Source organism: Schistocerca americana, chromosome 9, assembly GCF_021461395.2.
Source record: "Schistocerca americana isolate TAMUIC-IGC-003095 chromosome 9, iqSchAmer2.1, whole genome shotgun sequence".
Classification (NCBI taxonomy): domain Eukaryota; kingdom Metazoa; phylum Arthropoda; class Insecta; order Orthoptera; family Acrididae; genus Schistocerca; species Schistocerca americana.
Window position 1 is genome coordinate 726,229 of NC_060127.1, and position 288,358 is coordinate 1,014,586.

Below are 288,358 nucleotides of genomic sequence, written 5' to 3' on the forward strand. Positions count from 1 at the left end.
TCGACAGCTGATGACAGCACGTATTCAGGGCTTAGGACACATGATGTAGTCAGCCAATAGCAACATAACTGTTAAGTAGCGCAAACACACAAACAGAAAACGTTAATAGTTTAAATTAATACACATAGTGTCGCTACACGAAAAAAAAAAAAAAAAAGAAAAAGAAAAAAAAAATGGCTCTGAGCACTATCGGACTTTACTGCTGAGGTCATCAGTTCCCTAGAACTTAGAACTACTTAAACCTAACTAACCTAAGGACATCACATTCACCCATGCCCGAGACAGGATTCAAACCTGCGCCGTAGCGGCAGTGTGGTTCCTGACTGTAGCGCCTAGAACAGCTCGGCCACTCCGGCCGGCTACGAAAAGTAAAGTTTTCACATATAATATTGGTCTATAAGAGTAATACGCTGCAAGAGAGGTTAAGCTTTCAAATATAATGTTGGTCTTTTATGCACGTACTACAATTTAAGATATATCACAGTAATGTGCAGGTAAAATTTTTAATAACGACATAAATGTCTGAACTTCTGGGCTTGAAATTCATCTAAATGGCTCATCATCAAAAAGTTTATTTTTAAATGAGAATCAAACGTTCTGCGAATTAAGAAATTCATTGTACATTCTCGCACATAGTTCAACTTGCGTAAAAGGAAATTTACTTTGATAGTAACACTTTTTGAACGACCATTCGGAATATTTTCCCACGACCTGTTAGAAAAAGGCTAATTTCTGCAGTTGCCAGAGTGTGCCAGATGGCAGGCGTCACTGCGCTTGCGCAGCTACGATGTCGTAGGGAGCCCGTAAGTTTGTATGTGTAAAACATCAGAGGATACTCCAGGAGCATCGGAATTTCTTGACCCAAAATGTGCACATTCGTACGTCCAGATTCCCAGTGAAGTAGGCCACGACCTGATATTAAGCTTATTTTAAAAATGAAGAAATTCCTCCAGCTGTATTTTGGTGTCGATTTTATTTTGGCGACTAGTTTCGACGTTGTAACATCATCACCTTCAGGGCCATACACTTGTTGACGTCAACTGCGTGCGGCTGATACTAGAAGTCAGTGGTGAGATACGGACATGCTCCGTACGGAAGGTGATTAGTAACTCACATTAAGCTTTTCAATGTGGTTTTCGGAATGTAAATTTTCTTTGAGTACCAGTACTGTGTTATCTCATTGTCGGTTGTTTATTATGGCGTAATGCCATATGTGCTAGAAATTGAAAATGTGCACTTGAAATGCAGCGAACAGTGTGTGGAATTAAACACTTCATGTAAAATTTATTGTCTGCCTCAGCAGAAAAGATTAATAAAAGAAAATTTCTTTAGCAAACCGACAAAAATAACTTCATAGTTCTGCAAGGCAGTTAAAGCTTGTAAATGAAGATGAAACGGCAAAATCACTAAATGTAAACGCGGGTCACGTGCAGACTGACCACTTCCCCACTATAACTCAGACTGGTCCGTGCATCAGACCCGGATCTACGATTTTCCCAACCAGGGCAATACTAGATAGTATCCCACTTCCCCCTCCTCCTAGATCTGGGCCAGCTGCGCATGCACGAATCTGGCAGCTTGGGCGCTCCAGTAAAATTTTTCCCGGTAGCTCCTATCTGCTCGTTGCGACTGCTTACACAGCCGACAGCCACTATCCTGTAGCCAGAAGTGGGAGAAGGTACTACCCAACTGTGTATGCGTACGATCCTGCTCGTAACAGCTAAAACAAATCTAATGTAAACAGTTGTGACGTCACGTTCGTCAGAGGCAATTTGTTGTTACGAAGCATTGCATATTCTTCCTAAAACCTTTGACACATTTTGCTGTTGGCAGACGCTTGTATGATCACTGCATTTTGTTGCTGTATATGGCACATTTCTTTTGCAGCTTAAGTTTTATTTTCATTTTTTCTCTCGTTCATGTTTTATTGCTGCAGGTTTATTCTGCAGTAGCGGGATACAGTAATATCCTTTGTTAGAGTATTGGTTCTTACAAGTCAAAATTACAAAAATTTAACTGAAAACAAAAACAATGAAAAATTCCCGGAATTCTAAATAATTCCTGGGTTTTTCCCCGTTTTCTCCTGGATGAAAAAATTCCGGGTTTTTCCTGGATCTCCTGGTTGTCCCAGGTCATATACACCCTGTTTCACGTGTTTGGTCCTCTAGAACAAGCTATTTGCAGACATCGATCGGCACAAATGACGAACTGTGTGACTGGGAGCAGTCCTGGATCCGACAGCAGCCTACTAGCTTCTTCAAGGATGGAATCAACTCGCTAGTGTCGCAATCGGACAAATGTGTCAACAGATTTAGCAACTATTTTTGAGTATGTGTACTGTGTATAACTACATTTTTGATTAATAAAATTGTTACCATTACTTTACAATAGTGACCAGGTTTCATTTGAATGCCCCTTATGCTATGCTGCAGATTTTAAAACCTGCAGCTGTATATGACATTGTAATTAAAAAAAAAAAAAAAAACTGGAATTTCTGTAGAGTGTAGAAATAATTTAAAATATCTACAATGAATACGTACTTGGACATCTTGAGCTGATAAGTGTCTCATGGAGTCGCAGCAGCACACTGATTGCTGTAAGCTGCTGACACGTACCTCCTCAGCTAAGCACTCCAGCGGTAAAGAAACTAGTCAGATGCCCATTTTGCTAAATTCCACTTGCTGTCTGAGTCAGGAATGTTTTGAGCATAAAAATTTAAATAAATTATGTTTATTTCTTACGTATTATTTAAGATTATACTCAGTAAGTAATAAAAATAATTCTTTGTTTCCGGAAAGTATTTTATTGTGGTCATTTCTATTGTGGTTTATTCTTGTTCGGTGGAAGAAATCAAATTGTTCATACTCTAATAATAAATTATACATTATCAACAATAACAATAATAATAATAAAGAAGTGTACATGGAATACATTTCTGCTCACTTACTGAGGAGCAATTCTACAGCTGTAACCACGTTACAGTATTTTACTCTATTAAAACAAATTCATACAGTGATTACGAATTATTTCTTTTTACTTGACATAGTGTAAACCATATAACATACGTCTATCTATCTGTTTATTACATAAGAAAAACACTTGCGTGCCCACACACACACACACACACACACACACACACACACACACGACATGAGCAACTATCATTAAATAAATAAATTAATTAATTAATAACAGAGGATGAGATTATTTCATAGAATTGAATTTACAGTTCAACGGGTATTTATAAATGAACATGAGCTGAAAGCACTCACAGTCCTAAGCAGTGACAAGTGGCTAGAGCTGAAGGAAGCAAATCTGAAAATATATGGTAGGGTTGTATTTATGCCCGGAAAGGGCACACCCACTTCAGTTTGTCTGTTGTAGGGACTCCGTCGTGCTGGAAAGTGCATCCCGGTTTGACACAATACCGTCCGTACTTGCAAGCCTGCAAACACAACAAGCACAAAATAAAAGAAATGCCCAAAGAAAATGCCCGTTCACATAAATAGGGTGGTCACCGTTTTGTGAGAAGCCCACATAATACAACAACTGGCTTATGTTTTGTTCATTTCAACAGCATTCATTCATGTACTGAAGATACTGTCAAAAAGGATAAATGAGCTGTATGTGTTGGCTTAGGTAATTTTAAATACAAACATAGTACAGATCTAAACGAGTCAAGAAAAGGAAATTTAACGTGGGAATATAGTCACCCAAAGTTATACACTAACGCAAACGTTTTTTCGTACAGCTAAAAATGTAGGTAAAAGCAGTTTTGTATAGGGAGTATGGTGCAGTATGTTTTAAACCAGGGGTAAAGATATGCCAGAATTCAAGGAACCCCATCCCTTCAGAGTGTGAGGAATGAAACTGAGGAACTGTGCAGACAGATTTTACATAGTGAAGTGTACCCCGCTTTAGGTTAGTTGAGGGAGTTAAAATGGGTAGTCAGGCCTACAGAGAGGCTGTCCTGCACCTGAGGTCGGTGCATTCGAGAAAGAAATGCCTGTACCGCATTTAGTGGAGAGGAGTCTGGGGATAGGGATACCAAACAGAGGGACATAGTCATTTGGTCAGGTGAATCCACAAAGGGATAATCTAACCATTTTTGGTACAGAATGAATAGGGGACACTTTCCTCTGAAAGGTAGAATGGTTTTATAGTATCTGCCCATAGAAAGGGTCGAACTCAGTATTAAGCTTTGACAAGATACGTCCAGTGACAACTGGTCACTTTGTCGAACGAGGTATCTAAAGTAATTAGGAGCAAATAAATTTACTCTAGTACTGATGGGTGGTAATCTGCGATCTACATATGTTGATATTTTCAAATCTGAGATTTGGACGGTTAAGGATGAAATCAAGTATATTGCTAATGTTCAACCATTGCTGTTACCTAACAATACATTTCACTTTCAATGAAGAAAAAACATCCCACGCTCTTATTAGTTAAAAGCGCAGTTAATGTCAAGGAGCGTGTGATGACTGAGCACTAGCACCACAGAATGGTCAATTATTTGAGACATCTTCCATGTTAACTATCCTAGACCGTATAAATGACCGTGCACAAAAATCTAAAGAAAAGATTTCATTTATTTACTAAAGGTAAATGAAATGAATAATAAATTGTAATACAATGCCAGATACGTTACATTTAATTGTAAAGAGTGCATTAAAGGAGTTTTGCGTGCCATCTTTCATCTCTGTAGTGTAATGTGGGTTACTTGGGAGAATGACCTACATTCCACAGATGACACTCGAGCTGCTTGTAAACACTTTATGTAGGGGGAACGATCCATCACGTGCTCCCCAATCTGATCAGTGCAGTGACGTAACACGGCAGGGGCAAGGTGCAATAATACTCACTACACGTAGGCGTTTAAACCTTGGTGGTGCCCTTCGAAGGTGTCACGAACACGTCAGAGAAAACCCACATACCAAAAACGTGTAAATGCTGAAGACAAATGAAGATTGAAAACCTCAGATTTCGAATCGACTACAGTGCTGTCGCACACATCGATCAACATATTCAAGTTACTGATATTTGGATCTTTCTTCGTAACAGAAGTAAATAGTTGGAACAGTACAAAAGTTCATCACTGAAGATGTGTTCATCATTCACTAGTCGGACAGAGTGAGACACTTTTTTTAAAGTATTGTCCCACCCAGATACGAAGTCGAGGGAGATAAGTTCGTACACGACCACAGTACGGAGTAGGCAGACCATGAGAATGAAAGTAAAAGGAGACAGTATTGGAAGAAAAACAGTCAAAAGTAAAGTAGACCGTATCACACTGGCAGATCCACCAGTGTTCCCTACTCGTGGTGTTACAGCCGAGTAGCTGCACACGTACGGGAGGAATGTAGCATTTTCTCCGAGACCTTTAATCCCTTTCCAAATTTCACCTCAGTTTCCTTTTCTACTTACTGTATGGGGTGAGTAACATCAGAGATAGGCTACAACCCTGTCTCCACGTATTCCCTTTTGTGTATTTCGCTTCTCGTAACTGCAGTCTGGTTTCTGTACAAGTCAAAAATAACCTTTTGCTTTCTGTATTTTATCTGTTCTACCTTCAAAATTTTGGAGTGCAGTGCAGTCAGCATCATCAGCTTTCTCTAAATATAGAAATGCTACAAATATGGGTTTCCCTTTTTACAACCTATCTCGCACGAGAAATTGTAGACTAGGCATACTCTCACGTGTTCCTACATTTGTCTGGAACCGAAAACGCCCCCAATGTGGGCTTTCACCAACTTTCCATTTTTCTGTAAACAATTCATCTCGATACAATTTTCACACCTGTCAACACTTGCCTTCTTTGGACCTGAAATTATTAAATTCTTCCTGAAGTGTTAGCTTCCACTTAGATCTTCCAGTGCTCTGCCAACTACTCCTTGCAGAGTCATATCTCACATTTCATCTTCACCTACTTCCTCTTCTATGTCTATAATATTGTATACCTTAGGTACAACCTTTCTTACAGGCAGTGTCTATCTTTCCTCCTAGTTATGCACGCTTTTACAACCTTGCATTTGTCCTCAAAACCATTCCCTATTATGATTATGCACTTTCTGTGAGTATCATTATTTATATGTCTGCATACCTTTTCGCCTGCTTCATCTGCTGCAGTTGTTTATTTTTTTCTCTCATCAATTAAATTCAGTACCTCCTGTATTAGCCAGGGGTTTCTACTAAGCTGAGCCCTTTTATGTACATGATCCTCTGCTGTCTTCACTAATTCAGCCATTAAAGATAACCATTTGCCTTATGTTGTGTTCCTTTCCTCTGTTTCAGTCAAACTTTGCCTAATGGTCCCTTTGAAATTCTCAGTAACCACTCGCTCCCTATCTTTTTGCAATTTCCCTTCCAGTGTTTCCAGCTCTTTTCCACATACAGAGCCATCTTTCACGATTCTCAAACTGAGTGCTAGTGATGATTAAACTATGATCAGTGCAAAATTCTACCAGGTAGCTTCCTTCAAGTCCCTTTTTCCCAGTCCATGTTCTCCTACTGCTTTTGCTTGTCTTTTTTTCCTATCACCAAAATCTAGTCAACCATCACAAATTTTTCACCTGCCTGAACTATATGAATATTCTACACTACCTCATCGTACACTCTTTCAGTTCATCATCACCTGTGATGCTAGTTGCATATCAACATCTACTACTGTGTGGGTGTCGCTTTCGGGGACAACCTAATAGAAAATTGACTTAAATCACTCATTAATGGAAAGACACCTAGACCTGATGATGTATCTGTGTTCTTCAGGCATTATCCAAAAGAACTTGCTACATTTCTATGAATAGTTTACCGTAGGTTCCCACAGCTAGCGATCAGGAAAAAGTGCTAATTCTTACCATTTTTGAGAAATGGACATATACCATCACTCTGTTGTAGAATTACAGGACACATTTTATGCTCATATATTATGGCATTCCTGTAGAACAGAAATATCCCGTACAATAATCAACACAGCTTTCACAAAAACTGACTTCAAAAAACTTGGTTCTCACTGTTCGTCCTCGTATACAGAGCGTCACACACGGAGGTGCTCACATCGGTGCCCCATTCCTCGACTATTGAAAGGCATTCGATACAGTTCCACAGTCACCCAGAGAACAAAATTCAGGATTATCTAGTATCTGACCAGGCTTGTGACTGGATTCAGTACTCCCTCGTATACAAAAACCAACACATTGCTCTCAGTGTAACGAAAGCAACAGGTGTAATGGTGATTTTGGGAGTACACTAAAGGTGTGTTATAGTATTGTACTGCTTACAATTTATACAAACTATCCACCAGATACTGTCAGAAGCTCAACGGGGTAGTTCACAGGCGCTACGATTGTCTATACGAATGTACCATTGCCAGCAAACTGCAGGAAGACATGTGCAGTACGGATGGCTGGTGCAGGGACTGCCAGTTGACACCGAACATACATGTAAATAAATGTAACGTACTGTGCATAAACAGGCGAAGAGATCTTCTTCTGTTCTATTACACTATTGGTGACATACCAAGTAAAATTACTAGAAAGGTAGAGAATCTGCACTTACCCCAAGCAGATGTGCTTTGTTACCAATCTGTGACTTCCTCTAGTTCGTGTGTCATAAATGACACTACAGTTTTCATCATTGATACAGTAGCACAGAATGTACCACAAACTCGGTTGTGTAAAAATCAACGCATTTCACATGTTTACATATGTACAAACCGACTTCTGGATTCACCAGGGAGTAGGAATGCATGTGCCAGAGAGGTCCAATTATATTACTTCAATTTTCGCGTCATTTTCCCACAATTTTCCGTCGACTGTGTCGAGGCTCAGTGTATCGTGATGTACTGTGTACTTTTCAACATTTGTAAGTGCTGTGCAAAATGTGTATCGTCAATTATAACCTGAATCTGCACTTAACAAATTTTGGCAACAGTATCCTTGTTCCAAAACAAATGTTCCCTAATTTCCTTGTACTTACACCATGAAAGGTATATTTTTGAGAATTTTGGGACACTTACTAATGTTTTACATAACTCGGTTCATAGTTAATTGTGAATTAAGGTTGTATACCTCACAAACATTTGGTTTTCCAGAAAATCATTTCTCCCTCACTCCGGTGTATGAACTTATGAGATTAGTGCTATTTCTCATTTGCTGTTCTGTTTCTTCTAATTCAATATTTGAAATTTAATAATCACAGTATGCACTTGATCCTTACAAATTTAAATGCTGAATTGTAGTATTGTGTTCTGTGCATATTATAACTGTCATATTGTGTTTTGTTTAGCGGAACTGTATATTGTCAAACATTTCTCATACACTGGTATTGTTTTTTGCCACTGTTATAATTAGTCAGTCAGTGAGCATAACCATTACAAAACTTCAGGACACAAGATTATCAAGGAACCTAAGAGGGCTATTCACAAAGTATATCGTGTTCTTGTATAAAAAAAAAAGTATAGAAAAAAAATGATATTTTATTAATTTGGAAGTGACACTGTCATACCAGTTTTCAACACAGTATCCACTCACTCAAGTTTAGGCACTTACTGTAGCAACGAACATGCCTCGAAACTCCATTGTTATAAGTTTCTGCCACCTGAGATGTCAACCAATTAGTTACATCTTCCCGCAGTTCTGCGTCTTCGTCACAGCACTGTGTTTAAACGACAGCTCAGTCATTGTAAATCAGCAGTTATCTTGAATTTTCCCATCAACTTTTACAACCAGTTCATCAGTCACACAATGCTTGGTAATCCACTTCACTCTTCATCGTGGATGATAGTTCCACCAGTTTTAAACCTATTGCACCACTGGTACTGTCCACTTTCAGTGATTATGTTTTTCTATTTCCACATACATACTCTGCAAGCCACTGTACGATATGTGGCGGAGGGCACCTTGTACCACTACTAGTCATTTCGTTTCCTGTTCCACTCACAAACAGAGCAAGGGAAAAATGGCTGCATTCTAAAACCGTGCTGATTTATGGACATTAAGCTTTTCAGTCTCAAGAAAATTTAATATATTCCAACTGAGAATATGATCAAAGTTTCTGCAGCAAACCGATGTTAGGAATATTGGTCCGTAATTTTACGGGTCCATTCTTTTATCCTTCTTATATATTGAAGTTAGCTGCGCTTTTTTCCAGTCGCTTGGAACTTTGCACTCTGTGAGAGGTTCATGATAAATGCAAACTAAGTAAGGGGCGAATACTGTGGTGTAATCTTTGTAAAACCAAACTGTAGCTCCACCCAGACCTGATAAGATATTTGTTTTCAAGTCTTCCAGTTGTCTCTCTATGCCAGGGACATTTATTACTATGTTGGCAATACGGGAGTTTGTTCGATGGACAAACAATGGTACGTTTGTAAGATTCTCCTGTGTGAATGATTTCTCAAATACAAAATTTAAAACTTTGGCTTTTGTTTTGCTATCTTCAACTATCACACCAGACTGGTCTATGAGTGAGTGGATGCAAGTCTTAAGACATGCTTAGCAGCTGTACATAGGAGCAGAATTTTCTGGCATTCCAGCCAGATCTTAGGCTAAGATACGACAGTGGTAGGTGTATGCTTTGCGCACAGATCTTTTTACAGATGCTCGTTTCTCTACTAATCTTTGCCTTCTGTCAAAGCATGTTCTCTTTTGAACAGGGAGTGCAACAGCTTTTGCTTCCTCAGCATTTTCCGAATTTTGTAGTTAAACCACAATGGGTTTTTTCCATCCTTAATCCACTTACCAAGGCACCTGTTGAGAGCACGATTTGCAATCTGTTTAAACTTTGCCGATAATTCCTCTACGTCCATCGTACTGGAAATAAATGACTGCAATTCCTTGTCTAAGTAAGATGCTGACAGCCGTTTGTATGTTCTTTCTAGCAGAAACCGTCTCCTAGACTTCTTGACTGATTTATTAACTTTGAAGGACACAGTTGCTATGAAGGCATCACAATCACTGATCCCCATCTCTATACCGATGCTGTCAATAAGGTATAGCCTGTTTGTGGCTACAAGGTCTAAGATATTTCCACTGCGTGTGGGCTGCCAAACTAGCTGCTCGAGACAGTTTACAATGTGTTCTATTTTAGAGCTTTCTATGTTGTGTTTCAGCCAGCTCTTGGTTCCACGAATAATTTGAGCACGATAACTTTCCCGGAGGATGATAAATTCAGGAAGTTTGTCACAAATACGTCTGATAGTTTACCGATAAAATTTTGACAGTCAAAGTGTCTTTACTCTGAACCCAGTCTGACTTCCCTTTCCGTGTATCGACCGGCGAGTGTTCGTTAGAGTATCTAAAACTACTGCCTAGCCTTAAAAAAAAAAAAAAAAAAACACCGTGTGCTCTCCACAAGTACTCTGCTACCCTAGTAGCTGCTTTCTACTGAGGAGAGTCCTACAAATCTCCACCCAAGAACACCAGTCTGGAAAACTGCAGCTGAGACCCACACACTTCACACCATTCCTGATAAATTTCAGATGTTTTACAATTTTTTGGCAACAGAAAACCTTATTACTGACTGCATTTCACAACTCATAGGATTGTCAATTGTGGGACACCTGAGAAACAACACAAAGCTCACCCCCACACGAATGCCAACTGAATGGACAAACGTCCAGATAAAAATACGGCTAGCCCTGCCCCATCACTGCTGCAAGTCGAAACATAACCTACTTTCTGGATAGCTCTCATATAAATGTTTCCCCCATTCTTCTCTTGTTATATCCCTGAATAACTTTCTTGGGTGCTGCAACTTCAGATCTTAAAAATGAACTTGCCATCTTTGTACTGTGACGTATCCTGAAATTATAACGCTAATAGGGAGACTACTTTGGAGTTAGCTGTTTTTTGTTCAGATAAATATTGAAAAAGTAAGAATGCAACACACTGCGCATGCTGTTCTCAGGTACAGAATGAATGAGTCGAAGCTGAAAATTATTCTTATCTGTGTCACAGAACTGGAAGCTGCTTTGAGTGGGTAAGTCGGGCAAAATGATGAGAGTCACATACTGGAGATACTGAAAGGAGCTTCGAGTACTATCCTGTCCGACAGAAATACGGGACCTATCACTACTTGTCCACTTGACAGGGTGGGGCACGTCAATGGTAGGCGAAGGTGTCCCGGTGACATGGGAGAACTCGGTACGTTACACTTGTTGCCGTAATGGGTACATTACGTAACACTGAGCCAATGGGACTTGCTTCACCTTTTGGAAAACTGCAATGACCTGTGTCACGAGGAGGAAAATTTAACAGTGTGCAGGTATTGTTAACAGTCAACAATTTGAACAAAGAGTGAATAATGGCATAATGAGATAACTGAATGCACTCTGTGTGTATGACAGGAGGCCTCATTCGGCATGTCAAAGAGACCACTCCGGTAGCCAGTGAAGGAACAAGGAGCAGTCAACTACAGGTTGCGACCCATGTTGGGAAGCACAATGCTGTCACTTGGACTCCGAGGCCACACTATCCTCATGTAAGTGACTGACAGGGAAAGATGAGATGACCACCGCTGCTTGTAGAGTTCAACAGAGCACTCTATCTGCAGCACTGCCCACAGAAATTATTTCGTGTGTGTGTGTGTGTGTGTGTGTGTGTGTGTGTGTGTGTGTGTCACAGTAGAGTTCTTTTTTTAACTTTGACAACTCTCTGTCCATTCCAGATAACAAAAGCTGTAGGAGAACTTGAAGTAGGATTAAAATACTACTGATTAACTGCTGAAGCACTGGAACAAAGTCACAAAATTTGACGCCAAACCTAAAACACAGTGGATGTTACATAACACTGGGTACATGAGGGAGGCTAAAAACAAACTCACGGCAGTGACATTTTTGGAATTAATCTAGGCGCATATTAAAAGGTAGACTAAAAGAAAATAGAGATGATATATTTGTCACAGTGAACAAGAAACTTCAGTTCACTGAGATGCCAACTGAAACTCCTTGCAGGGTTATTTGAGCAAGACTCAATATCGAGGATGGACATAAATTTGCAACTGGTTGTTTTTGTCCAGTATCTGTTTCCCTCTCAGATACAACTGAAAATTTTAGAGAAAACTACAGTTCGCTATGCCTATGTTTTGCAATCATTCTGTCATCACTAGAGGAGACTTTATTCATTCAAAAATTGATCAGGATAATTACAATTTTGTAAGTAGCAGCCGCAACAACCTACTTCACATTAGATTTTCTAAATGATTCTGTCAGGAAAAATTATCTGGAAATCTTATTTGGATCCTACAATTCGATCTCAGTAATTAACTTTCCAATGAGGGTGGAAAAAGACAGTGGGACCGTAATTGATAATGTTTTCTTTGGTGAAGCTCAATGCAAGAACTGTTTACCCAGTAACAAATGCCCTCTCTGATCAGGATGCACAGTTAGAACAAATAACATACTGCCTTACAGTATGAATACTCCCCTCCCTGCAAATCAGTTAAAATAATTAATGACTCCAAGTTCAATGTTTTTAAGAACAGTTTACACAAGATCAGCTGAGAAGAAATTTATAATGAACCAAATGCTAACATAAAATTTAATCTATTCCATGATAAATTCATGTCATTATTTGAAAACAACTTTCCACAAAAGCTAACCATAAAGGACATGAAACAGCCATGTGTCAATAGAGGGATTAAAGTTTTTTGTGAAAGGAAAAGGAAAATGCATCTTTTAGCAAGAACAAGTGCAGATCCTGCAGTAGTAGCATACTACAAAAACTACTACAAATTACTCAGGGAAGTTACTAAAAAAAAAAAAAAAACACACAGAACAGGTAACATGCATTTAATGTCAGAAATCAGTTATTGGATGTAATGAAATGAGTGACAGGACAACCAGCCACAGAACAGGATAACATCAGTATTGAGGGGGGGGGGGGGGGCTATAAACAATGAATCACAGGTAGGAAATGTATTTGGTAATAATTTTTTAAATATAGTAGACAATATAGGGACAAAGAGTGGAAGAAAAAAAATATTACAGCAGTGTGCTGAAAACATAACTCTTAAAAATTCTATCATAAAAAACGTCATAGCTTCCAAGTCTGAAATTAAGAAAATTATTCCCCATCTGAAATTAAGAAAATTAGACATTCTCTTAAAAATAAAAGCTCATTTGGGTTTTATGGTGTTTCCAATACAGTACTGAAGATTTGTTCCCATATAATAAGCTATGCCTTACTTATAAATGTGTAAATCGTCACTAATTCATGGCATTTTTCCAGAGAGACTGAAAGATGACGTTACACCCCTCTTTAAGAAAGGCGATAAGAGAGATGTCAATAACTACTGAAATGTTTCACTGCCGACATCAATTACCAACATTTTTGAGAAGTTAATGTATTCTAAAATAGCATCTCACCTCAGCAACAAAAATATCCTCCGTTTCGGAAAGGTTGCTATACTGTTGTTGTTGTGGTCTTCAGTCCTGAGACTGGTTTGATGCAGCTCTCCATGCTACTCTATCCTGTGCAAGCTGCTTCATCTCCCAGTACCTACTGCAACCTACATCCTTCTGAATCTGCTTAGTGTATTCATCTCTTGGTCTCCCTCTCCGATTTTTACCCTCCACGCTGCCCTCCAATACTAAATTGGTGATCCCTTGATGCCTCAGAACATGTCCTACCAACCGATCCCTTCTTCTGGTCAAGTTGTGCCACAAACTTCTCTTCTCCCCAATTCTATTCAATACCTCATTAGTTATGTGATCTACCCATCTAATCTTCAGCATTCTTCTGTAGCACCACATTTCGAAAGCTTCTATTCTCTTCTTGTCCAAACTATTTATCGTCCACGTTTCACTTCCATACATGGCTACATTCCATACAAATACTTTCAGAAACGACTTCATGACAAATCTATATTCTATGTCAACAAATTTATATTCTTCAGAAACGCTTTCCTTGCCATTGCCAGTCTACATTTTATATCCTCTCTACTTCGACCATCATCAGTTATTTTGCTCCCCAAATAGCAAAACTCCTTTACTACTTTAAGTGTCTCATTTACTAATCTAATTCCCTCAGCATCACCCGACTTAATTCGACTACATTCCATTATCCTCGTTTTGCTTTTGTTGATGTTCATGTTATATCCTCCTTTCAAGACACTATCCATTCCATTCAACTGCTCTTCCAAGTCCTTTGCTGTGTCTGACAGAATTACAATGTCATCGGCAAACCTCAAAGTTTTTAGTTCTTCTCCATGGATTTTAATACCTACTCCGAATTTTTCTTTTGTTTCCTTTACTGCTTGCTCAATATACAGATTGAATAACATCGGGGAGAGGCTACAACCCTGTCTTACTCCCTTCCCAACCACTGCTTCCCTTTCATGTCCCTCGACTCTTATAACTGCCACCTGGTTTCTGTACTTATTGTAAATAGCCTTTCGCTCCCTGTATTTTACCCCTGCCACCTTTAGAATCTGAAAGAGGGTATTCCAGTCAACATTGTCAAAAGCTTTCTCTAAGTCTACAAATGCTAGAAATGTACGTTTGCCTTTCCTTAATCTTTCTTCTAAGGTAAGTTGTAAGGTCAGTATTGCCTCACGTGTTCCAGTATTTCTACGGAATCCAAACTGATCTTCCCCGAGGTCGGCTTCTACTAGTTTTTCCATTCGTCTGTAAAGAATTCGTGTTAGTATTTTGCAGCTGTGGCTTATTAAACTGACTGTTCGGTAATTTTCACATCTGTCAACACCTACTTTCTTTGGGATTGGAATTATTATATTCTTCTTGAAGTCTGAGGGTATTTCGCCTGTTTCATACATCTTGCTCACCAGATGGTAGAGTTTAGTCAGGACTGGCTTTCCCAAGGCCGTCAGTAGTTCCAATGGAATGTTGTCTACTCCTGGGGCCTTGTTTCGACTCAGGTCTTTCAGTACTCTGTCAAACTCTTCACGCAGTATCATTTCTCCCATTACATCTTCATCTACATCCTCTTCCATTTCCATAATATTGTCCTCAAGTACATCGCCCTTGTATAAACCCTCTATATACTCCTTCCACCTTTCTGCTTTCCCTTCTTTGCTTAGAACTGGGTTTCCATCTGAGCTCTTGATGTTCATACAAGTGGTTCTCTTGTCTCCAAAGGTCTCTCTAGTTTTCCTGTAGGCAGTATCTATCTTACCCCTAGTGAGATAAGCCTCTACATCCTTACATTTGTGCTCTAGCCATCCCTGCTTAGCCATTGTGCAATTCCAGTCGATCTCATTTTTGAGACGTTTGTATTCCTTTTTGCCTGCTTCATTTACTGAATTTTTATATTTTCTCCTTTCATCAATTAAATTCAATATTTCTTCTGTTACCCAAGGATTTCTACTAGCCCTCGTCTTTTTACCTACTTGATCCTCTGCTGCCTTCACTACTTCATCCCTCAAAGCTACCGATTCTTCTTCTACTGAATTTCTTTCCCCCATTCCTGTCAATTGTTCCCTTATGCTCTCCCTGAAACTCTGTACAACCTCTGGTTCTTTCAGTTTATCCAGGTCCCACCTCCTTAAATTCCTACCTTTTTGCAGTTTCTTCAGTTTTAATCTACAGTTCATAACCAATAGATTGTGGTCAGAGTCCACATCTGGCCCTGGAAATGTCTTACAATTTAAAACCTGGTTCCTAAATCTCTGTCTTACCATTATATAATCTATCTGATACCTTTTAGTATCTCCAGGGTTCTTCCATGTATACAACCTTCTTTCATGATTCTTAAACCAAGTGTTAGCTATGATTAAGTTGTGCTCTGTGCAAAATTCTACGAGGCGGCTTCCTCTTTCATTTCTTAGCCCCAATCCATATTCACCTACTATGTTTCCTTCTCTCCCTTTTCCTACACTTGAATTCCAGCCACCCATGACTATTAAATTTTCGTCTCCCTTCACTATCTGAATAATTTCTTTTATTTCATCATACATTTCATCAATTTCTTCGTCATCTGCAGTTGCTATACTGAGAACACCATTTACATGTTGATTTTATAAGCATTAAATAATAAAATTTCACTGGTTGCTATTTTCTGCAACATATCTAAAGCACTTGATTGTGTGAATTACAGTATTCTTCGAGATAAAATGAGATTCTAAGGGATTGATGGTATAGCCAACCAATAGATAATGTCATATTTAACTAAAACAATGCAGAAAGTTGTACTTAGTAATTCAACCAATATAGTCCAGGAACATAATTCTGACTGGGGATAAATGACGTTTCGGGCTCTACTCTTGTTCCTTATATATGTAAATAATCTTCCATTTACTAGACAACCAGCAGAATATGTTCTTTTTGCAGATGACACTATTATTGTAATCAGTCCAAGCATATATACAGAAAAAAGGTAAAGTTCTTAAAAGTATCTTTCACTCGTTTTCTGTGAATGCAATTTTAAAAAAGACACAACACATTAAGCTCTACACATGTAGTAGTACTACAATCATAAGTATAATGCATGTTGAGGAAATAATAAATATGGTGGAAACTTCAAAATTCTTAAGTGTCCATATTGATGAGAATTTAAACTGGACAAAGCACATGTTGGAACTCCTAAAACAACTTATTTCAGCCACATTTTCACTTAGAATCATTTCAAATCTTGAGGAGAGAGAGAGATCAGTAAGTTGACATATTTTACATATTTTCATTCAATAAAGTTATACGGAATAATGTTCTGGGTTAACTTGTATGACTTCAATTCCTGTCAAGATTTCCTTGTTTTATCTTTTGGGGGCAAAGAAGACTGTACTTTCCTTCGGCCCACAGCACTGAGGCTGCCAGTTATCATCTCGAGAATGGGGCACCTCGACAGAGAGCCTCATCCCTGATGACTCCAGAGGACAGCTAGGCATCTCGGGCCACATCGATAGTGTGGGAACCACGGTACCATAGGGGTAGGGGGCGAGGGAGTTGATATTCCCTCCCCTCAACTGTGGGACAGGCCCCGGACTACGATGAGGGCCAGGAAGTGTCATGAGAGACCTCATCATCGTGTGAGATGGTGGTGGTTCAAAATAAGCTAATTCGTATACACATATATTTACAGACTTCTAGAAAAGGAAAGTTGCTACTCACGATATAGCAGAGATGCCGAGTTGCGATAGGCAAAACAAAACTATCCCTGCCCCTCCCCGCCCCAGCCTCCTCCTTACCCCCACCCAGTCGCCACTCCCATCACGCACTGGTGCTGCTGCTCGCAGTGTGGTTTCAGCTCTCTGAGATTGCAGACGTGTGTGCAAGTAGCGTTTGCGTGAGTGTGTGCGCGTGTGTATGAGACAACAATTAGATTTACTCCTGGTATACAGCACTTTTTTTTTAGAAATAACTTATTAAACAATGTAATACAACATTGTTTAATCATATCTCACTATCAGTCACTGCACACACCATACACACATTGTTTTGTAACACTTCACTTCACTCACTACACACACACACACACACACACACACACACACACACAAAACACACAAAACACTGGTGAACTCTAGGTCATTTTCTGTACCGCATCTTCCCATTTGCTATCCTGAAAAACTGAGTCAGCATCCCGCCATAATGAGTGAGATGTTGAGCTCAGAAAGAGGAAGAGGTGTTAGTACTGTCCCACGCACAGCTTGTGGGTAAACATTTCTAGAAAGGAAAAAAGAAGGAAAAAACAAAGTGAAGGATAATAATAATAATAATAATAATAATAATTATTATTATTATTATTATTATTATTTATTTGTATAACATTTTTTATCAAACCCCTACTCTGTTTTAGCTAAGTAATCCCACAAGGTATAAAATATATTGTGTAACAGGTACCTTTTAGCTGCTTTTTTAAATAAGTGTATTTTTGCAATTTCTTTAATCTCTTTTGGTAATTTATTGTACAGTTTTATTCCTTGGTAGAAAATGCCGTTTTGAGTTTTATGTTTATTTTTTCTTGGTAAATGTAAGTTGAGTCTATCTATAGTTGCATGGTCATGGACAGAGCTGTTTGTGCAGTAATTACCAATGTTATTTTTGATGTGTACAACTGACTGGTAAATGTATTTGCATGACGCAGTTAAAATCCCCAGTATTCTGAACAGATCTTTACGATGAGCTCGACTAGTATTTTTGGTTATTATTCTTATGGCTCTTTTCTGGGGTTTGAAAATTGTGTTCATATTTTGTCCATTTGTTACTCCAAAAAAGAATGCCATAGCTAAGAATTGAGTGTAAATATGAATAATATGTAACTAAAAGACACTCCACATTACACGCTGATGATAGGATTCTAAGGGCATAACATGCTGATGACATTCTGTTTGCAAGTACCTTTGTGTGTTCACACCATTTCAACTGAGAATCAACATTCATTCCTAGAAATTTTGCATTTGTTGCACAGTCTATAGTGGTACCATCAACATTTAATTTAACATTGTCATTTTTCCTCTTCAAACTGAAATTCATGGCATAGTTTTCTTTATGTTCAATCTCACTTTATTACTTATCAACCAATCATAAACTTCATTGAGAGTTTCATCTGCTTTCTCAGCAAGCAGCTCTCCCATTTTCTCAGTGACTATAATATTGCTGTCATCAGCGAAGAGGATTTTTTCACCAGCAAAGAGGATTTTTTCACCATAAGCAACACTACTGGGAAAGTCATTGATGTATATCAGCAACAGTATTGGTCCTAATATGCTACCTTGTGGAACCCCTATAAAAATGCATTTTGGTTCTGATAAGTGTTTTACTAAATGTTTAGATCGACTTGAAGTGTGTGTTATCTCTTAAATAAGGTCTTTGGGAAATATGGTCTTTGGAAAAGTCATTAATTGGTTTTCTGCAAATGGGCTTGCTCTGAACTTTGAAAAAACACAGTACATCCAATTTTCTGCAGCAAAAAGTACAGTTCCTTCAATAAATATAACACATCAACAGAAGTCAATAGAGAGGGTAGAGTATATTAAGTTTTTGGGTATACATATAGATGAGAATCTTAATTGGAAAATTCATATTTTGGATCTCCTAAAGCGACTAGGTTCATCAACTTTTGTGATCTGAATAATTGCCAATTTTTAGGATATAGAAATTAGTAAGCTAACATACTTTGCACACTTTCACTCTCTGATGTCATACGGAATAATATTCTGGGGTAACTCAACATTTAGACAAAAAGTATTCACTGCTCAAAAGAAAGTGGTTAGAATAATGTGTGGAGTTCACAGTCTCACATCTTGTAGGTCTATAAATTTTGTTTCGTATGTACATTTCTTGTGCACTTGACACATTCCATATCCTAACGGCTACTGTACCGTGCATGGAACACGCAACCAATTAACTTATTAACCTACTCTTTGTACCCTACCTGTTAGGTATGATCAAAACCAATCATTAACTACCCCTCTTATCCCTAATGCTTCAAATTTATTTAATAGAATCTTGTGGTTGACTGTATCAAACGCCTTAGGAAGATCCAAAAACATGCCTGTGACATACTCATCTTTATCAAGAGCATCAAGTACGACTTTTGTGAATTCTACTATGGCTGACTCCGTATGTTTGCCACTTTGGAAACCAAACTGTGATTTGGTTAAAAGGTTGTATTTATTCAGGTAATTCATTAATCTGTCTTTCATAATTGTTTCTATTATTTCTGAGAATGCTGACAGCAGGGAAATGGGCTGGTAATTTTCTCTGTCTTCTGCATTACCTTTCTTAAGCAAAGGTACAACTCTTGCCTGTTTTAACTGCTCTGGAAATGCCCCGATATGAAGGATTCATTTATTATATTTGTTAAGGGGCCTCGTATAATCCCTATGCATTGTTTCAGCACACACATTGGTACTTCATCTAAGCCTACTGACTTTTTATTTTTAGTTTTTGAATTGTTTTATTTATTTCATAATCTGTGGTTGAAAGTAACATCATTGTATTTAGTGCAACATTATCTACAGGTGTTATATTTGTTTGGGGGAATTTTTGCTGTAACTTCCCTGCAATATTGAAAAATGCTCATTTACAAAGTTTGCTAAGTGCTGTGGATCATTTATTATTTCATCCCCCTCCCTTAGCGGTACGTTATTCTGCGTTTGTTTGCCTCTCCCCATTTCCTTTTTTATAACATCCCAGACTGCTTTGCTTTTATTCTCTGCATTATATATTATTGTGTCATTAAACGAATTTTTAACAGCAATCAGCACCTTCCTATAGATCTTTTTGTATCTATGATAGAAATTTAAGAATGCTGGATCATTGTGAATCTTCTTCATGGAACTGAGGTGTTTAAATGTTTGGGAGGACTTCTTAATACCTGCTGTTATCTATCTGTTTTTATGGGATGTTGATACAGACATGCATACTTTTGGAAATGCCTTTTCAAAGTTCAATTTAAACAATGTGGAGAATTTAGAGACTTTCATATTCACATTGGTTTCCTTATACACTTAATCCCAGCTTTGTTTTTCTAGTTCCTTTGAAAAATCTTTTATTTTGATTTCTTATGGATCTCGTTTGTAGGCTTGTAGTTAAGGGAATGATTCAATGCCTGACTTTACTGTTGTTATTTGACAGAGATGGTCTGATAGTCTGAGATCTTCTATAGCTACATCACATTTAACCCTGTCCATATTTGTGGCCACATGGTCAATTACTCATGAAGTCGTTGTGGTAACCCTTGTTGCACTATTGCCCAATAGGGACATGCCAAAACTTTGAAGGATGTTTATTAAGGTGCTGCTGGATTCATTTATGATGTTAGTGTTGAAGTTAATGTCCCCACACATAATTATGTTGACCTTTGCACTTGAGACTTTATCTAGAACTTCCGTTAACTTATTGAAAAGTGTCCTCACTACCACTGGGAGATCTATACACACACACAAAATGATTAATTTCATGGTGCTATCAAGCCCTGTTAATTCAACAGCTGATATTTCGAAGTGTACGGACTTTGACACGACAGTCGTAAAATTTGAGACCATATCAGTCCGATGCAGTCTTTCAAACTTTTTCTTTGCATCCTGATAAGACAGGCAATCAAGTGTTTTACATTTTCTTCTCATTCTTAAACGCTTAGAATTGCAGTGAATGAAGAGGGTGTGGTTCCAGACAGCTGACACACTGAGATGGCTGGTCACAGGGGCTGCCCTCACAGGATGCTTGTCCACATGTCCGACAGATAGCCTCATGAAAACAATGGTAAGACATGTGGCACTTAAAGGGAGGAAAGTGTTTCAGATATGTTTGGGAATATTCTCCAGCATATGAAAGAAATGGGATCAGATTTTAATAGTAAAACGAATGGTTTGGGTTCCGAAATTAAAATGTCATTGAGTTCTGATATTGATAAAAAATAAATAAAATGGGATTAAATATTAGTACTAAAATGAATAAAGTAGGTTTGGATATAAATGAGTTACACAGTGAGGTTGTAGAAAAGGAATCCAAAATGGAAAATAAAATTTCGAATTTGACGGAATAGTGGAAAAATTACCTGACTCTGTGTTTATTAATCAGGTCAGGTAAGAATGTAATGCTGCAATTGTAACAGTGGAAAGTGAACTAACTACCCAGATTAAGCAGGTTGCTGAGAATAGCGAACAGTTCAAAGAATATGTAAATTCAGAAGTGGGTAAAATTCATGAACATGTACAAAGTGTAGAAAATTATTGTGAGGTTAACCATGTTGTTTTAGAAAGTAAAATTAAAGAAGTGAAAGACATGTGTACAAAGTTTGGAGCACAAGTGGCTAGTAAACTCACTACTTTAGAAGCTAATATTAGTCAGTTCAGTACTAGTGTGAATGAACAATTAAGTAACTACGAGAGTAGACTAACAAAAGTTGAACAGAATGGTAACAGCCATAATGTTTGTATTATTGCCTAATAGTGTTGTGGAATCTACGGAAATTGCCTATGTAACACATCGCCAATTTCAGAAATTTGAACCAAATAAGAATGTTCGTCCGAAAGAATTCTGGAGTGACTTTGAAGATGTGTTACCTAAAGTGTGGAACAATAAATAAACAAATCGGTTTCATTACTTCTAATCTAGTACGGGAAGCTAGACTTAGCTCCAGATAAATACGACAGTCTTGTGGAATTTAAGCAGGCATCTTTGAAGAATATTGGGGTAAGAGAAAGCAAATAGAAGTTTTTAATAAGTTATGGTTGGGAGAAATATGTGATCCTAAGAAAGATAGAATTAAAAGATTTGTGCAAAAGTGGGTGACTACACTGTCTTATTTAAATTCAAAAGTTGAGATAGAACAGATAATCACAGGCATTGAAAATAAGTTGCCACTGTACTGGCAGAATAAAATTGTTTCTGCACCCAGGGATGACATTGACAGTTTTGTTCACTACCTTGAGAGGGTCAAAAACATTTTGAAAGAGGAAGAAAATAACAGAAAAGAATATAGACCTCCCGTAAGACATAATGGCAGTAGCACGGAAGTCAATGTAAACAGAGTAAGTGTACAAAGAGGTAATAATTACCGGGGTAGGGACAGAAGAAGAGGAGGTAATGCTAGAGGCAGGTACAGTGACAGTACAGTATTTTGATTGCAATCAGCTGTGAGCCAATGATGTAATGGATGAGCGTCACCTGTCAGATGGAAGGAACATCAGAGGCAACAACAACACATGACAGGAAAACTGTTAAGAGTCTGTGAGGGCGCTGGCGTTCCCAGACACAAGCATTACCAATTAAACTCGGTGGTGAAACCATTTGTAAAGAAAGCTCTTGTTAAACAGTGTTTAGAAAGTAATGGTGATGTATTCAGGAGGGCAGAGGAGAGTAATAGTAAGGAAAACCAGAACCATCTTAAAGGGGAACTAAGTACTGTGAGTGAAGACTCAGCTCAGGAGGTGGGGTGGGGTGAATCAGTGCTACAAAACAAACGAGAAGCTACCTATAAATGGTGAAGTAATGCTAAGAAAATACATGAGGAGGTAGTGAATAGGCTGAATCAAATAATTACAGAAAGTGAGGAAGAAGAATCAGAAGGAGAAGAAGAAGAAGAAGAAGGGGGTAATTTAAGTAATTCTGACAATACCTTGAACAGGGTTGCAGAAACAGAAATGGTGATTGAAATGTTAGAGAAGTGTTTTGATTTGTCTACAATGGATCAAATAGTAAATGCCAGCACATTAAATGAATTACACAGTGATTCAGTTAAGGTGAAATGTTAGAGAAGTGTTCTGATTTGTCTGCAGTGGATCAGATAGTAAATGCCAGCACATTAAATGAAGTACACGGTGATTCAGTTAAGCTAAGTGTAGTTTCCACTGAATGGGTAAGTTTTGACAGACGAGAAGTAGTGCATGAATTGCTAGAAGAGCCTGAATCTGTAGTTAGAAGAGAGTATGTGGGCCAACCAATTATTGAAGTAATTGTGTTTAGAGAAAAGGTTCCTGGTCTAATTGATACTGGTTCAGAAGTGTGTGCTGTATCACAGAATTTTGTAAATGCTCTCCCAAAGAGTAAACAAATAGTTATAATGCCCATTGGTGGAGTAAAAATTGTAGTGGCCACAGGTAAAAGTAAAAAGGTGGTTAATCAGGATATACTGTTACCAGTTACTATAAGTGGTGTACAAACTGTAGTGACTTTTTTAATTATTAATGGGCTTAGTGTGGAAACGTTGGTACGTGCTGATTTCCTGCATAAGTATGAAGGATGGGTTAATTTTAGTACTAATGATATAATTATATGAATAAAAGGAAAACCTGTAATTATTCCATTTATCGGAAAAAGACCAGATATAAACAATGAACAGAGTGACATTCCAATTCGTCTCTGTAGGACTGCTAATTTAATTGATGGCTGTACTGAATATGGTGAAAGGGAAGAAGTGGATCCTTCCAAACTAGAAAATGTCAGAATCAGGATAGATGAAAAACTAGAGGAACTTACTTAATTAAGTGATATACAAAAGGACGATTTAAGACAAATTTTGAATAAACATTGTGAGGTATTTTCAGATCAGCCTGGATTAGTTCGAAATTACGAATGCTATTTAACCGTGGAAGAAGATGCACATTTTTTCTAAAAACTATTTGCCATTCTAGAAGTTCATAGGGAAGCCATTCGAGACTTAATACAGAAAATGCTCGATTGGGGGATAATTGAAAAGGCTAATTACTGTTTACATGGATGATGTACTGATTTTGACTCCCACTTGGGAAGAGCACTGTTTGCTATTAAAATGGGGAGGGGGGATGAAATTGAAGTTAGATAAGACAGAATTTGTCAAAAAAGAGATTAAATTCCTGGGAAGGAATTGTGCCCGATACAAGTAAAATAAATGCTATTAGGGAATATGTAGCACCGACCACATGAAGGAACTAAATGGAATGTTCGGTTTGTTTGGATTTTATAGAAAATTTGTGGCAGGGCAACGATTTAAAGATTCTTGTTTAAGGGAACTGTTGAAGAAAAATATTCCCTGTAAGTGGACCCTGGAATGTCAAACCACTTTTGAAAAACTTAAGGAAGCACTACTGGACAGTCAGATTTTGAATCATCCTGACTTTTCCAAACCTTTTTGTTTAGGATCAGATGCCTGTGGTTACAGTCAGGGGGTAGAATTGTTCCAGACAGAGATGGTTGGAGAAGAACATATCCACAAAATTATCGCATTTGCAAGTCGACTGTTACAACAAGTGGAGAAAAATTACAGCATCTCTAAACTGGAAGCTTTAGTGGTTATTTTTGGTTTGCAAAAGTTTGAGCAATACCTGTTAGGACATAAAGTGTTGATTTTTACGGACAATGGTGCTCTAACTTATTTAAATACTTGTCAGCTCAAACATGATAGACTCAGGAGGTGGTCTATGTATTTGAAACACAGTATGTAAAGGGTGCTGAAAACATAGTGGCAGGTGTGCTATCCAGAAGTGTAAAGAATAAAGAGCAGGAGGTGGATCCTGTGACAAACATGAATTGTGATGAGATATTGATTGCAATCTTTCAGCTACAGGAAGAGGGACCGATTAAACGCATCTGTAAGAACCTTAGATGAGAACAAAATCAGGATGATAATCTTAAATTGGTGAAAAGTAGCAATAGATCTTTTCAGCCCACTACGTGTTTCAAGAGGAGGTTATGAGTATGTGTTCATACTGGTAGATGGATTTACTAAACATGTGAAATTTTATCTGCTTAAGAAGTTTAACTCTAAGGTAACTTTAAGTAAACTAGAGAAAGACTATTTTGTCGAAATTGGTGTGCCAAAAGTGATTTTGTCAGATAATGGCCCACGGTTTATATCGAAGCATTTTGAAGAATGTTTAAGTAAGGAAAACATAGAGTACATCACAATCTGGGCTTATTTTCCACAGGGAAATATGTGTGAAAGAATCACGAAAGAACTTAACCATCTCTGTAGGACATACTGTCATAAGAAGCACACAGCATGGGCTAATTACTTGATGTCACGGAACTAATTAGACCTAACAACATCCTATTTGATTTAGTAGAATTCCCTAAAATTACAGATTTGGCTATGGAAGAAAAGAAGAAGGTAGCTCATGCCAATATTAGAAAAAAGGTGTCGGAAAGAAAAAGGAGACATGATACAAGAGCTAGTCCGATGGGCTTTCAGATTGGTGACCTGGGGCTAGTAAAGTCTAAGGAAAAATCTAAGAAACTTACAGCTGAAACTAAGAAATTTACAGATGAGTTATAGGACCCTTCAGAGTAATAGAGGAACCGTATTCTAATGCCTATAGGCTACAGTATGTGAAGTCACATAAACTATTTGGATTAAGAAACATTATTGATTTAAAGAGATACATTCAGAAAGCAGTCTAAAACCATAGTAACTTCACTGGATTACTACCTTACTCTCCGTCCTGTCAAATTTCTCCAGGGCTGTGTGTCTTGCATGTTGTGGTTAGCGCCCGCAGAGTGCCCAGCTAATAAGTTTATTCCTTCAATTTTCATTTTCGTAAACCTGTCACCTAACAGTCTCTTTAATCTACGCACCCTCGCTCCCCCCACAACTTTGGGGGAAGAAAAGGAACACTTTTCTATCAACCCATTGCAATTCCTTGTATTGCCACTTAACATTACCAACGGACCTGTTGAGTGGTGTGAAACGTTGCGGCAACAATGCTTCCCTCTTTTTTCCCTGGCATGAGGAAGAAGCACAACCGATTTCCAGCACTGTTTCTTGGTTAAACCATTGACAGCATCCTTAGACAGTCTTCCCATTCTTGCCCAGGCCCTTGTATGGACTCATAATGATACCGTCTAGTTACGGACTTGTTGAGTGATTAGATGACTGAGGCAACAATGATCCTCCCTCCTATCCCCGGCGTAGGTGATCAGCAGAGCAGTTTTTCAACCAAACACAAACTTACATTGACACATTTGTTCTAATAGTGAACTAAGATACTGACCAAAACTAACATAAATGTAAATGAGATGACTTGAAAGCCAAAGAGAGGTGGACTTAAGTGTATTTAATATTGTCAGTAATTTATGTTTTCTCCAATGAAGTTGTCTATAATGAATTTGAGAGCTATGGAAGTTGGCCTGAATTATGCTCAGTAGTTTCTGTAAGGGCCTGTTGTATATAATGTCTGTTTAATAAGTATTTTAGTATAGGTAATAATGAAGAACCACGGAAGTGGTCATAAAAATAAATATATATATTAATGTAATGAAGAGCCACAAATGTTGGCCTGAGTTAGGATTGTGTGTGTGTGTGTGTGTGTGTGTGTGTGTGTGTGTTCGCCAGATTCATCCTGACTCACAACTTCTTCACTTTCGAAGGCCAGACATACCAACAATTAAAGGGAACAGCCATGGGTACCAGGATGGGCCCCCTCGTACGCCAACCCACTTATGGGTTGCTTACAGGAAGCCTTCTTGGTTACCCAGGCCTGCCAACCCAAAGTTTGGTACAGATTTATTGATGACATCTTCATGATCCGGACTCACACTGAAGAAGAACTCCAGAATTCCCTCTCCAAACTCCTTTGGTTCCATCAGATTCACCTGGTCCTACTCCAAATCCCATGTCACTTTCCTTGACGTTGACCTCCATCTGTCCAATGGCCAGATTCACACATCCGTCCACATCAAACCCATCAACAAGAAACAGTATCTCCATTATGACAGCTGCCACCCATTCCATATCAAACGATCCCTTCCCTACAGCCTAGGTCTTCATGGCAAATGAATCTGCTCCAATCCTGAATCCCTGAACCATTGCACGAACAACCTGTAAACAGCTCTTGCATCCTGCAACTACCCTCCCGACCTGGTACAGAAGCAAATAACCAGAGCCACTTCCTCATCCCCTCACACCCAGAACCTCCCAGAAGAACCCCAAAAGAGCCCCACTTGTAACACGATACTTTCCGGGACTGGATCAGACTCTGAATGTGGCTCTCCAGCAGGGATACGACTTCCTCAAATCCTGCCCCGAAATGAGATCCATCCTTCATTAAATCCTCCCCACTCCACCAAGAGTGTCTTCCCGCCATCCACCTAACCTTCGTAACCTCTTGGTTCGTCCCTATGAAATCCCCAAACCACCTTCCCTACCCTCTGGCTCCTACCCTTGTAACCGCCCCCGGTGTAAAACCTGTCCCTTGCACCCTCCCACCACCACCTACTCCAGTCCTGTAACCTGGAAGGTGTACACGATCAAAGGCAGAGCCACATGTGAAAGCACCCACGTGATTTACCAACTGACCTGCCTATACCGTTCAGCTTTCTATGTGGGAATGACCAGCAACAAACTGTCCATTCGCATGAACGGACACAGGCAGACAGTGTTTGTTGGTAATGAGGATAACCCTGTGGCTAAACCTGCCTTGGTGCACGGCCAGCACATCTTGGCACAGTGTTACACCATCCGGGTTACCTGGATACGTCCCACTGACACCAACCTATCAGAACTTCGGAGATGGGAACTTGCCCTTCAATATATCCTCTCTTCCCATTACCCACCAGGCCTCAACCTCCGCTAATTTCAAGTTGCTGCCGCTCATACCTCACCTGTCATTCAACATGTTTGCCTCTGTACTTCCGCCTCGACTGACATCTCTGCCCAAACTCTTTGCCTTTACGTATGTCTGCTTGTGTCTGTATATGTGCAGATGGATGTGTGTGTGTGTGTGTGTGTGTGTGTGTGTGTGTGTGTGTGTGTGTGTGTGAGGGTGGGTGGGCGCGTGCGCATACCTGTCCCTTTTTCCCGATAAGGTAAGTCTTTCCGCTCCCGGGATTGGAATGACTCCTGACCCTCTCCCTTGAAACCAACATCCTTTCGTCTTTCCCTCTCCTTCCCTCTTTCCTGATGAAGCAACCGTCGGTTGCTAAAGCTTGAATTTTGTGTGTATGTTTGTGTGTCTATCGACCTGCCAGCACTTGTGTTTAGTAAGTCACATCATCTTTGTTTTTAGATATATTTTCCCACGTGGAATGTTTCCCTCTATTATATCCATATCCAACCGCACATACACAAGCAGACATTTTGTCTGCCTGTGTCTGTGTATGACACAGACACAGACACAGGCAGACAAAATGTCTTCTTGTGTATGTGCGTTTGGATATGGGTGTGTGTGTGAATGTATACCTGCCCTTTTTTCCCCCTAAGGTAAGTCTTTTCACTCCCGGGATTGGAATGACTCCTTACCCTCTCCCTTAAAACCCACATCCTTTCGTCTTTCCCTCTCCTTCCCTCTTTCCTGATGAAGCAACCGTTGGTTTTTATGATCCCAGAGGGGGGAGGGGAGGATCCGGAAGGCACATTGGCAGATCCTCCCACTATGCAGTAGGACAATCGCAGGAGGTAGAGGGGTGCTGCAAAGCCCCCGATAGCTTCCCCACAGCAAATGCGACAGACTGGTGCACGTACTGTGTCCCACCAAGATTAAAAACTACCCTCTCCCCACTTCTTCTCCCATGGCCTATTAAGCAATTAGAATGTATATGGTCCTCAACTTCCGTCATGTAAGAACAGAGATCCACCCTTGTGCCACTGTCGGTTAATATTCTCTACTTTCTACTGTTGTTGTTGTGGTCTTCAGTCTCGAGACTGGTTTGATACAGCTCTCCATGGTACTCTATCCTGTGCAAGCTTCTTCATCTCCCAGTACTTACTGCAACCTACATCCTCCTGAATCTGCTTAGTGTATTCATCTCTTGGTCTCCCTCTATGATTTTTACCCTCCACGCTGCCCTCCAATGCTACATTTGTGATCCCTTGATGCCTCAGAACATGTCCTACTAACCGGTCCCTTCTTTTTGTCAAGTTGTGCCACAGACTCCTCTTCTCCCCTATTCTATTCAATACTTCATCATTAGTTATGTGATCTACCCATCTAATCTTCAACATTTTTCTGTAGCACCACATTTCGAAAGATTCTATTCTCTTCTTGTCCAAATTATTTATCGTCCACGTTTCACTTCCATACATGGCTACACTCCATACAAATACTTTCAGAAACGACTTCCTGACACTTTAATCTATACTCAATGTTAACAAATTTCTCTTCTTCAGAAACGATTTCCTTGCCATTGCCAGTCTACATTTTATATCCTCTCTACTTCGATCATCATCAGTTATTTTACTCCCTAAATAGCAAAACTCCTTTACTACTTTAAGTGTCTGATTTCCTAATCTAATTCTCTCAGCATCACCCGGCTTAATTTGACTACATTCCATTATCCTCGTTTTGCATTTGTTGATGTTCATCTTATATCCTCCTTTCAAGACACTGTCCATTCCGTTCAACTGCTCTTCCAAGTCCTTTGCTGTCTCTGATAGAATTATAATGTCATCTATTCCATTTTTTATGTGTATGCTAGTAGAAAGTTCGCCGATTGCAATGTCATCGGCGAACTTTCTACTAGCATATACATAAAAAATAGAATAGAAGAATCACAAAATGTAGGTGAAGAATGAATAGTAAGAGATGCAGACTGCAAGATGCAGTAGTGTGGGCTCACCTACCTTGGGATGCAGAAAGCGGCAGGCCGGGTTGGTGCAACCGGGGAAGAAGCGGCAGACCGCCGTGCCGCTGCTGGACTGCGCAGAACCTGTGGACGTGACAGAGGTCGGTAAACACTACCAGAGCACGACACCAGTGAAGGGAAAGGAAGGAGGTGCCAAAGGGTCCATTCACAGGCCGAGTGTATGAGGGATTCGAATAACATGAGGAGTAGAGGATAGCTGCGGCTCAAATGCCGACGTGATAATGAATTGTTTAAACTCAGCTGGGAGGTATCACTGTAGAAACCGGACAGCAATTGTGAAGTCTGTGCGGGCAGTGCAGTGCCGAGGATCCGGAATGTTTACAGTTGACACATTGAGGGGAGAACGACTGCACAAGAGAGTTTTTAACTCCCATATTCAGAAGACATGAATTTCATTTAATCACTGATGTGAATTTCCTTTATTTGAAAAAGTCTCTTATTAGAAATGTGCAAAATACAAAACACTTAACTCCTGACCTCCAGTTTGTTCAAATTCACATATGGCGGTTCGAGTATGCCTCCAGCTGTCATAAGAAAAATCTTCGTCGAAGTAATAAACGAAGATTCTCAGTCGCCGCCATCTACACTTTTCTATGGGTTACAGTCTTTGACGATATCCATCCATATTCCTACCGAATGTTTTCTAATGTCTTTTCACACGTTCCAAAATATCATCGTCTCAGTATTTTGTTACCAGAGCCTATCCGTATTCCTACTGAATGTTTTCCAATGTCTTTTCACATGTTCCAAAATGTCTTTGTCTCAGTATTTTGTTACCAGAACCCCGCGGAGAGCCCCCTCGGTCATCCTTCAGTACGTTCCCCTCACTACACGTTTCACACACTTCTATTCCATTTCCATACGTCACAAGCATGCTTTCCCCTTCTGTCTGCCTTGTGATCGTTTTGTTAACTTTCCTTTGGTAACATGCACTTTATGTAAACATTCCTTTCCAAGCATGCGAGAAACTTAAATTTAGAAACCTTACCTACTTCGGCAGCAGCACTGTGGGCCACTTCTACTCTCCACTTCTACATTTATTCATTTGCTGCCTATCGAGTTATTGTTTCAAACTGCCCTAAATGGGAGAACTACAACTGGTCCCGAAACTTTGTTCTTCAATTTTAGTACTGTCTTATCAATACGTCGTTTATACATTATTCTATTATTATTATTATCCTCAGCATTCAGATCTGTTTTCAAAATTGCTGTATTGAGTTGTTTTATTTCTTGCTGAAGTTTGTCTGCTCTACACACAAACAGTAAAAAATAAGGTTGTTCAGATGTGCCCCATTAACATCCATCCATTCTATGTTTTCACAGTTTGAGGATCTAACAACTTTGCAAATACGCTTCTCGGGTTTGCCACTGAATCGTATTGTGCAACTCGCACAATATTTCCTCGATGCAACTGCTCGACATCATCAGGTGGTGGCAGCTGCTGCTGTCACTGCTGCAAGGCGCTACTGATGATAATTGTACGGCGGCGGCAAAATTTATCACGACGGGTGTAGGCAATACACGTGAGCAGGAAGACGCCCGTAGTTGGAGGAAAGCGGCACACCTGGTACCCCCTGCTGGGAGCCGCAGAAAGGCCATCCGTGCGTGCGCTATGGGCAATGACTGTGCTGCCGGACGCTCCTGCGGTTAAACTCTGAACCAAATCTCAGTTACGCGTTGCGTCACTTGATGAATTGGAAGTTCTTGTTTTCCCTGTTTTTGATTTAATGGCTGCCAGTGCTGGATTCCAGGTGGCGCTTAGTTGAAAACCTGCATCCCTGTCGATAAGATTGTCCGCCGTGCAGATACATATGACCTCCACAATGACACAGTTGCAGAAAGATGACGCTGGGGATAAAATTTCTGTCTGTTCGTAAAGCATACAATGCCCTGTGTCCACGAAACGCTCCACTACCATTGATTTATCAGGTTGCCCCAGGAGTGTATCACGATGGTGTTCGATGCAATGTTCTTGCACGGCTCGGCATGTCTGTTTAATGTAAGATTTTCCACACTGGCATGGGATTTTATACACGCCACATTTCCTAAGGCCAAGGTTGTTTGACTGAGTACAATAAATTCCTCAATTTTTCCGGTGGCCGAAAAACACACTTGACGTCGTGCTTTTTGAGGATTCTTTCTATTCTCGAAGACATGCCACCAAAACTGGGCAAGAGCGCTGTTGCAGTGGGTGCTTCTGTATCTTCATGTACATCCCTGCTTCGAGTTTGCTCGGAATCGAATGCGTGGTGCATCTGCCTATCGGAATAGCCATTCTGTTGGAATACCGTTCTCAGGTGTTGTAGCTTACCAGGTAGACTGTGGCTTCCGAGACTACGTGTGCTCTGTGCACCAAAGACCATAGGACACTACCTTGCTGCGCAGGATTATGGCAAAATGTGGCCTGCAAATATAGCTCTGTATGAGTCGATTTGTGATAGATGCTGTGTCCCACTGTACCATCAGCTCTTCTTCTGATTAAGACGTCCAGGACCGTGCAAGAACATTGCGTCGAACACCATCGTCATACACGCCTGGGGAAACCTGATAAATCAGCGGTAGCGGAGCATTGCCTGGACACAGGACATCGTATGCTTTACGAACAGACAGAAATTTTATCCCCAGTGTCATCTTTCTGGGACTGTGTCATTAAGGAGGCCATACATATCCACACGGTGGACAATCTTATCGACAGGGATGCAGGTTTTCAAGTAAGCGCCACCTGGAATCCAGCACTGGCTGCCATTAAATCAAAAACAGGGGAAACAAGAAATTCCAATTCATTAAGTGACGCAACACGTAACTGAGATTTAGTTCAGACTTTAACCGCAGGAGCGTCCGGCAGCACAGTCATTGCCCATAGCGCACCCACGGATGGCCTTTCTGTGGCTCCAGGTGCGCCGCTTTCCTCCAACTACGGGCGTCTTCCTGCTCACGTGTATTGCCTGCAACCGTCGTGATAAATTCCGACGCCGCCGTACAATTATCATCAGTAGCGCCTTGCAGCAGTGACAGCAGCAGCTGCCACCACCTGATGATGTCGAGCAGTTGCATCGAGGAAATACTGTACGAGTTACACAATACTATCCAGCGGCAAAACAGAGAAGTGTATTTGCAACAGATCTGTTGGGAAAGCACGAAAAGTCACTGTGAACAGTTCTTGTTTTTTGGAATTCCCTCACCCACATAGTCTTTTATTTCAGAACTCCCACTACCCGGCTGAAGTCCAGTAGAAACTACAGTGTACACTCGTGTTCTTCACTACACTGAGCTGTCAAAGTGGCACTTCATTTATCGGGGGTAATCGGTACTGATTTTCATGAAGCTAATTGAAAAGCTGTCTAAAAATTTATGAGGCATATTTCACAGCTCAGAACAGATGTAGTGGCATATATCTACTGTTTACACATTCACAGAAGTCACTGTTTTGATTAAACAGTGATTTGAATGCAGACAAAAACAAATTAAAAAGGTTCCAAACATCTTCATTGTGGCTTGCTGCAAATTGTGTGCTGTAATGTTGTGTGTAAAACATTCGCAGCTGCTCAAATTTATAAAGTGTGTCACACACAAGTGTGTGAGACAAAATAAGGGATGGAAATCACACAGTCCATACTGACGGAATCGTGCAACGAGTGAACCGAGGTCTACCGAACGATTGACATTTCGTAATTTGTTCTCCAGCTGGCAAATCTCCTAGCGACGGATGCACAGCTGTTTACAGTTTGTTTGTCTGATATCACAACAATGTTTCTTATACACTGCATGTGACAATTTTAATGTATATTTCTCAAGGTATGGAGAGAGAGCTAGTGTCTTGCCTGACTTCTGAAGTTCTAGTCCATTTATGGGGAACTGTCTCCCTACACTTACACTACATAATGAATTCTGCACATTTCTTTTGTATTATTTTTTGTGGCATATCAGAACACCACTATCCCTGGCAGATCACCTTTCGGTCTACTTCATACACCTGGTTGTGAGTTACTTTTCAAATGTCATTATTTTCACTCGATGCAACACACTCCTTATTGAAAGCAGTATTTTCTTTTGACAGATAATTAAAACCAAAAAATACCTGTACTTGTGATCAGCTCTCACCTCTGGTAGCAGCAGCCGCACTCAGCCGCGGGCTCGAGTGAGTGTAGGGGCAGTCCCTCCGTGTGCACGCCGCGTCGAACTTGCAGTTGGGGTGGATGTAGAGGCACTTCTCACCAAACTTGCATGCTGGAAATACCCTGGAAAACAAAGGTGACTCAGTAGATGAGCAGAGGTACATATTCTGCCAGTGTCTTATATCCAGATATTGCTACTCCAACATTTTGGAAAATTTGAGGATCCTAGATAAGAGAGGAGGTAGAAAAAGAGAAAAGGAGGAGTGGGAGACACCGGACAGATTCCAAACTTCGAGAACGTGTAGTAAACGGTACCGAGTACTTTTCTAACATCAGTCTTACATCTCCGCAGGAAATATTTATTTGTACTTCAATTTATAGCACATATTTCAGATCCTGTGCCTATTTTCAACTCCCCAGACTGCACAGAACTGTGAACTGTACTACTAGAATTCTGTCATCCTGCTAATACAAGAGGCTAGAATTGCAGTCAACTCTGGAACTGGACATCCTCTGTTCTTTCACTGTCGTCTGAGCTAATTTTTCTCACATTAACTGTACATCCGCATTACTCACTTCTTCAATTGTCTACTTAGATTAGATTAGATTAGATTAGATTAATACTAGTTCCATGGATCATGAATACGATATTTCGTAATGATGTGGAACGAGTCGAATTTTCCAATACATGACATAATTAGGTTAATTTAACAACATACTTAAGTTAATATAACAACTTTATTTTTTTGTGTTTTTTTGTTTTTCTTTATTTTTTTTTTATTTTTTTTTTTTTTATTTTTTTTTTTCTTAATTTATATCTAAAAATTCCTCTATGGAGTAGAAGGAGTTGTCATTCAGAAATTCTTTTAATTTCTTCTTAAATACTTGTTGGTTATCTGTCAGACTTTTGATACTATTTGGCAAGTGACCAAAGACTTTAGTGCCAGTATAATTCACCCCTTTCTGTGCCAAAGTTAGATTTAATCTTGAATAGTGAAGATCGTCCTTTCTCCTAGTATTGTAGTTATGCACACTGCTATTACTTTTGAATTGGGTTTGGTTGTTAATAACAAATTTCATAAGAGAGTATATATACTGAGAAGCTACTGTGAATATCCCTAGATCCTTAAATAAATGTCTGCAGGATGATCTTGGGTGGACTCCAGCTATTATTCTGATTACACGCTTTTGTGCAATAAATACTTTATTCCTCAGTGATGAATTACCCCAAAATATGATGCCATATGAAAGCAATGAGTGAAAATAGGCGTAGTAAGCTAATTTACTAAGATGTTTATCACCAAAATTTGCAATGACCCTTATTGCATAAGTTGCTGAACTCAAACGTTTCAGCAGATCATCAATGTGTTTCTTCCAATTTAATCTCTCATCAATGGACATACCTAAAAATTTGGAATATTCTACCTTAGCTATATGCTTCTGATTAAGGTCTATATTTATTAATGGCATCATACCATTCACTGTACGGAACTGTATGTACTGTGTTTTATCAAAATTCAGTGAGAGTCCGTTTACAAGGAACCACTTAGTAATTTTCTGAAAGACAGTATTGACAATTTCATCAGTTAATTCTTGTTTCTCAGGTGTGATTACTATACTTGTATCATCAGCGAAGAGAACTAACTTTGCCTCTTCATGAATATAGAATGGCAAGTCATTAATATATAATAAGAACAACAAAGGACCCAAGACTGACCCTTGTGGAACCCCATTCTTGATAGTTCCCCAGTTTGAGGAATGTGCTGATCTTTGCATGTTACAAGAACTACTGATTTCAACTTTCTGCACTTAAGAATTGGCTGAGCAAACTTCGGAAGTATATTCATTAGAGAATGTCTCACTGCCAGGGAGATCTAAAACGATGCCCTGGAAAATACAGAGACGTCAGATGAAGTGGCGAGTACAATTCCACATTTTGCTTGTTCTGTAGAGACATTGCAAAATTGATACAGAGTCTGATAAGTATTGTGCACTTTGGAGCATAAATAAATAGTCACAGGAATGGCGAAAGGATGGTGTCGACAGGTAACTCCTCGGTCACAGGAAGGTGCGAACGTACGAGAAGTGGATGACAGTATGTGCGTGAGTCCGGATCAGAAGCAGGCCGTGTGGATCGGCTCTGTCATACGCCTCATCTTGTAGGACACGCGTTTTGACAGTGGCGGCCGTGCAGACCTGGCGAACAGGAGTGGCGAAGGGCAGAGTCCCACACCACAAGATTTGCACACGAACTCGACAGACAGGTGCGAGACGGTTCGAATCGGCGGTCCGACACCGTCTGTCAGTCCGCGCCGGTGGCATGCCCGTCACTGTGCCATTTCTACTGTCTGGAAACTACACTAGCACCTGTTTGCACCAAAAGCACAAATTTTGTCGCCAACTTACCAAACGGAAAAGGTGTACTATTTTGGACAGATACCATTCGACTTGCAGCACAGTGAAAACCCCACAGGTATGAGAGAGATGCACCAACAGCACGACCGGTGGCCCACTTAATTGGGTACTTTTTGAATGCTCGTCAGATGTAACCACTCTGTGGAATACTGCGTCTGGCAAGAAGTACCGACTCTAATTACTAATTCTACACAGAGGAGGTTACAGAGTTCAAAACAAAAACCTCTTTCACAAAATTCGACACAGTATATTTTCTTCGAAACAGTCAACTGGTCAGTTTCATTGGAGGGGGTGGAGGGAAGCGGGGAAAGGAACCAAATGAGAACGTCATCAGTCCCTCGATCCAAGAGTGATGCTTCCGTAAGTAGAGAAACCGACGGAAAATGGTTTCTGATCTAATTGGGGGATTTGTAACAGTAAAAGCAAGGCGGCTTCTGTAACGGACACTTTTTGTTCCGTCGATAATAAAAACGTGACCATGGAGCACATAAGTCAGCAGGTAGGTGTGGCCGAGGCTCTGCGTGCGACGGGAAACGTCCCAGCCACAGCTGTCCCTCCCCTCCACCATTACAACTGAGAGTGCCCAGTATTCGACAAAGTGCGACACCCAAAATAGAAAATTGTACGTGGCAGAAAGGAGGCAAACTGAATCTAAAATTGATTAAAACAGAGTAAAAGAGTGATGTAAGAACAGTCCAGTCGAGGCGGCAGCATCGAGGATCCCCTATACTCGGCATAAGGCAGGAAACACTCCGTCCCTCATCACCCTGCCCCTGCTCCAGAAACAGATAAAAACCTCTTAATTGATAGTAAAACCCACTTTCACAGCCGTACTTAGTGCCGAGGCCCGAAAGGAGGGAGCATTCCACCAATATATAAGCTACTGTCTGTAAGACTCCACAACCAAATGTGGGCTCAGCTTGTTACACAAAAGGAAACTACAGGTTAACCTGGTACGATTGACACAGAGATGACATAGGACTGTGGGTTCCTTCTGAGAGAAGAGGAAGGGCAGCACCTCATTGCAGTAGTCTCCTCAATTGTGCGGAATTTATTAGACGGGGCAGTAGCCCACCAGATGTCGTTCCGTTTCCTAACGAGTGGAGATCTCGTGTGCACCCACAAAGTAGTGCCCGTGGTCGGCAAACTGAACGGTGAGCGAGTAACTGCTCCTCGGCAAAACGGCAGGCCAGTTCATTCCCCCCCGGTACTCATGCGGCTCGGGACAGAGAGAAAGACAACTGAGCAGGTAGCACGACAAAGGTCAGTACGGAGGTCACAAACGGTGGAGACCGACGGGTGGCAAGAATAGCTTTGGTCAATTTCCTGGAGATTGCTCATCAAATCAGTACATATAAAAAAACATTCGAGAGAGGCATGTTTAATAAAATGGAGGGCTGTCAGCTGTGGCCACAAAGACAATACACATTCCTGCAAGCGAATAGCATTCTGTACTGACAGAAGATGTGACATACAGTTTTAGAGCTGTCAGTGTAAAAGACAATAGCATCCCGGAACTCTCGAGCAACTGAACGTAACAGACGGTGAAAGATCACGGCAGTGGTGGAGACTCGGGATCTCGAAAGAGAGAGATCGTAATCCATGGCTCGGGCACCATCCGGGGAGGGGGGGGGACGTGCAAGAAAACACACGACGCACAATCCTGGGAGGGGAGACGGAGACCTCGGCAGAGGGAAGGGAGACGCACTCCGACCAGTAGTCCTACACGACAGCACCTATCGGGATGACGACAGCCTCAGTACATAAAGACAGTGGAATATGTGGGACAACCGGGGACTGTCGAACGGTGATCGCATAGGAGGCTGAAAGTTGGCACCTTCTAAACTGAAGTCCAACAGTTTTAAAGCTGAAGGAGCTGCCAATACATAAACCTGGCACCCACAGCGCAGTTGGGATGAAACCAGGCCGGGTAAACGAGAAGAAGATCAGCACGGTCTGCACCCCAAGATGTGTGGGCAAGGAAGCAGAGTGTGTTAAGCTGCTGAATGCAGCTAGTCTTCAGGTGACGTATATGGGGGTAGCCAGGTCAGCTTTTTACCAAAAAGGAGGCCGAAGAACAGGACTGTGCTACAGCGTCCAGATGCCGGGTACGTAAGTAGAATTCGAGGTCGGGACGGATTGTGGCAAGTCGACAGAAATGCACGACTCGTGTTTTTGTAGGAGAGAACTGGAAACCGAGGAAAAGAGCCCTCGCAGGTGCCCTCCGGACGGCACTGCGGAGCCGGCATTCGGCAGAGGCTGCCGAGAGGGAGCTGTACCGAATGGAAAAATCTCCGACGTACAGTCCGGAAGTGACTGGGGTCCCGACAGGGTCACCGACACATTAACAGTAATGAGGAAGAGTGTGACACCACTCGACACGGAGCCTCGCGCGACACTGTTCTCTCGAACCCGTGTAGAGCAGAGTTTAGTGCTGACTCTGGGCCAGAACAGTCTGTGGGATAAAAACTGACAAATAAAAATAGGTGGAGGCCCTCAAAACCCCCGTCATGCGGAGTGAGTAAAGTGTGATGACACCGAGTAGTGTCATACGCCTTATGCAAATCAAAAAAGACAGCGACGAGGTGTTCGCATTTAGAAAAAGTTTTCATAAGGAGACAGCCAGTCGTCCCTCCTGGAAGTCACACTGAGAAGGCGACAAAAAGCCCAAAGATCTGAGAATCCGGTATAATCTGCTAGCAAGCAAATTACGGAGCAGGTCGGTCGGGCTAATCGGCCGGCAACTTTCTCCCCGATTGGAGGATCGAGAAAACTACGTTATCTCGCCTTCACGAGGGGAAGGAACCTCAGAGGTAATAGGGTTCGAGACCCTGAGGAGATGTCGCTTTTGGGGAACATTAAGATGTCGGATCCTACGATTGGGAACTGAATAAGGGCCTGGGCCCGTGTCGTGGATAGAGACGGGAACCCGAAGTAGTTTCCAGTCAGTGAAGGGTTCATTATAGGAGTCAGGAGTGAAATGTAACTGATTGTCTTCAACTCGTCACTCTGCAGTAAAAAGGTAGCCGGACATGAAGAGGATGGCAACACCGTCGTGAAGTGGGTTACAAAGTGTTATGCGAGAACTGACGAATTGGTACACAGACCACCCCGTAGGACGAGACCTGGAACAGCTGCCGAAAGTCGGTAGCCTGTAAGTCCACAGAGATGAAAGTGCCCGTGAAAGCAAAGGTTCCAATTTTGAGTCCCGGTCTGGCACACCGTTTCAATCTGCCAGGAAGTTTCATATCTGTGCACACTCTGTGGCAGAGTGAAAATTTCAATTCATTCACTGACATCTGTACGAACCGAAGCACAGATCTCTCCAGGTCCCCTTTTGGGACCAATGTGATTTTGACAGAATGCAAGATAGCCACAGCATGTTGGAGAATGGTCACCAGTGAACTGCATTTCTCACAGAGCTATGCCAATGACAGAAGAATAGGAAATAAGGTGCTGTAGTTCTGGTAGGAAACAGTACTACCCATTACAATCACACCGAACGATCGATCGACTGGTGATCAGTTCGAGTACGAAGGGGCTAGGAGGGCCACTAGTGCTGCAGGATCAATGCCTGTCACAAGAGGGGACGGAATCTCATCAACAAACATCAGTTCGGAATCTAACTGTCTGTGGGGATCTGGCACCTCTAGGGGCATTGGAGGAACCTCACCCAGTTCTTCTTGTTCTTTTCCTTCATAACCTTTGATGGCAAAGTTCAGCTGAGGGGCTATGCGAAATTTAAATGCGGGGACAGATGAAGAGCGGACAGCCTCGAGAGCCGCGTGGTTTCTTCAGCTACTGTTTGGCATGAGGCCTCCAGTCTGGGGTTGCCACAGAGAGGGAGTCCCACTGTCAGTAGATGTTGAAGGAGAATGCTTTCCAGTCAGATGTGGGAAGTGGTTCCCAAAGCAGGTACTGTGCGAACTGTGGAAGAGAAGGATGGTGGAAGATCTAGTTTGGGAAGGTTAAAATAGGGGTGGGGTCGGGGGTGGAGGTGGGGAAGGGGGGGGTGCCATGGCCGTGTTAGCGTAACTGATTTTCAGATTGTCATATCCAGATGTTGTAGGCATTCTCACTTCTTGTGTGTGCCTTAGTATAAAACAGATGGTTAATAGGCTTATATTCCTGGATCTCTTGCATTTGTTGAAAACTGGGCAAACTGATAACATGTACGGAGTGACTGTCCACCGTGCAGTGGGAAGATATATGCCCAAAGCGCAAACATCTGAACAACCTCATACATTGTGGGACAAAGTTTCACATTACACCTGTACACTTTGACCTTAACCTTCTCCAGGAAGAAACACCCTTCAAAGGCTCAGATGAAGGTACCTGTATCCGCACAATTATCCTTTGGACCTTTTTGTACACGTCTAATAAAAGGTACACCTTGCTGCTGGGGATCAAGAGTTCCTCATCTGTTTGAAGTGCAAGATCTCTGTGAAAGATTATTCCTTGGACCACGTTCAAAGTTGTGTGTGGAGCAATGGTCACAGGTATGACATTTCAACGATCAGACACCCAAAGAGACGTAGACTGTGCAGCTTTGTCTTCAATATTCTAAAAAAAAAAAAAAAAAAAAATGTACATCAGTCTGAGTACAGATCAAGTACCATGGGAATTATTTCACTTCCAGACGTCTGGGTTGTCCCTATTCCCACGGCGTAGCTCTGCATTATAATATTTTTTCCCACCTCAAGAGACTGCTCGGGCCTTGTGGCCGCCAGCAGAAGAAAGTCTAATCTTCACACACGAATCTTCCACCACATTACCACCCACTCCAAACACCACCACCCACTGTGAATGGGAGCTCTCCCCACCCAGCCACAGTAACAGTTCCCTGGCCAGTAAACCACTGCCCACGATGTGCACACACTACTTGGCTTGCAGGGCGAGTTTCCAGCACAGGCACCTACAGTGCGACACCTGTACGGTCATTGGGCAATCATTGTGCAGTTACCACACACACACACACACACACACACACACACACACAAACAGAATGGTTACTGTACTGGTTTTTGGGCATAGGACTTCTGCAAGAAAACAAAAGATGCACAGAAAGAAGGCACAAACTACCTTTCATTTATTTGCAAGGGGAGAATGTAGAAATAACTAAGGAACAATGGAAAACACACAAAATTATGAGGGATTATTGTATTTTTTATGTGACAAGGTTATCAAAGATTTTTTATCTGGAAAATGTACTATAGGCTAAGACAGTAACATATTTGGGGGAAAAAAGTTACACTAGTTATAAACATTAAGGAGTAACTATCTAACTCACTAGCAATTTTGAGAACTTGACAAAATATGACAGGAGCCAGTCTGGGCCGCACCTACCTGCATGTCTGAGTCGGGTGATGGAAGGCACACTTTCCGCCCATCCGACACGCGGGCCAGTACTTACATCGCTCCGCAGTTTTAGCAGGAGCGATACCGGAGCCAGAACTCGAACCTGTAAAATAAAATTTTGTATTTTTGTACTGTGCTTTGGTCTAGCAAATGCTATGTTTGTTTAAATGTATACTTCTGAAACACAATACACATAATTTCATACTGCAAATTTATTTAAAATTCGTCTCGAATGCTAATTACGTGAAATATTTGAGCAGTGGCAGGGAAACAACACACCACAGACAGTGTAATTTTTATTTTCCGGTAAACGGGAAGTTGTGACAGAAAAAGGGTTCCTACAAAAGCTCATCAGCTGTCCAACTGTGTCAAATTCTGGGGTATTTCTGATGCTTTGGTAAGGCCATTTCTTTCCATTTCCTGGGCGAGAAGAGCGGACCAAAGTATAATTCTCCAAATACCGTGGGCATCCTGAAAATTTGTGTAGTCAGAGACCTGAAAACCATTTTATAGCAGCTGAGAGCCTTGAAAACTGTTTACCTGAATACAAAATGTGGATCTGTAGACAAGGATATGCTATCACTGAAGAAACCTACAGCTCGTGTTTTAAGTTCTCTACTTTTCTTTCTGTGATAACTTTGTGGTTGTATTTACAGTCAGACAAAATCAATACCCATGAATTATTTCTGTTACAGCTACATGGTGATACACATCACTCCACAGGAACGGTGCATATACCGTACCCACAGGCGATACTCGCAACTGTGAATTATAAAATAAGATGTCATAGGTAACAGTGCAGATGTTGTGTGGCTTATTAATTTAATTTGAAAAAGGTGAGCTTTACTGGAGGAAGGCTCGCATCTCTGACACGAGATGGTGATCGCAGCAACTTGGCGAGAAGAAGTACCTGTTCGGATGCAGAAACAATTACGTCGAGGATCAACAGCCCGTGTCGGAGATGCACTGCATTCCAAAGTATAGAGAGAAACAGTTGAAACTCTTTCAGAAAATATTAAAACTTCTGAAAGCCCCCATGTTATTTGGTAGAAATTAGAAAGATGGTGTAACAATTATTAACAGCAATCCAAGAACAGAGGGTTCTGAAGTCCAAAACAACAAAAATGTAACACAGAAAATAATGAAAGGTTAACAAGAGCTCAATTATTTTAAACATCTCATTTGTGGCAAACTTAGTGGAGAAGACAGCATCTCAAAAAAACTACGGTACAGTGTATAAGGCTCCGCTATTGTACTAAAATTCTTATTCCATGCTGACATACGTCATTTGTGGCCCCTGAGTGCAGGACGCAGGTCAAGTGTATTACTGGAAGTGAAGAAAACACTTAAACTTCACAAGAGATTAAAATAATGACACCATAAAGGGTAATGAAAGCAAGACATATCAAACAAAAATCAATTATGAATATTACTGGAACAAACTACTTAGGGCGAAAAATCCATTTTACATTAAGAATTATTGAGAAATTGTAATGCTGCTCCTGGCAACCCAATAAATAACAAAATGCAGAAAGGAAGTGTGCACTTCACTCCATGCACTACCACAGATACTATGAAGAAATTTGTTGCTGCTAACATGCAATTAAAAGTCACAGTGAGCAACGCAGCGAGATATGGTGTGACAGGCAGCTAAATGACTACAATTTCATTTTAAAGTGTGGATTACTAAATAAGTTTTGGTAACTGTCATGAATTAGGGATGTGTCTTCGAGCATTGCTTTCTAAAATGTAAGTCAAGATTAATAATAAACATGGACGAAATTTGAAAAGCTATTTCTGAGTTACATACTGATCTGAAAGCAGAGAGAGGGCAAACCAATGCTGATTTGACAGATACAACAAAGAAGTGTTAGGTATGAAAAAGTTCCCTGCAGAGGATAGTTAACTACTGAAATAAATGTCTAATTAGATACTACTAAGGAGGAAACAGACAAACAGGGCAGCAAGTTACAAGAAAGTAATACCGAGTCATGTCAAGAAAAATTGGAAAATACTAGAAGAGAAATCCATTACACTAGATTTTAAAAACGTATTACATTCTGAGATAATGAAACAGTGTGACCTAGTGAAGACTGAGGTAAATGAACAATGAGAATTTGCGGAAGTACAAAAAGAAATTTAAGATACTAGTGTAAGGCTAAACATTTTAGAACAATGTAAGTATTCAGATGAAGTAGTTATCTCAGATTAAACTTTCACAACATTGAAGGAACACGTGAATGATCTTACTGAACAAAAAGTCACCTGTTAGTACATTGTTAGTTGATCTTGGGAAGAGACAATAACGATTTCCAGCATTAAGAGCAGCAATTATTTACAATCCACTGTAAGGAATCTGTCTGGGAGTGACTATTTAAATTTAGTACACTACAGCTTGGTTGGCAGGAGAAATATATAAATGACTTGTGGATAGTTTAAGAGTACTTGGAGTGATTTTTATTGTCATTTTTCAACTGATGTGGATTTGGTCGAATTGTTTGAGTCTTACAGAAAAACACATAATCATGATTCGTAGTAACATTAAGTGGAAGTGTTACTACTGAATGGAGAGTTAGGTTTATTCCTCATAAAAAGCTATATGGTTTTCATTTAAATGTGCAAGTGAGGGAATGTGTTTATAAAATTTAAAAGTACAGCCATTTTTGGAATTGGAATCTACACTGAAAAAGTGTCACAGGATACGTATGTACAGAGAATCATAAAACCACCAGCTACACTAAATTGTTCAATCAGAAACGACACCTATAAGGGCCCTGAAACAGCCATCAAATTTTTTCGCATTTTGAAGTACAATGATCCTAGCTTCTTACTATTAGTTATGTTACGTTTCATTGCAACGGTTACAGTAACACTCTCAGTTCCCGGACTATTATATATACTTGTCCACAGAAACCAGGAAATTTCTCTAATATTTGAAAATCATCCGACTACATGCACAGGTGCACAACTACATCCAACCTCCTGCAGGAATCTCAGGATAGTGAGCACGGAGGACACGACAGAGACTGCAGATAGGTGGCATTGTGTGGGAGAGTTGGTCGGCTGAGACCACCTGCGCAGTTGCGATAAACACCATTTTCCAGGTGGCGCAATGGTTAGTGCAACTATGTAGTAAGTAGTAGACCCCAGGTTCGAATCCCGGTCTAGCACACATTTTAACTCGCCACCGCCAATTCCGCGACGAGTCTCGATGCAGCTGATGTCACTAGTCCCTTCGCTTTCTCCTCCACTCCACCTTCAATTTACACTTATTTAAAAAAATCACTGCATCTAATCTCCTGTCTGGATTGTGGCAAACTCTGCACCATTTTAAAAAGCTTACAGAACAAACAAATTCAGTGCAAATGTGTGTACATCTGTAGTAAGCTACGGGACAGGTTGCAGAATATGGTGTATAGGGACACATGTAGCATCAACACTAACATTGATGAAATTTTTTATCTATATCCAGAGACACATTTTTAGAGGCAGAGGACAGGTACACAGTTTTTATACATCACTGCCGGGAATTAGTTTGGTGCCTGTTTTACTATCTGATGTTCGCCTTGCTCTGTTTTCTCTTCCTCTTCTTCTTCTTCTTCTTCTTCTTCTTCTTCTTCAATATCTTTGTTGGACACAATTTTTGAAGATACAGAGGAGTGGACCACGGAAGTGTTATAGGGCCACTGTTATTTTCTGTGTACATAAATAATTTGGCAGACAGGGTAGGCAGCAATCTGCAGCTGTTCGCTTATGGTGCCATGGGGTACGGGAAGGTGTCCAAGATAAATAACTGTAGGAGAATACAAGACTACTTAGACAAAATTTATAGTTGTTGTGATGAACAGTAGCTGGTTCTAAATGTAAATTAATGAGGATGAGTAGGAAAAACAAATCCGTAATGTTCAGATATAGCTTTCGTAGTGTGCTGCTTGACACAGTCACGTCGTTTAAACATCTGGGTCTAATTTGAAATTGAGTGAGCATGTGAGGGTTGTGGCAGGGAAGATTATCGTCAACTTTGGTTTATTGGGATAATTTTAGGAAAGTGTGGTTCCCCTGGAAAGAATACTCTGCATAGGATACTAATGCAGCCTATCCTTGAGTACAGCTCAAGTGTTTGGGATCTGCAGCAGGTCGGATTAAAGGAAGAGATTTAAGTAATTCAGAGGTGGGCTGCTAGATTTGTTACAGGTAGGTCTGAACAACATGCAAGTGTTACGGAGATACTTTGGGAACCCAAATGGGGGAAAGGCAACGTCCTTTTCAAGGAAGACTACTGAGAAAATTCTGTGAACTGACATTTTAAGTGGACTGCAGAATGAGCCTACTGCTGCCAACATGCATTTTATGTAAGAACCATGAAGATAAGAAACTAGAAATTTGGGGCTCATATGGGGGCACACAGACAGTAGTTTTTTTACTCGCTCTATCTGTGAGTGGAACAGGAAGGGTAATGACTAACAGTGGTACAGGGTACCCTCCATCATGCACCATATGGCGCTTTCCTGCAGTACGTATATAGATGGTGATGTAGATGTATATATGGTAAAATAATATTTTCTCGTGTTATTCATTTGTAGATAGCTAATATCTGAATTCACTCATCACTCCTATCTTCTTAAATGTTAAAGACTGAAATCCCACGTAATTCTAATTATGTGGCAGCCTAAATATAATACTGCTTTGAGAAAGACACCTAAATAGGTAACATAAAATATTTGTCTCCATGCAGTCACATGTATTGCCAAAAGAGCAATTTTAGCAATCTTCAATGAGACTAATAATTGTTATTCCCATGTAATATGAAAAACATTTACAGAGTTCAAGGACTATCTGTTGTAATATTTTTCCAATCAAATTTTTAACTATTATTTGAAATTAATCTAACACAACAAAGTGTACATTACTTGTAACTTTTTAATGCCGTAATCTTTATGTAGATGCAACAACCATCAATGATGAAAAAAGGAAAAAAGTTGATTTGTAATAAGATGTGTCTGAAGAATAGGAGAAAATAGTATAATGTAATTTAAATATAAACAAAATATTAAATTTTTGAGACTTGCTCCAACATTATTCAAATTAAAACTAACCTGCTTATGAAAGTTGATTAAACAGAAAAAATTAAAGATAAGAAGAGAGCCTTAAACTGTGTTGTATGAGTAACAAAGATCACAGAGACGAAGGAATCGTGGAACAGAAGATGTATGAAAGTTTAAGGTTTCTAAGTCCTCAGAATGTAACTTTATTGGAATTAATTTTAAGGCAAAAATAAAGCCTATATTGAAATTAAAGGCTAGCCACAGCCTGTTACTTAAGAGAGCTCCATATTTTGAAAAATCTTTCTTGCAACTATAGCATGAAACATACTTCTCTCAGTACTGTATTATTTGCATATTTTTTTATGTTTGTCATGAGAAAACAACCAATTTACAATGATACAGACACATTACTTCATTAATAATTAATAATATAGCTGCAATAATTTCCTAATAGTTTTTATCATCAAGCAAGGAAGTGTGGAAGTGGTAAACATATTACTCTACTCATAACGTAGAGGTGTAAGCAGATTATTACCAAAAGAATATATAACAGATTAGGTATGTTACCGGTACGTATAGGTAGGGAAAACCCTGTTAGAGACCGAACATTGAACTATCGATAATTCTGTTAACATTCAACACACCTGTCAAAGCTAAATTGCAGACAACTGTACATGGGAGTTTCCAGAGTTGTACAAGTTGGAAGAATAGACGCAAGTCCTCAAAAAGAGACTTCAGTTATTTGGTGGCTTGTCAGATCTAGATAGGTTAAAGTTTTTATTTATAGCATAGACCAGACGGCACAGGAGCGTCCAAGGGAAGAAGAAGACAGAGTGTGGAATTGTACTTTAAATAAACATGTCTGTAACTGCAAATTTGTACACTACAGCACCGTAATTATTATATGACGTTCCTACCCCTCTGAACATTCGTCAAATACAACAGGGAACATTCCATCAGGCGACCTATGGAAAGGACACGAGACATTTCTATGTCAGAGTGAAAACTGATGACAAAATACTAAAAATAAATTGAAGTTTTTGTCAAAAACCTTTGAAAGATTGATCACGGCTGTCCTAGACAATGAGATCAGCAGACAGCTTTATGGCAGTGCATAAGCTAATTTTATGCACCGAAATTGTGGAAAATAATACGTAATTGTTTGGGAAACCAAATGCTAATTTAATAACCTGATTCAAGAAGAAGAATTCTAAATAAAAAGACCACGAGTTGCATGATAGTTGTCTGCGTCCACAGAGTATTGTAGTTGTAGCAACAAAGGCCATATTTCCGACATCATGCGTTGCTGACTACTATTCTGTTGACTGCTCATCTCGTCCAGCATTGGGCACCATATCTATCCATTCACCCATCTGCCTTAAGTGATGCAACGCATCAACATCATAATGAGAGCTATGCAAGGAGTTTGGTGAACAGGGACTATTTTGATTTCATCTCCCCCCCCCCCCCCCCCCCCCTTCTTTTTACATAAAAGTAATACAGTTGCTGTATCTGGTGTGGTCATTACAAGCTATTTGACAATTCATTTATTGATATTGTTGTAGGGCATTTAACACTGTAATAGTGAATAAGTAATTTAGACTGGTTATAAGCTATTGTCCGTATCACTGAATGCCTATTATGCCTAGGAATATGGATGCCAACATCGCAGAATGGGTTAAGAATTTCACTAAAAAGTTGAATATTAAATTAGATGCTGTGAAGATGGAATTAGGAAATGGTTTAAGTAATAAAATAGATGGTAGTATACAGGAATTGTTGTTCAAGGAGTCTATACAGAAAAAAGAAAAACAAAAGATTAATGCTAAAGTTTCAAATTGCTTTAAAAGGGGAGTTATGTATGGAGGTGAACAATCAATGTCATCTAGTAGGAAATGAGTTTAATGAGCAATTTCATAAATTAACTAAAGACTTGAATGAAATGAAAAAACTTGTGTAGTAAGCATTTAACAACATCAATGAGTAAATCTCAGACACCCATGTACAGTTGGAAGTAATACAGCAGACAAGGAATTCAGAGTTACCAATTACCCTGAACATACTTTCACTGGTTTGAAGGAATTAATAAACGAACTTGGTGAGCAGAAGGTACAAGAGAGAAATGACTTAAATGTAAATACATCTAATTCTGCAGCAGATTTAGTTAGAAATTAAGAGGGCTTTTTATACTTTAAACCAAATTGTTATCTAGACCCATCTGCAGAATCAATTTAAGGAAGTATTTCCCAATGATTGGCCAGAAACCCCTAAAATTAACTTTATTGCTAAACATTTACAACGGGAATCGGTAGACAGGAGTTCCAAATATAGTATAAGTTATGACAGTGTGTTAGTTTGATCTGGCATATATAATAGAGAATTTGTGTGCCCTTGTCAATACACTAAAAAGTATGACGACTACTTTAAGATAAAGTATGAAAAGAATTTATTCTATAGGGGAATATGCTCACAAAGACTTAAGCACTGAACACTGGGAATGTCAAAGAAGAGTGATTATGAATGAAGGTATTAACATATGTAGCAGTTTTCAGTTTTATAGTAATGGGAATATCAACATTAATGCATGTATGAGTGTAGATTTCAACCAGAGATATGTATTTCATGCATTGTTATGTGAACCATTGTCTACAAAAGGAAGGTCTTTGATTAGTGGATTCTGCGTTATCTCAGACATTCTATGTTATGTAAAGGAAATACATTGGCTAATAAGAAGTGATTTGTTTAATGCATCAATTGGAGGTACAGATTTAAGACATGTGGTGAAAAGATTTAAACCTTCAGGAAAATCTGTTGTCTCTGCAGATTTGTCAGACTGCTAACCACCAGTTTCAGAGTTTTTCATCTTTTTTTTGTCTGTAGCAGTTTCTAGCATCTGTCAATGAATGTTTCTTCTACTATCCTATCCTAATAAGACTGACATGAACTATCACAGAAATAAGATTACAATCAAACAATGGAAACTCCTGGTAAGAACATCAACAATGTGGAAAGTACAGATTGCTCCTTATCGTAAAGAAGACATCATGTTGCACACAGGGACAATTAAAAGACACGTAAAGCTTTTGGCCACAGCCTTCATCAGTTTCAGGGAGTTGGGATACACATACTGATTTTTTATTCTTTGTGCACGTTAGCGAGCATGATGAGAGCAGTGTTACTGCAAGGAGGGGGAAGCTCTGCAGTTTGGTTAAGCTTTCTGGCACCTGCTGATTTGGAAGCTATTCCGTGCAGCTGCACCCCCGCCTCTGGAACACGCTGGGCTCCACAGAGTAGCACACGCCTCGACAACGGCCTACGTCACGAGAGGCAGGGGAAGAGTGAGTGGCACCGGAATGTCACTGCTACGGCCTGTTAGAGAGCAGATGTCGAGCTAACAATAATTTAGTTAGCACTTGATGTAACTGTCGAGCTAAATTGCACATAACTCCGTACGGGAGTTACGAAGCTGTTTAAGTTAGAAGAATAGATGCACACCTTCAAAAAGTTATTTGGTAGATCGTCGAAACTAGATAAGCACGAATTTTTATCTCCAGCCCCAGCCAGACTACACAGGAGATGAAGTCTGAGGAAAGGAGAAAGAAGACCCAGAGTGTGGAACTGTACTCCAAATAAACAAGTTAGTATTGCAAACTTCTACACCACAGCACTGCAGTTATTACACAAAGTTCCTCCCTCTCTAAATATTCATCAAATACAACAGGAAACATCCCACACTCCAGAGGAGCGATGTATATCTCTACATCTTGTTACCAACGAACGATACTCACAACTGAAAATTACAAAATAAGATGTTGAAAGTAAGAGTGCAGACGTTGTGCGAGGTTATTATTTTCACTTGCACTCCAACTCTACAAGAGGACGACACGCGTCTTTGACACAGGATGGTGATCGCAGTATGGACGCGGAAGTGATTATGTCACGGATTGCCGGCCTACCTCGGAGGTCCACTGACTGCCAAAGCACAGAGACGAAGACCTACAGCTCCTATAGAAGCTGGCTACAAATTAACCTCTGGCACTGTTGCCGATTACGAATCTGAATACGGATACGATATATCGAATAGAGAAAGTGTTTGTGTTAACGAGTTAATGTATTTTTTGTGAAGACCACACACAATATTAATACTATTGAAATCTTCCAAGTTATTTGGTACGGATTCAAATGCAGTGCAAGAGTTACTAACAGCAACACAAGAATAGACAAATCTCAAGTCCGAGAAGAACCAAAATGTACGATGGTCGAGAATAAAAGGTAATGAAGGGCTGAACTGTGTTAAAAATCATACCTCAGCTACCATCGTAAATCTTCACTCACTCATTCCCCTTAGAAATCGTGAAGTACTTAGAACAATTGAAAGTAAACATTAACAGGATGTCTACGTGCACAAGGAAAAAATATTCCCGGATTTCCCGGTTAAAAATACACTTTCTCCCAGGCGAAAATACACTTTTTCTGTGTTAAGTGACCATATACTATTCCTTGGCACTGTAATACTCATCAATCCCTTGAACGTTTATGGTTTTATATACTGACGTAGAATTTCCCGCCACTTTAGAAGACGAAACTCGGGTGTAGGGGGGGGGGGGGGGGGGGGGGGGGGGGGGGAACACCTTTGATGTGCAGCAATATATACGCTGCATATTTTCGTATTATGAAGGTATAAATTCGAATTCCACCAAATACCGCATGTTACTTTCCTAAGCATTGAAATCGAGATTGCGATGCGCTTTTGTACGCCACTCATCATTCATGTCACGTGATCTCGCCAGCTGATGACAGCATAGGACACGTGATGTAGTCAGCCAATAGCCAGATCACTCTTAAGAAGCGCGAAAAAACAGATAAGAAAAGTTAATGGTTTAAATTAATATACATAGCATTCACATATAATATTGTGTCTCCAAGATTAATAAGCTGGAAGAGAAACTAAGCTTCCACATATAATGTTGATCTTTTCTGCGCGTGATACACTAAGATACATCATACAAATGTGCCACTAAAATTTTTCATAACGACGTAAATGTGTGATCTTCTGAGCTCGAAATTCTTTCTAAATGGCCGTCCTCAAAGAGTTGATTTTTATATGAGAGTCAAACGCTTTGTTATTTACGAAATTCATCGTACATTCTCGCACATAGTTCATCTTGTGTAAAAGGAAATTTGCTTTTAATGTATGTAACGCTTTTCAAACCACTGCTCGCAATATTTTCCCGCTACCTGTTAGAAATAGGTTCGTTTCAGCAGTTGAAAGAGAGAGCCAGATAACAGTCGTCACCGCGCGATGACGCAGGAAGGCCGTATGTTCGTACGTGTAAAACATTAAAAGATCATACATTAGGTCATAAAAGAAACAAGACATCAAAGGATACTTCAAGAGCATCGGAATTTCGTGAACCATACTAAAATGCATAATTCGGCTTAAAATGCACATTCGCATGTCCAGATTCGGATGCAAATTTTCTTGGAGTACCAGTATTGTATTATCTCGTGTTTGTTTCTTTATTATGGCATAATGTCATACGTGCACTTGAAATCAGCCAACCGTGTGAAATTAAACAGTTCGTTTCAAACAAACTGACTGCCTCAGCAGAAAAGATTAATAAAAGCCAAATCTCTTTAGCAAACTGACAAAGATAACTTCATTGTTCTGCAAGGCGATTAATGCTTGACTGTCAGAAAGGTGGAAATAAAATCTGAAACTAATGACCTATTTTAGCCATCCGTAATCATGCGAACGTATTTTAATTCATTTGATATCTCCCGGTCACAAAAATCCGTTTTATCATTTAATGCGAGAGCAATAAACAAAGAGAAAACAACAAAATCACTGAACGTAAACACAGGTCACGTGAAGACGACCCACCTCCCCACCACAACTCAGGCTGCTCTGTGCATCAGGCCCGGATTTACTACATTTACAAATTAGGCGTCAAGCCACACTTCTGTAACAAGAAGCGGGAGAAGGTACTACTCATAGGTGACTCTACGCATGCCCGCCCGCAACTGCTCAAACGAATCTAATTTAAATAGTTGCCACGTAACGCTCATCGGAGGCAATTTGTTGTTATGAAGCATTGCATAGTCTTCCAAAAGTTTTTGACACATTTTGCTGTTGGCAGACGCTTGTATGAACCCTGTGTTTTTTTGTTGTATACGGCGCATTTCCTTTGCAACGTAAGTTTATTTTACTTTTTTTTTCCTCCGTTCATGTTTCGTTGCTGCACTGTTATTCTGCAATAGCGGGGTACAATGATATCCTTTGTTAAAGTATTGGTTCTTACCACTCAAAATCACAAAAATTTAACTGAAAACTAAAACAATGAGAAATTCCCGGAATTATAAACAATTCCCGGGTTTTTCCCGGTTTTCTCCCGGATGAAAAAATTCCCGGGTTTTTCCCGAATCTCCCGGTTCGTATACACCCTGATTAAACAATGGCTCGTGAAATTGTATAAACTTAATCAGTACACAGCATTAACAATAAAGTACAGCAAGGGAGAGAGCTAAGGATAGCTGTGTATAGTGAAATGCCAAGTACACGGAACTGTTTCTCACACTGCAAGATTAATTCATAGAGTCTCACAAAGTTTCTTTTTAGGTGCACAACGTAAACCCCGAATTCATTAGATACTCAAACTCCCACGTATAAAACACTCGAAATGCCCGATTACAAATTAGTTATTATGTTAAAATATTTGTCTTTAAGCACGTAAGGGAGAAAAAGCTTACAGAAGGTTTGAAATTGTGCTTAGAGTTTTCCTGAAGTTACTAAGTGCTGTCATTACGAAACACCAGACGAATGCCGTCTGCGTAATTTGCACTCCATTTGAAGAAGCAGCTAGATTTTCACACGTCTCAATGTTTATGTTGTCACATTGTATCTCCAGAACTGTATGTCATACAATGACATAATTTTGCAGGTACACTCAGTGACGTATGTAGATACTATCTGCAAAGTGTTTTTGTGAATATACTTAGTAGTAAAAAAGTAATAGATTAAAATGTTATGCCCGATGCCGAAATTTTACTGCACTAACGACGAAAATGTAGTAAGCAATAAACTTTTTTCCTTTCATCATTTTGTGGGAAGGTGCCCATGAAAAAAAGTTTTTTACAGGTTTGAAATTACACGTGAAGCTTGTCGGAAGTTACAAAGTACTCCGATTCTCAAATAGCAGGTGATTAAAGTACGAGTACCTGTGCACCGTCAGTTACACACTACCACGAGACAGACACAGTTTTTTTTTTTTTTTTTTTTCTGTAATACTTGTCTAATTGTGTTAAACTTTTAGTGTAAGACTATACCTCTTAATGAGTAGATTACAACATTAAACATTTTTAAATTCGGTCAATAACTATGCAAAAAATTGAAAATCAAATTTTTGTCATCCCTGGGCACCATTAGATAGGCAATCTGCAACTGAAACCGGTTACGAAATAGTTGCTTAGCAATTCAGATCCCATTTTTATTATATACAAATGATTTACCTCTAAGTACAACATGCCCTTCAGACCGCAGAACAAGTTGTCCAAAGGGTTATACACACCCCAAACAGTTTACATATTTGTCTGATCTAAATGTATTAAAATTAAACATAACAGAGACCTAACTACCGTTGTTTCAAATTAGACAGTCAAAATCAAACAGCTTCCAAATTACCCACAAAAAATCAGGAACTCAGGAAAGTAGATTCTGTCAAATTACTTGGAATATTTCTATAAATCTTCATCGTGATCTTCTTACGTCAGCTACTTGGCAAACAAGTTAAACAGTCTTGCAGTTGCAACTGACATGGACCCAAGAAAAATTTGGTTAGTACAATTACTTTGCATCTACAGTAAGATACAGAATAATCTTTTGGGGAATGCAAGTAGCACGAATAGGATATTATTACTACAAAAAACTTTTAATAGAACTGTATGTGGTAGTGAGCCCAGGAATTAGTGTCAACCATAATTTAGAGGTGTACATATTTTACCTGTTGTGTGTATTTGTAATTGCAAACTGTAATGGGTGGCTAAAATAAAACTGGCCTAGAAAATATTTATGATAAGACTGATGTGGGACAGACCCTCATTAACGTACCTCACAGAAGGTGTCGGAAATGGTCACTGTCGATGTCGGTGCAGTGCTGTGGTCAATTTATCAAATCGTGAGATACGTGTAGGAGGTCGGCCTTAGGGATATTGGCAATAGCATTTTCAGTGCTCTGTTGCAGCTCTTCCAGTACGTGGAGGACTAGATGAGTACATCTGACCCCCTGAGTTGCCCCAGAGTTAAAAATCACTGGGGGAGAGACGACGTGACCTAGGTGGCCGTGACGTCACACTGTCCCTGCCCACTGTCCTCTCCTCACGTGACACCCCGTGCACTTGTGACTATGTCATCAGGGTGGTGCATGCCGTCACTGAATCTTGAAGAAGGCGGATTAAACAGTTTTCAGACGTACTGGTCAGCATCGAGAGTTCGGCAAAACGGGCGAGTTACGAGACAGACGCCGGACAGTGCGCACTGAACACCGGTCTGGAAAGTACATGACGGCTCTCCGAATTACTGACAAGGACTTTCACACACATTAACAGTGCACGTTCCGCAAAAATGTTCCAAATTCACTCCATTTGGAAACCACCTGCAGAGTGAGACACATGAAAGTATGTCCAGACACACTAACTCATGCATGACAGTATATCTGTAAGGATACAGAAGAAAGCACTTCTTCACAGTTTCAACATGACGACGTCTCAACTCCCACCCTCCACACGTATGCGGCATGGCCATTTTGTCAGACTCCGTTGCCAGGTTCCCTTCTTTCGAGCGGCATTTCCCCACGTTAGTAATCTTTCCGCACAGTTACAGTTTTTATTAACTAAGAGAGTCCTTCTCCAGTCTCAAACTCTCAGCCAAACAGTTCCGCACAAATTTTACACACGTCACTATTCATGTAAAACTCTATGACGGCCGAGCGCCATTTTGTCGCGTGCACCACTTCGTGTAGTGTTCAACTGGTCACCAAATGTGTCCGCTCCTCTCACACACTCGGACATAACAACATGGCAAATTACTTCAGAGAGAGATTACAGAGAGAGATTACGCGCGAGCACAAAAGCACGACAGCAACCAACCGGTGCCTCGCAATCACATTTTGCGACATTTACTGTGATGGGCAGTTCTCTTCAGCTCAGTGTCAGTCTTGTAAATTTATTTACGGCTCAGTTTTATTTTGCCCATCTAGCATGCAACAGTCCAGAATTATTCTGAAGAATCCAGTTTCAACACATGTATAATATTAGAATCAAAGATAATTACATAGATTAAAATTATACTTGTCTAGTCCTCAGTACATGACTATGAAATTTTGTTACAATTACTTGCCTGATATTCAGTCACAGACATTTTAAATGACAGTAAAGCTTTCTTTGCAGAGTAATGCAATAAACTTGTAATGCTTGATGTAAATTATGACTAACTTTAGTTTTCCTTGACACACTACTTATCTCTCAACTACATTAGTTCTATTGATAAATAATCTACAACACTAAACCAAAGCTTTATATATGTATATAATGTGGTAAAATTCTAATTCTGTTTATACTTGGGCTACTACAATAAAGCTGACTAACTAAAATTTTTTGCCCATTATGTTTATTGGTGAACTTGGTTATTCTATAAACCTTTAGATGCTATGTGTTGGTTAGAAATGTGATAAGTGCTGTAAGCTGCATAAATTATCTCGTATTACGATGCGTCTATTCTGGGCTATTGCCATTACGAAGAGTAATATCGTTTGTAGAGGGTAAAGGCTCATGTAGGGGTGCTGTCTCCGGACATGAATGTGACGTCAGAGTGGAGTGTACAGGAGACTTACTCGGTCATGAGATGTAAAAGTGGCGTGTACTGTCAGGCCTATGTGAAGCGCCATCTTTATTAGCGAGGTACCAAAAGCATGACAGGTGCAATTCAGATATGAGAGGCTCCGATAATGTCGAGATCCTGCCCTGTAATCAGTCACCAAGAATCGAGGTGTGCCCGCAATATTACACGAAGCAATGGAAGCACTGGGGACGACAATGGAGATGACGGCTTAACATCTGCTACGAACTGTAAGGTCGATAATCAAATTCATTAGCATATGTAATCATGGTCATATTACCGCATGAACCAAATAGGACAAGGGGGGGTGGGGTGGGGGGGGGGGAGGGAGGGAGGGAGGTTACGTACTGCTTAATACCATTTGTGAAATAGCAAATTACAAGGAAAGCCACTATCTAAAAAATGGGAAGCTGCTGTTTTCTCAGTCACTATTTTTTGTTGTAACGGGTGGTAGTTCCAATATTTACTCTGTTACAGTAGTATTTTTCAGAGAGAATAGTATACTTAAATCTGAAAAGGATGCCTGTTGACACAATTCATGCGGATTTACAATGAGCACTGCTACCTGCCACGTGACAAACATGCGTGTTTCAATCCTCGAATCTACATAATTAGATAATTTGAAAGCACAGCTTAAGAGAAACATTTGTAATTTTCTTTTGAAGAGTTGAAGATTCTAGTTTCTTGTTTTATTTTTGATGGATGACTGCTGAATATGTTCACACTGGAGTTCACCCACTCTGAAACCTATACAAGGAGGCAAAGTCTAAATGGATAAATAAATAAATTGCACCTCTTTTGGTAAGACAAATCTAAGCTGAAACTGATTTTTTTATTAGCATCAAAGACCATTATGAAGCAAATGCATTGGGATCTTAGAGTGAGAATTCCAGTATCTTTAAAAATGCTTCTCCAAGATGTGTAGCATCATTGACAGGACCGACTGCAGACCTTCGGTACAGAGCCCAGTGGAGAACTCTAATCAGAGATTCAGACAGTTCTGTGACTGTGTAGGCTGAAGATTCTTCAACTTCCACTGCAGGGTGGTCGGATTCAGATTCTGCTCAACAGGTCAAGTGTCCATTACACACAGGAGGTAGATACGTGGGTAGTGGGGGCTGGGTGGAATGAACTGGGCACTTTTTTAGGTTAGTGGATCTCAGGAAAATATAGAAAAGGCTACAGTCCCAAAGAGTGCAGAATAAACAAAGGGTGAGTGTCCATATGAATACTAAAAGGAATACATTAAATTTTGGTAACACAATAAATCATACAAATTTAAAGGCTGTCATACAATTCAACTAAATACCTAGGAATTACACTTATGAACAACTTAAATTGGAATAATCACACAGATAATGTTGTGGGGAAGGCAAACCACAGACTGTGTTTTATCAGCAGAATACCGAGGTGTAACACACCACTTCAGCAAAGCAACGTGTCGCACAAGATTTATGGTACCAATGATGATCGCAAAACACACAATGTTTATTAGTAGATTATATAGCTTGGAAATGCATATTGTAAGGATAATTTTGTACTGATAGTGCACGTTAAGGACCACGATAGACACAGCATTCCTGCAAGAAGGGACAACAGTAGCAGTTTGATGAAGCTTTGCGGCACCTGCTGGGTTGGTAGTTACTCCGTGGAGCTGCGCCCCTGCCGCAGGAGACACACTGCCCTCCACGGAACAGTGCACACCTCGACAATGCTCTACGTCATGAAAGAGAAAGAATAGAGTCAAGTTCAGATCTAGAGTCTGGTCTGAAGTCCAATGGAGAATTTATACTGAACTGTCTATAAATTTGTAATACTCAAATGAAAAATCAAATTGAAAAAAGTTGTATACGGGATGTTCTAATGTTGTAGGAGTTGGAAGAATATACGAGGGTCAGATCTTAAACAGTGGCAACTATTTATTCACAACCAATACAAAAGAGCTACATGTTTGCATCAGCTCCTGTCCTTCAAAGTAGTCACCAGCACTCTGTAGAACCCGTTGCCAGTGATGTGAAAGGCATAGTATGCTGTTAGCAGAGCCTGTTCTGTTGATGGTGCAAATGGAGCGGTCTAAAGTTACGGCGATTTTCTCCACGGCAGACCGTCAATGCACAGTATTACTGTTTGTTTTTGGAGCATCACCTGCAACCAGCTTTGTGAAAGAAGCGGCGACACTTTCTGCACAACCCAGCAATCATTTTGCACAACAATGCGCGGGCGCATACAGCACAAGCTGTGCCTGCTCTGTTCAGTCGACGGGACTGGGAAGTACTGTACTATCCCACCATACTCACCGGAATTAAGTCCTCGTGATTGATTTGATTCCAAAGATGAACGAGCCACTTCACGGAATTTGCTTCAGCACTGTTCCAAAGATTCGACAGGCAGTAGACCGCTCCATTGCACCATCAACAGAACAGGCTCTGCTAATGGTATACTACGCCTTCCACATTACTGGCAACGTGTTCTACACGACGCCGGTGACTACTTTGACGTACAGTGACAGTGACTCTTTTGTGTCGGTTGTGAATAAATAGTTGCCACTATTTAAGTTCCAACCCTTGTATGTATATCTTCAAAGAATGACTTCTGTTATTTGGCAGTTGCTTGGAAATATACAGGCAAGATTTCCAACTCAAGCACAGGTCAGACTGCACAGGGAACAAAGTCCACGGAAGGAAGAAAGAAAAAAAAAAAAAATACTGAAAGGGAGATATACGCCAGGTACACGAGACAGCAATTTCAGGTCTGTACACTACAGCATTAGATTTATTACACAAATTTCCTGTCCGAAAGTTTATCACACATAGCACGGGACAGCCCCACTTATAATATGCAACAGGTCCACTATAGCGACTGCCTGCACTATCACTTATCTATCATCTGCTACAGTAATGCTGCGCAGTTTAAGATCCTTACCAGGAAGGATCAATGGAGGACATCCAAAAAGTCCAAAGAAAGGCAACTTGTTTTGTATTATCACATAATAGGGGAGAGACTGTCACGAGTACAATACGCAAGTTGGGGGCGATGGCTGCCATAAATACAAAGGTGTTTTTCATTGCAGCAAGATCTTTTCATGAAATTTAGATCACCAGCTTTCTCCTATGAATGTAAAAATAATTTATTGATGCCAGCCTACATAGGAAGAAATGATCATCACAGTAAAATAAGAGAAATCAGAGCTCTTACAGAAAGATTAAAATGTTCATTTTCTTTTCCACGCACTGTTTTGAGAGTGGGACAGTAGATAAATAGTCTGAAGGTGGGTTGATAAACCCTCTGGCAGCCACTTAAGTGTGAATTGCAGAGTAAGCTTGTGGATTATATATACAGTTATCTACTTTAGGAAATACAAGGTACGTCAAAATGAATGGGACAAAAAGAAAGTATTCCTGGCTACAGTAATGATTTTACTTCCGAAATGTACATATACACCGGAAGATAATCTCTCATACTTCCTACGGACATTCACAGATTTTTGACATGGGCTCTATTTCTGACAAGACAGATGTCTATCAGGTATTGCATTTCCTACCAGACCCATTCTAACATAGCCCAATCAATGCAATTAACCACTCCATTTCCTGTGGAAAAGGGAACTTGTAAACTGAGTCCTTCACACACCCCAAAAAGAAAAATAATTAATGGTGTCCAGCCCAGTCCTGTGGAAGATGTTTGTTGAGGTGACTACATATCACGTTATGCCAATGTGATGCGATTCCGGCCTGCTGCAAAATTAAGTCAAGTACCTCTTCTGTCAACTGAGGCAACAACCAGAGATACAGAGTATTGAGATAGTTTATGCATTAGATTCCACAAAGGAAGGAAGGACCAAAGACTCTGCAGTATGTTGTGGCACAGATAACATTAAGTCTCGGAAAAATACACTCCTGGCTCAGAGAGGTGTGCAGGTCTTGTGTACCCCATATTCTCAAATTAAGCTCAGTTCACTTTGTCACTTAAGTGGAAGGTGGATTTGTCAGAGAACGCATGTCTACGAAACTGTCCACCTCCAACTGTGCTCAAAAATCAATGCAATATTGTCTCAGTTTTGGTTTACCAGCTGGTTTTAATACCTGCAACATTTGAATTCTTTAGGCCTCGAACTTCAGACATTTGTGCAACACATACCACACTGTCGACTGCAAGACATTCACTTCTCTGCTGGCACAATGGACAGATTTTTTTGGGGCTACTTCTGTAGATTGTAGAAATGTCTTCCACCACTTTACCCTCAGCTGATAGCCCTCTATGATTTTCTTCCTGCACATGCATTCTCCTGGAATTGCTTTGCCCATGTAGCAATGTTGTGACTGTACAGTGCAACTTTACCAAACTCAGTGCCAAAACTCTTCAAACAACTATTACTACTGATGTTTTGCATATTGTATGACCAATATACCTTTTCTAACACGGATGCTACAATTTTGAATACTAATGTCAGCGACAAAGAGCAGTGGTGACTTTTCATTGTTTCACTGTTGCCAACCTAAACTGTGAGCATTAACCTTTCAGTGTATATGTGTACTTGTAAAACAGAATCATTACTGTAGTCACTTTAATATCACCTTTTTGAGACACTCATTTTGAATATTCCTGTATTCTTATTGCTCACTTCTGCTGACCAACAGCACCAACCCATATTGTGCCCCATGTTAAGATCCCCCTTCTGAAGTCATTTCCACACCTGTGACACAACCTGTCAAAGTGATCCTCTACTTCCTGTTAAGACAGTAAAACTCTGTCCACACTAGAATGGTGTCACCGATGCCACAACATTTTAGTCTACCCAGCAGAATTTTGTGGTTCACACAATCAAAGGCTTTAATGAGCTCATAGAATATACTGCCAGTGTGTGTGGTTCACACAATCAAAGGCTTTAATGAGCTCACAGAATATATTGCCAGTGTAATTTTTCTTGTTTAAATCCGCCACGATTTAATTTGCAAAGTCTCATACGGCTTCCTCTGTGCAGCATCCTCCAGACAAGCCAAAATAACGAGCAGTTAACAAATTATACTTGGAAAGAGTCTGTACTCTACCACATCAAAAGACTGGAACTGGTGGAATAAGTCTGCTATTGGGAGTGGTTTGTTTATCTCCAGTTTTAAAGACCAGTGCTATTACAGAATATAAAAATCTCTCTCTGAATCACTGACAGATTACAAAGATAACTTAAAGATGATCCTATCAAATCAGAATTAGGTTTTTAATATTCTGCTGGAAACGTAATAGCCCACAGCATTGCCATTTAAGAGTTTGTGATGAAGCAAGATGGGATATTTTTTCTTTCCCCCTCGTTTTGCCATCTGCCTCCTTAACCCTCGAGCAGGTACGCTGATTTTCGTAACACGAGCTGGCACGTGGCACACTTCATACATCTGTAATCAAACGCTGTCACTATGCTACCGAGAAAAACATGTATGAGCTAAATCACAGTTTAATTTTAGTTTATTTAAACAACAATACAAGAAACTTGTATTACATCGCTACTTGACTATTTGATTAAGCAAGTAAGAAACTTTCGTATCATTCTATTGCCGCAGCTGACATATCAATCTATTCCAACACTTTTTTAAGCACATACAGAACAAAAACACTCTTTCATTGTAACATAAAAGGACAAAGGCTTTATATATTGAAGAAGTATCAGTTATCACAAAGTTTCTTCCATCTACACAGTTAATTGTCTTGTGCATTTTCAGAAAATACTTTACACTTCTCACATGTATGCACTGTTTTTAGATGTCCCCTGCAAAAGTAGATGTGTTTCTTGCTCGTCTACATGTCACACAACAACTTTTTTTTTGGTAGTAGGCTCCTCAGTTCTTTCAACACATTGATCTTTGTATTTCATGGGGAATGTTGCAATGTCGGCATGAAGAGGAGGAATATTAGCTCTTTCCAATAGTTGAGGCTTCATAAGAGAAAGTGCTAAATGTTTCAAGAAAATTCTTCTCTTCTTTTTTGGATTTGCCTCACTTGTATGAAAAATTATTTGAGCATTGATTCCTGCTATATCCATTAGAGCATAGAATACAACAAATGGCCATCTACTTGTCACTCGTGCGACGGAATACGCACTTTCCAGTTGATTGATTGTGTCGACTCCTCCCTTTGTTATATTGTAATCCCAAACTATCTCTGGTTTACCTGTAACTTCGTCAATGGTTCCAAACTCCTACATAGTTGAAAGTAATATAACTGCCTCGTTTTGTTTCGGCACATATGAAACTAGCATCATATCATTCTGAAAACCAAATAAAGAGGCCCTACATTTCCCAAGTAAAAATTCTTGTGGGATCTTGCGTTTGTTTTTTCCCAAAGTGCCGATGCATGTTAGACACTTTTTCATAAGGGAGTTGGGTAAAGAATAGCTGGTGTACCAATTATCCATTGTAACGTTTCTTCCTGAGCCTTCAGTGTGTGTAACCAGCCTTCCTACAATATCACACGGAGAATTAGAAACATCGTATGGTCCTTTAGGTTGTTTTCCACAATATACTTCAATATTACAAGTGAAGAATGTTTCACAATCTGCTAAAACAAAAATTGAATGTGTATGACCGTGTATTTTACAATTTCATCAATCTTTTCCAGGCTAAGTATTGTCCATAAAGCCTCTGTTTCACTTACAACCCCTCTGGCAACACGTGTACGACCAAAGAATATTTTCACAGTATTCTTTCTTTTTGTTTTCAAAGTCACATTAGGACATATTTTATTCCATTTATACGTTTTCTCTCTCCCAATAAAAAGACCATCAGTGGAGAGTGACTCTTCACAGTCATCATCTGAATCGTGGACCTGATCAGAATATCAACCGTTGTCACTTCATGTCACTCCTCCTCCTCCTTCTTCTTCTTCTTCTTCTTCATCGTTTTCGTTATCCGGTACAGAGTTGAACTCTGGATCCTCGCTGAGCAACCAATCAAGCTCATTGTCTGCAGCTTTGATCTCGCCCTGCACAGTGATATACTCGCTTGTTACGTGTTATCTTTTGATTCAATTAAAAAGGAATGAAATAAAAATGGAGGAAAAATTACTTACATGACCAGGCGCCTGGCGCACTTTGTCCACTAAGGTGACACACTCGCAGTTTATTTTAAATTACTGTAGGTCAAATGAACCTATGACAACACAACTTCTCACTGTGCTAGCTGAAACAATAATGCAGGAGTAGGTAGGGGCTTGCTATTGTAAAACAAAAATGGAACAGTGCACGACAATGCTATTTGCGGTTGGCACACTTTATACATAGGCACCCCTGCTCGAGGGTTAAATTCGTTTTGTTACTTTCAACTATTTACCACTAACATACGTCAGTATTATCTGCATGACCATAAAAGAGAAAGGTTGGCATTCAGTTTTAAAGAATATAACACCAGATTTAATTTTGTGCTTAGTTTTATGTATGTAATTGATTTTCTAATTTATTTTCACTATTTCTAGTTAGTATCTTTCATCATAGAGCAAAATCAATAACTATTTCATAACTTATATTCCATTGTAGACATATAAACAAATATAAATTCTGCACTAATTACAAACATTTGGAAGACGAAATGTCGTAATCTTAAAGTATCTATTTGGCTCTATTCAAAAATATATTAGCAAAAGCAGCCCCTCATTAATTCCAAAGTAATTAAGTTTTGCCAAATATATATATGTTAATTTCATGATTTAAACAAATAATTCGGATTAACCCTTGCAGTAGAAGAAACTGTTAAAAAGAACCAATTTTTGGATGTATTCAGTTAATTTAATGAGTTGAGTTTTAATTGTAATTTCTGTAAATTTAACTTTAAACAATGTGCAGTTTAAGTACCTATTATTGTCATGATATATAAGGGCCCGATTTTTAGTCACGACACAGTCAGTCCTCGGCCAAGTTTCAGACGAGAAACCAGTGTTGGTTAGATCAACAACAATGCTTCAACTTAACTGTGGAGTAAGTATTAAGCAATTAGGCCATGTGTAAACACAATGACAGTGTCTACTCCATACGTAACTTTCTATTCTTCAAGAACTGTGAACTTTGTGGTTATGTTTTTACTGCTCATTGATGTTCAACAGGAAACTATTTTAGAAGTATGTGGATGTTCGGCTGCTAACTATTAATGAGGCTTATTGGTAGTTAGAACAACAGTGCACTGACCAAATGAATGTGTATTATTGGGGGGCTGTGAAAAGCGAAAGTTAAAGTACTGTGAAACGCAATTGTGCATCTGTCCACTCCATTATTTACAGTAGACAGTGGTTGCACACCCAACCCCTATTTTTTCAGCCAGTACGTAGACACTGAGGACAACAAATGAAATAAATGAAGCAGGCGAACCGCTACGTATGGTGCCCTGTCATGTGAGGATTATTGTATGTGGGCACTATAAACTAGAACTCATGAAAGTTGACAGTGAAGTGTGAACTCAAGCGGTACAGTAAATTTTCAAATGGAAGAGGTGACACAGTCAATCAGTGCTGGGGTATCATAATGAAGAATATGCAGCAGCCAATCAGCGAGCGGGTTATACGGAAGCAGCCATCGAGTACAGGAGCAGCGAATCAGCACGCAAGTGGACACACCTGATCAGAGGTAAACAAGACACCTTGCCAAGAGAATTACAACTTGCTGCAGACAATGGAACAAGATGATGATGACAGCAGCAGCAGCAGCAGCAGCAGCAGCAGCAGCAGCAGCCGCAGCAGCCGACAAGTGATTAAAAACAAGGTAATTAATTGATAAGCTGTTTTGTATTAAGTGATACATAATGAGTGACCTTAACGAACAAGGCAGTATGATGGGAGGTATGATGGGAGACAAGGGACAACAGGAGACTGGTTCTGTAGATGCAAGTAGTTATAAATCAAACATGAATGTAACTTTGAATGATGGGGACGAAAGTCCTGTTGTAGATGAAATGATAAAAGCATCATCTACAGTGTGTGATGAGGTGAGTGGAATGGATGAAAACAGTACTGAAGTAGGTGAGATTGTTAAGGTTAAGGAGGAGGAACCAAGTAGAGAAAGCCAGCATGAGCAAACGTTTATGGCAGACGGAAATTTGGGAGTAGTTTGAGCTGTTCGAGTAGTATGTGTATGGAAGAAGACATGAATAGGATAGAAAGCAGTATGAAAAGTAGTATGAAAGAAGACATTAGTAGGGTGGAAAAGAAAACTGATAGGATTAGAATGACATTGTTAACTTAAAGGATGAACTGAAAAAAGAAATTAAAAAGGAGATTTAGGTAGTCAGCTCTAATCTTTCAGAATTAAAGAAGAAGTTTGATGCAGTTGGTTGGTTGGTTTGTGGGATTGAAGGGACCAGACTACTAGGGCCATCAGTCGCCTTTTTCCATGAACTTGAAACACCCACAAGGACTAAAAACAAACAATCGAGATGACAAGGAACGACACAGGACAAGAAAGAGACAGACAGAGACAAGACAAAAGGAATTAAAATCACACCGAGTGTGACAGTTTTGATGCAGTAGTTAAAGATTGTCATAATACTAAGGAGAAATTAACATTGAGTCGTAAATGTGTGGAAGATAGAGAGAAACTTCGTGATGACAATAGCAGGAAGGTGGAGGTTTTCGAGAAACAATGTGCTGAAAACAGTGTTAAACTTGAGATCCACATCGATCAGATTAAAAATGATTTAGAAACAGAGGTAGAAACCAAGTGTGCAGTAATGGTAGAGGAGAAACTGGAAAAAGTAAATGAAAAAGTAGATTCAAAATCGGCTAAAATAGAGAAATAGATAGAAGAAGGTACAAAATCTAACATTTTGGTAAATAGGATGATAGTTTTTCCAGGGAAAAGATTAATGAGGATTTGTTGTATGAACAAGGTCACATGGTAGACAAAAAGGAAGTGTGTCACCCTGTAATAACAGCAAGTGTACAAGGTATACATGGTAAGTGTTTACTGGACAGTGGCAGTGATATGAATGGTATTTCACAGGCATTTTTTGAATCTATTAAGACCACAGAGGGTATAGTGGTGATGCATGTGGCTGGAACAAACATTAAGCTATTAAAGAGTGTGAAACAAGAGATACTATTAACTGTGGAATTCGCAGGACAGCTGTTGGAGTGCAATTTGTTGGCGATTCAAAATCTCAGCAATGATGTAATGTTTGGGACCGATTTCTTGTGCAATTAGCAAGTACGGGGTTCAATGTTCTGTGTCAGATTCATTATGTGGTGATAATGCTTACCCCAGGCGTCTGTCTCAATTTTCATGTTTCCTGAGGCCGTCACAACTCTTCTCCTATCCTATCTGCAGTTTATAAGTAAATCAGAAACACTCTCTTTGACTTTCATGTAATTTTGACAAGTAGGATACTTTACTATAGGAATATTTTAGAAAAGGTTTATCCAGTGTTTCTATCTTTGTGTATATGTATATTGTGTTGTGTTAGTTACAAGTAAGGGAATCATAAGAGGATGGAAGAAAATAAAGTGGTACCATGGCGAAAGAATTTCTGTCAAACAAGGAGGTAAGGTAAACAGAAAATGAACGGTGTCAGTATATGTGGAGGATAAGTAACAGCTGAAGTAATCAGCTCATGTGTGAAGTTAATATAAATTATTGCAGCAGCAGAGGCAATAGGCAGTAAAAACCATCTTGAATACTAGATCTTAATATTAATTGTGGTATAATACAAGTGTTTGTATTTTGTGCAATCAGTATATGAAGATAACTATCTACCCATAGAAGTGTCACGGTACAGCCTTGTTTAACATTAAGAACTTACAACTTTAAACATAGTTGTCTGGAGTAATGTGTGTGGGGAAAGAGAGAGCAAGATTTGTATGTACATCACCCTTCAGGCTAGAATAGCAAGCAATTTGACGGAATACAGTGAAATAATAGTTTTTCGAAATGACACTTTCGTCTGATCGTTAATGAGAGTTAAGTTAGCCTTAGCATAAGAATCTGTTACTGTGGAATATTTTTCAGTAGAGTCAATTTTGCATTAGATAAGCAGAGCAAGTGCTTATTTTTTACATAATGCAATAAGAAAATAATGAATAATTTTAGGGTCTTAATGGTTAGGGAGCCAGTCTCTGCTGTAGAGATATTTTTTGAGAATGCACTCCACTAGTTAAGAAGATAGGAAATGTAAGTAAAATAATGGAGCTGACAGATATGATTAATGGAAAAGATAACTGTATACAAACAAATGTGGTATAACTGTATTGAGGATCTAAAATCATGAACTAGGCAACACTGGGTAGTGTGTATATTGTGCAACTCACGACACTGCAGTTGGGAGTGAGAGCTCAACAGAAAGAGCAATTAATTAGTGGGTAAAAGTAATATAATGCTGTGGCATTGGATTTACAGGTTATCTGAAAAGCTTCTATTTTTTTTCTGAGGAATTGTGAGTGTGAGATGGTAATACTGGAACGAAAAATAATAATTCTGCTGATTAACTGATAACTGTGGTGATAGACTGATGTGAATATTCTGACAGGACAACTATTTGGTACCATTTAGTGATTTCGCGAGGATTTAAATTTCTGGTTGAATGAGAGTGGTGCTCAGAGTTGAGTAGAGAAGTAGGGCAATGATTTAGTATAACTTCCATCCCTGTAATTTTGATTTAAGGAGTAATTAAGTTATGTAATGGTGATTCTATTCTTTTTCATAAAGTAATGATTAGTAAATCTATACTACTGCTCATCTTGAGTTTTTGCTACTTTGCAAATGGAAAAGAAACACAAATCTTTCAAGTTTAACCAGTTCCAGCAGTGGTTCCCAACAGGTGGTCCGCAGACCCCCAGGGGTCTGCAAGATGCTATTAGAATAAAAAATATATTAAACATATTTGGTACGATAACAGATTTTTTGTTTTGTTTTGGCCGCTTCCTGTACGAGCAGAGCTTTAGCGAACGCTAACTTCTGCTTCTAGCAGATTTTGAGCAATAATCAAAAATTTAACAATAACAATGATGACTAAATTGAAAAAATTTTAAGCTCAATAGTTTTTCAGTAAAGAAAATGATAATGTTTTTTCTAAGTACCAAAAATAGAAAACATATAAAAAGACTCTTAATTTCTTTTTTAGGTACTCGATACTGTGATATGACAAGGTACCAATCATGCTCGATGAGGGGGTCCTCTAGGAAATTTTGTTGGGAAACCCCTGACTTGGAGTAATGTTTTGTAGTGTAACGTGCACTTGATTTTAAATTTTTATTAGTACACACCTTCCTTACCATAGTCAGTTTTAGTGCTAATTATTGTAATGTTATGAGAGCTGTGTAATGTATCTGTTTCTGATATAATGACTATCATTTTTAGTGCTACACAATTTTTCTTAGACTTAAGTTAGAAGTAAAAGTAAGTGGACTAATGTAGGGCATTTTGTCTCATTTTTTCATGTACTGTTGCGGAGAATAACCACCTTCAAGGGAACAAATGGTGGTGCATTTCTTAACTAACTGCCACTTGGACCCATTGAAGGCATGCACAGCTTGGTGAGAAAGTGTGTTAAAGCTCATTGAAAAAGTGAGAGTGCTTGTGAAAGATACCAAACATTGAGCAAGTGAAATTTTTTGTCTAAACATGAACTGCAATGTCTAGTGTAATTTAAATTCTTTGCTACCCATGAGGATTTATTATTTGAAGCAAGACAGGACTTTTATCAAATGATATGTATCTTTAAATGTAATCTTCGTTTAACAATAAAGGACATCACTTATCATGAAGATGCCTAATTTTTATTAAACATATAACTTGTGTATATTTTGTGTGTGTACAATACAGTGTATTTAAATATTTTGTATAGGGATTTTCATATGGCCAGTTAGTATAGGTAGGAATCTGAAAAATATACATACTGTAGTTTTTGATAGGATTTCTTATGTAACATTTGTTTGCGAGTAGATTTTAAACCCAATTTCTGGGGTCACTTGCGGTCACTGAATCGCCCAGTTAGCTATTTGCAATACCTATCTGGTCAATCTAATGAGGGGGTGATGTGACGAAGCATGCTGGGATATTTTTTCTTCCCTTCTTGTTTTGCCACCTGCCTCCATAAATTCCTTTGTTACTTTTAACTTTTTTCCATTAACATACATGATTATTATTAGCATGTCCATAAAAGAGAAAGGTTGGCCTTCAGTTTTAAAGAATATAACACCAGATCTAATTTTGTGCTTCGTTTTATGTATGTAATTGATTTTCTAATTTATTTTCACTATTCCTGGTTAGTATCTTTCATTACAGGGGAAAATCAGCAACTGTTTCATAACTTATATTCTATTGTAGACATATAAACAAATATAAATTCTGCACTAATTACAAACATTTGGAAGACGAAATGCTAGTAATCTTGAAGTATCTATTTGGCTCTATTGGAAAACATGTTAGCAAAACCAGCCCTCCATTAATTCCAAAGTAATTAGGTTTTGTCAAAAGTATTGTTTGTATAAATATATATGTTGATTTCATGATTTAAACAAATAATTTAGCTTAACCCTTGTAGTAGAAGAAACTGTAAAAAGTACCAATTTTTTTTGTGTATTCAGTTAAATTAATGAGTTAAATTTTCATTGTAATTTATTAAATTTAACTTTAAACAATATGTAGTTTCAGTACCTATTATTGTGATGATATATAAGGTCCCGATTTTTGGTCACGACACAGTCAGCCCTCGGCCAAGTTTCAGACGAGAAACCAGTGTTGGTTAGATCAACAACAATGCTTCAACTTAACTGTGGTATAAGTATTAAGCAATTAGGGCACGTGTAAACACAATGACAGTGTCTACTCCATACGTAACTTTCTATTCTTCAAGAACTGTGAACTTTGTGGTTATGTTTTTACTGCTCATCGATGTTCAACAGGAAACTATTTTAGAAGTAAGTGGATGTTCGGCTGCTAACTATTAATGAGGCTTATCGGTAGTTAGAACAATAGTGCACTGGCCAAATAAATGTGTATTATTGGGGGGTTGTGAAAAGTGAAAGTTAATGTACTGTGAAACGCAATTGTGCATCTGTCCACTCCATTATTTACAGTAGACAGTGGTCGCACATCCAACCCCTATTTTTTCAGCCAGTACGTCGACACCGAGGACAACAAATTAAATAAATAAAGCAGGCAAACTGCTACAAGTTGTGACAAATTTTTTCATCTCCTTACGGGTACCTTGTCGGTGTACGCAGTGTCCGCACGAGGAAAACTAATGCATCTTCGGTCGGTGCTCATAATGCGTTATTCTTTCTGCCAGAGCTGTTTTCTGGAGACTCAGTTTAATATGCACTACTATTATTGGCCCAGAAAACACACTGTACAGATATACACAATATATTCTATTACAGTAAAATGCTCACAAATTCATTAGGTGTATTCACTTATTTAGCCCTACAAAGATACAAAACTTTACTCAAGAAAGCAATAACAATACGAATGGCAAAATTTTAGGTTTATAAAAAGAGTTTAGAATGATTAAATCAGATAATAAATTCGTTTTAAACAATGGGAAATCACAATTCGTGTGGCAGTGTAAGATTTAATGTAAACAAATCAAAGAACATGAAACAGTACGCTAATCCTTTGCTGCCGGCAATGTCTCGTACGTAGTGTGTCAGAGAGCGGCAGGTAGGCTGGAGCGAGCAGTCGGCTCAGGATGGTCGTGCTGACGGCTAGGCTTTTTTCTGCTGTGCGCACTGAGAGGTATCCTACCATTACAATCGGCCACATCTCACCCTCGTAAGTGGTGACGGAATGCATTAATACGTCCCTAACAATTGAACACACCAGTTGTACTCAGAACTGTAAGGACAGACTTGACTGTGACTGCAGTGGCAGTATTAAGTGTATGCCATTTTATACTACGACAGGATTTCACGTGTGCCTTTTAACGACGTTAAAGGTGGACGAGGTGGCATCGAGAGACAGCGAGCACTAGTAAAGGTGGGAGCTGTGAGGGGGTTTGCCTCCTCGGAACGTAGGAGGCCGTGTGCTCACGAGCCAGACGACGAACCCACAGTCGAGGGAAGGCAGAATAACGGTGCTCCGTGTGAACGTCCGAGCAGTCGCCGAGCTGCTGCCCGGGCAGACTGCCACAACAGAGGGCCACACGTGGGGACACAGTCTCGCTGCCGAAAGTGCGGCTCCCCGGACTGACCTGCAGGCCGTACGACGCTCTCTCGGGGTAACGAGAAAGACGTGGCCGGTCGTACGAGGGATTTCGCAGAAACGCTACTCCGGGTATACGAAAGCATGGGCTCCACCCGCAGATAACATATTTAGAAAGTGTAACGAAAATACTAACGTCCACGGCTCCACCCTGCAGCTGACAACCCGCCGAGTCGACTCGGAGAGTAGGACTCGGTTTCCCGTTTTGTTTTTCCACGGAGGCAAAAACTAGCCGACTGGAAAAAGCAAGGTTCAGCACCGGTAGACGGTCTGTGAGGTAGGCCCAGAGTTCCACTTTTCAGACAGAGAGAGGTCGTAAAAAAGCCGATCGGAAAAACAGGTTTATGCAGTTGCTGGAGGGAGGATAAAAAACATTGTAAAATTATACCATTGGCCAGTGCTGGCAATAAATCTGACAACTGGCTGGAAATTTCAGTTGTGCGAAAGACTGTTGACGGACCGAGGGAGTGCATTTTTAGGATTATTCAGACACGGAGAAATTCTGAGACAGATAGTCACAATAGTCACTGTGAGACGAGGATTCGAAGGCTGACGTTTGGAGACTGATGACTAAAGGGAGACAGGAAGATTCGGACGTGCACTCATTTGATTGACGGAGACGTAAGGACTCCTCGCATTACACTACTACGATTCGACACAGACTGCCACTGCGTATAGCAGGAACACACTGCACGCAGCAGTACGAAGGGGACAGATAGGCACGATAACTTGTTAATTTTAATGGAAGTGGCAAAACCTCTATTCGTCGCTCTGTACCAATAACGCTTGTCTTCGCTTGCTGTAGCTGCGTAATATAGTAAGAATGATAGTGAACTGGCATAACCAAATTGCTACTCTCATCTGTCTCAAAACTTTTGCAACCATTAGTTACAGATTCGAAACTGTTTGTAATGAAGTAGCTTAGCACCTGCTGCTTCACTTGCGTACACTTTAGGTCTTCACAGTTTTTTTTAATCTTTTTTCTTTAATCAAATTTTTATGACATTCACAAATTCCAACATCATATGAACTTTTCATACTAATGAACACTACAAAAGCATAATCTTTTCTGAATTTACTTCTGACCAAATAAGGTTCTGCAAGCTGGAGTTGGAGGTTTTTAATAACCCTGCCTTTTGAAATCTTGTGGTGTTTTCTGAAATAACTTCCATTATCTAACACATATTCTATTAGAAGTCAAAATATTTTTATAAAAATTTTCATCCTCTGGTTCGCCGTCTTATGGGTTGAATTTTCAAAAACAATATATATGTACCAACGCTTTCGTTTGGTAAGTTACAGCATCTTTGTTTTTTGATATATTTTTCCCGCATGGAATGTTTCCCTCTATTATATTCATATCATTAATTTGAACCCAACAATTACGTTTGTTATTGTCACTGTTGCATTTCGAAATCTTTTCTGTCATCTTACTTTCTCTTTTTGTCTGTGCAAGTAGTTTCACTTTGTATTCACCTTCTCCTTTTTACCGTAATCTACCATACAATTTTATGCTGCATATATATACTCAATAATACGTAACTTACTTCCAAACCATAACTAAAAAAAAAAAAAAAAAAAAAAAAAAAAAAAAAAAAAAAAAAAAAAAAAATTTCCGCTTTCAACACTACTGCTGCTATAAAATCCACCATTCCCAGTTCACAAACAGTTCCTTTCACCTATTAAACAACCATTGGCTAGTTCTAACAACTTTCGCTACATTTCCATTTCCGTTTTTCCCACAACACCGATCATTTTTCAGCCGCTTCCCATGGGTTTTAAATTATTATTTCTTTGTCAGACAATTGTTAGCCTCATTTTCATAATCTGCCACCACAAAACCACTCCTTTTAATACATTTACACGCAGTTTTTTTCGAAATTATCCCGAATTTCTCCATCCTTTAACGTGTTTTGGAGGCAACACAACCACCTAACCTTTGTGCACATCGTTGTTTACCAACCTAAGTTCACCACAGGATCAACATAGCTCAGTTTTAACCAACACTTTTTCGACTTTTTCACACCAGATCTCCAGTTGCTTTCTAGTTCGCCTTTATCTCTAGCCATATATTTTTATTTTTATTTCCTTTGAGCCTCATGTTACACTTTCCACATTCCAATACCATGTCACCCTCACAACATCCTCACAACGACCCCATTAAGATTTATTTACATTCCCTCCGCAAACATGCCTTCGCCCTAGCCAGATTACGCTCCCATATTTTATTTACTCATTCCTGTCTACCATTTGGCATTACCCCCAAACGCCTCACACTTAAAGTTCCCATCTCTGGCTGTAACCATTCTTTCCATCAGTCCCTATATCAGTTCCAAACTGAACAATCCATAGCCCTCACCCGCCTAATTCTTCACCTACACATCAACTCAGCCAATGAACACACCTGTCAACTCCTACCCCAAATCAAAGTCCTCAATCTTTCCTCTCCCACATCCACACCGGCTGTTCAGAGCATTCTCCTACAAACCAACTGCAAATTAGAACAGCATCCCACCCTCCACCTCAAAAAACTATCCCATCTCCTGGTTTCCCACCTCCAGAAAGGCAACTCACTCACCCTCCATGACCTTTCCAACAAACCTCAACCTCCTCTCGTTGCACACAGACAGTCTCTCCCGTCTACTCAATCTCCCACTTCCAGCTGCACTCCCCCCAAAACCTCAAAATTCTAGTCAACACAATCTGGAACCACAACACCCCAATTCAGCAGTTAACCTTTCCTCCAAACCTCTCTCCCAACCCGAAACCTCTGTCCTATTCAGAGGTCTCACCTTCAGCCCCACTCCCAGATTCAACCTAACAGCCCTTGTCAAAGATTGACTGTCCTACACTCGTAGTCTCTGCTGGAGATATCACTTTGCCATGAAGAAAAATAATCCTAATCCTATTCCTAATGATCCAACTCCCCAAGACACTATCCAAATTGAACCCTGCCTGGAACAGTTCCGTTCTCCATCACAGCTGGACCCACCTCCTCTTTCTCAAAATCACCCTCTCCAAACCTTCCAGGAATTTCTCACTTCCAGCCTTGCCTCTCAATCTTTCTTGAAAAACCTTAATCCTACTCCCAACATCACCACAGCTGAAGCCCAGGCTATCCGTGATCTGAAAGCTGACTGATCCATCGTCATTCTTCCGGCTGACAAGGATTTCACGACCGTGGTACTTGATCGTCGGGAGTATGTGGCTGAGGGACTGCGTCAGCTTTCAGACAACAGTACATACAAAGTTTGCCTAGGTAATCCTATTCCTGATGTCCAGGCAGAGCTTCAAGGAATAGTCAGAACCTTAGGCCCTCTACAAAACCTTTCACCTGACTCCAGACCCCACCGACACCCCGCACCCCTACCCTCTACCTTCTTCCTAAAATTCACAAACCCAAACATCCCGGCCGCCCCATTGTAGCTGGTTACCAAGCCCCCACAGAATGTATCTCTGCCTACGTAGATCAACACCTTCAGCCCATTACATGCAGTCTCCCATCCTTCATCAAAGACACCAACCACTTTCTTGAACGCCTGGAATCCTTACCCAATGTTACCCCCGGAAACCATCCTTGTAACCATTGATGCCACTTCCCTATACACAAATATCCCACATGTCCAGGGCCTCGCTGCGATGGAGCACTTCCTTTCATGCTGATCACCTGCCACCCTACCTAAAACCCCTTTCCTCATTACCTTAGCCAGCTTCATCCTGACTCACAACTTCTTCACTTTCGAAGGCCACACATACCAACAATTAAAGGGAACAGCCATGGGTACCAGGATGGCCCCCTTGTATGCCAACCTATTTATGGGTCGCTTAGAGGAAGCCTTCTTGGTTACCCAGGCCTGCCAACCCAAAGTTTGGTACAGATTTATTGATGACATCTTCATGATCTGGACTCACAGTGAAGAACAAATCCAGAATTTCCTCTCCAACCTTAACTCCTTTGGTTCCACCAGATTCAACGGGTCCTACTCCAGATCCCATGCCACTTTTCTTGACGCTGACCTCCATTTGTCCAGATTTGGCCAGATTCACACATCCGTCCACATCAAACCCACCAACAAGCAACAGTACCTCCATTATGACAGCTGCCACCCATTCCATATCAAACGGTCCCTTGCCTACAGCTTAGGTCTTCGTGGCAAACGAACCTGCTCCAGTCCTGAATCTCTGAACAATTACACCAACAACCTGAAAACAGCTTTCCCATCCCACAACTACCCTCCCAACCTGGTACAGAAGCAAATAATCAGAGCCACTTCCGCATCCCCTCAAACCCAGAACTTCCCACAGAAGAACCCCAAAAGTGCCCCACTTGTGACAGGATACTCACCGGGACTGGATCAGACTCTGAATGTGGCTCTCCAGCAGGGATATGACTTCCTCAAATCCTGCCCTGAAATGAGATCCACCCTTCATGAAATCCTCCCCACTCCACCAAGAGAGTTTTTCTGCCGTCCACCTAACCTTTGTAACCTCTTGGTTCATCCCTATGAAATCCCCAAACCACCTTCCCTAACCTCTGGCTCCTACCCTTGTAACCGCCCCCGGTGTGAAACCTGTCCCATGCACCCTCCCACCACCACCTACTCCAGTCCTGTAACCCGGAAGGTGTACACAATCAAAGGCTGAGCCACGTGTGAAAGCACCCACGTGATTTACCAACTGACCTGCCTACACTGTGAAGCCTTCTATGTGGAAATGACCAGCAACAAACTGTCCATTCGCATGAACGGACACAGGCAGGCAGTGTTTGTTGGTAATGAGGATCTCTTCCAGTTACCCACCAGGCCTCAACCTCCACTAATTTCGAATTGCCGCCCCTCGGCAATCACTTGTCTCTGAACAACATCTTTGCTTCTGTACTTCCGCCTCGACTGACATCTGTGCACCAACTCTTTGCCTTTACATATGTCTGCCTGTGTCTGTATATGTGCGGATGGATGTGTGTGTGTGTGTGTGTGTGTGTGTGTGTGTGTGTGTGTGTGTGTGTGTGTGTTTGTGTTTGTGTGTGTGTGTGGGCGCGCGCATGCGCGCACGAGTGTATACCTGTCCCTTTTTCCCCCTAAGATAAGTCTTTCCACTCCCGGGGTTGGAATGACTCCTTATCCTCTCCCTTAAAACCTACATCCTTTCGTCTTTCCCTCTCCTTCCCTCTTTCCTGATGAAGCAACCGTGGGTTGCAAAAGCTTGAAATTTGTGATTGTGTGTTTTTTATCGTGTATCTATCAGCGCTTTCTCGTTTGGTAAGTCACAGCATCTTTGTTTTTTTAATATATTTTTCCCATGTGGAATGTTTCTTTCAATTTTATTTATAAAACTGGGAAGTCAAATATCAGTCTTCATAGATCTAGCTTTATAAATGCTCTAGTCGAACTTTAATAATGATTTATTTTCAAAATAAACTAAACTTATACCCACTCTTTTACCCCCCTTAGTGGTCGTATTTCCAAAAATGATGGAGCATATATTTTTTTTATTTCTGACCGAGAAACCAAACACCAATTTTCGTAGTCTTAATAGTGACATATTTTCAAAAAATATTTCCCTACTTCGACTCTTTAGGGATGAAATTTTGAAAAATCACTTACTGAAAGATGCCTACAGTATACCTGGAAGATCAATATCATCTCCAAATATCAAGTTTCTATCCTGTTTGGTCTGTGTGATGGTGAGACAGTGGATCATCCAGGCCTTATCCCCCCCTTTAGAGGTCAAATTCCCAAAAACACCGAAACCTGTAATTTTTTATCTCTCACTGAAAAGCCAAACTCAAATTTTCATTAAACATTTCATCCTCTATTTAACCCCTTAGGGTTTGAATTTCCAAAAACACTAAAACAAATATTTTTTTATTTGTAACTGTCAAATACTAGTTTCGTAGATGTAATTTAAAAATGCTTTGGCAATTCCTTTTTCAAAAAATCTGCCATGAACTCGTTCATCCCCACAGGGAGGAAATTTCCAAAAATTCTGAAATGAGAAGCCAAATATCAATTTTTGTAGTTATAGCTTCATAATTGTTTTAACAGGTAAACATTTTCAAAAAATCTTTCATCCCCTAATTAACACACTTATGGATGGAACTTTGAAAAATCCCTTCTTAAACAATGCCTACAGTATAAGAGCAACATCCCCAAATTTTAAATTTCTAAGCTCCATGCGCAATTTAATTGATCGACACTGGCTCCTGAGGAGAGACCTGTATCGGTCAGATCAGTCAGGTGGGAAACTGGGCGACATCTTGAACCATTCGGACACATCAAAGGTGGCCACATGGTTGCAATGTCTTTTAAACTGTGTCCCAAATAATTAATCTGTAGGTAGTGAACTGTGGTTTATTTGTCTCATAACGTCCACAATCTAAATCAGGAGACATGTTAAATCATGGTAAAATTTCATCATCTAACACTTAATTACCCCTTGCTCAAATGATCATTTTGTATGGTTAAAATGATTCTCCTCTGAAGAATATAATTTCATAAATGTATACGGAGCAAACAGAATTAGCAGTTTCCAAAATAATGGGTAACAGGACTCTGTTCGCTGTGCAGTACACGTGTATTGCAAAAGAAAATTTTGCAGTTTCAGTATTTGAGATTCACTACTTTAACTTCCTCAGAAAATGATCTCTTATGTCATGACAGATTCAAAGCAACTGTGATAAGCAATTTTTTGTGTTCTCAAGTCAGTGGAATTTGCTAGTATTTGCATTGCAAATGCAAAACTGCTTAGTTTATTTGACAGGAAGTCAATATGTGTATTCCACCTTAAGTTCTTGTCCACATTTAGTCCCAGGAATTTGCCAGTGTCAACTTCTTTGATAACTTGATCGTTATGTTGTATTTTAAATTCCACACATTTTGAAATGTACTGTATGGGATTTTGCAACACACTAAACTGGAACCAGTTTTCTAAGGTATTCAGTGTGCTTATGATGGAGCTCTTTAATTTTTTCTGCATCTTCAATAAAACAAAAGTATCATCTGCAAACAGAACTGATGCTGAATTTATATTTATGGGTAACTCATTTTCACAGAACAGGAAGAGGACTGGCCTCAAAATGGAGCCTTGAGCCACACCTTATGATACTGTATTCCATTTGGAATAATCGTTCACTGCACCTGACGTGATAGTTATCCTCTGTTTTTTGTTGTGTAAGTATGATGTTAGCCAATTTAGAGCACTGTCCTTAATCCAGTATTTGTCTAATTTGTAGATAAGCAAGTCACATTTCATAGAGTCAAATGCTTTTGTGCGATCACAGAAGATACCTTGCAACTTTACTCCTTTGGTCCAATGTTTTACCTATCTTTTCAATAAAGTTATCAGTGCATCCAGAGTGTTTATTCCTGGTTGAAATACAAACCGGTTAATTATAATAATATAATTTTTTACAATAAATTTTTTATCTGGTTTGCAGTTAGTTTCTCTAACACTTTTGACAGGACTGGAAGAATAGAAATAGGCCAATAGTATCACATGTCTTCCCGCGACCCTTTCTCGAACAGAGGTCTGACTTTGATATACTTCAAAACATTGGGAAAGCATCCCTGTTCAAAAGGCTGGTTGAATATTTTAGTTAGGGGAGGTGCTATTATGCCACACACTCTTTTAATCACTTCAGTGGGTATCCCATCCCACCCAGCAAATTTTTTAAATTTTTTAATGATAATATAACATTTTCCACATTCTTTATTGTGACTTTTTTAAAATCTGTATGATATTCAGCTTCTTGATGGATTCCAAAGGGATTTACTTTACTCTGGTACTCTGCTACATCAATATCTGACTTTGGCACATTTATGAAGAATTCATCTCTGATTTGACAACAGACCATATTGCTTTTGTTTTACTTTTATGTTGTACGATGAACTTCCTGTCTGCAAATTGTTTGGCTGCCTTCACAACTTTTATAAATATAGCTTTATAATGACGGACATACTCGGTAAGACGTCTGTTTTTATTATATTTCAGTTCACTGTGGAATTTCCTCTTCCTGGCACTAGAAATTTTTATACCCTGGGTTATAAATTTAAAGTTTATTGGTTGTTTTGTTGCATGTAGTGCTAAGTGGAAAAGTTTAAATAAATATTTCAAGAAACTACTTATAAATTATTTAAGTTACTGTTACTTGAAATACAGCTGTAGTAATGGCATTCAATCTCTCTTAACTTATTTCTAAATGTAAATGATTTTTTTTTCCAGTGAAGTTCCTTTTCATATGGCTTTTGTTACAGGAAATTTCTTTCTTGGTAGTTAAATGAAAATTCAGAGTGGTCAGAGATTCCTAAATCCAAGCAAAATTCATAAACATCTCCAAGTACATAATTTGTTAGAATATTATGAATACAGGTATCTGACTGTGCATTTACTCTTGTAGGTTGCATGAGGTTTATTTTGAAGCCAAAGTTTTTTTTATCAAGTCAGTGAATCAGGACGTCATTGCTTTCAGTTATGACATTAATATCAAAGTCAGCAGCTATTACTATCATTTTCCTTTTTCTTTACTGAGTTTTTCAAGCAGACAATGAAATTTCACCAGAAAAGCTTCAACTGTAGCTTTCTCTGGTACTCTATAAATAGAAACCACTACGACATTTAGGTCCCTCAACTCGATACAGCAGCTTTCAAATACGCACTCTTCATTCAGATGGTTAAAATCATTTCTTATTTCATATTTTATATCAGAATGAGTAAGTATGAAAGAGCATCCATGTGATTTCTCTCATCTACAATAGCTGTTGGCTAGTTTGAAATTTTCAATTTTATTAAGAATTTTAATGTTATCAGATGTAAGCCGATGTTCACTGAGGAAAATAACTGATATGTCTACATTCAGAATAATAATTTGTAATTCACCCATTCGTTTCAAAAGTCAGCACTTTAGACCATTTATGTTCAAGTGCATTATATAGGGGCATTCTTTTATATTTATGGACTCAAGCATACTCATTCTTTCATACCATTTCAGTCTCACTGCTTTTGTTACCAAACACTGTTTCTCATCCCCCATCACTTCTTATAAGTTCCCCTATTTTGCAGAATTTTACACACATCAGTGAACATTTTGCTAAAAATATTTGAACCTAACCTATTTAAATGCAGACTGTCTTTACCTACACATTCATTACTTAAGAATTTATTCAGATTTTCCCCCATGAGCGAACATGTTACACTATTTTTCCAGCAGGTCATTTTCAGTGATGCACTTGGGTGTAGGGTGTAGTTCCAGGATGCACCATTGACTTGTCACTACAATCCAGACTACAATTTTTGTACAATGCCTAAGGTGTGACAATAACAAACGTTTAATGTGACATATTTCCAAAATGAAACCATTGTATCGATCTGCAAGATGTGAAACAGTAAATGGCAATATCCCAGTTCTGCATATAAATTTGAGATTTTATGCAGTAAATGTTCACTATGCAAAAGTTTATTTTGAATCAAACAAACTAACTAACAAATATTATTGGCTTTCATGCCAGAAATCTACGCACTGACATCTCATACAGTAAACACTGGAATATCCACAAAATGTGCATTAATAAGGCAATCTGCTGCTTTTAGAACTTCTGTACGCACCTTTGTTAGGTGAAAGGAAAAATAATGAAACTGGCATAAAGGCACACAAGTTGCTTTTGACTGGGAAACAGATTTTTTTGCTTCAGTGTTTTCAGGGTGTGGGTGACCAACAGTTAGCAGCCCAAAGCTAGAAAGATACAAATTACCAACAAGACTCTAAAATGGTAACACACTGCCCCAACTCGCATCTGACCACTTCTCTTCAACCACTCAACCCCTCTAAGTATAGCTGCACTGCAGCAGTAGGCTGCTACAATGTGTGCGTGTGTGTGTGTGTGTGTGTGTGGGGGGGGGGGGGGGGGTCGAGGCGGGCAAGCGCGCGCGCTCATGCACTTGTCCAAGACACGGTCCAAAGTTTTTCTAGTAGTGCCTGTTTATCAAACACATTCACAATTTGACAGTAATACAGAACAGAAAGGAGACCTCCGTACCTATTGACGACACCTCCCCACCCCCGCGCTGCAGTTGCTGCTGCTGAGGGTGGTGGTTTGACGGCATCGGTCCTAGCCGGAGGCGCGGCTCCACCCTCTGTACAATGGTCGCCCTGCCAGTGGATGGTGTGCCCGCAGAACGTCCCACACCACTGCTGCCAGAGTCCACTTTCGAGACGTCTCGGTCGACAGGACACCCTGGATCTGCCGGCCCCTCGTCATCGTCTGTACCGGCATTCGGAAACATGGAGACGTCCAATCCATCCAATGTAACAACAAACTGTGGATTTGGACGTGCAACAGGCTCCCTGTATGAAAGACAAACGTAATGTTTCACTTATTTTAGGAACAAGAACTCTAAAGGAGCAATGTATTCAACAGGTCCTGTAAGTTGAGTATTACAAAGAAACCGGAGTGTATTCCTGTGACAGGATGTCAGAAAGGACATAAAAATTATAATATCTAAATAATGTCATTACAGTACAGTCCCAATATAATTACCCTCCCACACAGATGACTGAAAGAAACATTGGCCTCCCATCCGAAATGTCACCTAGTGTAACAATTCAACTCTGGTTGGACCAAACTCTTTCTGCAAAGGTAATGTAACTCTAGCACATATCTTTTTCTTAAAGCCTCAGTTACACTGAAGAGAATGAAAGTAAGTACAAGAGAATGAGCACTCTGAGAACTAATTGCCCAAGAACGAGTACTTAAGTGCGCACTCCCTGGATATGAAGGCCCTTCTCGGCCTTGACCTTGGCATGATTACACACTAATTTACAGACTTTATGTCTTCAACTGATAAATATGAAGTTAACTTTAATTCTTCTCGAGAAAGAAAAATAATGAAAAACTACAAGTATGGAATTCAGGGAATTTAATTGTAAATGAATGGTGGTCTCTTACTAAATAACTATGAACTTTTTGTTCTACTGTGGAATGATTAACCTGGGAATAGTCTCCTATTTTCTTCATTGAATTGTCTTAAGAATCAGCTATCAACTACAGAAATTATTTAAAATGAAATGAAAGCTAATATTACTTCTGTTTATTTTACATATGAAGGGATCTGGAAAGGAATGAATGAGCTGAACACAGTTTTGAAATTTAACAGAACATAAACATTTGTATTTAAATCTTTTCCCAGTCTTACAGTTCTGTAACATTTACACTTATTTTGGAAATTGCAAATCTTAAATAATATTACTGCATATTTTTTCAAACTTTTGATGCTACATATTAAGACACTAAGTAAAACTTATTCAATGAAAGCAGTGGCCAAGTCCATGAGAAGTAGCGTAAACATTGCTTTTTCCATCATTATCCGAAATAAGAATCGAACCATATTTAAAAAGCATTACAAGATTGTCTATTCTGGGAACTTCACGCATTAGTAAGACAATCTAATTTTCTTGTGCTTCTAATCCACAAAATTTTTTCAAAACCTAGAGATCCTGGTATTTCTTATGAGAGATGGGTAGTATGTCTGAAAATATAAAGTAGATCCCGTCTGAATTTGGAACTATATCAAAGTAACAAATTGATCAAGTTTCGAGATTGTTGTACAGTCTTATTGGTATAAGAAAACTCAGGAAATTCAAACCCTAGTCCACGGGATTTGCACCTGGATGAGCTGATTTCAAAGCAGCTGTCTCCAATGCCCCATCGTAAGTTAGTTTGAATTTCACCAGTCTCTAGGGAGTCATGTCTAAGTTGATTTCTCTAACAGGACATATAGGACAAGGACACTTCTGCTTGTAGAAGGCCATCAGGAGTGCTATCCATTGGTAGAAAGTTTCAGGTGTAGCTTCAACAAAATTAAATGGTGAAGGCTTTGGTCGAGCTGATATGAACACCTCCAGCCAATCATAATCAGTGATTTCTGTGTGAACTGTCTGGTTCATAAGCCCATGTTTTTATCACATTCCAAATAAGATTGCCCTCATTTTGAAAATTTTACCTTCACAGAGTCAAACCTTCTCTCTACCATAACCGAACTCAGCAAAAATTGAATAAATCTTATTTTAACCAGAAAATGAATCACACAATACATCAACATTTTTAACAACCTTGGAGTCATAACAAAATGTAAAAACAGACATCAAGTCATCACAGCTACTTTATTTGGTAGAACACTCACGATAAAGGAAAACTGAAACTTCTGCATTGGACAAACAGTGGATGTTGAAAGTGTATATATGTAACTGCATTTATATTGTACAGCTTTGTAATGTCAGGCAGAGGCAGTTCTTTGTGCATTCTTTCTTAGCTTTGTTCTTCCTCTCATAAAATGTGTTGACTTGCAATTTGTGAAAATCTTTTAATTTTTTTATATATTTCAAATGGGATGTAATATCTCTCATTTGTGCTAGTTCAGTGAACTTTTCTCTTTTCCATTTCTGTTATTTCACTTTGGCTGCATATCCTCGACAGGTACTACATCAATCTGTGCAGGGATACCTAAAGGAAATACTGAAGTAAACGTTAAATATGTCTCCATATGTCCTACTATTATGAAAATGAAAGTTGCTACTCACCAGATGCTGTGGAGATGCTGAGTCGCAGGTAGGCACAACAAAAGACTGTCACAAATAAAGCTTTCAGCCAGTAAAGCCTTCGTCAAAAATAGACGACACACACACTCACACACACACACACACACACACACACACACACACACACACACACTATTTTTGGCAAAGGCCTTACTGCCCAAAAACTTTATTTGTGACAGTCTTTTTGTTATGCCTATCTGCAACTCAGCATCTTCACTATATGGTGAGTCACAACTTCTCATTCGCAATCACTCGGTAAATTGTTACAGTCTCTTGTACCCAAATAAAATGTTTGTCAGGGTTCTGAATCAAGTGTTTTCTGAAGGAAAACATTTTGGTTTTTGAATATTAGCTTTAATTGAAAAGAGGCATTAATTTTTGTATGCAATATCCTACATGTATGGGAATGTTGCAAAGCTGTTCAAATACAACAAAAGTTTGTAAGATGCAGTGGCTAGTTCACAGTTTCTCGTGTATCCCTCTCACTAGCAAGTCACTGTCGCACGACTGTTTGAGCGACGTCAATGTATCGCATGCTTCGGCATATTGGGAAATCTCGGGCCTGGTGGAAAGCGAGTATTGTTTGGGGAGCCCTGGCCTTTTGAATTCTTCAAAATAAATGTGACCTTGACTTTCAAAGCTTCATCTCTAAATGTAGGATGACCTGTATAAATGTAAGACTACCCCCAAATACTCTACCAATACTGTACTAAACAATGTAAAAATGTAGACCTCAAAAGTTATATTATAAATTGTGAATATAAGATGAAGCCGAATTTTTTAAATGACGAATTTGGGAAAACACTTCATCTTACAATTAGGTAAATACATTACTAAACCTGTTTTCATTGTTTATATCAGTGTATAGACTATTACAACTTTGATTCATTGTTTAGGGTGTTGTTCTTCCTATCCGTTTCTCAGTCATACAAATGACCTGTACCTTTCTGAGAACAGTAGTGAGGTCCATTCTAGTCAAGTGATTTATCCATTTTTTTCCAGTCCTTTAAGTCAGCTTTTAGGTTTTGTAACTATATATTTCTTTTCCTGTTTTCTAGTGTATCTGACTCCTGTTCTCAAAAACATTTCTGCTACCTGTAAGCTCTGTTCTCCTTTTTCCGTCTTTTTACTTACAAATATGAACTGTTTTTATGATTTACCTGTAGTTTTCACACCTTATAGTAGGACTACCGATTTTGTTAAGAAAGATCTTCTGTTGTAGCACAGTGCACTGAATACCGTGCATTCTGGCTGTTATATGCACTACATTAACAAAGTCGGAAGTTTCATTATCAAACCAGACATTTGATACAATGCAACAAATAATTTGGCATTTCAATCGTCAGTGAGTTTCTTGTTCGAATGAACAGAACTAAAACCTCGAGTACAGAGTAAATTTCCATTCCACCAGTGCCAAACAAATGCTATACCTAACACACTGGAGACCAAATACGCTCCTTCCCACACGGTGCTGGGGCATCGCGTATTTTATTGAGAATAAGAAAATATGGGAAGCCGGCAGTCGTAAAGCTGGTGACCAGCCGGCACGGCAGACCTAGCCTCACTGCACTGAAACCGAGAGGCTGCCACCTCAAAATTCTCCGAAGCTGGCTACCTCGAAGTGATGTCCCCCTTTATTCTGTGGGTTTCTGGTCTCTCTATTTTGTTAAGAAAAGGACAGGAAAAGCAACTTATTATAGTCCATGCAAAACAAATTTTATTACTCCAATTTGAAGCAGCCATCTGTTATAAATATTAGCCATGTTCATGTTTAATTCAAACCCTGCAGTTGTCATAACATGGAGTTCGTATTTTGATAATCTGTTTCCAAAATTAATAACACTAGTAGAAAGAAAAAAAAACTCATTTATATTTGTCGTGTCCCAAGTAACATTAATTGGTCAAAGAAGTGGCAAAATACAGAATTTCTGACCACTATATTGGTATATTTCAATTTCTCTGTTTCTCTGGAATCTGAAATTCATTCTTTCAATAAAACATAGTTGACACAGAGAATTATCTTATCAATAAAACTGAAGAATTACAATCAGGAGACCATTTACAATAGGAACTGCCGACATTTCTGAGAATTTTTCATTTTTCCATTACGTCTGCACGGGGAAGAATAAATAGTCGCAATGTGATTCGGAAGCACTCTACCCGGAGAAGGAGAGGAGAAGAGGGGAACACATTTGCCAAGAACAACTCGAATTCTCTGACCTCACGTCTTTCGCTCCCCCACTCAATGGCAACTTTTGACAGCTTCCCTCACTTCACTTCAGCACAGGAACCGGTGCTCCGATACGGACAGATCGAGGGCCGGCACGTCTCGCTTCGAGACGACACACGACAACTCTGAGCTCTGCCGTAAGTACTGGCGCCGCTCGCGTGCCTCAGGTCCGCACGTGTGTGGGACGGGGTCGGACACAGTGCGATCAGTAGATGGCAGGAACGTACTGTGTGGTGTCTCTCACTCTTTCCTCAAATTGCAAACATTTCCTTAGTGATGGAAGGCGAGTGGTAGACAGCTCAAACATTGGGTGCATTACAGAGCCCCTTCCCAATATAGCATTCGGAGCAGGACAGAAAACCAATACAAACCAGTGTGTCTGACAGGGGGCCTCATTCCAGATGTGGAGGCGGCCTCGCTTGCAGGGTGCAATCGGCTGCAAGTTGCTTTCACATCAGCAATGACGATGCTTGCAGCACGAGTTCGGAGACTGTTCTCAATTCGTATAGGCAGGTGGCAGAAGTGTTAAAGGCTGCTGGCCGCACGCATGGGGTGTGAGCAGAGCTCTTAATTTACAGCATTATTCCCAGAGTCGATCGGGGTCCTTCGATTTTGGAGCCAACTGGTCGGTCTCGACCAAAGGATTTGTCAACTCTGTTACAGTCTCGGCTGCAGATTACTTACATTATTGGTTGGGGATTTGTAGGACTCCCCTTGATTGGTCAGGTGTGCACTAGAAGCAGCTGTTCGGATAGCAGAGTACTTATGTTGTGCACGTGAGAGGTTTTTTTTTTTTTAGGCTAGGCGTTAGCTAGAGGTACTCGGAGGAGCATTCGCCAGTCAAAACACAGCAAGGTAAGTCGGACTGTGTTCAGAGTAAAGACACTGACTGTCATAATTTTATCAGTAAATTGTCTCCATATTCATAACAGAGTTCACAAATTTACTGCCCCGGGGAAAGTTCTCATGCTCAAATCGATCCCGGGACCGAGAGCTGGGTGAAACCCAAAGTGGAAAGCTGTGAGATATTGAGCGAGTCACAGAACGTAAATCGGAAAGATGGATTAGAAGCCATTGGATGGGGTGTTCAGTGCGGTTGAAAAAAAAAAAAAAAATTTTTTTTTTTTCCTACTGAGGTTGAAGTTGAGTCTGACAGTGAAGTTATATGGTCATGCATAACAGGTGTAGATGGAAACAAGTTAATAGTTTGATGTTTTTGCTGGCCATCTGATTCTACTTTGACAGTTCTAGAATACCTATTTCATGGATTATTAGTTGGAGGCAACTGTAAGCTAATGATTGTAGACTGACGTGTCTATGGATACATTTCAAGGCATACAGACAGTCATGTGAAGTAGTTTTAAATACATTTTCTGAAATCTGTCTCAAGCAGCTAGTTCGACAGCCCATGTACACTGGAAATATTGTCACGTAGAGGAAGGTGTAAGTAGATGAATGACAAATACTTAACGAAGGTTTACTCAGCACTCGCGCATACAAGAGCACAGAGTAACCTGCCTCCGGCCAGAACACACATGGTATATATATACAGCTACAGAATATTCCAGTACAATGAGTCCTGCCGTTTGTGGATTCTTTTAGAATGTACTCGAACTGAATATAGAAATTAAAATGTTTTAGTTCAGGTGAGTTTTGAATTCACGACCCTCCATGCAAAAATCTAGTATCATAACCACTACACTACGGTGACTGCGCTACTCGGCTTCTTCTGCAACATTGTTCACTCCTTAAGACAGGCTCGTCCAAACTGCGCCCGCGGCCAGCGCCCCGGGCGAATTCGTACGTTGTCGCACTGGCCGAGCCGTGTCGCTCAGCTGGCCGCGCAGACCGCCCGACGAGCCTCGCCATGCCACTGTACGCAAATATTGCAATAGAAAAAAATTTATTTTGCGACCACACATCGCTGTCCTTCTCAGCGGAACTGGGGGAAAACGCATCTAAAACCAATATTTTTTGTTAGTTTTTTTATTTGAGTTTCAATGAATGAAACAATTAATTGTTAAAGTGATAAAAGTGTTTTAAAAACAGGATTGTGTATGTTCATTTTTGGCGTGCTACGAGCAGGAAACAGGTGGGCAAAGTTTGTGCGCAAGCTACAAATGATCGCTGAGAACTGGGAAAGCAGGGAAACCCTTTGCTGCTGGGAATCTCATCAAGGATTGCCTGGTCGACTCGGCGGCTTTTATTTGTCCACCAGACCTCACGGGAAAATTTGAAAAAATAGCTCTTTTGCCTCAATCTGTCGCTCACAGAGTCAAAGATATGGTTTCAGATATGGAGCAGCAATTAATGGAGAGTGCGGCAAACTTAATTTCACTTTCTATCGCTCTTGACGAGTCCGCGGACGTTGCGGACAGATCTCATCTCGTCATATTCATTCGAGGTGTCGACGAAAATCTGCGTGTCACCTAAGAATTTCTCGATCTTATACCATTAAAAGACACAACCACGGGTTTGGATATTTTTCTAGCCGTGGAAAATGTGTTAGAGTCAATAGGTTTAAAATGGGAACGCCTGACCAGTGTAACAAGGGATGGAGCCCCTGCGCTACGAGGGATACGCACTGGATTTCTGAGTTACGTGAGGTCAAAAATGGCTGAAGTTGGCTGTTCCTTATTCGCAACAGTCCATTATCTGATACACCAGGAGGCACTTTGTCCGAAGATTGTCAACATAAAAAAATGTTATGGACAAAGTTCTGTGAACGGTTAATTATCTTCGCTCAAATGGACTCACACATCGCCAATTTAAAGAATTTCTGGCTGAGATGGAAGCGGAATACACAGATATCCCCTACCACACCGAAGTAAGATGTCTGAGCAGAGGAAAGGTGCTTCATTGGTTTTTCTCATTGAGGGGCGAAATAAATACCTTTTTGGAAATGAAAGGACGTCCAGAAGAATTACTTTGTGATCCTAAGTGGGTGGCGAATTTGGTTTTTTGAGTGACCTTACTGGTCATTTAAATACTTTGAACATTTCACTCCAACGTGAAAATCACTATACTAGACAGCGTTAAAGAAGATGTGGATTTTTCAGATTATGTTGCAATCATTTGCGAATTACAAGAACGGTTTGAAAAAAGATTTTTGGAAATAAGTGAGCTTCAATCGGCCTTAGATATACTTTTTCACCCGTTTTCCCTTCGGCATAGGACATCTCACGAGTGCTTCAACTAGAGCTGATTGACCCGCAGTGCGATATCCGTCTGAAGGACTGCTTTCTCATGTGTAAAACTTTGGATGACTTTTACAGCTGTCTTCCACGAGAGAAATATCCTCTTTTGCACAAGCACGCGACCTAAGTTCTCTCAATGTTTGGTTCCACGTATGTCTGTGAGTGCTTTTTCTCTCTTTTAAGGCTTGCCGAAACTAACAACCGTTCATTACTCGGCGATAAAAATTTGACTAATTCTTTGAGGTTATCAGTCTCAGGGAATATTGTACCAAACATTGACAAAACTGTTTCCTCGAAAAAGAAGAAAGTGTAAAATGTTAATTGTCTTCTTTAACAATGTTGACTGTAAGAATTAAAGAACTTTATAACCTTAATTCTATTTTAATAAGTTTTCAAACTTGGTCGGTTAAAATTATTACGTACAAAACAGCAAACTAAGGATCTGATTTCTAAACTCTGAAAAGGGATACAAAGAGATGTAGCCCGAAGTACAACAAAAAATATTTATGACTAGTTCATTAAAGAAACTGATATAATTTTCAGAAGACGCCTATTGTACATATGACGAGTGTGCACGTGCAGTGCTAATAGAATGAACCTGTGGGTCAGAAAACAACTAAGATGTTTTTTGATTCTTGTTTTGGATATTGTTGTCTAAAGCTTTGCGTAGTAATTCTGCCACACGAACACTAGTTGTTACCTAAACGGTAAACGGTTTGCTTGTTTTACCGCTCATCAGCGTCTTTTATGGAGGTGCGCTTCCTCTGTTATTTTGTTTGTGTTGGATCTGACTGCAGGACAGTCCACCGCAGAGCAGTGGTGCACGGTCTCACTCGCTTCGCAGCTAGCTAGCGCTCTCTCTCTCTCTCTCTCTCTCTCTCTCTCTCTCTCTCGCTCCTATGTCGACACTAGCGACACACGGTCGTGGACGGGTCGCTGAACTACACTGCTGGGCACGGGCGCAATTCTTGGATGAGCCTGCCTTAAGAGAACAGCGTCTCGGTGTTATGTCCTCCTAGTATGGGAATGAGTCGTCGGTCCTGCATTCTCCGACTCCCTATGACTAATGTTCGCCCTGGCGTTCTTCGTTACCTTTCTGCTTGTTGCCTGTCACTGGAGCTTCGAATTTACCCTGGGTTGCAGGATCCTTACACGGCTTCATACGAAGGACGTGGACCATATCTTTGCTCTTTCGTCGTCTTGTGTCGGGGTCGAAATCTTCAACTTCATAAGTAACATCAGACAACTGTCTTACAACCTTATAAGGTCCAAAGTAGTGCCCGAGGAGCTTCTCTCAGAGAGACCAACCTTCCAAACGAGAGTGAAGATCCAGACGAGGTCACCAGGCTGGTAGACAACAGGGCAGTGGCTCACATCATACGTACGGTGATCGTTTTCTTGAGCCTGCAGGGTGCAGAGTCAAACTAACTACCAAGCTTCCTCCGCTCTGGTTAAAACCTGGCCGATGTGGCCGTCATCCGTGTCATTGTCGCCTCACGCCCATCCACCAGGAAAAATGGCATTTATCCTGTGGTGTCTTGTTTGGCGGTGTTGTAGGCAAACGTCACGAAAGGTAGCACCTCATCCCAGTTGCTCTTCTCAACATTGACAAACATTGATAGCATGTCAGCCAAGGTCTTATTAAGGCATTCAGTAAGCCCATTAGTTTGCGGGTGGTAGGCAGTCATTATGTGATGAGTAATGTTGCACCGACGGTTTATCTCTGTCACAAGATTCAATTGAAAAACTTTCCCTCAACCCTTAATTAATGACCTTGGGGCACTGTGTTTTCATACAATGTCTTCTACGATGAATTTGGCTATCTCGAATGTTTCGGCTCTTTTCACGGCTTTTGTAATGGCATAGCGTGTCAGATAATCAGTGCAAACAATAATCCATCTATTGCCACTAGCAGACATCGGAAATCATCCGAGGAGGTCAATCCCAACATGCTGGAAAGGCGTTTCGACTGGTGGAATTGGTGCGAGTCAGCCAGGTGGTTTCTGAGGAACTGCCTTCCTCCTCTGGCACTCCTGACAGAGTGACACAGTGACGGACTCTCCTAAATAAATCTGGCCAGAAAAATCTCTTGCAGATCCTATCGTATGTCTCAATAAATCCTAAATGTCTGGCCTGAGGTGTGTTATGGAATTTCTGTAGAACATTGAAGCACATGTTTTTAGGAATCACTGGTAGCCACCTCTTTCCAAACGGATCAAAGTTTTTCTTGCATTGTAATCCATTAACTACCTTAAATTGTCCTTTCACATCCTCTGACCGATTTAAGGCAAGCATAATTTTAGAAATCTTGGCGTCCTTCTTCTGCTCAGCAGAGAGTTCCTGGAGTGCAGCGAGACAGTCACTATCTTCATCAAAGTGTTGATGGTCTTGCACAGGGTCTTTTGGGAGACAGTCGGCATCTTGGTGTTTTCTTCCACTTTTGTGCACTATGGTAATGTCATATTCTTGAAGACATAGTGTTCATCCAGCGAGTTGTCCCCTTGGATCCTTAAGACCTGTCAACCAACAAAGTGAATGATGGTCGGTAACAACTGTGAATGGCCATCCATAGAGATACTGCCTAAATTTGCACATGGCCCAGTTCACAACAAGACATTCTCTTTCTGTAGTTGAGTAGTTTCTCTCGGCTGCACCTGAACAGCACTGATCCCATATCCACTGGCATCCGTGTGTAGTTCTGTAGGTGCTCTCTCATCATACAGACCAAGTACAGGGTCAGTCGTCAGAGCTTTTCGCAGCACATCGAAAGAATCTTGTTGAGTAACACCCCAGATAAATTTAGCATAGGCTTAAACAACTCTTGGAGTGGCCTGGCTTTGGTACAAAAGTATTTGATAAAACGACGGTATTAAGAACACAATCCGAGGAAGCTTCTCACATCTCTAATACTTTCAGGAATAGGAAGTTCTGTTATACCTCTCACCTTTTCTGGGTCTGGACGCACACCTTTGTTTGACACAAGGTGGCCAAGTATTTTGATTTCTTTTGCTCCAAAGAGACACTTTCTTGGATTAAGTTTCAGTCCAGCTTGTTCGAGACACTTAAGAATGGCCCTCAGTCTTTTTATATATTCATCAAATGTCTCTGAGAACACTACAATGTCATCTAAATAACAAAGAAAATCGTCCACTTCAAGTGTCTTAGAAGATTATCCATCACTCTTTCAAATGTTATTGGTGCATTACACAAACAAAACAACATTACCTTAAACTCATACAGGCCCTCGGGTGTGATGAATGTAGTTTTCTCACAATCAGCCTCATCTACTTCGATTTGCCACTTTCCCGAGTACAAGTCCGTGGTTGAGAAAAACTTAGCCTCCTTTAGACAATCTAGTGTATAATCAATTCGTGGAAGAGGGGAAATGTCCTTTTTAGTTATCTTATTAAGCTTCCTGTAATCAACACAAAAGCACCAACTGCCATCCTTCTTCCTGATGAGAACCACTGGTGATGACCATGGGCTCTGAGAAGGCTGAATGATGTCATTCTTCATCATTTTCTCTACCTCGTCGTGAATTATTTGATGTTCCTTTGTTGACACACAGTATGCTCTCTGGCTTATTGGTAGATGGCTTCCAGTGCTAATTCAGTGCTTCACCGTCTATTTGTCTAATTTGCTCTTCACCTGTGGATTAAAGCATTCAGAGAAGTCTCGAAGAATGGCAAGTAGCTTCTTCTGTTGTTCCTTAGTGAGATCTGGCGATAGTCAAGCTAGAAGATCTTGTCTCGTAGTGGGAGCGCTCATTTCGCTCACACACTCTGCATGGGAGGTTTCTATGATGCTCAGCTGTTCTGCAATTAACAGCTCAGTGTTTGCTACACACATGCTTCTTGGAAGGATCTGCGGTTTCTGGCAACAGATCCATTCTTAAATGAGATGACAGAGGCTGGGAAGACCAAGTTATTCTTCTGTGGTATGCTTCTTTTACATTCCACTACAAGATCCATGGGTTGATGCATGGAACAACACGACAGTTACCTTCTAGCACTGACCGCAGGAATGATCACTTCATCCAGCACACATAGTTCCCACACACTCTGATGTGCGTCTTCCTGTCCACAGTATCTCATCTCGTATAGCATAATCTTCGAGCGACCACAGTCTATAATTGCTTGAGAAGCTTTCAAAAAGTCCCATCCGAGAATGGCGTCATGACTACACTTTTGTAAGACGATGAATTCTAAGGGCTGTGTATGGCCACTTATACCCATATGAATCTTCCTGTGGGTTTTACATATTTCCCAATAGCCACCTTAAGCAGAGATGTTTTGTTGTCGACGAATACAGTTTTCTGCAACTGGCAACAATACTTCTTCGAAATGACTGAATATGATGCTCCAGAGTCCACAAGAGCTTGGGTTGGTCAGCCATCCAGGAGGATATCGATGTAGCTTCCTATCATTTTTGTAGTGATCGATGATGGAGGATTTTTCTCTTCGGCAGCTTCACCTCCAAGGAAGGTCGCACCCTTTAGTTTTCCAGGTTGCGGTGGCTAGGTGACCGGATGGAGCTCCTAAACAGTGATGGAGACCTTGATCGACATGTTAGGGAGCGCCCTCTCCAGTGGCTGGCTTGCGGCAATGGTGACCTACGTCATCTTGCACCCACATCTTCTCGTCCATCTTCATCGTCCCAGATTTGGCGTCGGCTAAGATCGGTCTGCTGTCTTCTAGTGCGGGCGTCATCATCAAATATCCGCCGCCTTTCTCGACAATAGTGCACCACATGTCCTGGTCATCCACAGTGGAAACATACTGGTTGGTTATCCTGGGTCCTCCAGACATCAGTCTTCTTTTGTGCCCAAACAGGTTCCTAATGCAGCATTGTAGGAACGTAATGTCGCCTGGGACTCGACTTTTTTACCGTTTTAAAGAGAAATGTAGGACGAGAGATTGGGTTCAATGTCTGTTCCACTTCCTCCCTTATGACCTCTTGAAGTGTCTTGGGTTTTTGCTTGCCGTGCAATCCGAGTGCCTTCTGAACTTCCTCTCTCACTATCTGATGAAGAACACCTGTGAAATCAGTTTCTTCCTCCATCACAGACATCGATACAATGTTTGGAAGCTGTTCAATCTTCTTGCGTGTAATTCTTTTTTGATGCATCGTCTCGATATACTGGCCCATTTTATGAAGTCGTCTGCTGTCGAAACCTCCTTCAGGAGTAGGGCTTGATACATGTCCTCTGCAACACCCTTCATGAGATGTGCAACCTTATCTTCCTCCTCCTTTCGAGGATCCACTGTTTTACGCAGCTCCAAGACGTCTCGAATGTAGAATGCTGTCGTTTCTCCTAGAGGCTGTGTCCTGCACTTTAATTTTTATCTTCAGCCTTGCACTTCTGTCCTCATGTGTCGCCGAAATACTTGCACAGTTCTGCCTGGAATACTTCCCAGCTTGTGAATTTCTCCTCGTTGTTCTCAAACCATTGCTTGGCAAGTGCCCTCCAAGTAAAAAAATATGTTAGCCAAACACACAGTATCATCTCATTTGTTAAATTTGGCTATGAGCTCACATACCTTCAGCCACTTGTTTGGATCTTAGCTATCGTCACCAGAGAACACGGAAGGATGTCTCATGTGGTGGCACACAGTTGCGGTCATCGTGACGTCTTCTCCTGTCTTGGATAGATTGCGATCTGTTGAATATGGTCCGAACTCGGGTTTCTCGCAATGTAAACGGCGGCTCTGTCATGGCCTGATGGGAAGCCACTGGGTCATCGATAATGTGCGGTATCACAAGTTCCAAAACCCAGCGCCTCCACCAGCAGAATGTCACGTAGAGGAAGGTGTAAGTAGATGAATGACAAACACTAACTTCACTTAACTAAGGTTTATTCAGCACTTGCACATCCAAGAGCGTGGAGCGAGCTACCTCTGGCCAGAACACATACGGTATATATACATCTACAGAACATTCCAGTACAGTGATTCTTGCTATTTGTGTATACTTCTAGAATGTACTTGAACCAAATGTTGTTGTTGTGGTCTTCAGTCCTGAGACTGGTTTGATGCAGCTCTCCATGCTACTCTATCCTGTGCAAAGCCTCTTAATCCCCCAGTACCCACTGCAGATTACATCCTTCTGAATCTGCTTAGTGTATTCATCTCTTGGTCTCCTCCTACAATTTTTACCCTCCACGCTGCCCTCCAATACTAAATTGGTGATCCCTCAATGTCTCAGAACATGTCCTACCAACCGATCCCTTCTTCTAGTCAAATTGAGCCACAAGCCCCTCTTCTCCCCAATTCTACTCTAATAACTCCTCATTAGTTATGTGATCCACCCATCTAATCTTCAGCATTCTTCTGTAGCACCACACTTCTCTTCCTGTCTAAACTATTTATCGTCCACGTTTCACTTCCATATATGGCTACACTCCATACAAATACTTTCAGAAACGACTTCCTGACACTTAAATCTATACTCAATGTTAACAAATTTTTCTTCTTCAGAAACGCTTTCCTTGCCATTGCCAGTCTACATTTTATATCCTCTCTACTTCGACCATCATCAGTTATTTTGCTCCCCAAATAGTAAAACTCCTTTACTACTTTAAGTGTCTCATTTACTAATCTAATTTCCTCAGCATCACCCAATTTAATTCGACTACATTCCATTATCCTCGTTTTGCTTTTGTTGATGTTCATCTTATACCCTCCTTTCAGGACACTGTCCATTCCGTTCAACTGCTCTTCCAAGTCCTTTGCTGTCTCTGACAGAATTACAATGTCATCGGCGAGCCTCAAAGTTTTTATTTCTTCTCCATGGATTTTAATACCTACTCCGAACTTTTCTTTTGTTTCCTTTATTGCTTGCTCAATATAAAGATTGAATAACATCAGGAATAGGCTACAACCTTGTATCACTCCCTTCCCAACCACTGCTTCCCTTTCATACCCCTCGACTCATATGACTGCCATCTGGTTTCTGTACAAATTGTAAATAGCCTTTTGCTCCCTGTATTTTACCCCTGCCACCTTCAGAATTTGAAAGAGAATATTCCAGTTAACATTGTCAAAAGCTTTCTCTAAGTATACAAATGCTAGAAACGTAGGTTTGCCTTTTCTTAACGTATTTCCTAAGATAAGTCGTAGGGTCAGTATTGCCTCACGTGTTCCAACACTTCTACGGAATCCAAACTGATCTTCCCCAAGGTCGGCTTCTATCACTTTTCCCATTCGTCTGTAAAGAATTCACGTTAGAATTTTGCAGCTGTGACTTATTAAACTGATAGTTCGGTAATTTTCACATCTGTCAACATCTCCTTTCTTTGGGATTGGAATAATTATATTCTTCCTGAAGTCTGAGGGTATTTCGCCTGTCTCATACATCTTGCTTACCAGATGGTACAGTTTCGTCCGGACTGGCTCTCCAAAGGCTGTCAGTAGCTCTAATGGAATGTTGTCTACTCCGGGGGCCTTGTTTCGACTCAGGTCTTTCAGTGCTCTGTCAAACTCTTCACGCAGTATCATTTCTCCCATTTCATCTTCATCTACATCCTCTTCCATTTCCATAAATTGTCCTTAAGTACAGCGCCCTTGTATAGACCCTCTATATACTCCTTCCACCTTTCTGCTTTCCCTGCTTTGCTTAGAACTGGGTTTCCATCAAAGCTCTTGATATTCATGCAAGTGGTTCTCCTTTCTCCAAAGGACTCTTTAATTTTCCTGTAGGCAGTATCTATCTTACCCCTAGTGAGATAAGCCTCTACATCCTTACATTTGTCCTCTAGCCACCCCTCCTAAGCCATTTTCCACTTCCTGCCGATATCATTTTTGAGATGTTTGTATTCTTTTTTGCCTGCTTCATTTACTGCATTTTTATATTTTCTCCTTTCATTAATTAAATTCAATCTTTCTTCTGTTACCCAAGGGTTTCCACTAGCCCTCGTCTTTTTGCCTATTTGATCCTCTGCTGCCTTCACTATTTGATCCTCTGCTGCCTTCACTATTTGATCCTCTGCTGCCTTCACTATTTGATCCCTCAAAGCTACCCATTCTTCTTCTACTGTATTTCTTTCCCCCATTCCTGTCAATTGTTCCCTTATGGTCTCCCTGAAACTCTCTACAGCCTCTGGTTCTTTAAGTTTATCCAGGTCCCATCTACTTAAATTCCCACCTTTTTGCAGTTTCTTCGAACCAAATATAGAAATTAAAGTGTTATAGTTCAGGTGAGTTTTGAACTTACAACCCTCCATGCAACAATCTTGTATCATAACCACTACACTACGGAGACTGCGCTGCTCGGCTTCTTCTGCGACAATATCTTAGACCTCATAGCTACAAATAGGCCAGACTCTATCGACAACGCCTGCACTGAAAAGGCGATTGGTGATCGTGATGTCATTATAGCAACTACGGCTACAAAAGTTAATACATCAGTTCAGAAGGTTAGGAGAGTAATTCTGCTAGAAACACCATATAAGCAGTTGTTAGCATCTTACTTACACAGTGAAGGGCCATCACTTAGTTGCAGTGAGGTGGATGTAGAGGAATTATGCGCAAAGTTTATGCAGATTGTAAATTGTGGTCTGGAGAATTATGTTCCGAGTAAGAGGATTAAGGGTGGGAAAGAGCCACCATGTTCCAATAACGAGATTCAGAAAATACTGAGAAAGCAGAGGGTGTCGCACACTCAACTTAAAAGAGAACCGGCAAACGGTGACAAGCAGAGGTTAGAAGATATTTGTTCGTCTGTCAAAAGACCTATGAGCAAAGCATACAACTATCACCACCACCACACCTTAGCAAAAAATCTGGCAGAGAACCTGAGAAAATGCTGGTCCTACGTAAAATCAGTAAGTGGTTCTAAGGCTTCCATGACGTCACTTGTTGAGTAGTCTGGTGTGGCAGTTGAGGACGGCAAAACTAAAGCCAAAGTTTTTAATTTCACATTCAAGAAATTGTTTACACAGGAGAATTGTACAAACATACTACCATTTGATCATCAAACAGATGCCTGTATGGATGACATAGTAATAAGCATCCCTGGCAAGAGAAACAACTGAAGAAGTTGAAAACACATGTCACCAGGTCCAGATGAAATTCCAATTTGGTTTTCCAAAGAGTACTCTACAGCACTGTCACATACTTGGCTTGCATTTATCATCAATCTCTTACCCAGTGCAAAGTCACAGGTGACTGGAAAAAAGTGTAGAGGACTCCTGTGTTTATGAAGGGCAAAAGAACGAACCCACATTATTACAGACTAATATCTGTAACATCGGTTTGCATGGAATTCTTTAACACATTCTCAGTTTGAGTATAATAAATTTTCTTTGAGACCAAGAAGCTTACATCCATGATCAACATGGCTTTATAAAACATCACTCGTGCAGAACTCAACTTGCCCTTTCCTCACACAATTAGCTGTGATTTACGGATGAAAGGCAACAGGCAGGTATCATATTTCTAGATTTCCAGAAAGTGTGACACGGTGCCCCATTGAAGGCTTTTAAAGAAGGTAAGAACATATGGAATAGGTTCGAAGATATGTGAGTGGCTCAAAGACATCTAACGTTATAAAACCCAGCTTCTTTTCCTCAAAGGCGAGTGTTAATCAGAGACTTGGGTATCATCAAGAGTGCCCCAGAGAAGTGTGATGGGACTACTATTATTCTCTATATACACAAATGATTTGGCACAGTGTGAGCGGCAGTCTGTGGTTGTTTGCTGACGAGGTGTCAAAATTGAGTGACTGTAGGAGGATACAAGATGACTTTGACAAAATTTCTAGTTGGTGTGATGAATGGCAGCTAGCTCTAAATGTACAAAAATGTAACTTAATGTGGATGACTAGGAAAAAACAAACCCGTAATATTCAGATACAGCATTAGTAGTGTCCTGCTTGACACAGTCACATCATTTAAATACTTGGGCATAATGTTGCAAAGTGATATGATATGTAACAAGCATGTAAGATCTGTGGTAGGAAAAGTGAATTGTCAACTTCGGCTTATCGGGAGAATTCTGGGAAACTGTGGTTCCTCTGAAAAAAGGAGACTGTATATAGGATGCTAGTGTGACTTATTTTTGAGTACTGCCCCAGTCTTTGGGATCCGTAACAGGTCAGATTACAGGAAGACATTGAATCAATTCAAAGACGGACTGCTAGATTATTACTGGCAAGTTTGAAAAACACACAAGTGTTACGGAGGCGATTCAGGAACTCAAATGGGAATCCCCAGAGGGAAGGCGACATTCTTCTTGAGAAACTGAGAAAATTTAGAGAACCGGCATTTGAAGCTGACTGCAGAATGATCCTGTTGCTACCAACATACACTGTGCGTAAGTACCACAAAGATAAGAGTAGGGAGATTAGGGCTCATACTGAGGAATATACACAGTTGTTTTTCCCTCGTTCTATTTGCGAGTGGAACAGGAAAGGAAATGACTTAACAGTATGGGGTACCATCTGCCATGTGCCGTAAGGTGTATCATTGCGCAGTATCAATGTAGATATAGTTGGGGGGGGGGGGGGGGGGAGCATCTGGACTGCCACCCAGCTTCACACTCCGGGGAAAGAACTGCTCAGGCAAAACGTACGAAAGCAGCAGAGGCTCGGAACAATCCCCCCCCTGACAGCATGGGGTCCACAACTCGCAGATACCATGACCAAAATGGGGAAACTGATACGGAATACATCAGTCAGTATTTACTCTATGTTCATACCTGACTTATATTTTTCAAATTTTACCACCGTGCCCGGTCTACAACAGTTAATACTTACTGATTCCTTTTAAAACACAGGTGAGTACTGTGTTGTGCAGCGATTGCATTTTTTTTTTTTTTTGCGAATATATGATACCTGTTCTCAGTAGTCTGTCGTTTTCTTTATGGCCAAGATGGAAGTTAAAGAGAGATTAACTTGTTATCAACTGGGTGCACTGTGCAGTTTTTCAGTAACTGTTGCACGGAGCTGAAAACAGCATTTATACCTAGTCTGAAGAGGGAGTACTCTTCGGAACTGAGTCACACACTTTACTATTTGTTACACTGTACCATTCGTATTCTAGGTTCCCAGTCACGCATTTTAGGCTGGTAACTAACATTTACAAGGGGCTTTTACATAAAGCCCCTAGTAGTGACGGTTCATTCGAGAAACTCTAATCCTTATTATATGCTCAGGAACTGAAGGTCAAAGTAATTCCAAAATAAGTATTACTCCTCATAACAAATGATCCCCACACACTGCAGCAAACTTGGCAAAGGCCAAACTGCTCCACAATCCTGACAGCTAGCTGTTCTGTCAGAACTCAATAACGTATAAAAACAACAGGCCTGCCTCACTTGTGCTCATACTGAAGTTCTCTGGCAATTAAAGACTGTAATCCTGTGTCATCTGCAACCCCCCCCCCCCCCTTAATAACTGCAGCTGCTTACTGTAGTTTAGTCCCGGTTTTCCTATACCGTTACACTCTTATCTGTTAACAAATTAAGGATGCCTCAATGCCCGAGTAGATGTCCCACTGTAAGACACCTACTGTTAGTCACTTCCCAATTTGACTCAGAATATCTTCATTAGTTTCTTGATCTACCCATCTAAGCTTCAGCAGCAGCATCACATTTCAAAGATCTTCCGTTCTCTTCATGTCTATATGTCCATAATACTTAATTTTCACATAAGGCTACACTCCAGACAAATACATACAGAAAAGAATTCCCCACACTAAGCATCACCACAACAATTTGCCTAGTACTGATAGTTACCTCTACCTCTACCTCTACAAAATGTGAGAATAGAGAAGCACACATCTCAAGATTAATATGAAGCCACAGGCACAATGACAGGAACTCACATGTCCATGTGGGGCACTGTCGTGACGACTGTCGGTCTGACGGCAGCGACTGTCGCCACGGCCCCCCCCTCTTCCTCCTCGTCCTCATCCTCGAACACCGGCTGCCCGTCGTAGCTTCTCGTGTCCTCCTTCCCTGCTGCCGAGTGTGGCGGTATTTCGGCCACCTCTTCATCTTCGCGCTCCGAAGAGGAGTCACCTGTAGGAGTGGGAAACACTGAACCGCACGTAAATGAACGAGAGACGAGAGCTCTTACACGAAAGTGGCTCCAAACTAGAAACTGTAATTCCGCCACAGTACATCTTTTGAAAGTAAAGGTTGAAGACAGAAATGAGGAGTTGTGGCAGGCACCCCTCGATGCCTCGTAAATGCACACTTTACGTTCCATTTTTCTGTTTACACCCACAATTCTTGAAGTCTGTCAGTAATTCAAAGCACTCTTTATTAAGTCCCCTGCACACAATTTTACCACTCGGCAGTTTCAGTCGGTCTGGAATTCTCGTACTGAGAAGTGAGCCAGTTGTTTATGTACTGAAAGATGGGGTATCCATTGCAGCAGAATGAAGCTGTAAGCTCTTAGTGCAAGATTTCATGTACTACTAAATGTTATATTGACATTATTTTAACTTCCTGAATTACATTGTAGTCTAAAATCACAATTTTTCAGAACAGTCACCAGAAACCATTTCAGCATGCACCACACATAACCATACATAGCAAACTTTGCAAAAGTACTTAGTTTTGCTGTCCTTGCATTTGTAGCACCTTCCACTTTTCGCTGTTGGGGGATCTTCATCTATTCTTTGTTTTTTGGTGCTGGAGAGGTTAGTGGTAAGCCTGGGAATTTTGAGCGGGAGGTTTGGCTGCGTTGCACGCACTGTCAGATATGGTGTTGAGAGAGACTTTAATAGGGTTCTGAGGTATTCTCTTCTAACTGAAACGTTTCTGTTTGCTTTGAATGTAATGTAGCCATTGATAGCTGCAACATTCAACAACTGAAAAAAGAGAGAGAGGTCACTGTCTTGTCCCTCTAGCAACATGCATCATGACGCATTGACAAAACAAGCAGTATTGATTTGTTTTGTTTTGGTACATATGAGAGTAATGTGACATCTTCCTGAGATCGAAACACACTTGAGAACTCTTTTAGATTTTTTGGGTAAAAACTCAACTGGAATTTCAGGCTTATTTTTTTTTTAATGTACCAACAAAAGTAATAGTCTTTTCTTGTAGCACTTTTCTAATGATTGGGTAAGAAGTAAACCAATTATCTATTGTCAGATTTCTTCCAGACCAGTTTACTGAGTCTACGAGACACAAAAAACAGACTGCCTTATTACTGACTTTGAATGCTCCTTGTGGTTGTGCACCTGCATAGATTTCCAAATGTTTTACGTAGTATGTTTTGGAAAATGCCAGGATCAAAATCTTTATCCCATACTCAGTATGTTTATTTGGTATACACATTCTGAACCTGCTCCTGCCTCTGTACGGAATGAGCATTTTGTCCAAAGCAATGTTTTCTGATGGAGCAAAATATGCACTGCAGTTGGAGACAAACATATTGAGAATGGATCTTATGGCAGCAAGATTATCTTGTGCTTTTCTTTCTTGCATCATACTGATGTTGACAAACCTGATACAAAGAGTCAAAAATCTGAATCTTTTCAATAACACTTGCTCGAAAGATTTCTATTCCAGTCCCACCTGTATTCCAAAAATCCTCGATATTCATTTTACTGCCGTGCAATGTTCCACAGCTAAGTAAACTAGGCCAAAATATGCCTTCAGTTCATCAAAACTTACTTTTACGCCTAGCCATATTTGGGTCACTCGTACATTTGTTTCAAACTCAATCAATTCAGATACTGGTCAATTCAAAAACTAAATCAATCAATGCATTGCTAAAACAATAACTGCCACGATTCTAACGGTGAATGTACATCCATCGCAGCTTGAATGCTTTCGGACAAATGCACGGTAACTATGTTGTGACATGTTTTTCGAATGCTCTGTGGGAAACAAGTTTTTCTCCACTTAGTTGCTCCATTCCTTCCTTTATACAATCGCATAGGTGACATACATGAGTCAGTTATGGGAGATAAACTTGAATCGACAACAGTAGGTGCATCAGTGATGGCAGAAAGCTGAACATCTTCCTCTTCATCGCCACTTATTTCACTATTACTGTCACAATCATTGTTTATTTCGAAGTCACGATCACCGTTTATTTCGAAATCTGGGTCCACATCAGAATCATCTACTTCACTCTCTTTGTCATAAATTCTGTTAATTTCACTGTATGAAAGATTCTCTCTCACCATTTTAAATTTTAAACTACTGACAATCATAATTCAATTTTAGGACATCATAAATAGTTCGCAAAGTAACTCAATGACAGATCTACACCAAAATAAAAATGGGATCGCATTGGCAGAAATTAGTAACAGTCGTGCTGGGTCTAACAGACCCGCGCACTTTTTGGAAGACTGCCAAACAGTGACTAAACAAAGCAAAACCTCATTCACGATATGAACGCTTTCTCTCTGATGTTACAGGAAGCTAGCAGAGTGCTCGAGTCAAATCGGCAACTATAAGAATATAAATTCAGTGAAACAAAAACTAGTGGGTCTCGTACTCCCAGCCCGACCGTTCTAGGGTTTACGATCGTGGAACTTTACCAAAGTTCATTGGGAACATGTCGACTGTTCATACAAAATTCCATCAAAATCAATGACAGTTGTGCAGTAATCTCCAGATCACTTGGCATGGAATGACTCCACTACCAAAATTTGTGTTGAGACAAATGTAAAAAACCAGTACCTTCTTGCTTCTCATATTAAGATAAGTACAGAGCACATTAACTGAAATAAACCTAAGAAGTGTGGATAGGTAATGGTTGTATAGCTACGAAATCATGTGTTTGGCCAAAAGGGAGGATGAGGATGTGTGTATGTGTGTGTGTGGGGGGGGGGGGGGGGGGGGGAGGATGAGGTGGGGGGGGGGGGGGGGTTGACATGCCTGGAACAGACATTGGAGACTGGACAAGTGAGTGATGGTAGGGCTGACAGCTAAGGCTTAGCAAGTTGTACACAAAACGAGGAGGGAGGGAGGGAGGGAGGGAGTGAGTAAGGGGGAAGAGAGGGAGGGAGTGGGGAGTAAAGGAGGAAGAGAGGAAGGGGGGGGGGCAAGGGAGAGGGTCGAGTGAGGGAGATGGCCGGGGGTGGGATAGAGAGAGAGAGAGAGAGAGAGCACTGTGAGGCCAGAGTACTGAATGACAGTAGCCAGATTTGTTGTAATAATAGTGATGACGAAAGGGTAGATGAAAAGAATATATAAGAGAAATTAATGGATGGGCATTAGAGAACACTACAGAGAAATGCAGATTACAGTTTGACAGTGACACTGCAATCCCTTCAGAGATGTCAAAGGTCTCAGAAGATCAGCTGAACGAAAGGACAGTGTCTCAAAAAGGGGTTTTAAGACAAACATTGGCAAAAGTAAAACAATGGAATGCAGCTGAATGACATTAGATGATGTAAGAGAATTACATTAGGAAATGAGATACGGTCTGAGAGATTGCTATTTGGCAACGAAATAATTAATGATGACAGAAATAAAGAGCATGTAAAAGATGCTTTTCTGAAAAAGGGAAATATGTTAACATCTCCAGTACATTTAGGGGTTCGAAATTTTTTTCTGAAGGTATCTGTACAGAGGGTAGCCTCGTACAGAAGTGAAACGTAAAAGATACACAGTTTGCACGAGAAGACAACAGAATCTTTCAAAATGTGGTGTCACAGAAGGATATCGAAGATGAGATATGTAGACCGGACAGTTAATGATGAGATATAGACAAAAGAAGCGAATGGCAAGACTCCGTACTGCCTGAGGCATCAAAGAATAATGAGTGTGGTAGGGGGCAAGAGTGGAGGAGAGGGGCAGGGCATTAAAATTGTAGAGAGGGACAGATTTGACTACAGTAAGGAGGTTCAAATGGGTGTACAGTGGAGCAGTTACGTAGAGGTGAAGAGCCTTGCACATGATCGATCATTCTTGAGAGTTGCATTTAAACGGCCTTCAGACTGAAATCTGAAACCAAACAGATAAAAGCAATGCAAATTCAATAGGAAAAGGTGAGGAACACGATTCGTGTAGGTTCAGTAAATAGCCGGGAAATTTGAGCACAGTTGAGGAATGGAGACAGATACAAACTGAGAAAGGCAAAGGCAATAACAGATGGAACGTCGAGTTGCACAGATTCACAGAAGTGGTGACAGGGTGGGGAAACAGGGTCGGGGGTGGGACAGAAGGTTACAGAGTGTCGGCAAGTACGGGGTGACAAGGGGGAGGGGAGTGGGAGGTTGGAGGGGGGTGCCGAGGCATCACGCGGCGCAGCCGCCCTTCGACCCACTGACCGTCGCGACTGCCCTCGGGAGACAGCTGGATGGTTATTTGCTGTGGTGTGTCAGCGGGCATGAAGGCCTTCACGGATTTGCTGGCAGTGGTCACTACCGGCCTCTGCCTCGCGGCTCCGCGTAGCTCGCGCAGCGTGCAGTCGCGCCGTCGCCCGTCGTCGAACTGCTCGTCCTCCTCTGAGTCTCCCACGGCTCCTGGACAGTCACAGCAAATCTGTCATCACATGACGCAGTGTGGTGGCCCCCGATCTTAGGCTCCAGATTCCGTACTGCACCAACATGAAACCTCAAGCTAATATGATGCCAAAACTGGTAACTGGTGCAGTATAGGGAAGGGTGAACCCAACGTCCGTGAGCCGCAAGCACTTGCAGTTATATATGAACGATGTGAAATCGTCAGTACCTTCAATTTAGGAATGGAGAGGAAAAAGAAAGGTGTGAAATGTGGAATAACTGAAAAATGTGTTTTGTAAGATCAGAGGTAGCATAACTGCTCATCCTGCCTTCACTAGTAAGTGTTTATCACAAAATCCTTTCGAACTCAACTGTGAAGAACCTCCGACATTCTTTTCTTATCGGTCGACTTACTGCTTACTTTCTAGCGTCCTACTGTAACACCACTCTCACACACTTTGCTCCTCCTCTTTTCTGGCATTCCTACAGTCCACAATATTCACTTACGCAACATGCTACAGACGTTCGTTCTCAGAAATTTCTTTCTGAAATTAAGGCCCAGGCTTCATACCAGTACACCGATTTTGGTGAAGAATGCTCTTCCTCGTGACAGTTTTGCTTCACCTGTCAAGCACTGTTCTGCTTCCAAGGTAGAATAAATCCTGAACTTCATCTACTACGTACACCTTAATTTTGACATTTACTTTGATACCACTCTGATTTCTGCTGCTTCTCAGGATTTTCATCTTTCTTTAGCTTACTTTCATTCCATATTCTATGATCGGTAGGCTATTTATTCCATTTAACAGATTCTGTAGTTCTTACTCGCTTTCAGAGATAGTAGCAATATTATCAACAAATCTCATCATCGACATCTGACCGCCGCAAGTGTTATTCCGCTTGTCCACTTAAGGACTCAACTTCATTTTCTTCATTCCTTCTTCAATGCATGTGTAGAATGGTAGATGAAAAGGACTGCACATCCACAATGTTGTCAGCTTTTAATCCCAAAATATTTCTCTTAGTAACCCATTCTTATTGTTTCATCTTGGTGGTGGTTCTGTATGTACCCTGACTCCTCCCACAATTTGATTCAGTACCTCTTCAGCAGTTAATAACATATCTACCCATGCATCTTCAGTCCCTCCTCCAATACAACATTTAAACACTTCTATTCTCATTTTGGCTGTACTGCTTATTGTCCATGTCTCACTTCCACACAAGTGTTATAATGTATCACTGTGTTTGGACCGATACCAAATAATTTCGTTCTTCAAAATATGTTCACAATATAAAAGTCAAATTCAGATGCAATGAAATTCTCCTGTAGTCCAACGCAGAATATTTGAAAAGCAGGCACAGCCAAGACTGAGCACATTATTTTCACCTGGGTAGAATGCTCAAGGTTTCTGTATGGAAAGCAGTAAATATTTATTTGGACTAAAAAGAGGTCACACAACTTGCTCATTGGTTTGTGAACAAATTCTAAAAAGTAGTATTTTGATATCCAGAGAAAAGTAAGCTCAGTTTTGTTTTCTATGTAACGATGACTAGAACCACTAAATATTATGACTACAAAATACTCAAATTAGTTCAAATAATTGAAACTGGAAAAAAAAATAACTGCTAAAATTCTTGCTACCGACCTGATTCATTTGATACCGTTACAGCAAAGTTCTCCCTGTTTAGGAAGCATCGAGTGAATATGCCTTCTGGATTCTGTAACAAAAAAATTAAAAAGTAAATTCCGAGAACACTTTGTGCAAGTAACAACTTCAAATAATCTGTTATTCTGATAACAGTATCTGGAAATAAAATGTGAAACACACAACATACGAACAATTCCACAGAATGCTAAGTAACGAAAAAAAAATATCTGTTTAGACTGTAAAATGAAACAACACACACAGACTGTCTTTTTTACCATTCTATGTCCCAAGTGGAAAAGCAGTTCTTAGTTATGGATGAAATAGAGGCTGTGTATTGGATGGACAGATGGATGGAGACACACACACACACACACACACACACAATGTGAAAATAAAGGGTAGTTTTTTCTTGATTAGCATCAACAATATCACTCTTTAATATTACCATTAATACACAAAATTACAGAAATACTAAGGAGTGCTTTTCGTTAAACATTTACAGCCACAACAGAACATTTCACCAATTAAATTTTGTTTCATCATTTTATTTTGCATATTTCCTTCGCAAAAAATTACCAATTTTTTGTTGACAGCACACATAAAGGAAGAAATTAAAATTGTTAAGAACTGCTGGCATGTTACTGACTAAATAGAATGTTCATTATTTGTCTCAGAGCTTCAGCAAATATTTTCAAACTAACCAACAAATGTTCTCTAAGAGGTGGTTAATCCTACAAGGGGGCACACAATGAATGTGTGTCTCGTGCAGTAGCTTGCAATGCTTATCATTTATATCATACACAAAAATATTCAGTTTAAGTAACTGCTGAAGACCTTTACAAGCATACTACGCTAAAACATTGCTCACATGCTCATGAACATAAAATAGAAACCACAATACCATAATAAATGACTGGTTAACACATTTTATGATTTTGTTAATCACAGTGGGTGTGCTAGTACAGTGGTGTGTGTGTGTGTGTGTGTGTGTGTGTGTGTGTGTGTGTGTGTGTGTGTGGTCTTTTTTTTTTTTTTAAGAATTAGAAGATTTTCACATTTTTCACACATAATTAAGAAACAAACTTGTTTCCATATGACAATCCTAAGTTTCATGTACTGAACATTTCTTTGGAAATGACTCCACCTTGGACTGAATACTGAGAGGACAAATAAGTGTAAGATGACAGTCTTATCAGCTGCTACTGTTCTGTCAGTATGTAACTGTTGATCATACAGAGCAGTGTCAGGTGGAACTTCTGTGGCTGTACCACTTACTGGAGTGGTCCGGTACTCCTACAGCTCCACTTATTTGCAAGTGAAGGTACAAGCAAGACATTATCGTGCCTCCCGAGGTATTGGCCTTCACTGGGGCAGGACAGACAAATATTATGTGACCCGCACTCTCTACTGTTTGAGACACTTGCACACTCTACCGTTTGAGGCACTTTACCTGTCAGTTACTATCAGATCTTCGGACTATGTTTTCATTCTTCCTCTTTTAAGACAAAGATGCCCCCATACTCTGTCAATATTACAGTCTTCTAGGTGTTTTATGTATTATTATTATTATTATTATATTACATTTGTAATGGAGTGCTTACAAAGTTCACTGTCGATATACAGGGGAACGCCACTTCGGTCTGTCGGGACAGTGTAACTGTTTCCACTCGAGCACTTCGGATTCGATAGGCATATGAGGGAGACGGGAGTCTGCCAGAGCTGATGACAGGTGCTGAAAAATGGACGGGGTTTGAGAAGCTCTCTATTACCCATCAAACTACAGGAAATGCAAGTGTGCACCCTCATCTGGTAGGTGGAGACTGACACCGATCTGCAGCACCTCTGTACCAGCACAACGGCGGCGGCTACTTCCGAGGGCCACGCGCATCAGCGGGAGGTAGGTCCCCGACACGGTGCCCACCAGAGCTGCCGGTGCAGCCGGCCGTAGGTAGAGGGGCATTCTCACAGGTGATAGTGACTGCGGTTACTATCCCGGCCGTAGGCTTGTCGGATTCTGCAGGCAGCCCAGTGGCACGGAACCACAGACCACGAGGAGTGCAGCAGAGGCCGCACAGTGGAGGACGTCCGATCGGACACACGAGCCTTCGGCACTCTGTCGCAGAACTCTCCTCCGGCTCCTCTGCTGCTAAGCCGTAGGGCCTGCCTATTTTTAGGGTTCTTACATCGAATCATTTTGTCATCCGAAGACGGTGGCACGCACAGCCAAATGAAGGAGAGGTGCGTAGCCAGTTTGTTACAGCAGTGTTGTCACACATTGATGTAATGTGTGGGGCCGTATCCACAACAGCTACATCGTTAACTGTGTTATTCTGAGACAGTGTCCCGAAATTTCTCAGTCTCGCAGTACTCCGCACTCAGTATTCTGCGTGCACCGTGAGCACCGGTGTCGTCATCATCATCGTGACCATTATTATTACTATTGCTGTTATCTATGTGAATGCAGAAAAAGAAGTACTGTACAATCAAAACGCAACCAGAGGTGGTCAACAAGACACATAAGGACACAAAATAAACAATGCCCACCTGGAGTGCCTCGTCCCTGTAGTTATCCTCTGCCTCCTGTTCTCGCTCGTCTTCCTCCTCTTCCCGGTGAGATCCCACTCTGTGCCGGACTGCAACTCGCCGCCCCTCTACCCTGTGCCGTGCAGCCACTGTCGAGACGGCGGACGGGACGGTGCCGGAGGCAGACGCGACGACCGGAGCTGCTGCTGCCGCAGCGACACTGCGCTGGGCCTCTGCGACTGCCTTCAGCAGGAGGTTCTTGTTGGCCTGCATGGAGGCGGGCAGCCGCGGCCGCGGTGTGACGCGAACCACTGACGGCAGTGCTACCGCGGGCACCACCTCGCCCTCCACGTCGCGGTTCTCCGCCGCCGATTCGCGAGCTCCCGTCGGGACCACTTGCGAGTTTACTGACGGCCTGCAGTCCTGCGACAAAAACCGAGAATGTGGTACGACACTAATATTAAAGTTTCAAAATTAAAGTAAATGTAGGTGTCAGACAAACTGCGACGATTCTGGAGAGACCCTCAGTGTCCACACTCTGAGGTGAAACCGTGGCTCCTGCTTAGGTTTCAATATTAGTCAGTGTGAAGAAGAGTCACTCGTCAAACTTTCATCCGCACAGTCTCTCGAACGATCGGAGCAGTGCGGAGGCAGGTCGCACGCATTTGGGCGACGAGTGGTCTGGCTGCAACGGCCCTCTGCTGCCCACGACAGGGGGTCTACATTGGCAGATAACTGGAGGTCGTCGACGAGGGACACGGGTTCGGTGGATCGAGTCGAAGTTTTGCACTCGTCTGTGTAGTCTTAAGGATGGCACGTGCTTATGTCTCATTTTTAGTGGATAGATAGTGCTCCTCATTATTTTCTCTAGGTGAGAGTATTTATTCTGTCATATGAGAATGATTTCGTTATCTGATAATATCTTTATCGGATTTCATTCAATTTGATTTTGTGGAGGTACGGCAATGGCACTGGCCGAGACTTCCGTGCTGTCGAGAATGGTGTCAGGGGCTCTGTTAAACATAAAAGATATCTGTGCCACAGATTGCCTAATTTGTAAACATCTACATTTATGTGACTACTCTACAATTCAGACTCAAGTACTCTGCAAATGGTTCACAGAAGCACTTCCAAACTCTTCCGCAACTGTTTCCCTGTCAAATACCATGTGGAAAAAATAAACACCTAAATCTTTTCAGAAGGTTTCTCATTTCTCTTATTGTGCCACAACTGTCCTTCCTCCCTACAAAGGCAGGAACTGACACAATATTTTCGCATTCAAAGGACTTTATTCATTTACTGTCTAATTTTGCAAGTACACAAAAGTATCTGCGACAAATGGAATTATCAAAATATGACAACCAGTCCAGAGCACTCAGAGCTACTCGATGTAGAATCCTGTTACTTTAAAATAGTCGAAGCGGGTACTCCTTAACACTATATTCTATGTTTCGTTCCTACACTCGTAGTCAGCAGATGAACGGAGACCACAGTTCTTCGAGATGTAACCACACCTCCCTCGACCATTCTTAATGTGGTTCAGCCTCTACCAGATTTAGTGTCTCAATTGGCATCCCTGGACCACCTTTGTCGGATCTCAAACCGGGTGAGAGTTATCGAATTGACATTCGTTCTGGCGTTGTCACCAGCCGGAGGTCATTTCAAAAGAGCTGATAGTTTCTGAATTGACCCTGGGTGATTTTTGTGATTTCAGAGTTGTCGGTGGAACTCTTAGGTCATCAAACGAGGGAGATTTCTTACGAGAAGTGATCTTGTTGAGGGAGTTTAGCTTAGCTGCTTTCCTGTTAAGATCTTACGGAGCAGTATCAGTTAGGACAGATAACCACTGAAAAGGAGTAGACCTAACAGTACCAGCAATAATTCTCACAGCTTCATTAAATTGTACATCAATCACTGTTGTATGGACACTGTTACCACACACGAACACAATATCCACCAGCAGAACACACTAGATTGCAGAAGAGAAAAACGGCGATTGAAATTTTGAGAAAAGATCTTGCCACAACAAAAAAAGCCTATGTTACAATGATTAACCAGACATGACATAGAACAGTGACTGGTTTAATGTACATACTACGCGCTACAAAGGCAAGACAGTTTGACAACTGTGTTCAGTTTATCAGAAGTCTTTATTGCTGTCCCATATTACAACAGAACAATCTACAAATGACTCATCCCAGTTATTCTCAATAACAAGAGGAAAGTGTATGGAGGCCTCAGTATCCACACCACCAAAAACACCAGAGTCAGAAAGAAAAACAGCCGATGATGTACCACTGTCACATCTGCCCTGACAGATTCGTAGAAACAAATGGAGATCCCAGTCAACAGATGGACAGAGTTCTGTAGCCCCCTCCTGAAAAAATTGGGTCACGTACTTTAATCTGTTGCGGACAAAATTTATATCTTCAGAAATTACTAAGTGACATCTACATCCTTTGTAAACCACTGAAGTTCATAGCAGAGAGCCCTTAGCAGGGTTCCATACATTAGACTTTCTTCTCACTGTAATCACACAGGAGTGCAGAAATAACGACTGTCGAATGTCTCTTCAACTGCCATCTCGAAACTAATCTCGCCTCCACAGTCCCTACAGGAGCAACACGTGAGGGTGCCGTAGAATATCTCTACGTCTTTTACTTAATACCAATTCTCGAAATTTTTTAAGTAGGCTTTCCATACCCAAGGTAGCTGTGTATAGGCCGATATACTATAACTTATTTCAGTGGATTCTGGGCATCACATTTCTAATGAGATTGGAAGCTGTACAGTGCAACTCTGACAGATATACACAGAGGGTAGCACTGCTGTGTACATCTTACTGCCGGAGCCGACAGTTCGAGCTGCTGGTTTCCTAGAATGGCACCGAGTCTACCACGGAGCCTAACACTTGTGGCTGAAGTGCACTCTCCGCCTCTGCATGGCTAACGAGGGATATTTGTAATGTTTTTGTAATTATAGTACTTTAAGTTCAAAACTCAAAATCAGATGCAATGTACAAAAATCCTTGAGAAAATAGAGTTTTTAAATTTCCCGAGCAGATTTAATAACCTAACATAAGGTCAATTTTTAGACAGGCAGCATACATCTGTGGCACAGTGGTCACCTGATGAAGAGGGGTTAAAAAAAGGTAGCGTTCGAGAGTAGAAATTGCTGTTTTGTCTCAATACTGCACCATCACCATTTAAACACAAAATTTATGAGATCTATGCTAATTAACACATATCTCAATGTCTTTTTTATGAAAACTGCACATCTGCTTATTTCTAATTACATATCACTCAGAGATTGTTGACATTAAAAAATAATAATAATAATTTTTCTTCATCTTTATGTACTTTACTCTTCACAGAAATGCTTGCATAATTGATACCTCTGTTTAAATTTTTAAGGACAGGTAGGAATCCAATGTGAACCACCTACATATCAGGCAAGCGTTCTATCGTAGAGCCACACGGGCTGTCGAAAAAACAAACTCTTGTTATGGTATTAAAGATGGTCAAAATACATCGAAGCAGATTTTTTTGAGAATTTTTGAAAGTTGCATAAAATCTCTTTGGCCAATTGATATTCGAGTTCTGAACTTCACATTTCATAAATATACAAAATCTGTTTGCCATATGGTCTCTCTGTAAATGTCATAAATATCACATTTTAGACTTTGCATTTTTTTCTCCCTACATCTATATGTAAATTTTGCAGTTAATGCAAGGAATCATTAACACATTAGAAAATAATTTAAACAGCAGATTACGATGTTATATAATGTCCATTTCTAAAGTGTAAAAGTGGTTTCGGATTTAATCTACGGAACAGCACAGCTGCCTCACGAGGGTGTGGGAGCTATCTTGACTACAGGAGCAGACTCGCCTTGTATTTCTGCGAAAGAAATATTCAGAATGTCGGCACTCTGTGGAACCTTTTTGTTCCTTTTGAAGTTTTATTTTAAGATATTCTGTGAGTATACTGAAAACTCGAGGAGTTTAGGAATATCCTAAGATGACAGGGAAACAAGTTCCAGCTGGGTTGATTGGTTTTGGGGTTTGATGGGGGCTAAACATAGAGGTCATCAATCCCCAGTTAAAAACAGATATACTTGAAAAGGCCTATACAGTAAAAGCGTAACCTCTGCACCCAGAAGGAGGGAACACCAAGGGGTACAGAGCTAAAATGAACACAGCAGTAACACAAAACAGAGGACACTTAAAAGGAGCAGAGCAAATAGTTGCCTAGAGTAAAAGACTACAGTGGTTGATGGATCAGGTACAAGGTCAACCACTCAACTACAAACGAAGAACCTCCAGCTGGAAAGTGTTGATAGAGGTACCAACACAACTTGTATGTCTAATTCAGAACGGCAGGGAACAACTGAGTCCATACGCGTGCCCCTCAAGGACGAGTTCCATACGGCCGTAGACGACTTGACCATATGGAGCTTATTTGGCGTGTTCAAGATAGACCATTCAGAGCTCCAGACATCGCGGACTTGCGATGAAGGGCTGACCTGAGGTCTCTTTCCACGAGACCCAGCTCCAGGAGTGGCGAAGTGGTGGCCTGCTTGGCCAACCGATCGACACGTTTGTTTCCTGCCTGGAATGCCAATGTGGCCCGGGGACCGCACAAACGTCACTGAACAACCACAATCGATGTGCCTTACGGATAGCTCCCTGCAGCCATCGTTCAGCGACACTGATGCTTGGGGAACTGTAATAAAGACAAAAGTCATCGGTATGTAGAGAGGAACAGACTGATGAGCCCACCGCAGCCGCAAGATTATTAATCGCCACCAAAAAGAGGGGAAGACTGAGAACCGAGCCCTGCGGGACACTGTTCTCCTGAATATGAGCACAGCTAAAATAAGAGCCAACTCTAACCCGAAAGGAGCGATTGGAGAGAAAATTCCATAGAAAAATCAGAAGTGGACCCCGTAAGCCCCATTCGTGCAGCATAGCAAGGATATGATGGTGCCAGGTGGTATCGTACGCCTTCCGAAGATCAAAGAAAACAGCAACAAGATGTTCTCGCCCAGTAAAAGCTGTACGAATAGCCGACTCTAGTGAGACCAAATTGTCGATCGGTGAGCGGCCCTGACGGAAGCCCCCCCGTTGCTGGGCTAGGAGGCACCGAGCTTCGAGGATCTGCCGACTCACCATCCGTTCCAGGAGTTTGCACATAACGTTGGTAAGGCTGATAGGGCGATAGCTATCAACCACTGGCGGATCTGCACCAGGTTTCAGCACCGGGATGGAACGCTATTCTGCCAACGAGTTGGGAAAACGCCCTCCATCCAAATGAGGTTAAACGGGGCTAGTAATTCACCCTGACAGTGCACCAAGAGATGGCAAAGAAACTGGTTGTGAATTCGGTCTGGACCTGGAGAGGTATCGGGGCAAGCTTTAAGGGCACTTTGGAACTCCCATTCACTAAACGGGGCATTGTATCATTCCCAACAGTGCGTGCGAAATTGACAACTGTGTACGCTCTGCCTGCACTTTAATGGTGCGGAATTCTGCACTGTAGCCTGCTGTCGTGGAAATACGAGTGAAGTACTCTGCCAGATGTTCGGCGATGCCGATTGGGTCAGTACAAAGTGTACCCCGAAGAGAAAGGCATGAGGGCAAAAGGCAAAAATGCGCCAAACCCACAACCACACCTGAGATGAGGAGATGCGAGAACTTATGGTGGCAACATATCGTTCCCAGCAGTCCTGTTTACTCCGCCAGATGAACCGCCGAGCCTAGGCCCGCAGCCGTTTAAAGGCAACCAAATTCTCTAGGGAAGGACGATGCCGGTGTCATTGCAGGGCTCGCCGGCGGTCCCGGATAGCTTCTGCAATCTCTGGTGTCCACCGAGGGACTGACTTACGCCTTAGGGTACTTGAAGAGCAGGGGGCAGTTGCCTCGGCAGCAGATGGCCATAGTGACCTCGTCCACTGCCAAATCAATGTCACCAGGAAGCGGAGCAAAGGCCATAGTAGCTGAGGTGTAGGCTGCCCAATCAGCTCCATGAACAGACCATCATGGCAGCTGGTCTCGGCGTTGGGACTGAAGAAGAGAAACCAGGATAGGAAAGTGGTCGCTATCACAGAGGTCGTCGTGGACCCTCCAACTGAGGTATGGAAGAAGACCTGGGCTACTAAGAGAGAGGTCAATGGCCGAGTATGTGCCATGAGTCAAGCTAAAATATGTGGCAGCACCAGTGTTAAGGAGGCAAATGTCCTGCTGTGCCAAGAGAGCCTCAACGTTCCTACCCTGGCCCGAGATATGGGCCCCACCCCATAAAGGGTGGTGGGCATTATAGTCGCCCAAAAGGAGGAATGGTGGGGGGAATTGGGCGAACAAGGCAGCTAGGTCAGCAAGAGGGACAACCTCATCCGGAGAAAGGTAGAGGGAACAGATGGTAAGCTCCATTCCAGAGGTCACCCGCTAGTAACTGTTCTACCTCAACAGCCACAAGTCTCCTTGGCGCGCAGCACACCTTGAGATTGTTTTTTTTTTATTTTATTTTATAGAGGTTTATACCATCCTCGCAACCCAGGCAGTTAAGCCAAGATCCCCGGGCTCTGTACTGTACAATGTTCCACCATCACGCCTTACGGTGGTCGTTGAAGATGCTCAGAGCTTACGGTATTTAGGACTGGTGGCACTTCGCAGTCCCCAGCTCAGGGACCCCGGGGTCGCCGTACCCAGCAACTAAATGCTGAGCCCCCTGAGGGGGTTCCAGCTGGGATCAGTTGTAATACGAGAGATTAAAAAGATGGAGAAGGTCCTTCTGCTAGGAAACAGTCGAGAGAGGGGAATGTCTGAAAAGTGAAGGTTATTCCAAAAATTAAGTAAACACTGTAAAACTGTGGTTAAAAAAAAATTAACTACACAAAGCAGAGCAAGCCTTCAGGTAATCTCCATTCTTCTCAATAGTAGCAGGCAAGTGTTTTGTCAAGTGAAAAAAGTTTTCCTCATAGTGGTTTCTCAAGTTTTGGAAACAAACTGAATCTGGTGGGCTCACACCACTGCCATAAGGTTTATGAGAAAGATTTCCCGTCCTTTAATGGAGAGGCAAGTATTCTGCACGCAAGTTTTGAAGTGGCCTTGAGATTACAGAACTCCCTGGCTAGTGAATGCTGGGTGATTAAGCTCAATGATGCCACCTGCATCTGCACCTGCAATTCAGGCTCTCTGTGGAAAGATCCTGATTCACAGCTGAAAGCAATGGACACACTGGGTGAGGCTCTGTGTGCAAAGTACCTGGGAGTCCACTGAGATGGCACCTGCACATAGACAAGTTAACGGAAAATCCCAGTCCTACCCACTTTGCACTTGGGAAGCTCTCTCACAGTGTTGACCTGCAAGCAAGATTTCTAGCATACTTCCACTCAGTTCCAACCTACGGCACAGTTTTGTGGGTCGCTGCCCCTAAGGTGGAAAGAACATCAATGCTACAAAAGTGTACAGTAAGGATATTATCTAAATGGATAAGATAACATTTTGTGAAAGACTCTTCAGGCATCTTAAGATTAAACGGTAATACGAGGAGTGAGCCAGCAGCTACATAAAACATTAATCTGACAAGAAAAACACTTCACTACTCCATTCCGTAACACCATCAGAGCCCAAACTGACAGCCAGTACGTAGGTAAGTTATTCGGCGGCCTAAATTCATGAGGAGGTGATGTGAATTTATCGCACTGCCGAACAAAAGTGAGCAGCCTGAGGGCCCCGAGTGTGGTGTGACCGAGCCGACTGGAGCAAACACTGCCACTTGGTCAGAGTCTGGGAGTGTCTGGTAGGTAGCCAGAAATGCACAGGAAATGGCAGTGTGTGAAACAGTTTGGAATATGGCTTCTGATAGCCCTCAGAAAATCTATATTAAATCACTGCTATGCAATAAAGCAAATCTGAACGCATTAGCAATCTCAGAAAAAAATGAGGCATCCAATACAATCATAATATTTTCATCAATGTCTTAAAAACTATGGAAATCTATACTTTACACTGACTACACATTTTCACCACAAACCTCAGATTTAACCATTTTTAAACACTTCATGCGATTTCAACGAGCGAGATCTCAGACGGCAGCATCGCGCTACACCCCTATCCTCCCTGCAAGCTACTCATCTGTATCTAATTTATTAAGTATTGTATGTTTTTCATTATGTAAAAGTCTATCAGAAAACTGTATCCTTAACAACAAACAGCAACTGAATGCAGCATAATTACCTTGTCATACTTGGGTATTTATTTAAAGAATATGCTGCTATTTTGCCAATTATTTAAACATAATTGTAACTGATGATACAAAACTGTGCTAATTTAAAAGTGGTCTATCACACGTGTTAGCTGACACTACTATCAAAAAGAATATTTAACGACAATTAGTCGTCACTGAACACGAGCACACTGGCGCAACAATGCCGGCTTATTTATTTATGAACAAACCTTTACCTATGACAACATTATGAAAAGTAGTGAGTGCTACTCACCATATAGTGAAGAAGTTGAGTTGCAGCCAGGCACAACAAAGATACTGCTAAACAAGTAGGTTTTCGGCCAAAATGCTTAATTCTGAAGTAGACATCACACGCACGCAAGCAAGCACGCACGCACTCACTCACTACTCGTGCACACGACCACTGTCTCTGGTTGCCAAGGCCGGACTGCGAGCAACTGCACACGAGTTGTTGTCGGTAGAAAGGATCCAGGTGGTGCAGGCTGTGAAGCAGTGTATTCAGCAACTGGGTGATTCAGGTGTTTTTTGGTCACCGTCTGCCAACGGCCATTCGTACGGACAGACACCTTGTCGACTGTCACGCACGTGTACAGTGCGGCACAATGGTGGCAGCTCAGCTTGTAGATCACGTGACTGCTTTCACAGGTAGCCCTGCCTTTGACTGCTTGTGACTGGACTGAAGTAGGTGGTGGTGGTGGGAGGATGTATGGAAAAAGTCTTCATCTATGTCTATTGCAGGGATACGAGGCACGAAGCGAGGGGTCGGGAACAGGGGTGGAGTACAGATGAACGAGGATGTTGTGTAGGTTCAGTGGGTGATGGAATACCTCTGTGAGAGGGGTGTGAAGGACAGTGGGTAGGACATTCCTCGTTTCAGGGCATGACGAGAAAATGTGATTCAGTTGCTCCATTCTCGGGCAGTACTGTGTCACGAGGGGGATTGCTGCTCTGTTGCCGCACGGTGGGGCTTTAGGAGATGACGGGTGACTGGAAAGATAAGACACGGGAGGTCTATTTCTGTAGGAGGTTGGGGTAATTTCGATCTGCGATGCCCTCAGTGAGACCCTCGGTATATTTATGGAGGGTTGTTTGTCACGAGAGATGTGATGGGCACGGGTGGCTAGGTTGTCAGGAAAGAAAGTTAAAATCTTCTGGGTTGTTAGGCCACATCCTATTTCCTCTAAAATAATCAACACTTTGACTCCTCTGCTGGGATCTTCTACAGGATCTTCTGTTGTCCAGTATTGGACCTGGAAGATTCTAAAGAAGATCCCAGCAGGGAGGTCGAACGTTGATTATTTTAGAGGAAATATGAAACAGCCTAACAACTCAGAAGATTTTAGCTTTAGTGACAATGACCACGAAAGCCAGCAGACTTACATGTATGGAAAGGACTTCTTGGTCTGGGATAGGTACTATCTGTCAAAATGGAAGGATTCCTGGTGGTTGTTAAGTTTGATATGGGTGGAGTTACTGATGTAGCTATCTCCGAGGTGGAGATTAACGTCAAGGAACACAGCTTCTCGGCTTGAGGAGGATCAGATGAAACGAATGGGAGAGAATGTGTCGAGGTTCTGGAAGAATACGGATAGGATGTCCTCATCCTCGATCCAGATCACAGAGGTGTCATCAGTGAATCTGAACTAGGTGAGGGTTTTGGGATTGTAGGTGCTTAGCAAGGATTCCACTAGACAGACAATGAATAGCACAGTATGGTGGCCTGGGAAGTGAAGTAATTGTGGGTGAGGATACAATTGGTCATGGCGACCAGGCCCACAGAATCTCCCCAAATAGCCTTACCATCAAATTACCCTTACCTCGCTGCAACCCCTACTTCCACAATGACCTCCATCTGTTCAGATTCACCAGTCCTTAGCCTCGTCAACCTAGTCCTGCAAAACCAAGTAAATCGTGCCCAAGCCTCCTTGCTATACCTTCTCTCCATCCCTAAAATTCTCCTGCTCAGCAGTCCCAAATTCCTGTGTCCCTTCTATCACAATGAAACTCTTGCCTTCCAGGAACTATAGCTGGATGTGCAATGCCACCAGAAAAAACTCTACAACTTGTTCACCATCTACTCCTGACCTGGACTACTACCAGTATCCACCACCTCTGGAACAGCCTCTAAACCTCTCGCACATCCCCTCATAGCTTGCAAACCCTGCCTCACAGACCTATTACATTTACCTAAAACTAAACTAAACTCCACCAGAACAGGTCACGAAGGCCAACGGTACTGACTGGCCGACATGTCATCCTCAGCGCACAGGTGTCACTGGATGCACATATGGAGGGCCATGTGGTCAGCACACCGCTCTCCTGGCCATATGTCAGTTCACATCTACATGGATACTCTGCAAATCACATTTAAGTGCCTTCATTGAAACACCTTCACAATTCTCTATTGTTCCACTCTCGTATAGCGCGCAGGAAGAATGAACACCTATATCTTTCTGTACGAGCACTGATTTCCCTTATTTTATTGTGATAATTATTCCTCCCTATGTAAGTTGGTGTCAACAAAATATTTTCGCATTCGGAGGTGGAAGTTGGTGATTGGAATTTCGTGAGAAGATTCTGTCGCAATGAAAAACACCTTTCTTTTAATGATGTCCAGAGCAAATCCTGTATCATTTCTGTGGCACACTCTCCCGTATTTCGCGATAATACAAAACGTGCTGCCCTTCTTTGCACTTTTTTGATGTACTCCATCAGTCCTATCTGGTAAGGATCCCACACCGCACAGCAGTATTCTAAAAGAGGACGGACAAGCATAGTGTAGGCAGTCTCCTTAGCAGATCTGTTACATTTTCTAAGTATCCTGCCAATAAAACTTAGTCTTTGGCTAGCCTTCCGCTCAACATTTTCTGTGTGTTCCTTCCAATTTAAGTTGTTCACAATTGTAATACCTAGGTATTTGTTTGAATTTACGGCTTTTAGATTAGACTGATTTATCATGTAACGAATTCCTTTTAGCACTCATGTGGATGACCTCACACTTTTCGTTATTTAGGGTTAACTGCCACTTCTCGCGTTGATTAGTCGATAAATGACAGCATCATCTGCAAACAACCTAAGACGGCTGCTCAGATTGTCTCCCAAATCGTTTATATAGATGAGGAACAGCAAAGGGCCTATAACATTACCTTGGGGAATGCCAGAAATCACTTCTGTTTTACTCGATGACTTTCCGTCAATTATTACAAACTGTGAGCTCTGACAGGAAATCACAAATCCAGTCACATAACTGAGACGATATTCCATAAGCAGGCAATTTCACTATGAGCCGCTTGTGTCGTATAGTGTCAAAAACCTTTCGGAAATCCAGAAATATGGAATCAATCTGAAATCCCTTGTCAATAGCACTCAACACTTCATGCGAATAAAGAACTAGTTGTGTTTCACAGGAACAATGTTCATGTTGACTGTGTGAATAGACCATTTTCTTCGAGGTAATTCATAATGTTCGAACACGATATATGTTCTAAAATCCTGCTGCATATCAACGTTAATGATATGTGCCTGTAATTTAGTGGATTACTGCTACTACCTTTTCTTGACTATTGGTATGACCTGTGCAACTTTCCAATCTTTAGGTACGGATCTTTCATCGAGTGAACAGTTGTGCATGATTGTTAAGTATGGAGCTAATGCATCAGCATACTCCGAGAGGAACCTAATTGGTATACAAGTCTGGACCAGATGACTTGCTTTTATTAAGTGATTTAAGTTGCTTCACTACTCGGAGGATATTTACTTCTACGTTACTGATGTTGGCAGCATTTCTCGATTCGAATTCTGCAATATTTACTTCATCTTTTTCTGAGAAGGCATTTCAGGAGGCTGTGTTTAGGAACTCTGCTCTGGCAGCACTGTCTTCGATAGTACCTCCATTGCTGTCGCGCAAAGAAGGCACTGATTGTTTCTTGCCACTAACATACTTCACATACGACCAGGATCTCTCTGGATTTTCTGCCAGGTTTCGAGACAAAGTTTCGTTGTGGAAACTGTTATAAGCATCTCACATTGAAGTCCGTATTAAATTTCGAGCTTCTGTAAAAGATTGCCAATCTTGGGGATTTTGCGCCTCTTTAAATTTGGCATGTTTGTTTTGTTGTTTCTGCAACAGTGTTCTAACCCATTCTGTGTACCAAACAGAATCAGCTCCGTCATTTGTTAATTTATTTGGTAAAAAACTCTCAACTGCTGCCGATACTATTTCTCTGAATTTAAGCCACATCTGGTCTACACTTGTATTATTAATTTGGAATGAGTGGAGGTTGTCTCTCAGGAAGGTGTCAAGTGAATTTTTATCTGCTTTTTTGAATAGTACATTTTTTGCTTATTTTTTGAGGATTTGGGGATACAATATTTAATCTCTCTATGACAACACTGTGTTCACTAATCCCTGAATCGGTTTTGATGCTCGTTATTAACTCATGATTATCTGTTGCTAAGAGGCCAGAGCTGCTACTTCTCAACCAAGTAGCTCCTCAGTTTGCCTCACAAGGGCTGAGTGCACCCCACTTGCCAACAGCGCTAGGCAGACTGAATAATCACCCAACCAAGTGCTAGCCCAGCCCAAGAGTGCTTAACTTCGGTGATCCGACGCAAACAGGTGTTACCACTATGGCTACTACTTTTACCACACCCTCAAAAATGCCCTCGGACTCCCATACAGAATCCGGAACCTAGACAGGTCTGAAACACAGTCATTAACCTTTTCTCCAAAAGCCTTAGTCCCACAGAAGTATCAGTCCTTTTCAAAGGGCTTCTTTTTGCCCCAAACCCAAATTCAGTTATGTTGGACCCGTTAAAGACCTTCTCCCCATTTCCCGCTCCCTACAGTAGAAGCACTTTTTTGGCACCAACTACCAATCAGAACCAACCTACCTCTCTGGGGGACACCACCATCACAAAGCACGGCACATGGGTCTATCTAGATCGCAATGCCCTCATTTTTGTCTGTGAGGCGGTGCATACGGTAGAATAGCTCAAGGACATGGTGCCCATGATATCCCTGTGGGAGGATGCAAAGCTGCTGGTCAAGACAGCAGCTGAGCTTCTTAAGACCGCAAAGGTACCAATGTGGGTACCAAAGATCCTTAAGGATGTCTCTACAAAGACTGTTCGAGAAAATATGGTCTAGAACCCAAAAGTCTCAACAGAGGATTGGAGAGTAATCAACCAGAAGGCTGTAAGGGAAGGACGAAACCTGGTGGCGGAGGTCGGAGAGAAGTCCCTGCAGGCGAGGCGAGAGCAAGAACTGAAATTGTTTTCAGGGTTCTTGCAGGTCGCCGTCAGGGTAATCGAAGACCTCAAAAGCAATGATGGCAGCAAGATGGAGACTTGAGGTGCTGGAGATAAGCTGATTTATGCTAGAAATCTAAGAAACTCTAGAACATTCATTTATGTGAGAAATGGAATTTCTTTCATGCCAATGATGGATTTCTGTTCCACGATGCACCAACATGAGGAAGGTATGACGAGGGAAATTGTATTGGCCTCAACATACCTTCCTCACAAAGACAGTTCTCCTCCTCCTTTGGAGGTGAGGAGACTGACAGAAGCTTGCCATCGGCAAGGTGTTGTATGTGATGCCAACGCCCACAACCTAGTCTGGGGCTGCAAGGACAGCAACAGTAGAGGTCCCTTCTTGAATTTCTCTTGTCTAACAACTTGGAGGTCCTGAATAGGGGTGACGAACCTACATTCAGAAACAGCAGAAGAGAAGAAGTAATTGACATAATCTTCGGTTCCACGATGATGGCAGCTACGTCAAACAATGGCATGTGGTGTTAAAGCCATCCTTAACGGACCACATTTATATTAAATTAAAGGTTGAAATGGGAATCAGACAGACCACTGCCTATAGGAATCCCAGGAAAACAAACTGGGAGGTATATAGGAGGGCCCTTGACTTAAGCTTATCAGAAATTAAAACCTTGATAAGGAATCCAGTAGAGTTTGAGGAAGTAGCAGAGGCTGTAACCTCTGCCATAGTGACCTCATACCAGGACACTATCTCAAGCACCAGAAATGCACAAATAGGAGTTGCTTTTGTGGAACAACAACTTGGAAATGCAAAGACCACAAGTACGAAAACAGTTTAACCTTGCGAGCTGTAAAGAACAATGGGCAAAATATTGTGAGGCCCCTGGCAAATAAAACTTTGCAACTAGATAAGCAAAGGAGGCATCCTGGAATGCATTCTTTGAGGAACTGGATGGCACGGCTGCTCAAGACAGACTTCACAAAATCCTCACTAGATTACTAACTAATCCCGGAGTTACATTAAGGAAGGAGGATGGAGAATATACAAAGATGCTGGAATTGCTCCTCAAAATTCACTTCCCTCAATATGCTCTGACACATAACATAGATCAGAATGCAATCCCTGAGAGACAATGGTTCTCAGGCATTCAAAGAGAGGACTGGGAATTGGTCAAGGAGTGTTCTGACTTCAGTAAAATCAAATGGGCGGTGGGAACATACCAACCGTTCAAGTCACCTGGCCCAGATGGAATCTTTCCAGCTCTCCTGCAACAAGCAGGAGAGAATTTTGTACGAGCCCTATGCAGGTTACTCAGCGTTAACCTAGCATCATGAATCATTCCCAATTCCTGGAGGGCAGTGAATGTTGTCTTTATTCCAAAGCGAGGAAGAATTGATCATATCAAGGCCAAGGCTATGAGGCCAGTCAGTCTGGCCTCGTCCATTCTTGAAATATTGGAAAAACTGGTTATGTACATTTTGGGGAGAGGAGGATAACTAGGGCTTCTCTACATTCAAACCAATATGCATATCAACCAGGTAAATCATGTGAAACAGCTCTCCACCAACTTGTTGGGAAGGTAGAGAAAGCACTTCACTTCCAGGAAACAGCACTTTGCATCTTTCTGGACATTGAGGGGATTTTTAGTTACACAACCTTCAATTCCACGGTTAGGGTAGCAGAGGTGCATGGCCTACGGACCATTATACGTAGGGCCATGCTTAGTGGGAGGAAGGTAGAGGCCACCATGATGCACGAAAGGTGGTAATTAACATGACTAGAAGTTTCTCACAAGGAGGAGTTTTGTCCCCTTTATTGTGGAATCTAGTGGGGAACGAACTCATTGAGGAAATAAATTCCAGACAATGCTTTTGCTAAGGATACGCAGATGACATCATAGTAATACATGGCAAATTTACTGACACAGTCAGGAATATGCCACAAGGTGCACTGGACATTGTGCAAGATTGGTGCAGGATACAGGATCTAAGGATTAATCCTAAGAAGACGATTTGGGTACAATTCACGAAGAAGCATATCCAATCCAACACTCAAGTTGGAATCTAAAGCTCTTCAATGAAACTCTACCTGTAAAGGGGACAGTGAAATATCTCGGGGTAACATTAGGTGTGAAACTAACATGGACCCCTCGCATTAAGAGCATCTGCTCCAAGGTGAAAGGTACTCTAGTGGGTACCAGAAGAGCTTGTGGCAAAATCTGGGGCCTAAGCCCCAGAGGTATGCACTGGATGTACACCACAGTGGTTCAACCTAGGATCGCATATAGGGACATAGTGTAGTGGAAGAAGGTAGAAGAGCAGGTTGCAGCTAAGGGGCTTGTTAAGCTGCAGAGACTGGCCTGCTTTGCCGTAAAAGGCGGAATTAGCAACACACTGGGATGGAAACCATGCTGGACATGCCTCCACTACACCTTTGGGTAAGATGAAGGCAGCAGCTGGTACATACAGACTCAAAAGTGGTAAAAACTGTATCTCATTGGGATATCCAGAATCACACACTAAAATAGTGAGTGGGGTAGATATAGGAATGGTTGGGAAAATGCCGGACGACAATATAACAACTCCCAACTGCTTCAACAAGCCTTACAATATAATAACTGGAAGCAGGGAGCAGTGGGGAAAAAAACAGTTCGACATCATACAGGACACATTGTCTGGCTCACTGATGGGTCGAAATCAGACCATGGCACTGGGGCCAGGGCATACGGGGTCCAGCCAAGACGGTGGGTGGTTGGGTGGGTGGGTGGGGGGGGGGGGGGATCATCTCTCTAGGAAAACTGGCCTCAGTATTCCAAGCCAAAATCACTGCAATCAGGACATGTGGAGGAGAATATGCGTAGGTGCTACATGGACTGTAGCATCTATACCTATTCAGACAGTCCTGAAATCATTGGCAGCTCCTGCAAGAGGGATCTAAGATTGTTGCAGAATGTCACAGGGTTCTGGTGGAGCTAGGGGGAAGAAATAGGGTAAACCTAGTGTGGGTCCCTGGCCACTCAGGGATTGGTAGCAATTAACAAGCTTACAGATTGGCCAGGATGGGGGCAAAGACTCCATTCCCATTCACTGGACCGGACCCTGTCCTCACAATCACCACGGCTATGATCAAACTAGAACTATGGAACTGGCTCATAAGACAGCAAATAGAATACTGGACCAACGTCTATAAACAAAAACATGGTAAGGTAATGATGCCAAAGCCATGTTTTAAAAGAAGCTCTGCAATCCTGGGCTTGAACAGGAAAGAGATTAAATTCATGGTTGGACTGATGACTACCCATGGGAATTTCAAGAAAACACCTACATACAATGGGTATAACGGAAGAAGACCCTAAATGTAGGATCTGCGATGAGAGTGAAGAAACTGCATCACACCTAATCTTCGAATGCACGGCACTGGAGAGCAAGTGACACAGAATTTTCGGGACAACTAGACCTGAAGAAAGCATTTTTTAAGAAGAACTGGTAGAGAGACTCCTTGCACTATTTTAGAGCATTGGTTGGCTTTACTAGATATACAGGGAGCGATACCGCACAATAAACTCTGTTTCGGTGCGGGCAGTGGCGGGTTACACCAAAGCTGTTTTAGCTTCTCTGCTAAAATCAAATCAAATCAACCTAAAGCCACTGTTGAGCCCTGCCTGACCCAGTTCACTCCTCCATCCAACTGTGATCTACCACACTGCTCCCACATCACTCCCAGTTAACTATCCACCTACAAGCCCCGCCACAGTGACCCCATTCCAGAATCTCTCCACGGAGTCCCCCCCCCCCCCCTCTCTCTCTCTCTCTCTGCCCCCCCTCTCTCTCTGCCCCCCTCCCTCCCTCCCCACTACTATTCCCTGCACTCCTACCTTCTACATGATTCCTGAAGTCCATAAATCCAACCACCCAGGACACCCTATAGCAGACAGTTACTATGCCCCACCGAAAGAATCAATGCTCTAGTAGACCAACACCTTTAGTCTATTACCCACAACCTATGCACCTATATAAAAGACATCAATTGTTTCCTCCACTGACCCTCCACAGTTCATGTCGCTTTACTACACGATGCCCTGCTCGTCACTATTGATGTCACCACCCTATACAACAACACCCCCAAATGCCCGTGGTCTTGCTACTATCGAACACTACCTTCCGCAACACCCAATGGATTCCAAACCTACCACCTCCTTCCTGGTCACAGTCGCCAACTACATCCTCACCCACAATTACTTCACCTCTGAAGGCATCACCTATGAACAAATCCATGGTACAGCAGTGGGCACCCCCATGGTACCATCCAATGCCAACGTATTCATGGGTAATCTATAGGAATCCTGTCTAACCACCCTTAATCCCAAACTCTCAGTTCAGAGTCACTGATGACATCTTCGTGGTCTGGATAGAGGGTGAGGAAACCAGGACACCCTATCCACATTCCTCCTGAACCTCAACACCTTCTCCTTCATTCGCTTCATCTGGTTCTCCTCGATCCAAAAAGTCTTTCCCTCTATGTTGACCTCTATCTCAAAGATGCCTACATCAGTAACTCTGTCCATACCAAACTTACCAACCACCAGCAATACCTCCACTTCAACAGTACTACCCATTCCACACAAGAAGTATCTTCCACACAAGAAGTATCTTCCACACAAGAAGTATCTTCCACACAAGAAGTATCTTCCACACAGCCCAGCCATCTGTGGCTGTCACACCTATAGTGACAAACAGGGCCTCTCAAAATATGCTTAGAGTCATATTGAGATCCTCACTGACCAAAATTACCCTACCAATCTTGTACAGAAACAGATCTCCCTTGCCTTATCTTTCCAGTCACCTATGACATACTGAAGCTCCGCAATCTGGCCACAAAGACACATTCTCCTCATGACTCTGTATCACCCAATAATGGAACAACTGAATCACATTCTCCACCAGGGTTTGGACTACCTATTGTAGTTCCCTAAAATGAGGAATGTCCGACTCACCATCCTTCCGACCCCTCCCAAAGTGGAAATAATCATCTACTGAACCTACAAAAATCCTCATTCGTCTGTACTCTACCCCTACACCCAACCCCTGGATCCATGGCTCATATCCCTGTAATAAACCTAGATGCAAGACCTGTTCCACACACCCTCTATCACCACCTACTCCAGTTCAGTCACAAGCATCATCTATCCCATCAAAGGCAGGGCTACCTGTGAAAGCAGTCATGTGATGTGCAAGCTAATCTGCAACCACTGTGCTGCATTCTACATAGGCACGACAACTGTCAAGGTGTTTGTCCACACGAATGGCCACGGACAAGCTGTAGCCGAGAAACAGTTTGATCACCCAGTTACCGAGTATGCTGCCTAGCGCAATGCTCTTTACTTCAATGACCATTCACAGCCTGCACCATCTGAATCTTGCCACCAACATCAGTTTATCTGAATTGCTCTCCTTGCAATACACCCTACATTCCCCTAGAACCCCTGGCCTCAGCCTTCATTAGTCACTGTCTTTCACTAACCTACCCCATTTCCTTTTCCCAATCCAGCACTATACAGCCTTCTATTCCACCAATGCTCCCACAGTCTTCTTTACTTCTCCTCTTTCTCACTCCCTTCCCACCTCCCTCCATCCTCTGTCTAACCTCCTAACTGCTCATAGCTGCCTACCCTCTTCCTCACCTCGTCCCTGCATGCTCCCACAAGCACTTTACTGTCCCCCCCCCCCCCCCGGCAGTCTCCTCCTCAACCCCCCCCCCCCACTCAGATTGCTTCTCCCATGATGTACAGTTTCCCCATTTAGGATCAAAGAAACTTAACTCCAAAAAACAGTGTTTTGAGATAATTCAATTTAAAGGTTTCGTCCAAAAAACTGAGTACTTTCTAATAGTTTTTCAGAAACCTTTCTATTGTAAATAAAAAATATACTTCACTGACTGTTGTTTTCTTTCAGATGTTACATATTCTAGTCACTCAGTGGACACTACTGAAATATTTTATGAAATTATGCAAGTAGTTATGTTTGTCCGATTCTTAACTTAATGGCTGCTGCTGCATAACATATGAATGTCAAACAACTAATATGCAGCTTTAAGCAATGTTATCATATTAAAGGTTACTCCAGTTGTGTTAATAATGTCTTCATAAACACAGATTACACGGAACAAGCTATGGGAATGTGTGTCAGTGCTATTCAATGAGTACTATAAGCAAGATAACTGTTTCTCAGGAAGTTTATCATCAGCCTATGATGGAGAATACATAAAAGCCATTATTATTTTCACTTTGCATTATTTGTCTACAGTAGTATTGAACTTACAATAAATAATTTATAGTAACAGAAATAATATTCTTGTTTTTTAATCTTCATATAACAAACACAGGAAAAAATATTTTAATGAAACACAATGCTCCCTCACACCTGTTTTTCTATTTTTGGATTTCTGTTTCAAAAATAATACAACTCAGATATTTAAACAAGCCAAATTAGTGGTTTACAGGAAACAGCTAAGGTGATGAACTAGCAACAGCAATATGGGAGACAAAAAACAGAAAATAAATATGAAGACTATTCCAGTGACTCTCCCACGTTTTCCTCATTTTCTAAATCGTTAGCAGTATTGAGTCCTTGATATAATGCACTGAGTCTACTTCCGTTTGTGAATGTCCAGGCTCAAAAAAAGCATTGGTTGATAGTTAAAATGTCCAGTGTATTCAGTGCATGCAAACACTTAGTGCTCATGTTGGTATTCCTGTTCTGGCCCCAACATGTATCAGAAAACAAGATTATCGGTTTTCCTTGTGCATGATTTTTCAAAAATCCCACAGACAAGAAGCCACCTCTATGGACGGCCTTTTTGCTGTTATCTCATCCCACATGCAGCAATTGGTTTTGTTTTCTCCTATATTAAGAACTGAGAGATTGTATACAGAGAGCCTTCTTTTATAGAATACTGCCTTCGCATTCACTTTTGGGCAATAAAGCACAGCTTTTAAGTAAAATTCAGCTAGCAAAGAATCACCTTTTTTTGAACTTTCTTTCTTAATGTTCTTAAATTCCCTTGCCATTTCTTTCCTTTTCAAATTCTCTTCCTGTTCCCTTTTAAAATATTTGTCTTCCTTTCCCTCAGCAGAAAAGTGTGAAAAATTTAAACATTTGTCAAGCATATCTTTTTGTGGCCTGTGGAATTTGAGATTAAATTCCTTTGTGAATATCTCCCTATACAGCCACAATTTCTCGACTGTCTTTCCTTCCTCATAGCATTGTTCCCAGTACAATTCATACATTATCTTAATACTCATACCAGCAGGTGAATAATCTGCTGTACATTCTTCCCTCTTGTAATGAGAAGGAAGGCTAGGAAAACAATGTGTTTCCGCCATCTGTTTTTAATAGTATTTCTTACAAAGGTTTCAAAAATGTCAAATGTCTTGAGAAAAAAATGCACACACACTTTAATCTTATCAGATCGCTTTATTAGATAGAATTTCCGGTTCTCTTCCTTCGTGAGTTATCCAATTTTGTCCCCACACTTTGTTTCTCTTCTTCTTCCACTAACATATTTAGGTACTGTCCTTGTAGCTCAACTGACCCAAGATCCCAGTAGGCTCTATGGATATTTTGTCTGTCTTGCTCAGCAAACTTACTGCTGCACTGTCGTGGACGTTTAGAGCAATCTTTTGGCTTCACAATTCTTCGTAGAAATATATGCCCTACCTTGGTGACGATTGATTTTTCTTTGATTTCTTTTCCATTCCTTTTTAACTGCTAACCTTTTACGTTTTCTTGTTTTGTTACTATTCTCAATACCAGCATTGTCATCTGTAATTTCTCCATCCTGATTGTGATGATTTACTTGTGCACTAGTTGCATCCTCAGAAGTTTTTGTAACATTCTTTACAAGGGACGTTCCATGTTCAACACTGCTGCCTGTAACAATAACGTAGCAGGTATTTGGAGGAAGTGAAAAGAAAATCAACTGGAACAGCTGTAGTGTCAAGTAATTGTTTCGCTACTCTTCAGAATCTGTAGTGTTGTCCGGTTCATAGGAAGGATCATCTGTATCTGAACCAATGAATGTCCTGAGCATCTCCACATAACGTTCTTCATCAGCTATGAATATATACAATAATAATAATAATAATAATAATAATAATAATAATAATAATTATTATTATTATTATTATTATTATTATTACTACAACAGCAGTAATAGCAACAATAATAAAAACTTATTATTATTTCTCTTTCCTGTCTCAGACGTCATGTCTGGTTAAAAATGGAAAGTGACGCGGACCTTGATCAAGCGTGACTTCCTTTTAACTGCACGGTATATGTTACATTGCATTTAGGAACTTTCGGGTAACTGAACATGTATCAATAATTACGGATTTCTGTAGTTGTATATATAAGTTTGGATGTAGCTGTATTGCGTTGATGTACTGGTGGATATTGTGTGGTATGACTCCTGTAGTTGATAGTATAATTGGTATAATGTCAACTTTATCCTGATGCCACATGTCCTTGACTTCCTCAGCCAGTTGGATGTATTTTTCAATTTTTTCTCCCGTTCTCTTCTGTATATTTGTTGTATTGGGTATGGATATTTCGATTAGTTGTGTTAATTTCTTCTTTTTATTGGTGAGTATGATGTCAGGTTTGTTATGTGGTGGTGTTTTATCTGTTATAATGGTTCTGTTCCAGTATAATTTGTATTCATCAATCTCCAGTACATTTTGTGGTGCATATTTGTATGTGGGAACGTGTTGTTTTATTAGTTTATGTTGTATGGCAAGTTGTTGATGTATTATTTTTGCTACATTGTCATGTCTTCTGGGGTATTCCGTATTTGCTAGTACTGTACATCCGCTTGTGATGTGATCTGCTGTTTCTATTTGTTGTTTGCAAAGTCTGCATTTATCTGTTGTGGTATTGGGATCTTTAATAATATGCTAGCTGTAATATCTGGTGTTTATTGTTTGATCCTGTATTGCAATCATGAATCCTTCCGTCTCCCTGTACATATTGCCTTTTCTTAGCCACGTGTTGGATGCGTCTTGATCAATGTATGGCTGTGTTATATGATACGGGTACTTGCCATTTAGTGTTTTCTTTTTCCAATTTACTTTCTTCGTATCTGTTGATGTTATGTGATCTAAAGGGTTGTAGAAGTGGTTATGAAATTGCAATGGTGTAGCCGATGTATTTATATGAGTGATTGCTTTGTGTATTTTGCTAGTTTCTGCTCGTTCTAGAAAGAATTTTCTTAAATTGTCTACCTGTCCATAATGTAGGTTTTTTATGTCGATAAATCCCCTTCCTCCTTTCTTTCTGCTTAATGTGAATCTTTCTGTTGCTGAATGTATGTGATGTATTATATATTTGTGGCATTGTGATCATGTAAATGTATTGAGTGCTTCTAGGTCTGTGTTACTCCATTTCACTACTCCAAATGAGTAGGTCAATATTGGTATAGCATAGGTATTTATAGCTTTTGTATTATCTATACCTATTTTTTGTCTGTATCCTAGATATTTATAGGCATCTGTTTTTTCCATCGCTTCTATGCAGTCGCTGTGGTTATCCAATATGTAATCATCTTGTTTAGTGTGTTTTCCCTTGACTATGCTATTTTTCTTATATTTGTCTGTTCCAAAAGCCATATTTATATCATTGCTGAATACTTCTGTTATCTTTAGTAATTAGTTGAGTTGTTGATTTGTTGCTGCCAGTAGTTTTAGAACATCCATGTATAGCAAATGTGTGATTTTGTGATGGTACGTTCCAGTAATATTGTATCCATAATTTGTATTATTTAGCATGTTGGATAGTGGGTTCAGAGCAAGGCAGAACCAGAAAGGACTTAATGAGTCTCCTTGGTATATTCCACGCTTAATCTGTATTGGCTGTGATGTGATATTATTTGAATTTGTTTGGATATTAAGTGTGGTTTTCCAGTTTTTCATTACTATGTTTAGGAACTGTATGAATTTAGGATCTTCTTTGTATATTTCCAATATTTGTAGTAACCATGAGTGGGGTACACTATCAATACATTGATAATCAATGTATGCGTAGTGTAGTGACCTTTGTTTAGTTTTAGCTTGATAAGTCACCTCTGCATCATTTTCAGTTGCTCTTTACATCCTCGTGCTCCTTTGCAGCACCCTTTTTGTTCTTCATTTATAATTTTGTTCTGTGTTGTATGTGTCATTAATTTCTGTGTAATGACTGAAGTTAATATTTTGTATATTGTTGGTAGGCATGTTATGGGGCAATATTTTGCTGGGTTTGCTGTGTCTGCTTGATCTTTAGGTTTCAGATAAGTTATTCCATGTGTAATTGTATCAGGGAATGTGTATGGGTCTGCAAAGTAACTGTTAAATAATTTAGTTAGATGTGAATGTGTTGAGTTGAACTTCTTTAGCCAGAAATTTGCTATTTTATCTTTTCCAGGGGCTTTCCAATTGTGCTTAGAATTAATTGCTCGGGTGACGTCATGTTGCAAAATTATCACTTCGGGCATTTGTGGTATCATCTTGTATGTGTCTGTTTCTGCTTGTATCCATCGTGCATGCCTGTTATGTTGTACCGGGTTTGACCATATGTTGCTCCAGAAGTGTTCCATGTCTGTTATGTTTGGTGGGTTGTCTATTTTAATGTGTGTGTTTTATCTATTGTCTGATAAAATTTCTTTTGGTTTGTGTTGAATGTTTGGTTTTGTTTCCTTCTATTTTCACTTTTTTTGTATCTTCTAAGTCGTTTGGCCAATGCTTGTAATTTCTGCTTCTTTTCATCTAATTGCTTTATCGCTTCTTGTTGTGAGATTGTACCTAACCTTTTTCGTTTTTTGTCTGATATTTCATTTCTTATAAATTGTGTTACCTGTCTGATGTCTTTTCTCAGTTTTTCTATTCTGATCTGTAGCCTGTGTTGCCACGCTGGTTTTATGGGTTTCTTCTGTATGTTGGTTTGTTCTGATCTCTGCCTAGTGTGTATATTTAGTGTAGGGAGTGCTCCTATATAAACCAGTAGTTGTAACTCTTCCATAGTTGTATTTTCATTTATTTTGTTGTGTGTGATTGCGTTAATAGTTGTTATTGTTGGTTTGACTTGTGGGTTATTTGGTGGTCTACGCAAGAATGGTCTAATGTCTGTATTTGTGTCTTTGTATTCTATATATGTTAGCTGAAATTTTTCTTCTATATCTAACATGTGTGTCACTTCATGTTCTATTTGTGCTTGTTCTGGTGACCGTCTTAAGATTTCGTTTTCCTCCGATTGTTTAATTGTTCCATGGTGTTCTTTGTTTGCTCTGGGATGTTTGAGTCCATTACTGTATTTTCTTCTTCTTCTTCTTCTTCTTCTTCTTCTGATTGCACATTATTTTGTTCCAGTATTTGTTGTACTTGTTCTTTGATGTTTTCTAATTCTGACTGGGGTATCCTGTTATTTTTGATTATTACACGGATCTGATCAGCTAGTCATTGTTCTGTTAAAAATTTTAATTCTGGGTATCTGGTAATAAATTTTGTGTATACTTGTGATCTGTATCCAGTTGTGTTGGTTCCTAAGTTTGTTGCTTGGTAATAGCAGAACATGAGGTGTCGGTTAACTTCATCTGACCATCTCATCCTCTGTCTTTGTTTTCCTTCTAGGGTGGTTGCAGGAAGCATATCCTGCAAAACACCTCTATTTGGATTTAAATCATTTTCCAGTTGGCTAGCAGTGTCGTTACCATTGTGGGCGGGCATAGGGTTCAAGCGTCGTCCCCGACCATGACAGCGCTTGTTCGAGGCTTCATTAGTTCTGTCCTGAACCAACTAACCACACTAAAATGGGGCTTAGCCCTATTAGTGGTTTGTTCTTTTCGTCGCCTTTTACGACTGGCAGAACATACCGGAGGCCTATTCTTTTCCCGGGCCTCCACGGGGATTATTATTATTATTATCTTTCCTTTCTCAGACCTTAGGTCTGGTTCGGAATGAAAGTGACGCGGACCTTGATCAAGCGTCACTTCCTTTTAACTGTACGGTATATGTTACATTGCGTTTAAGAACTTTCGGGTAATTGAACATGTATCAATAATTACGGATTTCTGAAGTTGTATATATAAGTTTGGATGTAGCTGTATTGCATTGATGTACTGGTGGATATTGCGTGGTATGACTCCTGTAGTTGAAAGTATAATTGGTATAATGTCAACTTTATCCTGATGCCACATGTCCTTGACTTCCTCAGCCAGTTGGATGTATTTTTCAATTTTTTCTCCTGTTTTCTTCTGTATATTTGCTGTATTGGGTATGGATATTTCAATTAGTTGTGTTAATTTCTTCTTTTTATTGGTGAGTATGATGTCAGGTTTGTTATGTGGTGTTGTTTTATCTGTTATAATGGTTCTGTTCCAGTATAATTTGTATTCATCATTCTCCAGTACATTTTGTGGTGCATACTTGTATGTGGGAACGTGTTGTTTTATTAGTTTATGTTGTATGGCAAGTTGTTGATGTATTATTTTTGCTACATTGTCATGTCTTCTGGGGTATTCTGTATTTGCTAGTATTGTACATCCGCTTGTGATGTGATCTGCTGTTTCTATTTGTTGTTTGCAAAGTCTGCATTTATCTGTTGTGGTATTGGGATCTTTAATAATATGCTTGCTGTAATATCTGGTGTTTATTGTTTGATCCTGTATTGCAATCATGAATCCTTCCGTCTCACTGTATATATTGCCTCTTCTTAGCCATGTGTTGGATGCGTCTTGATCGATGTGTGGCTGTGTTAGATGATACGGGTGCTTGCCATGTAGTGTTTTCTTTTTCCAATTTACTTTCTTTGTATCTGTTGCTGTTATGTGATCTAAAGGGTTGTAGAGGTGGTTATGAAATTGTAGTGGTGTAGCCGATGTATTTATGTGGGTGATTGCTTTGTGTATTTTGCTAGTTTCTGCTCGTTCTAGAAAGAATTTTCTTAAATTGTCTATCTGTCCATAATGTAGGTTTTTTATGTCGATAAATCCCCTTCCTCCTTCCTTTCTGCTTAATGTGAATCTTTCTGTTGCTGAATGTATGTGATGTATTCTATATTTGTGGCATTGTGATCGTGTAAGTGTATTGAGTGCTTCTAGGTCTGTGTTACTCCATTTCACTACTCCAAATGAGTAGGTCAATATTGGTATGGCGTAAGTATTTACAGCTTTTGTCTTGTTTCTTGCTGTCAATTCTGTTTTCAGTATTTTTGTTAGTCTTTGTCTATATTGTTCTTTTAGTTCTTCTTTAATATTTGTATTACCTATTCCTATTTTTTGTCTGTATCCTAGATATTTATAGGCATCTGTTTTTTCCATCGCTTCTATGCAGTTGCTGTGGTTATCTAGTATGTAATCTTCTTGTTTAGTGTGTTTTCCCTTGACTATGCTATTTTTCTTACATTTGTCTGTTCCAAAAGCCATATTTATATCATTGCTGAATACTTCTGTTATCTTTAGTAATTGGTTGAGTTGTTGATTTGTTGCTGCCAGTAGTTTTAGATCATCCATGTATAGCAAATGTGTGATTTTGTGTGGGTATGTTCCAGTAATATTGTATCCATAATTTGTATTATTTAGCATGTTGGATAGTGGGTTCAGGGCAAGGCAGAACCACATAGGGCTTAATGAGTCTCCTTGGTATATTCCACGCTTAATCTGTATTGGCTGTGATGTGATATTATTTGAATTTGTTTGGATATTAAGTGTGGTTTTCCAATTTTTCATTACTATGTTTAGGAACTGTATCAATTTAGGATCTACTTTGTATATTTCCAATATTTGTAGTAACCATGAGTGGGGTACACTATCAAAAGCTTTTTGGTAATCAATGTATGCGTAGTGTAGTGACCTTTGTTTAGTTTTAGCTTGATATGTCACCTCTGTATCTATTATCAGTTGCTCTTTACATCCTCGTGCTCCTTTGCAACAGCCTTTTTGTTCTTCATTGATAATTTTGTTCTGTGTTGTATGTGTCATTAATTTCTGTGTAATGACTGAAGTTAATATTCTGTATATTGTTGGTAGGCATGTTATGGGGCGATATTTTGCTGGGTTTGCTGTGTCTGCTTGATCTTTAGGTTTCAGATAGTTTATTCCATGTGCAAGTGTATCAGGGAATGTGTATGGGTCTGCAATGTAACTGTTATTATTATTATTATTATTATTATTATTATTATTATTATTCTTTCTTTTCTCAGACGTTATGTCTGGTCAAAAATGGAAAGTGACGCAGACCTTGATCAAGCGTGACTTCCTTTTAATTGTACAGTATATGTTATATTGCATTTAGGAACTTTCGGGTGATTGAACATGTATCAATAACTACGGATTTCTGTAGCTGTATATATAAGTTTGGATGTAGCTGTATTGCATTGATGTACTGGTGGATATTGTGTGGTATGACTCCTGTAGTTGATAGTATAATCGGTATAATGTCAACTTTATCCTGATGCCACATGTCCTTGACTTCCTCAGCCAGTTGGATGTATTTTTCAATTTTTCTCCTGTTTTCTTCTGTATATTTGTTGTATTGGGTATGGATATTTCGATTAGTTGTGCTAATTTCTTCTTTTTATTGGTGAGTATGATGTCAGGTTTGTTATGTGGTGGTGTTTTATCTGTTATAATGGTTCTGTTTCAGTATAATTTGTATTCATCATTCTCCAGTACATTTTGTGGTGCATACTTGTATGTGGGAACATGTTGTTTTATAAGTTTATGTTGTAAGGCAAGATGATGTGATCTGCTGTTTCTATTTGTTGTTTGCAAAGTCTGCATTTATCTGTTGTGGTATTGGGATCTTTAATAATATGCTTGCTGTAATATCTGGTGTTTATTGTTTGATCCCGTATTGCAATCATGAATCCTTCCGTCTCCCTGTACATATTGCCTTTTCTTAGCCACGTGTTGGATGCGTCTTGATCGATGTGTGGCTGTGTTAGATGATACGGGTGCTTGCCATGTAGTGTTTTCTTTTTCCAATTTACTTTCTTCGTATCTGCTGATGTTATGTGATCTAGAGGGTTGTACAAGTGGTTATGAAATTGCAGTGGTGTAGCCAATGTATTTATATGAGTGATTGCTTTGTGTATTTTGCTAGTTTCTGCTCGTTCTAGAAAGAATTTTCTTAAATTGTCTACCTGTCCATAATGTAGGTTTTTTATGTCGATAAATCCCCTTCCTCTTTCCTTTCTGCTTAATGTGAATCTTATTATTATTATTATTATTATTATTATTATTATTACTACAATTCTTACTACTGAAATATATACAGTAACAAACAGGTTCTAATACTTACAAGATACCATTAAATTCTGTTCCTTCTACAGGCACATTTTCACCATCCTCCTTCCTCTGGACTCCATAGCACTCCTACTTGCTTGTAAACCCACTAACAACTTGAACAATACTTATATTCCTTGCCAGGATGTCTCATTTCATTGTTGTCACAGAGCGACGATGATAATGCGTCTAAAGAGAAGTAGCGGGAAAAGCAACTTCTAACAGTTCTGTTAGGATCATAAAAATGTTAAGAGCTATTCTGTTTCAAAAATTAACACTGGGTCCTGTGGTCTGAAAACCGATCAGCTCTTCCATCTGACTGATCCTTACTAATTTTCGTAAAATGTAGGTAAGTTGACAACTAAAATGGAAACCACATAAGACAGTTATGCCTGTTTGATTGTAATGTTGGTCTGGATTCTGTGTATCTTATGTTACTAACAACTCAAAAGTAGCAAAAATGTAGTTATGCCAGTCTGATCCTAAATGGGCGAGTTGTTCTCCATCTGGCCCCTGTGACAAGAGAGAGTGGTCTCGTGTGTGTGTGTGTGTGTGTGTGTGTGTGTGTGTGTGTGTGTGTGTGTGGTTTTTTTTTTTTTGGTCCACTACTTCAGAAGAAGGCCGTCTGGCCAAAAGCTTAATTGCTGAGCAGTTTTTGTTGTGCCTGTCTGTGACTAAACATCTCCACTAAATGTCTACCCTTTTTGTAATATTGTCATTATTTCATCCTGGATTTTCTACTATTCTAACCTATATTTATACTTATTGTAAGTGGTCTGAATGTGATTGAATATTTGTAACGTTCCCTTATTTAAATATTGTTATAACACATTACTTACTGTGGTAAGTTGTCAAGTTGAGCCTAACTCACGTCTGTAGAATGATGTATTTTTGGTGGGGATAGCCCTCAGCCAATGAGAGTTTGACAGTGGCGGAACCCTGCTGGAGTCAAGTGGAGACAGACACGCAAGGGCGCAATTTGGGACACTTATATGTGAGTTCTGGAAGAACCGAGTTAAACTGAGTTACAATGGAAACTCACATGTTGTTGTTGTGGTCTTCAGTCCTGAGACTGGTTTGATGTAGCTCTCCATGCTACTCTATCCTGTGCAAGCTTCTTCATCTCCCAGTACCTACCGCAGCCTACATCCTTCTGAATCTGCTTAGTGTATTCATCTCTTGGTCTCCCTCTATGATTTTTACCCTCCACGCTTCCCTCCAATACTAAATTGGTGATGCCTCGATGTCTCAGAACATGTCCTACCAACCGATCCCTTCTTCTAGTCAAGTTGTGCCCAAGCTCCTCTTCTCCCCAATTCTATTCAATACCTCCTCATTAGTTATGTGATCTACCCATCTAATCTTCAGCATTGTTCTGTAGCACCACATTTCGAAAGATTCTATTCTCTTCTTGTCTAAACTATTTATCGTCCACGTTTCACTTCCATACATGGCTACACTCCATACAAATACTTTCAGAAACGACTTCCTGACACTTAAATCTATACTCAATGTTAACAAATTTCTCTTCTTCAGAAACGCTTTCCCTGCCATTGCCATTCTACATTTTATATCCTCTCTACTTTGACCATCATCAGTTATTTTGCTCCCCAAATAGCAAAACTCCTTTACTACTTTAAGTGTCTCATTTACTAATCTAATTTCCTCAGCATCACCCAATTTAATTCGACTACAGTCCATTATCCTCACTTTGCTTTTGTTAATGTTCATCTTATATCCTCCTTTCAAGACACTGTCCATTCTGTTCAGCTGCTCTTGCAAGTCCTTTCCTGTCTCTGACAGAATTACAATGTCATCGGCAAACCTCAAAGTTTTTATTTCTTCTCCATGGATTTTAATACCTACTCCGAACTTTTCTTTTGTTTCCTTTATTGCTTGCTCAATATACAGATTGAATAACATCGGGGATAGGCTACAACCCTGTTTCACTCATTTCCCAACCACCGCTTGCCTTTCATACCCCTCGACTCTTATAACTGCCATCTGGTTTCTGTACAAATTGTAAATAGCCTTTCGCTCCCTGTATTTTACCCCTGCCACCTTCAGAATTTGGAAGAGAGTATTCCAATCAACATTGTCAAAAGCTTTCTCTATGTCTACAAATGCTAGGGACATAGGTTTGCCTTTCCTTAATCTTTCTTCTAAGATAAGTCGTAGGGTCAGTATTGCCTCACGTGTTCCAACATTTCTACGGAATCCAAACCGATCTTGCCCGAGGTCGGCTTCTATCAGTTTTTCCATTCGTCTGTAAAGAATCCGCGTTAGTATTTTGCAGCTGTGACTTATTAAACTGATTGTTCGGTAATTTTCACATCTGTCAACATCCACCTTCTTTGGGATTTGAATAATTATATTCTTCCTGAAGTCTGAGGGTATTTCGCCTGTCTCATACATTTTGCTCACCAGATGGCAGAGTTTTGTCAGGACTGGCTCTCCAAAGGCTATCAGTAGTTCTAATGGAATGTCGTCAACTCCGGGGGCCTTGTTTCGACTCGGATCTTTCAGTGCTCTGTCAAACTCTTCACGCAGTATCTTATCTCCCATTTCATCTTCATCTACATCTACATCCTCTTCCATTTCCATAACATTGTCCTCAAGTACATCGCCCTTGTATAGACCCTCTATATACTCCTTCCACCTTTCTGCTTTCCCTTCTTTGCTTAGAACTGGGTTTCCATCAAAGCTCTTGATATCCATGCAAGTGGTTCTCCTTTCTCCAAAGGTCTCTTTAATTTTCCTGTAGGCAGTATCTATCTTACCCCTAGTGAGATAAGCCTCTACATCCTTACATTTGTCCTCTAGCCATCCCTGCTTAGCCATTTTGCACTTCCTGTCAATCTGATTTTTGAGATGTTTGTATTCCTTTTTGCCTGCTTCATTTACTGCATTTTTATATTTTTCCTTTCATCAATTAAATTCAATATTTCTTCTGTTAGCCAAGGTTTTCTACTATCCCTTGTCTTTTTACCTACTTGATCCTCTGCTGCCTTCACTACTTCATCCCTCAAAGCCACCCACTCTTATTCTACTGTATTTCTTTCCCCCATTCCTGTCAATTGTTCCCTTATGCTCTCCCTGAAACTCTGTACAACCTCTGGTTCTTTCAGTTTATCCAGGTCCCATCTGCTTAAATTCCCACCTTTTTGCAGTTTCTTCAGTTTTAATCTTTCAGTTTTAATCTCACATAGTGAACATAATTCGTTCCAGAATCTTAATCGAAGTGCGAAACACTCATTAAGTGGAACAAATTGTCGTATATAATTTAATGTAAAACACGATAATGCATTCCGTGCAGAGAAAGCACTAAAAATTTATCTTATTCATGCCATTTATTCAAAGAGAATTATACATACAATATTATGTACTTTATTGTTCACAATACACAACTAATCTTTTTTTACTAGGAAGCTGTCTATAGTCATTTGTTTCTGCTGACACTTCAACACTTGGCGAAAATGTGACACAGCATTGTTGTCAAATAAATTTGTAGCGCGCACAGCCACTGCTTTATTGGTGTGATGATTTTCAATGTTCGATGCAACCGATTCCCACACTTTCAGCATTCCTCTTATTGCACCAGACGATTGCTGCTTTGCCATTACTGCCTCAGTCTCCTCCTCCGAACTCCTTTCTTGGCTGTGATCTTCTACGAGCTCACGTATATCATTGTTATCTAGTCCCATGCTCTCGGCCACAGACACAATCTCGTTAACTACAGGCTCCGCTGGTACTGGCTCAAATGCCTTAGAGTCACATCTGACAACGCACTCTGGCCAAAGCTTCTCCCGAGAAGAAGTGAGAGTTCTCTTTGTAACCCCTTCCCATTTCTTTTGAATCATCTTGACACAGGCAATGATGTTGAAGTGATATTTGCAAAACTCACAGAGAGAGTGGTAGATTCAATCAACACAGAGCAATGCTCAATGAGTGCTTCAGTGAAGAGCTTCTTAAAGTTAGAAATAATCTGCTGGTCACAGGTTGGAGTAAAGGAGTGGTGTCGGAAGGCAGAAACTGGATCCTGATGAACTGAAATTGGTCTCGTAGGCCTGAAGAATGGGCAAGAACGTTGTCCATAACGAGCAAGACATGGAATGGCAGATTCGTCTCAAGCAAATATTTTTTCATCAAAGGACCACACACTTCATTGATCCAATCACAAAAAAAAGATCACACTTCACTCAAACCTTGTTGTTGGACCTCCACACCACATTTAGCCTGCTCTTCTGGACTTGCACTTCTTGAAGGCTAGTAGAGTTTCTGAATGGCAAACAAGCAGCAGTTTTAATTTTCAAATCACCAGTTGCATTGGCACAGAACATCAGTGTGATGGTCTTGTGACCAGACAATGCCTTCTCTGCCGTTATAAAGGTACGTTTCGGCACCCTTCTCCAGAATAGATCCATCTCATCACAATTAAAAACCCGTTGTGGCACACAACCCTCAGAGTCTACAAGCATCTCTAAGTTGCTGATAAAGCTCTCTGCAACCTTCGTGTTGGAGCTGGCTGCTTCACCGTGCCTCACAACGTTGTGGATGCCTGTTGTTCTCTTAAGCTTCTCGAACCACCTGTGGCTTCCCTTAAATACTTCTTCAGCTGCTGCTGATCCTCCTGTCCCTTAAGTAGGTTGACAAAAATCATTCCTGCCTTCTCACAGATGAGTTCTCGTTAATAGTGTTGCCTTGCAATTGCTTTTCGTTTATCTGTGTAAGGAGCAAACTTTTAACATCGTCCATAATACGAAAGCTTTGTTTGGATACTCTTGTCTCTCCCTTTAAAGCATCTATTTCCATAATCTTGTCCCTGTTCTTGAGGATAGTGCAAATAGTTTATATAGACCAATTGCATGTGTGTGCTAAATTAGCAACACTTGTGCCACGTTCAATGATTTTACGCTTCATTTCTAAGGTCATTTTGTTCCTCTTATGGTTGTCTTCTTGTGGCTTTATCTTTGGGGTCATTTCTACGAAGATTATTAAAATTTGAAAAAAAAAAAAAGTGTGTACACAAGTTTACAAAAATGCGATTGTAGCAGAAAGAGCACTTAACCCAGACTGCAGTACATACTAAAGACATTGTTCATATACTGCTGCCGACAATGAAAGGTGTTCATATTGTAGAACATTTCCCCTACTGTGCGCGAACTGTTGGTGGATTCACAGTAAATCGTCATCGCTCGTTATGCGAAACATCACTCGTCAAGAGAGCCATTTCTTAAAAATTTGTTTCATTCGTTATACGGATTGCACGTAATGCGACATGCTCATTATGCGAGGTTCCACTGTATTTCATTGTGGGAGTGATACATTCTGGGCACTGAACAGCTGCTAAAATACCTTAACTTTCAATAGGATTTTAACTATTGTGAGGTCTGCACGTGCCCCAGTCAGAACTTTTAACTTTTCCTTTTGCATTAAGGAATTGAGACAGACAGAGTACGAGTTTCCATTCTTTATCTCTTGGGCGTCAGTGTGCAATTTGTCATACTGAACTCTCAAATTACTTTGAGCAGGCAAATATTTCGTAGATTGTGATCACGAAATGGACTCAATTTTCAGGTGTCTTTGACGACTATTTCGGGAATTCTGCTACCATTCTCGTAATGGTCTCGACACAACTTTACTGCATTTAATAAGGTTATTTTTTGTCTGTATTATAATCGGTTACCATAAGACCACTTTCAATATACCTGAGATTTACTTTCTCGAATATTGTTCGACAGGGTTCTCCGATGACATCTACATCAATTACTGACGTCAGAATTGTACCCTTATCATTAGTTATTCATTTGCTTTTTATTTTATATTTCTGTTTATTTCGTTAATTCACCATTCTAGCCAAGGCATAGACTATTTGACTGCAGGATCACAGCTACGGGTTATTATTTGCAACAAATTAGCTACCAGGCACAGGAGCAGACGTGTGCAGCCCGATTACCTCAATTACGGGTAACTGCACGTTAAGTCTCAGTCAGATCGCTCACGTGGGATGCCAGAGTGAGAAGCTACTAGTCGGCAGTATACCTGCCAGATGACGTCACTGCTGTCGAGAGACGCCGCCCTCCCCTGTCGGTACTCACCGCGTGGCCGGTGCCAGAGCCGGTGCCACCCTGCCGGATGTTGTTGGGAGGCACGTGGGCCACCCTCGCACTGCCGCCGCCGGGACCCTCGGCCAACTCGCGCAGCCGCCGTGCCAGCCGGCTGCCCGGACCCTCCGCCGCCGGTCTTTTTGCCGCTACCTGGAGGAGGGGAGAGCAGAGGAGGAGGGTGAGGCGCGGCACAGGGCCGGGCTCTTCCAGATGGAAACGGGCCTAGTGTCCGATAGTCCAATTTGTGTATTGCCGGAGACGAGATTTTTTTTTTTCCTTCCGTAACCTCGTCTTTTGTGAATTTGGCATTTTGACGTGTATTTAATCAGGTATGTTTGGACAGTATGGCCTCGCTTCGAAATTGTTTTCTGTATACACACGAGTTGATGACATCAGTTAGAAAGTATGGGGTACTTCAATATTTGTATAACACGAAAGAACAAAAATTAATTAAAGTTTGGCACCATATAAATTCACAAAGTTTTCAGTAAATTTTGTGCAAAATTTATTCATAACTTTTACACTAAGTTTGGCTCATTTATAAAACTAAAATTGGTTATGGCTTTTGCTATATGAAAACTATGGTAAAAACGAGGGGTAGTCTTAAAAATTGTGAAACTTAACAGTAATTGCAGGTAAGGACAAAGAAGAGAAAACCGTATTTATATTAGTGAGGAAATTCCATAAAATATTATAATGTTACTAATGTAAGGAAAAAAAAAAAAAACAACCAAAAAACTGATAGTCGGTTGGGAGACGACTGTTACGAAATTACCTGTTTATGATCAAATGAATTTTACGTGAATTTATAGCAAAGTAAAATCAATACAGTCGTTCTTTAAAATATGTAAATGCCATTGCAGCTGTGACGATACGTCTCACTACTGTCAGTCTCGTCTGGTTCACATACAGTTTTGAACTTTGGTATTGTACTATTTGACAGATGTAATCAAATGGACCACCACCATGGAAAAAGTGTACAATTTTCAAAAGTTAAAAATTCTGTGTGCTATTGGATGTGATTTTATTTTAAAAGATAAGTAACAGTATTTTTGCCAAAGACAGTATAATACTGAAATGTTTGCTCCCATCTATGCAAGTGGGGTAACTAATTTTTCACAGTTGCAGTAAAAGATAAGCACCCATCAAAACTGAGGCTGAGTTTTGTTTGAATTTGCATTATTTATTAATGGCGGGTAATAAGGACAAACATTTCAATTGGTAGTATCTCGGGGTAGACATCACGAGCCCCTACATATTTCATACAACACTGGGACATGTAAGACTGGCAACAAAAGACATGTTGTCATTTATTTAATGTGTTCCATTCTTATATCTCACATTTCTATCTGTTTGATATATACTCACAACTAATTTGATGTGTCAATTGCCACAGATTGTTCTACCCACATACTGGAATGTTTCCCTTATCTTTATTTCCCTAATGGAAGTTTTAGGAATAGGCTGTCAACACAGCCCAGTGGCCTATCCGTAACTTCCGTATCTTGCTAGGTTTCGGGCTTCTCTTACTTTTTTTCACAGTCATCACACAATATTAAGTTATGAGGGCCTACTATTCAGTACCCTCGAACCGTGACGCAACTTCTTCTTGCGGACTTCGATCAGTTGCATTGAAGATGGTAAGACACACCAATAAAAGTAAAACGACTGTAATGGTATGTAGATAAGTTTAAGTCAGGTGACACAGTGGAGTTGGGGAGGGGGGGGGGGGGGGGGGGAGTAGAGACGGGGTGGGAGGGAGATAGAAGTGGAACACGGAAAGTAATACACAAGTTTTGCTACTTGGGGAGTAAAATAAATGATGATTGTTAAAGCAGAGAGGATGCCAAATGTGGACTGGCAATAGAAGAAAAAGCTTTCCGAGGAAGAGAGGTATGTCAAGATATAAAACAAATTTAAATATTAAGAACTCTTTTTCTGAAAGTGTTTGGATTGTAGTAGTAAGGAACTTAAATGTGGATGATAAATAGTACAGCCAATGACAGTCTAGAACTGTCTGAAATAAAGTGGTAAGAGGGTGCAGGGTGCAGGGTGCAGGGTGCAGACCAGTGCGGAGAGATGCATCGCACCGGTATTTGGTCCGACGACTGGACACCGTAACGTGAGAGGGAAAATTCGACTGGGAGAACTGTTAAACTATAATGAGACAGATGAAACAAAGCTGAGCCACTTCTCTCTGGGAGACAAAGTCGCAGTCACTAACGGAGGCAGGCGAGTTTAGGCTGCTCCTGTGCACGTGACGTCACATATTTTCCGACGAGAACGTCGGAGACAGTGTAAGTGCCAAATGTGATTGTAGTGAGGTGTTTAGTGGATTTTTATTCCGTCTGTTTCAAGTTATTGTGGCTGACAATGACAGTAAGGGACAAATTCTACGTAAACTAGTGACAGACAATTTATGGGGGACACCTTTCTTCCCATGCGGAGCAGAAAATGCTGGAACTGACAACAGTGCAGTTCCCTGGCACGCTTCTAGCTGCACGCACTGCTTCTGTAACTACCTCTCCAGTTCCTTCCCGAGGGAAGAGAGGATACAAAGTGGGCACCTAGAAAGGAGGGACAGATGTAATTAGGACGATGGAGGGAGAGGAGGGAGGGAGGGGGAATGGGGGAGGGCAGAAATTCTCTTCATATGGGGTGTGAACAACCTGTTTCTCCTTTCAAACTGACCCTGTCCCCTCTCTCAGGAAGGAAGTAGCTGTGGAGAAACCTAGGAATATTGTTCCCCAGTTTCACTTCTGTCCACAAGTAGTACTCGAGATTTTGTCTCCCGACCCGAAGGTAATGCTTAAAAAAACTGGTACGTCACGTGCAGTCTGCAGCTGAAGGAACAAAATACAGTTACAGTCACCCTATAAAATATGAGACAATACTTGCCACTGTGATGCAAAAACTGCAGTATTGCCGATAAGACAGTAAACATGACAGACTATACGGCTTTTGAACTACAGGTCCTCCGCCTGGGAGGAGAGAGTGACAGGTTGCGGAAGGGTGGATACGTCGTATCCCGAAGTGAGTGACCCACCTGCAGTGAGTACGAGGACAGACAGAGACCGAGAGGGAGGTGTCCGGAGGAGTAGACTGGAGGCAGTACATCGAAGGGTACCGCCCGGAGGTGTTGGGAACGGAGTGTAAGGTTGGGATAGACTAAAGGGTAAAAAATGAACAGTGCAACTGAGAAAAAGAGGAAAGGGAGGGAAACAAAGACGAAAAAATAAAAGCAATACAGAAAATAAATGAGATGTAATAAATAACAAGATGTAATAAAAAATACAGCAAAAAAATTGTTTCAAGATTTCAGGTCAATGCGGTGTATCATACAGGTACTGATGAGTGAGTTTTTGAGTATTAAAGTATGTGTGATAAATGGCCATATCTTTTGATTGTACTGACTGAGAAGCTTCAATAGTTTACATACCAAGGGGCCATTAGTTTCAACTTGACACATCTACCCATTCCTGGGGAAAATGGGTTTATAACAGTCTGACAGACAACAATGTGATCCTATAAGGGTTCTGTTTTTATCAACTGAGGTATAGAATCCTAGAAAGAGAGAGCGGGTGTAAGGTAAGCCCAGGAGGATGTCAGGATGGGAGGATGAATTGGAGCTCAGGTAAACCAGCAACATACGGTAGTCTCCGGATAGCTGGGACACAGTCAGGTGCCAGTGGAGCATACTCAGCAACCAGCTACTGCCTACTCACTGTCGGTTGATGGCTACAGTGCACTGGGTACTGACTAGTCTGTCAGCTGTCAGGTGTCGGGTACTCTCGAGATAAGCGAGGCACGATCGAAGGAAGGTGTGTTACTAGGTCCATTTCCGGTAGGTTCGATCGATGCTGGAGTATTACGGGTACACTGAGACCTTCGACAGGAATCCCTGACGGTGACAAAAAAGTCCTTTTCGTGTAACACTATCTAGGAGGTTTACAGAACCGGCATATACGACAGGCTGCAGAACAGTCCTGTTGCCAGTCTCACGTGGCGCCACAAAGACGGGATAAGAGCAACTGTGGTACATATGGGAGCACAGTCAGTCATTTTTCCTTCACTTCATTTGTGAGTGGAATTTGAAAGCGAATTACTGGCAGTGACACGAGGAACCCCTCTGCTGCGCATCTCACGGTGGCTCGCTGTGTACCTAAATGGAAGTAGATGTAGTTACTGGCCACCAAACGCGCCTCAAACTGGAATGTGCGAAAAAAATCTATCTCCATCAACCTCGTGTGAGGTGACTGTCCTGTGATAGAACACAAAAACAATTTTCAATTTTAATATTAACACTGAAAAGGATAGGTAACCCAGCTCGGTGAGCATATTACAGAACAGTTATCGGTGCGGATGTTCTCCGCCAGCCATTTTCTCTCTCTCGTGGAAGGGGACTGTCCACTCAATCGGCTAATTTCCCGTCTGCCAATGACGCGACAGGATGCGATATACAATATACACCTACTTGTCCCGAGCTTGGAAATGTCACAATGAAACGCGTTTAATACGAGAGAAGGTAAGCCAGATTGTGCACGTCACTTTACTACTTGTTAATCACTTTTTATTAAACTGCATATTTTATCTCACGATGAATAATTCTGAAGTCTCCTCTCGTAAAAATTTAAATAAAAGTGTTCTGAGAAGAAGCCCGAAGCAGTCAATCTACGAAGGCTACACAAGTGAGAATTTGTCACTAAAAATGATCTGTTACATGCCCGTGTGGAAAATGCGGAATTTCGTGCACGGGATTTCGTATTGAAAACACACTGACCGTAGTTACCGTACCGAGTACCAATCGTCTCTTTAAGTACAATTAGCCACCACAGATTAAGTCGCAGTTGCCCCCGTGGTAAGAATGACGGGAGGACGAGATTCCGACACGACAGTTCGACGGCAGCGGGCAGACTCACCTCAGGCAGAGACTCTCTGCCTCCCTCTGCCGCTCTCTTCCTGGATGTGCCGGCCTCCCTCGCCGCGTCACCCCTCCTCGTGCCCAGCCTGTCTGCGACCCTCAGTCTGGTCGGCAGTCCGCCGCTCTCCGCAGAGGTGGTGGACTTCGTGCCTGACCCTTCTGGGGCACTGGCAGTCCCACTGCCGGTGGGCCTCGGCCCCAACCTGTCCGTCACCTTGCCACCGCCGGGACGGGGCTCTCTGGCTGCAGCTGTGGGATTCCTCGCGCCCGGCCTGCTCACCGGCTCGTCAGACGCCGATGCGGCAGCAGCGACGGCTACGGCACCTCTCGTACCCAGCCTGTCCTTTATACTCGGGCCTCCACTCGGCCGCACTCCTAGCCTGTAATTGTAAAACGAAAGTAGCGTATGTAATTTGGTACTCGAATCTAAACACTTTCTGTGTACTGCAGAGTAAGGAGGAGGCAGTAAGATAGGCCAATACGTACCTGTGGACGGCCGAATTCCATTTAGAGCCGACAGACACACCGTAATGCAGCAGAATGGGAACACGTATTTCGAATATGTCAATACCACGTCGATGTGAGATTACAGTGCCCACATCGTGTTCTGCTTCCGTTCTTTACAGATAACTTACAGTTTCATATATCGATACATATTAACATTTATGTTAGTAATAACTGTTATCCGATCAAAATTCAATTGGAAAATATGTTAGAGTAATTGCTCCGTCCTAAAATTTGTGACCATTGTATGTATGTAAATTACAGCATCTAAATTTCATGATCTTTCTGTACAAAAAGCTTTACCTCTATAAAGTACTGTATTGAATACAGACAGTTATCATTACATCTCTTGAATTAAAGTCATGTAGAAATACATATTTTAATACACAACACGAATAACATAATAAACTTTATGTAACTGTGCATCATAATGATTATCGATTTGTAACATCATTGTTAACATTGGCAAATCCAATGTTTATGTCTTCACGAAATTCATTAAATGAATGAGACTTTGATTGTTACTTCATAAAGAACATAAAACCAACAGTTCAAAAAAAAATTCTACACATTACTGAAAAATTATTTAAAATGCGATATTTAAGTCACTCTGTTCAGTTCAAATTTGACACTTTTTTTAATGAGTGTAAAGTAAGTCTGTGTGAACTGTTTGTCAGTTTCGACCATGCTTTTGTGATGCACAAGTTTTAATGGATACATGGACAAGTTTTATGTAAATCACTTAGTCACATACATTGTTTAGTTAGAGTGTCAATTCACCATTCCAATATTGCCCGTGTACCCAAATTTTGAACTTCTGCTGTGTTTTTTACACTAGCCAACTGAATTAAATTTCAAATTATGTAAATGTACAACACTGATACATTTCAACATTTAAAAGTAGGTTTTCGAACAGGACTATGTGATAAATCTTCCCACTGAGGTACTTCTTGCAAAATAACTTTTTTTGTAATTGTACATTTATTATTGTGTTCTTTTCTACGGCATATGTTACTCACTGTTGAACATCTGAAAAAATTTATGCCATACAGCAGGAAAGCTCAACATCCTCTTTCTTATGAAAGGCTGCAGCTCTGTTCCAGCTGAAACTTTGTTTATTTGTACTTCCATTCAGTCACTACGTAACATTAAGTCTGCTAAGACAACAATTTACTCATAAAACATAGATTTTGTAAAAAATATGTGAATTCTTAGAAATGGAATATGTGTCAAGATCAGTGATGGTAAGTAATTGAGCAAAAGGAATTGGATAACATGTAACAATTACTTTTCATGTATTTTTTTTTTTTTTTTGTGGTGTGGGTTCCTGTAGTCATGTCCTAGTTCATGAACCACGGGCAACGTATGAGTGGCCAAGTAAGTGGTCCCGACAGTCGGGATACCAGTTACTTTGGAATAAGGCTGGGCATCTCGGACATATTCTGAGTCGTGTTCACCTTTGTGCTCATACGGCAAAGACTACCAAATCCACCGGTTAGTCCCTCAGCCGTTAGGGGTAAAACCCAATGGGACTCGGGGCAAGTAAGGCTAGCAACCTGCTTCCCTGGTACTTTAAATATGATGCTGGCAACAATCAGAGCAAAATGCTTCGGACCTTTGGAGGTGACGGAGTCCCACCTCTAACTGACAAACCAGGGACTCCTAAGATACGACTTGGCAAACAAATGGTAATGAGATGGGGAGCTATTAATATCAATGGGGGCTACTCTGGGAAGAAGGTAGAGCTGGCAGAGGCTGTAAGTAAGATGGGGCTGGACGTTTTAGCTGTTAGTGACATTCGGGTAAGGGGTGAGAAAGAAGAGGAAGTGTGAGAATACAAGGTCTACCTGTCAGGAGTCAAAGCAGGAATAGCACAATGGGGTGTAGGGCTTTACATCAGGAAAGAAATGGAACCCAGCGTAGTTGCAATAAGGTATGTAAACGAACGACTGATGTGGATAGATTTGACAGTGTCTAGCAAGAAAATTAGGATTGTGTCAGTATATTCGCATTGTGAAGGGACAGATCAAGAAAAGATGGATAGTTTTTATGAGGCACTCTGTGATGTAGTTGTTAGAGTAAAGGACAAGGACAGTGTTCTGCTCATGGGTGATTTTAACGCCAGGATTGGAAATCGAACAGAAGGGTATGAAAAGGTTATGGGTAAATTTGGAGAGGATACGGAGGCCAACAGGAACGGGAAACAACTCTTGGATTTCTGTGCCAGAATGGGCTTAGTAATCACAAACTCCTTTTTTAAACATAAGAACATTCACCGGTATACTTGGGAAGGCAGGGGAACCAGATCTGTCATTGACTATATAATAACAGATCAGGAATTCAGGAAGGCTGTGAGGGACACACGTGTATTCAGGGGATTCTTTGATGAGACTGATCATTATTTAATCTGCAGTGAAATTGGGATTGTGAGGCCGAAAGTGCAGGAGGTCAGGGCCATATGTAGGAGGATAAGAGTGGAGAAACTTCAGGATAAGGAAATCAGGCACAAGTACATAACAGCGATCTCAGAAAGGTACCAGTTAGTTGAATGTAGTCAATTACAATCATTGGAAAAGGAATGGACAAGGTACAGGGACACAGTACTAGAAGTGGCTAAAGAATGTCTTGGAACAGTAGTGTGTAAAAGTAGGATGAAGCAAACAGCTTGGTGGAATGATACAGTCAAGGCAGCCTGTAAAAGGAAAAAGAAGGCATATCAAAAATGGCTACATACCTGAACCCAGGTAGACAGAGAAAGTTATGTTGAAGAAAGAAACAAAGCCAAACAGATAATTGCAGCATCCAAGAAGAAATCGTGGGAAGACTTTGGAAACAGGTTGGAGACTACGGGTCAAGCTGCTGGAAAACCATTCTGGAGTGTAATTAGCAGTCTTTGAAAGGGAGGCAAGAAGGAAATGACAAGTATTTGGACAGGTCAGGAAAACTGCAGGTGAATCCTGTGGATGCCTTGGGCAGATGGAGGGAATATTTTGAAGAGTTGCTCAATGTAGGTGAAAATGCTATCACTAATGTTTCAGATTTCGAGGTAGAATGGGATAGGAATGATGATGGGAATAGGATCACATTTGACGAAGTGGAAAAAATGGTCAATAGATTGCAGTGCAATAAAGCGGCTGGGGTGGATGAAATTAAGTCGGAACTCATCAAATACAGTGGAATGTCAGGTCTTAAATGGCTACACAGGATAACTGAAATGGCCTGGGAGTCGAGACAGGTTCCATCAGACTGGACAAAAGCAGTAATCACACCAATCTTTAAACATGGAAACAGAAAAGATTGTAACACCTACAGAGGTATCTCTTTAATCAGCGTTGTGAGTAAAATCTTCTCAGGTATTGTTGAAAGGAAAGTGCAAGTATTAGTTGAGGACCAATTGGATGAAAATCAGTGTGGGTTTAGGCCTCTTAGAGGTTGTCAGGACCAGATCTTTAGCTTACGGCAAATAATGGAGAAGTGTTATGAGTGGAACAGGGAATTGTATCTATGCTTTATTGATCTAGAAAAGGCATATGACCGGGTTCCTAGGAGGAAGTTATTGTCTGTTCTACAAGATTATGGCATAGGAGGCAAACTTTTGCAAGCAATTAAAGGTCTTTACATGGATAGTCAGGCAGCAGTTAGAGTTGACGGTAAATTGAGTTCATGGTTCAGAGTAGTTTCAGGGGAAAGACAAGGCTGCAACCTGTCTCCACTGTTGTTCATATTATTTATGGATCATTTGTTGAAAACAATAGACTGGCTGGGTGAGATTAAGATATGTGAACACAAAATAAGCAGTCTTGCATATGTGGACGACTTAGTTGTGATGGCAGATTCGATTGAAAGTTTGCAAAGTAATATTTCAGAGCTAGATCAGAAATGTAAGGACTATGGTATGAAGATTAGCATCTCCAAAACGAAAGTAATGTCAGTGGGAAAGAAATATAAATGGATTGAGTGCCAAATAGGAGTAACAAAGTTAGAACAGGTGGACGGTTTCAAGTACTTAGGATGCATATTCTCACAGGATGGCAACATAGTGAAAGAACTGGAAGCGAGGTGTAGCAAAGCTAATGCAGTGAGCGCTCAGCTACGATCTACTCTCTTCTGCAAGAAGGAAGTCAGTACCAAGACTAAGTTATCTGTGCAACGTTCAATCTTTCGACCAACTTTGTTGTACGGGAGCAAAAGCTGGGTGGACTCAGGTTACCTTATCAACAAGGTTGAGGTTACGGATATGAAAGTAGCTAGGATGATTGCAGGTACTAGTAGATGGGAACAATGGCAGGAGGGTGTCCACAATGAGGAAATCAAAGAAAAACTGGGAATGAACTCTATAGATGTAGCAGTCAGGGCGAACAGGCTTAGATGGTGGGGTCATGTTACACGCATGGGAGAAGCAAGGTTACCCATGGACTCATGGATTCAGCAGTAGAGGGTAGGAGGAGTCGGGGCAGACCGAGGAGAAGGTACCTGGATTCGGTTAAGAATGATTTTGAAGTAATAGATTTAACATCAGAAGAGGCACCAATGTTAGCACTTAATAGGGGATCATGGAGGAACTGTATAAGGGGGGCTATGCTCCAGACTGAATGCTGAAAGGCATAATCAGTCTTAAATGATGATGATGATGTAATTTTTCCTTGTAAACAATACATTTTAGAAAATGTAATTTGTACCTGTAATTTACATATTCCAATAGAACAGCAGTTGTTACAACATTGGAATCATTACTTTGTAACAGTCATAAGTCACCCTCTTTTGAACATGTCTAGCAGCTGGCGAAAGACATGTCACCTCTATATTCTTGGTGCAATCTTCATTCGTTCATTGTGAAAGCTGTGTGACAGGAGGGAAGTCGAGATATGTTTCTTGCTCTGATATACAGCATGTCCAGTGACGTAGAAAACAGTGAGTGTGAGGTGAGAGTATTGCTGTTTCCTTACGTAAGGAATTATGTTGGGTCAAATGGTGCACAAAGCAAAGAAAATATGACTATAAAATGTAAGCTTTGTCCAAGAAATAAATTTTTGAAGTATGCCTGGATTATGGTGTCAAAGTTAAGGAAGCATATACAGGTGAGCAATTACGATCTGAAAATGTATTGTGTAATATTAAAGTTACACATTGAAACACATGTACATTCCATTGCTAAGTGGCACCACAGTTTTCCACAAATACTTCACTAACCTAAGAAAACAATGCAACTGTAAATGGTGCAAATATAACAAATTGCAAAATACAACTATTTTACAAAAAAATCGCACAATCTTTGTTTCCATTGCTGAGGACTCATCCAACAAAGTTAACTGAAATGGAAAACTCCTTGCAGCAAGCGAAGAGAAGAGAGCGTGATCTATGAACTGAAAGTACGGGCGCAAAGGAAAAACAATCTACACTTTCCTTCACAAACAACACTACCAGCCAAAGCACTGTCGAAAAATTTATTTTAGATTTTGTCTGCTATTCTGTTCAGCTCTTTTCAGTGGTAAAAGAAGAGTCGTTCATAATTTTAATAAAAGGTTTGGCAGCAAATAGGACAGTGATGTGTAGAAAGATTGTTTCTGCACAACTGAAGGAAAGGTACAATAACCAAAAAAATGAAACTAATAGAAGGGTTATCAAGAGCTGACAGAGTTACAACCACAGCACATTGCCAGACACAGTTTAGGACGACTTTTCTCGGGGGTTACCATGCACTTGCTCGACAATTAGACACCAGGTAGACATCTGCTATGCTTGCTATAGAGAGGCTTGTGGGATGCCATTCACACGATGTTCTGGTTGCTGGGATCTAGAGTATATATCACGATTTTAATATTCATAAGAAAGTGGTGCCTTGTGTAACACAAAATGGCAGCAATTTCAACAAAGCTTTCACCTAAGGTAATGTAATGTATTTTTTGTTCGAGTTTTCCAACGTATCAGTTCTGTGTTACTTTTTCAAATATCATCTTTCCAATTATCTCTTTTAAGGTTATATGGAATGAAATTATATGGAATGAAATTATATGGAATGAAATTATATGGAATGAAACCTGGTGAAGGTGAAGTTCAGGCATCTGAAAAGCCAAACGAGATGGAGCTCGTTCAAGTAGCACCATTCTTGATGAAGGTGTGAATGAATTCCAGTATAACTTGCCGTCACATCAGCGGTGTGCTGCGCATACCCTTAACCTATTAGCACTAAAGGTAAACAGGAATTCTCTTCATCACAAATTGTTTTTTTTTTTCTTTTTTTGGCAACAGTCTTGTTATGTTTTACATGCTTACATTCATAGTCATTGCAGGATAGCCAAAAAGCAGAGGACAATCCTCATTTTAAGAATGTAGCAAGAGCACACTGCCATGCTTTATGGAATAAACAAAGAATTGTCTATTCCATCCACACAATGATCCATAAGTTGCTTATGACTCCTACTGCTACAAGACGTAACAGCACATAAGACATTTAACACTGTCTGGTGTCTGCAACAGACAAGTGCGGCCTAGATGCACTATATAGATGTCCTCGTGGACAGCATCGGGCTAGTACGCCTTCGACCGGAAGATGTGACATTTCTGAATGAATATATTGCAGTAAGTTTTAAATGTATTACAGTTGTAACATGGAGTAATGTTAGTTTAATAGGATCATTCTTTACATTTTAATTTTTTTGCATTTTTGTTTTTCTTGACAAGTAAATGTTTATCACGTCACTGATTTGGCTACTGTGTAAGGAACATTTCAAAAATATATTAAGAACCTAATTTAAATATTAACAAAAACAGAGACCAAAACATAACATAGATGCAAGTGATCCACTTAACCCCATGCAAGAGATTACTGATCATCATCATTAACTGTTACACATTCAGAAACAAGATCACATCAAAGCACCCAATTGCTGCACCCTACGTAATACAGTATCATGAGATACAAACAATAATTTATACGAGAATTGTAGAAACCCAACAGCCTCTAAATGGTTCATAAATAGCTAAGACTACATCACACTCTTTTACAAAACTTCCCTTTACGTGTTTGGTTAAATTTCACTGTTCCAGTCACATATCGAATGTCACTTCTAAGAGGTGTAAGGCAAATTTTCTCTGGTCTTTCAGCATATATTTGCAATTTCATTTTTGCAATGTGTAGCTGGAGTCAGCCCAAACAAAACAAATGTGGCCCACCAAGTCTTTTACACGATGACCAGTGTCGATGGAAAGTGTCGGATGGATCCCAGTTACAAATAAAATAATTTTTGAAGTTTTCATACGATCGTGTAGTCCCAGGTTTTATTGCTACGAATTAACGGGGACAGTAAAACACAAAAGAACAACCAGTAGTCCAGGAGCCACTGAACAGCAGTGCTGTTGCACGGTGCTAGCAGTCAGCATGGGACAATCGATGCCGTTGCTGTTAGAGTACTGGTTATACTTAGTGTTTTACTGTCCCCCCCTTAATTTGTATTGATAAAATAAATATCGCACTAGGCTAATTCGGGACTATTCTATCAAATAAGCACGTGAAATTCCGGCTTAAAAATAATTTTGTTTGTAAGCAGAAACAGACACTTTCGTACAACACTAGGCGATGAAAGGAGGATGTCATGAGCAGTATTTGTTTGGTCTGGCTCCAGCTACACATTACACAAATGAGACTGCAAGTATCTGCTGAACGACCAGAGAAAGGTACCTGATGACTCTTAGGCAAGAGTAAAATAACACATACACCGCATCTTTTAGGATCTGAAAAAAATTTTGCAACATCATGTCAGAAAGTTGGTACATTTTTTGCCACTGACAGTCACAAAATTTCCAGGAGAATACACTGCGCTATCTTCATTTGAAGAAAGACTCACTGCTGCAAATAAGATGTCTTAGGTAACAGATCAGACCCTTTAACCTCTTAGGATTCTTCAAAGTCTGATACTTTCCTCTCTAAATTTTTGTTACTTTCACTGTTAGACTATTTTCCTATAAGCCTATTACATGTTTTCAGCTTCTTTTTGTTCTGTTAATCTAGCTTCTTCATTAAAACTGCTTTTTATGGGAGTGTATGTCAGAATCAATAATTTAATTTTCATTATTCCTACTATTCCTGGAAGAGAGGCTTTGCGATAAGAACAACTACTTCTGGAGATATTGCCTTACTTCTTTTGCCATTGGCCTTGACATCTTCAAAGGCTGAGGAATGTTCACATCTGCAGTTATGATCTTGTCAAAATCAACAGTGGAAGTAGGCGGCAAATACATTCTTTGCGTAAACAAGTTGGCAAATGTCAATTAGTCAAATGAACTGGCTGATAATCTTCATGTACAACAATATCTGTGTTCAGTTGTTGACTACCACAAGCCTTAAACTGACACATATATTTCTGTTAGTGATGGCAAGGGGTAATGCTCAACCCCGGAAGTCCATCGACATCACAGGCTGTGACAGGTAACTCTGTGCTTGCTATAAGAAAAAAGTGCTGCATTATATAATTTCTTGAAAGAAACAATCTCTAGATCAATATGATGCAGCTTGGCCTGTTTGAAGTATCAGAGTAAGTAAAATAATACCATTGTCTTTTGTGTACAATACTGCTGGTACACTTCTACAGCTTTTGTAATTGTCAGAATTGAGACTTTAGGGTGTCTTTGGTGGTCTTTTGATGTTTGAGTTATGCAGGACTGTCAAAAACAGTTCACTATTCATCCAAAGTGAGACTGTGGCTCCACCTACACACTGGGGGACACTGTGTGAATGTCATCATTAAAGTGTACCTTAGGAAACACTAACAATGTCGGTAGTTATTCCAACCATTGTCACAAGTGAACAACTTCCAGTAGACATAGATTGTTCAACTATTCTGTAGCCAGACTGATACAACACTTTCAGTAGCCACTGCACAGTAGTTGCTGCTGTCTCATCCAGATGGCACATGTTTTGCAATTAAAACTTGTATTTTTCTTGAAGGAAAACCTTGTTATCTAACACTTTCACATCTGCATCTGTACAGTTAGTAGCCATTCATACACTTCTCTGTTATGAAAGTCTTGTTTAGCTTAATGAATGCCTCGAGCCACCCCAGTAAAGCTATGTTCTCTCTTTCCCAGTTCTTTGGTACAGATTTTCCATTCTCCTCAGCAAATCCAGATTGTAGTGTTATCTTTATCCTCGGGGCTCTGCTGTGAAAAATATAAAATAGAAAATCTGATCGATGTCTTGAATTTTGGTGGTTTCAGTTACGGATAAGGCGGACTTCGTATTATTGATTGAGATCGTGCTGTAATTTGACCGTGCATGGCAGACCGGGTCGGCAACAGTACAAAAAGCGACTGTACGGAAATAGGATCAGAAAACTAATTGAAATTTACCTTATAATCTTGTTAGATACGCAGTATTAATTACAATATAGTCTTCATGGCTGTCCTCCTAATTTCTCTTGTAGGGTGACCCGTCTTTCACTTTTCTCCGTCTGTTGAAAACTTCTTCACTGTCATGATCAATTTACAAATTTGGGGATAACCACCTCGAATCACTATTGAAACAACCTCGCTTTGTAATGTAATTTTAATTTCCACCCAAAAAACACATTCAACACATCACCGAAAAATACACGTCTTTCGTATGAAGACAAGAGATAGAGTGTCTCATCAATTAGTTGTTAAAAACAAAAAAACCTATGCAAAAGTAAAAAGACGAACAAAATTATTTATAAAAATCGGTCGCTGGCGCAGCGCTCTTCTGCGTGCGCGATCGTAAATTATATCTTTGTATTGGCGGAGGCGCAGAAGTCAAAGTACCATTACAAGATGCAAGAATTCTTCCAGTTTTTCGGCCATAATGAAAATCATGTGCAGAGGTATTATGGTCAGACACTGTTTTTCCACTTTTCTGAACAATTCTGAATGTTGATTTGACAGCCTAGAATTGTTGTTGCCAACTTCTACAATAAAGGCCTTTTCTGTGTATCATTTAAGCACTGACCTAGGAATGGTCAGGCTTCTTTCTAATTCCCATAAACAAATTTTTGGTGGATATTTGACTAGCCATGTCTTTCAGTAACTCGATGATTGTCTACCTTAAATTCACAGTATGCCTAATTCTAATGCTTAATAATGCTTCTATTGGTGTGTGTCAGTGAGTATAGGAGTAGAACAATCCATGTTTTTAGTGGCCTTAAACACTGACTAGTAAACCCTGAAACATATGTTTCACTTATCATACATATTAATGAAATATGTTTTGCAACATTATAAAAAGCATAAGAATGTTTGAAAATGAGGTACGCAATGAAACCAGTAAAACATGTTTTTAAAGACCACCATCATAAACATAACTGATAGTCCCCAAAAAATTAATTTCGAATCTTAGTAACTCTTCAAAGGTTAACAATACAGCAGCTACCTATTTTATCCACAGAAACATGATTTGAAATAATGAAGGTTTGTGAACTTAAGATAACTAAATTTTCTAATACCTAAAACTACTCTGTCTGTTCATTTTTAATAGAGTGATTCAGTTAACTTCCACAGCCAGTTAGTCTCACTTTAATCATAACACACACACAATTTAAACATTGATATGCTAGGATATTAATGAAAATTAATTTAATAATTTTTGTTTCAGGTCACAAAGCCTACTGCAGTGGCACCGATGATTTTGCAAGCTGAAAAGAATATGTACATAGGGTACTTACATCCTACTATCAAATGTTTGCTGCGGGAACACCCAAAAATAAGTAATGACAGTTGCATATGGTATGGCAAGCACCTTAACAGAAGGTCAACAAAAAAGACATGACCCCACCATACTAGATGATAACCTAAGCACAGCAGCAGGTTTGATACCAGCACTAAAATTTTCCTGGTTGAAGGACATGAGAAGGAAGAAGCTATTTGTTTATTAAAGGAAGAAATGCTTACCATCTATAAGATGGTGTATGGTGAAACATCATCTCTGAAAAATGAAGAAACCTTTCAAGGAAGTGATAGAGCAGTTTTTTTTTAACACTGTTTCTTCAGCAACATATTCTGGAGAGTTTGATGAGGCAGCTTCATACATCTCCAGTAGTTCAACTGAAGTGAAACTTCTCATTCAGCATAGTTCAGTAAAATGATTGTTTTTAAAACTAAATGCAGGAATACCCTCTATCACTCCTGTGAAGCACCTCTTGAATGTATGCAAAGAAATTCTTCCAACTGAGAGGAACAGGCCCAGAGATAAAAACTTTGAAATGTAGCTGTTTTCTGAAGGCACGGTAATCTGAAACTGTAAATGAACACTGAATATGTTGGTAACATTTGTATTCATTCTTGTGTCATCCTCTTTTCTTTTTTCTTCAAAATACATATCATTCTATTAACCCTTGTGTTTGGTGTGTTTTTCATGCATGATGATCCTCCCTATGTTCCTCTACCAGTGATGGTTGTCACAATGCCCATTCTAAGATACACGGTGAGCAACCTCACTTTTCCTAAAGTTAGGTCATTAATCCACCTGACTGAAAAGTAAAAGTAATTTTAATTGAAGCCAATTACTTTTTTGGGTACTTTTGTCAAAACTGGTAAAGATAATATAAAATGACTTAGTCAAGTGTTCAGAATATAAACTTTCAGTATGATATTTACTTATTGGACAAGTTTAAAGTCAGTTATTTGCCTACGATGATGACTGAAGTAGAAGGAATTTATTTATTGTCCCTGACAGTAGTGACAATGTAAGGGAAAATAAGCAGAAGATATGAAATGAAGTTTGTGTTGGTAGTTAATGCACGAATGTTAAGCATAGTGCTATGGTGATGTAATGTTTAGCATTTTGGCCTAGGAAGCAAGAAGACCCAGGTTCGAATACCGGCTGCAGCACAAGTTCTAATTCATTTCTTCTGCTTCAATTATTACCGTAGATAAAGAAGAGACTTAAATGTCTCAGGGAAAAATATAATTATAAGATCAGTTATTTGCATAGAACAATAAAACTGTAATGTTAAAAGCACTGAAGTTGTAGAGAACAAAACAGGTTTCATCTATTTCAATGACATTGATACATCTTAGTATTAAATGTTAATAATAACTGTACAAAATTTGGTACATTAAACTTTTGTATTTAACAAAATAATTTATTTAAAATGTATTGTTGATATCTGTTAAGCACATTGTCACATTTAAATTTTTTCACACGAACTTTACTTCAATGTAAACTGTGATAAATTATGATTACAATATTTTAAGAATCACCAACTGTCATTTAACTATACGGGCACGCCGAAAAGTAGTATCTCCGAATTTTTTATTCCCATACCAATATTGATCATGGTATTACACATGCTACACATTACTCGATCGATTTTATCATGTCGCCGATGCAAGTGGTGACCCTCTGCCGGGGCTTCAAACCGTAGTGTGTAGCGAGGTGGTATCTAACACGTGTGTGTGTGTGTGTGTGTGTGTGTGTGTGTGTGTGTGTGTGTGTGTGAAATGGCACACTATAATCGAGTTATTACAGAAAACATGACTCCAAATGAAATGCGTAGGAGAATGGAAGCCGTGTACTGTGACGATCGTATTGATATCAGAAAGATGCGATGTCAGGTCGTTCGTGCTCATAATGAAGGAAAGGGGGGAGCTAATCTCTATGCGAGTGACAGTTCAGAGTGGATGACTGCATTTCCAAACCTCAAATAACACCTTCGAGGACTTCACTTTGATAGTGGTGAAGTGGTGCAAGCAGTGATGAGCTCGTGGCTTGGTCGACAAACATTCTACAGTGACGGTATCAACAAACTTGCCTTTTTTTGAGAGAAATGTGTCAGCCAAGAGGGTGACTACTTTGAGAGAGAAATATGTAGGTACATAAAGAATGAAGATGCAGAGTGTTAACAAAATTTGGTTTATTTAAAAAGCTTTACAAGTTTTCAGATAAAAAGTTCGGAGGCTTTACCTTTCAGCACACTCTCATACACGTTGGCAGGTGACAGGGCCAGCAATTAGCAGTGCTGTACATAATTAGTAAAATGTCAGTCGTCAGCCATGTCAGAGGTGAATGAAGATGGTTAATAAATGGAGAAATTCTGAAGCTCAAATGTTGAAATTTATTTGAAAAATATACAAGCTGTCCTATGTGACATACGTAAAGGTTTTCAGAAATTACCACAACCAGTCACCTTCTAAATAGATGTATTTCAATAAACCATGAGTGGTTTCGAGCTGCCTAGCAGCTCATCATCAGACGGTACATACGTACATTCAGTGCTTTTTGTTGTAGCTTTGTGAGGCTTGTTGTGTACCTGTGGCAAGATAGAAAACAGCAAATAAGCGCAACATGTGGTACAGTTTTATGCAATATTTACAATATAAGTTCTACTTAAAGGTGTTACTTACAGTTAATAGATTCTGCAAATATATATTTGTAATGTGTGACACTTTTTGAAACATTATTCCCACTTTCAAAATGCTTTCACACACTACAATTAACAGATTTTGCCAAACACATGTTTTACAATTTGTAAACAAATCAAAGACTGTGATTAAACGACACGCTCAAAGATTACATGTTGAACCAAAGACATTGTTGGTCAAAACTCACATTATTGAAGGTTATATCTTACTTAAAAGGAATATATATGCCAAATTAACTTAAACTAGTGAAACTGTATCGTTCTTGCAGGAAATATAAATGCCAAACTAACTTAAATTAGTAAAAATTGAGCTGCAAATTAATATGTGCCTTTTTAAAAGGTGTATGAAACTAGATGTCCAAATTGTATTTCTATTACAATTAAGAGATAATTTTTAACAGCCATTTTCTTCAAACGCCCCGGCAGACAAACGCCCCGGCAGACAAACGCCCGGGCGGATTTAAAACGCCCGGGCGGATTTAAAACGCCCGGGCGGATTTAAAACGCCCGGGCGGATTTAAAACGCCCGGGCGGATTTAAAACGCCCGGGCGGATTTAAAACGCCCGGGCGGATTTAAAACGCCCGGGCGGATTTAAAACGCCCGGGCAGATTTAAAACGCCCGGGCAGATTTAAAACGCCCGGGCAGATTTAAAACGCCCGGGCAGATTTAAAACGCCCGGGCAGATTTAAAACGCCCGGGCAGATTTAAAACGCCCGGGCAGATTTAAAACTTACTGGCAGATTTAAAACTTACTGGCAGATTTAAAACTTACTGGCAGATTTAAAACTTACTGGCAGATTTAAAACTTACTGGCAGATTTAAAACTTACTGGCAGATTTAAAACTTACTGGCAGATTTAAAACTTACTGGCAGATTTAAAACTTACTGGCAGATTTAAAACTTACTGGCAGATTTAAAACTTACTGGCAGATTTAAAACTTACTGGCAGATTTAAAACTTACTGGCAGATTTAAAACTTACTGGCAGATTTAAAACTTACTGGCAGATTTAAAACTTACTGGCAGATTTAAAACTTACTGGCAGATTTAAAACTTACTGGCAGATTTAAAACTTACTGGCAGATTTAAAACTTACTGGCAGATTTAAAACTTACTGGCAGATTTAAAACTTACTGGCAGATTTAAAACTTACTGGCAGATTTAAAACTTACTGGCAGATTTAAAACTTACTGGCAGATTAAAACTTACTGGCAGATTAAAACTGTGTGCCAGACCGAGACTTGAACTTGGGACCTTTGCCTTTCGCAGGCAAGCGCTCTACTAACTGAGCTACCCAAACACGACTCAAGCCCCATCCTCACAGCTTTAATTCTGCCAGTACCTCGTCTCCTACCTTCCAAACTTCACAGAAGCTCTCCTGCGAACCTAGCAGAACTAGTACTCTTGGAAGGAAGGATTTGCGGAGACATGGCTTAGCCACAGCCTGGGGGATATTTCTGGAATGAAATTTTCACTTTACAGTGGAGTGTGCACTGATACGAAACTTCCTGGCAGATTAAAACTGTGTGCTGGACTGAGATTCGAACTCTGGACCTTTGCCTTTCACGGGCAAGTGCTCTACCAACTGAGCTACCCAAGCACGACTATCGGAATTAAAGCTGTGAGGACGTGGCGTGAGTCGTGCTCGGGTAGCTCAGTCAGCAGAGCACTTGACCGCGAAAGGCAAAGGTCCTGAGTTCAAGTCTCGGTCCGGCACACAGTTTTAATCTGCCAGGAAGTTTCGTATCAGCGCACACTCTGCTGTAGAGTGAAAATTTCATTCTCGAGCCATTTTCTTCCTCGATATATTGGTTGAACTGGGCATACAACATCTGAGACCGACAAGTTAGTGGTTAATCTGCAGCTGTTTTTACTAATTTACATTAATTTGGCATTTATATTTCCTGCAAGAAAGACACAATTATGCTAATTTAAGTTAATTTTGCATATATATTCCCTGTAACTAAGATATAATATTTTTCACTGTGAGTGTTAATCAACATCATCTTCAGTTCAACATGAACTCTTTGAGCCTTTAGTTCAGTAACAGTCTTCCGTTTGTTTACGATTTATAATATGCGAAAGTCGGTGTCTGCGGCAAAGTCTGTTAATAGTAGAGAGTGAAAACAATCTGTAAATGTAAATAATGTTTTCCAAAGTGCTACACGTAACAAATATGTATCTGCAGAATCTAATAACTTCAAGTAACATCTACAAGTAGAACTTATACCGTAAATATTTAGTGAAACTGTGCCACGTGTCGTGCTTATTTGCTCTCATTTTCTATCTTGCCACAGATTGAATCCAGTCCTAATTTACTGAAACACGTCTAATTAAAAAGGCGACCGGTTGTTGTAATTTCTGAAAACCTTTTCATGTTATAGTCACAGTGTTCACATCCACAATGGATAAAAGTTTTATTTTGCTGCAAAGATCAGTAATAATTATAACTAACATTCTACACCGCCGTTTCTTCTGCCAGTACCGGGCATTTCGTTCACATAATAGCAGAACTTTTCTGCAGTTGTGAATTCTGCTGGCACCCACCTGTCGGTCACGCCCACGGTGCTGGCCAGGCTCCTCTTCGACACAGCCTCCTCGCTGACGCATACGGCGGCCCTCTTTGCCGGGCCTCTGCCGTCCTCTTCGCCCGCAGACCTCTTTGTCGCCACGGCGACAACCGAGGCCGGCGCAGTCACAACCCGGCGCACTGTCGGCCGGACCTTCCGCGCACCGCTCGTACTGTGTACTGCGTGAGGAAGAAGGAGGTCACAGGGTGAGCAAACCAAATGTGTGTGAGACCTGGAACAACTCCTTACCTTCACCCCTCACGATGAACAAGTACACATTCCGGCACATCAACATCACGTACGGTAACGGAAGGAGTAACGGTAACCACTCGCCCTACAGTCGAGGATCCGAGTAGTCTACAAGGCATGGATGAGACACTGAAAATGTTGCAGGGCCTTTGGACAGTCCATTCTCAGAGCTGAAAAAACGGGAACTGCGACCCGACTACAAGTTTCGTGTGTGTGCATTTTCATTCCTAAGGAGGACACAGTCAGAATTCTTAGCAATATTTTCCATCTAATCTGTGTACCTGTCAACCACTTGGCACCTCAACTACAGTATCTGAAATCGCCTTAACTGCTGCCATTACCTGTACTCCATTTGCTACTTTCCAGTTCCTCATTTAAACTGCAGTAAGGTGTTTGGGAGTTGACACGCCTGACACGAGAAAAAGGGGCGGAAGAAATACTAACGCCAAGTGAAAAAATTTTAGCACTACTGCACCGGAGGATTTTGGTACGAATCTGGATCAAAAAGGTAATAAAAATACATGTTATGTATGTAATACTTACAGATTAAAGCAAAGCAAAATGCAAATTCTCACTCCAGTATTAAAACCTGGATAATTTATTAACTTCCGTATATCCCACGGCAAATGAAAATCTTTAGGGAAGTGCCACAAGCTGACAGAGAGAATTAATGTGAGAAACTAACTCTGAACGCTACATTAATAGATAGCCAGAGGCGATTAACCTGTGGTGCAATGGTACTGATGATAAAATGTAAGGGTCAGCGAATACAGCCCCAGTGGATCTCGGCATCTGTTCTTATTATTTCTTAGATCCTCAGAAGAGTCGACGTGAAAGTGTAGGTCCCTCTCACAACTCACCGGGTCGAGGAAGGACGGGCCGTTCCACCTCCGGTGTGGCTGACCCCAGTTGTGCACTACAGTGCCGAATCTACCTCTCGGCTGATGCAGTTTTCTCTTATTTACATTAATCTGCTACAGTGTATACGAGTTCATACAGGCACATAAAATTGGTGAGAAAACTTGCAACTTTTTTGGAAGAGTTGTTAACACATTGTCAGCAGACCTGTAACTGTGGAAGCATTTTCTCCGGTTATTACCAGATTACACACTCACAGTATTTTATTTTTACATTTAAGCCCAATGTGTTCAGGAGCTATAGCAACAGTTACAAACACTATATCGAGATTTTTATTTGTTACATTTGCCTCAGTTCATCATCTGGGAGTATATTTAAAACCAAAGTTTCTCGTACGAGATTAACATGAAAGTATTATTAATTATTACAAATTTCTCAATAAGTTGACAACTGTTCAAACACTTACGGCTACATGGTAAATTGAAGCAGATGATAAGGTCAAAATCTTAAATAAAGATTTTTAAATGAAATTGCAGTCATCAAAAATAAAGTTGAGCAACTGAAGGCAGTATATCAGCAGCAAAAAACGTGCTTCACCTAAAGTAGTAAATACCGGGCGTAGGGTTTAAAATTGTGGAGTGTCAAACCTACCTACGGGGACCGGTGTACCACTCGCAACCTCATGACACAGAGTAAGATTGGCGGTTGTGAAATGACAAACAGGATCGGAAGGGAGACGAGTGTCGCACCTCGTCGATGACAATTGTTTCAAACCAGACAGGAACTGCTGCTATCGGCAAATGCCGGGCAGTATCAAATCGTTTCAGAGAGAATGTCACGGAGATAACTGCCTGCGACAGACATCGAGAGTCAGCTACCTCAGAAAAGGACGACCCTCACTGCACCACGTAAAGCTGTCGGTGGTCCGAATGACACACAAACTGGGCGGTGGTCGAATGCAGGCATTTGGTGCAATCTGACAAGTCGCAATATTGCCTCTTCGCAATCAACGTGATGCATCACATCTACCTACAATCAGACGAATCACGTATTCCGAATGATGTGTAGTCGAGGCTAGAGGTGGTTCAGTGCCTGTTTACGTACTGCGGCTCGAGCCTGTTCATTCGGGTCACTACGAATGCCACACAGGATGACTGTTTCCAGTGTTTTACCTAGTGAGCAAGCTGTTCCATGCTCCTACCTGTATAGTCTCCTGTTTAACCAGTTGTAAATAATAACCTCATAGGCAAGGGTAGCATGGGTCGAGAGAAGTATCTGAACATACAGAAATGTCGCTGCGACCATACGATGCTCGGAGGAGGTTTCATCTGTATAACCCACCACCAGTCGTACAGAAAGTTATCAATACCTTCTGGTTCCAGATGTAAAAGGAAAGTGACAACATAACCCCAATAAAGGCTAACCTGTTGATTCAATACTGTTTGTACCACCCCAATTTGAATGACTGTACAGAAGAGAGTATATATTAACCTCCCGACTCCTTAAAATATGTTTAGGTCCTCTGAAACAGCGTCTATCAGTATCATAATTGTAATGTGGTATTCGGTGACATAATTGAAACTACTGTTTGTTAATTCTGTTATGTTTATCTTCCATTTCTGAAGCACTTATCAGCATCAATCATTTGTTAACTCTGTTCTCTATTCTGAAATGTTATCGTATCTCGCAGTGTTTTCAAATCAGAGGAAGCGAAAGACCCAGTGCAGTGCAGTGCAGTGCAGTGCAGCCACCTCACCCACAGCTGCAGTCACGTCCCGTGCAGAGACTGCGTTCACGACAGGTGCGGCGGCACCGAGCTGCCGCTGCCGCGGCTCCGCTCTCGCCGCGGCCTCTGGCGACGTGCAGCTCTGCCTCTGAGCAGTCTCCGCACCCCTAACTGTCACCGCCACCGCCACTGCCTGCAGTCGCTTAGCAGATGCGGGCAGTTCTGCTTTCAACAAGGCCTCTATAAAATAGACAGATCACTCAAAATCTGGCACCCACAAAACATTCCATTAGCCAGTATAACACGTAAGCTCAGTAAAAGGAGTATGCAGCACAAAAATGGTAACCTAACCCACTTGCAACTGCGTGTTCCTTCTCCGGAAGTGTGAAACTGTGACAGGAACTACGGGTGAAATGTCTCGCGAGCCACTACGTTTCTGTTAATGCAGTTATCGAACTACAAGAATCTATTAACCTCACCCACAAAACTATATAATCTCAGTTTCCGTTCCACTTTATTCTTTTGTGCACTGCTTTAATTACCGTAATAACATCGGTAATTCGAGCCCCAGTAATTACTGCTGTTTCGTGCACCACAGTCAGTCGGTGTCTGTTAAGGTTCAGCATAGTATGCACCTGTAGTTGGGTCACGTTACGTATTATTTTTCCTGAAAACACATGTCAGTTCCTATAGAACCAAAACAATCGAGCTCTGAGCTTAATTGATTTCTCGTCTATCCTGTGCCCCCTATACCTCCTCAGAGCGTGAGAGCCGAGTTCAGAAATGCAGTGAATTACTCAGTCACAACAACTGATGTTCGTACACGGCACTCCTGGGAAGAGGACTCACGATAATGTGTGCTTCCGCTGTCACAGAATCCATTCTTCCGTGTCAGTATTTAAGGCCTCGGTAAATTCAATTGTGCGGGCATCGGGTACAGACTGCAATATATTTGTGTACCAAACATTTCACCACCTAATGTCGCACACAACCTCAGAGGCTGTACCGACTTCAACAGTCGGTTTCTGAACTAAAACTAGCTCGGAAAGCTGAACATTCTATACGTAATCGTGTGACAGAGTCGTGGCGTCAGCGGATTGCTGCCCGAGACGTGGAGTTGCGCCGACACGTACAGTGGAGGTCATAGTACAGAAGATTTGGTGCCATTTGCAGTCTTTAGCATTAAGGACAACAACTTGTCTAAGTTGTGCTAAGCAACACACACACACACAGAGACACACACACACACACACACACACACACACACACACACACACAATGCAGGAAAAACTGACACTGTCAGCAGCACAATGTGGCAGACAGAAAGGAGTTCCCTACGTAATGAGAAACGACATATGGCACATTCTGTGAATACACGCTTTGAGAAACGAATTCAAAAAATTGCATCGCGCAAAAGCTGATTGTTGTCATGGATTACAAGCAGGAATTGGGACACGTGGATAGACTTGATTCCTAGTTTGCAAAGCTAAGGCAAACCTGCCAGGACAGAGAAGTGGGGGTAAAAAACACTTAAAGTGTTAATTACTCTTCTTTTCTGCTTGGAACAGTCATGAAGCAGGCTGTTCCCTGCTGTATTTAATTAACGTACAATGGGAGACGTCTCTTAATAATCCCAATACTGATAAGTACAGATCAGAAATTACCGCCTCGCTTATCTGGAGTATATCTCCCCCCTCGATATCTTCTTTCTTCCTTTCGTGGACTTCGTCTCTCATACTGTTTGGCCTGTGCCAGAGGTGGAAATTGCGCTTGTCTATTTCCAATAAGCTAACGACCGAAACAGTTATATTCTTCCAACTCCTACAACTTTTGAACATCCCATATAACAACTGTCTGCAATTTTTGTCTGCAGTATTACAAATTGACGGACAGTTAAGAGACAGCTCCCTCTCAAATTTAAGAGCAAACTAGAGCCAAAATGGCTCTTCTTTCTTTTCACGACACCATCTACTCTCACGGTGTGCACTATTTCGTGGAGCGCAGTTTGTCTCCGACAAAGGATGCAGCTGTGAGGAGTAATAACCAAACCAGCAAGTGCCACAGTGTGACCAACATCGCTCCTTCTCGCGGAAATGCTGCATCCATCGTGCTGGTTAATGTGTGCAAATGGTACAAATTCTCCACACAATATGTTTTCCCCAACTCATTACACCTACTAATAAAATTTAACAGGACAGTTCATGACTGTTGTTCATAAATATAATAAATGTGTAGAGTAAGTCATTTCATCGAAGTGATATAATACCTCAGTTGGTATCTGTCCATATGAGTGGAATTCTGTAGATTTTGTGCCTCTAAGTTCTGTCAGGTTTTCTAGGTAATTAACATCAAAAAATAAATTCTAGCAACTTTCCTCTCCCTATTGTGAACTTTATATTAGAACTAACATAATTCACAAAATTTAGGAATTCTCAGACATGACACCGTTTCCTTCACAAGGCTAAGAAACGAAAATGTCATCGACTTCTGTTCTGCTTCTTCCAGCTCTTCCATGCAGAAATTTGCTACAACTGTACTAGGTCGGCTCCCTGTAGTCTTGTCATTAGTTCATTCATAGAATTTGTTGTCCCACTGAAAGCAAGTTCACGTGTGACAGTGTTTACAGAGATTTGCCATATCCTTTGCAAAAATTACATTCCAAATATGTCCTCACTTTTTAAGGATCCATGGCGAGCAGCGACAAAACATCAAAACTAGCCGCAATCTCTCTCAGATTCAGCTTGGGAGATTAATTTTTCAATGAAATGAGCAAAATTTTTAATTTTAAGTCAGTTATTCCAAAGAATGGTTATAGTAGAGATGCCAAGTGTTTGGCAGTGCCATAGGTCGGGCAACCAATATCGCTAACAGTAGGTCTTAGCAGAAAACCTAGTTTGTGAATTTTGGGTAAACCATACAATCTTGGTGGCAACACTTGTGATCTGATGAGACACTTCCTGTCAATGGGAGAAATCAAAGAGACTTCTCGGTTTCCCTAATGTCCCTAATGGCAGAACTTGTGGAATGCTTAAGCTCTACATATCTTCCTACTTTGAAAAGTCCCAGATTTTACTTCGGTAGTCTTATTCCCTCTGTCATCCAGATCTACACGATTATTCTACAATTTAGACTCTAATGTTTGGCATACGCTTCACTGAACCACCTTCAGATTATTTCTCTACCATCCCATACTCTCACAGCATTCAGGAAAAATGAACACGTAAATCTTTCCCTGCAAGTTCTGATTCCTAATATTTTATTTAATTATGATAATGAATAAAATATTTTTGAATTCAGAGGAGAAAATTAGTGATCTGAATTTCACAAAAGATCTTGTTGCAACAAAAAATGCCTTTATTTTAATAACTGCCACACCAACTCGTGTATTGTACCTGTGACACACACACAAAATCATGATAACACAAAACGAGGTGCCCTTTGACTTTTTCGACATCCTCTGTCAATCACCATTCCATACCACACAGCAGTATTCCAAAAGAGAAAAGACGAGAGTAGTGTAGACAATGTCTTTAGTAGATCTATTGCACCTTCTAAGTGTTCTGCCTATAAAACAGTGTATGGTTCACTTGTCACACATTTTCTACGTTATACGTTATCATTACAGTTTAAGTTGTTTGTATCTGTAATTCTTAGACACATAGCCAAATTCACAGCCTTTAGGTTTGTGTGATTTACCTGAAACAGTGTCCCTACTTGCTGTAAGAGTAAAAATGTGTTTATAAGTACTTAAATCTTGGTGAACTTTCTTCCCACCTTCTGTTTCATTGCTAATATCAAAGCTGGAAGCCACCTTTTACTTAAACCAGTTGGGGACATAATACACATCAAAGTGCCAGGATAATGATTAGTGGCAAACTACACAGTAGTAACTTAACAAATGTCGAGAAGAAAGCTCACGGTGATACACACTCCGTAACACGTGCCGGCACAACTAAGCGATCTCAGGCCGCAGTCGGATGACGACGTGACCTGACCATCGCACGGTTACATATAAATTGTTCGGTCCATCGAGCTCATTTGTGTTCAAAAATCAACTAAGACTCTTCTACACCATTAGACGTCAAAACATTAGGCACAGCAACATGTCAGACCACAGCATAATAGCCATAAAAATAAAATAACTGAGGACATTAAGGCTTCTTCAGAAACTACGTCCAGTTTTTAAGGCTAGGGCCAGTGTGAATCTTCGGTCTCAAAACTTTCACCCCAATAGCTCAATCGACCGGGCACAACTTGGGAATGCAGCATCCACGTTTGAGTCGCTACAACATTTCTATTTGTCGATGGATTTTCAGTCCCTCAATTGCTGAGCTGAGAGCAAAAAGTTTTTGCCATTAGTTTCTTGTCTACAGCCAATGCACAATGCAGTATGCTCGAACTTAATAGAAGTAGTGTGGGAAATACACCTACTCATCAACAGATTAAAAATGGTATCTGAAGAGAAAAATGTAAGAAAGTGAGTCACAATTCAGTAGCTATAAATGTTAAAAATTACTTGTATATCGCAGAAAATTTCCCCCCATTTCCCACTACTGGTTAGTGATGTATTTACTCTCAGCTGCTTCCCTCCGCATTTTTAAAATGTGGCAGAAATAAGGAGGATTTTTTCCAAAATGGAACTTCTTCGGAATTTAGACACTTATATCTATATTGGTCACCTTTCTGATTGTGACAGGAGACTTAAACTGGGGCAGTATTCCTGGATTTTCTTTTGCAAAAAACCATTTGAAAGTGAAGCTCAGCATTTCTGCTTTTGCTTTCCTGCTGGCAATTTCAGTTCCTATGTCATCCATACACCTGGAAACCAACTTCGATACCACTGCTGCCTTCAGGAAATAGAGCTGTATTGCGACCTCCACCATGTGATGCAGATGCCGACGTAAAACCCAAAGAACTATCCCGCTGATGATGCCTTAAAGTGAAAAAGGTACAGCGCATCTGAGGGAAATAAAATACAGCACAGCAAGAAAAGGCAGTTTTTATTTACAAAACAAATATTTCTGTGCTCACTGCAGAGGACAACCACACAAACAAACTCACTGAGCAACAAATCATTTCTTATTACTAGATACACTATTTCTAAAACGACCGTGAAGAAACTGAACTGATCAAATAATCTGAACATATAGAAATAAATGTGTATATAGCAAATAATATGTTCATGTAACAAACTAGCCCTACAAATTAGAAAAGGAGATTGGATAAAGCCATACAACTTACAGTTTGCAAACACGAAATGAAAAAAATTGAAATAGCTTTTAAAACATTAAATATTCATACCTGCTTCAGCATCAGCTTTGATGTTAATGAAGTCTTCCTCATCATCGTCACTGTTCATCAGAACAATCTTTGTTTTTGCTGAGGCTGTGCCATTGCAACAAAAGAAAAAAAAAAGAAACAAATAAATAACTGTCCCAAAATATACTGGTCCACTCAGTTAGGAAAATAATGACAAAATGTAGAGTGATAAATATAACAATTTTAAAAAATTACATCACAAAAATACTCTGTGAAATTTGCATTTGGCAAATTTCCTGGGCTCGATAAGTTAAGATCTCTGTTGAATGAAAACAAAAGAGAAATAGAATAAATATTGCTCGATTTTTGGTAAGAGGGATAAAAATATCTCTGAAGGCTTCCCAATTATTCGAGAAATTATCCAACCGGAGATGTCGAGATAAATACGAATTCTGCAACGGCAGGCATCGTGGAATTTGGAGTGAGTACTAACTGGTGCATAAGGATGCCGAAGAGGGCAGAGCTTACATTACGACACCCGATGACACTAGCTCAGTGGGTTCCCACGGTGTCTGACGAAACACTACTCACGTACCGGCATACATAATCCATCTGACAAAAGGGCACGACTTTTTGTTATGTCAGATGGGCAACACCGATGAGACGCCTATTTATTTTGATATGGCATCAAATGTCAATACTGAATTGAAAAGTGTTAGAAGTTATCCTATAAGAATGTCTGATAATGAAAAGGAAACAATAACACTAATGCCCGAAGCTGCTCCCACACACTATTCTTTGCAAGATGACAATACTGACAGTAAAACTACCTGCAGGGCTTGTCTTCAACAAAAGGGACGAGTGACAAATGACCTGATGTTAGAAGGGCTGAGGGCGGAACTTACCCGCGAAAGGCAAAGTCTCAGTAAGGCACACAGTTTTAATCTGCCAGTAAGTTTCATATACGTGCACCCTGCGCTGCAGAGTGAAAATCTCATACTGGCTGAGGTCGTTTGGAAGAGAGTGCCAAGCTCCATGCTTAACAGAAAGAAAATGTTGGTGTTGGTTTTTTTTTTTTTTCTGGGGACGTCACCCAGGAAGGTGAGCATCTGATATCAAAAGACAACTGAGACTCTGTAATAATTCCTGGAGGCATGACGCCACAGTTTCAGGTAACAGACATTTTTGTGAACAGACCATTTAAGGCTCGCTTGCGACAGTTTTATGGCGTATGGCTTCTTTGAGGTGATTGTGCCCTCACTCCGAGAGGAAGGTTTAAGTAACCCTCAATATCTGTGCTGGGCCAGTGAATGCCGGCTCCCTGGAGTGGAATGTCAAGTGAGTTGACAATGAAAGGGTTCGAAAAGCGCCGCATATTTAGCGCTACAGACATAACGATGGAGGAGTGCCATTAGCGCAAAAATTTCAGTAGGATTACAAATGAATATCATTCTATCAGGGATGTTGGTGACTGAAAAGTAGTGCTGGTACTATAGATTATTCAATTAAATATCAAGTGAAAAAAGGAAGCAAAGAAACAAATTAATCTATATCATTTCTTTCTTACTTTATTTCCTTTTGTATAAATAAAATGTGGAGACACAACGAATGCCATAAGTTAATAAGTATAATGTTAACCGTTTTAGACAGATACTTTATATCAGTATATCTGTTTGTAATTTTGACAAGTCAGAATACGTAAAAGAATAAAAATTTCTTGAGGAGCCTCTCAAAAAAGAGGAGCTCGACTTATATTTGGGATTATCATATAGTTCGATAAACACAGTACCTCACAGGCTACTATTTCCAAATTATCATGACGCAGACAGTAATTTGTGTGTTGCCGATTAGCACAGTATAGTCAACTGTGGAACCTGTATTTCACTGAAGAACTCAATATTTACAATTTTGTAGTACCTCTCTAAAAGGACTGCAGATTCTAAGAAATGTCATTAATGTCTAGAAAATCCCAACACCAGACTCCTTGCAGTAGAGAGAGAGAGAGAGAGAGAGAGAGAGCAGAAGTTTGCAAGGCAAGCGGCAAAAAGGGTGCAGGGTCAAAACGTCGGGCAGATGGGGATGACGGACCCCTATAAGAAGTGAAGACAGCTTACCAGGTGGGCGACAAAGCAGGTGTAGGGTCAGTTTTTCCTTGAGAAGCTGCTCCTGAAGGTGGACTGACTGAAAGAGCAGAGAAAGCCACCCGACATTCTCACTTCGCAGCAATGATGGTGGGCCACATAACGAAACATTCCAGAGGTAAACCAGACCCGAATTTGTATTTCATGCTGGGATTGATAAGTGTGCTAGGCATGAAAGACACGTTACGACAGTAACTCTTAATGGAAGATTTATCAGTATGGGTGGGAAGCGAGAAAATGTAAAACAGGAGACCACTAAACACGACATTCTCTTACTAGGACTTTGTGCAATAAAATGGCCCGAGAAGCGAGACAGTTTCAGAAACACGCACTCCAGAAGTTATGCAAGTATAGGGGCAGTACTAAGTAAAAGCCCCAGTATACGAGCTGAGAGCACAGTGTGATGAGAACAGAGAATGAATACAGTCAGTCAGTACAATCTCAGTGGAGAAATGCCACAGGATAACACAAATGGACTTTAATAAAGTGAAAAGTCTCATAATTACACACACTTTGTTCCGACTACTCAAAAGAAGACTGTAAACCTGGACTGTAGCCGGAAATACAGCAAGATACTGAATAGATTATAATTTAGCAAAGTGATGATACTGTTACTGGGTCGAGAAATGCAAAAGTTACCTGGAAGTTGATGTAACGAATGGCAGTAACCTGGTACTGTTGAAAGCTAGGCTGAGAAGGATGAAGAACAACTCGAGGCTATTGTACTATAATATTGTACACAAGGGAGATGAGGAAAGCTATCAAAACTGCTGTAGAGGAAGGTTAAAAGCAACATCCAACTACACAACAAATGAGAAATGGGTGGTGCATTTAGGACTATCCTACAAGCTGCAGCTCATGAAATACAGTAAAACTTCATTTAACATTTTTCTCACTACTTTTCTCCTGGCGAAATATCTAGTCTGTACACAAGTTACAATGTCCGGTTTTGGAGGCGGTCACAAGGAAAGGATCGGTGGGCTCTGCCTATTGACATGGCACTAGCTAGGGGGGGGGGGGGGGGGGGTTGCAATGGGTGCGGGGAGGGAGGGGGGGGGGGTGTAGTAGCAGTTGCTGACTAGAAAATCACTGTAAAGAATACATTTCAAATTGTAGACAGGCAAAATGAAGGGACTGTTACATGTAAGCATTTGGCCAAAGCCTTCTTCAGAAAAGAAACACACACACACACATTCATACAAGCACACATGCACGGCCAGCATCTTTGGCCACTCCGATCAGATTATTTTCGATATTCCAACCTGACTGTACCACTGTCCAACTAGAAAATCAAGTTGCTGCAAGCACTCGCTGCCAACTAATGGTTAATTTTTAAGGGACCCAAGACTGTTTCACAGATTGACAAATTTGTAACATCAAGGTCCTTTCACAATATGCGCATGTGAGCAAGTAATATGTTTCCACTGTCCTGGAATGTCTGAAATGGAAGCGAGGTGAGAAATGACGTGTGTGGGGAGTAAGATAGTTAAATTTTGGAAGCACAATGAGGGAGAACTGAGAACGGCACGACGTGCAAATCTCCTCCGTAACGTACCACACCTCTTCCCCCGTGTTCGCGACCGGAGCTGTCGAGCATATCTGTAACCCTCGCACACGTACTGGACAGTCCCGTAAATAAATGGTGCTGCTTTTCGTCCGATCTTCTCAATTTTCCCAGACCAACAAGTGATACTTGAGAATCAACGGACTGTGTTTTCTACACCATTCGTTTTGTGGAGTGATTAAATTTCGTTAACATTCTTGCGATGAATCTCAATTTGCCATCTGCTTTTCATACAATTTGTCGTACACGGTCACTTCCACTTTAGAATCGCTAACGATTCTCTTCACCTATTTATGCAGTGTACATTCCAGTTGTTCTTGTTCGCGGTCCACTGCCAGCCGCCATACCGACAAACCAACCTCTGCAAGTGTTCCTGAACAGCAGTGCAGTCTTCTGGCATTGCAGCTTTTGTATATGAGGTGCTACTCAAAATATCTGAGAATTTCACCGTACTGGTCAAATCGGCAGCAGTACAAGATTTTGCCATTAGATGTCTCGAGGTACACTTCTTAGCTACTGCAGCGCAAAGTTGGGTATGCGCAATGATGCGTGTCACAACGTATTTCAGCGCTTCTGCAAACTGTGAATGGATAATGTGAAGGAGCAATGGATTTGCATCAAATTCTGTTTCGAGGTGAAGAAAACAGCAGCTGAAACCCACTGCATGCTGACAAACTCTTTTGGTGAGAGTGCAGTGAATCAAGCAAGAACATTTGCACTGTCCACACACTTCGAGTAAGGCCGAGAATATGTGGAAGATGACAAACATTCCAGTCGACTGTCAACACGCTCGACACCAGAAATAATCACGAAAGTGCACAACGTGATTTACAAAAACCGAAGGCATACAATTCACGATGTTTGTAAAAGACTCGAGCTGTCGTGCGGTATGTGTTGACGAATTCTGGTCAACCAACTGAGCACGAGAAGAATTTCAGTAAAATTTGTCCCTCGCCTTCTCAGCACCGACCAACGGAACAGCTCTGGATTCGGATGTGCACAGAACTACAACAGAAAGTTTGAGAGGGTCCAAAATTCTTATCCAGAGGCATACTAGGTGACGGATCTTGGGTCTACAGTTATGACCCTGAAATGAACCAGCAAACATCACAATGGAAAACGCCACCTTCTCCGTGGCTGAAAAAAGTTCGACAAGTTTGTAGCAACATGAAGTCAATGCTGATGATTTTTTTTTCAATATTCGGAGAATAGTACATAAAGAGTTTGTTCCATTTTGTCAGGCTGTCAACAGGCAGATTTACTGCGAGGCTCTGAGGCAACCGAGAGGAAAATGTTTGGTGCAAACAGCCAGAGTTGTGGAAAAAGAAAGACCGGCCAGTGTACTGTGACAATGCACCCTTGCGCACCTTGCTCGTTGTGAAGAAATTTCTGGCAAAAACAGCACCGCAATAGTCCCCCGCCCTCCCTAGTCGCCAGGCTTAGCTGCGTGTGACTTCTACCACTGAAGACATCCGAGCAGAATCACAACGGGTCCCGAGCACTTCCGGGAGTGCTTCCAAAAATGGGAACACCACTGAGGTCATTGCATACATGCCTGAGGTGACTACTCTGAAGGTGACGGAGCACATTAGGATGTTAAGTATAGTTTTCTGATTTTTACACTGAATTTATTAGATATTTTAGGTTGCACCTCATACTTACACAACAGCAGCATTTAGACAGAGCCACACAGAATTTCCTATATTTTCCACTGAACTGTCTGTATGTACATATGTATGTATCGTTAACAGTAATGGCTCTGTAACACTTGAAACTACTAACAGTCCTTCCACATCTCCTACGATATCCTGGATCCAGTCAAAGATTTAATAAGATCGCATTTTGTTGTCTAAGCGGCTGTGGAAGTGAAAGGAATGTGGCATTGGCCTGGGTGATGCTTCCGGACCACACAACAAACACACTGAGCCGAGTTTTGTGAGATATCGAGTTTTATGGAATCCGTGTCAATTACTACTGAGGAGATTCTTGTTCTACAAACTACTTATAATTTGTGAGAATTAAATGTGTCCTACAATTTTACGACATATTTGTGTCGTCAACTTGGGACTGCAGTATAAACGTCTGCCCAAAGACAGCTATTGAAAACAGGAGTTACCTCTGCCATTCTGTATCCGCTCAGTCTTTTTTTTTCTCTTCTTTTCTTTTTTTTTCACTTTAATGAACTGCGGTAACATCTACAAGTTTTTTAGGATGAACTGTACAGAAATGCTTGAGTACCAATTTAGTGTCCTTTGCCAAGTGGTTTTATCTATGTATCAGGCCACTGTCACCACTTTCCTGGAATTCTTTGTGCAAATACGCTTAAGTATTCAGAGTCACACAATCCAAATAGTATCCACTTTGTCAATCGAGAAACTGGTGCCACAGTTGACTCGATGAAGAATTCAGTGTAAGTAATAGCGTAACGCAGCATCGCCTCAACGTAAACCTTCCATACGGTGGAACCCTTAAAAAGTGTCAATCGTGTGAGCTCACCCGGTTCAGGTGCCTTGCCGTCGGCCACCCTCTTGCTCTTCTCTGTGGCAGCCCCACTGCCACTACTGCCATTTCTGCGGTCTTTTTTGGTGCCGCTGCTGCCACCACCACCACCACCACCACCACCACCACTGATGGCAACTCCAGTGTGCTTCTTCTCGGAGCGGTGGCTGCCGGCTCTGTCTTGAGGGTGCTCCGGTTTGGGCTTGGTCACCTGTTCACATTTTAGCTTAGAGCCAGACTTCACCTTGTGGGCAGCCTCGTCTGATGAAATCCGACTCTGAACTTTCTTAGTATCTGCAAACATGACGAGACATTGTTGACAGCATAAACAACAAGTATACAGATATTTCAGAACAGAGTAAATTGGAGATATAAATGGGATAGCAACATCTTGCTTCTGAAAAATCAGTAAACATGAATTCTTTAAAGAATCTAACTCCCATGTATAAATCAGCTTCAAACTTTTGATTACTTCACAAATGAGTTAATGCGTTAAATACTGGATGTTAAGCATGTACGTCAGAACAAGTTTACAAAAGGTTTGGAATTACATTTAAAACTTGTTGGAAGCCACAACTACCTATTGGGACTGTAAACCACTGAACCAGGGCAATTGTTCAACAGCCTACATGAACACGATCAAAAGTGATCGTATTACTCGAATCTTATCCTCACATTCAATGTGTAAATGCCGTGTGGCATTTCACAGAACAAATGAAAAATCCCATTTACAATACACATGCTGGCAAATAGGGACGGTTCAGGACAACGAGGCTGACCACCGAGCCTGACCAAAGAGTATTTCGGACTGCCCACTGCCCGTACTGCGTGCACTATTGGATTATGTATCAAAGATACTGACAAAGAGCATTGTCAAAGTGCTGTGTCCTGTCATCAGGATGTAACATTGAGTATCACACAGTTATCTACTTTTGCTACATAAACTCTGTCCTCCACTATCCTGCCATTTTATGGTGATCAAGTGTACAAAATATTACTATGATATTCAAACTACAGAACAGACCCATAAGGAAAATAACTAAAAATTATCATCAGATGCATTGCAAAAAACTGCTTACTTATTTGAAGATTCTATTCACACTATTTGACTATACACAGAACTCCAAGATATGTGCATATCAAGAAAAGAAAAAGCTCAGAAAAGTAATCTCTACCAAGGAATCAAACTGTACGAGGTGCGAGCAAAACGTAACAGGAATTTTTGTTTTTCTTACCGATTCTTATATTTATTCATCAACTCTGTCCACTTGACAATAATAATCCTTAAATATAAAACACTTGTGCCACCAATTTTTTCTATCTTGGAAGTACTTCTAAAACCCACTTTTCGTTCTGGTGTACAGTTCCTTCAACGATTCTGTTTCTGTATCATTGACGGTGGCAAAATGATAACCTTTCTTGGTTCTATTCAGTCTCAGTAATAGAAAGAAGTTGTAGGGGGCCACTCCCGTGAATATGGTGGCTGAGACAACACGATGGTTTTCTTTTTTTTTGTAAAAAACATGAACAAACAATTGAGATGTATGTAGGAACATTATCACGATGCAATTTCCAGGAGTTGTTCTGCCACAATTCTGGTTTTTTCTTCGGAACGCTTCACGCAAATGGCACACAACTTTCATGTAGTGACTGTATGACTATTAGAGAGGAACTCATGATGTGGTACCCCATTGTAATTGAAGAGCCAGTCGGGGTGGCCGAACGGTTCTCGAGAATCTACTATGAGTAAAACAAGAGATGGAAACTGTCAGAAGAGCCAAGACCAATAAAAGCCAAGAAGTTCTATCCCATGCGAAAGATTCTTCTCACTGTTTTCTTCGATTACAAAAATGGTTCAAATGGCCCTGAGCACTATGGGACTTAACTTCTGAGGTCATCAGTCCCCTAGAACTTAGAACTACTTAAATCTGACTAAACTAAGGACATCACACACATCCATGCCCGAGGCAGGATTCGAACCTACGATTGTTGCGGTCGCACGGTTCCAGACTGTCAGTATTTTCAATGTGGTGCTGCACATTATTCCTCTTAACAAGCAAAATCTAATGCAAATTCTTTTATCCATCTTTTCCAAAAGTAAAAATTCACAGAGCACTCGAAAAGCTGTATAACTTTTTCAACTGACAATAATAAACTAAATATACAAAACAGCAAAAAAAATGCACATATACCCAGGAATGGACCAAGAGATGAATACGCTACGCAGATTCAGAAGGATGTCAGTCGAGGCAGAAGTACAGAGGCAAAGATGTTGTTGAGTGACAAGTGATGTACGAAGGGTGGCAACTTGAACTTAGTGGAGGTTGAGGCTTGGTGGGTAACGGGAAGGGAGAATATATTGAAGGGCAAGTTCCCATCTCCGGAGTTCTGATAGGTTGGTGTCAGTGGGAAGTAACCAGATAACCCGGACGGTTTAACACTGTGCCGAGATGTGCTGGCCGTGCACCAAGGCATGTTTAGCCACAGGGTGATCCTCATTACCAACAAACACTGTCTGCCTGTGTCCGTTAATGCGAACGGACAGTTTGTTGCTGGTCATTCCCACATAGAAGGCTTCACAGTGTAGGCAGGTCAGTTGGTAAATCACATGGGTGCTTTCACACGTGGCTCAGCCTTTGATCGTGTACACCTTCCGGGTTACAGGACTGGAGTAGGTGGTGGTGGGAGGGTGCATGGGACATGTTTTACACCGTGGGCAGTTACAAGGGTAGGAGCCAGAGGGTAGGGAAGGTGGTTTGGGGATTTCATAGGGTGAACCAAGAGGTTACGAGGGTTAGGTGGACGGCAGGAAGACACTCTTGGTAGAGCGGGGAGGATTTCATGAAGGATGGATCTCATTTCGGGGCAGGATTTGAGGAAGTCTTATCCCCGCTGGAGAGCCAAATTCAGAGTCTGATCCAGTCCTGGAAAGTATCCTGTTACAAGTGGGGCACTTTTGGCGTTGAGGGGATGAGGAAGTGGCTCTGCTTATTTGCTTCTGTATCAGGTTGGGAGGGTAGTTGCGGGATGCAAAAGCTGTTTTCAGGTTGTTGGTGTAATGGTTCAGGGATTTGGGACTGGAGCAGAGTCGTTTGCCACGAAGACTTAAGCTGTAGCGAAGGGGCTGTTTGATATGGAGTGGGTGGCAGCTGTCATAATGGAGATACTGTTGCTTATTGTTGGGTTTGATGTGGACGGATGTGTGAAGCTGGCCATTGGGCAGATGGAAGTCAACGTCGAGGAAAGTGGCATGGGATCTGGAGTAGGACCTGGTGAATCTGATGGAACCAAAGGAGTTGAGGTTGGAGATGAAATTCTGGAATTGTTCTTCACTGTGAGTCCAGATCATGAAGATGTCATCAATAAATCTGTACCAAACTTTGGGTTGGCAGGCCTGGGTAACCAAGAAGGCTTCCTCTAAGCGATCCATAAATAGGTTGGCATACAATGGGGCTGTTCCCTTTAATTGTTGGTATGTCTGGCCTTCGAAAGTGAAGAAGTTGTGAGTCAGGATGAAGCTGGCTAAGGTAATGAGGAAAGGGGTTTTAGGTAGGGTGGCAGGTGATCAGCGTGAAAGGAAGTGCTCCATCGCAGCGAGGCCCTGGACATGTGGGATATTTGTGTATAGGGAAGTGGCACCAACGGTTACGAGGATGGTCTGGGGGTAACAGATTGGGTAAGGATTTCAGGTGTTCAAGAAAGTGGTTGGTGTCTTTGATGAAGGGTGGGAGACTGCATGTAATGGGTTGAAGGTGTTGATCCACGTAGGCAGAGATACATTCTGTGGGGGCTTGGTAACCAGCTACAATGGGGCGGCCGGGATGTTTGGGTTTGTGAATTTTAGGAAGTAGGTAGAGGATAGGGGTGCGGGGTGTCGGTGGGGTCTGGAGTCAGGTGAAAGGTTTTGTAGGGGGCCTAAGGTTATGAGGATTCCTTGAAGCTCTGCCTGGACATCAGGAATAGGATTACCTAGGCAAACTTTGTATGTACTGTTGTCTGAAAGCTGACGCAGTCCCTCAGCCACATACTCCCGACGATCAAGTACCACGGTCGTGAAATCCTTGTCGGCCGGAAGAATGACGATGGATCAGTTAGCTTTCAGATCACGGATAGCCTGGGCTTCAGCTGTGGTGATGTTGGGAGTAGGATTAAGGTTTTTCAAGAAAGATTGAGAGGCAAGGCTGGAAGTGAGAAATTCCTGGAAGGTTTGGAGAGGGTGATTTTGAGAAAGAGGAGGTGGGTCCAGCTGTGATGGAGAACGGAACTGTTCCAGGCAGGGTTCAATTTGGATAGTGTCTTGGGGAGTTGGATCATTAGGAATAGGATTAGGATTATTTTTCTTCATGGCAAAGTGATATCTCCAGCAGAGACTACGAGTGTAGGACAGTCAATCTTTGACAAGGGCTGTTTGGTTGAATCCGGGAGTGGGGCTAAAGTTGAGGATTTTGGACAGGACAGTGGTTTCGGATTGGGAGAGAGGTTTGGAGGAAAGGTTAACTACTGAATTGGGGTGTTGTGGTTCCAGATTGTGTTGACTAGAATTTTGAGGTTTTGGGGGGAGTGCAGCTGGAAGTGGGAGATTGAGTAGACGAGAGAGACTGTGTCTGTGTGCAATGAGAGGAGGTTGAGGTTTGTTGGAAAGGTCGTGGAGGGTGAGTGAGTTGCCTTTCTGGAGGTGGGAAACCAGGAGATTGGATAGTTTTTTGAGGTGGAGAGTGGGATGCTGTTCTAATTTGCAGTTGGCCTGTAGGAGAATGCTCTGAACAGCTGGTGTGGATATGGGAGAGGAAAGATTGAGGACTTTGATTAGGGATAGGAGTTGACAGGTGTGTTCATTGGCTGAGTTGATGTGTAGGTGAAGGATTAGGCGGGTGAGGGCTATGGATTGTTCAGTTTGGAACTGGTATAGGGACTGATGGAAAGAATGGTTACAGCCAGAGATGGGAACTTGTAAGTGTGAGGCCTTTGGGAGTAATGCCAAATGTCAGACAAGCCTGAGTAAATAAAATATGGGAGCGTAATCTGGCTAGGGCGAAGGCATGTTTGCGGAGGGAATGTAAATAGAACTTAATGGGGTCGTTGTGGGGATGCTGTGAGGGTGACACGTTATTGGAATGTGGAAAGTGTAACATGACGCTCAAAGGAAATAAAAATAAAAATATATGGGTGGAGATAAAGGTGAACTAGAAAGCAGCTGGAGTTCTGGTGTGAAAAAAGTCAAAAAAGTGTTGGTTTAAGCTGAGCTATGTTGATCCTGTGCTGAACTTAAGTTGGTAAACAATGATGTGTACAAAGGTTAGGTAGATGTGTTGCCTCCAAAACACGTTAAAGGGTGGAGAAATACAGGAAAATTTCGAAAAGACTGCATGTAAATGTATTAAAAGGACTGGTTATGTGGTGGCAGATTATGAAAAATAATAATGTTAAAACCTGTGGGAAGCTGCTAAAAAATGATCGGTTATGTGGGAAAAACGGGAATGGAAATAAAACGAAAGTTGTTAGAACTAGCTGAAATGGTTGTTTAATAGGTGAAAGGAACTGAAGCTGTGGAATAGTATTCACGAGGTAACACACGAAATGTTTGTAAACTGGAGATGGTGGATTTTATAGCAGGGATAGTGTTGAAAGCATTAAAAATTTTTTGGTTATGGTTTGGAAGTAAATTACGTATTATTGAGTATATATAGACAGGATAAAGTGTATGGTAGATTACAGAAAAAAAGGGAAGGTGAATACAAAGTGAAACTGCTTGCACAAACCAAAAGAGAAAGTAAGATGACAGAAAAGATTTCGAAATGCAACAATGACAATAACAAACTTAATTGTTGGGTTCAAATTAATGATATGAATATAATAGAAAGAAACATTCTACATGGGAAAAATATATTTAAAAAAGATGCTGTGACTTACCGAACGAGAAAGCGCTGGTAGATAGACACAATAAAAAACATACAAACACACACACAAATTTCAAGATTTTGCAACCCACGGTTGCTTCATCAGGAAAGAGGTAAGGAGAGGGAAAGACGAAAGGATGTGGGTTTTAAGGGAGAGGGTAAGGGCAAAGAGTTTGGGCAGAGATGTCAGTCGAGGCGGAAGTACAGAGGCAAAGATGATGTTAAGTACAAGTGATGTACAAGGGGCGGGAACTTGAAATTAGCGGAGAGTGAGGCCTGGTGGGTAACGGGAAGAGAGAATATATTGAAGGGCAAGTTCCCATCTCCGGAGTTCTGATAGGTTGGTGTCAGTGGGAAGTATCCAGATAACCCGGACGGTTTAACACTGTGCCGAGATGTGCTGGCCGTGCACCAAGGCATGTTTAGCCACAGGGTGATCCTCATTCCCAACAAACACTGTCTGCCTGTGTCCGTTAATGCGAACGGACAGTTTGTTGCTGGTCATTCCCACATAGAAGGCTTCACAGTGTAGGCAGGTCAGTTGGTAAACCACGTGGGTGCTTCCACACGTGGCTCTGCTTTGATCGTGTACACCTTCTGGGTCATAGGACTGGAGTAGGTGGTGGTGGGAGGGTGCATGGAACAGGTTTTACACTGGGGACGGTTACAAGGGTAGGAGCCAGAGGGTAGGGAGGGTGGTATGGGTATTTCATGGGGATGAACCAAGAGGTTATGAAGGTTAGGCGGACGGCTTACATCTTCGTGGCAAACCAGTCTGCTCCAGTTCCGAATCCCTGAACCATTACACCAACAACCTGAAAACAGCTTTTGCATCCCACAACTACCCTCCCAATCTGATACAGAAGCAAATAACTACAGCCACTTCCTCATCCCCTCAAGCCCAAAAATGCCCCACTTGTGACAGGATACTTTCTGGGACTGGATCAGACTCTGAATGTGGCTCTCCAGCAGTGATAAGACTTCCTCAAATCCTGCCCCAAAATGAGATCCATCCTTCATGAAATCCTCCCCACTCCACCAAGAGTGTCTTTCCTTACTGTGATTTCTTGTTAACAGTGTTAGCTTATTCACAAGAATAAGTAACTTTCACTCAGTTAATACCCGGCAGAAATCAAACCTGCATTTGGATCGAACTTCCTTAACTCTTGAGCAGAAAGGTGTGCATCTATTTTCAATAAGCTACCACTTGAATTCAAAAATCTTAGCAGTAATCCATGAGCTTTCAAATCTAAACTGAAGAGTTTCCTCATAGGTCACTCCTTTTATTTTGTAGAGGAGTTCCTTGAAAAATTAAGCTGATCCTTGTTGTATTGTTGATTGCATTTTACTTAAACTTGTGGACTGACTTCTTTCGGGTTTTATTTTTATCTGTTATTACTTTTGTTGTAATTTCATGTAGTGACATGTTCCATGACCTTGGAGATTTGCTCCTCAATTTCGTTCTACGGAACTTGACGTGTAAATAAATAATAAATAAAATTACTGCAAAACAGTTCAAGATATATAGTATTTGATCACATGCCCTGTAAGCTCGATGCCTATAACTTTATAAATGGTGCAATAAGCACGGACACCAATTTCAGGAGAATACATGTACCATCCACAAAGCACTGTAAAGTTGCTTGCAAGTACATTGGTAGATGTCGATCACACCTAAGACTGATTGCCTGCACAGAAGTGACACTTTTCCTCACTGGTGGACAAACTGACAACACTTTGCCCACTGAAGGAGAGTTACTCATACAACACCTTTCCAGAAACTCCGGCCACAGTTGGTGATGAGGGACCACAAAGTCATCAAGTGGCACACCAGAAATGTGTGGTGGGCATTAGAACCTCATTAGCGACAGACAGTGTTTCCACTATCAGCTCTGTCTCCTGCGCTCTGAGTCGAACTGGTGTGTCTCGTATTTGTTCAGATTTTTATTACCTAGCAGGATTGTGATCAGCGTGATATAGCTGCAGCAACATGGATGCTACTTTTGTACTTGCATGGCTTATGCAGGGCCTGCTGGGCGAAGGCACTGTTACTGCTCACCCTTGACAAAAGTGAAAAATGGTCTGGCTCAAAACCTCTTCCCTTCTTTCTCTCTCAAGGTCTTTTTGGTTGCTGAGGTGGTTGTAGGTAAATTGCCGGGGAGAGTGTTAAAGGGCATTCTCACAGTAACATAGGAAACACCAACGCTTTAATACTCATTATCTGGAATCTGGTAAAACATCAAGTTTCTTATACCATTGTGGCTAGAAAAACATCCTGCAAGAATGGGACCAATGATGATTGAAGAGAATCATTCAACATGACAGGAGAGCAACCTTCCACAAATTGCTACAGATTTCAATGATAGATCATCAATAAGTGTCAACATGCAAACCTTTCAATGAAACATCATCGTTATGGGCTTTCGGAGCCGAAGGCCCACTCGTGTACCCTCGATGATTGCACAATACAAACCTTTACGCCTTGCCTGTCAACAGTGACATTGGACTGTTCATGACTGGAAACATATTGCCTGGTCGGACGAGTCTCGTTTCAAATTGTATCGAGCAGATGGACATGTACAGTTATGGAGACAACCTCACAAATCCATGGACTCTGCATGTCAGCATGGGACTGTTCAAGCTGGTGGGGGCTCTGTAATGGTGTCAGGTGTGTGCAGTTGCAGTGACATGGGACCCTTGATATGTCTCGATACAACTCTGTGAGGTGACACGTATGTAAGCATCCTGCCTGAACACCTGCATCCATTCGTGTCCATTGTGCATTCAAACAAACTTGCGCAATTCCAGCAGGACAATGCGACACCGCACACGTCCAGAATTGTTACAGATTGGCCCCAGAAACACTCTTCCGAGTTTAAACACTTCCGCTGGCCACTAAACTCCCCAGACATGAAGATTATTGAGCATATCTGGGATGCCTTGCAACATGCTGCTCAGAAGAGATCACCACCCCTCGTACTATTATGGATTTATGGACAGCCCTGCAGGATTCATGGTGTCAATTCCCACCAGCACTAATTCAGACATTAGTGGAGTCCATGCCATGTAATGGTGCGGCACTTCTGCAAGCTCAGGGGGCCCTACACAATATTAGACAGGTGTCCCAGTTTTTTTTTTTTTTGGCTTTTCAGTGCATAATGTTACTTTTAAAAAGCACAAAACTAAACAGATTGCATTATTTCACAGCTGGGAGAGGTGTGGTACTGAAATGAGGCACTTCCCTTCTGAATGCGGTATACTGCCAACTCATATATTCATTCATACATCTTTTCTGTCAGTCCCACTTTGAAGAACAATTGTGAGGGACATAGGATGAGTACAGCCACAAGTGGCCACTGCGGCTACTTCTACATAGTATACTAACAACAAATTACAACTACCATTAATTTCGGCAAGCTGTTAATTAAGGTGATTACTTCTGCGTAACTTAACACATGTGCGCTAGGAGAAAAACATCTACCATAATACGCAGCTGCTGTTTTTTATCTGACACTTCAAACAAAGCATTTGTGTAGCTCTTTTGCTCAGACCACCATCCACTATCTGAATACTGGTAAAGCTAGGATATATCTAATGCAAATATTAAAGATACCCACAATTTATGTTCTCAAAACCAAGTATTCTGCTAAATTGTAAGAAGGAATGGCTAATGAGATATTCTAGTACTCTACCAAGTGAGGTGGCTCAGTGGTTAGCACACTGGACTCACATTCGGGAGGACGACGGTTCAATCCCGCGTCTGGCCATCCTGATTTAGGTTTTCCGTGATTTCCCTAAATCACTCCAGGCAAATGCCGGGATGGTTCCCTCGAAAGGGCACGGCCGACTTCCTCCCCGAGACTGATGACCTCGCTGTTTGGTCTCCTCCCACAAACAACTGAACTCGACTCATTCTAGTACTCTGTTTTTAAATATTTGGGAATGTCCAAATTCCTCTCTGATGTCCACCAACAAACTGTTACAGACTGTTGCACCAGAACATAAAACTCCATTCTCAAGCCTAGAGAGGGACACACGGTGCCACGACTCGGCGAGACACAGTACATGGCATTACACTTCAGATGGCACCACACACAGTACAGTCGATTGCCTCCCAGATGGCACATGTACTGGAAACTACTTTATGCTTCCACTGAAGGACATTCAGTTAGTCCATTCTTGCACCAACAGTTTTGAATGCCACCACAAAGTGCACTGAAACCAGTTCCAATCATCGGTCAGCTCCAGTTGCCTCCAGTTATCTTAGAGTTCTCGACAGTAGTCACCAGTTGCAAAGCAATTCCAGTCGTCAGATAGTTCACACTGAGTGTCAAATATAAGGCGAAGTGATAGCCACAGTATTTATCTATTGAGATTCTCAGCTTATAAACTCTCTAATTGCAGTTCAAACTAAACTTCAATTAGATCAGATAGTTAAAATCTATTCTGTTAAGTTAGAACAGCTCAAGCCCTTTCTGCTCTGCAAGCAAAAGCTGAGTATTTTTTGGTCTACATTAGCTTAATAAATGATTGTTCTCATTAATTGTGTGTAATTACAGTCATTTTTTTAACACATACAGTACACCATCATTATTTCAAAACTGAATAAAACAACAACTCACTCAAACCAGTCCTGCCAACTGCATCAAAAAAAATCTACCACTTAAACCCGACTTCAGATAATTTGCACAACCTTATTCTTCACTTAAAGCAAATGTGCACTACGATATTTTCCACTGTGCATTTCATTTCACAAAGTATTTCTCAGTAATGTACTGTACTCTTTAATGTCACAGCAATGACCGGATCACTTCCTTGCTGATCAAGTGTCACTTCCACAGCATAGGACATGAGGCATCAGTCAGCAGACTACACACAGCACGCAACATGCAACAACTTGAGATCTCTCCCCCATCTCTGTTCGTTTGTGACAGTGAACATAGCTTTCTTTCTTTCACTCCACCTTTTGCAATATGCCACCACAACAAAAATTAGAACATAATACTCTGATGCTAAAATAAAATATGTGTGTTTGAAAGTGAAGAGGAGACTAAAACGCACACCTGCAGAGCCCTTTCAGATCCCAAAATCTACTCTCTCATCAGTAACAACTTCAAGACAAAAAATATTGGAGAGTCTGGCAAACTGTTCATTAAGCAGCAATAGCAAGCACAACAGGACAGTCAAACATTAAGTGGAGGATTCGCTGTTTGAATGGTTCCAACACACACACACACACACACACACACACACACACACACACACACAGCAAATTCCATTGTCCAGCCCTACGCCTCAAGAAATGGCTCGTGAAATTTCCCAGAAAAAGGCAATTTCTGCGTTTGTGTTCTGAGAGCTGGTTGTAGCATTTTCAGAAAAGCTATAAAATCTATGCTTTTTGTGTCTGTGGGGAGAGACAGAGTAAGATGGATGTACAGGAATTAAGGGCAAAGTTTAAACAGACTGTAATTCATGTTCTGGAGAACTATGTGCTTAGTAAGTGGATTAAGAGCAGAAGAGACACACCATGTTTAACGACGAAATTCGGAAAATGCTAAGTAAGCAAAGGCTGTTGCACTCTCAGTACGAAAGAGAATGTGCAAATGACAACAGGCAAAGGCCAGTAGAGATTTGTGAATCTGTAAAAAGATCTATGCGCAAAGCATAGAACTACCATTGTCATACCTCAGCAAAAGGTCTACCTGAGAAAATTTTGGTCCTACATAAAACGCTAAGCAGGTTAAAGGGTGCCACTGAGTCACTCACTGACCAGTCTGGTGTGGCAATTGAAGATAGCAAAATGAAGACACAAGTTTTAAATTTCATGTTTGAGAAATCGTTCATGCAGGAGAATCATACAAACGTACCATCATTTGACCATCGAACAGACTCCCATATGGCCGACATAGTTATGAACATCCCCTGGCATACAGAAACAACTGAAAACAAATAAGTCACCAGGTCCAGATGGAATCCCACTTCAGTTTTGCAAAGAGTACTCCATGGCATTGGTCCCTTACTTAGCTTGCATTTATCATGGATATCTCATTCAGCACAAAGTCACAAGCGACTGGAAAAAAGCACGGGTGACTCCTGTATATAAGAAGGGTAAAATAATGGACTTGCAAAATTGCAGAGCAATATCCTTAAGATCAGTTTGCTGCAAAATCCTTGAACATGTTCTCAGTGTGAATACAATAAATCTTCTTTAGACTGAGAAGCTTATGTCTGGGAATTACATCAGTTTTAGAAAGCATCACTTGCGCGAAACTCAGCTTGCCCTTTTCTCAAATGATATACTGTGAACTATAGATGAAAGGCAACAGCACATTCCATATTTCTAGATTTCTGGAAAATATCTGACACTGCAGACAGTTGACAACAGTACAACCATATGGAATAGGTTCTCAGATATGTGAATGACTCACCAGTATGTTGTCCTCAACAGCAAGTGTTCAACAAAGCCAAGGACATCGTCAGGAGTGCCCCGTGGAATTGTGAAATGGACCATTATTATTTTCTATATACATAAATAAACTGACAGACAGGGTGGGCAGCAATCTGCGTCTTTGATGGTGATGATGTGGTGTATGGTAAGTTCTCGAAGTTGAATGACTTTAGGCGGATACAAGATGACCTTAACAAAATTTATAAATTATAGAGTGCAGCAATCAGTTGTCCTTTTTTAGATTTTATAACGCAAATCCAGATTTCGGCTAGTAGCTAGCCATTCTCAATGCATGTAAGTCCCCGTTGTTCAGGCGTCAGTCACAGTTCTTTGAGTATTCAAAGAACGTCACTCAAAGAACTGTGACTGACGTCTGAACAACAGGGACTTACATGCATTGAGAATAAAAAATAGTGCATTGAAAATGGCTTGCTACTAACCGAGATCTGGATTTGCATAATAAAACCTAAAAAAAGGATGACTGATTGCTGCACTCTATAATTTATAAGTCACGTAACAGTCGCTGAGTGCACCCACATTCCGAATGGAAGGTAACCTGCTAAACAAAATTTCTATTTGGTGTGATGAATGGCAGCTAGCTCTAAATGTGGAAAAATGTAAGTTTATGTGGATGATTAGAAGAAACAAACCCATGACGTTAAGATACAGCATTATTAGTGTCCTGCTTGACTCAGTCAAGTCTTTTAAATATATGGGTGTAGCGTTCCAAAGCAATATGAAACAAAATGAGCTTGTCTGATTGTGCTAGGGAAGGTGAATGATCAACTTCGAGTTATTGGGAGAATTTTTGTAAAGTTTGGTTCATCTGTAAAGGAGACTGCAACAGGATTCTAGTGTGACCTATTCTCGAGTACTGCTCTAGTCTTTAGGATCTGTACCAGGTTTGAATAAGGGAAGACATGAAAGCAATTCAAAGGCAGACTGCCAGATTTTTTACTGGTAGGTTTGAACAATAAGCAAGTATTAATAAGCAAGTACTACTAAGCTGTTTCAGGAACTCAAATGGGAAATCCTGGAGGGAAGGTGACATTCTCTTCAAGGTACACTATTGAGAAGACTTAGAGCACCAGCATTGGTAGCTGACTGCAGAACGATTCCACTGCCGCCAACATACATTTTGGATAAGGACCACAAAGCTACAAGAAAATAGGGCTCCTACAGAGGCATATAGACCATTGTTTTTCCTCAATCTGTGAGTGGAACAGGAAAGGAAACGACCAGATGTGGTACAGGGTACCCCCCCACCACAAACCATATGGTGGCTTGCAGAGTATGTATGTAGCTGTAGTAAACAAGGTATGTGCCAATAAGCGTGTGCAGAAATTTCAACCCCAACTCTCATTTGCATCACTCAACAGCCACATTTAATGTTGATTATGTGGGATTTCATATAACTTGTTATCTCAAAAACCCTTATGTCAAAGGCAAAAAATCTCATGGAGCAAAATGCAGCAAGGGGACACTGACAGTGAACTTGTGTTGTACTTCACGTGGTTCTGAGAAGTTCAAGCCATTAGGAACTGAAAATATAAAAATCCACATTGTGTTAAAAATGTCAACCTACTCAATTTGTCATGCTACTATGAGAACAACAATAAAGTTTAACTGGCCAAATCTCTCTTCCACAGCTGGCTCTTGAAGTTCAACAACAAATGTCAGAGGAAGAGAAATTTCTGTTAACTCCGGACCACTGCTCAGCGCATCAGTTCGATGACCTGGAACTTCTGAACAAAGAAGTTCTATTCTTACCAACCAACCCCACAAGATGTCTGCAACCATCGGATCACGGAATAATCAACTCAATGAAGTCCAATTACAGATGCCAACTTGTCACAGTTGCCATCAGTGTGATAGAACAACAGGAAACAGTTCCACATTGGAATGTACTGCAAGCTGTCGGCAACATATCTGCTGCTTGTGATGAAGTTACAAGAGACATCACAACCGACTGTTTTAAGAGGGCCTGGACAATGCTGCTGAAACTGAAGAGGAAACCTATGATCCACCATCCAAACTTACTTGTAATGCAGATACAACTTTGTACTCTGACACTGCTCTTCTACATGCTCACACCTGGTCACTGTCTACAGGGAATAGTGGTCGCAGACAGACAGCAACATCTGTGATGCCAGTGAACCAGTCATCAGTTCTTCTGACAATGTGGAAAAGAATGGTAATGTGTTACCATCATCTTCTGAGGAGGAACACAAAGATAGGACAACAACATCCCATGCTGCTGTTCTCCAGAGATTTGCTGCCACTTCTGACACCTCCACGGCATTTCAGGTTGCTCTGGATGTGGTATCTTCACAGAGTGACTTAATATTACAACCAACAACCCAACGAACAACAACCAGTGTTTTTTTACAGTTTAATGTACAAAAGAAAATTAATAACGGATAAGAATTGTTGTAAACTACAACATGGGTTCTCCTTAAAACATAATGTGTTAAAGGAGAGCACAGTAAAGTATTTCTTCAGATTATCACTTGATTACATGATGCACTAATTCAATGGGTACAATATTGTTCCACAATACACATGTCATTGGATTATGTAAAAAAAAAAAAAAAAGGGGGGGGGGCGGGGGAAGAAAGAAAGAAAGAAAGGGAAAGAAAGAAAGAAAGGAAGGGAAAGAAAGAAAGGGAAAGAAAAAGAAAGAAAGGGAAAGAAAGAAAAGGATAAGCCTCTGACAGTACGTCACGTATTTCCTCAATTAAATAAACATCAGATACACTGTTTTACACACACAGCGCAGTTATTTTTATTTTTTCTTAGAGGTGAAGGAAATAGAGGGCCATCATATGTTGGTACCCACAACAAGGAAAAATGAACTTGACAGGCATACATGTTTGCAAAACGAAAATCTTTTAATTAAAACTTCTTTAAATCGAACTGGCTGTAATTCGGTGCCTCAAAATTCAGTTAAACGAGGCTATATTGTGTTGCCCTGTGACATGGTCACAGTAAGTGTGCATGTACACCACTTTTATACAGCTGTGGAACTCTATAACTGAGGTTTCACTTTCTGCTACCTTTATGTTGAGCACCTAAGTTACTGGTGAATACAACACCTAGTCTACAAGGACTTTTTTCTACTTGTAGTATTGTGGTTGCAAACTGCTGAGTGCACTATAAATTCACTCTCATTAACTACAAACATCATTAGGACATATGAGTATTAGCACTTAAGCGTAAGAATTCTTAGCTCCAAGAAGAGGCTTCTACGAGACGTTTGGTTAATAACTTTACTCACTATTCTTATTGTACACTTCTGAAACATAAATACTTTTTCTACATTATGGGCAATGACCTACATGGAAATGACAAAGTATGCCAGAAATCTTACTTGCAGGCCAACACAGGAGAGAGATTTCTGAGTACAAAACATGCAGAGCCATGCTTTCTGGTTAAATTCTCCACATACTGTTGGCATCGAAGTTTGTTGTCCACCTGGGTGCCCAGGAACTTCATACATGAAGCCACATCCAGTGGGTGTCTTCATCTTTACTTCTTGTATAAGTAAGTCAATTATTTGTTTGGAAATGCATAATTTGAGAATTTACAACGCTAAAGTTTAAGCTGGTGATTGTGAACCAGTTGTAAACCCGTTCCATTACTTTCCTAGCTGTGTCTGGTATGGCTGAGTACAGGCCCTAAAAACATGTATCACCAGCAAATACTAAAATTTTTGAAGTCTTCCAGTGTCACTTGTACACTGTTATATGTAAACAAGAACAGGAATAGGTCAACCACTGAACCTCACTCTCTATTTAAATTCATTCCTGCCACATCGTGTGCCGACACGGCCCTCTGTTAACCGTTGTTAAGGTACAACTACATCTATGCGAGGGGATGACCTTAAATGTTGTGCTATTTTAATTTCCCTAGCTTATCTGTAGTACATACAGAACAATGAGGTCACGAACTCTAGTATCACTTTGGGGGTTAGGGAGGGAGTAGGAGATAAGGATTGGGTGGGGGGAGGGACATGGAGCAGGATTAGAATCATTTGCAGAGGAAGGCCATCTGAACTGTGCAGAAACAACACCAAAAAGGCTTTACCTGGACCTGAATAACAAAGTGACTGTCAGCTAGTCATTTACATGATAACAAGCATAGTGACAACCGATGCGAGGACAAGTTTAATCACATCCCTGTGCAGTGCAGTTCTCACATCACTCTTCTATCTCAGATGCTGGCTACCAGTCAACTGTGGACAAGAACTGTCACCTTTAACATAAATGCTGTGATTTGTTCTTATACGGTTTATTTTTCAGGTGGTATGTTTCTTTTATACTGTGGGTGAAAGTACAAGGGGAGGCAAAAAGTAATAGGACTTTTGCAATCTCTCGCCACAGAGCTCAGTAACATTGCTAATATCATTCTGTACAATGCACTAGTCATCGTATTGCAGCTCCAGTGTCGATCTGCACCAAGGAGGAAATGAGGGCAGTGATTCGTTTTTGTCTGCGGATGATATTAAGCCTGCATAAATTATTTGTCAGATACAAGCATAGTATGGTAACAGCTGTTTATCGCGAAGCAAGATCTATGAATGGATAGAGTGCTTCAAACAGGCAAGAACTTCTCTACGTGACAAGGAAAGATAGGGGCAGGGCATCGATGTCAACAAGGCTAAGGACAATTCGGAAGTTGTTGAGGGTATGGTGATGGAAAACAGTGGACAAAATCACCAACACCTTATATATCAGTCACGGTTCAGCTTATTCCATCTTACAAGACAGGCAACATTTTCAGAAAGTGTGTGCAAGGTGTTGGCAAAAGAATTGTGAGCTTAGCATAAGGCACAAAGGATGGACCTCTCTCGTAACCATTTGTGCATCATAATGAGCTGGAAAGTGAGACTGTGAGTGTGGTTTAGAAACACCCATCATCACCAGAAGTTATGAAATTCAAAGTTCAACCATCAGCTGGTAAGATTATGCTAATGCTATCCTGAGACATGGAAGGTTAGATAGTCATTCACTCCACTGCAAGAAGTGAAACTGCACACAGTGACAACTAGTGTGATGTGTTGCGGACTAAACTGAAACTTACAATCAGATCCAAACATCACAGAAAGCTGCAAAAAGGTGTCATTCTGCAGCTAGATAATGCTTAGACATATTCTGACAAAGGCATTTCCATGTTTGGACCATGGGAGGAAGCACTCATGGGTACAAGATTTGCATCCGGTGCAGAAGTCACTAATGTGGTGCATTTAAAAAACTTGTGAAATGTTGGACAAAGTGTGTTGATGTGAAGGGAGGTTAGGTAAAAAAAATAATGTGTGTTCCAGTTTCTCATCAGAACAAAATTCCTTTACTCAAAAGTCACTTTACTTTTTGACCACCACTCATAATTGTGCTGTTTCTCAGGAAAGTGGTAAGACTATTACAGTCCTGCAAAGTAAACTCAATACTGGATGTTAACATGCAATATATGTACTCATAACAGAACTGCACAGCTACTGCAATCAGAGCCATATTGCACTTCTGTGCAATGACACACTGGGTCAATGGAAGTGTCCGATTCCACCCGTTTGCTTTGACTCATGACGTAAGGGTGTTATGGAGTGTGACGTCATTACAGTGCGGAGTTTGAGTTGGTTGTGTTTGTAGACGTATTGTTGTGTTTGATTGCATCCTGTGTGTGTGTGTGTGTGTGTGTGTGTGTGTGTGTGTGTGTGGACAGGGTGGGAGAGTACCTAATGTGTCATCCTGCACTTGACTCTGAATGGTAAGTTTTATCCTCCATACCATTATATATGAACAAAAGAATTTTTTCTAATTTACAGCTTAGTGGCTATTACATCATTGATGATACACGCGTGTGCCCCCCCCCCCCCCCCCCAACACACACACAGAGAGAGAGAGAGAGAGAGAGAGAGAGAGAGAGAGAGAGAGAGAGAGATACCTGTTAATGTTTTACTGTTTACTGCCGCTACCTCCTGTAGCCTGCTCAGTACTTGCTGTAGCCAGTTTGTGAACTGTTCAGTACTTTTTCCTAGGAAAAGCTGCAAGTCGTCGGCCATCTGAGACTTGCTGCGCTTGTTTGCCACCATCACCATAACATAATCTGGTAGCTCTTCATCTGGAACGAACCACATGTGTTACTTGTAATGCTTTTCATGATGTAGCGAAAAAAATGAGTAGACGTTCATTTAAAATTACTGCCACAACTATGACCTTTAGGGTCAATCAATACCAAGTGGTCCAGCACTGGTTGCTTGACCATCTCAGAAAATTTTTATATTTGCTGGGTGCATTCCCCTATGTTTAGTAGTCACAAAAGTATTCTTTTTTTAATTTATTCTTTATTATTTTGAAATGGTGGCCATATTTGTTCCAGGCCGCATGCATTTTTGCGTGTCTGCAAGAATCTACATTTTTTACAATTATTCAGTAGTGGATTGTCCTAAGCCTTTCAGATAAAATGCATTTAGTTCAACACACTCTGGGCTACAAATTAACATCATTATCACTTAGCTGAATGTATTCTTTGATATATTTTTAATAGTTCAAAGTTATCAGCCACAAACTAAATGAAACTCAATTTTTGAACAGTAGTTTTCCAAAGAAAGATTAATTTCGCAGCTGCAATATTCTTTCTGCGATTACACTGTATAGTATAGCTACTTTTTATAGAGTATCAATGGTGAGCAGCTTGCTCTTAAAAAACACCCAAAACACTTTCTTAATCTTTCCATTTTGTGGCCTGCAATATCTTTGTTGGGGGACCAGATAAAAATCTGAAAACTTCACAGGTAATAGACCTTTATGATATCAAACTTCAGCATAAATTTCAACTTTGAGATTCAATTGGAGGTCATGAAAGAAAGGGAAAGAAAATGCAAACCCGAGTCAAAAATACATTTAACGTCTGTGATATCTAGGCTTTTGGAATAAAATGTATGAGTTACAGCACATAATTTAATCATATCTATGATTACTTTTTTTTATTGAAAATAAGTCTACTAATTACATTATATTGTTCTCTTGTTATTTGTTTTTAGTACATCGCTCATTGAACATTTGAGAAATTTGTTCACTCAGTATGAATGTTACATTACAAGTTCACCAAGTCACAGTTGTAAATTCCATGGGAGACAGCTTCCTTAGTACTATTTTAAGTGGCATCCAAACTTGATCCTTCTCAATTTTTACAAAGATTTTGACAGTGAATATTATCAACTTCGCCGATCCACCAATGTTCATTGTAAACACAAGCCACTATGCCTTTATTTTTAAGAACCAGTTGTACAAGTTTTCCACACTGATGAAGTTCACTATCAGGCGAAGTTGATGTGATCTTACACTTCATTAAGTTGTGTGACTGGGGTACAAAGTAGATACAACTTGTGAAATCTTGGGTATATCACCTGCTAGTAAAATTAGAAAACTAAGTCAAGATAAAAGACCAAGTGCCTTGAACACAAAAATTGAGAAAGTGGCAGCTACAGTCAAAAAGAATTTGGAATTTTCATTTCAAAATACAATTTGTACTAAAACAGATGGAAGTTCTAAAACTTCACCAACCAAATATGATGATTTGATAGAAAAACTAAATGCAGTACTCCAAACGATAAAATTAAAATTATCAGTTTACTGCCGAATTTTTGGAGTCGATCAAAAGTTAGTGATGAATTTAATGTCAGAACGTCTTGTTAAGTTAACAAGGCAATTAGTAAAAGAACAGGGAATTTTACCAGCATTACAAAAGAAAAGTGCATCTAATTTGGCAGATGAAAACACAATCAATAAAGTTATTAAGTATTATGACGATGACAATAACAGCCATTTGATGCCTAGAAAAAAATACTGTGTTTCTGTGAAAGAAAATGGTTCTAAGATTCAAAGACAAAAAAGGTTAATATTGTGTAATTTATATTGACAGTTACAATTGTATAATGAAGGGAAAATGTGAAGATTGTCCAGGCAAACAAGCCCTACTTGACATGTTTGAAGAATACAAAGATGATGATTTGATACCTGACAATATTAAATACAAACTGTGGTGACACAAGACTGAACTGAAATAGTGGCAGTCATAAAATCATGAGAAGAGTTTTTTGAAGTGTTGGTGGCTAACCTTGAACATCTGAAAATGCATCATTTTATTGCAAAAGCTCCAAGTAAATTTTTGAAAGACAAAAAGCAAACCTTGGCAGCTGATGAACGCTTAGCTCTTGCTGACTTTTCGGAAAATTCCTTTGCTGTTCAAGATGAAGTACAAGGGCACCACTGGGTAAACAAACAGGCCACAGTTGATCCATTTGTATTCTATTATAAAGATGAAGATAAACTAATCTGCCACAGCTTTTGTGTCACAAGTGACTACCTTTAACACAACACTACAGCAGTGCACATTTTTCAACTAAAATTAACAAACTACATTAAACAGGACTACCCTTCCATAAAAATACTGATTTACTTTTCGGATGGGGCAGAAAGTCAATACAAAAACAAAAAAAAAATATTAACATCTCCTTTCATAAAGAAGATTTTGGGTTTGGTGTAAAATGGCACTTTTTCGCTTCATGCCATGGAAGAATGCTTGTGATGGTGTCAGGGGGACAACAAAGCGAGCTGTCACAAAAGCAAGTCTGCAGCTGACCGATGACAATCTTATCATAACATCTCAAGAAATGTTTGAATTCTGTAAAAAACATATCAAAGGAATTACCTACGTTTTTGTACAATGTGAGGAAATACAAGAAGTCTATGTCAGTGTCTTGAAGGATAGGTACAACACTTTTCAGAAGATTAAAGGCACTCGATCTTTTCATCCTTTTGTACTCCATTCACACAACTTACTGAAGTGTAAGATCACATCAACTTCGCCTGATAGTGAACTTCATCAGTGCGGAAAACTTTTACAACTGGTTCTTCAAAATAAAAACATAGTGACTTGTGTTTACAATGAACATTGGTGGATTGGCGAAGTTGATAATATTCACTGTCAAAACCAAGATTTACATATTTTATTTTATCACCCTCCAGGACCAAGGACATCTTTTTAAAAATTGAACTGGATCAAGTTTGGATGCCACTTAAAATTGTACTAAGGAAGCTGTCTCCCATGGAATTTACAACTGTGACTTGGCGAACTTTTAACATCCAAACTGAGTGAACAAATTTATCAATGTTCAATGAGTGATGTACTAAAAAGCAAATAACAAGAGAACAATATGATGTAATTAGTAGGCTTATTTCCAATAAAAAAAGTAAGTAATCATAGATATGATTAAATTATATACTGCAACTGATATATTTTATTACAAAAACTTAGATATCACAGATGTTAGAAAACATATCTTTGACTCGAGTTCATAATTTTTTTCCCCATAACTTCCAATTGAATCTCAAAGTTGAAATTTATACTGAAGTTTGATATCATAAAGGTCTATTAACTGTGAAATTTTCAGATTTTTATTTGGTGCCCCAACAAAGATATTGCAGGCCACAAAACGGAAAGATTAAAAAATCCATTTTTTATATGGTGTATTATTTAAGTGTAAGCTGCTCACCATTAATACTCTATAAAAAGTAACTATACTGTACAGTGTAATAGCAGAAAAAATATTAAAGCTGTGAAACCAATCTTTCTTTGGAATACTACTATCCAAAAATTGAGGTTTTTTTATTTTGTGGCTGATAACTTTGAACTAGGCCTATTAAAAATATATTAAAGAATACTTTCAGCTAACTGATAATGATGTTAATTTGCAGCCCAGAGTGTGTTGAACAAAATGTATTTTATCTGAAAGGCCTAGGACAATCCACTACTGAATAATTGTAAAAATGTAGATACTTGCAAATATGAAAAAACACATGCGGCCTGGAACGAATATGGCCACCATTTCAAAATAATAAACATTTTTTTTAAACAAATTCTTTTGTGACTATTAAACATTCGGGAATTCACCCAGCAAATATAAAATTTTTCTGAGATGGTCAAGCAACCAATTTCTTTTCTTTTTTCTTTTTTTGTTCTTGGACGACTTGGTATGGATTGGCCCTTTACTGTCAATGAAACATTTTCTGGATTAAGATAATAACTTGTGGCAGCAGTTCAGCAAAAAATTTGACCTTCCTTTCATATTTAACACACTCAACGAAATATAAATAAACAATTCTTTTTAACTCACTGACTTTCAAGCTTCCATATCCCATTTTGTAACTGTAAGTACTATTTAATGGTTACAGAAATTGTTTTTCCAATCATATTAAACTGATAAATTATGAGATAAACTTAAAACGAATACATCAAGATACACACTAGGTTTTACATACTCTGCAGTGTTGAATTTTAGTTGATTTCCTCAAAATTCACAAATCTTTGATTTGTTTAAAACTAGACTTTAGCAACAGAGTTTTCAAAAAACATCCTTCTCTGCCTCCGCATGTGGCTATTATTAACTCCAGGGCACAGTCAGAAAACAAATACAACTGTAATACAATAGCTGTTAGTCAAATAACATATGTTCATTTATACAGTCATCTGTTAACTGTTTTCTCAATAAGATAAGATACTATAGTATTATAACTATATGTCCTGCAGCATGCAGGAATTACATTAGAGCCTACAGTAAAATAAAAACTGTATGTACCATCGAGTAGGCAATGAAACACGCAACGGGCAGAAAAAAAGGGCAGTTTTTACCTATTTTGTCTTTAACTGCTTCATTCACATAAAGCTAATGCAAGGAAATTTTATAAAGAGGCCAGAAATCCACAGCTACAAGGCTTGAAACAGGGCAGCATTGACACATCTACTAGATAATAACTAGCTAAAACGTAAGGTAGCATTAGTATTTGTAACATGATTCTTTCATACAGCGTTCATTAAAAAATGACGACCATGCCACTTGCGACCTGTGGAATGGTACATTAGCTTATTTGTTTGAGTTTTAAATATCTGTCATGTAGTGTGACATGTTCTACATCCTGTAGGACCTCCTCACTACGGATCAATTGGAATGAAAGTAAATCTAATCCATCCAAGAATGGTTTTTGATAAGTTTAAATGTCTAGAATACAGCATAATAGGCTGTACAAATAGGGCTACTTCCAATAGAATTGTTTGGAGACAAATTTTCTTTACCATGGGCTAGTTAGCTATACAAACTAAGCTACTGTGTGCCACAAACTGTTAGGAGCTCTGTTACTGTTACTGTGTCATGTAGTGTGACATGTTCTACATCCTGTAGGACCTCCTCACTACGGATCAATTGGAATGAAAGTAAATCTAATCCATCCAAGAATGGTTTTTGATAAGTTTAAATGTCTAGAATACAGCATAATAGGCTGTACAAATAGGGCTACTTCCAATAGAATTGTTTGGAGACAAATTTTCTTTACCATGGGCTAGTTAGCTATACAAACTAAGCTACTGTGTGCCACAAACTGTTAGGAGCTCTGTTACTGTGAAGCGTTTAATATAATGGAGAATCATTATTTTGCAATATTGAAGTTCCTGAATTCAAATAGCAATTCTGGTAGGTTACGTTTAGTCATGATTGTCGCATGACATAAGCCTGGTACTAAAGCTACTAAACTTGAAGTAGTTACAGCGCTAATGTGTCTTTCAAATTAGATTAGATTAATATTATTCCACAGATCACAAGTGCGACACTTCGTAATGATGTGCAAAGTTTCAGTTTAACTGAAAGTGTCTTGATGTTTCATAATTAAACGACTGTCTTTTTTCTAAATTCGTGTGGTTACTAATTTACATGTAAACGATCGATTATGTACACTAGTAACCAAAAAGTAATGTTCATAACTTATTCTTTCCGTCATTCGTTGTTCAAGTTAATCAATATATCGTACCTAAATGCATGCGACTTTCGAAAATCAACACTCTTATCATTACTTACCTACATACGCTCCCATTTCCATCAGCTTCGATTTTATGGCAGCCTATGGGAAAGTAAGAGCTAGATCAGTATTTTTCTACTTTGACAACACAGTCATAACATTTGAGTGCCGGAAAGGTCTTACTGTAGTATTAATTCGTATACAAAAAATTTTTTAAACACTTACTCGAATTTTTGAACTAATTTCTCCTCCAATTCCTTCCATAATTAAAATGATTCTGTACTATATAAGCCAACCAATGAACTACGAAACGTGTTTTATGTGATCATAATGAAACAAACCCTAATTGATTTTCACCGACTTGTTCGCCGACCCGTGTAACACACACACCAACAACACTGTCCAGAAGGAGTATGACCAACAGAACAACGGGATGTAAATCGGTTTCATGCGGTTGCAGTGTCTCAACTGGTAGTTTCTCTTATTGTTCTAACATTGTACTACGACCAGTCAGATACTATATCAAGCACAATATTTATGCCACACTAAGTTAAGGAAACAGGTATCAGTTCGTGCTTAATGAAAAAGAATTTATTTGCTGTAGTGGTACTACAGCTCACCGCCTATCGTTATTCTCCTGTTACCTACTTGCGGGCGCATGGTTTAAATTGTTCTCCCTGACCATTAGAATCAGTGACCTTGGATAAGAATATAACAAATGTAATCAATGTCTAGGGCAGAAACAGTAATATGGTATGTATAAAATAGAGAAAATTTTTACGATGTATAAATCAAAGAAAAATCTAATCTGAAAAATGGAGCATTTCTGCAAGGTATAATAGCACCCATGTATTATCTGAAAACCCATAAGAATATTAGCAATAATGTCAAATGGAAAAAAGTACAAGTATTGCGTAATTCCATGTATGGCAAACTAATAAAAATATACTTAAATTATAGTATAAAATCTTAGTACTCGTACGTAAAGATATAATGGTTTTAGTGTTCTTGCAGCTGTGAAATTATTTTTTATTACATAGCTTGTGAAATGAAATGGGACTGTATGGACTACAAACTGGCAACTTTGTGATTATTTAAATAAAGAATTAGTCCTACGCTCTGTCGTCATCAGGTAATCAAAATTATCTTTCGGGTCTGAATGCTATTGGAGGCATATTCAGATAAGTGGTCAGTCATGACTAATATTAATGTGGGTCTAATCCACAAAATTTTCAACCATTGTTTTGAAATTGTTTTAATTGCGTAAAAAGATGAATAATTTTTTCCCGGGATTCCAGATGATAACTGAGGAATTTTTTCCCCATGGAATGCACTGCAAGTGCACTTAATCTTTCTAAATTCATAGTGCTTCTTAAAAATGTTTTTTTTTTCTTTTCATTGTTGAAAAGCAGTGTTCTGCCTATGATGTAATCATAGGATTTTTATCAGACTTGTAATTTCACTAAGAACAACACCTACATTATTACATTGTCTTACTTAAAACTAGTTAAGCATTTTTTATTGAATAATTAGCAGCCGGTAAGTATTTATTAGAATAATATCCTTCATTATATCATCACACATACAGTCTCACACTTTCTTAGTTTCTGGCATGAGGTCTTTGAAGGATTCTCAAAGACTTTGGGATTCTCAATTGTAAAAGAACAATTTTGAAATATTTGGTAACAGCCAACCAGTTGCAAAATACAGGTTTGTTGAACCTTGACCATAGTTTCGACAGTTTTAAAATGGTATTCTTCAGAAGGTACTGTACATAGTATCAGATTGTCTATTCCAATGTACTGACTCTGTGTATTATATGTACATGTCATTCACTTAATCACTATTTAAAATACATTATTTAAAAGTAGTAGCTCTCTACTGTAGAGCTTTGTCTTGAAATTTTAAAATATCACATATTAAAATTTTTAAACTAGCAGACATTAAAAATTTTAAGCCAAATCTCTACAGTAGGAAGCTACTGATTTTAATCTTGTATTTTAAATGGTGATTAAGTGGATGAGAATGTTACGAAAGAGATAGATTGCTACTGACCATATAGTGGAGATGTTGAATCACAGACGGGTACAACAAAAAGACTATGAAGCACATAAGCTTTCAGTAAAAAGGCCTTTATTGGAATTTAGACAAAAACACACACACACACACACACACACACACACACACACACACACACATGACCACAGACTCTGGCTGGCAAGACCTCCCCCCCTCCCCCCCCCCCAACCTTTTACACATTGCAATAATAGAAATTCTTCTACGAAATTCAAGGAGTTGTCAAGGCGAAGCATTCTCTGTTTGTTTTCAAATTTTATTTTGCTGTGTGTCGGAATTTTATATCACTGGGTAAGTGATGAAAATTTTTGTTGCGGCATTGTGCATCCCTTTTTGTGCTAAGGGGTCATTCCATCTCAAATCAACTAACAGTCTGAACCTTGATATCTCAGATTTGGATGAATTTTTTTTTTTCAGGTAATGTACCCACAACATTAGTTTAAATTTGAAATTTCAAATTTTTCTGACCGTTGGTTTTTGAGTTTCAAGGGTTTAAAAATAAAAAAAACTCTGTTTTTGATCAATCAATGATTGTTTTAAAATGCTGTAGCTCAAAAACTATACAACCTAGAGAGCTCAAACTTGCACCATTGTTTTTCTCTAAAAATTCCCTTCAAATTGCTATGTAACATGACTATGGTACCTAAATCTGAAAATTTTAAACTATGCAAAAAAAACCATTTTTTTAAATTTCCAAATTATGTAGCCTCAGATTTTTTTATAAAAATTATATGTGTTGTCCAATCTAACTGACTACACGCATCCGAAATTTCAAGATGGGGTCTCAATGGGTTCTTGAATAAAATAATATTTTACTACTGCAATACACACTAGTGAGGTGAAAAGCAGACTACTTCTAGGCTACGAATACTAAGGTAGGCCTATGTCATTCTAACAAACTTAAATTATTATGTGAGCCTTTTTATGCAACATTACCCTCTTATTGTTTGTTAATTTATTAAATGATATTTTAATGCGAGAATAAAATATATAAAAAATAATGGGTCGACAGAAGCGTCCGATCCTACGCGTCGGCTTTGACCCATGACGTAAGGGTGTTGTCGTATGTGACGTCATGACGGCGTGGAGTTTGGTCTGAGTGTGGCTGTCTCCAGTTCTGTTTTATCTTATTTTATTTACTTTTCTGATCTGTTCGTTCTATCTCGTGAGTTTTTTTTTATTATTTTTTTTTTTTTAATTTAAAAACACTTATTACTTATTTTAGTTATCTGTTTCCTCCAATTTCTGTTTTAGTTTATTATATTTATATTTCTGTTTGTTCTATCCCGTGAGATTTTTTTTTTTTTTTTAAAGACAAAAAAACACTAATCAGCTACTGAAGCAACTTTATCTTCTATGGGTTGCAGGGGTTACGACACCTGGGGAGGTGGGTGGGTATTCATGCATGGCTGTCTTCACTTACACGTTGTAGCTACGCAAGGCGTCTAAATTTGTTTATATTTAGTTTGCCCCCCACCCAAAACACCCCATTTCCCGTGCTTGTCCCGTTAGTGTCATTAGGCTTCTTGTGGAAAATGTGTGTGTTTGTTTTTGTTTCTGCCATATTTGTGATGTCATGGGTCAAAGCAGACGGGCGGGATCGGACGCTTCCGTATTTCCAAAATAATAACTTCAGAATCTTACGATTTTATGACATTCATTTGTTTTTTATAATAACTTGAGTTTTTCATATAGGGTCAAGCCTCTAGTTTTGGCTACTACCCCCCTTATGGCCACCTTGATGTAACGGGTGCAATTTTAAGCTCCTTTGGAATACTAGCCAGTCCTACCATAGATTATAATAAGCAATATGAAATGTGCTATTCAATTGTCTATAGAAACATTTCTTTGTTTGGTCTTATTTGAAGTCACCATTTAATGAAAAGCTCTGTGTTGCAGAAGTTGAGTTATGTAGTGTTTTTCTTCAAGCAACAAACAATTTTTTAAATTTTTTTTTAATTTTTAAATTTTCTTTATACAAAGCATCAGAAGAAACTTAATTTATTGAGAGGTAAGATTAAGTATTATATTTTCATTTCCTACAAGTTAAACATGATAAAACCTAAAAACATGTCATTAATGTGGGCGTAACTGGGGCCTCAACCCTACATTAAAATGTGTATGAAATAATCATAGAAAAAAAAAAGAAACTGATGAGTGCTCTATATTATACTGTGTTTTAGTGTTACGTTGTCCAAGTGATCTAGTATAGAGCGGTGTAGTCTTAGTGTATGCTGTGCCATGTATGTGGTAATATATCAAATGTCATAAAATATGATTGTTTACCATATTTATTTTTTCTAGAATGTTCCAAATAATAGAAATGTAGCTATTGAAGTTATATATACTTTTTGATAGTAGAATTTGTTACCTTACAGAAATGGTATCTCAGAATAACTGGGTGATTATTGCTGCTAAATGTTGTAACCCTTTTAAAGTAGAACAACATAAGAAAGTCTGTGTACAATCACTAAGGAATGTAACAGACTGGATGTGCTCTCTAGACTTAGGAATCATTAGTGGCATGAAAATATGTGATGTATGTAGGATAAAGGTTAGTGACAAACACAAAACAGAAGAAGAAGTTTTACCTTGCAGTAGTGAAAATGTAAACGATTCTTTTATTGATCCTCAATCTTCCATAAACTATTTGAACAAGTCACTGGAACTCATTGGTGAGTCACCACTCAAGAAGAAAAAGTTTGCTGTGCCTACCTATACGAAGAAAAAACTTGATAAAATAAAGTCTAGCTTAGAAAAGAACTTACTACCAGAATCGAGCCCTGAAGAAGTTATTACTGAACATTCCAAAGGTGAATCGGAGATTATTCAACAGTTAAAAGAAAAGTTTGCTCAAACAACAAAAAGAAGTGAAAACGTGATGATTTTGTCTCTCTTACCTATGAGTTGGAGCTGTCAGAAAATAGAAGAAGAATTTGGAATGACAAACTACAAGGCTCGTGCAGTAAAACTGTTAGTAAAAGAAAAAGGAATTTTGTCAAATCCTAATCCTAAACCTGGAAGAACTCTGTGCAAAAGACTTCTACCATTCTGACGACATTAGTAAAATGATGCTAGGGAAAAAATATAGTGTAACCATAAGAAATAAAGATGGAAAGATCCAGGTTCAAAAGAGGCTAGTGTTGGCAAATTTGCAAGAAATATACTAATTATTTAAGGAAAAGATCCCTGCAAACAAAATTGGGTTTTCCTAGTTTTGTGAATTAAGATCAAGGACCTGTATCCTGGCTGCAAGAAGTAGCACACATACTGTTTGTGTGTGTACCTTACACCAAAACATTAAGCTAATGATGAATGGTGCTAAGATGCAAAATTTTGTTTTGGATGGAGATAAAACTGCTTTGAAATCTTATCATTCCTGCCTAGTCAAGATGATGTGCAATCCACCATCACAACAATGTTTTATGGATATTTGTAAAGAATGACCTGGTGTCTCTAGACTATTGAATGCAAAGTTGACTGACAATATGATTGATGAAGTAACCTACAAAAAGTGGGTAACTGTAGATAGGTGTTTGATGGAAACTGTAGTAAAAAGTACTGATGACTTTATGGATGAGTTTTTGGACACCCTAATGAAAGTAAAAACTCACTGATTTATAGCTAGTCAGCAGAAAGAATAAAACAGTGAAATCAAGGACAATTTAACTGAAGGCCATGTAGTAGTCAACTGGGATTTTGCAGAAAACTACTCTTTCGTAGTACAAAATGAAATACAATCATTCCACTGGACTACCACTCAACCTACACTGCATCCTTTCATCATATATTATAAATGGGAGGGAAAACTAAAACATCTGCAGTATGTCTTCATATCAGATTGCCTGAAACATAGTATAGTCGCTTTCTATGTATTCCAGAAAAAACTGCTAGAAACCATAAAGCAAACCTTGCCCTGTGCACTTAAAAAGATTACTTACTTTTCTGATGGCAGCACAGCACAGTATAAAAATAAGAAAAACTTCCTTAATTTGTGTTTGCATAAAACTGATTTTGAAGTTGAGGCAGAGTGGGAGTTCATTGCAACATCCCATGGCAAGAGTGCTTGCGATGGCCTTGGCGGAACTGTTAAGCGGCTAGTTGCTAAAGCCAGCTTACAAAGGCCATATGACCAACATATCTTAACGCCCATATCACTTAATGTATTTGCCATGGAAAACATAAAAAACATTGACTTTGAATATTGCACAACAGAGAACTATGAACTGACCAAAGAATACTTACTTTCTCGATTTAGTGAATCAAAAGCGGTTGTGGGAACAAAAGTTTCACTCATATAAACCCTGCAAAGAGAGTCAAATTACTGTCAAGCCTTATCATTTTAGCCTGGATGAGTCTCTCGAATAAGTGACAACACTGAACCAAATAACACCGTCACATATGGAAAATATTGCTGCTGGTTTTGTGACAGTAGCATACGATGACTCTTGGTAGCTAGGATGCATTGAAGAAAAATACAATGACATGTACTGAATAAATTTTTTACACCCAAAGGGTCCAGCCCAGTCTTTTTACTATCCACAACCAAGAGATATATTAGATGTCTCAGGAAATACTCTTTTACAAACAGCGAGTCCAACAACAGCTACGGGAAGAACCTACACTTTAAGTGCTAAAGAAATGAAGTTGTCTTCTCTTGCTTTGGAAAAATATCTTAAAAGATCACAAAAGAAGCACATTTAAATTATGTTACACCTACCTTCACTAAACAGTAAGTTGTATAAATACCGTGTGTATTAACTTTGTAAATACCAATTAGTATTAGAAATACAGTTCTATTCAAGCAAATATCAACAAGGTAAAGTTTTTCCCAAGTGAAATTACTTATATGCCAATTTCAAATATAAGGAACTTGTCGTAAATAATTACAAATAACACTGGAAATCCAAGAAAAAGATAATCTCTGCCATTCACAACTAAGAATGAAAGTGAGTGGCTTTAATCAAAATTTTAACTTGTAGCATGTATATTACCAATTAAAATGTGTTCACTTCCTTCTGATGCATAGTTAAAAGTATCATGAACATTAAATTAAAACAACACTATATCATTTAATGAAAACAATAAGAGGGTAATGCTGTATAAAAAGGCTAACATAATAATTTAAGTTTGTTAGAATTACATAGGCCTACCTTAGCATTCATAGCCTAGAAATAGTCTGCTTTTCACCTCACTAGTGTGTATTGCGGAAGTAAAATATTATTTTATTCAAGAACCCATTGAGATCCCATCTTGAAATTTTGCATGCATGTAGTCAGTTAGACTGGACAACACATATAATTTTTATAAAAAAAATCTGAGGCTACATATTTTGGAAATTAAAAAAAAATTTTTTTTTAATAGTTTAAAATTTTCAGATATAGATACCATAGTCATGTTACATAGCATTTTGAAGGGAATTTTTAGAGGAAACCAATGGTGCATGGTTGAGCTCTCTAGGTTGTATAGTTTTCGAGCTATAGCATTTTAAAAAATCATCAATTGATCAAAAACAGATTTTTTTTATTATTTTTAAACCCTTGAAACTAAAAAACCCAAGGTCAGAAAAATTTGAAATTTCAAATTTAAACTAGTGGGTACATTACCTAAAAAAAATTCATCCAAATCTGAGAGGTCATGGTTCAAATCATGTTGATTTGACATGGAATGACCCTAAGGACAACCTTAATGTGGAGGTAATGAATGGCATTTTTTCTTGTGATATTGTAATTATGTACCTCATTGTTCCTTTAGAACTGTAGGGGATTATTTACAAGAAACTTCATGAGGGAATAAATATACTGTGAATCAGTAGTCAGAATGCCCAACTCCCTAAAGAGATGTTTACAAGATTATCATGGGTGAGCAACATACATTATTCGTACAGCATGTTTTTGCGCAATGAGGACTTTTTTTCTTAAAGATGAATTACCCCAGAACATATTCCAAGTGACATTATTGAAAGAAATTATGCAAAATATGTCAACCTATTGATTTATCTCTCCCCAAGATTTGCAGTGATAGCTATGTGCAAATATGGCTGAACTAAGTTGTTTTAGGGGCTCTAAAATGTGTTTTTCCAATTTAAATTATTATCTATCTGTATGTCTAAGAATTCTGAAGTTTTCATCCTATTTATTTTTCTTCACTATGTGTTACATTTATCATTGATGTAGTACCTCAAGATATGCAGAACTGAATATTTTGTGTCTTTTTAAAATCGAGAGTGATACCATTTGCGGAAAACCATTTCTTCTGGTTATGTATGCATGCTTGGACTGATTACAATACTTGTGTCATCTAGGGAAAAAAAAGAAACAAAACCTAATTCTCCTTGCTGTCTATTAAATGGAAGCTCATTTACACGTATAAGGATGAATTGTAGACCTAATATTGAACCTTTGGGAGCCCCATACATTATTTCTCCACTATCAGAATTATGTTCTATTATTATGTTGGTTGAATTACTAATTACAGCTTTATGCATTCGTTTGGTTAAATATGACATTGTCCATTTGTCAGTTATGCCATTAATCCTATAAAACTTAAGTTTATCTAGGAAAATACTGTAATTCACACATTCAAGTGCTTTACATATGTCACAGAAAATGCCAACCAGTGCCATTTCATTATTTAATGCTTATAAAATCTGGCGAGTGAACACGTAAATGGCATTCTCAGTATAGCAACCCTTCTCAAACCCAAACTTTAATTGGCTGATATTTTTGTTGCTGAGGTGAGATGCTATTCTAAAATACATCACCTTCTCAATAATTTTGGTAAATGATGCCAGCAGTGAAACAGTTTGGTATTTATTGACATCTCTCAATCACTTTTCTTAAAGAGGGGTTTAACAATGGCATGTTTCAGTTTCTTTGGAAAAATGCCTTGAGTTAGTGATTTTGTACATATTTCAAGTAAGACCAGGCTTATGATATGGGAATAAATCTTTAGTGTTCCATTGGAAACACCATCAAAACTGGATGAACATTGATTTTTGAGAGAATATATAATTTTCTTACTTTCAAAAGAAGAAGTTGGTGATACATTCATTTTATTGAATTTTATGAAAGTTACATTTTCGACATACTGCTGTTAAATTTTGCTTTTGAAGTGTTTGTCCCTATGATTTGTACTGTATTTTAGAAATGATTTTTAAATGCATTTACTACCTGTTGACTCAGGATTTATTGCCCTTCCATTCAGTTCAATAGTGATGTTGTATTGTTCTGCAGCTGGTTGTCCTACAATAGTTATAATTATAGTAATAATAATAACAATAATATTGCTTTAGTCAACATCGAATCATTCATTGCCTATGTATAAAAACAGGTTACAATTCTTGATACGTAACACAATAATACCTTCTTCAGAATACATAATTTATTAATAAAATGATTAAATTACAAATAAAATTATTTGCTTACCACTACTTACATATTTTCTCAAAGCATTTCTTATTCTGCATTTAAGTGTAGTATTCTTCTAATGGGTAAAAGGAACTTTGTAACAGGAATATCTTTAGCAGAAATGTAAGCTTCATTGTGGGTACAGTCATAACTTTACTGGGCAGTGCATTGGCTAACTTTAAACCTGCATATTGTGGACCCTTTTCATAGAGTGCTGTTGTGCAGCTGCTGATGTAAAATTTTTCTTTATTTCTGGCATTGCACTGCTGCAAATCAGTGCGGATGTTGGACTGCAGTCTTTTAACGAATAATGAGGCTTTTAGGATGTACATATTTACTATGTTTAGCACACTAGTTTGTGGAAAGAAGCTGTGGCTTGATTTCTTCTATTTTGCTCCTTAGATGATTCTTATAACACTTGGCAGTAGCTTTTAGATTTGGTTTGATTGTTGCTCCCCAAATTTTTATTCCATAATTCAGGTAAAAGATAGCAGAGCATGGTACGCAGTCTTTAGGACAATAGTGTCCTTGCAGAACTTGGTAATCGTATTAACCACACATATATTCTTAGACAACTAACACGCTAGAGTGTCACCACATATGTCCCACTTTAGACCATGTTGAATTGTTAAACCAAGGAATCTTACACTAAACTCGTTACTGACTCATTGCCTGGAGATACTAAAAGGTATCAGATAGATTATATAATGGTAAGACAGAGATATAGGAACCAGGTTTTAAATTGTAAGACATTTCCAAGGGCAGATGTGGACTCTGACCACAATCTATTGGTTACGAACTGTAGATTAAAACTGAAGAAACTGCAAAAAGGTGGGAATTTAAGGAGATGGGACCTGGATAAACTGAATGAACCAGAGGTTGTACAGAGTTTCAGGGAGAGCATAAGGGAACAATTGACAGGAATGGGGGAAAGAAATACAGTAGAAGAAGAATGGGTAGCTTTGAGGAATGAAATAGTGAAGGCAGCAGAGGATCAGGTGGGTAAAAAGACGAGGGCTAGCAGAAATCCTTGGGTAACAGAAGAGATACTGTATTTAATTCATGAAAGGAGAAAATACAAAAATGCAGCAAGTGAAGCAGGCAAAAAGGAATACAAACGTCTCAAAAATGAGATTGACAGGAAGTGAAAAATGGCTAAGCAGGGATGGCTAGAGGACAAATGTAAGGATGTAGAGGCTTATCTCATGAGGGGTAAGATATACTGACTACAGGAAAATTAAAGAGACCTTTGGAATAAAGAGAACCACTTGCATGAATATCAAGAGCTCAGATGGAAACCCAGTTCTAAGCAAAGAAATGAAAGCAGAAAGGTGGAAGGAGTATATAGAGGGTTTATACAAGGGCGATGTACTTGAGGACAATATTATGGAAATGGAAGAGGATGTAGATGAAGATGAAATGGGAGATATGATACTGTGTGAAGAGTTTGACAGAGCACTGAATGACTTATGTCAAAACAAGGCCCCTGGAGTAGACAACATTCCATTAGAACTACTGACAGTCTTGGGAGAGCCAGTCCTGACAAAATTCTACCATCTGGTGAGCAAGATGTATGAGACAGGCGAAATTCCCTCAGACTTCAAGAAGAATATAATAATTCCAATCCCAAAGAAAGCAGATGTTGACAGATGTGAAAATTACCGAACTATCAGTTTAATAAGTCAAAGCTGCAAAATACTGACGCGAAATCTTTACAGAGATGAATGGAAAAACTTGTAGAAGCCGACCTTGGGGAAGATCAGTTTGGATTCCGTAGAAATGTTGGAACACATGAGGCAATACTGACCCTATGACTTATCTTAGAAGAAAGAATAAGGAAAGGCAAACCTACGTTTCCAGCATTTGTAGACTTAGAGTAAGCTTTTGACAATGTTGACTGGAATACTCTCTTTCAAATTCTGAAGGTGGCAGGGGTAAAATACAGGGCTATTTACAATTTGTACAGAAAGCAGATGACAGTTATAAGAGTCGAGGGACATGAAAGGGAAGCAGTGGTTGGGAAGGGAGTGAGACAGGGTTGTAGCCTCTCACCAATGCTATTCAATCTGTATATTGAAGAATCAGTAAAGGGAACAAAAGAAAAGTTCAGAGTATGTATTAAAATCCATGGAGAAGAAATAAAAACTTTGAGGTGCGCCGATGACATTATAATTCTGTCAGAGACAGCAAAGGACTTGGAAGCGCAGTTGAACGGAATGGACAGTGTCTTGAAAGGAGGATATAAGATGAACATCAACAAAAGTAAAACGAGGATAATGGAATGTAGTCGAATTAAGTCGGGTGATGCTGAGGGAATTAGATTAGGAAATGAGACACTTAAAGTAGTAAAGGAGTTTTGCTATTTGGGGAGCAAAATAACTGATGATGGTAGAGAGGATATAAAATGTAGACTGGCAATGGCAAGGAAAGCGTTTCTGAAGAAGAGAAATTTGTTAACATTGAGTATTGATTTAAGTGTCAGGAAGTCATTTCTGAAAGTATTTGTATGGAGTGTAGCCATGTACAGAAGTGAAACATGGACGACAAATAGTTTGGACAAGAAGAGAATAGAAGCTTTCGAAATGTGGTGCTAAAGAAGAATGCTGAAGATTAGATGGGTAGGTCACATAACTAATGAGGAGGTATTGAATAGAATTGGGGAGAAGAGGAGCTTGTGGCACAACTTGACTAGAAGAAGGGATCGGTTGGTAGGACATGTTCTGAGGCATCAAGGGATCACCAATTTAGTATTGGAGGGTAGCGTGGAGGGTAAAAATCGTAGATGGAGACCAAGAGAGAAATACACTAAGCAGATTTAGAAGGATGTAGGCTGCAGTAGGTACTGGGAGATGAAGAGGCTTGCACAGGATAGAGTAGCATGGAGAGCTGCATCAACTCAGTCTCAGGACTGAAGACCACAACAACAACAACAACAATGACTTTTTCAAGTATTTTGGAAAAGACAGCAAGGATTTAGATTGGTCTGTAGTTTTCAGTTTTGTGTTTGTCACCTTTTTTAAGACTGTTATTAACTGGGCTATTTTTAGTCTGAGAAGGTGCCTGATTCTGTTTTATTCTTTACTTCTACAGACAGAGGTACAGAGACATTTTGTCTACTTGCTATTAATACTGATGCCCTCATGCTCTGCGAAACTGGAAGATTTTAGAGAGCTAATGATGTTAATCATTTCTTTGCAATTTTTGGAGCTAGATATATGCTATGCCCAGGTGGATTGCCTTTAAAATTATACTGCAGGTTATTATGTTTGTCATTGATAGGTTCCCCTACTGAAGAAAAATATTAATTAAAAATATAAGCAATTTCAAGTTCGTCTTTTACAACCATCCAACTGTGGTCAATAATAAAGTTCACACAGGATTTGTGTCTGCCTGTTCTAAAACTGTTTATCACTCCCCAGACACCAGTAGTAACATTTTATGAAGACTCAAGCTTGTTTGCAACATAGTTGCTCCTAGTCTGTATTAATAAATCCTTACAGTATTCTTGATAAATTTTGAAGGCCTCCTTTAGCTTGGGTTTTGTTTATTACTCAACATTGCACTAAGGAATAACTTTAATGTTTCCCTTGCTTCAGTGACATCATTATTTATCCAGTTACTTTTGTTTACATTTTTTGTTTGTTTAACTTTATCTACAACTGGACGTATGGCAACAAAACAGTAGTAGAAGTCAGTAGCAAAGCTATCATAGTCAAGGTATCATTCTCAAACCATGGCATGTGTGCTAACAAGCAGTTCAGGCTATTGTGTTAACATTAGACACAATACTTTTGCCTACATATAGTTTCTTTTTAGTGACAACTTATGATCAACAGACTATTGTTTTCAAGAAATTAGTCTGATTAATCCAAACATACATCTGATGGCTTTCTTCTGCCAGACAAAGATATCTTTTGCCTGAGCTGAGTTTCCCCAAAGGAGTATTCCAGAATGTCAGTGCATATGGAAAAAGGTGTAGTATGCCATAAGCATGAGCTCTTTACTCACACAACCCCTCAGTTTCCTTAAGAGGTGCAATACTCTTGCCAATTTACTGCAGAGCTTTTCTGTGTGGGTGTTCAAATGTAATTTACTATCAAGGTAGATGCCTAACAACTTTGCTGAGTGATTTTGTCCATTATTAATAAGAAAAAAGAGAGTATATTCAGTTTTGCTATTATGTAATGTTAGCCTATTTTTCTGGAACCGCTGAGCTACTTATTCCATCATGGTGTTGTTCATTTGTTTGACGCCATTCACAGCATTATGTGATGTGATAAAAGTTGTATCATCAGCATACATCAAAGATTTATAGAGTAGTAAATTAGGGAGTTCATTCACATATACAATAAATAAGAAATGTCCTAGCACAGATCCTTGTGGGACCCCATATTTCATGGTCAGAAGCTCTGATTTATTATTTAGATTTACAACAACCATCTGGTTTCTATTTGCCAAATCTGATTTCAGTAATGCTAGATCTATTTTGGCTATTCCACATGTTTCAAGTTTCTTAATCAAAATGTATCTGAAGCAGCGAGGAGGCGGGTCAGCTGGCAGGTTTGTAATGGCCGCAGCCAGGCGTTTGTGGTCTGTTAAAGGCTTAGTGAGCTCTATTAGAATAACATGAGGAGGAAGTTCAGGTTGGTTACACCAAACAACTCCCATTTTGCAATAAGTCATGTACTCACCTAAACACATCATCAGCTCACAAAGAACTGACATTGCAGAACAGCCCAAAGACAATGCTCAGTGTCCAAAGACGATGCTCGGAGTCTAGAGACAAACGTATATCGATGCTGGTGTTGACCTCATCAGCGCCACATAGCCCCCGCCCCCCACAGTACGAAGTACCCTTGAGAGGCCAGGGGGGTCAGCGGGAGTCGGACCACGGTCTGCTCGACAGCGTCATCAGGGAGCTGCATGGGTAGATGTCATGAAGGAAGGTTCGGCCACTGAACCTGGAAGTCGTTGAAGCGAGCCGGGCGTCGTACTGGGCGTGCTGGTTGTGCGGCGACAGGTGGACCAGCAGTTTGCGGTGGAGCGGAGCGATGACGACGATGTCTCCAGTGGGCGTGGCGAACATACGAAGCATGTCCAGGTTGACGTCAGGCGGAAGGGGAACACATTTCACCAGGTGGCAGGGAATGGTGGAGTTTGTGTCATGAGCACTGGATGAAGAGAAACACACGACGAACAGTGTATCATCGTGCAGTATTATTGAGATATTGTGGATTATGTCCAGGGGGACAGGCACAAACACCTCAAGCGAGGGCACGTTCAAGATGGTGGGGGAGGGGGTGGTGAGAAACCTCGACAGGGCGAGGCAGGCGAGGGTGGAGAGGTCGAAGGGAACGGCGAAGGGCCTGGTGGCAAGGTCGTGATCGTAGGTAAGCTCGACGTGGGGAGCATGTGGTCACTTGACGGAGTGCGTGAGACTGGAGTAGAGGGTAAGGTCGGAGGAGAGCTCGACGATTGGAGCTGGAAGTCATTCGATCGAGTGTGTAAGTCCGACGTGGAGGGAGTAGTTGGAGCGTCGTGAGCCACGACAGCTAGTGGCGTGGTTGTAGCCTGAAGGGGGTAGAAGAAGGCTCGACATGAGCAGGCTTAAGTCTGTTGAGAGAGACTGTAACAGCTGAATCTTTCATCTGAATGAATGTCATAGGTGTTGGCTGAGCGCCGGAGAACTCGGTATGGGCCATTATATGGAGGTTGGAAGGGAGCATGGACAGTGTCATCTCGGAGCATGACGTACTCACAATTGTCCAGAGATTTCGGGACGTGAACCTTAGGGCGCGAGTGGCTGGCGGGCGGAGGGATATGGAGGTTGATGAAGTGGCGTCTGACGCGGTCCATGAAGGAAGATACGTCAGACTGAGGTAGAGAAGCGGAAGGGCTCACAAGTTCGCCAGGGAGAACAATGTTCTGGCCGTATACAAACCCAGCTATTGTGCCTTTGAGGTCTTCCTTATAGATCGCATGAATGCCAAGTAGTACAAGGGGAAGGGCGTCCATCTATAGAGAGTCGTGGCATCGAAGAGCCGCCTTGAAAGTGCGGTGCCAACGCTCGACTAGCCCATTACTTTGCAGGTGATATGCTGTGGTATGGATGCGCCGGATGCCGCAAATGTTACAAATCTCGTTGAACGGGGCCGACTCAAATTGTCTGCCCTGGTCAGTCATGATGATAGCTGGACATCTGAAACGCGATACCCATGACTCGACGAAAGCTCGAGCAACAGTTTCTACCGTAATATTGGGGAGGGGGACAGCCTAGACCCAGCGAGTTGTTCGGTCGATAGACGAGAGAACATAACAAGAGCCGTTAGAGGGGGAGAGAGGGCCGACGATGTCAATATGAATATACTGGAAACGCCCAGGAGGGATCGAAAAGGAGCCGAGGGGTGAATGAAGTGTGCTCGTGTACTTTGCAGCGTTGGCACGCGACGCAGGAGCGTGCCCATTGCTAGCAGTCCTTATTGAAATTTCTCCAGACAAAACGCTCCGCTACGAGGCGGGCGTACGCACGAACACCGGGGTGGGTTAAAGAGCTAAATTACGCAATGAGTTGAAGACAGCTCGACGGAGCGTGGTTGGGATGAGGGGCGTAACGTGCCCGTACTGTCGTCGCACCAGAGATGCCAGGGAAGGTGGTGTGGATGAAGTGTAGTGAAGAAGTAGAGTCTGAAATCAGGTTTTGTGTTTCCTCGATGGCGGGTTGGAGGTTAGGCAGTTCAGAGAGGTCTAACAGCGAATGGACGTCGTCGACTTGTGAAAGGAAATCAGCAACTATGCTGTCACCACCCTTTATGTGTCTGACATCAGTGGTGAACTGTGATATGAAGGCCATGTATCTGAAGCGGCGAGGAGGCGAGTCAGCTGGCAGGTTTGTAATGGCCGCAGCCAGGCGTTTGTGGTCTGTTAAAACATAGAAAGGGCGTCCCTCAACATGTGTCTTAAAATGATTGATCGCTTTGTAGACCGCAAGCAACTCCCTGTCAAACGCGGAATATTTCTGTTGTGCATGGTGAGCTTGCGCGAGAAGAACTGCAGAGGCGAAGTTTGGCTGTCGATTGTCTGGCTAAGTCATTGCAGGGGTCCATGGAACGGGCCGAGATCCAGAAGTGTTGGTGCCTGCCAAGGCATCTGTCAGTGGAGCCTGAATCTCCGCAGCCCGAGGCAGATGTCGACGATAATAATTAACCGTCCCCAGAAAGTGGCGGAGCTCTTTGAATGACGAAGGTCTGGGTAGGTTTAGTATTGTTTGTACTTTCTCAGGGGGCGCTGAAATGCCGTCGGCAGATACCCGAAAACCAAGAAAAGTGACAGCGAGTATATTTAGCTACAAATTGTCCTGGTTGGCCGCGATGCCTGCTGCCACGAGTGTGTTTATAACAGTTTGCACATGTCGAATGTTGTCCTCGACGGTGGAGCTGAACACAAGAATGTCGTCAATATATGCAAAGCAGAGTTTTAGGTCGAATAGCACTTTGTTGATGAAGCGTTGTCAGGTCTGGGTTGCGTTTTTCAGACCGAAGGGCATGAATCGAAACTGAAATAACCCGATCGGGGTGGTGACTGCTGTCTTCTCGATGTCTTCAGGTGCCATGGGGATCTGGCGGTAGGCCCTTTTGCAATCAATGACAGAGAACGTGGTCGCACCTGTGAGGGAACTGTTAAAGATGGCAATGTTGGGTGTGGGGTAGGTGTCCATAATTGTTCATGCGTTTAGAAGATGATAGTCTCCGCACATGCGCCAGGACCCGTCTTTCTTGGGTGTCGTATGTATGGGCGTGGACCAGCTACTGGCAGAGGGTTCAATGACGCCGGAGCTTAGTAGTTCAGAAATCTGATTTTTAAGGTCGGAGAGGCGCTCGATACAAAGTCGACGTGGTTTACTGGAGATCGGGGGACCTGGCGTGAGGTGAAGCTTGTGAACCATGCCGTTAGTGACGACGTAAATGATGCCCGCGGCACGGGAGGCGGTTTGTTTACAATGTGTGGCGTGTGGGGCAGGCGAGGCATGCTCGTGGTGTTCGGAGCCACTCGGCGTATCAGACGGGAGCCGATGCAGCGAACTGTACCAGGAGTCAACGCGACAAGATGGCCGCCAGTCCGAAGCAGTGGCACCGTGGTCGGGTGAGCTCGGTAGAGCTCGTGAGCTGCTAGTGAGCCCATTGTCCGAGGGCATGGACTGTGGCAGCACTTAAATCGGTGTGCGGATAAGGTGAATGTTGTGACACAAAACACTGAGGCGTAGCAGCGGGACGGAGGTGGAGGTCAGGCACAGATAACAAATTATTGTTCCTGTTGCAGGCCGCAGTATCGAAGTAGGAAAGCATGTGCTGACGCAGGCACGGGCCTGGTCAGATGCTGAGGAGGTAGACCTGTGAACAAAGCAGTTCTGGCCATATGGCAGGTATTCGCATGGTACCGCATGGATTGCGGCGTGGCAAATCGTTGTCTTGGCGGTAGTGGGTTGTCCGATGAAGTATTTGCAGAAATCGGCATTGGTCCCGCACTGCACAGAGATCCGTAAGAGGTAACTGCACAGTCGATGAGGGAGGGCACACGTGGCGGGAACAAAGGTGTTTGATAGCCAGAGTCATGCGCACTCCTAACCTCACTTATTGTTGCAGGCTCGAAAACGTCCGGCGAAATCGGCGGAATCATCGACTGAGAGGCATTGTGTTGCAGTCCTAGCGGGTGTACATCGCCTGCAACTCGATGCATGTCGATCACAAAATCCGGCGTTAGGCGCTGGGCCGAAGTCATTGTCCGAATGCTGTGTCGATGTAATACGCGAAAATAACCGACGCGGAGGTTGCGGACACAGTAAAACGGCGAAAACAGAAGATGTAACAACTCGGGGTCACCAGTGAGGAGGAAGTTCGGGTGGGTTACATCAAACAACTCCCATTTTGCAATAGTTCATTTATTCACCTAAATACATCAAAGACTCACAAAGAACTGACATGGCAGAACAGCTCAAAGACAATGGTCAGTGTCCAAAGATGATGCTCGGAGTCTAGAGACAAACGTATATCGATGCTGATGTTGACCTCATCGGCGCCACAAAATATGTGTGGTGCCTGTGGTGTCACCGCCAGACACCACACTTGTTAGGTGGTAGCCTTTAAATCGGCCGCGGTCCGTCAGTATACGTCGGACCCGCGTGTCGCCACTATCAGTGATTGCAGACCGAGCGCCGCCACACGCCAGGTCTAGTCAAGAGAGATTCCCTAGCACTCGTCCCAGTTGTACAGCCGACTTTGCTAGCGATGGTTCACTGTCTACGTACGCTCTCATTTACCGAGACGACAGTTTAGCATAGCCTTCAGCTACGTCATTTGCTACGACCTAGCAAGGTGCCATATTCTTCAAGAATGTATTCTGCACTGATAATATTGTGAATCATGTACCGTCAAGAGCGACGTTCATCGTTAATGGATTAAAGTGAAGTATCAAACTAATTACGTCTACTTTCTGAATTCTAATTCCTTGTCATGTTCCAGACCTCACGTCAGTATAGTCCTTCCCTCCTCACGCCAGCCTGCATGAGCTAAAACGTGTGCATTTCGGCGTCCTCTAGTAACACGATGTTCTTATCTATACTGCGCTGATTTACTTGTGTAATAGCTTCGCCACAATCTCCAGATGTACTGTCCGAATTTTATCGCTTCCAGAATCAGCAGACGCAGGCCTTCCTGGATGCCCTTGGACAACTCGTCCAGGGTCAACGTGCAATGCAAAACGATGCGGCAGCCGCCGCTTCACCGCTAATGCAGCCACAACAAGCAGTTGCACCGACCTTCCGACCTTTTGATGCTGCACTGGAAAGCTGGACAGATTGGTCACGCCAATTTGGATTTCATCTCGCAGCCTACAGAATTCAAGGTAACGAGCGGCACCCTTTTCATTTGTCATCCATCGGTGTGCAAACCTGCTGTGTGATAGTCAAATTATTTCCCCGATGCGACGTAGCAACTCTGACCTACGAAGAAATTTTGTCTGCATTAGATGCATGTTTAAAACAATCAGTCAATGTAGTTGCGATACGGTATACGTTCATTCGTACAAAACGTACGGCAGGTCAGACTAATCGGGAGTGGGTTGGAACCTTGCAAGGCCTTACTAGGGATTGTGCCTTTGAGTGTCAATGTGGACTCCCATATTCAGATACTATGGTACGTGATGCCATTGCACAGAACGTTTCTGATGTTCGCATAAGGGAACAGATTTTGAAACTAGTCAATCCCTCCCTTCAACAAGTGATGGACATATTGGATCGACAGGACACGCTTGACTTTGCTCAGGAATCATTTGAAACTTCGCCAGCCGTGTGTCAGGTTAACCGTCCCACTGGGCGAGCTGCACGGAGCAGTACACAGCCCTCGCGCCCAGCCACGCCGCTGCCGCCAGGCTCTCAGCCACGTGTGCCGAATCGGCAAGCAAATGCAGTGCTCAAATCATGCCCACGGTGCGCTACTATGCATTCGCGTGAGAATTGCCCGTCACGCCAAGCTATTTGCTTTTATTGTCATAAAAAATGACATGCTCAGAGTGTTTGCCAGAAAAAGCTCAGATCGGAAACTCCAAACCATTCCAGGCCCTTTGCTTCGCGCCGGAATCGGAATCGAACCAAGGATACTTAGGCTCGTGAAACTTCGCCCATGGAAATTCATGTCGTTCATTCCACTCCGTCCAGTGCCACTCTCTCTAACAGTGACTGTGTTCGTCCCACAAATAGTGTGCGTTGACATCACTGGAACTCCCTTCAAGTCACAAGTGATTTTGTACCAGTGTCTGTTCACGTTGCACGAGACAGTCGCTCTTGTCGTCAGCAGGACAATAAACTTTTTGTAGACTTGAACATTAACGGCAAAGTGATACCCTTCCAGCTCGATACCGGAGCTGCAGTTTCACTGATCAACCAAGACACTTACAAACAGCTGGGCACACCTCCGTTGCGTGCCGCAAATGTTAAGTTAACTAACTATTCAGGTCAAGAGATCTCTGTGTTAGGACAGTACAGCCTTCTTGCAACATACAAAGGACAAACAAAACTTATGTGATTTTACGTCCTTCATTCTTCTTCTGCAGTGAACTTGTTTGGTTTCGATTTATTTCAGTTGCTTAACTTGTCTATAGTAAATCAGGTCCTATCAGTGAACCAGACTGTGTCTTCAGACAGTGTTTCTCGTCTATGTGAAGAATTTGCAGACATTTGCACCGGGCCTCGGTTGCACTAAGAACTATAAAGCACATCTGGAACTGAAAGTAAACGTGCAGCCGAAATTTTTCAGAGTGTGCAATGTTCCCCACGCATTACGTGATGAGTTTGCAAAAACATTACACGATTTGGAATTACAAGGTGTAATTGAACATATGCAGGCGTCTCTCTGGGCATCACCCTTAGCAATCTTGCCAAAACCTTCGGGAAAATTGAGACTTTGTATGGACTTCAAGGCAACAGTGAATCCACAACAAGTGATTGCAACTTTTCCTTTACCCCGACTGGAAGATCTTTTTGACAAACTGTGCCTAGGCACATATTTTTTGAAGTTGGACCTAGCCGATGCATACTTGCAAATACCGGTGGACGAAGAATCCCAGCGCGTTTTCGTAGTTACTAGGCATCTAGGTTTGTACCGATTGAAACGACTGCCATTTGGGTGTGCATCCGCCCCTGCATTGTTTCAGCAATATCTACAAACTGTTTGTGCGTTGGTCCCTACTGCAGCAAACTATCTGGACGATGTTGAAACAAATTTCGGGCTTGCAGCCAGTCGTCGTTCAATACTTCGCACGATATTTCAACTGGGCACCTGCCAGTCATCTTCAGGTGAGCCGTCGCAGACTGGCGATAACGTCCTCCACTCCGCAATATATAGCGTACTGTAACTATTCTGCGCATGCGTCGAAAACTTGATAGTTGAACCAATTTGTTTGAACAGTCAATTCGCCGGGAAAATTTTAAAATTCACATCAGACTCCTTTACGGGATGGAGATGGCCTCACATATCCGAAGTTTCGAGAAGCTACGTGGTAAAAGAGCAAAGCTTTTAAGTTCATTAACCTTTTTATTGAGATGTCGGGACCATGGCATAATACCAAAATTTGCTAGAGTGACTCATTTCATTAAGACCGCTACTGCACGGAAGATTACTGAGAAGGCTAGTCATGCTATTGTCAAGGAGAGGATTTGCTATACAAGACGAAGGTTAAATCCTATTTCAGCAGAACTTTACCAGTTACATCTGAAGGTTGCAAGGTATCTTTCTCCTGTATCATGGGACTGGGTTGATGGAGTGACTTCGGCTAAGTTCGATTGGATCCACAATGATGCTAATTGTCGGCAGATATCAAAATTTGATCGACTGTTGCCACAGAAGCCGTCGCCAGAAGGGATAATGGTACGACGTTCCGTTGTCAATCTCACGGAGAAGAATTTGGACGACGCTACGCTGTCTGTATTAAGCAAGGGACTCAATTTTGCACCTACACCTACAGCACCGCCATTAATAAGTATTTTGAGTGGTGTTGAAGAAGCTGTACGACGTCTTCCTTTGGATGCCACAGACGAAATAAGAAGGGAAACTTTCCGTGCTCTGTTGAAGGCTCCTACTGAATGCAGTTAATTTAACCTCTGCAGAAAGGGCTGCATTACGAAATCTGAGAGAGGACCCTGACGTAGTGGTATTGAAAGCTGACAAAGGTAATGCAACTGTTTTGTTGCCTCGTGGTGTGTATAAAGATAAGATGTATGGTCTGCTAAGTGACTCTACCTATAGGAGAATTGATTACGATCCTACATGACGTGTGCAACGAAAAACTTCAGCACTATTAAATTCCTCCTCCTTACCGCAAGAGACCATCAAGAGGTTGAAACCACATGGTTGTGTACCTCCAAGACTGTATGGCCTTCCAAAGATTCATAAAGAGGGTCTTCCTCTGCGTCCAATAGTGAGCAACATTGGAGCTCCTACATATGATTTAGCTAAACATCTCGCTTCCTTACTGAGACCTTTCGTAGGCAAGTGCTCACATCACATACGAAACTCAGCTGATTTTATCAATAGACTGGGAGATCTTCGTCTTAGCAGTGTAGACCTTTTGTAAGTTTTGATGTGGTCTCACTTTTTACAAAAGTTCCTCTTGCAGATTCTTTGACACTGATTGGTAACATGTTTCCTGTTGATATCACTGCTTTGTTCAGGCATGCACTTTCCTCAACTTATTTTATGTTTAATCAAGAATATTTTGAACAGACTGACGGTGTCGCCATGGGTAGCCCCCTGTCTCCTTTGGTCGCCAACCTTTTTATGGAGGATTTTGAAGAGAGAGCGCTTGAATCAGCTGCCCTGAAGCCAGCAGTTTTTTGGCGGTATGTGGATGACACTTTCATAGTGTGGCTTCATGGAGAAGATAAATTAATGGAGTTTCTACATCACCTCAACTCCATTCATAGCAACATCCTGTTCACCATGGAAATAGAGAAAGATGGTTGTTTACCTTTCTTGGATGTCCTGGTTCGAAGGAAGAATGACGGTTCTCGAGGGCATTCAGTTTACCGGAAACCCACTCATACTGATTTGTACCTGCAAGCATCGAGTTGCCATCACCCATCGCAAACCATGAGTTTGCTTAAAACACTAGTTCATAGAGCTCATACTGTCTTAGATCTAGATAGCTTATCTCAAGAACTCTCCCATCTAAAGACAGTATTCAGCGAAAATGGGTATTCCATCCAGCAGATTAACAGTGCACTAACAGTCAAAACTAAGAAGCAGGAAGTGAATAAAGAGGAGAACATGCCGGAACAATCTTTAGCTTTTCTTCCTTTCGCTGGCAACACTTCGTTTAAAATAGCAAGAATCCTCCGAAAATTTCAGGTAAAAGTGGTTTTCCGCCCACCATCGAAGATTGCGGACCTTGTGGGATCAGTTAAGGACAATCTGTTACTACGAAAGGCCGGAATTTACAAGATACCGTGCCAATGCGGTATGGCTTACATAGGTCAAACCACACGCACCGTGAAAGAACGCTGCACTGAACATCAACGTTACACCCGCCTTTTGCAGCCAAGCAAGTCCGCTATTGCTGAACATTGTATTTCTACTGGACATTCAATGGCGTATGAGAAAACAATGATTTTGTCCACAGCAACGTCTTTTCTGGGACTCCATTATTAAAGAATCCGTAGAAATACGACTGGCGGAAAATCTGTTATACCGTGACAGAGGCTACCAGCTGGACAGTGCATGGAATCCCATCATCTCCATGATTTGCTCAAATCGAAGACGACAGAGTGCGTCGACGGCCGTGGCAAACAGCAACGCAGAGGGCGACTGAGTTCCGCTATTCCACCAGTGAGGGCGCTGCCGGCGGGCAGTGTTGGTTCAACTATCAAGTTTTCAACGCATGCGCAGAATAGTTACAGTATGCTATATATTGCGGAGCGGAGGACGTTATCGCCAGTCTGCGACGGCTCACCTGAAGATGACTGAAAGGTGCCCAGTTGAAATATCGTGCGAAGTATTGAACGACGACCGGCTGCAAGCCCGAAATTTGTTTGAACAGTCAATTCGCCGGGAAAATTTTAAAATCCATATCTGGACGATTTTGTGATCTCAGGAACGACGGAAGAAGAACATTTAGCCAATCTCAGAACATTATTTGAGGTCCTGCGACAAAATGGTCTTCCCTTACGGAAGGACAAATGTGTGTTTTTTGCTCGTGACTTGCCATACCTGGGCCATGTACTCAATGCCCAAGGCATATATTCCAGTCCTACGCAGCTCCATGCCATATAAGACTTGCCTTCGCCGCAGAATTTGAAGCAGCTCCGCTTCATCGCTTACGTCGTAAAGGTGTTCCGTTCGTCTGGACGACGGAATGCGAACGCACCTTTCGCCGGTTGTAATCGGCATTGCTTTCCAATACTTGCCTTACGCCGTTCGATCCCCAGAAGCCCCTTTTGTTGATGGTGGATACTTCGGATTCCGGGATCGGTGCTGTGCTTGTGCACAAAGATGGCTCGCACGATCGCCTTATTGCCTTTGCGTCCAAATTACTCTCGTCTGCGCAAAGCAATTATTCACAGATAGAGAAAGAAGCATTGGCTCTCGTATTTGGTGTTAAAAAGTTTCATGACTTTTTGTATGGTCGTCACTTTACCATAATCACAGACCACAAACCTTTGACATCGATTTTTCATCCGAACAAGCCTGTATCTCCACGTACAGCGCAGAAATTCATTTGCTGGTCTATTTTCCTCTCGCAGTACCGCTACGATATTTTGTATCGGTCCACTGCTCAGCACAGAAACGCCGATGCGTTGTCCCGTTTGCCTGTTGCTGAGAATAGGGTATTCGATTCCTCCAAACTTGCTTTCATGTTCATTGATTCTGAAACCGATGACGTTGTCGAATCGTTTCCGATTGATTTTCGTCGTGTAGCTACAGCCACAACTGCCGACCCTGTCCTTGCTGCCGTTCTGCGTTTTGTTGCTACGCAATGGCCCTTGTCAAAGTCACGGATCGGGGACCCGTTGGTTCGCCGATTTTCTGCTCACAAGGAGAGACTTTTTGTTCGACGTGGTGTTTTGCTGTTGCGTTCTGAAAATGTCCAGTCCAGGGTCGTGGTCCCACGTTCGTTACAGTCCTCTGTCTTACAGCTTTGCATGGCCAAAAGCCACTTCCCTTTGGCAACACTTACACATCGATTTTGCTGGTCCATTCTGGAATGCTCGATGGTTGGTTGTGGTAGATTCATTCAGTAATTTTCCTTTTATTGTCCGGATGTCTTCCACTACGTCGTCTGCCACCATCCAAGCGTTATCTGCTATCTTTTGCATTGAAGGTCTTCCACAGACAATTGTTTCCGACAATGGCCCACAATTCATGTCCGCAGAATTTCAGTCATTCTGCAAGCCCAATGGTATTCAACATCTGACGTCCGCGCTGTTTTCGCCACAGTCAAACGGTGCCGCTGAACGATTGGTCTGGACTTTCAAGTCACAGATATTGAAGTGGAGAGAGTCGCATTCTCGGGAGGACGCGTTATTGCTCTTTTTGTCCTTGTATCGCTCTCAGCCCCGAGATGGTCGCTCGCCGGCTGAGTTGCTCCACGGTTGCCATCATCGAACCTTGATGTCTTTGCTACATCTGCCGCATAAGGTTTCTGTGCAGCGGCAGACACCTGCTTTTGCCCCAGGCGACGTTGTCTACTACCGCCACTATCGAGGTTCACAGCGTTGGCTCGAAGGGCGCATTCTTTGCTGCCTCGGACGCACTATGTATCCGGTTTTGGGGGCCTCTGGTGAGTTGCGCTGGCATCTCAATCAGCTGCGGCTCTGTCATCGCTCGGGATCTGCCGCTCCCCGTCTGCTTTCAGCGACGGTGCCGTCCGATCAGCGCCCCGGGGACCGATCTACTGGCTCGCCTCAGCCCCAGGTGTTACCGACGCTGCCTTCCATTTTGCCCCATGGCGACGCGCCGCCGCGGCCGCCGCCTGTTCTCCCGCCGGCGACGCCCGCAGTGGACGCGTCGCTGCAGCCGCCGGGAGCCCCCCTGGGTCACGCGCCGCCGATTGCTCCCCGTGACCAGTTGTCCTCCGACATGAAACTCTTGCCCGTCGGGTTCCCCGGCCCGATGGAGGTCGACCCTTCGGCCCCTCCAGTCTCTCTACGGGCGCATACACCGCATGTTGGCGTGCACCCTGGAGTAGGTTTTCAGGCGTTCCCTAGCTCCCCGCCGTCTGAATGGCAGGGTGCGGGTGGCACAGCCTCGCCTGTTGTTAGGCTGCCCACCTCGTCACATACGTCAACATGGGGTCCTCCCCACGGCGGACGGAGGCCTTATACAACAACCGTCCGCCGATTTGCGGGGGAGGAATGTGGTGTCACCGCCAGACACCACACTTGTTAGGTGGTCGCCTTTAAATTGGCCGCGGTCCGTTAGTATACGTCGGACCCACGTGTCGCCACTATCAGTGATTGCGGACCGAGCGCCGCCACACGGCGGGTCTAGTCAAGAGAGACTCTCTAGCACTCGTCCCAGTTGTACAGCCGACTTTGCTAGCGATGGTTCACTGTCTACGTACGCTCTCATTTGCCGAGACGACAGTTTAGCATAGCCTTCAGCTACGTCATTTGCTACGACCTAGCAAGGCGCCATATTCTTCAAGAATGTATTCTGAACTGATAATATTGTGAATCATGTACCGTCAAAAGCGACGTTCATCATTAATGGATTAAAGTTAAGTATCAAACTAATTACGTCCGCTTTCTGAATTCTAATTCCTTGTCATGTTCCAGACCTCACGTCAGTATAGTCCTTCCCTCCTCACGCCAGCCTGCGTGAGCTAAAACGCGTGCATTTCGGCCTCCTCTAGTAACACGGTGTTGGCACTTCTGCCAACACAACGTGCCTATTTTCAGATCCATGCAGTACTGATAATACAGGTCCTTGTACTGTCCTATTTCTCGATAGCCCACTTTGTAACCCATATTCGACTGTGTTGAGGATGTTGTTACACTCAAAAAAGTCTTACATTAATCTTTCAATAATTTTCAGCATTATTGGTATTTTTGCTATAAGTCTGTAATTTTGCGGTGAATTTTTTCTCCTTTTTTGTATGTGGGCAAGACATTTGTCAGTTTGAGACAATCTGGAAATGTTCCCTCTCCAAACATCCTATTTATGAGTTGAGACAGTGGAATCTATTATTCTTTTTATGATAAAGTTAGAGAAACCTTGTACGTCTTGAGTTCTGCAGTTTTCAGTGATCTAGTAACACTCAGTGTCCTTAAGATAAATAGTTCACCAGCAGAATTTTGGAAAGTCTACCTTAAGCTCTGCTTCTTGTGAACTGGGAGCTCTATCCACATTGTCACCTAAATTAGTTTCATTTAACATTGCTAATTTCCCAGAATATATAATACTAATAATATTTAGTTCGTCTGCAGTCGAACAGATAGATTTTCTGTAGTGTGTCCTGTTTCTGTTTTAACTGTTTTCCAAGTAGCTTTATATTTGCTACTAGACTAAGAAACTGGGTATCACTGGCTGTTTTCTTTGCAGAAATGATATCTTTTGTGAATATCTCTTTTAATTTATCATATTAATGTCTATACTCATTAATAGTATGGGATTTGTCATAGCAGATTTTTGACAGAACTCTTAAATTATTCAAGTAAGGTGGGTATCAGGTAGCTACATTTTTGTTTTGTCTTGTGCTTGCGTTTAGCGTGTTGTGCTTAATAATGAAGTGACAGCATTCACTAAATATAGTTATAACGGTAAGCAAGAAATAATCAAAAGCATCATTCAGTGAGTCATTCTTCATGACAGTGGTACACCAGTCAATTGTTAAAAGTCTTTGTGTGAAATCTGGACAGTTAGCAGTTTTTACTCTCTCTCAGGTCTAGGTTCTATTGGCTGAACATGATCTTTTTTTGGACCCCAATAATTTTAGGAATATTCCATTGCGGTCAGATAACAGCCATTTAACAACATTTAAAATTACATCATCTCTGCAAATGTTTGGTATAACGTTATCTAGACAGGCACTGTATTGTATTGTATTTATTTGGTCCAGTAAATGTTACATTTACAGAACACACACAAGTTCATAAACATTGAGACAAGTAGATATTGTAGTGATCAGCACATAGAAGTTTGTGCTTGTGAATTAATGCTGAAAATAGTTCATTTTTAATTGTAATGGCATGCAGATACTCAGTGGGAAATTTTGAACTATTTACAAGGAATCTGGATTCCTTACTGTGCTATCTGTCAGACAGCAGCAAGCAACAGTCTGCAGTGACTTCAGTGTTGATTTTCTAAGGGATTCTGATAGGAAAAAGTATCTGGAAACCTTATTTGTATCCTACAATATGACCTCACTAATTAACTTTCCCACAAAGGGGGGACAAAGACAGTAGGACACTAATTGATGATGTTTTCTTTGATGAAGCTCAGATGAAGAAAATAACTGTTTACCCAGAAACAAATTCTCTCTCTGATCATGATGCACAGTTAAGATAAATAACACAGTGCTTTACAATATGGATACTTCTCAGTAGAACTCAGTTAGAACAATGAGTGACCCCAAGACAAATGTCTTTAAGTATAGTTCATAGGAAAAGACATCAGATGTAATTTATGCTAACATAAATTTTAATCTATTCCATGACAAATACATATTATCTGAAAATAACTTTCTGCATAAGCTAATCAGAAGGGACAGTAAAGAGCTATGTAAACAATCATGGATCACTAGATGGATCAAAGTATTTATGTATGTATGTATGTATGTATTATTATTGTTATTATATACTTACAGTCACTAGCCTCTTAATACTCAAAGTACTTATGAATGCTAACCAGAATCTCTATGAGTTTCAAAGTAGATCAGATATGTCCCCACCACGCACCGTATGGTGGATTGTGGAGTATATGTAGATGTAGATGAACATGATACAAGAAATGGGATCTTACTAGACATTCCTTGGTAAAGTGAAAAATAATTTTTTACATGCTGGCAAAATATTTTCAAACAGTGCAGCCTACCTTATAGCACTAGGAAATTACATGAAAGTAAATTTAAATGTTGGTAGAGACTTTGCTGAAAGAAAAATCATTTTATAACACAAATGAATTTACATGCACTGAAAACAGTGATGAATTTTTATTAATGTGACTGTGAATACAATCTTATATGTAGCCTACATAATCTATGTAACAAAATATATGATAATTTAAATCTAAAGCAATATCCATCTAATACTATTTATATATTTTACTCTTTGTATAATTATGTATGTACTGACGATGCTTTACACAACATACCAATTGTTCACAGACAAGTAAATCACTTTCAGTTATATTACATAAAACGCCATCTGAATGTGTTTCGAAACATCTGTTGTGTCCACAGCCATGACAGTTACAAGGGAAGCTATTCTAATTTCTGTCCATATCTCCTCATATCATATTTGTAGCACGCAGTCAAGTCTCTTATTCTGAATAACCTTAGAAACATGTTTGAAGTCTGCAAAGGTTTCTAAGTGATTCTTGAAATCTCAATGTAAGTTAGATACAAAACTTACTAATCCCCTGAATATCTATGAATTTACTGAAATGTCGTTTTCACAATGCCAATGTCAGGGAATTTTGAAGTTTTTTCAAAAAGAATGCAGCCCATTTTGGACAAAATTTCATCATTATTTTTAATCTTTATATTATGCTGATTGATTGAAAGTCTATATGCCTCACTAAGTTTTCCCTTAATACTTCCGGTTCCTAAAAGCAACAGTGAAACAACATTACCAATATGTTTCTTGCTCATCATCTTTTTTAAATTTTTCTCCTCAACAGTGCATTTTTTACTTCAAAGCTGCAAAGTCAACTTTTCTTGTGGTACCAATTTTATTTATTTATGTATTATCCATATCAACCTACTAATTATACTGGACTCATCATACATTGAACTTAAAAACATGACATGTGCAAAATGATATTGCCTACAACATACACCAGAAAATGTACAATTTCCTTGCATATTAATGGTGTATAATAATCTGTTTCTCAGTAAAAACCTACATTTAGAATAAATAGCAATATAGTAGTATACTGAAACATACAGAGATAGAAATTTATCACAGTATTTATCACACAACTGCTTTACAGACATTGGAGATTAGTTTATAAAATTATTTTCTTGATCTTCAAGATATTCAGTCACTGAGTAGCATCCTTTATCAGTCTTTAAATGTATTGAGGCTATGGGAATCAGGTCGCTTAGCTGCCGTAATAACCTGAACACCACTTGTATGAAACTCGTATTTATTCTAACTGCACAATTACACATATACACACATAAACAAGCCTTGCGAGCATCACCGGTCGAAACATAAACACACATTGCACAAAGGCACGCACCAAGACCCCGTGTCCTAAGAGTGTGTCAGTGCGCAGACATACCACTCTGCTCTATTCTGGTGGTCGATGACCGCCACAGAGCCCCTCCCTTCCAGTGCGTAGCATGGTGAGAGGAGGTGATGTAGGTTGACGTGGTGATTGGTCTGCTGTGATGAAGTTGCGGTGCCACTCTGGTGGGCGTAGCGAGCGACCGAAATGGGAAACTGGGATCAAGTGGCCTGGCGATGCGGGGGTGTGGTGTGGCGTGAGTGGCACGCGAATGCAGAGGTGGCCGTCCTCGTCGATCGAAACGTGCGTAGGAGTGTAACCTGGGCAGCTGAATCGCCCAATGTGCAGGGGGGAACATGCAGGACGAACAGTGTCCCATCTCGTAGCTGGAGAGACAGGTCCTCGACCGAAAAAGGTGACACGGTGACGTGGAAAACGGCGACGCTGACGTCGTCGGTCTGCGTGGGCCGGTCTGCGGAAACACTAAGGTGACGGGAGGGAGGGGTGTAACCTTCACACGCGACCTTTCCTGCAGCCTCTGAGTATGCATCATCACACGCATCGTCACACGCGTCACGGGTACCGGAGGGGGGTTTCGGCGCGTTTGAGGTATTAGAGATGCAAGGTGGCACGAGAGTGCAGTCGGGGTGGAAGTTGTATTCTGAAGTTGCCTCGTCGTTGAGGCGCCAAGCTGGTTTGAGGTGCGAGACGGACACTGTTTGCATTCTATTGTTGCACAGAATGTCAAAGGTCTGCGACGAGCAGCTTATCACTTTGTGTGGGCCCGAGTAGGGCGGGTGTAGCGCGAGCCGTACCGTATCGTCGCGCAGCATCACGTAACTGCAAACGTGTACGTCTTTGTGCAGGAAGACTCGAGGGACCATGTGTGCTGGTGGGGGTGGGGGGCGTACATTTGTGTCGAAGTGTCGGACGTGTTCTATAAGCGCCAGAAGTTCTGACTGCAGGGGAGGATGCAGGCTGAGTTGGCATCCCTTCGCTCCCAGCTTCAGGCAGTGTTGGCTTCAGTCACACAGCTTGAGGCTGTTGCCAATGGGCATCACTGTGGGGTTCCGGATGGGGGTTTGTCAGGGACGGCCAGCTCATCCCACGCATCCGCGATCGGACTACGACTGTGGTTGCCCGGGATGCTGCCCGCATTGAGGCTGATCCCTCACCTGTGGTAGAGTGGGAGGTCGTCTCAAGGTCTGGCAGGGGGCGAAAGACATTCCGGAGGGCTGAACGGAAGGCCTCTCCAGTTTGTCTGAAGAACCGGTTTCAGGCTCTGTCTCAGGCTGATACCGATCTTTGGCCTGACATGGCTGCTTGTCCTGTTCCAGAGGTTGCCCCTCAGTCTGCAAGATCCGGGCAGTTCCAGAGGGTGGGCTTACTGGTAGTTGGAAGCTCCAACGTCAGGCGCGTAATAGGGCCCCTTAGGGATATGGCAGCAAGAGAGGGGAAGAAAACCAATGTGCACTCCGTGTGCATACCGGGGGGAGTCATTCCAGATGTGGAAAGGGTCCTTCTGGATGCCATGAAGGGTACAGGGTGCACCCATCTGCAGGTGGTCGCTCATGTCGGCACCAATGATGTGTGTCGCTATGGATCCGAGGAAATCCTCTCTGGCTTCCGGCGGCTATCTGAATTGGTGAAGACTGCCAGTCTCGCTAGCGGGATGAAAGCAGAGCTCACCATCTGCAGCATCGTCGACAGGACTGATTGCGGACCTTTGGTACAGAGCAAAGTGGAGGGTCTGAATCAGAGGCTGAGACGGTTCTGCGACCGTGTGGGCTGCAGATTCCTCGACTTGCGCCATAGGGTGGTGGGGTTTCGGGTTCCGCTGGATAGGTCAGGAGTCCACTACACGCAACAAGTGGCTACACGGGTAGCAGGGGTTGTGTGGCGTGGGCTGGGCGGTTTTTTAGGTTAGATGGCCTTGGGCAAGTACAGAAAGGACAACAGCCTCAACGGGTGCGGGGCAAAGTCAGGACATGCGGGGAACAAGCAGCATTTGGTATTGTAATTGTAAACTGTCGAAGCTGCGTTGTTAAAGTACCGGAACTTCAAGCGCTGATAGAAAGCACTGAAGCCGAAATCGTTATAGGTACAGAAAGCTGGTTGAAGCCAGAGATAAATTCTGCCGAAATTTTTACAAAGGTACAGACGGTGTTTAGAAAGGATAGATTGCATGCAACCAGTGGTGGAGTGTTCGTCGCTGTTAGTAGTAGTTTACCCTGTAGTGAAATAGAAGTGGATAGTTCCTGTGAATTATTATGGGTGGAGGTTACACTCAACAACCGAGCTAGGTTAATAATTGGCTCCTTTTACCGACCTCCCGACTCAGCAGCATTAGTGGCAGAACAACTGAGAGAAAATTTGGAATAAATTTCACATAAATTTTCTCAGCATGTTATAGTCTTAGGTGGAGATTTCAATTTACCAGATATAGACTGAGACACTCAGATGTTTAGGACGGGTGGTAGGGACAGAGCATCGAGTGACATTATACTGAGTGCACTATCTGAAAATTACCTCGAGCAATTAAACAGAGAACCGACTCGTGGAGATAACATCTTGGACCTACTGATAACAAACAGACCCGAACTTTTCGACTCTGTATGTACAGAACAGGGAATCAGTGATCATAAGGCCGTTGCAGCATCCCTGAATATGGAAGTTAATAGGAATATAAAAAAAGGGAGGAAGGTTTATCTGTTTAGCAAGAGTAATAGAAGGCAGATTTCAGACTACCTAAACAGATCAAAACGGAAATTTGTGTTCCGACACTGACAATGTTGAGTGTTTATGGAAAAAGTTCAAGGCAATCGTAAAATGCGTTTTAGACAGGTACGTGCCGAGTAAAACTGTGAGGGACGGGAAAAACCCACCGTGGTACAACAACAAAGTTAGGAAACTACTGCGAAAGCAAAGAGAGCTTCACTCTAAGTTTAAACGCAGCCAAAACCTCTCAGACAAACAGAAGCTAAACGATGTCAAAGTTAGCGTAAGGAGGGCTATGCGTGAAGCGTTCAGTGAATTCGAAAGTAAAATTCTATGTACCGACTTGACAGAAAATCCTAGGAAGTTCTGGTCTTACGTTAAATCAGTAAGTGGCTCGAAACAGCATATCCAGACACTCCGGGATGATGATGACATTGAAACAGAGGATGACACGCGTAAAGCTGAAATACTAAACACCTTTTTCCAAAGCTGTTTCACAGAGGAAGACCGCACTGCAGTTCCTTCTCTAAATCCTCGCACAAACGAAAAAATGGCTGACATCGAAATAAGTGTCCAAGGAATAGAAAAGCAACTGGAATCACTCAACAGAGGAAAGTCCACTGGACCTGACGGGATACCAATTCGATTCTACACAGAGTACGCGAAAGAACTTTCCCCTCTTCTAACAGCCGTGTACCGCAAGTCTCTAGAGGAACGGAAGGTTCCAACTGATTGGAAAAGAGCACAGGTAGTCCCAGTCTTCAAGAAGGGTCGTCGAGTAGATGCGCAAAACTATAGACCTATATCTCTGACGTCGATCTGTTGTAGAATTTTAGAACATGTTTTTTGCTCGAGTATCATGTCGTTTTTGGAAACCCAGAATCTACTATGTAGGAATCAACATGGATTCCGGAAACAGCGATCGTGTGAGACCCAACTCGCTTTATTTGTTCATGAGACCCAGAAAATGTTAGATACAGGCTCCCAGGTAGATGCTATTTTTCTTGACTTCCGGAAGGCGTTCGATACAGTTCCGCACTGTCGCCTGATAAACAAAGTAAGAGCCTACGGAATAGACCAGTTGTGTGGCTGGATTGAAGAGTTTTTAGCAAACAGAACACAGCATGTTGTTATCAATGGAGAGACGTCTACAGACGTTAAAGTAATCTCTGGCGTGCCACAGGGGAGTGTTATGGGACCATTGCTTTTCACAATATATATAAATGACCTAGTAGAAAGTGTCGGAAGTCGCATGCGGCTTTTCGCGGATGATGCTGTAGTATACAGAGAAGTTGCAGCATTAGAAAATTGTAGCGAAATGCAGGAAGATCTGCAGCGGATAGGCACTGACCCTTAACATAGACAAATGTAATGTATTGCGAATACATAGAAAGAAGGATCCTTTATTGTATGATTATATGATAGCGGAACAAACACTGGTAGCAGTTACTTCTGTAAAATATTTGGGAGTATGCGTGCGGAACGATTTGAAGTGGAATGATCATATAAAATTAATTGTTGGTAAGGCGGGTACCAGGTTGAGATTCATTGGGAGAGTGCTTAGAAAATGTAGTCCATCAACAAAGGAGGTGGCTTACAAAACACTCGTTCGACCTATACTTGAGTATTGCTCATCAGTGTGGGATCCGTACCAGGTCGGGTTGACGGAGGAGATGGAGAAGATCCAAAGAAGAGCGGCGTGTTTCGTCACAGGGTTATTTGGTAACCGTGATAGCGTTACGGAGATGTTTAACAAACTCAAGTGGCAGACTCTGCAAGAGAGGCGCTCTGCATCGCGGTGTAGCTTGCTCGCCAGGTTTCGAGAGGGTGCGTTTCTGGATGAGGTATCGTATATATTGCTTCCCCCTACTTATACCTCCCGAGGAGATCACGAATGTAAAATTAGAGAGATTAGAGCGCGCACGGAGGCTTTCAGACAGTCGTTCTTCCCGCGAACCATACGCGACTGGAACAGGAAAGGGAGGTAATGACAGTGGCACGTAAAGTGCCCTCCGCCACACACCGTTGGGTGGCTTGCGGAATGTAAATGTAGATGTAGATGTAGATCCTCGACGAATTGTCCTGGGAGGACGAGGGGTTCCCCGTACAACAATTCCGCTAGGGAGGCTTGAAAATCGTCTTTGTAAGCCGAACGGACACCTAGTAATACCCAGGGGAGGGCTTCGGACCAAGATCTGTTGTGGCACATCAGCGCTGCTTTTAACGTGTGATGCCAGCGCTCGACCGACCCATTGCTTTGCGGGTGGTAGGCGGTTGTACGTAATTTGTTTGCACCGCATAGATCGCATAATTTGCCAAAGAGCACAGCTTCAAATTGTCGTCCTCAGTCCATCGTGACCGAAGATGGGCAACCGTACCGCGCCATTCAGGAGGCGATGAAGTCCCGTGCGACAGTCGGCGGTAATGTCTGTTATTGGTATCGCCTCCACTCACCGACTAACACAGCGGATGATAGATAAAATGTATCGGAAACCCTCGGAAGGAGGGAGCGGTCCGACCAGGTCGAGATGGACGTGACGGAACCTGCCTTTCTGTACCTCAAACGAGCCCAACGGTGGGTATGCGTGACGGCCGACCTTAGCGCGTTGGCAAGGTATGCGTGCCCGTGCCCAGGTTTTGCAGGCTGCTCTAACCCCAGTCCATACGAATCGCTGTGTGATGAGGCGTGTGGTAGCTCGAATACTGGGGTGTGTGGTAGGTCGTGGATAGCGGCAGAAGGCGGCGGGTACCAGGGGGCGGCCAGTACCTGTAGAGGCGTCACAGAGGACTGGTGAGGCCGAACCTGGAATCCGGCGGGGCTCAGTCGAGAGCGAGGTGGACTCGCAACTCAGCAACTGTTGAATGTCGTCATCCGCTTGTTGTTGGGCAGCTAGGTCGTCGAAGTCCCAAGAAAACGAGATCGTACCGACCCCTGACATGTAGTCAGCTACGACGTTGTCTGCACCCTCGATGTAATGGACGTCTGTTGTGAATTGGCATATTAGGTCCATGTGTCTGAAACGGCGGGGGGGAAGGTCGGTTGTGGGATTACACACAGCGTCCGCCAACGGTTTGTGGTCTCCATATATGGCCACTGACCCACCCTCAATGTCCTCTCGGAAATGCCGAACTGCCTCGTAAATAGCAAAGAGTCCTCGGTGGAAAGTGGACCACTTACGCTAGGAGGCTGACAACGTAGTGGGTGTGCGGAGCCTGCCACCTGCTGCAGGAGCACAGCGCCGATAGCAGCGTCGCTTGCGTCAGCTGTGATTGATATTGCGGCGTCAGGTACCGGGTGCGCGAGCGTGGCAGCGTTCGCTAGTGCCGTTTTTAGTGCGTCAAACGCGCGTCGCATGTCGTCGCCCCACGGGACCTTGCGGAGCCCTGAAGTATTCTTTCTGGTGAGTGCGTCGGTGAACGGAGCCTGTAGGGATGTGGCGTGTGGGATCTGCCGCCGGAAAAAAAAATTATCATCCCTAAAAAACGACGTAGGTCGCGGTAAGTCTCGGGCAGGGGGAGGTCGCGTATAAAGGCGACTCTGACGTGGGGCGGGTCCCTTCTGCGGAATCAGTATAGCCCAAAAATGTCACACTAGCAAACCGCAACTGAGATTTATCGTCGTTGATTTGGATTCCATTCTCGGCGAGAATACTCAGAACTGTTGATAAGTGCTGTTCGTGTTCCTCGAGGGAAGTTGATGAAATGAGGATAGCGTCCAAATACGGGTAACAGTATGGGAGTGAGTAAAGGATGGAGTCGATAAACAGTTGCCGAGACTGTGCGTCGTTTTTGAGGCTGTACGGCATGTAACAGTATTCGTACAGTCCAAGAGGGGTGATAATTGCTGTTTTAGGGATGTCGTACTGGTACATGGGGATCTGTTGGTACGCTTTTCGGCAGTCAAGTACACTAAAAACGCGTGCACCATGGAGTTGTTGGGCGAAATCTTGTATGTTTGGTATAAGGTAGTTGTCTAAAATCGCTCTGGCATTCCACTGTCGGTAGTCGCCACACAAACGAAATAAACCGTTCTTCTTGGGCACTAGATGGATAGGCGAGGACCAATTGCTGTTGGATGGACGGACAGTACCCGAATCTAAGAGCTCCTGTACAGCGGTTTTTGCATGCTGTAATTTGGTGGCATTAAGGAGTCGAGCGTGTTGCGTACTGGGGGGCCTTCCGTGGTGTTCAAACGGTGACAGGTACCGTTAGTAATCGCGCCTATCACCTGTGGGATACCCTGGGGAACCACACTGGGACTAGGTGGGGTAACGCGCACTACATTAGAGGTAGGAATGTCACTGACCTGCAGGAAAATGCATCGTTGCGGAGGTGTCTGTGCCTCGGTGGAGTTCTCGTGGGTGTATCCCCGCGGTGCGGAAGCGCCCTCTGCTGCCTCCCGTGCGTGTGACAGTTCGGCTGGCGTGATGGTGATGAGCTGTTGCAGGCGCGCGTTTTCGGCTCGAAGGTCGCAGATCTCGAGGCGCTGGATTGTCAGGCGCGACCAGGCGGAGGAGAGCTCTGTCGTGAGATGGACGCGTTCGGCTGTCACGGTGGACGAGGTATCACAGTGTGTGGCAGGGGGCGGGGGGAAGGTGGCGAAAATCCCCGGTATCCTGTTGCCGGAAGCGTGATGCAGGGGGGCTGCTGCCTCGAGGTCTGGCGAGAGCCCAAAGTTATGCAGGAAATCAATACCGATAACGGAGCAGTCGACATCCGCGACGCAAAATGTCCAGCTGCAGCGTAAATCAGACGAGAGATTTAGTTGGAGTCCGGCTGAACCGTTGACTCGAATTGCGGAATTGTTAGCTGCTCGCAGTGGCACGGCGGGTGTCAATGTCGAAGATGGGGTGTACGACTTACGAATGACGCTAGCATCGGCGTCCGTGTCCACGAAGAAATAGAGTGTGCTCGTCCTGTCGTTGATGTACAGTCTGCCGGCGCGGTGAGCAGCGGGGATGGTCAGTCGATAATGATTTGGCGCGCTAAACTGCCGGTGCGAGCCGTGGCACCTATTCTGACAAGGGGAGGCCGCCAATTGTGAAATTCAGATTCGTTTCATACTGCGCATAATAAAAGCTCATGGCCAGAGGTGTAATGTGGCAAAGCACCAAGATGTTCTTCTCAGACGTTGTCTAGAGAATCGACAGTTAAAAGAAACCGTTGTGGTGAAATAGTCTCTACGATTAATAATTTTCTACAGCGCCGTGGCGCAGCGGTAAGCGCTCGCGTTCGTAATTCGAAGGTCGCCGGATCGAATTTCGCGGAATGCAACTTTTTTTATTATTTGTTTTTTCTAATTCAAATATACACACACACACACACACACACACACACACACATATATATATATATATATATATATATATATAATTCCCGCAATCAGTTGCAACAATTATGCAAATAATAAGTTGTTGAAAGTCGTTTGTCGTGGAAAAATAATACTTGAAATAAAACACAATATCACAAATAATATTCAAGTGGATACAATATATATATTAATCGTAGAGAGTATTTCACTGCAACGGTTTCTTTTAACTGTCGATTTTCTCGACAACGGCTGAGAAGTGCATCTTGGTGCTTTGCCACATTGCACCTCTGGCCATGAGCTTTCATTATGCGCAGTATGAAACGAATCTGAATTTCACAATTGGCGGCCTCCCCTTGTGAGTCGCGCTTCCCGTTTGTGTAGTTGCAGAGTGCGCGACAAGAACGCGCAGCGTCGCCGAACGCGATATGATACCAGCATAGTGGGTATGCTGGGTGTTGTGCCTGAGTCGGCGAGCCGGCAACGTCACGTGGTGTGTTCTGTTGCGCCCGCATGGAGGTGGGCGGGCAACCGGTCGAGGAACCTAACAAGTACGGCCGTCTGGCCACCAGGGGGCTCCATCGGCTGTTGCTGCGAGCTGCGCGCCCGGCCTCTGCCGGCCGGCCGGTGACACGTAGTAGATGTGACGGCAGTGTCGCCAACATTCGGAGTGTCGGAAAAGCAGGAGGACGCGACCTGGCGATGTTTGATGATGAAATATGCCTGGTCCGCCAGTCGTAGTTTTTCCTCCAGAGTGGCGTTTTGGTAAGCCAACAGGTGTAGTTGGAGGTCTGGCGCTAATTTCGCAAGCCACAACGCCCAGAGCGCGAGGTCGGCGAGTTGCTCCTTGCCCACCTGTGCCCTTAAATGGCGCCAAAGTTGTGAAGGCGTACGGTCCCCTATTGGCACGTCGTGAATTATGTAGTGGATGGCTTCTGCTGGAGGGCGCGATAAGCGCTCGATGATGCGAGCTCTTGCGATGGCATATTTGTGCTCGCTTGGTGGCGAGAGCAGTAGGACGCTGACCAAGTCCGGTTCGTCATGGAGGTGGGTAATTAAACAAATGAAACGTGCGTCGTCTCCCCACACTCCGTGAATGTCCAGAATATTGTCCACTAACACAAACCACAATGTAGCGTTGTCCTTCTGTAGTTGTGGCAGCTTCGGAAACCGCCCTACAGGTGGCTGCTGTGGCGTTTTGGGAAGATGGTGATTGGGGGGGGGGGGGCAGCGGAGGCCCGGAAACTGGTATAGGGTCGAGTGTCTGTACTATAGCGCAATTAGGCCCCTGACCACACGACACACACGGCGTGGGAACAAATGCGGTAGGCGCGGGCGTCGCGGCTGCTGCAAGTGCGGTCGCACGCTGTTGGTATGTCGGGAACGTAGCGGTATGCGCTTCGGGCGAAAGTACCTGGTCGTGTGTCGGGCTGGTATGTAACATATTCATACGGGATGTTGTTGAGCACTGAGGTGAGGGAAGTCCTTGTTTCACCTGCAGTATGAAGTCCGGAAACTGCCACGCGTTTGGATGCACTGCAACATGTGTGGGCCACGGTGCGTGGACTGTGCTAGTGGGGTTATTTTGTGCACACGCCGGCCGAAGTGGCCGTGCGGTTAAAGGCGCTGCAGTCTGGAACCGCAAGACCGCTACGGTCACAGGTTCGAATCCTGCCTCGGGCATGGATGTTTGTGATGTCCTTAGGTTAGTTAGGTTTAACTAGTTCTAAGTTCTAGGGGACTAATGACCTCAGCAGTTGAGTCCCATAGTGCTCAGAGCCATTTGAACCATTTTTTTTGTGCACACGGGTTTAACACTGTAGTCGGAGCCATAGATGGCTGAATTACCGGCAATTCGGCCATGAATGAAATTGTAGGCAACTCATGGCGAGCTCCGGGTCACAAATCACATGGTGGTTCATCGGTGCGTAACGGTGGCAAGAGGAAAGATGAGAAACGCGCGTACTGTGGTCGTATCGAAAACGTCTGGGGTCACCACTATGGGAATCTGGTCGCTTAGCTGCCGTAATAACCTGAACACCACTTGTATGAAATTCGTATTTATTCTAACTGTATAATTACACATATACACACATAAACAAGCCTCGCGAGCGTCACCGGTCGAAACGTAAACACACACTGCACAAAGGCTGAGTTAATTAAATGAAACAACAAGTTTACTGTTACCAGTCACCATTTTATTTATTTCCACAACGCGTTTCGAAGGTTTAAACGTCCATCATTGGGTGGATTTACATTAGTTAGTATGACATTTGCGTGTGTGTTGTGTTACGATTTTTGGAGGAACTAATTGTGGCACTGTCTAGTGGAGAAACAAGACACTAGACAGTGGACGTATCACCTGCTACATTGATAACGAGCCTATCAACAACAGAATCCACGAAGACAACCAGACGCAGCATTTTCTCTTCTTCTTTTATGACGAGCCGTTCAATATCCCGCGAGCGCTCGGCAGTGACGTGTGTACAAGCTGCGTGCGTTAGTTCCAGTACGTCCGGCAGCTTAACAGTCTTGTTTCTTCTGGGGCCAAATCCTGCAGTTTGGCTCCAGATCAGTTGTGTTGGATTCATATCGTAATGGTACATTGGAAAATGTAAAAATGCAGCATTTGTATGATGTGCACGATGCTATGAAAATGATTGTTCTTCATGTTTCTACGACACTTACCTATCTCTGTGGTATAAAACGATGGACATAGTCCAAATAAAGAGGGTTTGGTTATTAATTTTTGCCTTAAAAATTAAATTGTTATGTTTTCTTAATTTAAACATATGGGGGATACTGGGGATATTTGAACAAACGCACGAACAGCCGCATTTGGTTCACATTCCATTACGCTAATGGATACGTGTAATGTGTCTTTCTGTATAAGTTACATGAGGATTCTATTAAGTTCGTGAAGTTAAATTTCGTAAAGCTATATTTCATAAAACCTCGTAAGAAACAATTACAAATAAGCAATATTATATTTGCTAGTTGCCAAATTAAACTTTAAATTCTGATTGAAAACGAGCGCCAGGCTCCCTACAAATAATATCAGATGCGTTTGCGTACTAAAATTTATGAAAAGAGGCAGCGGACCTATAATAAATTGTATCACTGAAAATGGTTACTTTATGATAAAATAAATCTTGTGATTTGATGCTAATTAATTTTGATAGTATTTTTAAATAAATTCTTCTGCTCCGGCTTCGTCGTATTTCCTGTGGGAATAAAAAGTTTAAATGCGCCGCGTAATGGCGGCCAACTTTTTCTCAGTCAAAGATGATCGCAGCTAGCTCCGCAGCAGCTGCAAAAACTCTTGCGTTATAACAAACGTGGCGTGGGTTCCTTAAATGATTCCTCTGCATTCCAGATTAGCTTATTATATTTTCGTAACTCTTTTACCCATCAATTATGTTCTAGTAATTAAACGAGAGCAAGACAAAAGCTATCGCAATACAATCGTACCTTCTGCACTCAAACAATAGCTAAGACACAAGAAAACATCAGAAGACGACTAAGTTCATTGTCTCCCAGCCTTTTTATAATATAACAAAGATTATAGTGTTCAGTTCTTTAGTTTACACATATGATCTTATATCACAGAGGATAATGTCGCCGGCCAGAGTGGCCGAGCGGTTAAAGGCGCTACAGTCTGGAACCGCACGACCGCTACGGCCGCAGGTTCGAATCCTGCCTCGGGCAGGGATGTGTGTGCAGTCCTTAGGTTAGTTAGGTTTAAGTAGTTCTAAGTTCTAGGGGACTTATGACCCCAGCAGTTGAGTCCCATAGTGCTCAGAGCCATTTGAACCATTAGAATAATGTGTTTTTCCTATTATCAGAATCGATAATTGTCTTTAAAGTTATTTCGTCACTTCGTCCGTATCACAATTAGGCATTAAAGTTCACACAACATTACGCATGTATTGTTCTTTTGTCGTTATTTATGTTGTTCATGTCAAATATGTGGAAAGGGACACTATATGCGCTCAACGTAGGTACGTTTACTAATTGCAATATATAGAACGCTAGGAAAACTTCAAAGCCGATCATCTCCGTAAATTTATGAAAAACATTAAGAACAGCGTATTTCTCGGCACTTTTTAAGCGTGTTCCATGCGCGTGTTTCACTACGGAACAGAAAGCAGCCTCGGCCATTTCCAGAATGTGCGTTAACAGCGCGACAATCAGAGCATAACGCTGTAGCGACTGTGACTGTACACGATTTTTGAAATAAAAACTACGTAGCTAAAGCGTGATTAAGAAAAACCTTGATGACTGTTAATACATTTGAATATCTTAAAGTTTCATTGAACGTAACTTAGTCGTAAATATCAAATACATAAATAGGACCTACTTCCAAGAGCATAACAACACTAGTGTACGCGTGCAACGACTTCTGACCAATCATCAGGTTTGTGTTTGTTTACATCTGGTTTGTTGTTATGATGGACGGATTCGCTTCAGAACTGTTCCAGAGATTCGACAGGAAGTAGACCGCTCCATTCGTACCATCAACAGAACAAGCTCTCCTAACGGTATAATACGCCTTCCACATCACTGGCAACGGGTTCTACACAATGCTGGTGACTACTTTGAAGGACAGCAACAGGTGCAAACATGTAACACTTTTGTGTCGGTTGTGAATAAATAGTTGCCACTATTTATGTTCCTACCCTCGTATAAGGGAAGTGTGCCAGTTTTTCGGGTCTTCAGTGTATATACCTATGTTAAACAACCTGTTTACAATTTTGCTGTTGAATACTTTTCAGAATCGCCTAAGTTTATTCAAAATATTCCGAGTTTGTTGTTTGGGGGGGGGGGGGGGGGGAAGAGAGAGAGTCAAGAAAAATTATAGGGCCCATGGGTGTAACATTACCTAAATATGCCCTGTCAGTCCTACCTGGTAGGGATCCCACACACTTGAGCAATATTCCAGGATAGGTCACAGACTGATTTGTAAGCGATCTCCTTTGTAGTCTTACTGAATTGCTGTAGTATTCTGCCAATAAACCGTAATCTTCCGCCTGCTTTACCCATGACTGAGCTTCTGTGATCGTTCCATTTCATGTCCGTAGTAAATGTCACAACCACGTATTTTTATGAGTTTACCGTTCCAGCTGTTAGTGACTAACATTACATTCGTAGGATGCTATGTGTTTTTCTTTTGGGAAGTGCGCAATTTTATTTTTGTGAACATTACATTGCCAGTCTTTGTACCACTTTGGAAATCCTATCGAGGTCTGACTGAAAATTTGAACAGCTTCGTTCAGACTGAACTTTGTTGTAGATAACTGCAGCATATACGTGAAATCTGAGGTTCCATTAATATTGCCCGCAGGATCATTCTAAACGGCACGGACAGCAAGAGACCCAACACACTTCCCTGGGGCACACCCAAAGTTACATCTGTCGATGACTCTCCACCCGTGATAACCTGCTGCGTCCTCCCTATCCACATCAATCACAATTTCCGCCCGATTCCCTATACGATCGAACTTTTGATAATAAGTATAGGGTCGAAAGCTTTCCGGAAAGTGAGACTTCCTCGATCTGTGGATCGAAGGGTATTGTGAGAGAAAAGAGCAAGTTGGGTTTCACGCGATTTGCGTTTTCGAAATCCGCGCCGGTTGACGTGGAGGACTTCGTTCTGTTCGAGATACCTCATCATGTTAGAGATCAGAATATGTTGCAAGAGTTTACAACAAATGGATGTTAAGGATAACGCACGGTAGTTTTGTGGATCGCTTCTGCTCCCCTTTTTGTAGACGGTTGTAACTTGCTCTGTCTTCTGTAACGCACCGACCACATTTGGTCATAAATGTGAGAAGTTAGAACGGGGGTCCAGGCCGTCCCGGTATTGCGGTACTGCCTGGAGATACCGTAATAAGTAGCAGAGCATAGCAACCTGTGTGTCACCCCACGCTCCATAACTGCCAAATTTATTCAAGATGGCGGCGATGACGTCATCTAAGATGGCAGCATGCAGACTTGGCAACAGTGCATGACGTCATCCAAGATGGCGGCTTTTGGCGGGAAAATAGGCCATATGTGCAATGTCCACTAACCTAACCTCCAGAAAAAATGGCGGGAATTTTGAATTTTCGCGTGAAAATAGACCAATTGGGCTACGTCCACTAACCTAAGCCTCCAGAAAAAATAGGCGCGAAATTCAAATTCCAACAGGATAATGCATGCAAAACCGTACTTGTCTTAATTATTATTCATTATTATTGATTATCATTTATTAACATTCATTATCATTTATTATTATTTATATCATGCACGTGTGTATGCAGTCCAACTGTGTTAGTTCATACCCCTGCCACCAGACAGCGCTGCCATGACGTCATTCAATATGGTTGATTTTGGCGGGAAGAAAGGCAATTGTGCTACCTCCACGGAACTACTGTTACCGTTCTGCTGCACATTCAGTCTTTGCTGAGCTGTCGTTGTCAAACCGTCACTATGTGTTCGATCATAGAGATAAATGTGGGTGATAGAGCAGCCTTCAATAACTGCATTTCATGTAGACATTCGAGGGAGGACTGTAGCCACAGTTCACTACATGAGGTGTGGAAGCGTATGATAATGGAGGAGTGTTGGAGCAATAAGTACAAGAATTCTGTTTAGCAGATTTCAGCAATGCAGAGGGATGGAGCCAGGATGCATCCCGTAACCAGCATATGCTCATGCGCATGTGCAAACTGCAGACATATTTACCATCAAGCATCCACTCTTCCAAAATGCAAGAGTCGTTCAGTTGACACCAATCCACTTCGACATAAGTATATTCGTATACAACGTATATACCATTGAAGACCATCCTGCAGAATGTGTTCAATCTATGAGTTATTGGTGTTTGACCATGATGACTTTAACAGCAGTGTAGTTTGCAAGCATACATGTGAGGACTGCCCCCATAGCCTCCTACATGCTGAATGGAAACGTGCATTAATCCTGGAACATATGAATAAGAACAAGAACACAGTTCTCCAAATAACTTCCAAGACTTTCTCCATATATAAACGTACGAAAATAGCTTATCCCATCAACACTTCACCATGGACAAATTCGCACGCATGGCGGACGCTCAGTCTGAGAGATTAGGTATGCAAAGACAGAATGCCCGAATGTACACCGATATCCAATTTAAAAATCTTGTGTCCAGACTAGTTAAAGTTGCAAGGGAATTAAAGGACACCCAGAAACTTCTTGCCATTAACCAAAACCGGATAGAGAACAGAATTAGCGCAAATGAGGGCAAGATAGAAGCCGAGGCCGTTGTTATTGAAGAAGGTGGTGTAAGGAGAAGAAGAAGTACAACAAAGCATATATAAAACCACGTGATAATCAGAGCTCTGATTAGTATCCTTCGAGATGTCGACAAAGCATAAAGTCATTCAGGCGCGCAAAGCAGTTCGAGAGAAATAACGTTTGCTGAACTTGGGACATATAGATCGTGAGCAAACACTAAACGAAACTTTTACACCTGTTACCGAATCTATCACCAAGATAGCTTTGCATAATAATGACCCAATAGCAGAATTCACCAACCAGTATCTGACCGTTAAGATAGATAGAACATTTGGTGTCAGCAGGGTGAGACCGTACATGCTAGGCTCTCAAACTATAACTTTATCTGATAGCACAATATGCATCGGGGATACAGAGTTTAAAAGAACACTGGTGTAATGAACCTAATCTTCCTAAGGCCATCAAAAAACTTAAAATACTCTGCCGGTGATCGCAAAGGCTATCGGGAAATGCTTAACTTGACTGATCTGTATAAAAATCCTGACGGAACACTGAAAAAGCCTGAAAACTCTAAATGCACTACTATTATACAACCTTTACTGAATGAGCAAGCTAAAAGGGTGAGGGTGTAGACTTTCAGCGTAAAGGAGAGAGCAATCAAGTCCCGCAGTATATATATTACGATGACCCAGGTGATCTAATAGACAGACTTCGACTGTTGATGGCTTCGGCTGCTGCAGGCAATACAGCTCATTCGAATGAGGTTTTATCCATAATCTCCGAGCTTCGAGAGAGACGAATCATCGAATAAGTATGGAGACCGTGGTTCGAGAACTACACAAGCCAGCATGCAAAACATACCCTCGTAGGCATGTCATGATTAAAGGACTGGATGACTTGTGGCAAGCTGATCTTGTAGATATGAATCGATATTCACCTCATAATAATGGATTCAAATACATTTTAATGGTTATTGATACATACTCTAAATTCGCATGGGCATTACCTGTGAAAACGAAAACCGGTAGAGATGTTGCTGTGGTGTTTGGGCGTTTGCTGCAGACAGGAACGAATCGATGGCTAGCCAATCATCAAACCGATCACGATGGAGATTTTACAATGAACATTTCAAAACTGTGATGGAGCGGTATGGCATACACCACTACTCCACGTTTACCCACCTTAAAGTTAGTATCGTCGAGCGGTTGAATAGAACAGTCAAAGCTCAAATGTGGATGCATTTTGATCTTCGCGGTTCGTACAAGTGGGTAGATATCCTCCCATAGATGATTGCAAAGTATAATCGAACCAAACATAGTACAGTAAAAATGAGACCGATCGATGTTCGCGAGAATTCATTCATGGACACAGTATATTTCCGGATTAAAATGCTGGACCCTCGCAAACAGAGGTTCAATATAGGCGACTTTGTACGTATTTCAAAACACAAGACAGCGTTCGAGAAATCGTACTTTCCAAACTGGTCCGCCGAGATATTCACAGTATTCAAAGTGCAGAGAACGAAGTTGCAGGATCCTTTTACACTGAAGAATTGCAGAAGAGTTCTGAACCAGATGTATTTCTCATCGAACACGTCATAAGACGTCGCGGGAATAGAGCGCTAGTTAAATGGTTAGGATTTCGATCATCAGAAAACAGTTGGATTAACGCTGACAATTTGGTGTATAACAGAGCGCCGAGATATCTTACCATGCACGATAGGAAGCACATCATAATAAGAGGTGGAGGTGGTGTTCTCGACAAATTACCTGTTGAATTGCACGTTCCCAGATATAACTTCTGTGGGCCTGGAACAAAGCTTCAGAAACGCCTGGCACGCGGTGATAAAGGTATTAACCTACTGGACGAAGCCTGCGTTGAGCACGACCTCGCATACGCCGCAAATAAGGATCTCCCAGCAAGTCACGTCGCTGACCGAATATTAGCAGACGAAGCCGAGCAAATAAGGCTAGGAAAAGATCTAGGAATAGGTCAACGCGTTGCCGCATACGTAGTTGATAAAACAATGCCTGGAAAAATTAAGTTGGGCTTGGGGGTGATGAATTTCAAACGAATTATGAAAGCAGCTCGAACAGCTTTGCGTGCGAAGAACAAACCCGGTTGTTTGAAAAACTGTATTCTCACTTCGATGTGTGCGGCAAAACGTGTGTTGAACGGTGGGAACAAGAAGAACAAGAACAAGACTTGAATTAATCCACCTATGGTCCTACTACTACCAAAGACTTCAGGTGGAACTATCCCGTTCCTCGTTGCAGCCCTTGCAGCCTTGTCCGCTGTAGGGTCGCTTACAGGCGGGGCTGCAGCTGTCGCCAAAACGGTCAAAAACGCCCAGAATGCACAAGCCCAACTAGAGGAAGCCAAAAGACATAATCGCACTATGGAGGCAGCGGCTATCAGGAAAGGTCTCTACTTGAAACCATACAGGAAAGGACTAGGTCTTTTCATAAAAAAAAAAGGTCCGTTAGTTATCTTACCTGACCGAACGCTCACGAATAAAGATCTAGTTAAAATTGTTAAAGAAAAACTTGACATTCGCGCATTCCGAGGGGATACATTACCGAAGATCATGTGGAGGGCTAATGAGTGCGGAATTGTAAACTTGGATGTTGCTGGGGGTCCAGGGACCCATTGGGTCGCGTATGTTAAGAAACGTCCAAATACAGTTCAGTATTTCGATTCATTCGGCGATTTACAGCCGCCCGAAGAATTACGCTACTTCACCAGCAAAAGACGCATCTTCTACAATTTCCGGCGATATCAGGACTTTAACACATATCTGTGTGGCATCTCTGCGTTATGTTCCTCATCACAGCGACGGCGAACCCCCCCCCCCCCCCCTAAGAATGCGTCATCCTCAGATCATGTGCGCGATATGTAGAAGAGCTGTCATTGAACACATGACCATCATTTGACGTTTAGATGCAATGTCGTACACTTTGAATTAGAAAGAGCGAGGATCAGTATTACGCGCAAATTACTTTCCGCCGATTGATTTAAGTGCAGGGGACTGGAGTATTGCACTGATTGGTCTAGAGACGTATAACCGCATTCCAAATATTACACAGAGCAACAATAAACTACATCTTGAAATTGACGGCCGGAAGGAGATTCTACAAATACAACCTGGTGCCTATGATATTGATGATTTAAACGAACTCTTAAAACAGTCAGGAAAAGGTATTGAACTATGGGCATACATTAATACCCTTAAATCTGAAATACGGTCAGGGACATTCAATTGGTCCACTGCTAGGTTTTGCGAAGAATCGTGTTTTGGTGAAGGACGTGAGTAAATTTTACGCATCAGATCATGCTGTAGATATACTTCCAGCGAGTACAATCCACGTTGAGTGTAATATTTCCACAAACTCATTCCTGAACGATAAATTGATTCACTCAATTTACGGATTTTTTCCTACAGTCGGCACAGGGTATAAAATAGTTCAAGCCCCCACAAACGCTATATATCTCCCGGTGACTGTTCAGACACTGGACTACCTTGATCTGCATATTGTCGACCAGAATCATCAGCTTGTTAACTTTAGAGGAGAAGAGATCATTTTACGCCTGCATCTAAGGCGAGATGGGAATAAGGTATAAAGCTAGCACACCAATCCCCGTCAGTGCAGCGCGGAAGGGCAAGGTGATAACACGCCTTAATTACGAATTCCTCATTTCAGCAGGTTTAAAACCGCAGAATGACGTCGCTCAACGTAACTCAGTCAGCAGAGTATGATGACCGAATTATTCGTCACACAAACCCTACGCTTCAAGCACATTTAATAAAAATGATGAAATTAGGATTGTTATCCAGCGTCAGGACGTGGTAACACTGCCTAGCAAGAGCTTCCTCTATTGACTACGCATTTAAGAAAGCTGATGGGGCTGCTGTAGCGCTCTCGAAGCTCACTCGAAATGCCGTAGCATTCCTGTTTCAAGAGATACGCTATGAACTCAACGGAATTGAAATAGACCGAACTAGAAATATCGGTATTACATCAGCCCTTAAGACGTACGTTTCAGCCTCACCCTCTGATTAAAACAGTTCGGAAAATGCTGGGTGGTTCATAGATGCAGCGGATGGGGAGGGTGGACAAAGCCGATTTACTGTGTGCGTGCCACTAAAAATGCGAATAATTATCAACGCTAAACAGGAACTTATTTTGGTGAGAAGTGCAAGTGACGCGAATTCGTTCTCTCAAACAGCTGCAGAGAATGTTCAAATCAAGATTAATAGCCTATCACGGAAAATGCCTCACATCACCATTGCGGACGAGGACCGCTTGAAGCTCTTAAAAGTTCTGAATGCTGGCACCTACCTACCATTAACTTTCCAATCATGGGAGATTTTTGAATACTCAGTCCTACCTACGGCGTACACACATACTTGGGCTATTAAAACATCAGTGTAGTTGGAAGCACCTCGATTCATCATACTCGCATTTCAAACTGAAAGGCGTGCTAATGTATTAAAGGACTCAACTGAATCTGACCACTGCAAGTAACGCCAGAGTCTACTTGAATTCAGAAAACTACCCATATGAGAATCTACATCTACAGTGGGACAGCAATGAATACAGTCTGGCATTTGACATGTATGCGAGATTCCGAGCATCTTACTACGAAGGTGTTGAAAATGAAGGATGCCTACTCAGCCCACAGGGTTTCAAGAAGCTAGCGCCAATAATCGTGATTGACTGTTCAAAGCAGAATGAGATAATTAAATCAGGACCTATAGATGTACGGATTGAATTTGAATCTTCAGCAAACTTCCGTGATCAGACTTCGGCATATGCTCTCGTTCTGCATGATCGTCTCGTTAACTACTGTCCGCTCACTGGCGTAGTGCAACGAGTTGTATAAACTAATACGCACTCTGCTAGCCCTAGGGTAGATCACGATGTTACCTGAAGGTGTGAGGATCGTAGCTGACGTTCAAGGATGTTACTGTGATGAGTACAGGTGTTTCGTAATTAAAGACTGTGCATTAATAGCATTCACGCAAAGTGATGGAGTAATAGGAACATTTTCATCAAGAGTTGAATCGCCGAAACTATTGAAAGACGTCAAGTGCAATAAGACAGTCAGAAACGCGATGTGGCTAACAAAAGTATATCATGGGATTAAGTGGGATGACCCTGGCATCTCTCATAAACATTTGCTGCAAGTGCTGAGAGTATTTGATCACAGGGAGACAATAATCTACGTTAAAGGCGATGAGAAGAGTAGCTGGCTGCGTCGAATCTACAAATTTGCGGCTATCCAGAACCTGGAATACTACGATTGTCCACCTATCTATCAACTTAGACAGCGAACGTGTGAAGAAGAAAAAAATAGTTTTCGTCTGCATGTGAAAATGTAAAATTACTTTTAAAATGGTTCACAAATAAATAAATAATTCTTTTCTCCATAAGAAATCTTGTTGTTTTCTTTCTGTGACATCTACATCCATAGAAGTAAGTTTATTGGTGATACTGTGCGTGAAGCGCATTCCACTGGAGCTGTCTGAGCCAGTTTACCTGCTTCCACCTCGCCTGCTCGGCGATGAAAGTGACAGGACTTAAGAGGAAAAGTGGTAGGGTGCACTTCGTCAGACGTCTGCTGTTTAAGGTGACAGGGCAACAAAGAGAGTGCTGTTGTCTGTTTGCGACCAGCGGACAAAGACCAGGAATCGTTATTCAGAATTCATTTCTGTCTTTAAAGCAGTAAAAACATTATACCTCTCTCTCTGCAGTGCACTGTGGCTCTATCAGCGTTTTGTATATATTTATCATTTTTTTTAAATAAAAAAGAATGACCATGATTGAGGGTGAAATAATAACATTACAAATTTTGTTTTACAATAAAATATGTTAGTTTATTTTCGAATTAAGAATTTTTTACAGTGTTTGCGAAATATCAGTTTTTTTTCACATTATATGAGTTTAAAGATACATTATTTCTGTTCACGTAAAAAATGAAATTTCTGCTCTTTTGCAGATACGTGTTTTACATTATTCATAAGCAGTGTACTGAGATAACTATATATATTAATTACAACTAAAGCAGAGGTATTACAAGCTAATTACAGTATCTTACAAGGTAAATAATAGTATAGCTAGTGAAGTTCCATGGGAAAGACTTTTTTTAACTAATGGCAAATGTATTTTTACTTCAAGTTAGTGGCTCTAAAACGTTTTCCACTACAAAGACCAATTGAAAATACAATTTCATTCAAGTAAGTTCATCTAAACATTCTTTTTTTTCCCACTATAACAACCAGGTGAACATATATGCGTCGTTATAAACATTTGATCCAATAAAATGTATATACATATATAATAAAATTAATTTGTGGAACTCATATACCTAAAACTAGTTCTGACTGGATGGCTAGTGGGAGATGAAACTTACAAACTAAAATCTATAACTACTCAGATTGAAGCAGATACGAACTGCATAAAATTGTATTTTCTTCTTCTTCATTATAAAAGGATGAATTGAAGGTTTAAAATTTTATCTTTTTGCTCATATATACATTAACTAGTAATACTTGTCAAGAAATACACTCCTGGAAATTGAAATAAGAACACCGTGAATTCATTGTCCCAGGAAGGGGAAACTTTATTGACACATTCCTGGGGTCAGATACATCACATGATCACACTGACAGAACCACAGGCACATAGACACAGGCAACAGAGCATGCACAATGTCGGCACTAGTACCGTGTATATCCACCTTTCGCAGCAATGCAGGCTGCTATTCTCCCATGGAGACGATCGTAGAGATGCTGGATGTAGTCCTGTGGAACAGCTTGCCATGCCATTTCCACCTGGCGCCTCAGTTGGACCAGCGTTCGTGCTGGACGTGCAGACCGCGTGAGACGACGCTTCATCCAGTCCGAAACATGCTCAATGGGGGACTGATCCGGAGATCTTGCTGGCCAGGGTAGTTGACTTACACCTTCTAGAGCACGTTGGGTGGCACGGGATACATGCGGACGTGCATTGTCCTGTTGGAACAGCAAGTTCCCTTGCCGGTCTAGGAATGGTAGAACGATGGGTTCGATGACGGTTTGGATGTACCGTGCACTATTCAGTGTCCCCTCGACGATCACCAGTGGTGTACGGCCAGTGTAGGAGATCGCTCCCCACACCACGATGCCGGGTGTTGGCCCTGTGTGCCTCGGTCGTATGCAGTCCTGATTGTGGCGCTCACCTGCACGGCGCCAAACACGCATACGACCATCATTGGCACCAAGGCAGAAGCGACTCTCATCGCTGAAGACGACACGTCTCCATTCGTCCCTCCATTCACGCCTGTCGCGACACCACTGGAGGCGGGCTGCACGATGTTGGGGCGTGAGCGGAAGACGGCCTAACGGTGTGCGGGACCGTAGCCCAGCTTCATGGAGACGGTTGCGAATGGTCCTCGCCGATGCCCCAGGAGCAACAGTGTCCCTAATTTGCTGGGAAGTGGCGGTGCGGTCCCCTACGGCACTGCGTAGGATCCTACGGTCTTGGCGTGCATCCGTGCGTCGCTGCGGTCCGGTCCCAGGTCGACGGGCACGTGCACCTTCCGCCGACCACTGGCGACAACATCGATGTACTGTGGAGACCTCACGCCCCACGTGTTGAGCAATTCGGCGGTACGTCCACCCGGCCTCCCGCATGCCCACTATACGCCCTCGCTCAGAGTCCGTCAACTGCACATACGGTTCACGTCCACGCTGTCGCGGCATGCTACCAGTGTTAAAGACTGCGATGGAGCTCCGTATGCCACGGCAAACTGGCTGACACTGACGGCGGCGGTGCACAAATGCTGCGCAGCTAGCGCCATTCGACGGCCAACACCGCGGTTCCTGGTGTGTCCGCTGTGCCGTGCGTGTGATCATTGCTTATACAGCCCTCTCGCAGTGTCCGGAGCAAGTATGGTGGGTCTGACACACCGGTGTCAATGTGTTCTTTTTTCCATTTCCAGGAGTGTATATACAAATATATATAAATACTTTTTAATAATTTTATTTTTAGTTTTCTGTTTTTTAATTTTTGTGTTTTTTATGATTTTTTCTTTTGTAGAATAAATAATATTTATATTTACACACAGACACACTTAACACTGGCTCACACACATTCACACAATCAGACATACACGGAAGCACGCAGGCTGAGACACACTACAAAACACTCTCATCCAGTATTTGCACTATGATAAAAGGGTCATACAACTACTCTGCAGACACTCTCGCCATCTCTCTCTCCCTCTCTCTCTCTCACTCTCTCTCCCTCTCAATCAGAGTCCCCCACCCCCTTCTCTCGCTACAAGTGAGTAGTGTGAGTATGGGCGAGTTTCAATGCCATTGAAACCGATAATAGTGCATTTTCTTACGCCATAACGCCCATCCCATTGCGTTCTAATAAAAATTTCTCGTTGTTCCCTCAAATTCTCCATAGTTTTACTGAAAATTGAATTATTCATTAATTTATAAAAATCTTTCTCAGTCACATGACGTGGAAGTTCTCTGTCTCGTATTCAGATCAATATACTCCTTCAACCAGGGGGACCGCTTGAAGGAGATGGCCTGGGTGATTTTAACCAGCTCCATACCCAAGCTGAGGCATTGCTGGAGGTTACGATGGAGAATGATGTACCTCTGCTTGTCCCCCCGCGTTGTCATCAGTTTCGGTGTGGAACCTCCTCGCGGAACTAGTTGCTCTGGACACAGCGGCAAATCAGCATGCGCGTCATGCAAACTGATAGGGTATGTGAGCTCTGCCTCCACAACATACCCTACATCAGAATCGGCAGCCATACCCCCCTGATTTTTCCACCTAATCTTTTGCATTCATCTTCGGACAGCCACGTAAACTCGCCAATCGGCAGCCATTGCATCATAGCATGCCTGTATAAGTTATTCATATCGAGATACAATATATAACTTGAATCAAGGGATGTGTTGAACCTGTCGCCCATCTGTGGGTTATTTGCTTTCGCATGTCTATGAATACATTGGCAGAGCCCCCCACGGATCCCCCGCTCAAAGAAAAGAAGCATGTCAGGATCGGTCAATAATTCGATACTGCACTTCGATTTCTTGGGCATCACGTCCCAAGACAACCCAGGTGCTGTGTAATAAAAGGCAGGGTCCAGAGAATATGTGGTCATACATAGACTCCGGAACTTGTCGAAAACGTCCGCAAGCAAGCGCACGTCTGTGTCCTAAATTAGAAATATGGAATTCCCGCCAGACATTCACGGCATGCTCATACTCTGCATTCGTCATGGTGTCGCCTGTGAGGTTGCTCGAGAATGCAGTTGTGTCGGGTAGCCTATTCACATACTCGTATTGGAAAACCCTTTTCCTAGTCACAAGTTGAAACTTTTCTTCGTCGGGAAATGCAGCTCGAGTGATATGCATATTCGCCGGAGGTAGAGTTTCAACAAGTTTCTGAAGTGATGCCTGCATAAAACGTAGGGTATCGAGGAAGCGGAGCGTAATTCTTGGCGTCATTCCATCGGAGAATGAAATATACTTCTTGACGCTCTCAGGTAGGACACTCACCTGATTTCTTTCCCAACCGAAATCTGCCAAGTGTTCAACTAGAAAATGAGTGTCATACCCACTTAAATTATGAAAGAAAACAGTTATGTGCCTAGGTAATTGGTACTTCAAATTGCACGCATTGTGAGCTGCGCCGCGGAATTTCCCCGCAAGATGACAGTGATCCCTACGGGGAGTTTCTGCTTTTCTGTCTAACGGCAGCCCACAAATATGACCCTCGGTAGCGTTATTATACAAATCTTCATTTTCCTTCTGTTTGGTCATGGGGGCGTTGCCGCTGTACAGCTTATTAACTTCCAGTGAAAATTTTTCAAGCTCAGAGAGCAACCAAATCAATGGATTAGCCGCGATGTAAGATTTGTATCGGTTAAGGTTGGAGTCATATGACGATACAATTTGGTACGCTTCCGCTTATGGTACGTGTTTATCTGTAAAGGTAGTGTGTGAGGTCGTAGGGTCGCCTTCACAGCGGGTCACAGGAGCGAGGAGGCATTCAAAGTCGGCATACACTACAAACGCACACCGCTCCTGGTGGTGAGCATTGCTAAACTTTATGAATTTGTTTTCCTGGGTAGGCATGATAACACATACCGCATCCTTGGAGGTACAGTCTACTAGATGCGTAGCTATTAACTGTTCAGATGAGAAATAATTGAGGCACCTTAAACAAATATGTTTTACACTACAATCAGTTGATAGTTGGGAGAAAAGGAGTCGGGACATGTCCTTGATTCAGACATAGTGATAATTGTGACCTTCAGAAAAGAGAAGCATACTTACATGCAGCTCTCACTCACCGGCAAATTTAGAGAAATGGAGGGGGCTGACTATGACATGCTTGTCTTGCTCGTCTGACTTGCTTTTCTTCTCCAGGCCATAAACGTGTACCGATATTCCGGTATTTTGTGCCTCGAATTTAAGTATGTCCTGGATCTTGACGGGGAACTCAATACCATTGAAGTTATAACAGGAATGAATATTATCACTTACGTGGTATGTACTCGGACGTTCAGGATGATCTCTGTAATTGTAGTTTCTTTGGCAAGCCGGGATTGACCATGCAAAACAAGCGTCATCGTTTCTATTTTGAACATTAATGCATGCCCTCTTGTTAGCTATATCTTTAGGGAGCTTGATATAGCTAGACCCTCCATTTAACGGATCGTGGACATGTATTGGATGTCCAGGTGTAGAATTCTGCTGAGTGCCTTAGCTGAGCCGTTCACTTCCTTCTCAGAAAACTGGCCCAATATGACACTCAAGGTGGATTTACGAAACCACTCGGCGATCGATGTGCTCCGCGTTATCACGCCATTATCCCCCCCAAAGGTAATGAATGTTGGTCTCTCCATCACCAGACTGAACTTTGTGGGGGGGATGCGATAACTCAATGCAGAGCACCGCACTGCACTTAAAGGCGGGATAACGCGGATTTTGGACAACCTCGAGGAGCTCTGTTTCCAGGACAGGGAGGCACGCATTTAAAAATCCAACAGAATCGTGCTACCCCCCTGCCGAGTTTTGGATCCTAGTGACTGAGTTCTGCTGCTCGAAGGCGTCGGCAATCGCCGAGTACTGTAACTGCGGTATGGTGTCACCGACCTGATCTACTTCACTAAAAGGGCAGGAGAGAGAACTGCCACTAGCCACAGGATCACTAATACTGGAGCTATAACTAGATGAGGTGTGCTGTACCTTGCACGAAGCAGGTGATGCACGTGCTGGCCGCTGTGAGGGACCAGCGGGCGTGCCCCAGTGAGAGCAGCCGGGGGTGGGGACTGTATAACCTCGATAGCGACTGCGGCGGCCGCTTCCCGTGCGGCGGGTGACGCACGTGGTGGACTGGGGGGAGCCCAGCGCGGGAGCGGTCGGGCACGGCTTGGCTGGCTGGCCCTGACAGTGGCGGCAGCTTCGCGTGCGGCGGCCAGGGGCGCTCTGGCCGGCGGTTACTTGCACCGTCTCTGGGGGCGCTGCTGGGCTGCCGGTTTAGGCGCCACGACACGACACGACAGGCACGCACGCGACAGCGCACTGAGAGTCGAGCTCTGTAGAGGAAAAGTAAATAAGTACATTGTATACGTACGTGAATTCTAACGACCACACACATGGTTATAAGGAGAGGGACTAGTTACCTTTTCGGCACTGACTCCACGGCGTGAACAATTCATCGGGCCGGTCTACTGCCCCCTCAAAAAACTCATCGAGCACATCATCCATGAATTGTGTATAATCATCTATAACAAATAAGATATTTTATAAATAGAATTGTTAGAGGAAAAGAAATAAGTATATTAATGTTATCGTTAGAGATAGGTATTAAAAAAAAAAACTTACGAGTGGGCTGTTGTTGTTGTTGCTCTAATTGCAATTGAATTGGCAACGGCCATAAGATCATCAATCGGGTTTCCTGTAACAGAACGAGATTAAAATTTTAGTTATTTTAGAAAAAAAGGATAGCTAGAGTGAAAGAAGATTTATTTTTCAGTATATTCACGTCAGTGGCGGTGTTCTGGAGCTGGGGGCTGAACATAATTATGTAGGGGGCTATGTGGGACAGCCCCGAGCTCTGCTTCTAACTCGAGCTGGAATTGCCTTAAGTGATCTAGAAACAAAGAAAAAATAACAAGTACGAAATAAGAAAGCAAATTTTTAAGTGGTTAATATAAACGATGAACAGGTTAGAATTAAAATTACACTCATAAGGCAAGTCAGGCTGTCCGTCGAGCACAGGAGGCTGGGGCTGGGGAGCCTGTTGCGCTCCAATCCGTTCCTCGCAATCGAGGATAAAATGTGTGAGGTCCACTATAACAACGAGATATACAGGGTGTTACAAAAAGGTACCGCCAAACTTTCAGGAAACATTCCTCACACACAAAGAAAGAAAATATGTTATGTGGACATGTGTCCGGAAACGCTTACTTCCATTTTAGCTCATTTTATTACTTCTCTTCAAATCACATTAATCATGGAATGGAAACACACAGCAACAGAACGTACCAGCGTGACTTCAAACACTTTGTTACAGGAAATGTTCAAAATGTCCTCCGCTAGCGAGGATACATGCATCCACCCTCCGTCACATGGAATCTCTGATGCGCTGATGCAGCCCTGGAGAATGGTGTATTGTATTACAGCCGTCCACAATACGAGCACGAAGACTCTCTACATTTCGTACCGGGGTTGCGTAGACAAGAACATTCAAATGCCCCCATAAATGAAAGTCAAGAGGGTTGAGGTCAGGAGAGCGTGGAGGCCATGGAATTGGTCCACCTCCACCAATCCATCGGTCACCGAATCAGTTGTTGAGAAGCGTACGAACACTTCGACTGAAACGTGCAGGAGCTCCATTGTCCATGAACTTCATGTTGTGTCATACTTGTAAAGGCACATGTTCTAGCAGCACAGGTAGAGTATCCCGTATGAAATCATGATAACGTTCTCCATTGAGCGTAGGTGGAAGAACACGGGCCCCAATCGAGACATCACCAATAATGCCTGCCCAAACGTTCACAGAAAATCTGTGTTGATGACGTGATTGCACAATTGCGTGCGGATTCTCGTCACCCCACACAAGTTGATTGTGAAAATTTAAAATTTGATCACGTTGGAATGAAGCCTCATCCGTAAAGAGAACATTTGCACTGAAATGAGGATTGACGCATTGCTGGATGAACCATTCGCAGAAGTGTACCTGTGGAGGCCAATCAGCTGCCGATAGTGCCTGTACACGCTGTACATGGTACGGAAACAACTGGTTCTCCCGTAGCACTCTCCATACAGTGACGTGGTCAACGTTACCTTTTACAGCAGCAACTTCCCTGACGCTGACATTAGGGTTATCGTCAACTGCACGAAGAATTGCCTCGTCCATTGCAGGTGTCCTCGTCGTTCTAGGTCTTCCCCAGTCGCAAGTCATAGGCTGGAATGTTCCGTGCTCCCTGAGACGCCGATCAATTGCTTCGAACGTCTTCCTGTCGGGATACCTTCGTTCTGGAAATCTGTCTCGATACAAACGTACCGCGCCATGGCTATTGCCCCGTGCTAATCCATACATCAAATGGGCATCTGCCAACTCCGCATTTGTAAACATTGCACTGACTGCAAAACCACGTTCGTGATGAACACTAACCTGTTGATGCTAAGTACTGATGTGCTTGATGCTAGTACTGTAGAGCAATGAGTCGCATGTCAACACAAGCACCGAAGTCAACATTACCTTCCTTCAATTGGGCCAACTGGCGGTGAATCGAGGAAGTACAGTTCATACTGACGAAACTGAAATGAGCTCTAACATAGAAATTAAGCGTTTCCGGACACATGTCTACATAACATCTTTTCTTTATTTGTGAGTGAGGAATGTTTCCTGAAAGTTTGGCCGTACCTTTTTGTAACACCCTGTATAATTAATATGGAGAATAGATAAGATATACAGGAAAATGGATAATGAAAAAATATAAATTATTTACTTACTCGGCAATGGCGTATCGTGGACCCCGGACCTCTTGGCTGATGAGGGAATGCTGGTTGAGGTAGTTCTCTTCATCTTATTCAGCAGCAAAAACAAAAAAAAAAAAAAAAAAAAAACAAACGAACGATGCGGGGGACAATGGACGAGTGAGAAAGATGAGCAGGGGGTGACTCCTTACATAAGTGTGATGACGTAGTATCAAGTGATCTTAGGGTAAACGAATGGGGGTTGAGGATTCTGTGGGGGTGGTGAATGAGTTCACTAGCAACTCTGGTGGCTGAAAGCTTAACTACGCAGATGCTTCCAGGACATGGGGGAAAGCTGAGCATTTTATAAAATTATCGAAAAATAATTGATCGTATTTAGAATGGAGAGTGAATTGAGGATTTGAGATCATAAAGTGTGTTAGGATGGGTGATTTAGTATTAAAAGTATGTTATATAGGTGTAACTGGATGTTGATGGTATTAAGAATGGCGCTGAAGAAAATGATTTGGAGATGAATATTGTTAGCTATTTTTTTTCTTGGTAAAGAGAAGGTTAGGTATTTGTGAGCAGATATATAGAATTTGATTAAGTTCTTATTTTGTGTAGATGTGGATTTGAGTTGTGAACTTCACGTTAGATCAACTTGCAGAGGGGAGCAGCTACGAGCGCACGATGGATTGCCGTATTTCACGGTTAACTACATGTGAGGCGAGCGATGTTCTCGGCTTAGGTACTGGAAGGCGTGCTCTGGCCATGTCCTAGATGGCGTGGATTGAACAACAGTATTCGGTTCATTGTTAGAATATTTATAGAGGAGTATGTCGGACGAGAGTATAAAGATGAAGAGTGTGACGTGGGCAGGCTCGCGCTCGTGGCACGAGAGAGAGAGAGAGAGAGAGAGAGAGAGAGAGAGGCAAAGGTGACTTAGGTTAGTGGCTTGCTCTCGGTCGTTACCTTGCGAAGTGCACCCATTAGTCGCTGGGCGTGTCCGAATAGCATCACGCCTCGTACGGTGGCTAAAACAATTATTTCTTCCACGTCGTGTAAAAAAATGATACGGACGAGATCTCTGGAGGCAACAGCTTTTTTATGCCGTATTTCCCAGTATCTTGCTGACCAGTCGTGCGTGTATTATGTGTAACTGAGACAATGCTTTATGTGAATTTTGTTATTTCTGAACGTTATGCTCAGTTTCGCGCTCCTGTGTGTACATTATTGTGAAAGAAATGTGCAGTACTTGTGTAACCTGTGTCACTCTTTGATTGTGGGTTAATAAGAGACATCAGCCACACTCGTATAAAAGGGACATTTTCTCTCGACAGTTCCATTGTGCAAAACTTTCTGCAAATGGCATACAGCATTTCAGATGGCTAACCCTACCGAAATGATTGTCTTCTGTGCGATCTCCTATTTGTAGGATCGTATCAGTTATCTTAGCCTGCCGGGATTTATAATTTACCATTGACAGGTTCGTTTCAGCTTGCACACATATCTGCGAGAACGGTGGCACCGCCTAAGACGATTCCAGATGTACGAGTCCTCCTGCAAAGCCGAGTTCATAACAACTGGTGCAGCCGCCGGCTGCGTTCCTGGACGGACGAGGACGAAGCTCTGCGCACCCGCGGGTGCGGCCGTGTGACCGTGTCCTTGTTACGGTGCTCGCACTCCAGATAGCCAGTATTTCCCCGTTTTTCGTTTCACAGATCACTACTTTCGGCCGTCGGCCATTATCGCGTGTGTTGGGAGGAAACGGAAGTCGGTACCTGAGTGCGTGCCGCTATCGTGACGTGCAGTGTGGCGGCGCTGATCTGCCTCCTGCTCGCTTCTGCGCAGCTGCTGAGGACTCGATTTGTTTGAACCAATCAGCTCGCTATACTCGAGCCCAGGCCGCCCCCTACTGTTTTTATCCCCACGCGGAGTTACGATGTAGTTCCGAAAAATTTCGCCCATTGATTACACCGTACTCTAGATGATATATTCCAGCAGAGCGTAAGCCACTTTAATCTTCCTGGTTTAGAGTCGAATATACATTTTTAGTGAAGCCTGACATTGTCAGGCAGGACACTGCGGTCTTAACGTAATTTTTAAATACAAAAATGAATGTAAAAAAAGCTTTTCATACCTAGACCCTGCAATTTTCAGTGCACAATTAAAGCACAATGACTAGTTTCGGTTGTTTTCTACAACCATCTTCAGATATGTAAACAAATGGAGGAAAAGTAGCCTAGGAAGATACTGTACAGTAAAGAAGGATACAAAAAAAGTAAAGCAACTGAACGAATTATATAAGGACACCCAACTTTAATGGTAAAAGTGAACACGTAGCATGTAACACATCTAGCAGCTAGATCAGTTGAAGACTTTCACTTTACTCTTTTTTTATTCGTTAGTAAATTATTTTTCATAACATCGGGGCGCTCTCCTATCGGAATATTGGTATCTCGTCTATAATCGCCACTGAAGGACATACGGTGTAGGACATTGATCGAGGGCTAGAAAAATTGCATTATGCTCCAAAGAAAACTTGGTTGCTCTAAGAATTGGAGGTTTATTCCAGTCCGATAAGGTTCTGAATGAACAGAAAGAGTTCAGCTACAATTATTTCTTAAATATTTTCGACGAAACGTAGTAGAGAATTGGACCGCTACTGATCTGCGAGCGTACTCCTTCCGGCCCGGGCTGTTGGTTCGTCGCCTCCTGCTTCTCTCGGGCTCACTGGAAGACTGCGGGAAGAATAACACTGCAATTCCCGCCAGTATATAGCCTTACGACTATTTGAGCACTTTACTTTTCATACATATATGTATTTTATTAATGATGATTCGACCTCCGCTTATCTTTTACAGTTAACTGTAATGTATGAAAACTGAAATGCTCAGATAGTCGTAAGGCTATATATTGGCGGGAATTGCAATGTTATTCTTCACGCAGTCTTCCAGTGAGCCAGCGTGAAGCAGCAGGCGACGCGACGAACCCACAGCCCGGGCCGGAAGGCGTACGCTCGCAGATCAGTAGCGATGGTACTGTATTACGTGTTTATTTAAATATTACCGTCATTTTTATTCCTCATTAAAATATTCTTTTGTATAACCATTACACGTACGACACAATGTGCTGTTTCTTGTGTCAGTCTTCGTAAACGCAAGGTCTCTCACGCCACCTACCAGTCTTACTTCCGTCCGTCAACAGGAGCACCTGAATCATTCACTTACTTCTGACGTGTCTTACCGGACAGGTTGTACTTGTGGCATTTTACTTTTACTTTTCAACTTTCCCGCAATTTGTAAAGATGACTACTTTATATTCTATGCTGGATCACTCCTTTGTAAGCCACAGTATGGCACATCTTACTCATGTTACGAACGTCGATCACATAGCTTTTTCCACAAAATCACTAGTACTGCTAGGTGTGTATGTTTACACCTATGGAACATCCGATACTTCTTGACCGTTGCATATATTGTTGTCACTGTAATACCTGCTGGACAGCTGCAAATCACAGGCTGGTGATGCAAGTGTTGCTAATACAACTGGCAGTTTTCCTTCTTTATTACCGTCATCTTCCGAGATTTTGGAATGTTACTCATATTTTTAGCGCTACGCTGTACTTTGATGTTTTCATCATTTGAGGTTACGTAGGATTTGTCTTTTACGTATGACACGATTGCCAGTTACCTACTCCATTGATGAATTTCTGAGGAAAACCAACTGATTTGTATATAAGTACAACATATCTTCTGCACAATTTCAGTGCAGTAATGTGTTCACTGAAAATTTGTGTGTGTGTGTGTGTGTGTGTGTGTGTGTGTGTGTGTGTGTGTGTGTGTGTGTAAGTATAATCTAACTTCTGCACCATTTCAGTGCAGTAATGTGTTCATTGTAAGTAAGTATTACAGTAGTTGTATTACATGTTTCTTACCTTATAAATAAATAAAAAACTTTTTTATCTTAAATTCAGTGCAATAGTATTTGTAAAATGACTCTTAGTGTTCATTAAAAAATGACGATCATTCCACTTGGGACCTGTGGAATGGTACATTAGCTTATTTGTTTTAGTTTAAATATTTGTCATGTATTGTTGTTTTTCTGACATGTTCCACATCCTGGAGGACCTCCTCACTACGGATCAATTGGAATGAAAGTAAATCTAATCTAATCTAATCTACATGAGGCAGCTTCCCTGTCTTCTAATGTTAACTTCTTTGCCTTGCTACTTTTATAGTTTCAAAGGTAATTGGACCTAGGAGCAAACTTTCTAGTTTTTTGTCTTGGGTTATTGACAGTTACGTACGATTTGTCCTACATTCGGGATGTTGCCAGTTAACTTGGCCCATTATACGAATGCATTTCATTGCATGACTACAGCTAATGGTGTTTCCCAATGCATGTTCACCGCTTTTTTACGATTTGAACGGTATGTCGTCTTAAAAACAGTAACATATTACTTATACACTGCTGTTAAGTGGATCTATTACATGTTCACTTTTACCACTGAAGTTTGCTCTCGTTATAGAATTCGTGCAGCTGCTTTGCATTGTTTTATATCCTTCTTTTATTATACAATATTTTCTTAGGCTACTTTTACTCCATTTGTGCACAGATATGAAGATGGTTGTAGAAAACAACGGGAACTAGGCATCGTACGTTAATTGTATAATGAAAATTGCGATCGAGTCAGAAAAAGTTTTTTTGGCATTGAAATTTTGTTATTTAATAAAGTATAAATCTTTTGCTTTTTATGTTTCAGGTTTTCTAGTCGTAATTTGAATCATTGCAGATTTCTATAAATTAGCTACGTGTATTACAGCGTTTCTTTCTTTTTCTTTTTTTCAGAGAATGAAATTTTGTTAGTTACTGCAAAGATAATATTGTGCTTTTCGAGAAAAAATATCTTGTTTTTCTTTACTTTGCAGTACTTCAACTTTATTCCGTTGATTAAACGGGTGACGTGGGTAAATCATTCACTATGAAATCACAAAATTTCTTAAATATATATCTTCATTGGAGGCAAATAACTCTCCATTCAATGTATTTTATTGTCGTCGAAGATTCGCAAATACATGGACATATACAACGGAGCACGCAATTGCAGAAGTGTATACTTTCTAAAGGTTCAGGTGTACCGTACATTACCGGTAAGCTGTTACATTACAGCGACACAAACCCTTCAATTAACTTTGCTTTTCATAATGGAATATTCTCATTTATAGTGGAATCAGAGGTGAGCGACAGGAAACGGCGACACCTTCTTCAGGTCACAGGCTCAGCGGCTTCTTCTCTCGGCGTGTCGCGTCGCTTGTGCTCTCCACATGCAGTCTTATTAACACATACTGAAGTACTATAACATCGTCTCACCCGCGTTCGCTTGGACGGGAAGTACAGCACAGTGTGAAGGTTTCATTATCGTCGCACACTACACCCTACACTTTCCTCGATATCGGTTCGACAGTTCCTTGATGCCTCAGAATCTACCAAGTGACCGCTTCTTTCAGTCAGATTTAGTCATAGATTCGATAACTTTACATTAGTAACGTCATCTACCCATTTAATCTTCGACACTGTCGCACCATATTTCAAAAGCTTTTATTCTCGTTTTGTCCGAGCTGTTTATTCACAATGTTTCATTTCCACACAAGACTACATTCCAGATCTTCAGGAAATTTATAACATTTAAATTTGTGCTCGTCGTTAGCAAATTTGTCTTTTTCAGAAATGTTTTTCGTGCTAGAGGCAGTCTACGCTTTATATCCTCTGTTATTTTGCTGCTCAAATAGCAAATCTCGTCGACAACTTTTAGTGTCTGATTTCCTAAATTAATTCCCTCAGCAACACCTGATTCGATTCAATTACATCCCAAAACTATTGTTTTACTTTCGTTAATCGATTTTTAAATTCTCTTCGAGACATTATCCATTCCGTTCAACTGCTCTTCAAAGTCCCTTGCATCTCTGACAAAATTACAACGTCATCGGCAAACATCAAAGTTTTATTTCTTCTCCCTGAGCTTTAATTCAGTTTCCAAATTTGTCTTGGGTTTCCTTTACTGCTTGCTCGGTACACTTATTAAATAACACCAAGATTTGGCTGCAACTGTGTCCCACTTCTAATCGACTGCTATTTCCCTTTCATTTCTTTTGACTCTTAAAACGACAATCTGGCTGTGTACAAGTTGTAAATAATCTTTCGGTTCCTGTGTTTTATCGGTGCTACTTTCAAAGTTTCAAAGGTTGTATTCCAGTGAAAATGGTCAAACACTTTCCCAAATGCTACAAACGTAGGTTTGCCTTACTTCAACGTTTCTCCTAAGATAAATCGTAGGCTCAGTATTGCCTCGAGTGTTGCTATATTCCTCCGGAGCCCAAAATGATCTTCAAATGGTTCAAATGGCTCTAAGTACTATGGGACTTAACATCTGAGGTCATCAGTCCCCTAGATTTTGGTTATGTGATCTACCCATCTAATCTTCAGCATTCTTCTGTAGCACCACATTTCGAAAGCTTCTATTCTCTTTTTGTCTAAACTATTTATTGTCCATTGTCCATACATGGCTACACGCCATACAAATACTTTCAGAAGCGACTTCCTGACACTTAAATCTATACTCGATATTAACAAATTTGTCTTCTTCAGAAATGCTTTCCTTGCCATTGCCAGTCTACATTTTATATCCTCTCTACTTCGACCATCATCAGTTATTTTGCTCCCCAAATAACAAAACCCCTTTACTACTTTACGTGTCTCATTTCATAATCTAATACCCTCAGCATCACCCTCCTTTCAAGACACTGTCTATTCAGTTCAACTGCTCTTCCAAGTCCTTTGCTGTCTCTGACAGAATTACAATGCCATCGGTGAACCTCAAAGTTTTTATTTCTTCACCATGGATTTTAATACCTACTCCAAATTTTTCTTTTGCTTCCTTTACTGCTTGTTCAATATACAGATTGAATAACATCGGGGATAGGCTACAACCCTGTCTCACTTCCTTCCCAACCACTGCTTCCCTTCCATGCCCCTCAACTCTTATAACTGCCATCTGGTTTCTGTACAAATTGTAAGTAGCCTTTCGCTCCCTGTATTTTACCCCTGCCACCTTTGGAATTTGAAAGACAGTATTCCAGTCAACATTGTCAAAAGCTTTCTCTAAGTCTACAAATGCTAGATACGTAGGTTTGCCTTTCCTTAATCTTTCTTCTAAGATAAGTCGTAAGGTTAGTATTGCCTCACATGTTCCAACATTTTTAGGGAATTGAAACTGATCTTCCCCGAGGTCGGCTTCTATCAGTTTTTCCATTCGTCTGTAAAGAATTCGCGTTAGTATTTTGCAACTGTGACTTATTAAGCTGATAGTTTGGTAATTTTCGCATCTGTCAACACCTGCTTTCTTTGGGATTGGAATTATTATATTCTTCTTGAAGTCTGAGGGTATTTCGCCTGTCTCATACATCTTGCTCACCAGATGGTAGAGTTTTGTCAGGACTGGCTCTCCCAAGGCTGTCAGTAGTTCTACTGGAATGTTGTCTACCCCTGGGGCCTTGTTTCGCCTTAGGTCTTTCAGTGCTCTGTCAAACTCTTCACACAGTATCATATCTCCCATTTCATCTTCATCTTCATCTACAAAGTGAGATAACATTTGTCCTCTAGCCATCCCTGCTTAGCCATTTTGCACTTCCCGTCGATCTCATTTTTGAGACGTTTGTATTCCTTTTTGCCTGCTTAATTTCATATTATTTTATTTTCTCCTTTCATCAATTAAGTTCAATATTTCTTGTGTTACCCAAGGATTTCTACTAGCCCTCGTCTTTTTACCTACTTGATCCTCTGCTGCCTTCACTACTTCATTCCTCAGAGCTACCCATTCTTCTTCTACTGTATTTCTTTCCCCCATTCCTGTCAATTGCTCCCTTATGCTCTATCTGAAACTCTGTACAACCTCTGGTTTAGTCAGTTTATCCAGGTCCCATCTCTTCAAATTCTCACCTGTTTACAGTTTCTTCAGTTTTAATCTACAGTTCATAACCAATAGATTGTGGTCAGCGTCCACATCCGCCCCTGGAAATGTCTTACTATTCAAAACCTGGTTCCTAAATCTCTGTCATACCATTATATAATCTATCTGATACCTTCTAGTATCTCCAGGATTCGTCCATGTATACAACCTTCTTTTATGATTCTTGAACCAAGTGTTAGCTATGATTAAGTTGTGCTCTGTGCAAAATTCTACCAGACGGCTTCCTCTTTCATTTCTCTCCCCAATCCATATTCACCGACTGTTTCCTTCTCTCCCTTTTCCTACTCTCGAATTCCAGTCACCCATGACTATTAAATTTTCGTCTCCCTTCACTATCTGAATAATTTCTTTTATCTCATCATACATTTCATCAATTTCTTCATCATCTGCAGAGCTAGTTGGCATATAAACTTGTACTACTGTAGTAGGCATGGGCTTCATGTCTATCTTGGCCACAATAATGTGTTCACTATGCTGTTTGTAGTAGCTTACCCACACTCCTATTTTTTTATTCATCATTAAACCTACTCCTGCATTACCCCTATTTGATTTTGTATTTATCACCCTGTATTCACCTGACCAAAAGTCTTGTTCCTCCTGCCACCGAACTTTACTAATTCTCAATATATCTAACTTTAACCAATGCATTTACCTTTTTAAATTTTCTAACCTACCTGCCTGATTAAGAGATCTGACATTCCATGCACTGATCCGTAGAACGCCAGTCTTCTTTCTCCTCATAACGACGTCCTCTTGAGTAGTACCCGCCCAGAGATCCGAATGGGGGACTATTTTACCTCCGGAATATTTTACCCAAGAGGATGCCGTCATCATTTAACCATACAGTAAGGCTGCATACCGTCGGGAAAAATTATGGCTGTAGTTTCCCCTTGCTTTCAGCCGTTTGCAGTACCAGTACAGCAATACCGTTTTGGTTAGTGTTACAAGGCGAGATCAGTCAATCATCCAGACTGTTGCCCCTGCAACTACTGAAAAGGCTGCTGCTCCTCTTCAGGAACCACACGTTTGTCTGGCCTCTCAACAGATACCCCTCCATTGAGGTTGCACCTACGGTACAGCCATCTGAGGCACACTAGCCTCCCCACCAACGGCAAGGTCCATGGTTCATGGGGGGGAGGGGATGGTGAGAGTAAATGACGGAAAAACGACTGTGCCTGCGCTGAACAAGAGCTTCTATTTTGCAATCCCTGTCTCCACCATGAGATCTATACTCCAACTGACCTAGTAGACCATACTGCCACCAGAGGGTGCTGTCAGCCCTGCTGTGACGTAATCCAAGATGACGGTCTGGGGTGGGGGAAAATGGCGGCAAAGCGACTCTGCCTGTGCTGGACCTAAGTCTTTAATTTGCAGGCAGTCTCTCCACCACGAGATCTAGTCCAATTGACCTAGTACACAGTAGTGCCACGAGATGGTGCTATCATCCCTCCGGTGGCATAATCCAAGATGGTGGTCCATAGGGGGATAATGGCGCGAAAATGACTCAGCCTGCTCTTGGCTGCTGGCGAGAGTAAGGAAGGAGTGCACTCTATTTATTCTGGAACATGTATTTTCGAATGGAGTATATTTATTACACTGACACAAAACACTAGCCCTGAGGTGCTTGGGGTCACAATATACAGTCTCCAGACATACAAACAACTTCCAATTTTCCGAAATAATTTCACTACAAACCTGCAAACTGCTCCTATATAATGCAGCACAGTGATGTGTAGACATGCTCAGTACTCGTAAACTGTCCAAATAGCCCATGGCACAGCCAAGATACCTGCTCGCAAAATAATTCAACAGACACGCAATAAATGCACGCATGCACTGCCCCCCACAGCCTGTCCGCTAGACAGCACAGGAGGTTAACAGCAACCCCCGCAAAGTGACATGGCCACCAGCTGTCAAAGTACACACAGGTGCCCTCAGGCACGAGGCGGCGACAACCCTTTCATACTTGACACCAGAGAAATTACGAGCCAAATACGTGTTCACCTAGACACAGGTGCTGACATGATCGGGCGGGACCACAGCCGCGATCTGCCGCTGGACTCAGGTGAAAGTTGCCTCTAACTCCAAGTACACATTCACGATTACACTGACCTCACAGCACTCCAAGACACACCCCCCTTATGTAAGACACCTCCATGCAGCACTTGTCTTTACCATTGATGACAGAATAGCACAGGCTGCTATCCCCCATAATGGAACATACGAGCTGCGTTCAGCCGTGACCACCCACCCCAGCGTTACTGACACCTCGCTGTGAAACGTCCACGTGGCGACTCGCCAGCTAAAATGTTCTTAATGTTATTCTCACATCACATGGCTTTGTAAAAAGTAACAGCCAAGTCGACCTCTCGAGAACTGTATAGTGTCCCAGAAATAGTTGACGCTCGCTTTCTTGATGTCTCAGCTTGTATGCGCAAAAATTCTTGCTCTAACACAACCTGTTTACAAAAATAGCGCAGAATAACATCGAATGCGCTCTTCCCAGCGCTCCTAACGTGATAGCCTTGCTGCTCTCAACATAAGCAAATGTTCTCACCGCTATGTAGTGGCTCCTATATCCCAGCACAAAGGATGTGAATGAACCGAGCATTAGCATTGGCTCTTATCGAATTGACCCGCCGAATTACTGATCCGGCCAGTATCGAAACAACGTCCACCTTTTTTGCTTCTGCAGACGAGACTTTCAGCGGTTATTTTACACTGATCACCATACTGCACCGACAACTAATCCTCGCAAAGTGCCATACATATCGTTAAATATGGAATGCCTCTTACTCAGTTACCCTGCTCTCACACTGAGGACAGGAGATTGAATACCGAACTACAACGGCTACACGATAGAATGAACTCCAAGTGGTATATTTCAATGGAAGAGTGTTACATACATTAACATACATAAACGTCTACTAACGTGCACTCATTTCCCCTCGGCACAAACGCGTTACTGTTTCTGTTTCGAACCTACTTCCTTGCTTGCTATCTTTTCTACGCACGTCTCCAGACTCGGGTATTACAAGAAAACACGTATTTTCGCATGGTTCACCATAATATTATACCATTTTCGCGGTACCTCTCGATATCAAGCACTAGGCAACAGCCTACCGATCGCTAGCGCAACATAATTCCGAAGATATAGACTGGAAATTATTTCTCTACAAACCCCAAATTTTAGCCAGGTGCAGCGTGCTGTAAACATCTACATCTACATCTACATTGATACTCCGCAAGCCACCCAACGGTGTGTGGCGGAGGGCACTTTACGTGCCACTGTCATTACCTCCCTTTCCTGTTCCAGTCGCGTATGGTTCGCGGGAAGAACGACTGTCTGAAAGCCTCCGTGCGCGCTCTAATCTCTCTAATTTTACATTCGTGATCTCCTCGGGAAGTATAAATAGGGGGAAGCAATATATTCGATACCTCATCCAGAAACGCACCCTCTCGAAACCTGGCGAGCAAGCTACACCGCGATGCAGAGCGCCTCTCTTGCAGAGTCTGCCACTTGAGTTTATTAAACATCTCCGTAACACTATCACGGTTACCAAATAACCCAGTGACGAAACGCGCCGCTCTTCTTTGGATCTTCTCTATCTCCTCCGTCAACCCGACCTGGTACGGATCCCACACTGATGAGCAATACTCAAGTATAGGTCGAACGAGTGTTTTGTAAGCCACCTCCTTTGTTGATGGACTACATTTTCTAAGCACTCTCCCAATGAATCTCAACCTGGTACCCGCCTTACCAACAATTAGTTTTATATGATCATTCCACTTCAAATCGTTCCGTACGCATACTCCCAGATATTTTACAGAAGTAACTGCTACCAGTGTTTGTTCCGCTATCATATAATCATACAATAAAGGATCCTTCTTTCTATGTATTCGCAATACATTACATTTGTAAACCACTGAGTAACTAAAAGCAAATAGAGGAAACTGATATTTCCACTCTAGAATACCGAAGTCGGTGATGTAACAGATCCAAAATCATCCCTACAATTTACAACCCAACTAAGATCTTTCCCATGTCTAGAGAACAGGCAAACGTGTCTTCCACATGCCAGATGCAAACACCACAATCGATCTTCTCTCAACTAAATAAAGGCGTCAAATGTGCGGAAGCAGTCAACCAAACAATTCACATGGAAGGGCAGAACAGTGCAGTGCAAACGCACGTCCATACACAGTGGTCTCAAATTTCCACTTGATCACTAAAGCTGCCAAACACATACTAAGTATTAGTTCGCTATTCAGTCGTCTAGAGGACGGCAAAGTTAACTCAAATACATTCCTACACTACAACAGGCCTCTCCATTCGGACAGCTGCTGCAGGCCATGCATGCACGAGATCATTCCAGAAAACCGGTCAAATACATGTTTTATCATTATACTTATAATGAAATGTTGCTATCACAGCGTTAACTGAACGGCGTTCGACAGTGAGCAAAGTATTGGAAATACACCCTGATGTCAGCAGTGGCTCTGGAAATAGAAATATCACTACCTTTCTTATGACTTGACATACTTTTCCCTTTGCTATCACAGTATTCCAAGTCAAATCCATATCCTCCTTACGACTTGACATAGTCATTTCCTTTCCACAAACACATACTTTGTAAACCTGATGCTCAAATGCGAACATATCACTCACCGACTACTACTACTACTAAGTACAATACTTAGTCAATAACTGATTGCCTATGATACGATATAATACTGAACGAAAATAAACTTAGGTGCACATGTCTCTTATATTTTTCTTGCCGGTGCTACCTCTGTGTCTTAGAAAGAGACACGTAATCGACTAGATGTTAAAAAAAACTTGATCGCAACAACTAGTGCAAGTTACTGTCACAAGCGATCCTGGTTCTACAGGTGCACACAGGTATCCATGTTAAAAGCTAGGCTGGCCTTATGAATCGAGGTACGATGCTACCTCTGAATGAGGTGGTTGTTTTCCAGACAGTGTAACAGTGATCATAGGAGTGTGTGTTATCAGCCCAAGATGCAACCTCGTGATAAAATTACCGCATTTTGAAAGTGATTTGGTTAAGGAACGTGGTACGTAAGTGAACATATGAGAGGTTCCACGATATATCCACTGAGTTATGATAGATGGCTGCTTGAGGAGGAACACAAACAATGGTAGTAGATGAAGTGCCGATTGAGGTTGTAAGAAAATGTACACAAGCTTCCCAGATCTCTACTGTTAGGCCACCCGCTAGAAATGATGCCCATGATTTGGAATCGGGTCTTTCCATTCAAGCACATACCAGCGTTTTATCCTATTGACAATTCCTTTGATGATTATAACCACTACTCAGTCATATTTCTGGAACTCGCATGTCTTGAAACAAGTCATCTTTCCCGAACCTAGCTGCTACGGTAAAATTCCAACGTGGTTTTAGTCTCCCCCTACGCATCTCGCAACTGCTCCCATTTCTACAGCTTTCCTCATGTGATGGTTCCAATTTAAGTCTGAACTGAGCAGAAGTCAATGAAAGACATCTCCACCACATTCTGCAACCCATGTAGAAACAGAACGACATGAGTTACTGCGACAGGACCGTGTTTTGACCATTCGGTGGAAATGCACGCATTGTGGTACATCTCCAAACTAGATACAGATACTACAGTCCGAAAGAGATCCACGTCCATTCAAACCAATCAGTCCAACATGCTATCATCTCTACCCCCCCCCCCCCCTCCCCGAACGGAAAAAAATTACGAACTATAAAACCTCATCCGATTTAAAAGTTACCTAGGCGCCGATGCTGGCGCAATGACGCATAGCTGTGGTGCGGTCCAGCATGGAGAGCGACATGTTACAATGCTGTCTAGAATAGCGCAGCGCGCAGCCGTCCAAGCATTCCTGATGGTCTACCCAGTCCCTCACCCAATTTACACTTCAAACTGCTGCTGCTACTGCTACTGCCTGTATGGCGCAATCCTATTAAATAAACAGACACCACAGAGGTCACTTTAAAGTTTGATCACCTATACTCTAGGCGAATCATCGTATCCCACAGACTATACTACATCGCATGAGACACTCCCTCTGTTCCTGTTTAGTTGTTTGAAACACTGTTTCTAATACACTTTTGTACAGTGCCAAACATTTTCTTTTTTCTGCCACGACTTCGAGACCTGTGCCAGGTTCTAATCTGACATTAAGAAGTTCTGATCCACAGGCTTTCACTGGAAACTAAACTTTGCACAGTGTAAGTCGTATTCTTATCGTGGAGAGCATAACACGCCACACATTGGCTGATTTTAAATAAAAATTTACAACATAAGCAAACTGGAAAGTTTTACGGCGTTGGCATAGGTTTGCAAACTACGGTCCGAATGTAATTCACAAGCTCTAGATTTAGACTCGTGTCTCACACTGACGGAATAGCCGATAGCTCTGCATACCCTTCGACTGATTTCTCATATTGCACTCATGTACGCGATCAGTGTTTCGGTGCTATCCACCCCAGAAGGTGCTGTCCATCCACCAAAACTTTTTCCCCAACTCAAACAAGCGATATCAGTCAGTCATTGTGTGGTAACCAAAGCGTGCCGATGCACAGATGGGATGGAAAAGACACCGTCGATATACTTTAAGAAGGAGCATCACAGTTGATAGTGCGAACAATTTTAGCTATTTTACAGTAAGTTCATGACCGGCCAATGATGTGATAGCATGTTTCCCCAATTTCAGTATCATAGCTGAACCACCCGCTCTCCACTTTGCGAATATCATTGCGAACATGGATAGATGACTGTGCAGTACGTCTGTTGAGTGTTAATTCTCAAACACATAAATCATCAAAGTATACCAGACAGTGCTCCACATATTTCTATCACCTCGAGCATACTGTTTAATTTACGATCTATTTCTCTGCGTATGGCAGTCACAGAACATTCTCGCTGCCTTAGGGTAAAGATAGAGGGTGAAAGACACTCCTCACACTGCCGTTGACCAACCCGCCCTGCAGTACCGTTAACGCATTAATCTGCAACCGTCCGGAAGAAGACCGCTCGTAAAAACGAAGAAACTACTTCCGTAAAACAATTGCTTTATGCGATACGAGCACAATATACCTTTCTGGAGACGTATAGTGTCCACTGTTCACATCCGATCACTGTTCAGAAATTATATACGCATAGCAGCAGCGTGCAACACGTGAAAATTACAAGTAATTTCGTCACTAACTGTGTAAACAGCGCATCTGTCGGGCAAATGTGTACACGAGGACTGCAGCGCCTCACAAGCTCCTCAGATGCGACAGGGGGGATGGAGTACATTCATGTAGAGGAATGTGTCAAGTTTCATCACACATGAGACGAAAGTCTTCTGATGACTGACAGGTTTACAGTTAACGATCTCAAGTAGACAGTGCTTTAAACCACATCCAGAAGACGTGGCTGTGTGCGAGTAGAACGCAGGCTGTGTTACACAACTGGTGCATATGTACAGAACACTGGAAAAAACTGGCCTGCAGCAACCTTCTCTTTGTCTAGAATGCATCAGCCACGCATTAAATCGTACCTCATTACAGCTCTATCTCACTCGATCACCCTGTCCACTCTCTGTTGTCCTTTAACGCAGATGCAAGTAAGTTTAGAGATGAATGGTTCTCTGTCCTCCTGAAAAGCATCAAATACAGTAGTGAACTCGCGTGTATCACTGGTACCTCAATAGACATACAGTATAATGCTGCCTCGACGGAAAAGAATTGACTGCATCCATGATTCCCTTCGTTTCGATGTTGACGTTTTCTCGGATTCCTTCTGTTGCCGCATATTTGTTCCCAAGTACAAATTGTTTGCCGTGAACCAGAAGATACGCAAGTACGTCATCAATTTACTCGAAGTTCGGTGTATATTCGGTCAATTTATACCTATTCCCACCTAATAAATAAATATATTTACAGTATTAAATTTGTGTTTCTGTTTTTATTTCTCTACACAAAATGGCACATATATTAACGTACATAAACGTGTACTAACGCACATAAACGTGTACTAGCGTGCGCTAACGTGCACTAATGTGTACTAACGTGCACTAACGAACCAGAAGATATGCAAGTACTTGCTTAAGTATATGATTTACACCATGTAACGTCTAGTTGCCTGCGAAAGGCTGTGGATTAGAACTTCTTAATGTCAGTTTAGAACCTGGCACAGGTCTCGAAGTCATAGCAGAAAAAAGAAAATGTTTGGCACTGTACAAGAGCGTGTTAGAAAACAGTGTTTCAAACAACTAAACAGGAACAGAGGGAGCGTCTCATGTGATGTAGAATAGTCTGCGGGATACGACCATTCGGCTAGAGTATAGGTGATCAAACTTTAAAGTGACCTCTGCGGTGTCTGTTAATTTAATAGGATTGTGCCATACAGGCAGTAGCAGCAGCAGTTTGAAGTGTAAATTGGGTGAGAGACGGGATATGCCATTAGGAATGCTTGGACGGCTGCACGCTGCGCTGTTCTGGAGAGCATTGTAAAATGTCTTTCTCCATGCTGGACTGCACCGCAACTATGTGTCATTGCGCCAGCATCTATGCATAGGTGACTTCTAAATCGGATGAGCTTTTATAGTTCGTAATTTTTTTGTCTCTTTTGGGGGGGTAGAGAATAATGATGATTGAATGTTGGACTGATTGGTCTGAATGGATGTGGACCTGTGTCTAGTTTGGATCTGTGTCTAGTTTGGAGATATACCACATCGCTTGCATTTCCACTGAATAGTCAAAACACGGTCCTGTTGCAGTAACTCATGTCGTTCTGTTTCTACATGGGTTGCAGAATGTGGTGGATATGTCTTTCTCTGACTTCTGCTCAGTTCAGACTTAAATTGGAACCATCACATGAGGAAAGCTGTAGAAATGGGAGCAGTTGCGAGATGCGTAGGGGGCGACTAAAACCACGTTGGAATTTTACTGTAGCACCTAGGTTTGGGAAAGGTGACCCGTTTAGAGATATGAGAGAGCCATAAATATGATTGAGTAGTGGCTGTAATCATTAAATGAATTTTCAATAGGATCCAACGCAGGTTGTGCTTGAATGGAAAGACCCGATTCCAAATCATGGACATCATTTCTAGCGGGTAGCGTAACAGTAGAGATCTGGGAAGCTAGTGTACATTTTCTTACGACCTCAATCGGCACTTCATCTACTACTACTGTTTGTGTTCCTTCTCAATGTCATTGCCTATAACTCAGTGGAGATATCTCGAAACCTCTGATATGGTCTTGAGACAGAATGCACTACAAATACTATGGAACTGTCTAGCTTTGACGGTGTGAGGGAATCGTAGATACCGCTTACATACCACGTTCCTTAACCGAATCACTTTCAAAATGCGGTAATTTTTCATGAGATTGCAACGTCGGCTGATAACACACATTCCTACGATCACCGTCATGCTATTTGTCCAGAAAAAAACCACCTCATTTAGAGGTAATGTCGTATCTCGATTCGTGAGGCGGGTCTAGCTTTTAACATGGATACTTGCGTGTACCTGTAGAACCAAGATAGCTTGTATCAGTAACATGCATAGTTGTTAGGATCGGGATTTTTTTTAAACATCTGGTCGATTAAGTGTCTAAGAATCAGTGGTGGCACTGGCAAGAAAAACATAACAGACATGTTCACCAATCGTTGATTTTTGGTCAGTGTTATTTCGTATCATAGGCAATCAGTTATTGACTAAGTATTGTACTTAGTAGTAGTAGTAGTCGGTGAGTGATATGTTCGCATTTGAGCATCAGGTTTACAAAGTATGTGTTTGTGGAAAGGAAATGACTATGTCAAGTCGTAAGGAGGATATGGATTTGACTTGGAATACTGTGATAGCAAAGGGAAAAGTATGTCAAGTCATAAGAAAGGTAGTGATATTTCTATTTCCAGAGCCACTGCTGACATCAGGGTGTATTTCCAATACTTTGCTCACTGTCGAACGCCGTTCAGTTAACGCTGTGATAGCAACATCTCATTATAAGTATAATGATAAAACATATACACTCCTGGAAATTGAAATAAGAACACCGTGAATTCATTGTCCCAGGAAGGGGAAACTTTATTGACACATTCCTGGGGTCAGATACATCACATGATCACACTGACAGAGCCACAGGCACATAGACACAGGCAACAGAGCATGCACAATGTCGGCACTAGTACAGTGTATATCCACCTTTCGCAGCAATGCAGGCTGCTATTCTCCCATGGAGACGATCGTAGAGATGCTGGATGTAGTCCTGTGGAACGGCTTGCCATGCCATTTCCACCTGGCGCCTCAGTTGGACCAGCGTTCGTGCTGGACGTGCAGACCGCGTGAGACGACGCTTCATCCAGTCCCAAACATGTTCAATGGGAGACAGATCCGGAGATCTTGCTGGCCAGGGTAGTTGACTAGAGCACGTTGGGTGGCACGGGATACATGCGGACGTGCATTGTCCAGTTGGAACAGCAAGTTCACTTGCCGGTCTAGGAATGGTAGAACGATGGGTTCGATGACGGTTTGGATGTACCGTGCACTATTCAGTGTCCCCTCGACGATCACCAGTGGTGTACGGCCAGTGTAGGAGATCGCTCCCCACACCATGATGCCGGGTGTTGGCCCGGTCCCAGGTCGACGGGCACGTGCACCTTCCGCCGACCACTGGCGACAACATCGATGTACTGTGGAGACCTCACGCCCCACGTGTTGAGCAATTCGGCGGTACGTCCACCCGGCCTCCCGCATGCCCACTATACGCCCTCGCTCAAAGTCCGTCAACTGCACATACGGTTCACGTCCACGCTGTCGCGGCATGCTACCAGTGTTAAAGACTGCGATGGAGCTCCGTATGCCACGGCGAACTGGCTGACACTGACGGCGGCGGTGCACAAATGCTGCGCAGCTAGCGCCATTCGACGGCCAACACCGCGGTTCCTGGTGTGTTCGCTGTGCCGTGCGTGTGATCATTGCTTATACAGCCCTCTCGCAGTGTCCGGAGCAAGTATGGTGGGTCTGACACACCGGTGTCAATGTGTTCTTTTTTCCATTTCCAGGAGTGTATTTGACCGGTTTTCTGGAATGATCTCGTGTATGCATGGCCTGCAGCAGCTGTCCGAATGGAGAGGCCTGTTGTAGTGTAGGAATGTATTTGAGTTAACTTTGCCGTCCTCTAGACGACTGAATAGCGAACTAATACTTAGTATGTGTTTGGCAGCTTTAGTGATCAAGTGGAAATTTGAGACCACTGTGTATGGACGTGCGTTTGCACTGCACTGTTCTGCTCTTCCATGTGAATTGTTTGGTTGACTGCTTCCGCACATTTGACGCCTTTATTTAGTTGAGAGAAGATCGATTGTGGTGTTTGCATCTGGCATGTGGAAGACACGTTTGCCTGTTCTCTAGACATGGGAAAGATCTTAGTTGGGTTGTAAATTGTAGGGATGATTTTGGATCTGTTACATCACCGACTTCGGTATTCTAGAGTGGAAATATCAGTTTCCTCTATTTGCTTTTAGTTACTCAGTGGTTTACAGCACGCTGCACCTGGCTAAAATTTGGGGTTTGTAGAGAAATAATTTCCAGTCTATATCTTCGGAATTGTGTTGCGCTAGCGATCGGTAGGCTGTTGCCTAGTGCTTGATATCGAGAGGTACCGCGAAAATGGTATAATATTATGGTGAACCATGCGAAAATACGTGTTTTCTTGTAATACCCGAGTCTGGAGACGTGCGTAGAAAAGATAGCAAGCAAGGAAGTAGGTTCGAAACAGAAACAGTAACGCGTTTGTGCCGAGGGGAAATGAGTGCACGTTAGTAGACGTTTATGTATGTTAATGTATGTAACACTCTTCCATTGAAATATACCACTTGGAGTTCATTCTATCGTGTAGCCGTTGTAGTTCGGTATTCAATCTCCTGTCCTCAGTGTGAGAGCAGGGTAACTGAGTAAGAGGCATTCCATATTTAACGATATGTATGGCACTTTGCGAGGATTAGTTGTCGGTGCAGTATGGTGATCAGTGTAAAATAACCGCTGAAAGTCTCGTCTGCAGAAGCAAAAAAGGTGGACGTTGTTTCGATACTGGCCGGATCAGTAATTCGGCGGGTCAATTCGATAAGAGCCAATGCTAATGCTCGGTTCATTCACATCCTTTGTGCTGGGATATAGGAGCCACTACATAGCGGTGAGAACATTTGCTTATGTTGAGAGCAGCAAGGCTATCACGTTAGGAGCGCTGGGAAGAGCGCATTCGATGTTATTCTGCGCTATTTTTGTAAACAGGTTGTGTTAGAGCAAGAATTTTTGCGCATACAAGCTGAGACATCAAGAAAGCGAGCGTCAACTATTTCTGGGACACTATACAGTTCTCGAGAGGTCGACTTGGCTGTTACTTTTTACAAAGCCATGTGATGTGAGAATAACATTAAGAACATTTTAGCTGGCGAGTCGCCACGTGGACGTTTCACAGCGAGGTGTCAGTAACGCTGGGGTGGGTGGTCACGGCTGAACGCAGCTCGTATGTTCCATTATGGGGGATAGCAGCCTGTGCTATTCTGTCATCAATGGTAAAGACAAGTGCTGCATGGAGGTGTCTTACATAAGGGGGGTGTGTCTTGGAGTGCTGTGAGGTCAGTGTAATCGTGAATGTGTACTTGGAGTTAGAGGCAACTTTCACCTGAGTCCAGCGGCAGATCGCGGCTGTGGTCCCGCCCGATCATGTCAGCACCTGTGTCTAGGTGAACACGTATTTGGCTCGTAATTTCTCTGGTGTCAAGTATGAAAGGGTTGTCGCCGCCTCGTGCCTGAGGGCACCTGTGTGTACTTTGACAGCTGGTGGCCATGTCACTTTGCGGGGGTTGCTGTTAACCTCCTGTGCTGTCTAGCGGACAGGCTGTGGGGGGCAGTGCATGCGTGCATTTATTGCGTGTCTGTTGAATTATTTTGCGAGCAGGTATCTTGGCTGTGCCATGGGCTATTTGGACAGTTTACGAGTACTGAGCATGTCTACACATCACTGTGCTGCATTATATAGGAGCAGTTTGCAGGTTTGTAGTGAAATTATTTCGGAAAATTGGAAGTTGTTTGTATGTCTGGAGACTGTATATTGTGACCCCAAGCACCTCAGGGCTAGTGTTTTGTGTCAGTGTAATAAATATACTCCATTCGAAAATACATGTTCCAGAATAAATAGAGTGCACTCCTTCCTTACTCTCCCCAGCTGCCCAGAGCAGCATGAGTCCTTTTCGCGCCATTTTCCTTCTACAGACCACAAAAAAAGTGGACAACTGTGTGTGAAATGTTAGGGGACTTAACTGCTAAGGTCATCAGTCTCAAATCTTACACACTACTTAACCTAAATTATCCTATGGACAAACACAGCCACCCATACGTGTGAAATCTTATGGGACTTAACTACTAAGGTCATCAGTCCCAAAGCTCAGACACTACTTAACCTAAATTATCCTAAGGACAAACACACACACCTATGCCTGAGGGAGGACTCGAGCCTCCACCGAGACCAGCCGCAAAGTCCATGACTGCAGCGCCTCAGACCGCTCAGCTAATCCCACAGACAACCATCTTGGATTATGTCACAGGAGGGATGACAGCAGCATCTTGTGGCAGTACTGTGTACTAGGTCAGTTGGACTCTAGATCTGGTGGTGGCGAGACTGCCAGCAAAATAAAGACTCATGTCCAGCACAGGCAAAGTGTTTTTCCGCCATTTACTCCCACCACGAAACGGACGACAGCGCTCTCTGGTGGTGGTACTGAGTACTGGGTCTAGACCTTGTGGTGAACACGCTGTTTGTCGCCATCTTGGATAACGGTCCTCGCGTCATCACCTGACGTCATGACCGCCATCTTGGATGACAGTGCCCTCTAGTGGTGGTGCTGTGTAGCAGGTCAGATGGGGTGTGGACCTCCTGGCGGACACTCTGGGTGGAGGTGCTGTCTATAATTGTTTAAATTAAGACTGGTGCCTGATTTTGATAGCTGACAATTAGCAAGCATGTTTGCAGAATCTTTTAGATGAATTATTATTTTGACAATTTATGAGTTGTTTGCCTCTTGGACGTAAATGTATTGTATTATTTACCAGTGGTTTGCATGTCTTTAGGCAGTGCAATGCGTTATTTTGACAGTTTACAATAAAGCAGGTGCATATGTAGAGCATTATACATGAGTTATTTAGGTGTAGTTTGCAGGTCTGTATGCTGTGTGGCATGTCAGAGTGTGTGTTCCGTATCACTGTGATAAATATACTCCATCCCTAAACAAATTGTTCTAAAATAAATAAAGTACACTGCTTCCTCTCTCCAGCAGCCCAGTGCAGGCTGAGTCCATTTCCCGCCATTCCCTAGGAAGAGGTGGCAGCTGGGTGACTTAGGTTAGTGGAGGTGAACTTTGTTTCCTGCAATTTTCTTAGGTTGGGTGTGAAAGCAGAAGTGACCTTTCTTTACAACCAAAATTCAAACTTGGCACCAGTTCCTAGGAGGAGGTGGCGGTGGTCAGTTGAGTTAGGTTAGTCCAAGTGTTCTTTCTTTTGCGCCATTTTCTTAGCTTAGTAGAGATATGCGAACTGACCTTTCTTTATGACCAAAATTCAAACTTGGCGCCAGTTCATAGGAAGAAGTGGCAGTTGGGTGACTTAGGTTAGTGGAAGTGAGCTATGTTTCCCGCAACTTTGTTAGGTTGGTAGCAAAACACCAAGTGACGTTCCTTTACCGCTAAAATTCAAACTTATCTCCAGTTCCTGGGAGAAGGTGGCGGTCGGTTGGCTGAGGTTAGTCCAAGCGTCCTTTTTTTCGCGCCATTTTCTTAGCTTCGTAGAGATACGCAAACTTACCTATGTTTACCCCCAAAATTCAAACTTGGCGCCGTGTCATAGGATGAAGTGGCCATCAGGTGACTTAGGGTAATGTGGGTAGCCCATGTGACCTATCTTCGCGCGATTTTCTTAGGTTAGTAGAGAAAACAGTGGTGTGATGCACTATCATGTTGAAATTTGAACTTTGCGTCATTTTTTCTGGGGGAGGGTGGGGTAGGACGGCGTGGCACTATCCCCCAAAAAGCAGCCTTATTGGATAACGGTACTTGCGTCATCAACTGACGTCATGGCCGCCATATTGGATGACGTCATCACCGCCATCTTGGATACATCTGGCAAAAACGAAAAGTGGGGCGATACCGCCCTTGTCCCAATACTCACATCCCGTATCTAGCTACTGTCGATTCCATCTGTGAATGTGCCACCCATTCGGAGGATCAATT

The 288,358-nt window shown here is 41.4% G+C and overlaps 1 protein-coding gene across 3 annotated transcripts; it reads right to left on the reverse strand.

Annotated features, from left to right (window-relative positions):
* Positions 1-2,780: 2,780 nt before the first annotated feature.
* LOC124550899 (zinc finger CCCH domain-containing protein 14) lies at positions 2,781-205,919 on the reverse strand. Of its 3 annotated transcripts, XM_047125675.1 has the most exons (18): positions 205,564-205,919; positions 205,398-205,440; positions 199,433-199,609; positions 181,145-181,441; positions 174,986-175,069; positions 169,715-169,924; positions 166,829-167,030; positions 150,407-150,788; positions 145,479-145,637; positions 110,568-110,969; positions 108,021-108,093; positions 106,201-106,395; positions 101,785-101,980; positions 81,979-82,286; positions 41,836-41,950; positions 34,061-34,197; positions 29,937-30,022; positions 2,781-3,445 (listed from the first exon to the last, which is right to left on the reverse strand). In XM_047125675.1, the coding sequence occupies exons 1-18, from the start codon at positions 205,600-205,602 to the stop codon at positions 3,341-3,343; spliced, it is 3,210 nt and encodes a 1,069-aa protein (XP_046981631.1). In that variant the 5' UTR covers positions 205,603-205,919; the 3' UTR covers positions 2,781-3,340. The 3 variants fall into 3 exon arrangements, with proteins under 3 accessions (XP_046981631.1, XP_046981633.1, XP_046981632.1); XM_047125677.1 differs by lacking the exon at positions 169,715-169,924; XM_047125676.1 differs by lacking the exon at positions 106,201-106,395.
* Between the last annotated feature and the right edge of the window lie 82,439 nt (positions 205,920-288,358).

Excerpts from the sequence above, each read along its gene's own strand:
- LOC124550899 (XM_047125675.1), bottom strand. The coding sequence starts at position 205,602 with ATGGAAGGAATTGGAGGAGAAATTAGTTCAAAAATTCGA. Across the intron at positions 205,441-205,563 it reads AAATTAGTTCAAAAATTCGA|GCTGCCATAAAATCGAAGCT; the intron begins GTAAGTGTTTAA and ends ACTTTCCCATAG. Across the intron at positions 101,981-106,200 it reads TCCCGAGGGCAGTCGCGACG|GTGACTCCTCTTCGGAGCGC; the intron begins GTCAGTGGGTCG and ends CCACTCCTACAG.